General features: G+C 34.0%; 1 protein-coding gene across 1 annotated transcript; it reads right to left on the bottom strand.

Moving 5' to 3' along the window:
- Positions 1 to 39,817: 39,817 nt before the first annotated feature.
- On the bottom strand, positions 39,818 to 207,911 carry LOC133321405 (frizzled; the record flags this gene model as incomplete). The annotated part of the gene is made up of 5 exons (XM_061530493.1): positions 39,818 to 40,356; positions 144,370 to 144,595; positions 144,720 to 144,914; positions 155,747 to 155,866; positions 207,777 to 207,911. Coding segments are annotated over 5 exons (1,206 nt in total), but the record flags the coding sequence as incomplete, so codon positions are not given.
- Positions 207,912 to 207,919: the final 8 nt, after the last annotated feature.

Genomic DNA, 207,919 nt, shown 5'->3' with positions numbered 1-207,919 from the left:
TGCAAGACGTCCAGTAGACTCGGACCAACTGTGGAACTTGAAAACTACAGCTTCAAGGTAGTTAAAGATTTAATATACCTTGGTACCGCCATAAATAAAACTAATGACATCAGTTTTGAAATTCGGAGAAGAATTGTGATGGCCAACAGATGCTACTATGGTCTGAGGAAGCAACTCATAAGCAAGACCACCTCCCGCCAGACCAATTCACACTCTGCAAGACACTGATACTACCCGTGCTGTTATATATGGATCTGAAGCATGAGTACTTGCGCAAGCAGATGAGGTAGCTCTTGGAGTGTTTGAGAGAAATTTTTTTTTCGAACGAGCTATGGGCCGATCTGCGTTGACGGGAATATCGCCGTTGAATGAACCATGAGCTGGCTAGGCTATGTTGTGAGAATGGATGAAGATGCCCCAGCCCACACAGAAGAGGAAGGCCACGAATACGGTGGAAAGATCAAGTGGAGGACAACAATGCCGAATATGATCTTTCAAATTGGAAAAACTACGCAAAAGACCTGGAAATCTTTTTAAGTTCGGCCTATGGAACGAAAGTTCTGCCACAAGCCAGCTGAGCATGTAACATTAAGGCCAATGGCAAAATAAATTCATTTTCCCCACTCAGTCACACACACACACACACATGTACATATGTATATTTTTTTGTTCGGTTCAAGATAAATATCCATACGTCTACTGCCAATCACAAAAATAAAATAAAAACCCGAAACAAAAAAAAAAAAAAAAATCATTTTGAAAAGTAAGCCTTGTATAGATCATGTTCAACATTGGTCAGATATGTTGTTAGCCTTTGTTTTGTTGTTGTTGCAGTTGGTCCCTTTTGGCAACAAGGCGTGGATTTTTTTTTTAAAAATATTTTTCAAGGGTCCTACACAAGGCGTGGATTTTTTAAAAATAATTTTTCAAGGGTCCTACACAAGGCGTTGATTTTTTAAAAATATTTTTCAAGGGTCCTAAACAAGGCGTGGATTTTTTAAAAATATTTTTCAAGGGTCCTGCACAAGGCGTGGATTTTTTAAAAATAGTTTTCAAGGGTCCTGCACAAGGCGTGGATTTTTTAAAAATAGTTTTCAAGGGTCCTGCACAAGGCGTGGATTTTTTTAAAAATATTTTTCAAGGGTCCTACACAAGGCGTGGATTTTTTTAAAAATATTTTTCAAGGGTCCTACACAAGGCGTGGATTTTTTAAAAATATTTTTCAAGGGTCCTACACAAGGCGTGGATTTTTTAAAAATATTTTTCAAGGGTCCTACACAAGGCGTGGATTTTTTAAAAATATTTTTCAAGGGTCCTACACAAGGCGTGGATTTTTTTAAAAATATTTTTCAAGGGTCCTACACAAGGCGTGGATTTTTTAAAAATATTTTTCAAGGGTCCTACACAAGGCGTGGATTTTTTAAAAATATTTTTCAAGGGTCCTACACAAGGCGTGGATTTTTTAAAAATATTTTTCAAGGGTCCTACACAAGGCGTGGATTTTTTAAAAATATTTTTCAAGGGTCCTACACAAGGCGTGGATTTTTTAAAAATATATTTCAAGGGTCCCACACAAGGCGTGGATTTTTTAAAAATATTTTTCAAGGGTCCTACACAAGGCGTGGATTTTTTAAAAATATTTTTCAAGGGTCCTACACAAGGCGTGGATTTTTTAAAAATATTTTTCAAGGGTCCTACACAAGGCGTGGATTTTTTAAAAATATTTTTCAAGGGTCCTACACAAGGCGTGGATTTTTTAAAAATATTTTTCAAGGGTCCTACACAAGGCGTGAATTTTTTAAAAATATTTTTCAAGGGTCCTACACAAGGCGTGGATTTTTTAAAAATATTTTTCAAGGGTCCTACACAAGGCGTGGATTTTTTAAAAATATTTTTCAAGGGTCCTGCACAAGGCGTGGATTTTTTAAAAATAGTTTTCAAGGGTCCTGCACAAGGCGTGGATTTTTTTACAAATATTTTTCAAGGGTCCTACACAAGGCGTGGATTTTTTAAAAATATTTTTCAAGGGTCCTACAAGTCTCTTTGATATTCTTTGCTTGAAAATGTTTGTTTTTGTCTGCCATGAGTTTCCCGAAAAAACTTAAATTCTCACGTTTCCATTTTGCTGGAATTAGAAAATAAATTAAGCTTGTAGTTGCGATTGTACAAATCTCCTCATACTCCCTGTATGAGGAGGGCATGCAGCGGATCCATCTATGGTTGTTTAGGGTGCCTTGTTATTATTGTCGATTTTTTTCTTCTTATTTCCTAGGTTTGCATTGTTGACCTTTGGCGCGACTTAAAACGGTTCACATCAATACCACCATGTCCCAAAAAACCCTGGGCAAAGCGTGAATGAGCCAAGGAGGACAACAAGAACAAAAAAATAAATAAATGTGGAAGACAATATATCCCAACAGAAAAAAGGAACTCTTTGTTCCAAACATTTTTTTCTTCGATTCTGACTCTGGTAACAATGGAAACTTTTTGTTGCCTTTTTGTAACCATGACGTATTTGTTGTTGTATTCTTTTTTTGGTGTTAGTTTGATGGTCCCAACAAAACACCAAGCGAACTTATTGAAAGGTATTGAAAGTAACGACTCAAAAGGTTGCCTTTTCCCGACTTCTCCCCCCCCCCCATTTCCCACCAACCGACTGCCCTCCAATCGAATATCTCCCCAAAAGTTCTTTGGAGGGTACTGTTGCTGCTGCCTCTATTGTTATTGTTGTTGCTATTTTGTCTGCGGCATAAAAGATTTACTTTGTTGCTGTTGTTTTGTTTCCACATTTTTTCTGCTGGCTTTTTGTCTCTTTTGGAAATCTTTGAAGTGTCTTAAAGTCACCTTTTTGTTGTAGTAATATGCTGTTGTTGTTGTTTTTGTTGTTGTGGATCTTTTGTTCCTTTTGGCTCTTCCATGGAAAGCTGTAACTCTTTTTCTTTTTGGGGCTTGATTTAGTTGAGCAGAAAACGTGCATTAAGCCTTTTTATCGCCCTCACTATATCTTCTTTTTTCCCGAACTAAAATTGTTGTTTTTGTTGGGCGCTTTTTCCTTCTCGCCTTGGAGTGGGGGGATTTTGGTTCCTGGAGTGCCTTGCTTTTTTGCAAAGTTGTGGGTTTGGTTAACAAATGGATTTCAGTTTTGGATTTTCCTAGGAAAACTAAGTTAAACCATTTAGAGATTTGAGGTTCTTAGTAGCAGGGTACACTGAAAAAAATATTTTTTTCAAGACCTAAAGGAGACCTGGATTTTATTTTAAAAAGTTTTCTATGGACGCTAAAATATTTTTTAAGGGTCTTAAAGAAGGAGAGGATTTTTAAATAAATATTTTTTGAGGTTCCTATTTTCAAGAGTCCTACAGAAGGCGTGGATTTCTTTTTTAATATTTCTGAGGGTCCTATTTTCAAGGGTCCTACAGAAGGCATCGATTTTTTAAGAAGATTTTTTTTGGATGTCGTATTTTCAATGGAAGGCGTGGATTTTTAAAAAAATATTTTTAAGGGTCCTATACGAGGCGTAGATTAGGCGTGGATTTTTTAAAAATATTTTTAAGGGTCCTATTTCGTATAGAAAAAAATTCGGTGACAATTTTTTTCGGCATAGAAAAAAATTCGGTGACAATTTTTTTCGGCATAGAAAGAAGATCAGTGAACATTTTTTCCCCAAGTGTAATGAATTTTTCCGATTTTTTCGATACCCTCTCTATGTAACCTTTGTTTTCGTTTCCATTAAGTATTTTCGTTTCGTTTTCCAAGTACCGCTGATAGCTGTTATGCCTTTTGTTTTGTTTTCCTTCAAAAACCCGAAACCCTAAAGTTTGTCTCGTCCTAGTTGTGCTTTAATAGGTTCTTTAGTTCTCCTACAAGTTGTATTGTTGTTGTTGCTGTTTTTTCTTTTTAAACTTTAGAAGTTCATCGTTAACTTTATAAGGCCAACTGCGGGGCACTTCAACCACTCCACTTCTTTTCTCCAAGTAATGCAATTTAAGGCAATCTTTGTTAGCCGCCAACGAACAAATATTCCATTACACCAAATCATATTCGGCGGAAAGGTAGACAGACAGACTTCTTGGGAGGATTGGAGCAGACGAAAAAAATTGCAAAAGAAAGATGCTGTTGTTGTTGATTTTTCGTGGAAAAAAGAAAATCGAAGAAAAAATTCTGTTTTCAGCAAGATAATCAAACAAAACTTGCGGAGTCCACCATGGAGTTGGAGTCGAATTTGGAGTGCGGAGCCTTTAACCAAATTTTGTTATTTATGTGGACGTCTGTCCGGCTGTCTTCCCATGGACATGGCCAGGCCATTGTTCTCCACTGTTTCTGGTATGGACAATAGACAACAATTATGAGGCTTTTTCTCTCTTCGAAAGTGGGTGAGATGTGTGAAATGTGGCAAGGAGGGCGAAATGTTAGGCTTTGATAGTCCTACCATGACCAACAGTTGTTGCTGCCTTTGTTTTGCTTAACAAAATGAACAATCTTATGTAAATATTAATAATTTTTGGGGTGAACATTTCTAAGAAGATTTTTTCTTCTTTCCAAACACAAAGAAAAATATGAAGAGGAAGAAAAAGGAGGGGGAATGAGTCTAACATCGTTGAATGCGTTGTTAAGCTTTTCTCGAAAGGGGCTATTGCCTCAGAATTGTTTTCTTATTCCGAACCGAAACTATTGATATGCGCAAAAGGTCTCAGATGCTGTTTTAGGTGTTGTTGTATTAGGAGTGGAATAGACAAAAATCAATATGTGGTTTTTGTAATTTTTTTGTTATTGTTTTTTTCTTTGGTACGGCTTCGAAGTCAAAAGGTGGAGTTGTTTTGCGATAAAGTTGGCAGTTATGACTGTGATTTTTCAACCTTTTTGCTGACTCTTTGTTGTTGTTGTTATTTTTTTCTCTTCTCATTTCTTGGTCATAATGCCTATCATGGTGATAATGATATGCCAGCTGAATTGATGATGGCCAGGCGATGATGGTGAGGATGATGATGAGAGGTTATTGCGAAGTTATATTCACAGATGTGGCAAAATATCAATAACGGTTGTCGGGTGCTTCATAATAACCCGACAAATACATTGCAAATTAATCGAAATAAATTTTTGGCAAGGAAATGGTTCTTGGTGGTTTGGGAGAAGGTGATTAATAAAATAAAAACATATTTTTTTCCGAAAAAAATTGTTTCCGAATTTTTTCTATACCGAAAAAATTGTTTCCGAATTTTTTTTCTATACCGAATAAAATTTTCACCGATTTTTTTTTTGCTATGCGAAAAAAATTTTACAGAATTTTTTTGTTATGTGAAAAAATTTGTTGCCGAACTTTTTTCTATGCGAAAAAAATTTTCACCGAACTTTTTTCTATGCGAAAAATATTTTCACCGAATTTTTTTCTATACCGAAAAAAATTTTTACCGAATTTTTATACCCTTCACCACACTGTGGTACAGGCAAAAGGAAACGAGATAGACACAGGGTTCCCTTTTGAGAATATGCATAGAATCTCTTACTGAGACGATTTATGCATGCCCGTCCATCGGTCCGTCCATCTGTCCATGTTAAATTGTAAACAAAGTACAGGTCATATTTTTGATTCGAATTCGATGAAATTTGGCACAGCTCATTTATTTAGCCCAAGGACGAACCCTATTGAAATTGGGAAAAATCTGTTCAGATTTAGCTACAGCTCCCATACATATTTTCGCCCGATTTAAGGTAAATGGTGCACCAAAAGTACCTATATATCTTTCGATTTGCACGAACTTTAGCATAGCGTATTGAATTAAGTCTAGAACGATGTGTGTGAAATTTCGTAAAAATCGGTTGAGATTTATATATAGCTCCCGATGTAATGTATATGGTGAACCAAAGACCCTATTTATCCTTCGATTTGCACGAAATTTGGCATACCGTTCTAAATTAAGTCTAGAATGATGTGTGTGAAATTTCGTGAAAATCGGTTCAGATTTAGATATAGGTCCCATATATATGTTCGTCCGATTTAGGGTAAATTGTGCACCAAAGTACCTATATATCTTTCGATTTGCACGAAATTTGGCACAGCGTACTGAATTGAGTCTAGAGTGGTGTGTGGTAATTTTCGTGGAAATCGGTTCCGATTTAGATATAGCTCCCATATATATTTTCGTCCGATATTATGTAAATGGTGTACCAAGGCCCTATATATCCTTCGATTTGCACGGAATTTTGTATAGCGTTCTAAACTAAGTCTAAAGTGATGTGTGTTAAATTTCATGGAAATCGGTCCAGATTTCGATATAGCTCCCATATATATTTTCATCCGATTTTAGGTAAATAGTACACCAATACATCGATTTGCACGAAATTTAGCATAGCGTACTGAATTAAGTCTCGAGTGATGCGTGGTAAATTTCGGAAAAATCGGTTCAGATTTCGATATAGCTCCCACATATATTCGTCCGATTTTTCATGAATGGTGTACCAAATACCTAATGTTTGTCCGAAATTCTGCACAACGTGCAGATGCAGCCATTGAAATTAAATTTTTAAAAGAATAGCGTGTATCAATTTTGCTATAAATCGTTTTCAATAAATTTGTCCTATGGTTCGCAGACGACTCTAAATCTGCCCGAATGGAATTAAATGTATCGTAGGTTGCAAAAAGACATGAGTAGGCTCCTTCGAGGGAACATTGACATGCAATCGTAAGGATGCATAGTACAATATACCCACAGTGGTCGGCCCAGTCCGACTTTACTACTTTCCTTACTGGTTTTCTATGCGAACAAAAAATTTTCACCGAATTTTTTTCTATACCGAAAACAATTTGTCACCGAAAATTTTTTCTATACCGAAAACAATTTGTCACCGAATATTTTTTCTATACCGAAAAAAATTTTCACCGAATTTTTTTCTATGCCCAAAAAAATTTTCATCGATTTTTTTTTATACCGACAAAAATTTTCACCGAAATTTTTTCTATGCTAAAAAAAATGTTACCGAATTTTTTTCTATGCTAAAAAAATGTTACCGAATTTTTTTCTATGCCGAAAAAAATTGTTACCGAATTTTTTTCTATGCCGAAAAAAATTGTTACCGAATTTTTTTCTATGCCGAAAAAAAATTTCACCGAATTTTTTTCTATACCGAAAAAAATTTTCACCGAATTTTTTCTATACCGAAAAAAATTTTCACCGAATTTTTTTCTATACCGAAAAAAATTTTCACCGAATTTTTTTCTATACCGAAAAAAATTTTCACCGAATTTTTTTCTATACCGAAAAAAATTTTCACCGAATTTTTTTCTATACCGAAAAAAATTTTCACCGAATTTTTTTCTATACCGAAAAAAATTTTCACCGAATTTTTTTCTATACCGAAAAAAATTTTCACCGAATTTTTTTCTATACCGAAAAAAATTTTCACCGAATTTTTTTCTATACCGAAAAAAATTTTCACCGAATTTTTTTCTATACCGAAAAAAATTTTCACCGAATTTTTTTCTATACCGAAAAAAATTTTCACCGAATTTTTTTCTATACCGAAAAAAATTTTCACCGAATTTTTTTCTATGCCGAAAAAAATTTTTCACCGAATTTTCTTTCAAAGAAAAAATTTTTCTATGCGAAAAATTGTTCTCCGAATTTTTTTCTTTGAGGAAATACCCTCCCCAAAGAATGCCAAGTCTGAGTTCAACAACCTTGAGGGAGGATGTAGGCCTAAGCATCAAATTTCCAATATTTGTATCAAATATTGACATTTCATCTCCATTAAATGTTTTCAAAGGACAATTTCCTCATTACTTTAATTTTTATTTCAAAGATCAAATTGCCTTTCGTGTTCGCAACAATTTGCAGAAAATCAATCAGAATGTCCAACCACCCACCGACCTATTGCGTTCTACAAATAAAAATATTCAGTTGTTATTCGATATCTCAATATCCGGAAAATCTAATCAGTTGTTGTTTCGCCAATTGTATCCCCATAAATTTGCCACCCTCCTCCAGCCCTTCCTCGGCAAGGACAACGGCCTGTCAATCAACCGTACTTGTCACTATTGTCCTGTGGCAGTCGAGCAATTATTATTTTTTGCAGGGTGGTGGGGTAGACATTTGTTTCAAAGTGCCTCTTCGTCAATTGGCGAAGTTAATGATGCCTTGCGGGCACAAATCGTCTTATTCGGTTAATTGTTGAAGATTGTCAGGCTCATCCCCTTAAGGGGTAGAGGAGGATATCAACTATTTCAAATCGAAATGAAGAGTATTGTGGGGGATGGTGCAAAAATCACAATTTTGTCCAGGGTGTTGGAATGACTCATTCTCTGGTCATTCAAACCTGGATTTCTATCAAGTGTTGATAAGATGTCAATCCTAGGCAGAGCTGTCAAAAATGCTCATCAACTGCATTTTGGAAATGGGGAGAGACGCCCAGATGGAATGTAAACAAAGGCCACAATAATGAAGATAACTACACAGAGGGTGTTGAATATATGAACATGAGGGGCAAAAAGGGGGTGGGAAAAATAATTGCAATTGTTTTGTAAAATTTTTATAGTTTTTCTAATTAAGTTTGACGAAAATGATAATAACAATTTTGAGATAAACATTTGCAAAGTGAGGAAGGGAGGGGGTAAGAGGGCTCGGTGAAAATTTTTCTCGACATAGAGAAAAATTCGGTGAAAATTTTTTTTCGATATAGAAAAAGAATTCGGTGAAAATTTTTTTCGATATAGAAAAAAATTCGGTGAAAATTTTTTTCGGTATAGAAAAAAAATCGGTGAAAATTTTTTTCGGTATAGAAAAAAATTCGGTGAAAATTTTTTCGGTATAGAAAAAAATTCGGTGAAAATTTTTTCGGTATAGAAAAAAATTCGGTGAAAATTTTTTCGGTATAGAAAAAAATTCGGGGGACAATTTTTTTCGGCATAAAAAAAATTCGGTGAAAATTTTTTTCGGTATAGAAAAAAATTCGGTGAAAATTTTTTTCGGTATAGAAAAAAATTCGGTGAAAATTTTTTTCGGTATAGAAAAAAATTCGGTAACAATTTTTTTTCGGTATAGAAAAAAATTCGGTAACAATTTTTTTCGGTATAGAAAAAAATTCGGTGAAAATTTTTTTCGGTATAGAAAAAAATTCGGTGAAAATTTTTTTCGGTATAGAAAAAAATTCGGTGAAAATTTTTTTCGGTATATAAAAAAATTCGGTGAAAATTTTTTTCGGCATAGAAAAAAATTCGGTGAAAATTTTTTTCGGCATAGAAAAAAATTCGGTGAAAATTTTTTTCGGTATAGAAAAAAATTCGGTAACAATTTTTTGCGGCATAGAAAAAATTCGGTAACAAGTTTTTGCGGCATAGAAAAAAATTCGGTAACAAGTTTTTGCGGCATAGAAAAAATTCGGTGGACAATTTTTTTCGGCATAGAAAAAAATTCGGTGGACAATTTTTTTTGGCATAGAAAAAAATTCGGTGGACAATTTTTTTTCGGCATAGAAAAAAAAATCGGTGGACAATTTTTTTCGGCATAGAAAAAAATTCGTTGGTCAATTTTTTTCGGCATAGAAAAAAAAATCGTTGGACAATTTTTTTCGGCATAGAAAAAAAAAAAATCGGTGAAAATTTTTTTCGGTATAGAAAAAAATTCGGTGAAAATTTTTTTCGGTATAGAAAAAATTCGGTGAAAATTTTTTTCGGTATAGAAAAAAATTCGGTGAAATTTTTTTTCGGCATAGAAAAAAAATCAGCGAAAATTTTTTTCGGCATAGAAAAAAATTCGGTGGACAATTTTTTCGGCATAGAAAAAAATTCGGTGACAAATTTTTTTCGGCATAGAAAAATATTTGGTAACAATTTTTTTCGCATAAAAAAATCGCTAACAATTTTTTTCGGCATAAAAAAAAATTCGGTGACAATTTTTTTTCGGCATAGAAAAAAATTCGGTGGACAATTTTTTCGGCATAGAAAAAAATTCGGTGACAAATTTTTTTCGGCATAGAAAAATATTTGGTAACAATTTTTTTCGCATAAAAAAAATCGCTAACAATTTTTTTCGGCATAAAAAAAAATTCGGTGACAATTTTTTTCGGCATAGAAAAAAATTCGGTGACAATTTTTTTTCGCATAAAAAATTTTTTTCTGGAATAAAAATTCTTATTAGAAATCTTTTGGTGAATATGTTGCAATGAAAGTGTGGACGTGGCAACGACGTGATTAAGCATCGACAACAATTTCCATTTAGTGTTCGTCTTCGTCTTCCAACATGTGAACTCTCCCACCTTTCCACACAGGCACACACACACACTCACCCATACAAAATGATGCAATGGTCTCCTAATGTTGTCGCTTCCCATAGAGTCGGTCCGCGGGCTGAATACCGAATGAATGGCGGAGAGGTATTGCATGCCATTATTGTTGCCATTTTAATGTATGGGGCATGCATCTTTTGTTGCAGAACCGAGTAATGGGTTCTCTCAAAGCAACTCTCTTCCCCTTTGCGGAATTGAAACAGCTGCTCCTTCCTTTGAATTCGTTTTTTTTCTTCTTCTTTTGTTGTTGCGGCGTAAAACGAATGAGCGAGCGAACAATTTCCATATTTGGCCCTAAGCTGAAAATGTGCACAAACGATGCCACGGAAATCTATATGTAAATGTGAAATGTTAGCTGGCAAAATACAAAGCGTGCAATGGCGAGCACCTCTCCCCTGAAGCTCCTCCATTTTGCGGAGCTAGGAATTGAATTTGAAAGGGAAGTTTTTTCTTCCAGTTGCTGATGATGTTGACGATCATCGTCGGAATCATTGCTGACATCAGCCATTGTCCATAGATTGGCTTGGCAGTCTGCTAGCCAGCCTTCCTGCCTCCTCGTACTCCTCATCTGCCCTGCAGGCTTTTCACGAATAATAGAAACTGAAAATCGTTTTCTATTCACAACAATGTTTGGCTGCCTCTAAACAGAAGAGAAAATTGCGAAGAACATTGATGTTTGCTGCCCAAAGAATACAATAGAAAATAAAAGCAACAACAACAACAGCTTGCTGTACTGCAGCTGATTTTGTTGTTATTGCAGCTCTGGTAGAATCAGTAGCCTCTGGAAATGGCAGCAACAGCAGCAGCCGGCATAGATTGCAGTTCGAAACATGCAATTCGCTAAGCACTCCCATTATGCTCGGCTACTTGCCTCTGTTGCCTCAAATTGCAACAACAACATCAGCTGCCACATTACAACAACAAAAGCAAGCAAACAACAGCTATGCCAGCCTAACAGCAAAATCGTGGCTCAAACATTTTGGTTTCTGCGGTCGGCCTATGCCGAACAGCAACAAAAACAACAACTGTAACTAATTTCCAGGTATTTCTAACAAAATGAAGTTTAAACAAAAACAATAGCAGCAACAACAAAAACAACAACAACAACGACTACAACACGGTTGCATTGTTTTGTGAATTTCCAAATGGCTCGAAGTCATCTTAAACAAGTCCAAAGAATGAATGCTATGGCGTAATTGGTCAAGGCTTACCCACACACAGAGAGACTCACCTACACACAGACACACACCTTTTAGATCTAGTTAAATGCAAGTGTTGTTATTGTTGTTGTTGGAGTTTTTTCTATAACCCTAACCTCAAGGTCTTTGAGGGCAATTATCTATCATCGGAGAAAAAAATATTTCATGGGATATGGCCAAAGGACATGGGAGGAAAACCAGAAAACTGATGAACGGCATAGAAAGGATAACATAGTGTGGGAAGAGTAATTGAGCATTTAAACCGATTTGTTTTGGAAGGAAAAAAATCGATCTTCTCTAAAAGAAAAAAAATCGGATTTTTAAAAAATATATTCACCGATTTTTTTTTTCAACGATTTTTTTCTATGCCGAAAAAAATTGTCACCGAATTTTTTTCTATGCCGAAAAAAATTGTCACCGAATTTTTTTCTATGCCGAAAAAATTGTCTCCGAAAAAAGTTGCCACCGAATTTTTTCTATACCGGATAAAATTGTCATCGAATTTTTTTCTATGCCAAAAAAAATGTTCACCCAATTTTTCTTCTGTGCCGAAAAAAATTTTCAACGAATTTTTTTCTATGTCAAAAAAAAAAAATCTCCGATTTTTTTCTATGCCGAAAAAAAATTTCACCGAATTTTTTTCTATGCCGAAAAAAATTGTTGCCGATTTTTTTTCTATACCGACAAAAATTGTTACCGAATTTTTTTCTATGCCGAAAAAAATTGTTGCCGAATTTTTTTCTATGCCGCAAAAAAATTTTCACAGATTTTTTTCTATGCCGCAAAAAAATTTTCACCGAATTTTTTTTGATGCCGAAAAAAATTGTCACCGAATTTTTTTCTATAGGAATAAAACTGATTTTTTATGCGAAAAGTTCTTATCTCCGAACTTCTGCTGTATGTATTTCAATTTTCGTCTTTTGATCCCTCCGAAAGTACTACCTTCAAATTTATGCTAATTAAAAACAATAACAATTTTGCAACCAATTAAGCCATAAAAACTAAGAGAATTCTACCCCGACAAATAATTTGTGTTATTGTTGTTAAACTAAAGACCTTTATTCCTTTTATTCCAGGATAACAAATTTAAATAACAACAATAACAACAAAAAACTGCAAATAAATTTAACTCCACCAACAAAAGTCCGCATATAAAAAGCTCTCAACTAGTTGTACAACTGATTCCTGCTGTTTTATTTAAAATTTTGAAACTTAATTTTAGTTAATTCTGGTAGTGATCCCTATGGCACGTTCTGTCCCAACATGGCTACCTACTATCCATGGTGCCGGGTACCTAAGGAATGTGTTTTGTGAGTGTGTGTATTTGTTTGTGGCTTTTGGGTCTTGTTTAATGTAAATTTGTTGTAATAATCGTAAAAAGTGTTAAAGGGTCTTCTAAGTGGCGTAGTATGATATTTTTATAAATTGGTGTCGTAATATCGTAAATTTATGTTGCACATTTATGTTAGATTTTTTCAGAAAGGGCCTTTTGTGTGCCAATTTGGAAGTTTTTGAAAAGGAAATTATATTTTTTTCTAAAAAAGCTAATATCGTAAATTTACGATATTGCAAACAAGTACCAGAAATTGTTAGAAAATCAATAATTTGCGTAGAAAAGGCGATATAAACAATTTCCAATAAGTTTTATGCTTAAAAGCTAATATCGTAAATTTACAATATGGGAAAATTAGTGAAGAATTTTAATTATTCGCATATTAATATGATTTAAAATGGAAAAATAAATAACAATATGGTAATTTTTGGGGAAAACTAATATTTTTTTACAAAAAATAACAGGTATCAGAAATGTGTAGAAAATCAATAAATTGCATTAAATAGAACTTTTTTACATGAACTTTTTCGCCTTAAATCGAATATCGTAAATTTACGATATTAGAAAAGTTATGAAAATTTTGGAATTTTATTTATATCAACATATTTTAAAGCACAAATATAAAGTAAATTAGTCTATATGTGTAAAATAAGATTACGATATATGGTAAATAGGAAGATTTTTGGAGTTATAAGAAATCCTTTCAGTAATGAATATCTACAAAAGTCAGTCTAGTCATAGATGGGCTGTGGATAGCCATTGTTTCCTCCCTCTCACCCTCCAAAAATCCTTCAAACTTAACTCACATCCTTCTAACTTCTATCATACTTTTCTGACTATCATTCTTTTTACCAACACTTGTTGCCAATAATATCGTAAATTTATGTTGAATATTTATACTGGATTTCTTCATTAAGAGCTTTTTGTGTGCCAATATGGAAGTTTTTGAAAAGAAAAATATATTTTTTGTACAAAAATTTAATATTGTAAATTTACGATATTTTAAAAATGTACGTGAAATGTCTAGAAAATCCATAAATTGGATTAAATTGAACATATAAATATTTAACAATTAGTTTTTTTAATGAAAAATTTGTAATTTTATGCATATTAACATGTTTTAAAGTGCAATAAGGCATATTGTGTGCTATTTGCCAGATTAAGCAAGTTGATCCATTAAAAAAATAGTATCGTAAATTTACGATATTGTAAAAAATGCTAGAAATGTTTAGAAAACCAATAATTTGCATAAAAATGATGATGTAAAATTAGTTTTTCGCCTAAAAACGAATATCGTAAATATACGACATTTGAAAATTATGTAATTTTTTGTATATATTGTATTGCATGTTTTGGAGTGCAATATTTTTTTTTGAGAAATATAAATAGTTTGCAAAAAATTTAATATCGTAAATTTACGATATTGTAAAAAAGTATCAGATATGTCTAGAATATAAATTTCAGTAACTAGAAGATTAAAACTTTTTACAGGCAATTTTTCGCTTTAAAACGAATATCGTAAATTTACGGTATTTGAAATTTAATGAAACATTTGCCATTTTATGTGTATTAACATGTTTTAAAGTGCAATGTGGCACATTGTGTGCTAATATATTTTAAAAAAATATATATTGTTTTGGCAAAACATGTAATATCGTAAATTTACAATATTATAAAAAAATTTCAGAAATCTTAAGAAAATCAATAATTTCCATAAAAAAGTTGATATAAGCTTTTTACAATTAGTTTTTCGCTTAAAACCAAATATCGTAAATTTACGGTATTTGAAATTTAATGAAAATTTTGTCATTTTACGCGTATTAACATGTTTCAAAGTGCAATATGGCGCATTGTGTGCTAATTTGTAAAAAATATATATTGTTTGCGAAAAAAAACTTAATATCGTAAATTTACGATATTGTAAAAAAGTATCAGATTTGTCTAGAAAATCCGTACATTCCATTAACTAGTTGATTAAAACATTTTACGATCAATTTTTCGCTTATAAACGTATATCGTAAATTTACGATATTGTAAAAAAGTGTCATAAATCTTTAGAAAATCAATAATTTGCATAAAAAAGACGATATCAACATTTTACAATTAGTTTTTCGCTTAAAATGAATATCGCAAATTTACGATATTGTAAAAGAGTACCAGAAATGTCAAGAAAATCCATAAATTGCATTAAATAGAAGATATATGCATTTCGCAATAAGTTTTTCGCTTAAAACCAAATATCGTAAATTTGCGATATTAGAAATTTTATGAAAATATTGTAATTTTAATGCATTTTAAGATGTTTTAAAGCGTTAAAAATACATGTTAAAAATACATATATTTAATCTATACTTGCAAAATAAATTTACGATATTAAGACTATTTGGAAGATTTTTGAGGTTATAAGAAGCAATTTGAATATAGAGTATTTATCGATTTATAAGTCTAGTCATAGGTGTCTCCAAAATTCTTCAATGGTCAGTTCCATCAGTCTAACTTCCATCACCCCTTTCCCAACACCATGCTTCTCCTCGCTACACTTGTTGCCTTTTGTATGAAATTCATATGTTCTGTAACTTCTCTTCGAAGTTATTTGTTTATTTGCCATTATTACTCGAACAAAAAATAACAACAAAAACATGCAAAAATATTTATTACTTTATTGCAGTCAAATGATAAACAAAACAGGTTGCCCGCAAAAAAGGGCTTCTGCTGTAATCATTTTTCTGTGGGGCTACACCCAAGTTCTTCTTCTTCTTCTTTAATTTAGCATCAATTTATACATGTTTTACTTACTCCTGCTGTTATTGTTGTTGTTGGTTTTACAACTACCTGTAAATGGTTCGTTGCTGCAGCATTTCGGTGCCATGTAATTTTAATTGAAACTCCAGTTGATGCCACCTGCTGTGGATGGATGGCTGACTAGGTGCTTGGTCGGTTTGGTTTCCATGGTTGTGGTGTTGTTGTTTTTTGTCTGGCACATTGTCATTGAGAGGTGCCATCCAGGATGTTCATGTGTTGCGTGTGATACGGTTGCAACACTAACTGGTTCGCCGCTTGGTCATTTCGGAAAAAATAAGTTCTTTAATTTTATTTTTTTTGTGGTAAAATAAAAGAATTTTTTTTTTTTAAGATAGAAAAAAATTGAGTTAAAGAAATTCCGCGAAAAAAAAATCGGTGACAATTTTTGTCGCCATAGAAAAAAATTCGGTAACAATTTCTTTCGGCATAAAAAAAAAATCGGTAACAATTTCTTTCGGCATAGAAAAAAAATTCGGTAACAACTTTTTTCGGCATAGAAAAAAATTCGGTGAAAAATTTTTTCGGTATAGCAAAAAAAAATTGGGTGAAAATTTTTTTCGGTATAGCAAAAAAATTCGGTGAAAATTTTTTTCGGTATAGCAAAAAAATTGGTGAACATTTTTTTCGGTATAGAAAAAAATTCGGTGAAAATTTTGTTCGGTATAGAAAAAAATTCGGTGAAAATTTTGTTCGGCATAGAAAAAAATTCGGTGACAATTTTTTTCGGCATAGAAAAAAATTCGGTGACAATTTTTTTCGGCATAGAAAAAAATTCCTTGACAATTTTTTTCGGCATAGAAAAAAATTCCGTGACAATTTTTTTCGGCATAGAAAAAAATTCGGTGATCATTTTTCGGCATGGAAAAAAATTCGGTAACAATTTTTTTTCGGCATAGAAAAAAATTCGGTAACAATTTTTTTTCGGCATAGAAAAAAAATCGGTAACAATTTTTTTCGGCATAGAAAAAAATTCGATAACAATTTTTTTCGGCATAGAAAAAAATTCGGTAACAATTTTTTTCGGCATAGAAAAAAATTCGGTAACTATTTTTTTCGGCATAGAAAAAAATTCGGTGAAAATTTTTTTCGGTATAGCAAAAAAATTCGGTGAAAATTTTTTTCGGTATAGAAAAAAAATCGGTGAAAATTTTTTTCGGTATAGAAAAAAAATTGGTGAACATTTTTTTTCGGTATAGAAAAAAATTCGGTGAAAATTTCGTTCGGCATAGAAAAAAATTCGGTGACAATTTTTTTCGGCATAGAAAAAAATTCGGTGACAATTTTTTTCGGCATAGAAAAAAATTCGGTGACAATTTTTTTCGGCATAGAAAAAAATTCGGTGACAATTTTTTTCGGCATAGAAAAAAATTCGGTGACAATTTTTTTCGGCATAGAAAAAAATTCGGTGACAATTTTTTTCGGCATAGAAAAAAATTCGGTGACAATTTTTTTCGGCATAGAAAAAAATTCGGTGACAATTTTTTTCGGCATAGAAAAAAATTCCGTGACAATTTTTTTCGGCATAGAAAAAAATTCGGTGATCATTTTTCGGCATGGAAAAAAATTCGGTAACAATTTTTTTCGGCATAGAAAAAAATTCGGTAACAATTTTTTTCGGCATAGAAAAAAATTCGATAACAATTTTTTTCGGCATAGAAAAAAATTCGGTAACTATTTTTTTCGGCATAGAAAAAAATTCGGTGAAAATTTTTTTCGGTATAGAAAAAAATTCGGTGAAAATTTTTTTCGGTATAGAAAAAAAATTCGGTGAAAATTTTTTTCGGTATAGAAAAAAAGTCGGTGAAATTGTTTTTTTGGTATAGAAAAAAATTCGGTGAAAATTTTTTTCGGTATAGAAAAAAAATCGGTGAAAATGTTTTCGGTATAGAAAAAAATCGATGAAAATTTTTTTTCGGTATAGAAAAAAATTCGGTGAAATTTTTTTTCGGTATAGAAAAAAAATCGGTGAAAATTTTTTTCGGTATAGAAAAAAATTCGGTAACAATATTTTTCGCCATAGAAAAAAATTCGATGACAATTTTTTTTCGGCATAGAAAAAAATTCGGTTAAAAATTTTTTCGGCGTAGAAAGTAATTCGGTGACAATTTTTTTCGGCATAGAAAAAAATTCGGTAATTTTTTTTTTCGCATAGAAAAAAATCGGTGACAATTTTCCCCACTGTTTTTGTTAAATTTGTTTTCCACCAGACCAAAAAATAAATTGCGTAAAACTGCGTCAGTAGTTTTTTGTTCTTCCTCTTCTTCTCAGACAACACTAAAAAAATCCAATTATATTTTTATGCATAAGAGGCGTGTTAAAAGCTTATTAAATACTTCATTTCACCAAAGACTAACCCAACTTACCCAACACCGAACCGACCAGAGAACTCCACACATTTCCTAATCGTCTATGCAACACTGCGAAAACTTCGTCTGAGAGGAGCTTCTTCATAATTCGCAGTCCATTAAAATGTGGTAACAAAAACACAAGTAGACGGACATACAGACAAACTGACAACTAAAATAAATGGCCATAGCAATCCAATGGCAAACTACTACAGCTACTCACAAAAAAATTTCCGAAGTTACACGACAACAACTTTGGCAAACATAAATTGGTTCCGACGAATTATTTACAACTTCTTAAAAGCTCTCAAATGGTAAAAATGTATTTAGCACTTCTACAATGTGTTTTTTTTTTGTTTTCGGGAAATCTGGTGATTATCTTAAGTTTTTGCGTATTCCGATGCATCAGCTGCATCTTCTCTACTCTACTCGTAACTAGGGTGCAGCAGCCATATCCAAATTCCTTTGAAGTCAGCCATTCATTTCCATTACTCTATGAATTATAACGACTTACAATGAAAAGAAGTTGTAAATTTCGGCCACTTGTAAAACGATCCGCACGCATTCCTGCTAAGCTGCAAATGGAAGCAGCGGCGTGATGGCTCCGGGCTGCATTCAATTGAAAAACTTCAACTTGAAATTATGCAAACTTTGTTAGCCAAATAGGAAGCAAAAAAATTATGTGCGGATTTTTGGGTGGTACAATATGGAAGGGTACAAAAAAATATTGAGAATTTTTTTTCGCTTTGAAGAACATTCGGTGACAATTTTTTTCGGTATAGAAAAAAATTCGGTGACAATTTTTTTCGGTATAGAAAAAAATTCGGTGACAATTTTTTTCGGTATAGAAAAAAATTCGGTGACAATTTTTTTCAGTATAGAAAAAAATTCGGTGACAATTTTTTTCGGTATAGAAAAAAATTCGGTGACAATTTTTTTCAGTATAGAAAAAAATTCGGTGACAATTTTTTTCGGTATAGAAAAAAATTCGGTGACAATTTTTTTGGTATAGAAAAAAAATCGGTGAACATTTTTTTCGGTGTAGAAAAAAATTCGGTGAACATTTTTTTCGGTATAGAAAAAAATTCGGTGAACATTTTTTTCGGTATAAAAAAAAAATTCGGTGAACATTTGTTTCGGTATAGAAAAAAAAATCGGTGAAAATTTTTTTCGATATAGAAAAAAATTTGGTGAAAGTTTTTTTCGGTACAGAAAAAAATTTGGTGAAAGTTTTTTTCGGTACAGAAAAAAATTCGGTGAACATTTTTTTCGGTATAGAAAAAAATTCGGTGACAATTTTTTTCGGTATAGAAAAAAAATCGGTGACAATTTTTTTTCGGTATAGAAAAAAATTCCGTGACAATTTTTTTCGGTATAGAAAAAAAATTCGGTGACATTTTTTTCGGCATAGAAAAAAATTCGGTGAAAATTTTTTTTCGCATAGGAAAAAATTCGTTGAAAATTTTTTTTTAGGCATAGAAAAAAATTCGGTGAACATTTTTTTCGGTATAGAAAAAAATTCGGTGAAAATTTTTTTCGGTATAGAAAAAAATTCGGTGAAAATTTTTTTCGGTATAGAAAAAAATTCGGTGAAAATTTTTTTCGGTATAGAAAAAAATTCGGTGAAAATTTTTTTCGGTATAGAAAAAAATTCGGTGAAAATTTTTTTCGGTATAGAAAAAAATTCGGTGAAAATTTTTTTCGGTATAGAAAAAAATTCGGTGAAAATTTTTTTCGGTATAGAAAAAAATTCGGTGAAAATTTTTTTCGGTATAGAAAAAAAATCGGTGAAAATTTTTTTCGGTATAGAAAAAAAATCGGTGAAAATTTTTTTCGGTATAGAAAAAAAAATCGGTGAAAATTTTTTTCGGTATAGAAAAAAATTCGGTGAAAATTTTTTTCGGTATAGAAAAAAATTCGGTGAACATTTTTTTCGGTATAGAAAAAAATTCGGTGAACATTTTTTTCGGTATAGAAAAAAATTTGGTGAACATTTTTTTCGGTATAGAAAGAAAATCTATGCGAAAAAATGGTAAAAAATTTTTCCGAATTTTTTTCTATGCGAAATATTCTTTTTTCAGATTTTTTTCTATACGAAAAAATTTTTTCCATTTTTCAAAATCTAATTTATTAAATTCCCGAAAAAATCTCATCCGCACACATTTATATTCCCCAATCTGAAAATATTTTTGGAATTTTAATTACCCAGATTCCAATTAAAATATTATTTTTATTTGTTACACATACATGTGTAGTGGCTTAGTGACCATGTATAACATAAGCTCAAACTTACTACTAACATGCGATAATTGTATTATAATTTTTCTGGCAAATAATTACATTTAAATAATTTAAAATTACATTAAAGTTTTAGTGCGGTTGTTCGCCATTAAATTTTCAAATAGAAAATCAAAGGCATAGCAATTTCAGGTGTGATAAAAACGCACACACACACAGACATACACCGATTCATTAAATGGAAATTCACATTTCACTCTCGCCTATCTCCCAGCCCGCCTCAATACCTAGTCCCTCATGGTATCCTGCCCTGCACCTAATGTGTGAAATAACAAACAATTAACATTTTTGTCCATTTTTTTCGAAGCTTAAACAGTTTTCTGTCTCATCGGCCCGCGTTTGTCGCTTCATAAAACCTCTATTTACGTGGCATAAACAACCATACACCCAACGACACACAGACACCTATGTAGGTATGTATCCATATCATAATTATGTTGGCTCGACCTCACTGACTCCAAACAGTAGTCCCTGTCGCGCTGACGTCGATGTGGTGGCTGTCGGGATTGTGATGATCTATAAAACTTGGCACGCATTCAACACGTCCGCATAATTCAGTCGAGGTATAAACATTAAATTTCATCATCATCATAAGCCAACAGCATGGGCCATTTTTAGTTAAGCTGTGGCTAAGGGATGCGTCAAAAACGGGACAGATAACACAACGACACACACATTTAAACGCACATGCATATTAAATTACAGGATTTGTGCCACTATTAAGGGGCCATAATCGGAGGATTCAGGTGGGATAACTTGTTAATGGTTGGGAATTATTAACATGTGGAGGACATACTCGTACATATTTTGGTCATTGGTATCAATCACCTAAAATGAAGTTTAATTGGGAAAATTGTTCACCTTTTCGACCAAATTAACGAAGTGACCCAAAATTAAAAAAAAATATATCCTCCACTTTGCTATCGATTTTTCGATACTATCTCTTAAACTTACGTATTTTTATTCTTCGATGACCCATAGTGAAATTTGATGTAAAATATTTTCCTCATTGGTAGCAATCGCATAAAATGAATTTTAATAGGTAAATTTGGCCCTAAATCGACCAAAGTAGCAAAAAGACCCATAAATAAGAAATATATTTATAAACTTATTTTACTATCGATATTTCGGTAATATCTGTTGTACCTACACATTTACTTTTTTCGGTGACCCATAGTGGAATTTTATGCAGAATATTTTCTTCTTTGGCAGCAATCACCTAAAATAAAATTTAATTGGACAATTTGGGTCTTAGTGGACCAAAGTACCAAAAAGATCCAAAAGTAAAAAAAATGTTTGTAGAACTCATTTTGTATAGATTTTTTCGGTACTATCTGCTGCATATACACATTTTAATTCTTCGGTGACCATTAGTGGAATTTTATGCAGAATATTTTCTTCTTTGGCAGCAATCACCTAAAATTAAGTTAAATCGGAAATTTTGGCCCTTAAACGTCGATTTTTCGGTTGTACCTACACATTCATATTCTTCGGTGACCCATAGTGGAATTATATGCAGAATATTTTCTTCATTGGTAGCAATCGCGGAAAACGAAGTTAAATGGGAAAATTTGGCCTTTAACCGACCGAAGTACGAAAAAGACCAACAAATATTTGTAAACCTCAATTGCTATCGATTTTTCAGTACTACATGTTGCACTTACATATTTATTTTCTTCCGTGACATAAAGTGGAATTTTATGCAAAATATTTTCTTCATTGGTATCATTCACCTAACACGAAGTTTAATAAAAAAATGGCCCTTAAACGTCCAAAGTGGCAAAAATACCAAAAAAATAAAAAAGTAAATAAATAAATAAAAGTAATCCTCACTTTGCTATTGACTTTTCGGTAGTAACTGTTGAATTTACATATATATTTTCTTCGGTGACCCATAGTAGAATTTTATGTAGAATATTTTCTTCATTGGTATCAATCACCTAAAATGACGTTTAATGGGAAATTTTGGCACCTAATCGACCAATGTACCAAAAAGACCCAAAAATAAGAAACATATTCGTAAACCTCGCTTTGCTATCGATTTTTCGGCACTATCTGTTACACCTACATATTTATACTCTTCAGTGACCAATAGTGGAATTTTATGCAGAATATTTTCTTCATTGGCAGCAATCGCCTAAAATAAAGTTTTATGGGAAAATTTGCCCCTTAATTGTCCAAAGTAGCAAAAAGAGCCAAAAAATAATAAAAATAAATGTAAACCTCATTTTGCTATCGATTTTTCGGTACCATCAATTGTAACTACACATTTATATTCTTCGGTAACTTATAGTGGAATTTTATGCAGAATATTTTCTCCATTGGTATCAAACACCTAAATTAAATTTTTATATGAAAAATCGCTACATGTTTTCCACAATACCAAAAGAAACTCAAAATAAAAAAAAACTGTTTTAGCCCCAATTTTTGCATTGGTATTTCATTGATATTTATTATATCTGCAGATTTTGTTACATCGGTGACCTATAGTAAAATGTAAGGTAGAATATATCGTTCATTGGTATTATCGACCAACAACGAAGTTTAATGGGAAAATTTGGTCCTTAATCGATCAGTGTAACAAAATGACCCGACATTGAAAATATTATAAATTTCAATCCCCTATTCAATCCGCTATTTCTGAGATATATACTATAACTACAGATTTCGTTTCATTGGTGACCTATAGAGAAACTAAACGTAGAATATTTTTGTCGTTGGTACCGAACACCTAATTCTAATTTTTATACAAAACATCGTCCAAAATAATAAAATGACCAAAAATTGAAATATTCATTTCATAACCTCAAATTGGTAACGATATTTTGGTGGTATCAAATGTCTCTACAATAATTAGTTCTTCGATGAGTGAAATTTGTTGTAAAATATTTCATTCATTGGTATTAACCACCTAAAACCGAGTTTAATGGAAAATTTTGGCCTGAGATCCCAAAACACTAAACTAAGCTATATTAAAATAATATATATTTTTATCGCAATTTTCTTTCGATATTTTTTGTCATCCTTTATATCTACAGATTTCTTTTCCTTTATGACCTGTAGTGAAATTTGATGAAGATTGTTTTTTACATTGGCCTCATTGACCTAAAGCGATGTTTAAAAAGAAAATCTGGATCCAGTTCGTTGAAAATGCCAAAGTACCTAAAATGAAAATATTACTTTTATAACCTTAAATTGGGAACGATATATCTGTTATATTTACATATTTTGTTTCTTCGGTGATCTTTTGTAAAATTCTATGTAGAATATTTCTTCCATTGGCATTATTGACCTAAAACGATGTTTAATGGGAAAATTTGGTCCAAAGTTGCGCAAAATAACCAAATGACCCAAAATTAAAATATTTCTCGTATTAAACTCAATTTGTTAGCGATATTTCTGTGATATGTATTGAAATTACCGATTACTTTTCTTCGGTGACCTATAGTAAAATTTGATGTAGAATATTTATTTTATTGGCAACATCGATCTAAAATGACGTTTGATAGGAAAATTTTACTCCAAGTCGCCCAAAGTGCCAAAATGACCCAAAAATGAAAACATTTTATAGCCCCAAATTGATAAGAATATTTTAGTGATATCTGTTATATATACAGATTTTGTTTCTTCGGTGACCTTTAGTGAAATTTTATGTAGAATATTTCTTTCATTGACAACATCGACCTAAAATGAAATTTAATAGGAAAATTTGGCTTCAAGTCGCTCAAAGTACCATAACATCCCCAATTTATATCGTGTCTTTCATAACCCCAAATTGGGAACTATATTTCTCGGGCATTTATTATACCTACAGATTTTGTTTCGTCGGTGACCTATAATGAAATTTTATGTAGATTATTTCTTCCATTGGCTTCATCGACCTAAAACGATGTTTAATAGTAATATTTGGTTCCAAGACGCCCAAAGTACCAAAATTACCCAAAATTAATCAATCCCTTCCATAACACCAATTTGTTAACGATATTTCATTGATAATTATTATATTTAGAAATTTCTTTTCCTCGGCGACCTTTAGTAGAATTTTGTGCAGAATATTTCATTCATTGGCATCATCTACCTAGAACGATGTTTAATAGGAAATTTTGGCTCCTAGTCGACCAAAGTGCTTAAATGATCCAAAATCTAAATATCCCTTTCATAACCCCAATTTGTTAACGATATCTTCGGTAACCGTTTCTTCGGTGACCCATAGTAACATTTTATGTAGAATATTCCGTTGATTGGTATCATCGATCTAAACCAATGCTTAATGTAAAAATGTGGCTCGAAGTTGCCCAATGTACCATAATGACCGAAAATTAAATATGCCTGTCATAACCCCAATTTCTTAACGATATTTAAGTCATATCTGTTATATTTACAGATTTCATTATATCGGTGATCTATAGTAAAATTTGATATATATCATTTTCTTAATTGGCATCATCGACCTAAAACCACGTTTAATATGAAAATTTGGATCCTAGTCGGTCAAAGTCCCAAAATGACCCAAAAATAAAACATCCCTTTTATAGACCCAATTTGTTAACGATATTCCACTGATATCTATTGAATTTACAGATTTCGTTACCTTGGTGACCTATAGTTAAATTTGATGTAGAATATTTCATTCATTGTCATCATCGACCTAAAACGATGTTTAATAGGAAAATCGGGCTCCTAGTCGTCCAAAGTACAAAAATGACACGAAATTAAAACCCCCTTTTATAGCCCCAATTTGTTAAAGATATTCCACTGATACCTGTTGCATTTACAGATTTCTTTTATTCGGTGACCTATAGTGAAATTTGATGTAGAATATTTCTTTCATTAGCATCATCGACCTAAAGTGACGTTTAATTGGAAAATTTGGCTCCTAGTCGCCGAAAGTACCAAAACTTAAACGACTCTTTTACAGAATACATTTCGTCATCATTGAACATTGAATTAATAGTTAAATATTTTTATTTTTCTTTACAGGTCCTGCCTATTTTCTAGTGGTGCCGCAGAATTCAACATATTCCCATTTAAAAAACATTAAATAAAGTACTCAAAAAACATTAAAAATGCATTTTTATTTTGTTTTGATTTCAAATAGGTAGACAGTCTAAAACATGAATAAAAATTTGTCACCACAATGGCTTTAGATGTTCCTAAAACGATACCGTTCAAATCCGACAGAAGTCGGCCTTAAATTCCGTGAAAAATGGGACTTAAATTCCGTGAAAATTTCAATAAATGGGGCTATTCACATGTGCTTGCCAGAGTTGCCGAGCTATAAAGAAATAAAGGGACAATTTAGACATTTTGAATTTCAAAGTATATTTCTAGGCGCTTCAAAAGCGGCAGCCATTATGGAAGAGAAATTTTGCTTTTTTAAAAACTGCATTTTTGTGTGAGTTTTCATTTTCATGTAATAGGCGCCCAGCATCGAACAGTAGAGTGTATTTCGGAAGATGGTTGAATTTAAATGCAAATAACTCAGCAACTACTTAACCGATTTTTATAAAATTTACACGAATGGTTAGGGGAAAATCTGAAGATTTATTCGATATTGACAATGAATTTTTAAATGTATGTTATATAAGAGAAAATTAGCAATATATGTTTGGTATTGACTTTTTGGTGTTATTTATAGTAGTTAGGGATTTCTTTGCTTCGGTGACCTATAGTGAAATTTGATGTAGAATATTTCGTTCATTGACACCAACCACCTAAGGCGATGATTTATGGAAAAAAAATTTGATCAAAACAAAAATAACCCAAAATGAAAATAAACAAGTTTTTACTTCAATTTCATGTCATTATTTCGAAGATTTGTATTTAAAATACAGCTTAACTTTTTTTGGTGACTCATAGTAAAATTTTATGTAGAATATATTTTTCATTGGTATCATCGACCTAAAACGATGTTTAACAGGAAATGTTGGCTCTAAGTTGCCCAAAGTACCAAATTGGCTTTATCCTCTTCATAGCCCAAATTTGTTAACGATATTTCACTGGTTATTATAATATCTTCAGTTTATGTTTCTTCGGTGACCTATAGTAAAATTTTATGTATAATAATTTTTTCATTGACATTATCGACCTGAAACCATGTTTAATAGGAAAAATTGGCTCATAATCTCCCAAAGTACCAAATTGACAAAAAATTAAATCATCCCTTTTTTAGGCCCATTTTGTTATCGATATTTCACTGGTAATTATTATACCTACAATTTTCATTTCTTCGGTGACCTATACTAAAATTGTCTGCAGAATATTTCTGTCATTGGCATCATCGACCTAAAACGATGTTTAATAAGAAAATTTGGCTCCTAATCGCCCATAGTACCAAAATGACCCAAATTTTAATCAAGCCATTTATAACCCCTAATTGTTGCCGATATTTCAATGCTAATTTTTATATGTACATTCTTCGTTTCTTTGGTGACCTATGGTGAAATTTTATATAGAATATTTCCTTCATTGGCATCATTGGCCTAAAAAGAAGTTTAGTGGGAAAATTTGGCTTCTAGTCGCCCAATGTACCAAAATGCCCAAATTTTATACATCCCTTTCATAACCCGAATTTATTAGCGATATTTCAGTAATACCGGTTAAAGCTACAGATTTCGCTGCTTCGGTGACCTATAGTAAAATTTTATGTAGAATATTTTCGTCATTGACATCATCGACCTAAAGCGATGTTTAATAGAAAAATTTGGCTCGAAGTCACCTAAAGTACCAAAATGACACAAAATTAAAATATCCTTTTTATAGCCTCAATTTGTTAACGATATTTCACTGGTAATTATTATAGATACAGTTTTCGTTTCTTCGGTGATCTATAGTGATTTTTACTGTAGAGTATTTCATTCATTGGCATCATCGACCTAAAGCGACGTTTAATAGGAAAATTTGGCTCGAAGTCACCTAAAGTACCAAAATGACACAAAATTAAAATATCCTTTTTATAGCCTCAATTTGTTAACGATATTTCTCTGATAATTATTATATATAGTTTTCGTTTCTTCGGTGGCCCATAGTGAATTTGGCTGTGGTATATTTCTTTCATTGCCATCATCGACCTCAAACGAAGTTTAATAAGAAAAATATGGCTTCAAGTCGCCCAAAGTACCTAAATGACCCAAAAATTAAAAATATCCCTTTTATAGTCTCAATTTATTAGCGATATTCCAGTGTTATCTCCTATATTTACAGATTTTTTTCTTCGGTGACCCACAGTTAAATTTTATGTAGAATATTTCTTTCATTGACATCATCGACCTAAAGCGATGTTTAATAGGAAAATTTGGCTCGAAGTCGTCTAAAGTACCAAAATGACACAAAATTAAAAAATCCTTTTTATATCCTCAATTTGTAACTGATATTTCACTGGTAATTATTATAGATACAGTTTGCGTTTCTTCGGTGACCCATAGTGAATGGTTCGTTGGCATCATCGACCTAAAACGACGTTTAATACGAAAATTTCGCCCAATTTCCCCAAAGTACCAAAATTACCCAAAATTAAAATATCACTTTTTAAAGTCTCAGTTTATTAGCGATATTCCAGTGTTATCTGCTATATTTACAGATTTCTTTTCTTCTGTGACATATTGAGGAATTCGATGTAGAAAATTTCTTTCATTGGCATCATCGATCTCAAACGAAGCTTAATAGGAAAAAATTGGCTCAAGTTGCCCAAAGTACTAAAATGACCCAATAATTAAAACATCTGTCTCTTAGCCCCCATTTGTTAAACCATATTAAAGATATATCTGTTATATTTACATATTTCTTTTCTTCGGTGATCTATAGTGAAATTTGATGTAGGTTATTTCTTTCATTAGCATCATTGACCTAAAACGAATTTGAACAGGAAAAAATTGGCTCAAGTCACCCAAAATGTACCAAAATGACACAAAATTACAAAATTCCTTTTATAGCCTAAATTAGAATACGATATTTCATTGGTAAATATTATATTTACAGAATTCTTTTTGTCGATGACCCATAGTGAAAATTGATGTAGAATATTTCGTTAATTAGCATCATCGACCTAAAACGATGTTTAATGGGAAAATGTGGCTCCAAGTTGTCCAAAATACCAAAATTACCTTAAATTACGGAAAAACTTTTGTCAGCCCAAATTTGGTATGGATATTTTGGTGATATTTTTTATAACTAGAGATTTCTTTTCTTCGGTGACCTATTGTGAAATTTTCTGTAGAATACTTATTTCATTGGCATCAATAATCTACAATGGATTTTAAAGGAAAAATGGGACCAATTTGTCAAAATTAGCAAAATACCCAAAAAAGTAAAAAAATACCCAAATTTTCGTATTGATATTTCATAGGTATCTATTGGCGGTACAAATTTACTTTCTTCGGTGACCCATAGTGAAATTCGATGTAGAATATTTCTTTCATTGACATCAACCACCTAAAATGAAGTTTTGTTTATAAATTTCGACCAAATGCAAAATAACCCAAATTTAAAAATAAACACTTTTTTCCCCTAATTTCATATCAACATTTCGGAGATTTTTCATATAGCTACAGCTTATCTTTCTTCGTTGACTTATAGTGAAATTTGCTGTACAATATTTCTTTCATTGGCATCATCGACCTAAAACGATGTTAAATAGGAAAATTTAGCCCATAGTCGTCCAAAGTACCATAGTAGCCCAAGTTTAAACCATGCCTCTCATAACTCCAAAGTAGGAAAGATATTTCACTGACATTTATTATATCTACAGATTTTGTTTCTTTGGTGACCTATAGTGCAATTCGATGTAGAATATTTCTTTCATTGACATCAAGCACCAACAATGAAGTCTAATACATTAATTTCGACCAAATTCAAAATAACCCAAATTTAAAAAAATTAAAAAAAATCCCCTATTTTGATATCCAAAATTCTGAGATTTTCGTTATAGCTGCAGCTTATCTTTCTTCGGTGACTAATAGTGAAATTTGCTGTAGAATATTTCTTTCATTAGTAGCACTCAGCTAAAATGAAGTTTTTATGGAGATCCTCAGCCATTCATCCATGGCCTTACCCCCTCCTTATGCTTTTGGCTATTTTACTAATTGAATCTTTGTGTTTTTTCTGTTCTGCGCTGCCATTTTAATTTTTATTTGTCTTACTTTAACGAATGGGCGAAATTTTGTAATTTGCCAGCACTTCTTTACACTTTTATGACCAAAACAGAAAATAAAAAATCCCAAACAGTTAAACACTCCCCAAAAATCTATAGCCTTTAAAAAGGAAATTGGCATGGATGTTTGCTTATAGAAATTTCTTTTAAGTAAATAAAAATCGTTTTTTGTGGTGAGGTTGTAAAGATTTCCCAAAAAACAGCAACCCTCCTACATGTAGACACAAGAGTGCTGGGAAACTTTGTTTAATTGAAATTTCCAGTTAAAGGCCGAAAAAAAACCATCCGACCTAAGCTCCTCCATGGAATTTGGCGTAAACATAAACTGCTATTTTAGCCAAGCGTGGCCATAAAAAAACATTGAGTGGTTGGATGAATGCTGGCTGGATATATGATGTCGATGTAGGCTGGCGTTTTTTTACGTTTCCTGCGTGTTGTTGTTTTTATGGATTTCGGAGATGTTGGAGAGAAAAACATAATTTTTTTACGAACTCAAAGAGTTTGTTTTGTGTGAGAGTGTGTGTGAGTAAATTTCGACATAGGATGATGGAAATTTTACGTTGGTGGTTTTTTGTTATGCGTTTCTTTTGTAAAATGCCCCCAGGATTAATGTTCCACAAATTAGTACAACAAATTGTTTACTTGTGGGCAACCTCCTCCTCCCAATCTCCATAACTTCCAGAAGTCCCCCAAATAAAAACTCAGTATTGTTTTTTTTCAATATTTTTTTTCAGTCTTTAACAATATAATTTTTATTTTTTTATTAAATTTTCCATTTTGTTTGTTATGTGTTTACTTGCTATTTTTGTTTGTGTGGTATGATTTCAATGGTGTTGTTGTTATTATTATAATTTTTTTAGTATATATAATAATGAAAGAAAAAAACATGCCTTAACATTAAGGTAGAGGAAAAATATTTTTTACATAGAAACATAGGTTAATTTTTTTTCTCGATTGTTTTTTTTTTCACTTCTAAAAAATGGCAGTTTGTTGGTAATTTTTTTTCATCGGAAAATTAATTTTTCTTTTGTGGTGGTTTTTTTGTTCTTTGTGAGTTTTTGAAAATGAAACTTAAACTTAATTTCTAAGAAACTTATATAATAATTTTAATAATATTTTTTTGTTTGTGTTATGACTATAACGTCATGAAAATAAATTAATACAAAATGTTTCTTAAAAAGAATTCTTACAAAATAATAAACAACACATTTTTAATTTTATTTTTTTTTTATCCACACTTTTTTATAGAGAAAATTATTTTTTTTTTATAAATCTCAGTTGGTTAGTAAATGTTAATAACATTGGTTTTATTTTAATTTTTTACTATTTCTAGTTTTATTTGATTTTTTTCATAGATTTTGTTTTCTGTTTTAGCACATTGGAGGACGTTTTAGTTTGCAGTAAGAACCAAAAAATAATTTTTTTTAAATAAATTATAAAACAAAATTTATAAGAAATAAATTGTAAAAAAATAATAATAAAACACTAAGGAAAAGTTGTTGAGTGTTTGGAAAAAAAATCTGAAAATTTAACGGTCCGCATTTGGTTGAAAATTTGGCCAAAATTACAAAATAACCCAAAAAATAAAAAATTAGGCCAACTTTAACATTAACATTTCATCGATATCAATTAAATTTAGAGCTTAGCTTTCTTCGGTGATCTATAGTGAAATTTGCTGTAGAATATTTCGTTCATTGTTATCGACCACCTAAAATGGATTCTAGTTGGAAAATTTGGCACCAAATCGCCCAAAGTAACAACATAACCCAAAAATATAAAAATATTCGGGATCGATATTTCAGTGATATCTATTTTAACTACAGCTAAGATTTCTTCGGTGACCTATAGTGAAATTTTATGTTGAATATTTCTTTCATTGGCATCGACCACCAAAAATGAATTTTAATGGGCCCCAAATCCTCCAATGTAATAAATATTCCAAAATTAAAAAAAAATGACCCCTATTTGGTATCGATTTTTCAGCGATATCTATTATATTTAGAGCTTAGCTTTCTTCGGTGACCTATAGTGATACTTCATGTAGAGTATTTCGTTCATTGGTAACAACCATCTAAACCAAAGTTTAATAGGAAGTTTTGGCACCAAGTCTCCGAAAATACGATAAAGACCCATAATTATGTTATAGATTTTCAATCCAAATTTGGGGTCGATTTTTCCTTGGTATTTATTACAGTTACAGACTTTGTTTCTTCGGTGACCCATAGTGAAGCTTGTTGTAGAAGAATTCTTTCATCGATCTCAACTACCTAAAATGAAGTTTTATGGGAAAATTTGACACCAAGTGGACCATAGTATTAAAATAACCTAAAATTATGAAAATATTTTTGTACCCCATGTTGGTATCGATATTTGTGTGATATATATTATACCTACATCTTAGATTTCTTCTGTAACCCATAGTAAAATTTAATGTAGAATATTTCGTTCATTGGTAACAACCACCTAAACTAAAGTTGAATAGGAAATTTTGGCACCAAGTCTTCGTAAATACTAAAATGACCCATAATTATGTTATAGATTTTCAATCCAAATTTGTTGACGATTTTTCCTTGATATTTATTAGATTTACAGACTTCGTTTCCTCGGTGACCCATAGTGAAATTTAATGTAGAATATTTCGTTTATTGGTATCAAACAGCTAAACCCACGTTTAACAGGAAATTTTGGCACCAAGTCTCCGAAAATACGAAAATAACCCATAACTAAATATTATTTTTCAGTCTCAATTTGTGATGGAATTTTATCTGGTATTTATTTGATTTACAGACTTCGATTCTTTGGTGACCCACAATAACATTTGCTGCAGATTATTTCGTTCATTAGTATCAAACACCTAAAATGAAATTTAATGGGAAAATTTAACACCAAATCGACCAAAATACCAAAATAGCCCAGAACTATAAATATATTTTTTCTTTACTTCGGTATCGATATTTCCTCGATTAGATTTCTTCGATGACCTATAGAGAATTTTTCTGTAGAATATTTCTTTCATTGGTAAAAACCAACTAAACCAAAGTTTAATAGGAAATTTTGGCACCAAGTCTTCGAAAATACCAAAATGATCCATAATTATAATATTGTTTTTCAGTCTCAATTTGTGATCGAATTTTCTCTGGTATTTATTAGAGTTACAGACTTCGTTTCTTGGGTGATCCATAGTGAAATTTAATGTAGAATATTTCGTTCATTGGTATCAACCACATAAAATGGAGCTTTAAGGGTAAATTTGACACCAAATCGACCAAATTGCCCAAATAACCCAAAATTATAAAAATGTTGTTTTATCCAACTTTAGTATCGATATTTGAGTGATATTTAATATACCTACAGCTTAGCTTTCTTTGGTGACCTATAGTGAAATTTTATGTAGAATATTTCTTTTATTGATATTAATCACCTAAATCGATGCTAAATGGGAAAAATTGGCTCTAAGTCGTCCAAATACCCAAATGATCCAAAATTCACAAAAATCATTTTTAACCCCAATTTCATATCGACTGTTCGGTGATATCTATTATACCTACAGCTTAGCTTTCTTTGGTGGCCTATAATGAAATTTGCTGTAGAATATTTCGTTCATTGGTATCAATCTTCTAAAATGAAGTTTAATAGGAAAAATTGTATCTAAGTCGGCCAAATATCAAAATTACCCGAAATTCAAACTAATTATTTTTAGACCTAATTTCGTATCGATTTTTCACTGATACCTATTATACTTAGAAATTTTATTTCTTCGATGACCTATAGTGAAATTTAATGTAGAATATTTATTTCATTGGCATCAACTAACTAAAATGAGTTTAATGGGAAAAATTGGCTAAAAGTCAATCAAATACCAAAATGAGCCAAAATTTAAAGCACTTATTTGTTACTGATATTTTGGGGGCATATTTTATAGTTATAGAGTTTGCTTCTTTGGTGACCTATAATGAAATTTGATGTAGAATATTTCATTTATTCCCACCGTGCTCCTACAATGGAATTTCAAGGGAAAATTTGACACAAGTCAGCGAAAGGACCATAATGACCCAAAATCCAAACAAATCATTTTTAGACCCAATTTGGTATCGATTTTATTACTGGTACCTATTATACCTACAAATTTTATTTCTTCGGTGACCTATAGTGAAATTTTATGTAGAATACTTCGGTCATTGGTGTCAACTACCTAAAACGAAGTTCAATAGGAAAATTTGGCTCTAAGTCGACCAAATACCAAAATGACGCAAAAATTAGAATTTAATTTATATCTCAATTTGGTGTCCACATTTCGTTGATATCTATTATTAGTACAGATATCTTTCCTTCAGTGATCTATAGTGAAATTTTATTTAGAATTCTTCAATTCGTTTCTTTCTTTGGTTTCGACCACCTAAAACAAAGTTTAGTAGGTAAAATTAGCTTCAAGTCGCCAAAAGCACCAAAATAACCCTTTCTGAAAATATAACATTTGAACCCCCAATTGCTTAACGAGATTTTATTGATATCCATTATGTCTACAGAATTTGTTCCTTCGGAGACGTATAGTCAAATTTAATGAAGAATATTCCATTCATTGACATCAAACCCCTAAAATGAAGTATAGCGGGAAAATTTTGGGTCAAATCGACCAAAGTACCAAAATAAACCCAAATTTGTATCGGTATTTCGGAATTAACTATTATAGCTACTGATTTCCATTCTTCGTGGACTCATAGTGAAATTTGCTGTAGAATATTTCATTCATTGGCATCAACCAACTAAAAAGAAGTTTAATGCAAAAATTTTGGGCCAAGTCGATCAGAGTACAAAAAAAAAAAAAAAATTGAATGGAAAAACATCGTTTATAGACCAAATTTGGTATCGGCATTTCGAAATTAACTATTACAGCTATTGATTTTCATTCTTTGGGCACCTATAATGAAATTTACTGTAGAATATTTCCTTCCTTGATGTCTACTATCAAAAATTAAGTTTGATAGTAAAGATTGGCATCAAGTTGAACAAAACTTAAAAATAGTTCAAAATAAACAAACAATCGTTGATCGCCAATTTGGTATCTATTTTCCACTGATATCTATTATATCTGCAAATTTCGTTTCTTCGGTGATCCATAGTCAAATGTGCTGTAGAATATTTCCTTAATTGGCATCAACCGCTTAAAATTAATTTTAATGGGAGAATTCAGCTTCAAGTTGAAGAACACTCCAAAAATAGCCCTTAATTTACAGCAGCCAGTTTATCCTCAATATGTTATCGATATTTTCTTGATTTCTATTAAATCTACAAATTTCGTTTCTTCGGTGACCTATAGTAAAATTTTATGTAGAATATTTTCTCCATTAACACCAATCAGCTAAAACCAAGTTTTATGTTATTAATTGTGGGTATAATAAAACTCAAGATTTTGGAGCGTATGAGTAATGTAAAGAAAGGCAATTTGCAACATAATTCATACGCCCCAGGGGATATTTAAATTAATATTACTAATACGTCAACCATTACAAGTGATTTAGAAAATTGCGATTTTGGAGGATTGCGATTTGCCACCTGCCGAAAAAAAAAATGAATTTCTTTTTCTCCAATCTAATATATTTTTTTTAAAAGGGGATACATTTTCTAAACATCTCAACAACTTTTCCTTAGTTTTTTTTCCTTTTCTATTTACCAAAATTTTCTTTCATTATTGGTTTTATTTCTCGACATCGTATAAAAAATATTTATTTTTTTTTTAACATAAAAACATAAATCGGCACATATAAAGCTTTTTTTAAAACTTATAAACAAAAAGATCGCTATTCTAAAAATTATTTTCTTAAATAAAATTGTTAGCAGAAATTATTAACAAAAGTTTGTTATTTCTTTGTATAGTACTTATTATTTTTTGTTTCGTTGCTAATTATTTATAAAAAACTTAATATTTAAGCCTTAATGTAAAGAGGACTCAATTGGAGAACAAAGAGCAGAAAAAATATTACATTTGTCAAATACATAATAATAATTAACTTAAAGCTAATAACTATTTACAGAAAAGAAATCCTAAACTTAAGTTAGCGATTCTAAAACAGAAAATGTTAAGAATTTAAACCTAATATTAATGTTAGTTGACTCACATTTACGCTGAAGGCGAAGGGAAGATTTTCAGGAACGAAAACAATTTTGAAGTTCAAGGGAAATTCTGTTCTTCAAGATTCTGGAATTCCATATTTTTTTTTAGAGGAACCTTAAAAATTTAGAACTAACAAATTCAATTTTATGTCCTGTTTTTGAAAATCATACATAAATGATCCATTTTTTATTTCCTTTTTTGTTCTGAAAATTTCCCTATTGACCTCTCCTAACAAGTAGTTTCAAATATTTTAATTCTGCTTTTAAATATAAATATTTGTTGTTGTGTTTTTTGTAATTTTTTTCTTTTAACATTTTACAATTAAATTAAAACTTTGGCTGTACTCATGTTAAACTTAAATAAAATATATGTTTCCCTAAAAACTATAATTTAGAAATATATCATAGAATAGAATCAAAATTGAGAAAAAATAGTTTCCAGTTTTCAATATCAATTCGTTGTTAAAGAAAATATAAAAATGCAATTTAAATAATATTAATATTGGAGCGTATAAGTAATATCATACATCATACGCCAGGGAGGTCTGTGAAATAATAATACTAATACGCACCCTGTGTATGAAAAATTAACCCAATTTGTCACCGATTTTTCACACATATCTATCATAGCTACAGATTTCGTTTCTTCGGTGACCCATAGTGAAATATTGTGCAGAATATTTTGTTCTTTGGTATCATGAACTTAAAATGGAATTTTATGGAATATTTTGACCAAAGAACAAAATTAACCCAGAATGTAAAAAATTTTGATTACCCCAAATTGTAATTGATTTTCAATGATATCTATTGTACCTACTAATTTCGTTTCTTCGGTGACCCATAGTAAAATTTAGAGTAGAATATGTATTTTATTGACTTCGACCATCTAGCGTATAAGTAATATCATATAACATACGCCATGGACGTCATTGGGAATTAATAATACTAATACGCACCCTGTGCACGAAAAATTAACCCAATTTGTTATCGATTTTTTACAGATATCTATCATAGCTACAGATTTGGTTTCTTCGGTGACCCATAGTGAAATTTTATGTAGAATATTTCGTTCTTTGATATCAAGAACCTAAAATGGAATTTTAGGGGAATTTTCGCTCAAAGTACCAAATGAACCCAAAATGTTAAAATTTTGTATTACCCCAAATTGTAATTGATTTTTCAATGATATCTATTGCATCTACAAATTTCGTTTCTTCAGTGACCCGTAGTGAAATTTTGTGTAGAATATCGTTCTCTGGTATCAAGAACCTGAAATAGAACTTTATGGGAATTTTCGCCCAAAGTACAAAATTAACCCAACATTTTAAAATCTGTGATTACCCCAAATTGTAATTGATTTTTCAATGGTATGTTTTGCATCTACAGATTTCGGTTCTTTGGTGACCCTTAGTGAAATTTTATGTAGAATATTGCGTTCATTGACATCAACCATCTAGAACGAAGTTCGATGTAAATATTGGAGCGTATAAGTAACATCACAACAGGTATACATCATAGGTCAGGGTAGTCTTTGAATTAATAATACTAATACGCACCCTGTAACTAAACTAAAATTAACCCAATTTGTTAACGATTTTTCACTAACATCTATCATAGCTACAGCTTTTCGTTCTTCGGTAAGCTATAGTGAAATTTTATGTAGAATATTTCGTTCTCTGGTATCAAGAACCTAAAATAGAAGTTTATGGGAATTTTCGCCCAATGTACGAAATTAACCCAAAATTTTAAAATCTGTGATTACCCTAAATTTGAAAAATAACATTAACTCATTTTGATGTTGAGTTATTAGTGGCACATACCATATCAACAGATTTGAGATCTTCGGCGACCTATAATGAAATTCTGTGTAGAATAATTCTTTCATAGGTATCAATCGCCTAAAATAAAATTTAAAGGGGATTTTTGGACTAATTCGCCGAAAATGCCAAAATAACTCAAAATTTTCAAATTATTTTTGTATCCCAACATATTATCGATATTTGAGCGATATCTCTTATACCTACAAATTCGGGTTCTTCGGTGACCTATAGTGAAATTTTGTGTAGAATATTTAACTCATTGATATCAATTGCCTAAAATGTAGTTTAATAGGAATTTTTGTTGTCGAGTCGCCCCATAAAGGCAAAATAACCCAACAATTTCAAATTATTTTTGATTTCCCATTTGTTATCGAAATTTGAGGGAGTTCCAATATACCTTCAACCTCGACCTCTTTGGTGACCTCTTATAAAATTCCGTGTAGAATATTTCATTCCATTGTGCTTACATTCTAAGATGAAGTTTTATGGGAATATATGACACTTCTTCACTCAAAGTACCAAATTAAAAATATATATGTTTAACCTTTATTTCCTGTCGATTTTTAGTGACATCTATTAAGTCTACCGATTACCTGTCTTTGGTGACCCATAGTGAAATTTTATGTAGAATATTTCTTTCATTGGTATCAACCACCTAAATTGAAGTTTAATCGGAAAATTTGGCACCGAGTCGTCCAAGAAAGCCAAATAAAAAATATTTTTTTAACCTCAATTTCTTGTCGATTTTTTATTGATATCTATTATATCTACAGATTTTCTTTCTTCGGTGACCGATAGTAAAATTTTCCGTAGAATAGTTCTTTCATTGTTATCAACCACCTAAAATCAAGTTTAATGGGAAAATTTGCCACATATACGTTAATGGTACCAAAATAACCCCACATAAAAATTACATTTTGCCCACTAAGCGCAGAAGGAGCGTATTAGTAATTTTAATTCGAAATACCCTGTGACGTATGATATATATTAGTTACCATATTACTCATACGCTCCGAACCTCAGAATTTATCTTTTTTTCTTTAGAAAACATAGCTGCAAATGCAGTATTTTGGTGAGAAAAAGTCGATCTCAGTTTCTGAGGTTTGTTGCGTATAAGTAACATTAAAGCAGACATACATACATAATACGCAATGTGGTCTCCAGAAAAATTCAAAAAATATATAGTATAATTTTTTTTAATCGACGAAATCAAAATTAATCGCTAAATATATTCTAATATTAAATTCGGAGTTCGGGGTCTCAAAAAAAAAATTAAGGTCAGCAAATAAGCTAATTTTTCTCCATGGAAAAAAAATTAATTCGTAGTTTCTGAGTTAATTCTATTTTATAGAAAAAATTTTGAATACATTCAAAACATCAGAATAACCCCACACAAAAATAAAGTTTTTCTCACCAGGTGCAAAGGGAGCGTATTAGTAATTTTAATTCGAAATACCCTGTGACGTATTATATACACTAATTACCATATTACTCATACGCTCCGAACCTCAGAGCTTATATTTTTTTCTTTGGAAACCACAGCTGTAAATGCAGTATTTTTTGTGAGAAAAAATCGAGCTCAGTTTCTGAGGGTTGTTGCGTATAAGTAACATTAAAGCAGGCATACATTGTACGCCATGTAGTCTTGGGTATTAAAATTACTAATACGCTACATCGTACGGAAAATATAAACTCTGTTTCTGAGGTCTTTTTTCAAGGAAAAAACTTCGAAAAATATAATTTATAAGGACTTTTTAATAGATGAAATCAAATTAAATGTTTAAGGATTTTTAATATTAAATTCGGAGTCCCAGGTCTCAGAAAAAATTAGGGCCAGCAAATAAACAAATTGTTCTCCATGGAAAAAATTAAACGTCAGCTTCTTAATTAATTTTTTCATGGAAAACATTCAACTTCCGACAATGAGCAAATTTTTTCTATAGAAAGATGTCATCCTCCGATGCTGATTTTTCCAATAGACAAATACTCAACCTCAGTTTCCGAGGTAATTTTTGTAATTGTTAATTAATATTACTTATACGCTTCCCATTTACATTGAATTAAAATATTATTGGAAATTAGAATTGACGAAACGAATTGAAAACTGGTTTTGTTGAATTTAAAAATAATTCCTTGCATAGAAAAAAATGTAATTCTGAAAACTGAAACTATTTTTAATTTTTTTTATTCGTGTATTGAAAATAGGTGAAGTGAAACAAATAATTTTTTTTATTCTCTAAAATTTGAGCACTCAATTGCTTTGTGTTTGTTATTTTTCATTTTCTTCTAGGTAGAAACTTTGCGTTAGCATTTCTCGCTGTGTCGTAAGTGAGTGGGGGAGGGGGGTCATCATATTTTACAAATTATTACAACAGCAACAAAAAACTGCACTATTCACTATTAAACTGCCATTCGGCATTTCTTATTATTAAATTACCTTAAAAACTAAAACCTTGTTTTTTGCATTCAATTTTCTCTCCTCCTCCTCCATTTTACACATACGCCTGCCCCCTTGTCCTTGTCTCCTTCCCCTGCAGCTTCTCGACAAAATTACGCCAACTTACCACTGTCTTACTGGAATATAACCACACACTCGATGTCACACCGACCAACATTGAACACAAATATTTCACCATATAAATTTGGAAAATAGGCCTCGACTCGGAACCATCTGGCCTTGGTAGGGGGCAAGGTATTGAAAAGGGGCGACATATATCACGATGCCACTGTACCATCCATTCATCGAAATAATAATATTCGTAGAAGAGACAACCGAGGTAGCCTAAGGCGGGTAGGATGAATAGGCCTGAGAAGAATCCAATACGCATCATAAGGCGTTCCAGTTTGTCGGTCCGTTTGCCATCAGTTTTCATAACGGTACGAATGCGGAAGAGTGATATAAAGCCAGCTAGCAGGAAGAGGGCTCCGATGGAGAGATAAATGCAGAGGGGTAGGATGAGGAATACGCCCAAGGAATGGGTATCCAATTGACCAACGAAACACACGCCGGATAAGATGTCACCTGCAAGGGAAGAGGGAAGAAAATTATTAGAGGAGATTAATATAATCATTAAAAAAGGATATAAAAATGAAAGATTTTTGTTTACAAAAAATAGCCTCAGACGAAGTAGATGCTCAATTTTTAAAGGGCAAAAAATTCCATTGAAAAAACTAGCCTCAAAAGACCAGATTTTTTCAACAAGGAAAATAGATTCACAAATCAAGGAGCTTATTTATCCAAAAATAGTCTCAGAATCTGAGGTCTCAATTTTAAAAATAGCCTCAGAAACGGAGACACCATTTTCTTTCTATAGAATCAGGTATAAAAAATATAGAAATAGCTTCAGAAGCCTCAGAAACGGTGGCACGATTTTTTTCTATAGAAAAAAGTAGCCGTAATTTTTTCTATAAAAAATAGCCTCAGACGAAGTTACGACTCCGATTTTTTCTATAAAAAAAAAAATAATCTCAGAGGAAGCTGAGGCTGCCGGATTTTACGAAAAAATTACTTCATATAATGCTGTGGCTCGCGAAGTTTTTTTCTATACAAAAAATAGCCTCATATGAAGCTGAGACTATACGAAGGAGCTTTACGAACGAATTATTTTTTTTGTACTAAAAATAGTCTCATAGGAAGCTGAGCTACCGATTATTTTTATAGAAAAACGCCTCTGACGAAGCTCAGGATCCGAGATTTTTTTTCTATAGAAAAATAGCCTCATACGATGCTGAGGCTCCGAATGATTTTCTATACAAAAGAATAGCCCCAGAGGAAGCTGAGTCCCGGATTTTTTCTATAAAAAAAATAGACGAAACTGAGGGTTCGATTTTTTTCTATTCAAAAAAAAAAAAAATAGCTTTTGACGAAGCTAAGTCTCCGATTTTTTCTATACGGAATAATAGCTTCCGACGAAGAAAAAAATAGGCTCCCATGACTCTGTATAGCCTCTGTATATGAGGACCTGATTTTTTTTTCTATACAAAATAATAGCCTTGGACGAAGCTGAGGTGACGAATTTATTTCTATCAAAAAAAAGACAAAAAAAAATTGCCTCAGTCGTAGCTGATGTCCCGATTTTTTCCCATACGAAAGCTGTGACTCGCGAATTTTTTTCTATACGAACAAATAGACGTAGCTGAGGCCTCGATTTTTATGTATATATACCTGAGGTCCTGATTTATTTTCTCTACTTAAAACTCTATTGCGGATATTGTCGCCTATAGATACACCCTCTGTTAACACACGAAGATTCCTTTCAGTTCCATTTTGGAGACTCCCTTCAGATCCTCTATAGAGACTCCTTTTACCTTGTCTATAGAACCTTCCTTCAACTTTTCCAAGGAGAGATAAAGACTATCAGCGAATCGTCTATAGAGATTTCAAGTAAGTCGTTCCTTCAGCTCATCTATAGTAGACACTCCCTTCCGCTCATCTATTTTGGGGGGGTCTCTATTATAGATGAGCGGAAGGGAGTGTCAGCTAATCTATAGTAGAGACTCCTTTCAGCTCATCTATAGTGGAGATCCCCTTCAGCTCGTAGGTTGTATCGGTTCCCTTCAGCTCATCTATAGTAGAGACTCACTTCGGCTCATCTATAGTAGAGATCCCCTCCTGCTCGTAGATAGTAGCGACTCCCTGAAGCTCGTCTATAATAGAGACACCCTTTAGGTCGTAGATAGTAGCGACTCCCTTCAGCTCGTAGATAATAGAGACTCCTTGAGCTAATTTTCTTAGTAATATATACCTCTGCTACTAGGGAAAAAATCGTTCGAACTGTGTGGAATTTCCTATAGAAAAAATACCTCAGTTAGGGAGCTTGGTACAGAGAAGCCAAATAATTTTCCTGACCTTTTTTCCCCTTATTGATCCGCAATCCCGCACGTAATATCTCATCAGTAAATAATTATTTCCTTATTGTCATCGAAAAAAGGTACCAAGCCTTTAATTTTGTTCCCCAAGGTTCGGCCGTTTCTGCTTCATTTGTCCGAATGTCTGTCTGTCTGTCAGTCAGCCAGTCAGTTTTGCCAATCAACATCATCACACCTCGGCAGCTGAAGCTTCATCATCAATTTGTGAACTCAAAACAAAAAAGAAGTGGAAAAAGGAGATAAAAAACAACTCCATAGTCTCATAAAGGTATCATCACAATCGTCATCATTATTGGCCACAAAACATGGCTCATCCTCCTGCTGCTGCTTCTCGTTCCGACAATAATTGTCTCTGGCTAGTGTTGTCAACAACGACTTAGCGCAGTAAACATTTTTGAAAAAAAATGAAGGGGAGAGTAGAGGGGAAAACGTGTTGGAAGATGCCAGCCATCCAGGAGATTGTTGCCTTCCAGCCAGTTAGGCACTTGCTGACTGAATGCCTGCCCGGCCGCTTGCTTGCCTGGCTATGATGCAATCATGAACGAAGTGGTAACAACAGCATTGCAACACGCATATGCAACATACCATTATGATGAGGAGGAAAATGATGACGATAATCATCGTCATCATCAGAACGATGATGAGGATGATGATAAGGATAATGATGTTGATTCAGATGCCGATGATTATGGCCACTCTCAAATGGATGATGATTGCCTGACTGCATCATCTGCTTTAAGTTGTACGTGAGGAGGTTGGCCGACCATTGTGTATTCGGCAAGACAATAAGACAATTGTTGTTCCCTCGGTCCCGCAGCTCTTCCCCTCCAGTTACTACAATTTATGGTGGCCATAATGTTTGTCCGTCTGTCTGTCTCCATTGGGGTTGTTAATGCCAGGATTTACATTCAACTCCCGGCCGGCCGCCACTTCTTTGAGTGGCATTTGTCGCAGAGCAACTGGTGGTGTGCAACGAAGAATGAAGAACGAAGACGACGACGACGAATCCTCATCATCCGTTTTGGCATTTTCGTTGCTTTGGGCTGGCGTTTTTATTTTCATTGGATTTCTTTATTTATTCTTCCTCGGCTGGTTGCTGCTGCTGCTGCTGGCCAACTTAATTCAGTTTCAGTTTCTTTTTGCTGAGGCTAAAACAGAAAGACAACTTGGCCACGATAGTGACAGCCACAGCAGCATCTTTGGCGGAGCCATTCTGCCTCTGCTGAAGATTGTCACACAAAATTGGCCACGAAATTGTAAACTTGTTTCTTTCTTGCCAACCATAAAACCTTGTCTTATTGTCCGTAGCTTCCTTTGCGTTTTATTCCTGTCGTTTTCCACGTCCTTCTCTGGTCTCATCTCTCCTCCTCACAGGACATGATAAGCTGTTTAACATTTATTATTGTTCTTCGAAAAAGAATATGCTGTCGTTTTTCGTTTTCTTTTGTTTTCGTCTCCCTTCCTTTTGTTCCTCCACGTCATTCACATTTTCTTTTGTGTGCGCTGTCGTTGACGTTTTAAGTTTTCAGGTTTCTTGTTTATGTCGCCTTACATTTTTTTGCATTGACGATTTTTGCATTCAGTTTCAATTTCTTTTTTGTTTTCTTGTGTAATTTTAAAAACAGATTTCCAACTTGATTTGAGAGGACATAAAAAGGAGGAATCCATGATGTGATGGACGGACCCTTGTAATTTTAGCAGGTGCAAACTGGTAGTCGTCACGTCCCCATACCTCCAATCCACCACACAGATATTGTTTTCCGAACACACAAATCAAGCTACTGATAAACGATCAAAGATAAAGCGATTACAAGCTGATTGAAATTGGAGTTGATAGGGAGGTGGGGGGAAGCTTAATTTATAACAGACGAATTAAACAGCTACCGTAATGACAGAGATAGAAAAACAAGGGGAGATAAAGAAAACATATACATTTTTTTCTATAGAAATAAAATTCGGACTCAATTGAGAGGTATTTTTCTATAGACGAGCTACAGGGAGTCTCTACTATGAAGGTGGACAGTACTATTGATGAACTGAAGGGGGTCGCTGCTGTCAAAGAGTTGAATAGAGTTACTACTATCAATTAGCTGATAGGGATCTCTACTATAGATGAGCTGAAGGGAGTACCTGCTATCGACGACCTCAAGTGGTCACTAATTATGAGGGTCACTGTTATCGACGAACTGAAAGGGTCTCTACTATAGATGAACTGAAGGGAGTAACTGCTATATACAAGCTGAAGGTGGTCTTTTCTTTTTACGAGCTGATGGCGATCTATTCTTAACGAGCTGAAGCTACTATAGACGAGCTGAAGGCGGTCACTACTATAGACGAGCTGAAGGCGGTCACTAACATCGATGAGCTTAAGAGGGTCTTCTACTATGAACGATCTGAAGGGGGTCACTACTATCAACGAGCTGAAGGGGTTCTCTACTACAGATGAACTGAAGTTAGTCAATACTATCTACGAACTGCAGGGAGTCTGTCACTAACATCGATGAGCTTAAGAGGGTCTTCTACTATGAACGATCTGAAGGGGGTCACTACTATCAACGAGCTGAAGGGGTTCTCTACTACAGATGAACTGAAGTTAGTCAATACTATCTACGAACTGCAGGGAGTCTTTACTATAGATGAGTAGAAGAAAGTCACTACTATCCATGGATATGTTCAACGGCATCTCTATAGACGAACTGAAAGGTGGTCTCTAAGGACGAACTAATGGGAGTTCCTATAGACGATTTGAAAAGGAGTCTCTCCTGCAAATTCAAGGCAGTTTATAAGGACGAACCGAGGGAAGCCTTTATAGATGAAGGTAGTCAATTTACATGCGTGCTGAAGGTAGCCTCTATAGATGAGGGAAATGATTCTTCATAGGCGATCTGAATCGCCTATATCGATAGAAATAGAAACGGCTGTTCAGCTTTGTCTTAGGCTCTTTTTTCCAAAGACAAACATTTTAGGCCTCAGCTTCCTTTTCTTTAGAAAAAATCGGGACCTCAGGCTTTTTTTTATAGAAACAAATTAGCGGGGCTACAACTTTGTCTGGGGCTTTTTTTACGTTATGCCAAATTTCGTGCAAATCGAAAGATATATAGCGACTTTGGTGCACCATTTACATGAAATTGGACGAAACTATATATGGGAGCTATATCTAAATCTGGACCGATTTTCTCGAAACTTGGCAGACATCACTCTAGGCTTAATGCAGTACGTTATGCCAAATTTCGTGCAAATCGAAAGATATATTGGGACTTTGGGGCACCATTTACATGAAATCGGACGAAACTATATATGGGAGCTATATAGAAATCTGGACCGATTTTCTCGAAACTTGGCAGACATCTCTCTAGGCTTAATTCAGTACGTTATGCCAAATTTCGTGCAAATCGAAAGATTTATAGGGACTTTGGTGCACCATTTACATGAAATCGGACGAAACTATATATGGAAGCTATATCTAAATCTGGACCGATTTTCACGAAACTTGGCAGACATAATTCTAGACCTAAATGATTAGGCTGTACCAAATTTCGGGCAAATCGAAAGATATATAGGGACTGTTTACATTAAATCGGTTAAATATATATATGGGAGCTATATCTAAATCTGAACCGATTTTCCCAATTTCAATAGGGTTCGTCCTTGGGCCGAATAAGTGACCTATGCCAAATTTCATCCAATTCGGATCATAAATGCGACCTGTACTTTGTTTACAATTTAACATGCACAGACAGACAGACGGACGGAGGGACATGCATAAATCGACTTAGAAAGTGATTCTATGCATATTCTCAAAAGGAACCATGTGTCTATCTCGTTTTCATTTTGCCTGTTACAAACATATGCACAAAGACATAATACCCTGTACCACAGTGTGGTGAAGGGTATAAAAATGCCTGTGAAACTGAGGTCCAAAAAAGTTATCGATTTTATTTTAAAAGAAATAGCTTTTTTCTATAGAAAAAATCTTAAAAAATAAACTTTTTTTATGGAAAAAATCGAGCCTCAGCTTCATCCCAGGCAATTTTTTGCGTACAGAAAAACGTTCGGAACCTCAGCTTCGTATGAGGCTTTTTTTTATAAAAAATCAATACCTAAGTGTGTTTTTTTTCTATAGAAGAAATATGAATATGAAAAAAATATGGCCGTAACTTCGACTGAGGATATTTTTTCTATAGAAAATAATTCGGGGCCTCAACATCGTCTGAGGCTATTTTCCAATAACAAAAATTTGAGGCCTCATCTTCAGCTACTGCGGCTGAGACTCGAGTTTCCAATTCATCTGAGGGTATGTTTTCGTATAAAAAAATCTAATTCGAAACTCAGTTGCTGAGGCTATTTTTTTCTCAGCTTCCTCTGAGCCTTTTAATACCCTTCACCACACTGTGGTACAGGGTATTATGTCTTTGTGCATATGTATGTAACAGGCAAAAATAATCGAGATAGACCCATGGTTCCTTTTGAGAATATGCATAGAATCACTTTCTAAGTCGATTTATGCATGTCCGTCCGTCCGTCCGTCTGTCTGTGCATGTTAAATTGTAAACAAAGTACAGGTCGCATTTATGATCCGAATTGGATGAAATTTGGCATAGGTCACTTATTCGGCCCAAGGACGAACCCTATTGAAATTGGGAAGAATCGGTTCAGATTTAGAAATAGCTCCCATATATATATTTTACCGATTTAATGTAAACGGTCCCTATATATCTCTCGATTTGCACGAAATTTGGTACAGCCTAATCATTTAGGTCTAGAATGATATGTGCCAAGTTTCGTGAAAATCGGTCCAGATTTAGATTTAGCTCCCATATATAGTTTCGTCCGATTTCCTGTAAATGGTGCACCAAAGTCCCTATATATCTTTCGATTTGCACCAAATTTGGTATAACGTACTGAATTGAGTCTAGAATTATGTCTGCCAAGTTTCGTGAAAATCGGACCAGATTAAGATATAGCTCCCATATATAGTTTCGTCCGATTTCATGTAAATGGTGCCCCAAAGTCCCCATATGTCTTTCGATTTGCACGAAATTTGACATATCGTACTGAATTAAGCCTAGAGTGATGTCTGTCAAGTTTCGAGAAAATAGGTCCAGATTTCTATATAGCTCCCATAATAGTTTCGTCCGATTTAATGTAAATGTTGCCCCAAAGTCCCTATATATCTTTCGATTTGCACGAAATTTAGCATAACGTACTGAATTGAGCCTAGAATGATGTCTGCCAAGTTTCGTGAAAATCGGTCCTGATTTAGATATAGCTCCCATAGGTTGTCCCATTGCAGAGTACCTTCAAGAGTTCCTCGTTCAACAATTTTTTTCGTTCCCATAATAAAATTTCTAAAAATTTGAATTTTCCAACCTCTCATTACCTCAGACCCCGCATTAACACCTGTTTGTCAAGTTTTTTCGTTAACCAAAAAAAAAACATTTCTAATATTTTTCTTATAAAAAAAATAAAATAGAAATTCTAAAATTCTTCCAAGAATGCCTATTAAGTAAAATAACAACTACAACAATAACAACAAAATTAACTACAAATCATACATAGCAAACATTTGTCATCTCAACTGGGTTGTGTACATACATACCTACATATGTATGTGTGTGTGTTTTGGTGTGAGATTTATATCTATTTTGGTTAAAAACTCTTCATTAGTGTTGACAGTTTTGGTTAAATGGGGTTGGTGTTTAGACTGAATTGTCCAGTTGACTGGTTGGCTGTTAACTTGGTTTATTACTCACCGCAACATGTTTCTGGTGTTAAAAAGATGAAGACAAAAAAAAAACGCTTAAAAAATAACAATTTAAGCTGGTGGAACGTCAAAAAAACGTTGTGACAATTATAGCCACAGCTTAAAGAAGAAACGAAGAAAAAAGAAACAAGGAGATAAAAACAACTAAACGCCTTGGTTTTGGTGGTGCCTGGCTAACACCACGCTGTGGATGAGCGTTATTACATTCCCAAGACCAAGATAACGATGACGACGTCTTAACAATGTCATAATTGCTTAATTTGATAAACGAAAAAAAAAAACAACAACAATAACAACAAAGAGGAAAATAAAACTATGACAATGAAAATGTGGAAACAAATGAATGACGACGTGATAATGACAATTAAAGAGGGGTTCCATCATAATGAAAAAAACCGCAGAAACTTAGGCCCATTTTTTTCAACAGATATTAATAGCCTCAAATGCAGAATTTCGATTTTTTTCTAAAGAAAAAAAAAAACAGCCTCAGAATATGAGACCCGATTTTTTTCCATAAAAAAATAGCCTCACAAGCTGAGGTCCGAATTTTTTCTATGGAAAAATATAGCATCAGAATATAAAGCTCGAACTTTTTTCTATAGGAAACAATAGCACCAGAAGTTGAGGTCCAAAATTTTTTGGTAGAAAAAATAGCCTCAAAGCTGAGACCCAGATTTTTAAAACCCTTCACCAAACTGTGGTACAGGGTATTATGTCTTTGTGCATATGTTTGTAACAGGCAAAAGGAATCGAGATAGACACATGGTTCCTTTTGAGAATATCCATAGAATTACTTTCTAAGTCGATTTATGCATGTCCGTCCGTCCGTCTGTCTGTCTATTTTAAATTGTAAACAAAGTACAGGTCGCATTTATGATCCGAATTGGATGAAAGTTGGCATAGATCACTTATTTTGGGCCAAGAACGAACCCTACTGAAATTGGGAAAAATCGGTGCAGATTTAGATACAGCTCCCATATATAGTTTCGTTCGATTTTATGTAAATGGTGCACCAAAGTCCCTATATATCTTTCGATTTGCACGAAATTTGGCACGGCGTAATGAATTAGGTTTAGAATGACGTGTGCTAAGTTTCGTGAAAATCGGTTCAAATATATATATATATATATATAGCTCCCATATATTGTTTCTCCCGATTTTAGGAAAATAGTCCACTAAAGTCCCTGGAAAAGTTTTGATTTGCACAAATTTTGACACAGCGTAATGAATAAGGTCTAGAATGATGTGTTGTAAGTTTTGTGAAAATCGGTTCAGATTTAGATATAGCTCCCGTATATAACTTCGTCCGATTTAAGGGTAAATGATCCACCAAAGTCCCTATGTATCTTTCGATTTGAACGAAATTTGGCACAGCGTACGGAATGAAGTCTAGAGTGATGTGTGCTAAGTTTCGTGAAAATCGGTGCCGATTTAGATATAGCTCCCATATATATTTTCGTCCGATTTAAGGTAAATGGTGCACCAAAGCCCCTATATATTTTTCGATTTTCACGAAATTTGGCACAGCGTAATGAATTATGTCTAGAATGATGTGTGCAAAGTTTCGTGAAAATCGGTACAGATTTAGATATAGCTCCCACATAGATGTTTGCCCGATTTAATGTAAAGGGTCCACCAAAGTCCCTATATATTTTTCGATTTCCACGAAATTTGGCACATCGTACTGAATTAAGTCTAGAGTCATGGGTGTTAAGTTTCCTGAAAATCGGTTCAGATTTAGATATAGCTTCTATATCTGACCAAATGAAAAATTTAGTATGGGTTGCCGAATGACATGTTTATGGATCCATTTTATTGGTCCTTTAAAAATGTGACGTCGGTTAGGATTCATCTGTTGAATAAACCCAAAGTGGTGAAGGGTATCATATAGTCGGCCCCGTCCGACTTTACTACTTTCCTTACTGTTTTTTGTATGAAAAAAAAAAACAGCTTCAGTCCTGAGGTCCCAAATTTTATTATAGGAACAAATAGCCGCAGTATTTGAAGCTCAATATTTTTTTATGTAGAAAATACACTCATATAAAGTCGAGGCCCCATTTTTTAATAGAATAAATAGGCTCAGATGAAGCTGAAGCCCCGATTTTTTCTATAAAAATATAGCCTCAGAGGAATCTGAGTTACGAATATTTCGCTGTAGAAAGAAAAAGCATCTGATGAAGCTGAGGCCGAATTTCTTTCTAGAAAAAAATATACTTAGAGGAAGCAGAGGCCGGAATTTTATTTTCTATAGATAAAATAATTGCCTCGAAAAAAACTGAGGTTCGATTTTTTTGTTATATGAAAATAGGTCTCAATCATCAATTATCGATCCAATCAATCAGCCCCTAAACAAATATCATCATAAAATTTAAAATAAATTATCGAACATAAAGTAAATTCAAAACCAATTATCTACTCTATACAATTACAACCTCATGGAAATTTCAAATTAAATATAGAATTTTATCTGCAATTTTCCATTTTATTACTGCTGTTATTGTCTTTGATATTTTTGTTTTTATTTCTAAACCAAAAGAAATTTCTTTTGATCTTTGATTGTGTAGCCAGCATAGCCATCAGCTATTTAATGGAAGTTTGAATTTGTTGTAGTTTTGTGGCAAGTAAACGCACAAACACACACAACAAAAACCCCTTTCTTTTTGCCACCACACACCACAACAAAAACAACAATAAAACACGGCAGCAACAACATCAAATATCAACAATGAACTGAAAGAAAGGAAGGCATTCAGCGAGTCAGCCAGTCAGTCATTTGTTTATAAACAATTCCCTTGACGAGCGCAACCGAATCGAACAAGAGGTGATGTGTAAACATTTGCATTAAACAAATATTTATGGACCGACCGACAGACAGACATTATGGGTCGGCGGTGGCCACCGACACCACCACACCGCCACCTAGAGATATGCCACCACATCAAAGGGCGGCCATTTGATGGCTCATCTTTTATTGTTGTTGCTGTTTTTAGGTTATTATGTTTTATATTTTTATTATTATCAGCCACAATTTATGTGTGTTTTCCTTTTTGTGTGTGTGTGTGTTTTTTACAACATTGATAAGCGGACAAGAAGTCTATCGCAGGAGATAATAATATTCCAAGCAAAAGAGTTGACGAAAGCTCATCGACATTATAAAGCCATTATATCCACATCTGTTTTGAGGTTATAAATTTTATTATTAAATTGATGGGGGGATTTCGTTGCAATAAAATTCCCATAAAATTGTGTAAAAGGTAAATGAAAGATATGGAGTTTAGATATCAATATCAAAAATAAAAATATCGAAAATTTCTACAGATAACAGCACAAGAAAAAAAAAATAATAAATGTATGTTCTCAATAAAATTCTTTTAGAGGAAATGTCCTAATTTTTTCTGCGGATAATCAGAATTCTGAAAAGCTTCTCCAAATAATAATATTTGATGCCCGAATTATTTGTATTGAAAAAATAGCCTCAGATAAGGCTGAGGCCTGAAGTTTTTCTATAGAAATCTAGCCTCATATGAGCCACGGTGGAATTTCAAGCTCGAATATTTTACGATAGATAAAATATCGTATTTTTTTTCTGTAGAAAAGCGTTTGAGATACTGAAAAATTACCTCAAAGAAATCTGAATCCCAAAATTTTTCTTATAGAAAAAAAATAGCCACAGAACCTGAGGCCCAAAATATTTCCTACAGGAGAAAAACACTTTGTACTTCTGAGCCTGAGATAAGGCTAAGGTCTGATTTTTGATTTTTTTTTTCTATAGAAATCTAGCCTCAAAAAAATAGTATCGGTGGAAATTGAGAATCGAATATTTTTTCTATAGAAAAAAATATCTTCAGATGAAGCAGAGACCCGATTTTTTATAGAAAAAAATCACAAGCTGTAAGGCTAATTTTTTTTGATAGAAAACAAGCTCTGAGCCTTCGAATATTGATTTTTCCATAGAAAAAAAAAAAAATAGCCTCATAGGAATGTGAAACCCAACATTTCTCTTATAGAAAAAAATAGCTACAGAATCTAAGGTGAAAAATATTTCCTACAGAAGAAAAATACGCTGTACTTATAGACTCAGATGAGGCTGAGGCCAGAAATCTAGGCTCAGATGATGCTTAGGCCCGAATTAGTATCTACAAAAAAGTCTCGGTGGCATTTGAGGCTCAAATGTTTGTCTATAAAAAAAAATTCCCATAGAAAAAATGTCCCGATTTTTTTCTATAGAAGTTTTAGATGCTGAAGGCATAATTATTTTTTATAGAAAAGAGGCCTGAGGCTTTTAATATTGGAATGAAAAAAGGGCTCAGAGGAATTTGAAGCCAAAAATGTCTCTTATAGAAAAAAAACTACAGAACATAAGGTCAAAAGTATTTCCTACAACAGAAAAACACTATGAATTTTTTCTATAGAAATGTAGGCATAGATGATACTTAGGCCCGAATTAGTATTTATAGATACTAGTCTCTAGTCTCGGTGGAATTTGAGAATCGAATGTTTTTCTATAGAAAAGATGTCCCCAAATGAAACTGAGTCCCGATTTTTTCTATAGAAAAAGTTTCAGTTTCGGATTTTTTTTTTTTTTTGATAGAAAAAAGCCCTGAGGCTTCGAATATTGGTTTTCCATAGAAAAAAATAGCCTCAGAGGAATCTGAAGCCAAAAAAATATTTCCTACAGAAGAAAACTTCTTTGCCCTGCATAGCCCCAGATGAAGTTGAGGTATGATGGATGCTTAGGCCGGAATTAGTATCGATAAAAAATAGCCTCTATGAAATTTGAGAATTGAATGTTTTTCTATAGAAAAAATATCGTTACATAAGACCCGATTTTTTTATATAGGAAGATGTTTTAGATTTTGAAAAAAGCATTGATGCTTCGAAAATTGGTTTTCAATAGAAAAAATAGCTTCAGTGGAATCTGAAGTCAAAAATTTATCTTTTAGAAAAATAAATAGCCACAGAACCTAAGGTTAAAAATATTTCCTACTGCATATCCTCAGATGAGATTGAGGACAGAATTTTTTCTATAGAAAAACTAGCCTCACCGAATTAGTATAGATAAAAAATAGCCTCGGTGGAATTTGAGAATCGAATGGAAAAAATATCTTCAGATGAAGCTGAGTTCCGAATTTTTTTCTACAGAAAAAAGTGTTAGATGTTGAAGGCCAGAGGCTTCTAATATTTTTTTCTATAGAAATAGAATCTGAAGTCCAAAATTTCTCTTATATATAAAAAATAGCCACAGAGCCTAAGGTCAAAAATATTTCCTACAGAAGAAAAATCCTTTATAGTGTTTTAAAAAAAAATAAAATCTTCAGGACGTCCAGCCAGGTTTTTCTAAAAAAAAAATCGTTAGAAGGTAAAGATCGATAGTTTCTCTCAAAAAACACCATCTGAACCTTAGGACCCAATTTACCCCCATAAAAAATCTTCAGAATACAAGGACAACACTATTTTCTTTACAAAATAAATCCTTAGAATTTGGTTTCCAAATTGTTTCAGGAGCTAAGAATCATTTTTTTAATTCTTTGGAATCTATGATTTTTTATTCTAAAAATAAATGTTCAGAAGAAGCTGGCCTACATTGGACTTTAAACAATTCCCCAGAAGCTCTTATTAATTCAAATAGGAGGTACCAGAAGGAGTGTACCAATGGTTCCCATCGTTGGACTTGATCTATGCTTTGTGGAGATGATAATAGGATACTCTCTTCGTGCGCACCACATAGAAAGACAGACAGACATGTGTAAATCGACTCCAAATTTTTTTGAAACGGATTTGGTCCAAAGAAACATGGGCTGTATATTCCATCATTAGCCTTAAGCCTGAGGGTATAAAAATGTTCAGAAACCGATGGCAAACTTTTTTCCACAGAACCTCAGTTGAATTGTTATAGAACAGATCTTCGGAATGCTTTATATGAATTGTTTTTCTATAGAAAAAGACAACTTTCCAAAACCAAAATCTGTGCAATGGGGACCGATTTTTTTTTTTTCTAAAGAAAAAGTTCCTCAATAACTGGAATCAATTCTCTATAGGGTAATATATTTCTTTATGACTAATATTTTTCTATTGATTTTTATGTTTTTAATGTCTTAGAGCCTTCTACTACCTCGTTGTCAAGGATTCTAACTTTTCATATATTTATTTTTACTTCCTTGTTTAAAGCTTTACCATTTCCACAAAGTTTGTCACTATTTAGGTCTAGAGAGTTCATGAACCTTTTACGTACGTTACTTGTTGATATTTCAATTAAGGCATCATAAAAAACACAGATGATGATGATGTTCTCTTCTCACCCCATTAACTGAATCTTAAATAATCCAAAAAGCAAAACTTTTTATGTGACTTTTTCAACAACTACAACATTTTTTTCCATTTTCTCACATTCACAACATATCCTCCGCATCCTGGTGAAAGGAAGCCCACACTGAACTTCTCCATGATTTTTTGTGTTAACATTGTTGGCCTGGCAAACCCTTCAACTCGTCAAATATTTTCTTTTCAAAAGGTAAACCTGGAAATATTTCAACTACCTGTTCGGTTCTCTTCCCCTCCGTCTCTCAGGGTACTACGACCGACCACCAACTACAAATGTGGCCAAAGTCGTCGGTTGTAGTTGTCTACCAGGATGTTGATGACTTTGTTTGTGTGTTAATCAAGACTGTTAGACTTACCATGGGCTTATATGCTTGTCTGTCTATGGGACTGTATGTGTGTCTGTCTCTGTGTGTGTTCGTGTGTGTGCGTTATGGCAAATGTGTGATAAAGTGCAGCAAAACAGAGTTTATGTTGTAAAATACCTTAACAAATGTCAACAACTGTAATTAATTTGTATGTATAGCTATGTCAATTTACTCCGTTTCTCTTCCACCCGACCTTTCCTTAGTTATGTTGTGAGCAAAGGAATAGTGTGCGTGTGTGTGTGGTAGTACCATAACTGTAACTTTAGTTAAGTGTGGCATAAATCCTATTTACAAATACACACACAGACAGACGTATTCCCTTATTTATAATTGCAGTCCATATGTGTGTGAGTGTTACTTGCCTACATTTCAATACACCAATGAGAAGGTCCTTTTGTTGCGAACTACTCCTTATGTGTGCAAACGAGTGAGATTTCTACACTAGCAAGTGTTTGTTCTGACAATAATTCCTCTCCCATTCTTTTCATTTGTGGATTGTGTCAATTTGACTACTGGTATTTGTGAACTGATTTTTTCTTATTTTTCTGTGTAATATACGGGTGTGTGCGTGTGTAGGTTTGCTATCGTATAGAAAGGAAATACCATGACATTCATATATGTGGTATTTTCTGTGTCCTTCTGTGGAATATGGAGGGCATTACTCCTTTTCCCTATACAAAGGCAAAAAATGTAGGGGCGATGTCATTACAAACACCAATTACCACCACAAGCTGAGTGCAATGGTCATAGGAAGTCGTAATTACACCCTCAACATGATTTACATATTACGAAAAAGGAGGAGTAACTCAAAGGATGTGTAATTACAACACTAAAGGATACTACAATCAATTAGATTTAAAATAAAGAGAAATGCTAACAAAACGTTAAATAATCCGAAGGGCATTTTTTTTTATTAAAAATAAAGGATAACAGTGGCTTCGGAAATTGAGGCCCAGAATTTTTGCTACATAAGAAAATATCTGAGTCTCCCGAATATTTTTTCTATGTACAAAAATAGCCTTACAGGAAGCTGAAGATCGATTTTTTATACGAAAAAATAGCCCAGAAGCTGAGTCTCGAAATAAAAGCCCCAGGAGAAGCTGAGGCCAGATTTTTTCTATACAAAATAATAACCTCAGTTGAAGCAGAGGCCCCAATTTTTTATTGATTTTTTTTAAAGAAAAATATCATCACAAGCTGGAGTTCCGAAAAAAAAGATCCTCAGAGCAGAGGTTCGCGAGTATACGAAAAAATAGTTTTAAACAAAGTTCGGCTGGCGATTTTTTTTCCTAAAAGAACAAAATAGCCTCAGACGAAGCTGAAGCTTGCGATTTTTTAAAGTCTTCAGACAAACCCGAGGCTTGCGAATTTTGTTTATAAAAAATGCCTCAAACAAAGCTGCGGCTCGCGATTATACGAAAAAAATTGCTTCAGACCAAGCTGAGGCTCGCGATAGAAAAAATAGTTCTTGAATCTGGAGGTCCAAAAAAGGTCCTCAGGCCGGCTTTTTTATACCAAAAAATAACCTTAGACGAAGCTAAGACTTCAAATTTTATTCTATACGAAAAAAAATTCTTCAGACGAAGCTGAGGCTCGATAATTTTTGTTCTATACGAAAAAATTACCCCAGTCGATGCTAAAACACGAGAATTAGTTTCTATAGAAAAAAATAGCCTTAGACGAAGCTGAGACTAGCGATTTTTTTCTATAGAAAAAAATTACCTCAGACGAAGCTGAGACTAGCGATTTTTTTCTATAGAAAAAAATCGCCTCACGAAGCTGAGGTGCGAATTTTTTTCTTTATGTACCAAAATAGGTTCATTGAGGGCCGAATTTTGTTCTATACAAAAAATAGCCTCAATAAAAGCTGAGGTCCGATTTTTTTTTTCGAAACGAAAAAAAATAATCGCAATGGATGCTGGTGCCATAATTTTTTTTCTACACGAAACACGATGGGGCAAAATAATTTTTTTTATAGAAACAAATTGTCACAGAATTTTTTTTTATCAAAAAACTTGCTTTAATGGGAGCTAAGTCCCAAATTGTTTTCTATACGAAAAAATAGCCTCAATGGAAGCTCAGGTCTCAGAAAATGGGGGCCAAATTATTTTTTATAGAAAAAATAAAAATATGCTCAGTCGAAACTGGCGAGGCTGGCGAATGTGTTCAATGTGAAAAAAGTCTTAATCGAAGATTAGGCTCGCGATTTGTTCAATATGAAATACGCAGGCCTCAGATGAAGCTGAGTCTAGCGATTATGTTTCTAGCTGAGCAATCTGAGGTCCTGATTTGTTTTTCTATAAAAAAGTGAAGATTAGTATCAATGTTTTTCTATATACAGTGAGTGTAAAAAGTATTTTGCCTCAATAAAAATTTGAAAAAATTCCAATATATACGTCTGAAGCCAGCAAACTAAAGATGTAAAATGACTTATGTATGATGGAGTACATTTGTGGACATATTTAAATCGTATTTCTGCAAGAATCACAGCGAAAGACCTATTGGTCTCGAAGATATCGGCCGATATATATAATAACCCAAAAATGTTTATAACAAAAAAGTATTTTGCTTTTTATTATAATTTTAGAAAAAAATGTTACATTGAACACGTTTGGTCCTTTTATAGTTACAATTGCGGTTAACCACATACTACAACCGATTTGACCACGGTTCCATTACATCACGGCATTTTTTCGTGGGTATTTTCTCACATTTACATTCAATACATTCTCCATCAGTATTTCATTTAATATTTGGTATTTTCTCGTCCTAATCTTAAGATGAGAGTATTAAACATAGTCATTGCGGGTTCAAAACATCCCAAATATGTTTAGAATAATAAAGAAGAGGTTTTGCCAAATATAACGCGAGGACAGAACCTTAAAAACTATAAAAACCAAAATCCGAAAAACAAATTATTTAAAAAAATTCGCGAATCCCAATTTTTCTGACTTCGAAATTTTTATGGTCCAGTAATATTGATCTAGGAACCAATATATGCAATGGAAATACCAATAAGGGGGTCAGATTCAAAGATATGGACAGTTCTAAAACAATAGTAATAAACAACAATTCATGAAGTTGGGAGAAAACATCATTATTCGTGAAATCCTATTGACTTTTGAAAAACTGTGGTTACTGGTGGCGAATACGCATTCTATATTTTATCTCCGATTAACACCATCAGTTGCGAATAAAATGCAGTAGGGAATAAACGGGTCGATGTATTCATTTTCGAAATAAGATGTATTTCTATTGCCAGAAAACCGTCCATATATTTGAATCTGACCTCCTTATTGCTATTTTCATCGTATATTTTGGTTCCTAGATCAGTAAAAATGAACTATAAAGTTTTCGAAGTTAGGAAAATGGGGTTTCGCGATATTTTTTAGATAATTTGTTTGTCGGATTTTGGTTTTAATTGTTTTTAAGTCCCTGTCCTCGCAATATATTTTGTAAAACCTCCTTTTTATTATTCTTAACATATTTGGAATGTTTTGAAGCCGCGACGACTATATTTAATTCTCTGATTTTGAGATCAGGAATTCAGAAATTACCAAATATTAAATGAAATATTACTGGAGAATGTATTGAACGTAAATATAAGAAAATACTCGCGAAAATATACCGTGGTTTATTGGAATCGTTGCCAAATCACTTATAGTATGTCGTTACCCGCAATGGTAACTATAAAAAGACCAAACGTGTCGTATGTAACATTTTTTTCTAAAATAATAATAAAAAGCAAAATACTTTTTTGTGATAAACATTTTTGGGTTGTTATGTATTTCAGCCGATATCTTCGAGACCAATAGGTCTTTCGCTGTGATTCTTGCAGAAATACGATCTAAATATATCCACAAACGTACTCCATCATATATAATTCATTTTACATATTTAGTTTGCTGGCTTTAGGCGTATATATTGTAAAATGTTCATATTTTTATTGAGGCAAAATACTTATTACACTCACTGTATATATTTTTTTGCTGATTTGTGGCTACAATATACCGAAAATTGTGTTTTCAGCCTTCACTGCAGCTGCAAATTTGTAACCCTTGAGAAAGACAAACAACTTCATGACCAATATACAAGCTGTCGTAGAACAAAAACTTGTTGGCCTCTCACAACCCTCAAACAAATAGAACACTGGGATAAAACCCAACGAATCCTTCCGTCTAAGCTATTATTTCTGCATTTATGCTGGGAATATTCATTCTATCATCGTTCTGTTTTAGAATTTTTTGCAAATCATGGCGCAAAAATACCTCCTCCTCCTCCATTTCAAGATCCATTGAACTGTTTACTTTTTCTGTTCGTAACCACAACAGACACTTCTTGGCCATAAAGGTTTGAGTTTTCTTCAATAGGTTTTTGTTTGTGTCAGGATTTTTTGATATTTTTTGGTTGCTTTGTTTCAGTTTTTTTTTGTTTTCCGATTTTTTTTGGGGTTAATGATGCCTAAAGACCATAAAAGGCCAACAACAAATTGATGTTGGTTTTTCTTCAAGCTACAAACAGATTTTCTTGCATGTTCTGTTGTTGGTTGTAAGTAAATATTCCCCAAAAAAAAATCTAAAATGAAATGCCAAAATGTTAAACAACGGCCAGAGGAGAACTGTTAAAGGAACCATTAAAGCCGCAAATACCACAACACCAACATGGCCAGCAAAGCAGGCAGGCAGGCTGGCTGGCTTGCTGGCAGTCAGCTTGTAATTGTCGTAGCAGAAAAACACCAGAAAACCATTAGAGGGACATGCTTGGAAACTTTAATGGTGCAAAAAATGTATATCCATTGCTCGTATAAAGGGTTTTTTGTTCCGGAAAAGGAGGACCCAGAATTTAGAAATGTCATTTATTTGTGGTTAACAGAATGTTAATGGAAATAAAAAAAAAAAAACTAGAATAAATGTTCCACAAGTCATTAGAAAAGGTTGAGTGGGGGAAAATATATTTTTGGGTGCCAATTTTTGGAAATGTTTTCTTCTGTTAAGGAATCTCGAAGCTGGGGATAAATTTTTTGTTGGAAATTCGGCCTACAAGGATAAGTGTATTTCTTAAATATTTTCAAGAAAGAAGTTCCGGAGGCATAATTATTCATATAGAAGAAAGTTGGACCTCAGCTTCTGAAATTATTTTTTTATTAAAAACAAATCTGGTAATTTCTTCACTATGATTTTTTTTAAATTTTAAATTCAAAATTTAATTTAATATTCAAAAACAATTCAAATGGCTAATGTGAACCGAGACCTCGGAAAAGTAGCCGAGGCGCAAATTAATTGTTTATAGAAAAATTCTCAGAATCCATATGCTGATTTTTTCTATAGAAAAAAAATTGTCCTCAGATTCGAATGATTTTTTTTTTTCAAATCAATTCCCAGCTCTACGCCTTAATGTAGGCATTTGAAGACATATTTTAAAAAAAAAAAAATCAATGCCTCGTATTAGCATGCGAACCTCAGCTTCGTCTGAGAAGATTTGGCTATTTTTTCGTATAAATAAAATTCGGGCCATTACCTTGACTTTCGTATAAAAAAATTAGCGAACCTCAATTTGTTGTGAGGCCTCTCTTCGTATAGAAAAAATCGCAAGTCTGAGCTTCGTCCGAGGCACAGATGAAGCTATTTTTTCGCTAAGGCTATTTTTTAGTGTGGAAAAATTGGGACTCAGCTTCGTCTGAAAATCGGGGCTCAGCTTCCAGAGTCTATTTGTTCGTATAGAAACAAACCGTGTCAAAGCTTTGTCTTTCTTATATAAAAACCAGTGAGCGGAGCAGTATAGTCGGACGGGGCCGACCATACGATACCCTACACAACTACCACGAACTCTAACTTTCTGGGGATGTTTATTCCGAGTCTGAGTAATATTTCGTGATATTTGCCCCCTCTTGTCCGATTAGAGGTTAACAACACTTCTTCCTTACTTTTTTCGAATATTCAGTACAGTCCTTCTAATTACTTGTCCAGATTACCTTCACGGTGGGTGTGTTGTGATTTTCGGATTATGCTCTACTAGAAAACACACAAAAAATTATGTTTTCGGTCCATTTCATCCCAAAATTTTAATCTGATCATCACCGAAAATTATAGGCGTTGTTCTTGACCATAACTGGAACCTCATGAACAATTTCAAAGCCATCAGCGCGATATTTCTCCCTCTAATGTGGTAATGGGTTACTAAATAATATCTGAATACATAAGCACCTGTAAATATTTGACTGTAACTCCCACATCTGAGTAGATACATCACTATATTTGGTATCAATTTAAAGGCCAACCACTCCTCTTGGATATGCTATCAACTCCTGGGGTCTACATCCTCCAGGAGTAAATATATATGCCCCAGAATAAAAATTTTGTAATTTCACACAAAAGTCAGGGTCCATTTGACCCGCTAAATATTGACCAATCTTTATCAAAACATGCATGCTTATTCTCTGGCCCGATCCCCTTCTCCATGCGGTGTTTGGGCCATAATTGCCTCTGGAGCGACCAGAAAAACCGACAAAAATTTAGTATTTGGTCCATTTCATCCCCTAAATATTAACCAATCTTTTCCAAAAACAATAGGGGTCTTCATTGGCCAGAACCCATCCTACATGCAAAATTTCGTGAAGATTGGTCCATAACTGTGGCCTGTATCGTGTTTACAAATTATAATGGACAGACGGACGGACACACATGTCTAGATCGACTCAGCTAGTCGAGATATGATGGGTATACTTAAAGGTGGGTCTAGGACCAATATTTCGCGGCGTTACAAACATTTGGGGCTGCACAAAGCTATAATACCCTGACAACATAGTTGTGTAGGGTATAAAAACAAAATTACGAGCCTTAGCTTCGGTTAAGGCCTTTTTGGCATAGTCTCAGCTTCGCCTGAAGCTATTTTTTTATAGAAAAAAAGATTTTTTATTCTATAAAAAACTCGGTCCCCCGCTGCTGAGGTTATTATTTAAAAAATCGTGTCTTATCTTCTAAAACTGTAAGTTTCTGAGGCTATGTTTTTGTACAGTAAAAATAGAGCTTCCAATGAAATATCTTCGTTTAAAAAAATCGGGGCTCGGCTTTGAGGCTATTTCATATATAGAAAAAAAAACGGCCTCAGCTTTCCATGATGCCATTTTTTTTCTATGGAAAAAAATCCATCCTCAGATTCTGAGGATATATTTTTCGGTATCTGATGTTTTTCCTGTTGCCATTTTTGTTGTTGTTGTTGTTGTTTTGTTAGTTCGGTTCGTGTTGCCGTTGTTAGCTGTTTACTTATGGCCCGAATGCTGTTCCATTGTTGGCTTTTACGTTTTACATTGTTGGGCCATTTTGGAAGACAACAGTTTTTTTTTTGGTCGTTGTTGGTGGTGTTTCATTGTGGAGAGATGTAGTTGATGTTGTTGTGTCAACGATGTCAAACTGTGATGTTGACATTTCTGTTGTTGTTATAGTTGTCAAAATATAAAACGCATATTTGTAGTTGTTACTGTCAGAAAAAACTAAATTTTTTTAAATAAGAAAAAAACACGGAACACTTGGATGGTTGGTCAGTGGAGTTAAGAGCTGAATACAAAATTCCAAAGGCTACAATTTTGGAAGTGGGACTTGGTGTAAGAATCTAATAGAGCTCTAAGTTTGTGTTCACAATTCGTTGAAACTTTGTAACTGAACACCCATTTCCTGTTTTACCTAATTCAATTGTGTAGGGGATTATTTTGGCCATGTAAGGTTTGTGATCTCCTCTGACTTCTTTTCTGAACCAAAAGTAAGAACCCCGACTTTTTGTGATTTGTGAGAGCTTTGCAGTAACGTCTTAGGCCTTGTTGCGCCGCCATCACTGAATCGTGTTTTGAAATGTTCAACAAAATGCAAACATCGTTGGCATACATGAGTGTGAGTACGTATATATGTGAGTATGTGTATATCTGTGTATTTGTGCGAATGTTCGAACCTAGCCTTTTGTTGTCATTACAATCCCAAGGGAACCATTTGAAAGCTATTTGTTACACCACTTTATATGGCCGCAATTTAAGAGACCGCAGCAACAACAACAAAAAATTATTGGAGACTTCCATCCATTCCATGGCATGCCATGACTGTCTAATGATTTATAGTCATCTCTAGAGGAATATGCCGGACAATTGGTCGTTCGATCGCCTAAATAGCCAAAAGGCCAAGAATTTCCAATGAAAAAAACATTCTCAACAATCGTGATGTCTTTTATTGTTGTTGCTGTTTTATTACACCGCCAATAACGCTACTGGTCACTGCGGCCCCCAAGGCTCAATAATCTCAGCCAAAAAAAGAAGATTTTTTTCTTTTATTGATCATCAGTATTTGAAAGGCAAGCTGTTGTGATGATTGATGAAGAGATTTTGGTGATTGGTGATGAGATTTTGGTAGCCGGACAAAGTAGCCACAGAAGCGAAGGCACGAATTTTTTTCTATACGAAAATAGCCTCGGAAGCCGAGACCTCAGTCTCAGAAGAAAGGAACTTCCTTTTTAAAAAGTTAATTTTTAAAAATGTCTCAAAGCCTGGAGAACACAATTTGTTTTTGTAGATTTTTTTCTAATTTTTTCTAGCCCAGGGGAAGCTTATGCCCGCATTTTTTATAAAAAAAAAATGCTTCTGTGCCTCAGAAGTAGCTGAGGAAGGGCTTAAAAGCACAGGTCCGATTGGGCCGAAATAAATTTCTTTAACGAAGTCGAGCCTCGATTTTTTTCTACAGGAAACTGAGGCACCATTTTTATACGAACAAATAAAAATCAGAAGCCGAAGCCCGATTTTTTGTTTGCCTAAAAACAATCTCAAAAGCTGAGACCCAAATTTTTTCAGTACAAAAAAATAGCCCTAAAACTGAGGCTCAAATTGTTTTCCTTAAAAAAAGGTCCTAGGAAACTGGGCCCGATTTTTTTCTATACGAAAAAATAGCCTCATAGAAAGCTGATATTTTTTCTATGTAGAAAATAGCCTCTTCTGAGGCCTGAAAAATAAAAAAAAAAATAGCATCCTAAGCGGAGATCTGATTTCTTCTATACAAACAATAGCCTCAGAACAGTCTCAAAAGCTGAGACCCGAGGAAACTGGGCCCGATTTTTTTTTCTATACGAAAAAATAGTCCCCTAAAAAGCTGATACCCGATTTGTTTCTATATCAAAAAAAGTTTTTATATCAAAAAAATTTTCCTCTGAGGCCCAAAAAATAGTACAGAAAAATAGAATCCTAAGCTGAGACTCAATTTTTTATTCGAAAAAAATAACCTCAGAAGATGAGATCCGATTATTTTTCTATAAAATTTTTTTGATGATTTTAAGGACCGTAAAAATAGTATCACAATCAGAAGCCCGATTTTTCTATATGAATAGCCTCAGATCAAGATGAGACCCCAATTTTTTTCTATACGAAAGAAACAGAGTATCTGAGGCCCAAAAAATAGCATCATAAGCTCTAGCCCGATTTTGTTCTTTACGAAAAAAGCCTCAGATTGATGTTGAGACCAGTATTTTTTTTCTTATACGAAAACATAGCCTCTGTGGCTGAGGTCCGATTTTTTTTCAGCGAAAGAAAATAGCCTCAGTTGAAGCTGAGGCCCAATTTTTTCTTTACGAAAAAATAGCCTTAGACTCAGGCCGGGTTCTATACGAAGAATTGGCCTTAGACGAAGCTGAGGTCCAAAAAACTAGCCTCAGATGAGTATCCGAAAAAATCTGAGTATCTTTTATTTTTTTATACGAAAAACTTGCTTCAGATGAAGTTGAGGCCCGAATTTTTTTTTCCTCTACGAAAAAATAGTCTCGGATAAGCCTGAGGGCCGCATTTTTTCCAATAAGAAAGAAAATATCCTCAGATGAAGCTGAGGCCTGATTTTTTATGAACTATTTGTCTTACAGGAAGCTGAGCCACATTTTTCTATACAAAAAAAAAAAAAAAAAAATGCCTCAGACGAAGTTGAGTTCCGAACTTTTTCTATGCGATACAATTGTGTCCCGAGGCTATTTTTCTATAAGAAAAAAAGGCCTCTGCATGTGATTCTGAGGTCTTTTTTGTAGAACAAATTAATATCAGCTTCTAAGACTATTTTCTCCACAGAGATTATTTTATCAATACGAAGAAATTCGAGCCTAAGTTTCTGAGGCTATTTTTTCTGTAGAAAAAATTCCAGCCTCTGCTTCTGAGGGCAATTTTTATTCATTTTACAAAGGCAGTATCAACTTCAGAGGCTTCTGTGGTCATATTTTATCAATAATTCGGGTCTCGGATTCTGTGACTATTTTTTTGGTCTTAGAACAAAAATCGTGCCTATGTTCTGGTGGCCATGTTTCCTAAGAACAAAATCGAGCCCCTGCTTCTGTGGTCCACCTCTGAGGCCATATTTTATCTATAATTCGGGTCTCAGATTCTGTGACTATTTCTTTGTTATTGAACAAAAATCGTGCCTATGTTCTGGTGGCTATGTTTCCGAATGACAAAATCGAGCCCCCCTGCTTCTGAGGCCTCCCTTCAATATAGGAACAAATTGAACTTCAGCTTCTGATGAAATAAGAAAAACAAGATCTTTTTCGCAGATTCTGAGATTCGAAAAAAATTCGAACCGCAGCCTCTTCGATTTTTTCTATAAAAAAATTGCCTCAGATGAAAGGCCAGAATTTATGCTATGCGAACAAAATTGAAGCCCAAATTGGGCTTAAAAGACAATTTGTCTGTATAGAGATTATTTTATCGATAGGAAGAAATTCGGGACTTAGCCTCTGAGGCTATTCTTTCTACAGACAAAAATTTCGACCTCAGCTTCTGAGGGTAATTTTATTTCATTTAACAAAGGGAGCATCAGCTTCAACTTTTTTTCGCAGTTTCTGAGACTCGTAAAAACTTCAGTCAGTTCAGGTATTTTCTGAGCATAGAAGAAAGTATGATTCTTTTTTTTATAGAAAAAATGCTCTCAGCTTGTTAGCTTCAGAGTCTTTTTTCAGAGATGATTTAATTTCCTTTGCCCCACTGTCCTTATATGGCAAATGTCAAATTGAAACAATATTTACCTATCGTTTATAACAGCTAATCAACAACACATTTTGCAACATGAAACACACAACCGAACATGGTATCCAACATATGCAAAAACAAGAAAAAAAACATCAGTCAACATTTGCAGTTCATATGCCACACAGAATTTCGAGGAAGAGGGAGGACAGAGTGACACAAATAAAGCGACAGCTTAACATTTGGGATTTTTTTTGGCAAGCGAAACATGTTAAATGTCTCTTCAGTTTGGAATATGTTTTTGGACTGTCATCTTTTCGTTTTGTATGACAAGAGGAGTTCAGGATGACAAAAACAACAAGATGAAATGGTTGCCAGATAAACAAAACTCTTAACAAAACCCATGAAAATAAAGTCAGCAAAAAAGTTCCGAACAGCTAAAAGGTAAAACAGTCAGGTTCCGTGCAAGGAGTTTTCGGAATGAGCCAACCGTAAAAATGACAAAAATTGATTGGTTGATTATGAAAACGAAAAAAGAGAGAAATGCCACACAGCAAACAGTTGGCAAAGATGTTGATGACAGGGCGATTTTTTGATTCAACTTGGAAAATGAAAAACCAAAATTGCTGCCAAACTGAAATGGCCAGGAAATGGAAAAACAAATAGAAAACTGTGATTTTTCTGTTTGAAAAGATGTTCAGAATTTATCAGTTTTTTAAACAGAAGAAAACATGAGTCCTGAAAACCTCGGAATTTTTCTATAGAAAAAAGTGAGCCCCGAGGGTCTCAGATTTTTTTCCATAGAAAAAATGTGAGTCCCAAGGGTCTCAGATGTTTTTCTATAGAAAAAATGTGAGCCCCAAGGGTCTCAGAATTTTTTCTATAGAAAAAATGTGAGCCCCAAGGGTCTCAGAATTTTTTCTATAGAAAAAATGTGAGCCCCAAGGGTCTCAGAATTTTTTCTATAGAAAAAATGTGAGCCCCAAGGGTCTCAGAATTTTTTCTATAAAAAAAAATCAAAAACCAAAGGGTCTCAGAATTTTTTCTATAGAAAAAATCAAAGACCCAAGGGTCTCAGAATTTTTTCTATAGAAAAAATGTGAGCCCCAAGGGTCTCAGAATTTTTTCTATAGAAAAAATGTGAGCCCCAAGGGTCTCAGAATTTTTTCTATAGAAAAAATGTGAGCCCCAAGGGTCTCAGAATTTTTTCTATAGAAAAAATGTGAGCCCCAAGGGTCTCAGAATTTTTTCTATAGAAAAAATGTGAGCCCCAAGGGTCTCAGAATTTTTTCTATAGAAAAAATGTGAGCCCCAAGGGTCTCAGAATTTTTTCTATAGAAAAAATGTGAGCCCCAAGGGTCTCAGAATTTTTTCTATAGAAAAAATGTGAGCCCCAATTTTTTCTATAGAAAAAATGTGAGCCCCAAGGGTCTCAGAATTTTTTCTTTAGAAAAGAATCAAAGACCCAAGGGTCTCAGAATTTTTTCTTTAGAAAAAATCAAAGTCACCAGGGTCTCAGAATTTATTCTATAGAAAAAATGTGAGCCCCAAGGGTCTCAGAATTTTTTCTATAGAAAAAATGTGAGCCCCAAGGGTCTCAGAATTTTTTCTATAGAAAAAATGTGAGCCCCAAGGGTCTCTGAGAATTTTTTCTATAGAAAAAATGTGAGCCCCAAGGGTCTCAGAATTTTTTCTATAGAAAAAATGTGAGCCCCAAGGGTCTCAGAATTTTTTGCTATAGAAAAAATGTGAGCCCCAAGGGTCTCAGAATTTTTTGCTATAGAAAAAATGTGAGCCCCAAGGGTCTCAGAATTTTTTCTATAGAAAAAATGTGAGCCCCAAGGGTCTCTGAATTTTTTCTATTTTTCTATTTTTTTATAGAAAAAATGTGAGCCCCAAGGGTCTCAGAATTTTTTCTATAGAAAAAATGTGAGCCCCAAGGGTCTCAGAATTTTTTCTATGAAAAAAATGTTTCTCTATAGAAAAAATGTGAGCCCCAAGGGTCTCAGAATTTTCTCTATAGAAAAAATGTGAGCCCCAAGGGTCTCAGAATTTTCTCTATAGAAAAAATGTGAGCCCCAAGGGTCTCAGAATTTTCTCTATAGAAAAAATGTGAGCCCCAAGGGTCTCAGAATTTTTTCTATAGAAAAAATGTGAGCCCCAAGGGTCTCAGAATTTTTTGCTATAGAAAAAATGTGAGCCCCAAGGGTCTCAGAATTTTTTTATAGAAAAAATGTGAGCCCCAAGGGTCTCAGAATTTTTTCTATAGAAAAGCCCCAAGGGTCTCAGAAGTTTTTCTATAGTAAAAATGTGAGTCACGAGGGCCTCAGAAGTTTTTCTACAGAAAAAATGTGAGCCCCGACGTTCTCAGAATTTTTTCTATAGAAAAAATGTGAGCCCCGAGGGTCCTCCGAATTTTAGGCCCCATTAAATATTTACTATTTAAATTATATTCAATTTCATTTAATTCAATTTATTCTTTAAATTTTTTCCATACCCAAAAATTAATTTCCATCATCTTTCAGTAACCCCTTCCTCTCTCTCCTCTTCGTTTTCATTCATCGACATCAAACAAACCCCCCTCCTCTTTTGCAATGATTGACATCATAATTTTTTGATGTTCGCACCATAAATGTCAAATATCATTTTGTTGACTTTAACACCATTAACTTTATCATGTCGTATCACTTCGTCGTCTTCCGCTTCTTCTTCTCTCCCCTCCTTCTGCTCTTTGTGCTAATGACATTTATTTGTTTTATACGATAATGACGAAGATAATGTGAAGTAAATTAAAATATTTCATTAGCATATTAATGCCAAGCTATGCCAATGAGGAGATCTCGTAAATTAGATGTTAGCGGTAATCCGGTTATCCGCTTGTCTTCTTCTGCCGTTTTTTTTCGAACACATAAATATATAGACTGTCAAAATTTAATTATTATTAATGATGATAAACAAAAAACGACGAAGAAAAATACCAAAATTATAGTATTTTGATTTTTCTTTTACAAAACTTGCCCAAAACCCCAACAACGGACCGACAAAGAGTTGCCGATTCGATGCTTGGCTTGACGCAGCAAGTGAGGGCAATTAAATATTTTAACCCTCTAATGATCTCGCTATTAAACACCTGAGTGGTTTGTTTTAGGTGATTTACATAAATTGTAATAATTTAAGAGAAGTGTAGGGTGGTAAACGGGGGTAGGGGGGCGATAATATGGCGTTGAGGTGTTTAATTCGTATTTTACGGGAATTTAATTTCAGTGGAGAGGAAATATTTAATTTTTAATTTATTTAAATTATATGTTTATGTTACCATAGGACGGTGGAACATACCTGAAAATAAACAGAAATAAACAAAATTAGTAAAAATGTAAAAAAGTTAGGCTAATAAGTCAGAAAAAAATCAGAGAACCTCAGCGCCCAACTATTTTTCTACAGAACAACTTATGAGACCCACAGGACTCACATTTTTTCTATAGAAAAAATTCTGAGGACCACAGGACTCACATTTTTTCTATAGAAAAAATTCTGAGGACCACAGGACTCACATTTTTTCTATAGAAAAAATTCTGAGGACCACAGGACTCACATTTTTTCTATAGAAAAAATTCTGAGGACCACAGGACTCACATTTTTTCTATAGAAAAAATTCTGAGGACCACAGGACTCACATTTTTTCTATAGAAAAAATTCTGAGGACCACAGGACTCACATTTTTTCTATAGAAAAAATTCTGAGGACCACAGAACTCACATTTTTTCTATAGAAAAAATTTTGAGACCCTCTGGACTCACATTTTTTCTATAGAAAAAATTCTGAGGCTCACAGGACTCATATTTTTTTTATAGAAAAAATTCTGAGGTCCTCAGGACTCACATTTTTTCTATAGAAAAATTCTGAGACCCTCGGGACTCAAATTTTTTTCTATAGAAAAAATTCTGAGGCCCACAGGACTCACATTTTTTCTGTAGAAAAAATTCTGAGGCCCACAGGACTCACATTTTTTCTATAGAAAAAATTCTGAGGCCCACAGGACTCACATTTTTTCTATAGAAAAAATTCTGAGGCCCACAGGACTCACATTTTTTCTATAGAAAAAATTCTGAGGCCCACAGGACTCACATTTTTTCTATAGAAAAAATTCTGAGGCCCACAGGACTCACATTTTTTCTATAGAAAAAATTCTGAGGCCCACAGGACTCACATTTTTTCTATAGAAAAAATTCTGAGGCCCACAGGACTCACATTTTTTCTATAGAAAAAATTCTGAGGCCCACAGGACTCACATTTTTTCTATAGAAAAAATTCTGAGGCCCACAGGACTCACATTTTTTCTATAGAAAAAATTCTGAGGCCCACAGGACTCACATTTTTTCTATAGAAAAAATTCTGAGGCCCACAGGACTCACATTTTTTCTATAGAAAAAATTCTGAGGCCCACAGGACTCACATTTTTTCTATAGAAAAAATTCTGAGGCCCACAGGACTCACATTTTTTCTATAGAAAAAATTCTGAGGCCCACAGGACTCACATTTTTTCTATAGAAAAAATTCTGAGGCCCACAGGACTCACATTGTTTCTATAGAAAAAATTCTGAGGCCCACAGGACTCACATTTTTTCTATAGAAAAAATTCTGAGGCCCACAGGACTCACATTTTTTCTATAGAAAAAATTCTGAGGCCCACAGGACTCACATTTTTTCTATAGAAAAAATTCTGAGGCCCACAGGACTCACAGGACTCTATAGAAAAAATTCTGAGGCCCACAGGACTCACATTTTTTCTATAGAAAAAATTCTGAGGCCCACAGGACTCACATTTTTTCTATAGAAAAAATTCTGAGGCCCTCAGGACTCACATTTTTTCTATAGAAAAAATTCTGAGGCCCACAGTACTCACATTTTTTCTATAGAAAAAATTCTGAGGCCCACAGGACTCACATTTTTTCTATAGAAAAAATTCTGAGGCCCACAGGACTCACATTTTTTCTATAGATAAAATTCTGAGGCCCACAGGACTCACATTTTTGGGTAATAATTTATGGTTTTCATATGGCGGGACAGGGCAGGATGTTATTTTTAATTTTGTAGAAAAAAAGATTTTTAGGTATAAAATAAAAAGCCAGCCTCAGAATTTTCTCTGTCCTGTCCTGTCCCGCCATATGAAAACCATAAATTATTACCCAAAAAATCGCCATCATCTGAAGCTGCTGCTACTGGTTTCACTTTCAAATTTATGGCGTTCACTTTTTTGTGGCGGCCAAAAATAGCTACAGCGTGTGGGCCGTTACAAGCTTCAGACTGAGACATGATTAACATTGTAATGAAAAAAAAAAAAAAAAAAAATTACAACAACAAGCTGGTAAATTGACACAGCAGTTAATTTTGCCGGTCATCGCTGGATTTGAAAATCCATTATTTTTTTGAGATTAATTAAAATAAGAAGACCAGCAAAAAACCAGACTCCTTTGATGGTTCTCTTAATCACTAAGTTACAGAAGAAACTTCTGATCTTTGTCAAGGCAGAACATATACAAATTTATTGGAGGGATAGTTTCGCAGCAACTTTATCCGACTGTCGGCATCGTGGTAGTCGAGGATTGTAATAAAGGATAATAAATATCGTGGCGAAAGATTTATATCAGTGCAGCAGAGAGATCATCTTGTCGGCAAGTGAAGATCGAAACGAAGTTGGTGTAGGTCACATGAAGTGTTGGAGGATCTTCTGCTGACACAATGACAATGTATGCAAAGTTAGAAGTCTAGGGGAAAAAAGCCGTCAATAAGTTGTCTGAAGATTCACAGGGTTTGAGGATATGGTTGGTATTCAAACAGATATTTCTGTGGTACGATCGATATATACCGATTTTCCTTGTTCGGTGACCTATAGTGAAATTTTATGTAGAATATTTTTTTCATTGACACCCTCCGCCTAACATGAAATATTATTGGAAATTTCACCCGATAATTGAAAATAACCCAAATTAAAAAAAAAAATATTTAATAATTTTTTTATATCTTAGATTCGAACCTATATTTTTATGGTAGGAACTATATATACAGATTTTGTTTGTTCGGTGACCTATAGTGAAATTTGATGTGGAATATTTGTGCAATTGATACACTCCCTCTATCATGCAGAATTTTTGGATTTTTGGAACCCTGTGTAAAATAAACCCCAAAAAATACATTAAACATTTTACAATTTAATTTACCTTCATTTCGACGGATTTTTATACGGTATCTGTTATATATACAGATGTTCGTTATTCGGCGACTTATAGTGAAGTTTGATGTAGAATATTTTTTTCCTTTGACATCCAGCCTCTAACATGAAAACTTATGGGTCATATTACGGATTATTGAAAATAACCCAAAATATATAGTAAAATATTGAATTATGTTATATCTTGTATTCGAAGCGATATTTTCATGGTACGACCGATATATAGAGATTGAGGTTGTTCGGTGACCTATAATGGAATTCGATATAGTATATTTTTTCCACTGACACCATCCCTATATCGAGAAGAATTGTAAGATTTTTAGACTATTTCAAATAAACCGCCTGGAATACTTTTAAATATTTAATATTTCATTGTCCTCCATTTTGTCTGATTTTTATATGATATGTGCTATATATAGAGATTTATGTTAGTCGGTGGCTTATAGTGAAATGGTATGTAGAATATTTTTTTGCATTGACACCCTCCCTCTACCATGAAATATTATTGGACATTCCACCCTATAATTAAAAATAACCAAAAAACGTAAATAAATATTTATTTTCACTATGTTATGCTCTTGATTCGAACTGATATTTATATGATACGACCGATATATAGAGATTGGAGTTTGTCGGTGACTTATTGCGAAATTTTATGTATTTTTTTTTTCTCATTGACACCATCCCTCTATCATGAGGCATTGTTGGATATTTTGGGCCTCTCTTGGAATTAAACCTCAAAAAGTACATTAAAATATTTAATATTTTGTTGTCCTCCATTTCGACTGATTTTTATATGGTATGTATTATATATAGAGACTTTTGTTAGTCGATGACCTATAGTGAAATTTTATGCAGAATATTTTTTTCATTGACACCATACGTCTAACATAAAAAAATAGTCGACATTTTACTCATTATTGGAAATAACCCCAAAATGTAAATTTAAAAATATTTAATTATGTTATATCCAGTATTCGAAGCGATATATCTATGGTACAACTGATATATAGGGATTATAGTTGGTCAGTGACCGATAATGAAATTCGATATAGAACATTTTTTCCATTGACACCATTCCTATATCATAAAGATTTGTTGGATTTTTGGACCCCTCTTGGAAATCAACCTCCAAAAATACATTGAAATATTTCATAATTTACTGTCCTTAATTTCGACCGATTTTTATATGGTATGGATTATATATAGAGATTTTTGTTAGTCGATAACTTATAGTGAATTTTTATGTAGATTATTTTTTCCATTGACACCCTACGTCTAGCATAAAAAATGAGTGGACATTTTGCCCAGTATTGAAAATAACACATAATGTAAATTAATAAAAATATTAAAATATAAAGTATCCTCGATTATCACCTATAGTTATAAGGTACGAACTATATATAGAGATTTCTCCCCGAAGATAATTATAAATTTTATTAGAAAATTTTGAAAATTAATATTTTGTATTTTTTTAATTTTTTTTTTTTAAATTCTAAAATCCCCCCTCCTGAGGTCACAGCTCTCAATTAATCATTGCCATCAATAAATCAGCCGAAACAATTTGTAAGGAGATTAGCTTATTTGTACTCATTTCGAGAACAGTTATCAGCATAGACCTGAAAAACCAGACGTTTTAGCGAAATCTGATTGTCGTTTATTTTTTTATAACCAAATAAATTTGTAATTGTTGAGACAATTTTTCAAATGTGTTCGGTTCGGTTTTGTATAGAATTTTTTGTCTCAGCGAACATAAATCAGTATTTTTAAGATTAGAAACATTTAAATTATGGCTGTCATTTGATTTCTAAGCAACCATTTTCAAAAAAATGCTACCACAAAAAGTAAGTAATAAATTGGTCATAAGTCTCCCCGATCATAATGTTAAGCCAAAGAGAGAAAAAAACAGAAAATCGGCAGCCTAGCTCAACTCTCAAAATGGTAACGCAGAGATGCTGGTCTGGTAGTTAAGTTGTGGTTGAAACCGAAGTTCACCGCTAATAAAGCGGTTAGTTAGAGTTGTAATTTGGAGTCCACCGATCTAAAATTTGCATTTTATTCTACCAGCAGAACAACTGTCCTCTAGATACGGAAATCGAACACCATTCTCTAAATGTACCAATGGTATTTGATAGGCTCCATTACAGGCATTTGTTTATGGCTGTCAAAAGAAACTAACTATTCATAAGAATTTGTGTACAAATTCTACAACAACAACAATAAATTGTAATGTTCTGTTGTCGCTGATGTTGTTGTTGCTGTGGTTCAGGTTCAATTACAGTTTGAAAGAAGAAAAACGAAAAGAGGAGGCGATTTAAATCTTTCACCTAACACCAGCGCGTCTGTGGCCAGCGTCGGAGCATGCGTGAGTGCGTGTCCATGTTCACAGCCATGTTGAGGTTCCTTTTGGCCAGGCAGAGGTGTTTGTTCTGCACATGTTCTTCATATTCTTCTTCCTCATGGCCAATATTGAGTATTGCCTTTTTCAGTTGCTGCGTTCATTTGTAAGCCATGCGTTCTTTTTATGGCCTTAGAGATGTTTTACATATGGTGAGAAGATGGAAGAAAACAAATGTTCTGACTTGGCCATCGAACTGCCAAAACAACCGTTAACGGACAAAACAGCAACAACCACACATAGAACAACAACAATATCGCCGAACACCTCAATGTACGAGATGTGTGAGATCCTTTGACCAAGATTACCATTGCCAACAATTTCAACAATGATGATGTTGTCGTTATTGTTGTTGTTGTTGCAATTGCTGTTCTCATACGGCGAACTTCGCGAATTTCTGTTCTGTCGAAACTGTTATGAGCTACAACTATGGACACATATCCAATGAATGTTCGACGATTGTTGTATTTGGTTTTGATGTTGTTGGCTTGTTAGTTTGTTATGGCAACAACAGTTAATTTAAATTCCTTCATCTTTGTTTGGCGAATGTTACACACATCTATTTAGGAATCTTTTGCGGATTCCACATAGAGAGACAAAGTTCAAAATCATCACCATAATCCAAAATTGAATGGAGGATAAATTTACTTTGGGTCCAGGAAAGATAAAATTCAATGGGAAAGGATTATTAACCAAAAAATTGCAAAAATAAAACATAGATTTCTTCCGATTTTTTACGGCGTGTAACTATATATACTGATTTTCGATGGTTGGTGACCCATAGTGAAATTTGATGTAGAATATTTTTTTCATTGACACCCAATCTCTAACTTTAAGCTTTGCAGGACATTTGACATTATATTATAAGAAGGCCAAATATGATAAACATTTTCCAATTTAAAAAATTGTCCTCGATTAGAACCGATATTTATAGGGTACGAGCTCTATATATAAATTTTCTTTGGTCGGTGACCTATAGTGAAATCGTATGTAGGAGATTTTTCTCATTGACACCCGATCCCTAAAACAAAGCTTTGGTGGACTTTTGGCTTCTTGTTGGAATTTAGACCAAAAATTTTCATTTATTAGAATATATCCTCAATGGGGACCGATATTTATATGATACGAATTATATATAGAGATTTGTGTTTGTTGGTGACCTATAGGGAAAATCGCTGCGGAATATTTTTGTCATTAACACCATCCCTCTATCATAAAGAGTTGTTGAATTTCTGCCCCTTATTGGAAATTAACTCAAAAAAATTATTAAAATATCTAATATTTTACTACCCTCCATTTCGACTGATTTGTATATGGTATGTGTTATATATACAGATTTTTGATGGTCGGTAACCGATAGTGAAATTGCATGTAGAATATTTTTTTCATTAACACAAGACCTCTAAAACGAAGGTTTGGTAGGCTTTTATCTTTATATTTCAACTTCGACCAAAATTGTATTAAAAATGGTAATTTCAAAATATTGTGTATATTAGAAGCGATATTCATACGATACGACCTAAATATACAGATTTTCCTTGTTCGGTAACCTATAGTGAAATTTGATGTAGAATATTTTTTCCATTGACACCTTACATCTACCATGAAAAATGTTAGGACATTATCCATTATCGGAAATAGCTCAAAAAAAAAAAAATATATATATATATATATATATATATTTATTCTATTTAATTATATAGTCGATTTTAACCGATATTTATATGATACGAAGTACAGATAGAGACTTTTGTAGGTCGGGGACCTATAGTGGAATTTCGTGTAGAATATTTTTGCCATTAACACCAGACCTCTAAAACGAAGCTTTGATTTGCTTTCGTCTTCATATTGGAACATAGACCAAAATTGTATTAAAAATGGTAATTTCAAAAAATATTCTCCATAAGAAGCGATATTTATACGATACGACCTACATATACAGATTTTACTTGTTCGGTGCCCTATAGTGAAATTTGATGTAGAATAGTTTTTCCATTGACACCTTACCTCTACCATGAAAAATAATAGGACATTTAGTCCATTATCAAAAATAGCTCCAAAAATAAATAAAAACTTGTTTATTAATTTATATTGTCGATTTGAACCGATATTTATAGGGTACGATGTATATATAGAGATTTTTGATTGTCGGTGACCTATAGTGAAATTTCATGTAGAATATTTTTTCCATTAACACCGGACCTCTAAAACAAAGCTTTGGTGGGCTTTTGGTTTCATATTCCAACTTAGACCACATTTGTATTTAAAACGGTAATTTCAAAAAATATCCTCCATTAGAAACGATATTTATACGATACGACCTACATATACAGATTTTCCTTGTTCGGTAACCTATAGTGAAATTTGATGTAGAATATTTTTTCCACTGACACCTTACCTCTACCATGAAAAATGTTTGGACATTTTGTCCATTATCGAAAACAGCTCCGAAAATAAATAAATATTTTTTTTTTAAGTTATATCGTTGATTTGAACCGATATTTATAGGGTACGATGTATATATAGAGATTTTTGATTGTCGGTGACCTATAGTGGAATTTCATGTAGAATATTTTTGCCATTAACACGAGACCTCTAAAACGAAGCTTTGGTAGGCTTTTGTCTTCATATTTCAACTTCGACCAAAATTGTATTAAAAATGGTAATTTCAAAAAATATCCTCCATCAGAAGCGATATTTATACAATACGACCTACATATACAGATTTTCCTTGTTCGGTGACCTATAGTGAAATTTGATGTAGAATATTTTTTCCATTGACACCTTAAATCTACCATGAAAAATTATAGGACATTTTGTCCATTATCGAAAATAGCTCCAAAAATAAATAAAAAATTGTTTATTAATTTATATCGTCGATTCGAACCGATATTTATACGGTACGAGGTATATATAGAGATTTTTGATGGTCGGTGACCTATAGTGGAATTTTGTGTAGAATATTTTTGCCATTAACACCCGCCCTCTATAATGAGGCCATGGTGGACTTTTGACTTCACATTAGAACTAAGACCAAACTTGTATAAAACATTTTAATTTCAAACAATATCCTCTATTAGAAGGGATATTTATACGATATATACAGATTTTCCATGTTCGGTGACCGATAGTGAAATTTGATGTAGATTATTTTTTCCATTGTCAACTGCCCTCTATTATGAAACTTTGGTGGACTTTAGGCTTCATATTGGAAACTACATCAAAAATTCTATTCGAAAATATTTCATTTCAAAAAATATCCCCCATTAGCGATGTTATTTCGATGATACAAACTATATATAGGGATTTGTATTGGTCGATGTCCTATATTGAAATTTTATGTAGAGTATATTTTCCATTGACACCCTCCCTTCAACATGAAAAATTATTCGACATTTTCCCATCTTTTGAAAATAACCCAAAAAACTATTTTATATGTTTCAATTTAAGTAATCTCTATTTTAGGCCGATATTTTTAGGGTACGAACAATATATACACACTTCTTTTGTTTGGTGACCTATAGTTAAATTCGACGAAGAATATTTTTCTCATTGACACCTTCTCTCAACCGAGAAGTCGTATTAGAAATTTTGCTCCACTTTAAAAATCTGCAGAAAATAAATTTCTAACAATGTTTTCTATAGAAAAAAATCGGAGAATTTTTTTCTAAATTTATATCAGTATAATTCATTACTTTGTGTAATATAGCAATTGGTTTATTATACGTAATAAATACAAAATACTTAATTTACAAATCTATGTTCCGCTCGTTATTTTATTGGTTGTTTGTTCTCTCTACATTTCCCCATAAATCTTGGTAACAGCTACAATTTTTTTTCGACCTGTTTTTTCTACTTCTTGAAATCATTAAAAATGATTTATGAAATATTGTGTTTCTATTTTTTTTGCAACAAAAAAAGAATCCAATATAAATCTGCATACTACGCGAAGCCCACCAACACAGACACCAACGTTCAACTGCCACTGAACATACACCACGATTATTGGCGTTTTAAATTGTTCGCTGAGGGAAACTTGTTTCTAGCTTCCCAACATTTGCTGATTTGTAAACGGCGATAATCCGTAGTGCAATAAACGCAGCAATCCGAGGACCACAAACGGTTATTGGATTTGTTTTCAGTTAACAAACAAGCCATATTTTTTGGTGTGTGTGTGTGTGGACCGAAGCGAAAAAAATTAACCCGCAACAGAAGTTATTGGCCAAGATGATGCTGGTGGTGGGAGACCTTTGCAGTTAATTAGCGAAAAACGACATATTGCTCATAAAAATGTTCGATGTTTTTTTTCATTTTATTTGGAGGAGTATTTAACAGTGATTTTTTCTATAAATAAATTAATTAATTAAACAAATTGTGTGACAGAGGTAGCTCAGGTGTACAGGCGTAAAATCACGTACTGTATTGGAAAGTGGCTCTTTTGTGGACCACAATCTTGAGAGCTGTAGTGACTTGCAATAAAAACTAAGATTGATTGGGCTGTAATGACATTTCCCATGCCATAACTTCCGCAACCCCCACAATGTGTTAGAAGACACCTACATTCGTGTAGCAATATTTAAAGCATTTGAAACCAAATGACGATGATTTTTCTATAGAATCGATTTTAATGGAGAATATTTAAAAAATAAAATAAATCATTAGAAAAATATTCTATATCGAATTTTACCGGCCAACAAAAAACTATACATAGACCGGACCATATAAATATCGGTCCTGATCGAGGATAATTTCGAAATTGATTAATTTGTAATATTATTTTTTGTCTAATTCCCAATATGAAGCCAAATGTACACCAAAATGTCAAGGTACAGGGTGGATGTCAAGGTAAAAAATATTCTACATAAAATTTCACTATAGGTAACCGAAGAACAAAAATCGATATATATAGTTCATACCATATAAATATCGGTTCTAATCGAAGATATCTTACAAGTAATTATGTTTCAATTTATATTTGAAGTTAATATCAATAATGAACAAAATGTCCTATAATTTGTCATTGTATGGGGAGGATGTTAATGGGAAATACATTCTCTATCAAATTTCACTATAGGTCACTAACAAACATAAGTCGGTATATATAACACATTTACTATGAAAATCGGTCGAAAATTGGGCCTGTAAAATTGTAAATATTTGAATGCATTTTTGGGATTAGTTTTCAAGAGGTGGCAAAATTCGGATCATGCTTCATGGTAAGGGGAGGGTGTCAATGGAAAAAATATTCTATATCGAATTTCACTATAGGTCACCGACCAACATAAATCTGTATATATACTTCGTGTCATATAAACATCAGCCCTTATCGAGGTTATTTTATAATTAAAGAAAATTTTAATTTATTTTTTGAGTAATTTTTTATATGGGGCAAAATATCCAATTTTTTTGTATGGTGGAGCGAAGGTGTCAATGGGAAAAATATTCTACATCAAATTCCACTAAAGGTCACCGATCAACATCAGTCTGTATATATAACACATTTTCAATAAAAATCAGTCGAAAAGGGGGTCTGTAAATTTTTAAATATTTTAATGAATTTTTGGGTTTAATTTTCAAGAAGGGGAAAATCCCGATCAATGCTTCATGGTAAGGGAAGGTTGTCTATGGCAAAAATATTCGATATCGTATTTCACTATAGGCCACCGACCACTATATGTCTGTATATATAACACATACCCTATAAAAATCAGTCGAAATAGAGGGTGGTAAAATAGTAAATATTTGAATGTATTTTTTGGGGTTAATTTCCAATAGGAGGCCACCAAACAGTGCTGCATCATAGAGGGTGGGTGTCAATAGGAAAAATATTCTACATCAAATTTCACAATAGGTGTCCGACCAACACAAATCTGTAGATATAGATCGGACCACAAAAACATCGGTGCAAATCGATAATATTTTAACAAGGAATTTTTTAATACAATTTTTTATCTATATTTCAAAAGGAGACCAAATCTCCACCAAGGCTTCAAAATAGGTGGCGGATGTTAATGCGAAAAATTTTCTACATCGAATTCGAGTATAGGTCACCGACCAATGAAGGTCTGTATATATAGAGTATATCATTGAAAAATCGAATGGAAAGTACGGTTCTTAAAAAAATAATTTTTTAATGTAATTTCGGTTTATCTTGCAATATGGAGGCAAAATGTCCAACAATGCTTCATGGTAGAGGGAGGTTGTCAATGAGAAAAATATTCTATACCGAATTTCACTTTAGGTCACCCAATAACAAAAACTTCCATATACAGTTCATACCTTAAAATGAGCGATTCTAATAGAAAATATATTAAAATTAAATTTTTAATACAATTTTTGGTCTAGTTATCAAAGTCCACTGAAACTTCATGATAGAGGGAGGGTGTCAATGGCAAAAATATTCTACATCGAATTGCATTATAGGTCACCGACCATAAAAAATCTCTATATATAGTTCATACCTTATAAAAATCGGTTCAAATCGAAGATATTAAAAAATAAAATATTTTAAAGCTATTTTTTGACTGATTTCAAAAAAATGTCAGTTTATGCTACAAAACTTAATTGTGGAGGGAGGTTGTCAATGGAAAATAATTCTACGTCGAATTTTGCTATAGGTCACCGACCACCGGAAATTTGTGGTTGAATTCCTCCCTATAGAAAAATATGAACCTCCGATGCATTGAGTTTGACTCCTTTTTTTTCTGTAGAAAAAAGTATATCAGATCAACCGAGTTTGACATTTTTCTTATAGGAAAAAAATCCTCTACCTAATCTGCAGAGATTATTTTCTTTATCCTCCGCCACTGAGGATTTTTCCTACGAGGAAAACCAGTTCACTTTAAATGTTAAATGCTTCTTCCATCTATTCATGAACGCTTCTATCTATGTTAATGTATTCTGGAGCAATAAACCAAAAGACAGCAAAAACAACAACAACAACAACAACGAAAAAACGATATTGAATTTTATGTTTGTCAGACACCAAACAATTGGGAGGTTTAATATCGATTGTTGGATTTTTTCACAACTCATTGCCCGGCAGCTTCAATGGAACCTTGAATATATTAAGATTTCTAATAACGAAACTGCAAATTCATGGTCTCCAAACGTATACGGGAGATCATGGTGATGATGATGACGTTGAAAATCGTTGCTGTGGTTGTTGCTTGGTCTTAGATTTTCCGTAACCGAATCCAAAAGACTGGTTTCATTTGTTTTTCTTCTTCTTCGACGTCTCCCCATCTTCAATATGCTGTCACCAGAAGAGTCTTAGAGCGAAACGAGAAGTAGTTCTTTTGGTATTTGTTCTATTGTGGCAAGCAAAAAAAAAAAAAACAAACTTGAACAAACAACAACAAAAAAGTGTATCCAGAAAATTACCAGCACTTGAGACTGGTTTTTTGTTGTTGTTGGGGGTTTGAGGAAAAAAAAATAACAGAAACCCAACTTTAGAAGACCACAAATGGTGACAGTGACAATGATGATGATGACGACGATGATTGTTGCTGTGGAATAGTTGTTGTTGTTGGCTGGTAATTGTTGGTGTGGTTTCTTTTAATCTCCCCCATCCCCCAATCTAGTCTCCCTCCCAATCTATTCCAATTTGAATAGCTTAATAATCAAATTGAAATTGAATTGTCTGATCTCATATTGCCTCGGCTGGGCCAATAGGAAATATGAAACGATTTCAAGTGCTTCAAATGATGTTATTGACATGACACTGCCAATAACATTAATTTGGGGTTTGGAGATAATCGAAAACGAAAAACAATTCTGAAATTTTGTATAGAAAACAGACAAATCGATTCGATGCACCAAAACCAAAAAAATATGGGCAATTAGAAAAATAAATAATAAATAAGAAAATATTCTCATATATTCCGATTTATTGGCCATATTTCATTGATAATTTGTACATCTATGAATTTGCTTTGGTCGGTGGCCCCTAGTGAAATTCGATGTAGAACAATTTTTCCATTGACACCCTTCCCCTATGACGAAAGCGTGTGGGAAATTTTGCCCCGTTATTTGAAATTTCCACAAAAAATGCCTTAAAATATATTATTTTAATATACCCCTACTTTAGAGCAAATTTTTATAAGCGAAGAACTTTATTTAGAGATTTTTATCGGACGGTGACCCATAGTAAATTTCGACGAAGAAAATATTTTTCATTGGTCCCATCCTTCTAACATAAGGTATTGCTTGACATTTTGGTCCCATATTGTAAATTTAACCAAAATAGTAATTAAATACTCACTTTTGAAGAAACCCCTATATCCTGACCAATTTTTTAATGGTATAGGTTAAATATATAGATTTCCGATTGTCGCTGACCTATAGTAAAATTCGATGCAGAATATTTGTTCCATTAACACCCTTCCCCTAACATGAAGTTTTATGGCAGAACTTTACCCTTTTCGAAAACAACCCAAAATAATATAATTAAAAACATTATTTTTTTAATATCGCGGATTGGGCCGATATTTATATGGTAAAAACGATATATACCGATTTCTCTTCGTCGATGACCTATAATGAAATTCGATGTAAAATATTTCTTCCATTGACACCCATCCTCTACCATGAAAAATTATTGCACATTTTGCCCACTATTGAAAATAACCCAAAAACAAGGAATAAAACCCTTTAATTTAAAAATATCCTCAATTTGGAACGATTTTAATATGTTACGAACTATATATAGGGATTTTGTTTGTCGAAGACCTTTAGTGAAAATCGATAACGAATATTTTTTACATTGACACCTTCCCTCTATTGTAAAGCCTTGTGGGAAATTCGGCCTTATAATGGATATAAACCCAAATTGATGAACAAAATGTAAATTTTTAAGATAACCAATTTTTGTATCGATTTTTGAAAGGTGTACACCTTATATACATATTTACTTTAATCGGTGGTCCGTAGGCAAATTCGATGTAGAATATTTCCCCCCTTGACACCAATGTTCTACCCTGAACTATTATTTAAATTTTTGCTCCCTATTGCAAATAGCTTAAAAAAGCATTTAAATTCTTCATTTGAAAATGGTCTCGGTTTAGACCGATTTTATTATGGCATAGACTATATTTAGAGATTTTTGTTGTTTGATGACCTATCGTGAAATTTGATATTGACTATATATTCCATTGACACCATTCCTGTACCATTAGTTTAGTTTCATATTTTGGACCTCTAAAAAATTCACACAATTTATGTTTCATTATAAAATTATTTTTCAAAGTCTCACAAATTATTCCGATTTTTAATCGATACGTCCTATATATGCAACATTCCATTTGTCGGTGACTCATAGTGAAATTCGACGTAGAATAGTTTTTCCATTGGTACCATAGCTCCACCATGAAGCCTTGGTTGCTATTTGCCCTCTTTTTGAAAAGAAGAATCTAAAAATTACATTAAAATCGTTCATTTGTATATAACCAATTTTGAACCGATTTTCGTAGGATATACCCTATATACAAATACATTTTTTGTTCAGAGACCTTTAGTGAAATTCGATGTAGAATATTTTTTGCATTGACACGCATTCTCTACCATGAGAGATTATTGGACATTTAGTTCACTTTTTAAAATAACCCAAAAATCAAAGAAATAAAATATTTAATTATAAAATATCCTAAATTTGGACCGATTTTATTATGTTACGAACTATATATAGGGATTTTTGTTTGTCGGGGACCTTTAGTGAAAATCGATGACTAATATTTTTTACATTGACACCTTTCCTCTATTGTGAAGCCTTTTGGGTGAATTGGCCTTATAATGGATATAGACCCAAATTGATGGAACAAATGTGAATTTTTAACATAACCAATTTTTGTATCGATTTTTGAAAGGTGTACACCTTATATACATATTTACTTTAATCGGTGGTCCGTAGGCAAACTCGATGTAGAATATTTTTTCCATTGACAACATTCCTTTAGCATGAAGTATTGTTTGAATTTTTGCTCTCTGTTGCAAACAGGTGAAAATTACACTTAAATACTTAATTTCAAAATAGACAGGAATTAGGCCGATGTTATTATGGCATAGACTTTTTTTTGTTGATCGGTGACCTATAGTTAAATTTTATGCCGAATATATTTTCCATTGGCACCATTCCTTTACCATTACGTTTTAATGCGCATTTTGGGTCTATAAAAAATTTACACAATTTGAGTTTTAATATAAAATTTTTTTTTCAAAGTCGCAGAAGTTAATCCGATTTTGATCGGTATATACTATATATAGTGAAATTCGATGTATAATATTTCTCCATGATGTAGCCTTAATGGTCATATGACCACTTATCGAAAGTAACCGGAAAAAATCCCATCAAAATCTTAAATTATTTATGACCGTAAATTTCGATCGATTTTAAAATGGTATAAACAATGTAAACGGATTTAAATTTTTCGGTAACTTATAGTGAAATTTAATAAAGAATATTTCATCTATTAAAACCATCCCTCTACCTTGACGTCTTGTAGTAAAATTTAACCCATTTAGAAATTACCCCAAAAAATTACAATTACCTATTTTATTTTAATATACCCAATTTTTGTACCGATTTTCGATAGCAATAACCCATATATACCGATTTTTCTTGTTCAGAGACCTACAGTGAAATTCGATTTAGAATATTTTCCTCATTGACACTTTTGCTCTAAATTAAAATGTAGTGGTTAATATTTGAACCCCAAAAAATTTCGATGAAAAAAAAACGAAAAATCATCATTGAAGTATCCATTCTAAACCCACAATCTTCTTCACATAAATAAAAAATTCTTACTGCATATTTATGTACTTCCTCTTTGGCGAACTGCAGCACCAGATGCGGCTGCATCTGAAAGCTTAAGAAGAAAAAAACACACAGATAAAGCAATTATAACTCTAATAATTTAATTAAACGTCAACTGTTTGTAGTTGGCCGTGTGTGCTTACGAACATGTTCTCATGTAACACTAATGACAACAACAACATGGCAACACAGCGCAACGTTCAATCATACCCTACCCCCTCGCTACATACCCCAACTACAAGTGGAGGAAGATTCCGTTCAGATAATAGTAATTTACAAAAAACTGCAACAACAACAACCCGATACTGTGAAAACAAGCTTCGGATTCAAGTCATGGAACAACAGAAATTTCAACACCACCATCCATCTCCATCTTCAGCCAGTGAGTACTGAGAGGTGATAGATGTAGTTCGTTCATCTTCCATGTGTTCTTCAGGAGAAGAATAATGGTTGGGATCTGTAATTCTTTTATGCTTTTATCTTCTTCTAGTTGTTGTTGCTGATGATGTTCACTTTTCATTTAATTTTTTTTCTAGGTGGCTTGGAAAACTATTCTTCTTTTTTTTTTTGTAAAAATTGCTCATCATGTGTGTGTGTGTTTGTAAGTGCATGGAGGAAGAAGGGGATGCAGTGAAGCTGCATTTTTTCACTTGTACGGTAGACAACCTGAGGCTGGCATTTGTTCTTGTTCATAATGGGATGATCCCCAACCACACATCGTCTGTCCCGTCTGTCTGTGTGTTATTGTTTGACTTTTAATTATTAATCATTATTATGAAAAATGAGAAAAAAAGAAAAAGTCATGTTTAAACATGATAGCTGGCTGATATACCCAAGGGGGATTTTACGAGTTGTAATGCCTGACTGATACGTGCAAAATGCATATTTTGTGTTCAAGAGCAAATATGTAGTAGGCAATGATGTTTCGGAAAATGGAATGTGAATATAAAAGCGTCGTTAGGGGAGGAGCGGTTATTGGAGAGAGGGGGAGGGAGGTGCCTCAACGCAATCTATTATCATAGCCCCTTCAAAAATCATCTATAATCTCGGCTATTTAAAAATTAACAATTTAAAGCAGCTTTTGTGTGATTAATTTCAAATAAGGGTCAAAATGGTAAGAGTCAAGGGTTCAAGATAGAGGGGGAGTGGCAATAGAAAAAATGTTCGAAATCGAACATTACTATAGGTCATCGACCACCCCAAACCTGTATATATAGTTTATAACGCTTTAAAATCTGCCATAATTTAGGATATTTTTAAATTTACATTTGTTCCAAAAATATCGTGGATACGTTTGAATATGAGCCAAAATATCCCTCGGGGCTTTATTTTAGAGCCAGGAGATCAATGGAAAAAATCTTCTGCACAAAATTTCGCTATAGGTCTCCGACCACAGAAATCTCTATAAATTGTCTATACCTTTGTAACATCGCCTTACAATTTTTAATCTGAGACCAAAGATTCGCCAGGGCTTCAAAGTAGAGGGACGGTGTCAATGGAAAAAATATTCTTAATTGAATTTTACTGTAGGTCCCCGACCAACGGAAAACTTTATATATGGTGTATACCTTTCGAAAATCGGCATTAAGTTTGAACATTTACAAAATTAAATTTAAATCGACTTTTTTTGGTTTACTTTACACTGTATGGTAAAAAGTCCCACAAAGCTTCATGGTAGAGGGAGGGTGCTAATGGAAAAAAATATTCTACACTAAATTTCAATATAGGTCACCAACTACAAAAAATCTCTACATATACTTTATATTTTTTTAAAAATCGGTCCAAAAGTAAGGTATTTCAAATTGATGTATTGCAAATGTTGTTATCGATTAATATCCGTTATGGCTCAAAATATGCCCCGAGGGTTGATTTTAGAGGGTCGGGGTCAATGAAAAACATATCCTTCATCAAATTTCACTGCAGGCCATCGACCAAACGAAATCTCTATATATGGCCCTTACCTTTCGAAAATCGGCACAATATTCAAGTATTTAAAAAATAGATAATTGAATGCACTTTTTGCTTTTTTTCAATAAGAGAACAAATATCCCAACACATCTGCATTTTACACCGAGGATGTCAATGAAAAAAATATTCTACACTGAATTTCCCTACAGGTCACCAGCCAAGGGAAGTTTGTATCCGTCATAGAACATTTCAAAAATCGGCAAAATATTTGGGGTAAAAAACTAATTTTTTTTCATGCTCTATTTTTTGGTTGATTCTCATAAGGAGGCTAAATTTCCCAGATTGCTTCGTGGTGGAGGAAGGGTGCCAATGGAAATATTCTTCTACACAAAATTTCACTTAGGGTCTCCGATCAAATGTAGTTTCTAAATTTTGTCCATACATTTCGAATATCGGTTCAAAGTTTAAATATCGAATGTGAAATACTTAAAGGAACTTTTTGGGGTAATCTTCATTCGGAGGCTAAATTTTTCACAATGCTTCGTTGTAGAGGCAGGGTGTCAATGGGAAAATTATTCTACACAAAATTTCACTAAGGGTCTCCGACCAACAAAAAACTCTATATAAAAGGTTATAGGGTCCGAAAATCGGGTTAAATCCGGAAGTTGGAAAAAATATTTTTTGAAATGGAATATTTACAACTTCGAATTTTCCACCTAAACTTTTAAGCTCTTCCAGAGAGCTTTGTAAAAGACTTTATATTTTCAAGAGAACATTAAAAGCTCTGTTTGAAATTTTTGAATATCCTATGGAAGTTTTAAAGCCCTGCTATCGATCTAAAATCATTTTTAGGGTTATCCATAGATTTAGCACTATTATGTGGGATATAAAAAGCTCCCTTAGAAAGCTTAATGTTTGTCTATAAAGAATCAAGCTCTCCTTTTTTCTTTCTGCCTTCCTTCCTTTGTTTCTTACCTTCAAAATTCATAAATTATTTTGTCAAAATGTTCTCCTCTACACATTCTTTAAACAGAAATTACCTGGAGGTCTCCTGCAATATCATGTTGCGCAAAATGTTTTGGTGAGCGAATGTAACCTTTAACAACAACAACAGCAAAATATTGGCCATAATGAGTGTACATGGCCAGGAGACAGTATCTTAACATGGACATATTAATTAATACCAAGAACGAGAAGAAGAAGATGATGAAGAAGCTGAAACTCAAAACTGCTAGTAGCAAAGCGAACAGGAGCTTATTGGGAGCCTGCATGCAGGCAGGCAACTAGGCTGGCAGTTTGCTCATGAGCATGGCGGCAGTGACCAAGAAGATTAATACCGTTAACTGTTTATTAATGCTGTGACGTAAATGTTGTGAACATCGATAGTTGCACTCCCAAATGTATGGTACGGTATGAACATCGATCCTCATCGATGTTTGTAAGACACACATCATGGCACTTTTGGTGCCATAGTGAGTGAGTGTATGTATGTGCCTGTGTGTTTTGTGTTAGGGAATAATAAAGACAAATTAGTTAGAAAATGAAAGATATTGACAATTGGGAAGTTTCAAATGGGAATTGGTTTAATGGAAATTTTCGAAGAAGTGGCTGTTAAAAGTTTTGAGAAGTCAACCATGGGAGATACAGGTAAGCCTCTGCAAATACGGACAACAAATAAATAAAAAATATAAGTTTTTTTCGTATTCAAAAGGAAGTTTAGGACCTCTGGAAGTTCATTAGAAAAATTATTGTATGCAATTTTTATATTATCGATTCCGTTTTTCTAGGGGTATATGTTATCCTGTGTTGTTTACTTTTAATTTTCCCAATCAAGAACTTGAAAATTGTCAACTCGAAAATATTGTGTTTATATTTCATTATACAAATCTTATTTATGATTCTCAAATAATTTATCACAACAACAAACCCAGTGGCAATGTTCCGTCTCAATCACAGCAAATGGGAACCCCACCTCCGCTTGTAGACATACCAAACTTGTTGTCATATTTCTTCCATTCATGTATGTCAACCGCACCATAGAGGCCAGACTAGAGCTGACTTACTTCAAGAGGTTTTTGGCCAGACACAAACGACAAAAAAAAACAAGAAACTTTAAGCTTCTTAACTTTAAGAAGTAAAAGAGACAACAACTAAAAACAAAGACTTGGAATATCAACCTCTCGTAATAGGTAAACCATATATGACCTGATTTTTTGTTTGTTAGTTAACATTTTCTTGTTCAACAAAGTCTCTTGTCAATCGAAGTAAAATTTTTTAATTAAAATCTCAAAAGACACACACAGACCAAAGTGACAAATCAAGAGGCCCACCCCCACCACCTTTAGTCTGTCGGGGGATTGATGTGATGTAATACCAAATGAATTGAAAACTTTTTGAGCCACATGGAAAGATATGAGGGTGTTAGCTTCGATATAAACAAAATTAAAAAAAAAAACAACAACAACTATAACAACAATTGAACTTTGTCCGGACTTGATGACAAAAGACAAAAGCTAAGTTTTGTCTTGACATAAGTTGTAAATGAATGGCTAACGGCAAGCGGAATCGCTTCATAAGCTGATTACCGGAATATGATTGCAGAGATCGCAGAGCTCTCTCTGGAGAAGAAAGATAGATAGAGAGAGAGATTTTTAAAAGAGATTTTAAGTTGTTAATGAATGGCTAACGGCAAGCGGAATCGCTCAATAAGCTGATTACCGGAATATAATTGTAGATATCGCAGAGCTCTCTCTGGAGAAGAAAGATAGATAGAGAGAGAGAGATTTTTAAAAGTATTTTTTCTAAAGGTCTTTAGAGAAAATAGCAGAGCTCTCTCTGAAGAAGGGAGAGACAGAGATAGAGATACATTTTTAAAAATAGTTTTTCTAAAGATCTTTAGAGATGAAGAAAGAGACCTGGTGACAGATACAGATAGCGTGCTGAAGGTCTGGGTGGAGCATTTTGCAAAGTTTCTGCTATCAAATAGTGGCGGTGAAGAAGTTACCCCAGCATCAATAGGAAATAACGATATATAACGTATACCACCTAGCCTAGAAGATGAGATCAGAATAGCAATCAACCGACAGAAGAATATGAAGCAGCAGGTGCCGATGGGTTACAAACCGAACTAACCAAGACTGGTGGTCAGATGCTGGTAAGGAGCATGCACCACCTGATTAGTACAATTTGGCTAGAAGAGTGCATGTCCAATGATTGGAACCTCGGCATCGAGAGGAGGCAAGACGATATGTACCTACTATAGTGAAGTAGGGCTCCTTCCCACCGCATTTAAAGTGCTATCCAACGTACTGTTTGAACGGCTGAAGCCAATGGTCAATGACATTATTGGACCATACCAAGGCGGCTTAAGGTCTGGCAAATCCACCATAGATTTTCACACTGCGCCAAATACTGGAAAAACCGGTAGACCGGTAGTCGGATGCTGGTCAGGAGCATGCACTAGCCGATACGTACAATTTAGCTAGAGCAATGCATGCCCAATGATTGGAACCTCGGCATCGAGTGCCCCTCAGCATCGAGAGGAGGCAAGACGATATGTACCTACTATAGAGGAGTAGGGCTCCTTACCACCGCATATAAAGTGCTATCCAGCGTACTGTGTTAACGGCTGGAGCCCATGGTCATTGACATTATTGGACCAATGTGGCTTCAGACCTAGCAAATCCGCCATTGACCAGATTTTCGCTCTACGCCAAATCCTGGAAAAACCCCACGAAAAACATATAGACATATTCCACCTATTCGTCGACTATAAAGCCGCATTCGACAGCCCTATCCGATCAGAGGTTTTAAAGGCATTCCTGCACAATTAATACGGTTAAGCAGGATGACTTTATCTGGGACAAAGTCAACAAAGTCTTAAAAGACCTATCCGAGCCCTTCAATACCGAACGAGGGTTGAGACAAGGTGACAGTTTGTCGTGTGATCTTTTTAACATCCTGCTGGAAATGATCATACCATACGTAAGGCAAAGATGAAGTTGCTCGCCTATGCCGATGGACTACAACTTTGAGGTAGTCAGGCCTTTTCAGACTTTGAGAAAAATTCTTTAAAAAATCCACGCCTCTTGGCCTTTTCAGACTTTAAAAAAATTCGTTAAAAAATCCACGCCTCTTGGCCTTTTCAGACTTTAAAAAAATTCGTTAAAAAATCCACGCCTCTTGGCCTTTCCAGACCTTGAGAAAAATTCTTTAAAAAATCTACGCCTCTTGGTCTTTCCAGACCTTGAGAAAAATTCTTTAAAAAATCCACGCCTCTTGACCTTTCCAGACCTTGAGAAAAATTCTTTAAAAAATCCACTCCTCTTGGCCTTTTCAGACCTGGAGAAAAATTCCGTGTCGCCAGCAACAAAACAAATGACATCAGTTTTGAGATTCGAAGGAGGATAGAAAATTTCTCCGGAAGATCCATGGGCCAATCTGCGTCGACGGTGAATATCGATGTCGAACGAACCATGAACTTTAACCGCAGCGACTACCGTGGTTAGGCCATTTTGTCGAATGGATAAGGACTCCCCAAGCTCAAAATCTTGTAAAAGCTAGCCTACTGATGGTTCACATGGTAGGGGAAGGCCAAGAATGAGAAGGAAAGATCAAGTGGAAGATAAAATCTCGAAACATAGATTCTCATATTGGAAAAATTGGATTGGTTTTCGTGGATTTTTAAATTTTTTTTTCTAAGGATTTTTTAAATATTTTTCTCTAAGCCGTTCTAAGCTCTCTCTCTCTCTTCCTCTCTTCTAGGCTTTCTCTTAATTAATTGAACAATTTTTTTTCTTTTAAAAAAATTAATCTACTTCCTTAAATTTGCTTCGAAGAATTTTTCCTTGTTAATCAATCTCATGCTGTCCCGACAACATTGCAAATAAAGAGCGTGAGAGGGAGCGTGATAGGGTGAGGGGGAGCAAAGAACAAACAAATGTTTGTCATTGTCTCAAATGTTCTTCGTAGTTGCTACAAATTGATTGACGACGCATTGCTATCAAGATCCCAGTGATGAGGAGGATGATGATGATGATGCTCTGCTGTTGATGCTTGAGGAGAAGCATTAAAACGAAAACATTTGTGGAAGATGAGGCAGTCAGCAACAAGTTTGCTCTGGTATGAGGAAATGGGAAGAAGAAATGGTCGCTAAAAAGTACAGGAGGAGGATGGCAAGGTTACCACTGTGAATGCATTCTCGCTGTTGGAAAAAACATGCAACCCCTTGGACGACGACACAAAGCCTTAGATCAAATTTAAATGCAAACAATGTTTTCCATTTTCTTGAGATGCCAGCCTCCCATGGTACTCAAGCGAAAGGGAGGGGAAGAGGTGGCTGGAAAAAAAAATTGAACTTGAAAAACTTGTTTGATGTGTTGTGTGGACAAAGTGGTTGCATGCTGGTCATTGGTCGTTCTTTTGGATGTCTGCCTCTGATGCAGCTCCTGCTTCCAGTTCAATTTAGCAAGGCATATTATTTTCTGCAGATCCAACAGGCAATGATACAACAAATACGAAACAAATACCGGTATAATGGCTTCGTTTAAATGGTTGTAGATGTGAGTGGTGAATGAAGCTTGAAGAGAGAGCGGGCGGATCGGGCGGAGTAGGTTGTTGTGGCACAACAACAAAAATTTACCTCCATAAGTGCTGCAGAAGACCAATGCACTGTGTGTCCCATGTCCATTTTTTTTATGTATGCAAGGCGTTGAGGCCATTGCTGATGAGGAGGACAACGACGACTATGAAGTGTTTGTGGCTATCTCTCAAGAACACAACATCATTCTTTATGCAACATGTTGTTCATACAAACTTTTTGTTTTTGTTGTTGTTTTATTTTTTTTAATTTTCGGTATCTAAAAATAATGCTCTCCCCAATGTTGTGGCTGGCTGGCCGGACGACTGGATCACTGGCTGCTTGACTGCCAGGCTGCCTGCCCGCCTGGTTGACATTCATTGTTTGCTTGGAATTTCTCTATCACCGGGAGAAGCAGCAGCACCAGCAGCAGCATCATGGCAAAGTTTAATTAAAAATGATTGATTGTCAATTGATTAAAAATACCCCATCAATATGTAGTGATAAATTCAAATTAATGGTAATGTTAAAAGAAAGGAATAACAACAACAAATGAAAATAAATTGCTCATGAAACCTGTACGAAAAATAATAACAGCAACAACAACGAGGTATAAAAATCTATAACAAATACTGACTGACTTCTGCTGTTGCATTGGGCGGACAATAGAGATGGCGATAATATTAAATTATTTCAACCCGATCCGCCAAAACTCTTAAATGATTGAATGAATATATGAACAAGAATTATTATTTATTATTAAACGGTGATTAGAAAAAGGAAATTGAATTTGATATTATTATCAAACGAACATTTTACTGGGAATGATGGAAAAATCAGCAAGGAAAACTTATAAACTTTACATCATTTTCAAATAATTCTAAGGCCACCATTAAACCTTAACAATATTAATATTAAAAATAAATTATAGGATCTTTTATAAGGCGTAGGGCTGCAAAAGGCTCAGGGCTGATCAAAGTTTCAATGAAAAGGAAAAAGTCCGTAACTACAAGAAAAAATCTCCTCTGAAAAGGAATGTTCTGGTGTGATGTCAATTGTCCGAACCTTGTAACACTGTTGAATTTAATTCGTAGATACACTTTCGCAACAATATTCGCCATAAATACAACATATCAAGTAACGACATTTGTAAGCCACATTGCCTAATATGCCTGATGAACCGCTTAACCAACGGCGAAACATAATGGTGGAAATGTAGTATCTCTCTGGCTTTCCTTTTCATTGCGACTTCGATCATGTAGCTCAACTCGAAAGAGAAATAAATTTAAACAACAATGCTTCTCTTTCCAGGAGGACTTACTTTTTGTTTAAATTCTATGATAGGCAGGAAAATTTTGATTTTTTAAACAATTCCTCGATTTCCAGAAAGCCTTAATATTATTTATAAAAAAACATACGCTCTCGGAGAGGACTTAAAAATATTTCAAATAATCGACGTTACTTATAGACACCCTTAAAATATTTTTTTTTAAATTCTCCAGTTTTTTCTTTTAAAAAATCTACGCTCTTTTTGAGAGCTTTAAAGTAAATAATAAAAAATATCGGTTTCTCATTTACTCTTTTAAAAATCTAAGCCTTTTGGGAGAGCCCAAAATTGTTCCTTTAAAAATCTACGCTCTCCGAGAGAGCTCAAAATTGTTCCTTTAAAAATCTACGCTCTCCGAGAGAGCTCATAAATGTTCTTTTAAAAATCTACGCCTTTTGGGAGAGCTCAAAAATGTTCCTTTAAAAATCTACGCCTTTTGGGAGAGCTCAAAAATGTTCCTTTAAAAATCTACGCCTTTTGGGAGAGTTCAAAAATATTCTTTTAATAATCTACGCCTTTTGGGAGAGCTCAAAAATGTTCATATAAAAATCTACGGTCTCTGGGAGAGCCCAAAATTGTTCCTTTAAAAATCTACGCTCTCCGAGAGAGCCCAAAATTGTTCTATTAAAAATCTACGCCCTCTGGGAGAGCACAAACTTGTTTTTTTTTTTTTTTTTTAAAATCAAAGCTCTCTGGGAGAGCTAAAAATGTTTCTTTTAAGAATATACGCGTTCAGGGAGAGCTTAAACCGTTTCTTCTAAAAATCTAAGCTCTTTGGGAGCTCTCAATTTTTTTCCTTTAAAAAGTGAGAGTTTGAAATATTTCCTTTAAGAATCTACGCACTTCTGAAGAGCTTGAAAAAAATTATTTTAAGAATCTACGCTCTTCTGGAGAGCTTGGAAAAAAAATCTTTTAAGAATCTACACTTTTCTGGAGAGCTTGAAAAAAATTCTTATAACAATCTACGGTCTTCTGGATAGCTTGAAAAAAATTCTTTTAAGAATCTACGCTCTTCTGGAGATCTTGAAAAGCTTTTGTCTCTGGGAGAGCTGAAAATGTTTCTTTTAAGAATATACGCTTTCAGGGAGAGCTTAAACTGTTTCTTCTAAAAATCTAAGCTCTCTGGGAGCTCTCAACTTTTTTCCTTTTAAAAGTGAGAGTTTTAAATATTTCTTTTAAGAATCTCCGCTCTTCTGGAGAGCTTGAAAAAAATTCATTTAAGAATCTACACTCTTCTGGAGAGCTTGAAAAAATCTTTTAAGAATCTACGCTCTTCTGGAGAGCTTGAAAAAAATCTTTTAAGAATCTACGCTCTTCTGGAGAGCTTGAAAAAGATTCTTTTAAGAGTCTACGCTCTTCTGGAGAGCTTGAAAAAAACCTTTTAAGAATCTACGCTATTCTGGAGAGCTTGAAAAAAAAATCTTTTAAGAATCTACGCTCTTCTGGAGAGCTTGAAAAAAAATCTTTTAAGAAAATACGCTCTTCTGGAGGGCTTGAAAAAATTTGTTTTAAGAATCTACACTTTTCTGGAGAGCTTGAAAAAAATTCTTATAACAATCTACGGTCTTTTGGATAGCTTGAAAAAAATTCTTTTAAGAATCTACGCTTTCTGGGAGAGCTTAACGTTTTTCTTTAAAAAATCTACGCTCTCTGGAAGAGCTTAAATTTTTTCTTTTAAAAATCTGCGCTCGATGGGAGAGCTGAAACTTTTTCTTTTAAAAATCTACGCTCTTCTGGAGAGCTTGATATATTTCTTTTAAGAATCTACGCTCTTCTGGAGAGTTTGAAATATTTCTTCTAAGAATCTACGCTTTTCTGGAGAACTTCAAATTTTCTGGAGATCTTGAAAAAATTATTTTATTAATCTACGCTCTGTGGGAGAGCATAAAGTTTTTCTTTAAAAAATCTACGCTCTCTGGAAGAGTTTAACATTTTTCTTTTAAGAATCTAAGCTCTCTGAAAGAACTAACATTTATTAAAAAAAAACCTTAACACTCTTAAAGAGAGCATAAAATTATTTTGAAACAACTTACGATCTCTGAGGGACCATTAAATGTATTTTTAAAATGTCGACGCTCTCTGAGAGAGATTTACATGTATTTAAAAAAATCGACGCAATTTCAGAGAGTTTTAAATTCTGCTCTCAAAAAAAGTTCTAAGCTCTAATGAGAGATAAAACAATGGACTCTAGGGAGAGTTAAGCAAAATTTCACTCTATATCTCTGTCTCTCGTGGGAGCTTAATCATAATTTATATAAAATTCGGGAGAATTTCAAAATTATTAGGCTCTTAAGTAAACATGAAAAATTGAGTTTGATAAATGTTTGCCTTAATTTTGTTACTTTCACAATGTCTGGTGCATACTTTTAGGCTCCCATACATTTACCCTTAGATAATGTAATGAATCTCTATCCTTTTTGTTAACATTTAATGCCTAATTTATTGTCTATATAGAAAAAAAATTACCTTGATTTGTTTTCTGTTTTTTTTTTTCTACAAATTGATGAATATTCTGTCAATAAAGTCATGATTTTTATTTTCCTATGCTCCACACAAGGTTCTTGGCAAAGGAGTCATTGTTAAAAATTGGTTTTTGTTGTCTGCTATGCTTTGCTTTCATTCATTGATGTTTGTTTCTCATCCCATAAAATAATGATGTATGGTTATGTCTTCACTTTTGTTTTTGTTGTTTGTTATTGCATCCTTGTATCCTTCAATATTATTGCCTGGAGTTTTTTCGTGTCTTTGTTTTGCCATTGAACAGATTTATGATTTTATTGCAGATGTTATGATGGTTTTTATTATGATTTCTTTCTATTTTTCTCAATTTTTATTATTGTCCATCCTACCCACCTTCCATTGCATCCTAAGTTTGTGGCCATATATTTCAGCAGGAGATACAATCAAGCCAATCCAGCCAGCTAACCAACTATCCAGGCAACCAGCCAGTCAGCCTTTCAGCCCGCCATTCAACCTTCCATCCATTCAACAAAAATATCCACAATTCCGCACAATAAACTTCGATATTTTTTTCGTTTGAATTTTTCGCGTCTTTCTTATTTTTGGTTGTTTTTTTCTTTCTTCGAAGATAAATTGCGGAGGGAAATTCATACAATTTTATGGTTTATTGCCAAGAAACGAGGGACTCGTTTTTTCTTCTTCTTTGTTCTGCCAGGCTTGGGCGACGAAACTTTGCCATTGGCCCTGGCAAAGTTTACATTTTGAACATTAAAAAAATATGGCAAGCGGAATGGTAGAAATAAATTATTTATGGCTTTTGATAGATTTCAGAAAAATGCAAAACAATACACACAAAAAAGACGAAGAAGACGTAGTCAAAGAAGATGGTCTGAGGTCCACTGGGGTCCTGGTTAGTGATGCTTATCTTCCAATACGGAAAATAAATAATTTATTTTCTATTTTTGTGTTGGGTAAACTTTTTTAATTGAGCTCTTATTGTTCGCCAGCAAAAGTTCAGCAAAAGTCAAATCATGTTCCCTTGGTGCACACCCTCCAAGTACCTCTCCAAGACCCTAAAACTATCCTACACAATGGTTAGCTAGCTAACCAAAAAAAAATCTCTTAATAATGTTTCGATTGCATGACACTCGTAAATCATGAGGAGCCATCTCATCATCATCAGCGTGGATTAGCTTTGCTTTAGATTTTGGTACGTGAGCAAAATCATCAATTCCGATTTTTTTCTGTTGCGAAAGAAAATTAAACCCCATTTAGGCGCACATTTCTCAAATCAGAAAAAAAACTGAAAACGTTGATCTGATTCCCTTGCTCTTTGATGCGACTTCTTCGTCGTCTTCTTTGATCTCGAAGCGCCAAATGCTTGAAATGAAAACATAAATAAATAATTCTCATCTCATCATGAACTCACATATATCAGGCAGAGCAAATGAATGAAGGAACAACAACAACAATAAGAAAAAATTACAACAACAAATTACAAATAAATAACATTTGCAATATGTGTGTGCGATTATGTTGTTGTTGCTATTCCATTCATTCACTTATCCGAATGCCTGGCATTTTCCAAACTTCCCGACACATGGCTCATTGGCTACATGGCTGGCTTGCCTGGTCGGTTTGGGTACAACAGAAGCAATCGTCGAAAAAAAACGCCATATTTTACAATCAAAATCCATTCACACATAAAAATTTATGATGATTTATTACTTAATAGTTATAGAGGAAAAAAATCCGATACGAGAAATCCCCAACAGAAACAAAGCAGCAACGCATTTTATTTAGTCCCGGGCCAAAACAATTGTGGAAAAAATTTATCCGCAACAAAAAACGATTGGAGGCTGTATTTTATTTATTGCATTTCAATTGAATTTGCCATATATAATATTTCATAATTTGTGACAACAATCAGATGTTTGGTCTCATTTATTTTTTGCCTCCCCTGAAAGTAGGCATCACACAGTGGAAATATTAATCGAATAGAGAAAACAATGGACAGGCCTAAAAGTATGCAGCACACATCAGTCGTTCATGACTAGACTAACTTTTGTGTGAACTCCTCCCTAAAGCATCGAAATGTTAAGATCACCACAGCGAACAGATCAGGATCGGGACTCGAGCGAAAACGGTTCAGGGGATCATAACGTGACATTGGATTCTAATACGGATGCGCAATCTCAAGTTTTGAATAGTTCTAATATGATAGGTCAGAGGTATGGTATGGAAGTGTCTGCGGCAGCGGTTAAGCTTTCGGGGATTTGGACAAATTGCCCTGAGGTGTGGTTTATTTATGTCGAGATGCAATTCGCAACTAAAGGTATTGTGGTGGATAAGACTAAATACGAGTATGTCATTACAGCATTACCTCAAGATGTGATTATGACAGTTCTAAATGTGATACAGAACCCGGCGTGTAATAATAGATATGAAGTTCTGAAAGCCATCAACACACTTCCAAAACGGTTGCGCAAAAACATGTCTATACCATGGAAGCAATTGTAGGTTTGTGGTGTTTTCATCCTCTCTTTATGGTCATTCCATTGTGGAGAGCCTGCAGTTATTAGTTCATGGTAGTAGCTTCGGCTACGAAAACGTGCAGAGTTTAGTCTGTGGGGGACCATTCCCGGACTAGCAGGTTTGTGGAGCAATCACAATATCGTGTGATGTTGGTGGTCACTTTTGCATTGTATCCCCTTTCAGGAATTGTTTCATTGTAGAGAGCATGCATGTTAGTCCTAATGGTAGTAGCTTTGGCTATGAAGCTGGGCAGAGGCTATAGTCTGTGAGTGACCAGTCTCGAACTGTTTGGGGTTCTACTGATAATAGCTTTGGTTATGAACCTGACCGAAGGTTTCGGTAGCACGGGTGTCAGGGCCCCTAGGTCTGCAAATCTAGCCGTGTGATCGACTGGTACCTGCATTTCGGTGTGGGGGCGTTGGTTGACGCTTTGTATTAACTGGTGTTTACAACACCGTGGGGTAAGTCCGCAAGGTAGGTAACCACGTACTCTAAGCATCTCTGTAGGTGTGTGAATTAATTATCCATCGCTACAACAAAAATCTGCTTTGAAAAGGACTGTTCCTAGAATGAAGACAAATTTCGAACTTTGACAAATTTGAATTTAATTCGCATATGCAAGTTTCGCATCAGGGCGGAATAAATTCAAGTTATCAACGTACGACATTGGTAAAGCCACATAGCCCAATATACCTGATGAGTCGCTTACGCAACGGCGAAACGCGTGGTGGGTACGTAGGTTCTCCTCCTGGCTTTCCTTTTCATTGCAAAACTTCGATCATCAAGCTCAACTCGAGAGAGTATAAATAATCACTTAAAAGTTCTGAAAGATGTTCTGATTAAACGGCACGCTTTAAGCGAGAGTAAAAGTTTTCGATAAGATAGTGGCTGATTCTGAAATAGGAGATCAAAAGCATTCAGGATTTTTATAGAGCTATGTTGTTGTTTTTGGCAGGTACACGGTTTAGCCAGGACATATTAAAGAGACTATAGATATGGAAATTGCCGAAAAATCTTAATGTGGCACTAATGGGGTCCAATCTTACGATATAAATCAACTGATTAAATTAGCAGATGATATTTGGGAAGTGTTACAGAAAGATGAAATAACTGATCTAGGAATTCATCCTCAACATCGGCAGAGACGTCGCAAATTACAGATATGGGTAAGTCGTTAGTCGAAGGTTTAGTTCAGACCACAAATAATATTTATCAAGGGTTTAGCCAGCCAGCTATCATTGGAGATTTCTATGATGAAGAGACAGTTCGGGGAAATGCAGGGCCCAGATAGAAGTGGGAGATTTAGTGGAATGTCACGATCGGGAACTAGGAAGAAGAATTGGCTATGTAGGTTCCATTATACATTCGGTCAAGATGCCAGGAACTGCGAACAGCCGTGCGCAAAAAAAACTAAGCAAGCCCGTTGTGAAAGCGACTAGCGATGGGGGTGCGGAAATAACAACGCGTCGCTTATTTGTGTACGACACAACGAATAAATTACAATTTTTAGTGGATAGTGGGGAGGCGTTATATCGGTTTTGCCGGCGTCAAAATTTAATGGGTGTAAAAGGGTTTCAGATGTCGTCCTAACCGCGGCTAACGGATCAGCAATGCAGACATATCGAAAAAAGTTGTTAAACGTAGATTTAGGATTACGTGGCGATTTTCAGTTTGTTTTCACTTTGGCGAACATAAACACCGACCGATAATAGGAGCGGATTTTCTGCACAAGAACGGAATGTTAATTGATATTAGAAATAGAGTGTGTTGGTAGACCTTCCGACAAATTTAAAGGTGTCTACATGTTCACAGTTGTGTTCCATTCAGACTTTTGCTTACAAAAATTTTGCTTTCAATATCCGAAACTGTTGAAGGAGTTTCCCTCATTAACGGCTGAGCCTGATTATACGAAACCAGTTAAACATTCGACTGTACATAGGATAGTTACTAATGGACCATTGCCCTATACAAAGCCTCGGAGATTGGATCCTGTGAAATATAAAGTTGCTATGGCAGAGTTTGAATATCTAGTCAGATGTGAGATTTGCAGGCCTTCCGATTCCGAAGTGTAGCATCGGCATTGCATTTAAAAAAAAATCTATTCTTTGAAACTTTGTAATTTAGAACTTCTGCTAATTAAGTCTATAAATTGAATTTTAAAACAAGTATCTTTTTTGCACTCGATACCAAAAAATAAACATCATCATCGACATCAAACGATACCGCCTTGATCACACACACACACATACACACACCAGTATTGTAAAAGCAAACCATCTGCTAATTTAAATTTCCAGACAAATAGGCAATTTGTATCGCTGAAATCGTAGAGGAGGCAGAGTTTTGTGTTGGGACTTTTAATGAGCCATCAACGTAAAGATGCTTTGATCTAAATTTGAAAAAATGCAAAACTCAAAAAAAATGAAACACAAATGTAAAACAAAACATATTTTGTTTGAAAAAAAAAAAACGGGCTATAATTATATGCCATAGAAGAAAAACTAAATGCTGCCATTGTGGGCCTGAGAGTCAAGTGAAGAAATGGTGGCTATAATTACACCATCTCAGTGGCAAAAAAAGTGTTGCAATTTTAATTAAAGAAATTTCCCTGAGTGCGCTAACGAAGAGTCGCAAAAAATTGTATATATATAATAAATAATTATATGCAATTAAAATAAGTATGCAATGCATATTTTATTTTTATATTTAACCCTCTCCTCTCCCGCCATAATCCGCACTATAGTTTTCCCCCCGATGTGAAAATTCACGACGAAATGAAAAGTGCTAAAGTGTCAGTAACAGAAATTTAACAGGCCACCTCGCCACAATTATGTGATATTTTCAGCAAAAAAAAATTGAAAACGAACTACAAAAAAAGATGGAAATTTCAGGCCAAACCCCACGAATTGTGGCAGGCATTTGACAGGAGAAAAAAAAACTATAAAATTGAAAAAAAAACTTTCCGACGTTGTCAGTAAATTTTATTGGGTATACAATATTGAGAGGCGGTGTGGGGTGTTGTTTGGCCTGCTGCATCTGCGGTTAGTGTGTTCGGTGGATATGACGACGACGACAATCAGACCAGACCCAGATATATGAAAGGGAATTTCAAATTGAATGACTAATGAGTAGTTGAAGCCACAACACCAATCGCAAAAAATTTTTTTCGCTCAGCAAAACTGTCTGAAAATAAAAACTGAAATGTAAAACGATTTAATGCCGCATCGAAGTGAAGCAAAATTGACACTCCTGGTGTCTGTCGCCGCCGGCTGTCATAAATCTTTTGGCAGGCCCATTTGACACGTTTCATTCAAATGGGAGACTAATGCGTAATACCAGGGATTTTATTGCACCAGGAGGTCTTCAAATCTATACAGTAGATAAGAAACTTAAAAAAAGCCGGAGATTTCTTTCTTATATGCGTTTTTTTCTTATATGGAATTATCGGATATAAGAAAGTATAAGCTCGGTGTTTTTGATAATCTTTCCTATATGCGATTTTTCTGACTGACTTATTTAACGATTCATCAAAGCCCAGACGAAACGGCTGAAGCTAGAATCTTGAAATTTTGGGTGTGGTACAAATTTTGGGTGTGGATCACTCTTGGTCGAAAGGTGACAGATAAGGCTGGGTTTTTGAAAATTCGTACTAGAACGGTACGAAAAGTACTAAATGTGGTAGCATTTGTATTTGGCGAACCGGTAGAACTAGAACTATGAATTTTGGTTTGGTGGTCGTTGATGGAGTGTAGGATAGATGTACCAAAGGATTTTTGAAATATTGAACTATATCTATTCGAAAAGTACGAAAATGTACTAAATTTGGTACAAAATTCTGTAGCATTTGAACGGATGGCGTTAAAAACTTGAAATTTGGAATGCGAATAAGGGTTGAGATGTAGGGCCCATTTAAGGAGATGGTTTTAAAAGCGTGTACTCATGTGTTACGAAGAGTACTATATGGTACTATATTTGGTACAAATTTTGATTTGGAGATACAAATCGAGCTGGAATTCTGGAATTAAAAAGAATTTGCATATTTTCATATTTTTCTGCCAAAAGGAAAACATGATGTTTGCGGAACATAAAAAAAAACAAATTACGACAACACAAGCTTCGCAAACGCATCGCGACGCACAATGGGTTTGAGTTTAGGATTGGGATATGAACGTAGTTTTAGAAATTTATTACTTGTGTATGCGAAAAGTACTAAATCGTACTATAATCGGTACAATTTGGATTGGATGGATGACCCGATAGAGCGGGAACAATGAAATATTTGGTATAATTTGAATTGTGGGTGAACCGATAAAGTTGGAATCCTAAAACCTGGATTTTTGGGTCACTGTTGGGGTGTTGGTTTGGGTTATGTTGGAAGTTTTTGAAATTCATACTACTGAGTACTAAATTTGGTACAATTTAAATTGTGGGTGAACCAATAGAGTTGGAATCCCGAAACTTGGATTTAGGATCACTGTGGGAGTGTAGTAGGTTTGGGGTATGAAGAAGGTTTTGGAAATTCGTACTACTGTGTACTAAATTTGGTACAATTTGAATTGTGGGTGAACCGATAGAGATAAAATCCTGAAACTTGGATTTAGGATCAGTGTGGAGGTGTAGGATTGGGGTATATAGGCAGTTTTTTTATGGAAATAATGTGTGCTAAATGGAAAATTTTGATTTGGGGAAGCTTTTGAGCTCGAATCATGAAATTTGGTACTAAATTGTACTCAAATGTAATTTATGGTCGATATTAATGTGTGGATTGTTTTTTCTGACATATGCAGTTTGGTTTTAAAATAAAATAATATGTTAATATTTCTCAAATTCGCTAACGAAGTTGCGGGCATATGCTAGTTGTATATATATATATATAAAATTCCCAACCCTCAGGGAGGGCTTCTAATTATCTGCAACAAATGTCCAGGCCTCAGGGAAGCTTTCAAGTGTTCTATAGAAAATTCTCAGACCTCAGAGAGGCCTTCAACACTCAGGTAGGATTTAAAATTGCCTATAATTTTTTTTAAAAAATTCAAGTTGCTACTACGGCATGGATTTTTTAAAAAATAAAGGTGTGGACTTTTAAAAACATTTTTTTCAAGTAGCTACCAAGGTTTGGATTTAAAAAAAAATATTTTTCAATAAAAAAAATACATCCTTCTCAGTAGATGTGATAAATGACTATTTTAGTTTTTTATGCGAACTTCGGAAAGAGTTAAAATTCCTTGTAAATTAGTTGTTTACTCGGAAATTATCCTTGAAAATGAGTGGTTTTTGTTTTCGGCAACTTATCGCGCATCATTATCCGATCGCCCCTTAATTCCCAAAAACGTTACCCATTTCTCATTTTCTGTGTGTGTGTGCGCACGAGATTTGCTTATTTGGCCAGGAACATTTCATTCTAATGATGTCCATATTGTGTTAAAACAATAAAGCCATAAATCTTTGCGGCAGTTATCGCAGGAGGCTGGGGAAGAACAAGCTCCCGTAAATCGAAAAAATGAGATTCAACCCAAACCAATTTAAGTTCAAGAAATAGTAAAGTTTGGGTTTGGGTTTTGTGCGAAAACACGAAAACGTGCTGCAACGCTTCGTCTCGTAACACAGGCCATCGTTAAAATTCCTGTTGGCAAGCGGAGTTCTGATGATGGAGGCTGACTGTTTAGGGCTTCCTGACTTGTTGTGTATTTTTTTTTTTTCGTTGCTACTTTTGGCAAAGAGAATCGAAACAATGGCCACAATTCCATTTTGTTGGTTTTGGCAATAAGTCGTTGATGATGGCCGTCGCACATCGTGGAGGATATTATAAATGTGTCGCTATGCGTTTGCGAAGCTTGTGTTGTCGGAGTTTTTTTTTTGTGTTCCGCAAACATCCTGTTTTCCTGTTGCCAGAACATTATGAAAATATGCAAATTCCTTGTTATGTACAAGGCAAAAAAAATACAACAACAATCGATGTAGTCTTAAAATGGAGAGCTTAAAAAAAGAACCCAAAATCACTTCTAGACCTGAGAACAACATTTTCAAGTAGTTGACGACAATTTTTTTTTTTCGGCGGAGTGTGTGTGTGAGCCTTCAGTGACTCCGCCACATGCGTTTCTGTTGCTGCGTCCCGACAAAAAGGTCATTATTTATATTTTGTCTACTACTTGAAAATGCCATGGCCTGGCTGACTGGCTGTAGAATTTTTCAAACAATAAAATTGCAAGTACAGCTTCGCAAACTTTGTTCACATGCAAATGTTTGCAAATATTTCATTTTTCGGTGATTACCCTCCCCCCTTACATCTTCCGTATGAGGAAGGCCATAAAATGGAGAATATATTCCAGTGGCAATAAGGCATCTAAACTCTTGAACATCCATCTTCCAATGCCAAGCAAACAGTCAGTTCGGCAGTCAGCCAGCCAGTCAGCCATAACAAGGAGTTTCGTTTAACAAGCCTTGGCAGAAGAAGAAGTTGTAACGCAATGCGGCGGAATACTTGACAATACTGCACATAAAAAATTCATATTGTATTTGAAAAATAAAAAAAACAACAAGAAAAATGCAATAAATTGCATTACAAATGCATTGAAATTTGTTAACACAACAAAAACAACAACTACAACATATTTTCTGCACAAAAATGAAATTGCTGCAAGACCTGGTCAGAACAAAAAAAAAAAAATATCTAAGTCCTTGTCTTTTTTTCTACAGAAAAAAATTATTAGCACCTAATGGAGTCCCTTTTTCTATTGAAAAAAAATTATCAGGATCTGATGCAGTCCCTATTCTCTATAGAAAAAAATCAACAGGACCTGATGCAGTCCCTTTTTCTCTATAGAAAGAAATCATCAGGGCCTGATAAAGCCCCTTTTTTCTATAAAAAAAACTGGTACCTGGGCAACTTTTTTAAAGAAAAAAATCATCAGGAACTGATGAAGGGGTTTTCTTAATAGAAAAACCAATTTTACAAGGACAAGGACCATTTCAGGACCTTATGAAGTCCGTTTTTCTACAGAAAAAAATTATTACGACGAATTTATTACAAATGAAGTCCTATTTTATATTGAAAAAAATATAACAGGATCTGATGCAGTCCCTTTTCTCTATAGAAAAAAAAAATCGTCAGGGCCTGTTGAAGCCCCTTTTTCCTATAGAAAAATTCATCAGGACTTGATAAAGTCTATTTTTCTATAAAAAAAATTCTCTGGTACCTGGACACTTTTTTTAAGAAATAAAAGTAATCAAGAATTGATGAATGGGTTTTCTCTATAGAAAAAACATTTTTGTAAGGACATGATGATGACCATTTCAGGACCTTATGAAGTCCATTTTTATACAGAAAAAAAATTATTAGGACCAAATGAAGTCCCTTTTTCAATTGAAAAAAAAAAAAAAATTATCAGGATCTGATGCAGTCCCTTTTCTCCATAGGAAAAAAATCATCAGAGCCTTATAAAGCCCCTTTTTCTATAGAAAAAATCATCAGGTCTTGAATGTCCATTTTTCTATAAAAAAAATTCTCTGGTGCCTGGGCACTTTTTTTTAAGAAAAAAGCCATCAGGAACTGATGAAGGGGTTTTCTCTATAGAAAAAACATTTTTGTACGGACTTCATGAAGACCATTTCGGGACCTTATGAAGTCAATTTTTCTACAGAAAAAAATTTATTAGGAATTAATGAAGTCCCTTTTTCTATTTAAAAACAAAATTATCAGGATCTGATGCAATCCCTTTTCTCTATAGAAAAAATCAGCAGGGCCTTATAATTCCCCTTTTTTTTAGAGAAAAAATCATCAGGACTTGATAAAGTCCATTTTTCTATAAAAAAAAATTCTCTGGTATCCGGGCACCTATTTTAAAGAAACAAATTCAACAGGAACTGATGAAGGGATTTTCTCTATAGAAAAAACAGTTTTGTAAGGACTTGATGAAGACCCTTTATCCCACGACCTGATGGCAGTCAAAACACTCCTTGGTAGCTACTCGAAAAAAATATTTTTTTAAAAATCCAAGCCTCGATTTTTTTTTAAATCCACGCCTTGAAAAAATAATATAAAAAACATGTCTCAAAAAAATTAAAAAATCCAAGCTTTAAAAACCTAATTTTGAAAAAATCCACGCCTTGAAAAAGCAAATTTTTTAAAATCCACGCCTCGAAAAAAAATTTTAAAAATCCACTTCTTGAAAAAGCAAATTTTTTAAAATCCACGCCTCGAAAAAAAAACAAATTTTAAAAATCCACGCCTCGAAAAAAAAACTAATTTTAAAAATCCATGCCACGAAAAAAGATTAAAAATCCATGCCTCGAAAAAAAATTTTTAAAAAATCCACGCCTCGAAAAAACTTAAAAAATCCCCCGCCTCGAAAAAATAATTTTGAAAAATCCACGTCTCTAAAAAATAATTTTTAAAAAATCCACTCAAATACTTAAACCGGAGCAGTATTGTCGGACGGGGCCGACCATTCGATACTCTACACAACGACCACGGAACTCTAACTTTCTGCGGATGTTTCTTGCTAGTCGGAGAATTTTTTTCCTGTCCGATTAGAGGTCAACAGCACCTCTTCCTAACACTGACATAGATTACGAATATTACTAATATTCAGTACAGGCCTTCTAATTACTTGTCCAGATTCCCTTCACCTTCAGTTGTATTGTGATGTTCGGCGTATAAAGCGACCAAAACAAAAAAATTAAGTTTTCGATCCACTTCATCCCAAAATTACCAGATCATCACCGAAAATTATAGGCGTTGTCCTTTACCATAACTGCAATCTCATGGAAATTTTCAAAGCGATCAGCGCTATATTTCCGCCCTCTAGTGTGGTAATGGGTTACTAAATAATATCTGAATACGTAAGCACCTGTAAATATTTACGTGTAACTCCCACATCCAAGTACATATGACTATGTAATTGGTATCAGTTTAAAGGTCAACCACTCCTCATGAACACACTATAAACTTCTCGGGCCTTGGTCCTTCAGGCCCAAATATATACGCCATAGAATACAAATTTTGTTATTTTTCACACAAAAGTCAGGGTCCATTTGACCTGCTAAATATTGACCGATCTTTATCAAAACAGGCATGCTCATTCTTTGGCCCGATCCCCCTCCCTTTCCAAAAATTCTAGGACCAATATTTCGCGGCGTTACAAACTTTTGGAGCTGCACAAAGCTATGATACCCTGACAACATAGTTATGTAGGGTATAAAAATCCACATCTTAGTGGCTACTCAAAGAGAACGTTTCTAATAATCCCGGATATAGTAGGCACACAAAACACTCCTTGGAAGCTACTCGAAAAAAATTATTTTTAAAAAAATCCACGACTCGAAAAAATATTTTTTAAAAAATTCACGCCTTGAAAAATCCATTTATTTAAATCCACCCCAATCCAAAAAAACATTTTTTTTTAAATCCACCCCTTGAAAAAATAATTTTTAAAAATCCACCCCTCGAAAAAATAATTTTTAAAAATCCACGCCTCAAAAAAATATTTTTTTAAAAGATCCACACCCCGAAATAATAATTTATGAAAAAAATCCAGGCCTCGAAAAAATAATTTTGAAAGAATCCACGCCTTGAAAGAACAAATTTTTTAAAATCCACCCCTCGAAAAAATAATTTTTAAAAAATTCACCCCTCAAAAAAATAATTTTTTAAAAATCCACGCCTCGAAAAAATAGTTTTTTTTTAAGATCCACACCTCGAAAAAATAGTTTTTGAAAAAAATCCAGGCCTCCAAAAATAATTTTTAAAAAATCCACTAAAAAAAATATTTTTTTAGAAAATCCACTCAAAAAATATTTTTTAAAAAATCCACGTCTTAAAGGCTACTGGCAAAAATAATACTTAAAAACCTCACCCCATTCTTGTCGGACAATTTTTTCTATAGAAAAAATTATCTTCCATTACCAATTAGGGAAAATAAAATCCGTTTTTTTACTACTCACCCAATGTCCCATAAAAATTATTTATTGTTTTATTTTGGTTTCTCCGTCACTTTTATGTGAGAGAAAGATATAGAGAGTGAGAGAGAATCTTCAGATTACATACCTGCAATAAAAAAAAGAAATTAAATAAGATTATTTTTTTTGAAATTAAAACTTCTGTTAAGTAATTAAAGAAAACACAACAACACCACAATATTATAAACAAATAAATCTTCTGTCTGGCAGGAGTCTGTGGCAATCAAACATCGACAACAACAATAGAAGAAGCAGCAACAACAACTACAATAACTACTCAATAAATGTCGGTGAAAAAATGCTGCAAAGGAAATTGAGGAAAACCCGGGAGAAAAGCGAAATAATAAAAAAATTGATGCGTTTTTAATGTGGCAATTAAATGTGGCTGCGGATTAAAACACACAATACGAACACAACTTCATTTTCAGTTTTACAACACCGATATACAACAACAACAACATCAGCAAATTTTATGTTGTTTAGATCTGAAATCTTACAAACAGATTATTTTCTCTTTCTAGGCAATTTCGAAGGTGTATTGAAAATTATCTGTGAACACGCAATGTTGTTCAGTTCGGAACGATGGTGTTGCTCATTTGAAGGGTTGAGAATTGATGGCTGGTAATAAAACCCACACCACCACCTCCACTATCTCCAGGCAGCAGGTAGACCAAGAATCGGATACTCATGAAGAAGAGTCATAAATAAAGGGGGAATGAGAGAGAGAGAGAGATACGGGGAAAGGTATAGTGGTAGGGGGTGATGTGATAAAAGATCAAACAAGATCGGTTACCATTAATGTTAGAATTTTGTTTGTTGTTGTTGGAGGTATTGGTATTTGGTTTGCTTTGTACTATGGGAAGCCCCCGATGAAGCAATGAATAGCAGCAGATCGTTAGTTGATAGCTGGCAATAAATGAGTGATTGACAAAACCCATTAAAGACAGAGACGAAGATGAAGATGATGATGACGAACAATGGTTGAGGGCTTGAATTCTAAAGATTAAGAAAACCGCCGCAAAAAAGAAACAACAACAAATCTAATGACGCCACAATGCCCTGCAGCAACACGACAGACAAACGGATCATTGAAGACGCCAAGATCGCTATCGGAACTTCTAATGTTTGTAAATAGTCTACTAGACGACAATGGGTGAGGGTGGAGGAGGAGACGTTGTTCATAGAAAAAATACAGAAAACGATGTTTTGAAATATTTTTTAGAGTTGTTATTAAAGCGCGGATTTTTATACCCTTCAACACACTGTGGTACAGGGTAGTATGTCTTTGTGCCTATGTTTGTAACTGGTAAAAGGAATCGAGATAGACCTATGGTTCCTTTTGAGAATATGCATAGAATCACCTTCTGAGTCGATTTATGCATGTCAATCTGTCCGTCCGTCCGTCTGTCTGTCTGTCTTTCCGTCCGTCTGTCCATCCATGTGTTTTTGTGAACAAAGTACAGGTCACATTTATTATCCGATTTGCATGAAATTTGGCACATGCCACTAATTTGGCCCAAGGACGAACCCTATTGAAATTGCGAGAACTCGGTTCAGATTTTGATATAGCTCCCATATATAATTCCGTTCGATTTAAGGTAAATGGTGCACCAAAGTCCCTAAAAATCTTTCAATTTGCACGAAATTCGGCACAGCGTACTGAATTAGTTCCAGAATGATATGTGCTAAGTTTGGTGAAAATCGCTTCAGATTTAGATATAGCTCCCATATATAGTTTCGTCCAACTTATTGTAAATCGTACATCAAAGTCCCTATATATCTTTCGATTTGCACGAAATTTAGCAGATCCTAATGAATTAGGTCTAGAATGATGTGTGTGAAGTTTCGCTGGAATCGGTTAAGATTTAGATATAGCTCCCATATATATTTTCGTCCGATTTAAGGTAAATGGTGCACCAAAGTCCCTAAATAGCTTTCGATTGGCACGAAATTTGGTACATCCTAATGAATTAGGTCTAGAATGATGTGTGTAAAGTTTCGCTGGAATCGGTTGAGATTTACATATAGTTCCGTCCGATTTTATGTAAATGGTGCACCAAACTGCTAATATTGATCCGATTGAGACAAAATTTTGCACATTAATTAAGCCTAGAATGATGTGTTCTAAGTTTGGTGAAAATCGGTTCAGATTTAGACATAGCTCCCATATATAGTTCCGTCCGATTTAAGGTAAATGGTGCATCAAAGTCCCTATATATCTTTCGATTTGCACGAAATTTAGCGAATCCTAATGAATTAGGTCAAGAATGATGTGTGTGAAGTTTCGCTGGAATCGGTCCAGATTTAGATATAGCTCCCATATATAGTTCCGTCCGATTTTATGTAAATGGAGCACCAAAGTCTATAAATATCTTTCGATTTGCACGAAATTTGGCACAGCGTACTGAATACAGTCTAGAATGATGGGTGTTAAGTTTCGTCAAAATCGGTTCAGATTTAGATATAGCTCTCATATATAGTTTCGTCCGATTTAAGGTAAATGGTGCACAAAAGTCCCTAAAAACCTTTCGATTTGCACGAAATTCGGCACAGCGTATTGAATATAGTCTAGAATGATGTGTGTTAAGTTTCGTTGGAATCGGTTCAGATTTAGATATAACAGTTCAGATTTAGATATAGCTCCAAAATATAGTTTCGTCCGATTTTATGTAAATGGAGCACCATACTGCCAATATTGGTCCGATTGAGACAAAATTTTGCACAAAGTACTGAATTAGGTCCAGATTGATGTATGCAAAGTTTTGTTGGAATCGGTTCAGATTTATATATAGCTCCCATATATAGTTTCCTCCGATTCTGTGTAAATTATTTTTTAATGAAGGCACTAAGGCGAGGATTTTTTTTTTTTTGAAAATTATTTTCTAGTCACCAAATCGTGATTTTTTTGAAAATAATTTTTTAGAGAAGCCCTCAAGGAGCTTATAAAAGAGTGTGTTTTAATGGTGTCCGTAATTTCGTAAGTTTCTTCCGACTTGGCTTGTGCCTGCTTAAATAATGAAAATAATCCAAAATCTTAACGACTTCTGGGAATTAGCAAAGCAGTAGTAGACAATAAGACGATAACCATGCTGTAAAACATAATACAATTCTGTCGAATTAGATAACTATAACAGAATAGAAGGAAATCATAAAACAAAAACGAAATTTTTATTGCTCAGCAACTCCCCAGTAAGCAGTAGCTACTGCTGAGCTGAACACAGAATCACTGCTCCAAAAAAGGAAAAAAATATAAACGAAACGGAAATGTATTTTTAAGTATCTCCCATGTAATGGCAATGCTATAAAGTTTTCCTATTTCTTTTCATTCGAAACCTTTTTTTGGACATTATTATTCTTCTTTGCTTTCGATATCTTCTTCGTAGAAAAATTCATAACTCAGCAAAAATTTGTAAATTTTTAGTTTACTCCCTCTTTTTTTAGTTGGACCTTGAATTATTCATTGCCATTATCCGACTCAGTGATTCGATTTATGAGACGAGCCTCCTTTCGATAAATATGTAAATTTGTTATAGTGGTTATTTTGAATTTTTGTTATAGAGGCTAAGCTCCCAGCCGCCTGGCCATGGCCTTATTTCCATAAACATGGATATCGATTTTTTTTTATCAAGAGAGGGATGGGTTCTTCTTGACATCTGAAGTATAGAAAAACTTTCTTTCTGAAATTCAATTGAAATTGAATAATAATTCACATTTAGGATCTATCATATGTTTTCCAACTAAAGGTAGTCACAAAAAATATTTTTAAAAATAATCCAGGTCTGGAAGACTTCGCAAAAAAGATATTTTAAAAAATGCTTCTCGAAAAAATAATTTTCCAAAAACCAAGCCTTGATGGCTGCTCGAAAAAATAATTTGTAAAAAATCCCCTCCTTGATACCTCGAAAAAATAATTTTATTTAAAACCAGCATATGTCCGCAACTTCGTTAGCGAACGTAGGAAATACTTAAACATGTATTCACATATTATTTTATTTCCGCAGAAAACTACATATGACAGAACAAACAATCTACACAATAATATCGACCAAATTACATGATTCGAGCTCTAAAGGTTCACCCAAATCCAAATTTGACTAAATTTGACCAAATTTAGTTCCATTTAGCACACATAATTTCCACAAGTACCCTCGTCAACCATCCAGCAAAACTTCCTGCATACCCCGATCCTACACCCCCACAATGATTCCAAATTCAAATTTCAGGATTCCAACTCTATTGGTTCAGTAGTGCGAATTTCCAAAACTTGCTACTTATCCCAAACCTACACCCCGACAATGCTCCTAAATCTAAGTTTCAGGATTCCAACTCTATCGGTTCACTCACAATTCAAATTGTACCAAATTTAGTACGAATTTCCAAAACCTCCTACTTAACCCAAATCTTAACCCCGACAGTGATTCTATATCCAAGTTTCAGGATTCCAAATTCATAGGTGCACTATTCAAGTTGTACCATATTTAGTACACAGTAGTACGAATTTCCAAAACGTCTTACTTACCCCAAACCCACACCACCACAGTGATCCGAAAATCCCAGTTTCAGGATTCCAACTCTATCGGTTCACCCACAATTCAAATTGTACCAAATTAAGTACATAGTAGTACAAATTTAAAAAACTACCTACATACTCCAATCCTACACCCCCACAGTTTCCCAGTTTCAGGACTCCAACTCTATCGGTTCACCCACAATTCAAATTGTACCAAATTTAGTACGAATTTCCAAAACCTCCGACTTCACCCAAATCTACACCCCGACAATGCTCCTAAATCTATGTTTCAGGACTCACCCACAATTCAAATTGTACCAAATTTAGTACACACTAGTACCAATTTCCAAAATGTTCTACATACACCAATCCTACACCCCCACAGTGATTCTAAATCCCAGTTTCAGGATTCCAACTCTATGGGTTTCATCCTCAATTCAAATTGTACCAAATTTAATACACCCTAGTACCAATTTCCAAAACTATCTATATTCCCCCAATCCTACACCCCCACAGTGATCCTAAATCCCAGTTTCAGGATTCCAACTCTGTGGGTTCACCCTCAATTCAAATTGTACCAAATTTAGTACACATTAGTAAAAATGTTTAAAACTTTCAACATATCTCAAACTTACACATCAACAGCGATCCTGACTTCAAATTTCATGATTCTAGCTCTATTGGTTCGCCTAAAATTCAAATTGTACCAAATTTTGGACCATTTAGTACCCATGATACTAAATTTCTTAAACTAAATCCTGACCCCAAACCTACATCCCTATCTCGATCTTACACCTCAACAGCGATCCTGACTCCAAATTTCATGATTCTAGCTCTATTGGTTCGCCTAAAATTCAAATTGTACCTAATTTAGTACCATTTAGTACCCATAATACTAAATATCTTAAACTGAATCCTGACCCCAATCCTACATTTCTACAGTGATTCTGACTCCAAATTTTATTGTTTCCGCTCTATTGGTTCACCCAAATTGTACCAATTATAGTACGATTTAGTACTTTTCGTACACATTAGTAAAAAATTTCCAAAACTACGTACATATCCCATTCCTACATTCCGACCGGTAATGTTAATTTCAAATTTCATGATTCCAGCTCGATTTGTACCTCCAAAATAAATTTGCACTAAATATAGTACCATATAGTACTTTACACACGTTTTTAAAACCATCTCGATGATACTAAATTTCTTAAACTGAATCCTGACCCCAATCCTACACCCCTACAGTGATCCTGACTCCAAATTTCATTGTTTTCGCTCTATCGGTTCACCCAAATCCAAATTGTACCAATTATAGTACGATTTAGTACTTTTCGTACAATTTAGTAAAAAATTTCCAATACTACGTACATATCCCAATCCTACACTTCGACGGTACTTTTAATTTCAAATTCCAGAATTCCAGCTCGATTTGTATCTCCAAATCAAAATTTGTACCAAATATAGTACCATATAGTACTTTTCGTACACATGAGTACACGCTTTCAAAACCATCTCCTAAAATGAAACCTACTTCTCAACCGTAATTCACACTCCAAATTTCAAGTTTTTAGCGCTATCCGTTCACATGCTACGAAATTGTACCAAATTTAGTACATTTTCGTACTTTTCGGGTAGTTATAGTTCGAATTTCCAAAAAACCCTTTGGTACATTTATCCTACACTCCAACGAGCACCAATCCAAATTTCAGAGTTCTAACTCCACTGGTTCGCCAAATACAAATGCTACCATATTTAGTACTTTTCGTACCGTTCTAGTACGAATTTCCAAAAACCCAGCCTTATCTGTCACATTTGGACCAAGAGTGTGACCCTCACCCTAAATTACAAGATTCTAGCTTCAGTCGTTTCGTCTGGACGTTGATGAATCGTTAAGTCAGTCAGTCAGTCAGTCAGTCAATCGCTTTACTCTTTTATTAGTACACATATCCACCCCTTAAAGGCTTTTCGGAAAAAAATCAATCATCGTGAGATTTCAAAAACTGGCAGCTGCCAGCCGTTGTTATTCGAATCATTTCTATTTGAAATAATAATATTTCTTCAATCATTACCACGATTTTTTTTCATTATCGGACATTTTATGCAAATTATTTCCACAGCGCAGATATGGGATTGGTGTACCATGGCGTGGTTTGAGTCTTGTAAGCCTAGCACCTCTATCAGTGATCAGTCGGTCCGGTCACAATTGTCAACTGTTGTGTGTGTGTGGAACATGAAAAAATTTCAATATTTTTTTCAGACAGTGGCAAAAAAAGTTGTTATTTAAAAAAAAAAAAAAAACATTTTAATATTGTCCACTGCCTTTGTTGTTGTTATTGGATTTCTGTTTTTTTCCTTTGGTCATAAATTTTAATTATTTTTAATGTTCGCCTGTGTTGTTTTTTTTCATTATTCATAATTTTTTCCATTAACATTTGAGGGGCTGTAACGGTTTGAAATATAAAAGACTGAGAAAAAATAATAATAATAATTATTATTGAAATAATTAAAGCAATTCCCGCTCATACTCCCCCTCTCACACTCTTTGCCTGTCTGTCTCGTCGAATGATTGGTTGTGTTGCTGACGTTCCGACAATGTCCGATCTTGTCGTACAACATAATTATATCACACCTAATGTCAAATATTTGCTTTATATCGATTTTTATATGGTAACGAACGGCAGCCTTTTAAAGATTGATATCACAGCTGGAGGAGGGCAAAAAAATAAAGAAACGACAGACATACATACATACATGAAACATGTAAGATCTTGATCACAGATCTTTGAGAGCGATCATGGGCGTAGTTAGGCTGAACAAAAAATTCTCAAAAAAAAAAAAAAAAAAAACATAAATCGGAAATTGGTATTGTGATCTCTACTTTTAGAAAAATATTAACTATCTCCCATAAAAAAATTAGAATTGCCAATTAATTCATTTTACCTACGCCTCTGGCCTGGATAATTCCTAAGAATGCACAGTTGTCCCAATTCAATTTTTTTTGGCCAAAATTATTTAATACAACATATAAATAGATTAATATTTATTATAATAATATTAATATTTATTGCAAATCCGTTAAAACGCGTTTCTGCAATCATAAGGTACAATATAGTACTATTTATTAGGTTTTTAGATATGCAAAGGCATACAAAATGTTAGGGTACAAAATGTGACGTTTTAGTACAAACATGCGTTGTAAAATAAAATAAAATGCGGTAAACATAATTCAAAATTTACTCTTTTTTATAAAAGTATGACTTAAAACAGGCTTAAGAAGGTTGTTTTATACTATTAAGTAAAGAAAATAAAAAAACTCTATTAAGTTTTAAATTAATTAATTATTGAATATATGGAGATATTTCGTTTTCCAGAACTATATTTTCATCGCCATATTCTTCTTCGAATTCTTCATCTGTGGTTTCATCACAATCAGCATCATTCGTTTAGTTCACAAACTAACAATTCGATTACTTCAGATGACAGGTTTAACCGCTTTCTTTCTTGTAAGTGGGCGTTTAGGCGTATAAATGATATAAGTGGATCAGATGTATCCAATGCTCTATTAAATACGTCTGTGAGATTATTGACACGACTACTGTTTCTAGCGTGTAATAATCTGTCATTTTTATATATTATGTTTCTGCATTCAGAACCATCCTCTCCAAAACATCCAACTGGCAACACAACATTCTGCATTATTTGCTTAGAATGAATCAAAACCTTGTGCACTGTTGGTGTCATCGCTACCCAAGGATAATGGCCCTGAATATATTTAGCTGTTTCGAAACAGTATTTTTCAAATTTTTCCAAATCAAGGGGAAATTGACATGTTAAACATACAAGAATTATATGAAGGCGGTAAACATGCTCTTCTTTAATTCCGATAATTTGAGCAAACTTCTGGTAACTACCAAAGGCACGACGGGATGTGTTACCATCATTAGTAGAACCAAAACCACCAACTTTGGGAACGTCAACGCAGAAATGTTTTTTATACTATTAAAACCTTAAATATCAATGAAAAATCGGATGAAACTTTGTCTTTATCCCACATTTTCAGTTCAATACTATATACAGTATTTTTCGGTTAATTGACCCTACAGTTAATTGGTTTCCACGCTTAATTGAACCACATGATGGGTCAAAAATATTTCATTTCATAGTAAGCGGGTTCGGATAATTGGTTCCTCGGTTAATTGAACAAAAATTTGTGCAAATTTTGATGTGCAATTAACCGAAAAATACTGTACAAAAAAAACATCAATTTATAAAAAATTTCACTCAACTTAAAGTAGAAAAATACATTTTTTCTAAAAAAGGCAAAATAAGGCAAAATATTTCATCTGAATATGATAGTACATACCCCTGCCAGCTTCCAAAAATTTTTTGGAGGAGACGATATTTTTACATTTTTTCTAAAGTTTAAGAAGATTTCAAAAATATTTGTAAAAAATAATTTTCCATATACACACAAACTTTTATCTCCCTACCCAGATATTACAACTTTCTTCGTTCTTTCTTTATATATTATGAAAGCACTTATTATCAGATTCCAGATTCATAATAACTTTGGTCTGAATTTCGTATACCCATTCGATCACACAGCACACCAAAAAGTATATATTTTACAGCACACAGTCTGTTCTATTTTTTATACAAAAATTTTTCAACTTTAGCATTACACCAATGAGCGGCTATTAATGGTATTTAGAAAAACCAATTATTTTCGGATAGTTTGAAGTGTTTTTTATTATTCCGCGCAAAAAAATTATAAAAATATGAAACTTCAAAAAAATAATTTTGGCCAACAATTTTGTGATTGCGACAACTGTGGAATGCAAAGAAACCTTTTGAAATATTAATTAATAATTTGTTGTAGAATGATTGCAACAAGAACATGGACAATCAATTAATTAGGAAATTAATTGTTCCGAATAAATTATTTTTTTCCCAGAACTTAAAGAAACGGATTTTTTTTAAATAATTTCATAGAGAAGCTATAAAGGCGTGGTGCTTAAAAATTATTTATTCGAACACCTTTGAAGGCGTGGATTTTTTAAACATTATTATTTCGAATAGCTATTAAGGCGAGCATTGATTAAAATTTTTTAAGTCATCATAGCGTGCATTTTTTAAGAAGTAATTTTTTAAGAAACCGAGTAGCTACTGAGGCTTGGATTTTTTTAAAATTATTATTATTATTTTTTTTTTTTTTTTGAAAACAAGGCTTTGATTTTTATACCCTACACAAATATGTTGTCAGGGTATTATTGCTTTGTGCAGCCCCAAGAGTTTGTAACACCGTGAAATATTGGTCCCGATTACCTGAGTCGATCTAGACATGTGTGTACATCCGTCCGTCTGTCCATTATGCAGGCCACAATTATGGAACAATCTTCACGAAATTTTGCATGTAGGATGGGTTCTGGCCAATGAAGACCCCTATTGTTTTTGGTAAAAATCCGTTAATATTTAGGGGATGAAATGGACCAAAAACTTTATTTTTGTCTGATTTTCTGAGGCGGCAATTATGATCCAATCACCGCGAATTTTTGCATGGAGAAGAGGATCGGGCCAAAAAATAAGCATGACTGTTTTGATAAAGATCGGTCAATATTTGGCGGCTCAAATGGTCCTTGACTTTTGTGTAAAAAATTACAAAATTTGTATTCTATGGCGTATATATTTGCCCCTGAAGGTCCTAGACCCGAGAAGTTGATAGTATGTTCAAGAGGACTGGTTGATTTTTGAATTTATACCAATTATATAGTCGTATGTACTCGGATGTGGGAGTTACACTTACATATTTACGGGTGCTTACGTATTTATATATTTTTCAGTAACCCATTACCACACTAGAGGGCGGAAATATAGCGCTGATCGCTTTGTAATTTTCCATGAGATTCCCGTTATGGTCAACGACAACGCCTATAATTTTCGGTGATGATGAGATAATAACTTTGGGATGAAGTGGACCGAAAACATATATTTATATTTTTTTTTTTTTGTGTTTTGGTTTTTGAGTCGACTATAGGCCACAATTGAAAGCCCAACATCACAACATAACCCACGGTAAAGAAAATCTGGACAAATACACCCCTCGTCTACAGAATATTAGAAATATTTGTTAACATCTAGTCGGTCAAGAGGGAGCAAATATCAGAATATACAACCACAGAAAGTTAGATTTTCGTGGAAGTTGTGTAGGGTATCATATGGTCGGCCCCGCCCGATTTTTTCCAGAATATATTAAGGCTTGTATTTTTATACCCTTCACCACACTGGGGTGCAGGGTATTTTGTCTTTGTGCATATGTTTGTAACAGGCGAAAAGAAACGAGATAGACACATGGTTCCTTTTGAGAATATTTGCATAGAATCACTTTCTGAGTCGATTTACGCATGTCCGTCCGTCTGTAGATGTTAAATTGTAAACAAAGTACAGGTCGCATTTATGATCCGATTTGCATGAAATTTGGCATAGGTCAATTATTTGGCCCAAGGACGAACCCTATTGAAATTGGTGAAAATCGGTTCAGATTTAGATATAGGTCCCGTATATAATTTCGTCCGATTTAAGGTAAATAGGGCACCTAAGTCCCCATATATCATTCGATTTGCACGAAATTTGGCACAGCGTAATAAATGGAGCCTAGAATAATGTGTGCTAAGTTTCGTGAAAATAGGTTCAGATTTAGATATAGCTCCCATATATGTTTTCGACCGATTTAAGGTAAATGGTACACCAAAGTCGCCATATATCATTCCATTTTCACGAAATTTGGAACAGCGTACTAAATTGAGAATAGAATTATGTATGCTAAGTCTCGTGAAAATCGGTTGAGATTTAGATATAGCTCCCATACATAGTTGTGTCCGATTTTATGTAAATGATGCACCAAAGTCCCTATATATCATTCGATTTGCACGAAATTTGGCACAGCGTACTAAATTGAGAATAGAATTATGTGTGCTAAGTTTCGCGAAAATCGGTTCAGATTTAGATATAGCTCCCATATATATTTTCGACCGATTTAAGGAAAATGGGTCACCAAAGTCCCTACATATCTTTCGATTTGCACGAAATTTAGCACAGCGTACTAAATTAAGCCTAGAATGATGTGTGCTAAGTTTCGTGAAAATCGGTTGAGATTTACATATAGCTCACATATATATTTTCCACCGATTTAAGGTAAATGGAGCACCAAAGTCCCCATATATTTTTCGATTTGCACGAAATTTGGTGTAGCGCACTAAATTAAGTCTAGAATGATGTGTGCTAAGTTTCGTGAAAATCGGTTTAGATTTACATATAGCTCCCATATATATATTTTTGTCCGATTTAAGGTAAATGGTCCACCAAAGCCCCTATATATCTTTAGATATGCACGAAATTTCGTATAGCGTACTAAATTGAGTCTAGAATGGTGTGTGCTAAGTTTCGTGAAAATTGGTTCAGATATAGATATAGCTCCCATATATAGTTTTGTCCGATTTAAGGTAAATGATACACCAAAGTCCCTATATATCTTTCGATTTCCATAAAATTTGGCACAGAGTTCTGAATTAGGGACAGACTGATGTGTGCTAAGTTTCGTGAAAATTGGTTCAGATATAGATATAGCTTCCGTATATAATTTCGTCCGATTTAAGGTAAATGGGGCACCAAAGTCCCTAAATATCTTTCGATTTGCACGAAATTTGGCATAGCGTATCTTCGAGGGCACATTGACCTACAATTGTAAGGATACATATGTACAATATACCCAAAGTGGTGAAGGGTATCATATAGTCGGCCCAGTCCGACTTTACTATATTCCTTACTGATTTAAGTATTTTTGACAAGTCAACAAGGCGTGGATTTTTTAAAATGTATTTTTTCGAGAAGCCATCAAGGCGTGGATTTTTAAAAATTATTTTTTCGAGAAGCCATCAAGGCGTGGATTTTTTAAAAAGTATTTTTCGAGAAGCCATCAAGGCGTGGATTTTTTAAAAAGTATTTTTCGAGAAGCCATCAAGGCCTGGATTTTTAAAAATTATTTTTTCGAGAAGCCATCAAGGCCTGGATTTTTAAAAATTATTTTTTCGAGAAGCCATCATCATTTACAGGAACATGTATCAGTAATGATGCTGCATTTTTCTCTAATGAAGCCATCTTAGAAATTTTCTCAAGCCATGTCACTAAGTTTTTTTCTGCTGCCGCTAATTGTCAATAAATATTTAATTTTCTTTATTTTTTATTTTTTCTAATTAAAAGACACAAGCCGAAGAAAGCATTTTACCATTCATTTCAGCTATTTGGCTTTACAATTACCGCACATGCCATAAACTAGCGACAGAGTGGTGACCTTCTAAATAAATAAAAATTTAAAGTTTCACAAAAAAACAAAAACTACAACAACAACAAAAATAGAAAATTAATTGGCAAAGAAAACAACAACAGCAACCAAGCCATTGGAGGCATAGGAAACTTAAGCGTCGAATACAATTGTCTAATTAACTTTGGCAAGCAGCTAGAAGAAGAAGAAGACGACTAAAAGGAAGCCATCTTGTAAGAAGACTAAGCCAAGTTTTGCGAGAAGTCCATTAGTTGTAAGGGAGGGGGTTCAACTGTAGACCATACGAAGAACTTGCTAACTAAACACCGACCAACAACAGAAACATCGAAGTCAGCAAAAGACTTTCTTTCGAGGAAAGCCAGAACAACAACAAAAAATCCTCTTAAATAAACTATCCTGCAAAAATTTGGGGGGGAAGTTGGGAACTTCTCAACTTTCCAAAAACTAATTTTAGAAAAACGAAGAAGAAGAAGACAAACAAAAAGGTTTCATTATTTCGACAACGAACAACAGTCAGTCAGCCAGCCAGTCAGACCATTTACAGATTGTCTTAAAGACTCCAGTCAGCTACTGGCGGTGGCGGTACTATTGCTGATGTTGCTTTTGCTGTTCCTGACTCGATAATGATGAACCATTGACTTGTTGTGATGGTGGCCATCAGTCCTCCTCCTACTCCCCCTACCTCTCCTTCTCCTCGCCTTGTTTTGTTTCTCATTATTAGAAAAAGATGAAAGTTTTTGTTGTTGTTGTCTTTGTATTGCCAGTCATGACTTCCTTAAATTTGCTGGCTTCGTTGTTGTTTTTGTTGGGGTGTAAATTGAATTTTTGTTTCTCTTCGAGGTCTTTGGAATACAAAACTCAAACACACACACAAAATTCAACCAGCCAGCTGCCTTCGATGGCGAACTGGGTGGCTGGTTGGCGAAATACTGGGGTCTTCATTATCTCTGGCCGTAATAATATTTTTAAGTAAAAGTAATTTCTTGAAATGCACTTCTTGAACGGCAGGGTTTTATGGTCCCATTACAACATGGAACATTGTGTGTTTTTGTGGGGGGATAATAACCGACCCCATTATTATTTGAAATGACAGGCAGTGAACAAGGCAGCAACAATTAAAAATTGTGAATAATTATAATTATTAAAGGGAATTTTAGTTGCTATAATATACAAAGTCAAGTTAACCGCTTCTGCAAAAAAATAATCTGGCAATCTGGATACTGGAAATAATATTCTCTAAACATCCACGTCTTGTTTAGGCCTTGAAAATAATTTTTAGAAAATCCACGTCTTGCTTGGGCCTTGAAAACGAACTTTTAGAAAATCTACGCCTTGTTTGGGCCTTGAGAAATATTTTTTAGAAAATCCACGTCCTGTATGGTCCTTGAAAAATAATTTTTTAGAAAATCCACGCCTTGTTTGGGCCTTGAAAAAAAATGTTTAGAAAATCCACGTAATATATGGTCCTTGAATACAAACAACCTAATTTTATAAAAAAAAAGTAAGGAAAGTAGTAAAGACGGACAGGGCCGACTATATGTTACCCTTCACCTCTTCGGTTATATTGTACATATGTATCCTTACAATTGTATGTCAATGTTCCCTCGAAGGAACATACTCAGGTCTTTCTGCAACTTATGACAAATTTAATTTCATTCTATCAGATTTAGAGTCGTCTGCGTAACATGGGACAAATTTATGGAAAACGATTTATGGCTGCATCTGCACCAACTTCAACAAAACGCAATAACGTCATTCAAGTCTCAGTTTAATACGTTTTGCACAATTTCGTGTTAATCGGACAAACATTAGAAGTTTGGTGCACCATTTATGTAAAATCGGACGAATATATATATATATATATATATGGGAGCTATATCTAAATCTCAACCGATTTTCACGAAACTTAACACACACTATTCTAGACTGAATTCAGTACGATGTGCAAAATTTCGTGCAAATCGAAAGATATATAGGGACTTTGGTGCCCCATTTACCTTAAATCGGGCGAAAATATATATGGGAGCTATATCTAAATTTGAACCGATTTTCACGAAACTTGGCACACATCATTCTGGAACTAATTTATTACGCTGTGCCAAATTTCGTGCAAATCGAAAGATAAATAGGGACTTTAGTGGACTATTTACCTAAAATCGGACGAAAATATATATGGGAGCTATATCTAAATCTAAACCGATTTTCTTGAATTTCAATAGAGTGCGTCCTTGGCCCAAATGAATGACCTATGATAAATTTCATCCAATTCGAATCATAAATGCGACCTGTACTTTATTTACAATTTAACATCTACAGACGGACGGACATGCATAAATCGACTCAAAAAGTGATTCTATGCATATTTTCAAAAGGAACCGTGTGTTTATCTCGTTTCCTTAGCCCGTTACAAACATATGCACAAAGACATAATATCCTGTATCACAGTGTGGTGAAGGGTATAAAAACACCACCCTTTGGTAGATTTTTTTTATTCTGGCTTTGATAGCTTCTCAAAAAAAAATTATTTTTTTTAATCTACGCCATGATGGCTGCTCGAAACAAAATACTAGAAAAATAATTTAAAAAAATCCAATCCAAGATGGCATTTGGAAAAAAATAAAAAACCTGATATTTTTTTAAGACCTGGTATTTTTTTCTTTTTTTCCAAATTTTTATTTTCTGTAGAAGTCCACTCCAATCCTATTACCATATATTTTACTTAGTTGCTGTTGAAGTTCGAAGGCTGTGACTACCAACCATATTTGGCAAATGATATTTAATGGATTATTTTTTTTTTTTCAGAGAGATCGTCATAAACATTGTAGTTTAACACTTGAACCGTTCATGCCCTGCTGCATCCTGAATGCCGAATGAATTCTGCAATGAATGCCAGCCATTTGTTTACCTGTTCGGCAGCCACAATGGGTCTAAGTTTTAACACAAATGTTGATTTGAGTCTGTCTGTCTGTCTGTCTATGGATGAGAGGTTCCGTTCCGTTTGGTGATGGTGTCAAAAAGTCATTATGAGAAAAATATTTGGCTGCACGATGATCGGTGAGGAGGTGGAGGGGGAACCGGTGAGCGGCATGAGAGGTGTTATTTGAACTTTACAAAGTTGCCAAATAATAGCTGTCGGGTTTCGTTTGCCGCCTTGCCAGCTTCATTACAAAGTTTACAATAATTACAGGTATAACGAAAGAGATGGAGAGAGGGCGGCAGAAGGGGGGGACTAGGCGGCTCTTTGGCCTTACCGAAGTTACTTAAAATTGTTAGCAAGTTTTCAATTCCATTTTTCTGTGGCAGGAATTTTTGCGAAGTGGTTAATGGAAAAGTTCCAAAGACATTAGATAAATAGCAATTTAAACAAGTGAAAAAGCGTTAAGTTCGGCCGGGCCGAACTTTGGATACCCTCCACCATAGATATACTGACAGGTACTAAAAAATAAAATATAGGGAATAAATAAAAAATAAAAATATAGGGAATATACCAAAAAGTGTACATATGCCGACATTTATACAAACCGATTATGTTTCTAAATATTGGTCCTAGACTCCATGTTTCTTTGGAGCAAATTTGTTTCAAAAAATTTTGATTTCATCCAAACTTTTCTCATCCGTTCAAGAACACCACTATACCGAAAATTGGGGGGTACCCTTATATGGGAGCTATGCCTAAACGTGGACCGATATATCTCATCTTCGAACTTGACCTGCCTACAGGCAATAGACAAACCTATGCAAAATTTCAGCACCCTATCTCAATTCCTTCAGAAGATAGCGTGATTACAACAGACGGACGGACATGGCTAGATCGTCTTAGGATTTTACCCTGATCAAGAATATTTATACTTTATAGGGTCGGACATGAATATTTCGATGAGTTACAAACGGAATGACAAAATTAATATAACCTCCATACTATGGTGGAGGGTATAAAAAAATAGATGCGGAAGAAAAATATTTCGGATGGATTCTAAGGAGGATTGTTCGGGCCACAGTTCATTAATGGTAAGCAGATGGTCCAAAAGGCCACTGCAGAAGTTATTTTATGGTGGGGATTAGCTAAGCTTAACAATTTTAAAATATTATCTGAGGTGGGACATTGCGCCGGAAATATTTTCTAAAAATCCATATGGACTTTTTTTCCAATGAAAAATATTCCAGAGACAATTTTTTCAGAGTGCCATAAAATATTTTTATGATGCCGTTGTTGTTTCTGCACCTTCCCCCTTACCCTCCTTCCTTTCTTCCTCTTCATTAAATGCTTAGCCAAAGTCAAAAGGTCGATCTGTTTGATTTTCCTAATAAAATTTAAACAGAGACCTGGCAAGGGAGCCTTAAGGGTTTCGTTTTTTATTTTTTCTGGGTTGTCGATGAAAAAAACTTCCATCCCTTGTTGCGAATTCTTGTACGGGACACCCCTGGTCTTTGGCTCAACAAAATTATCATCATGCTATACGTGCTTAATTATGGAACAAAGAAAATAAAAACAACAACAAACAAAAAAAAAATCGCATTGCGTGAGGAGAGTGTGCAAAAATTTGACTTCTAGAGGGGTGGTTTTCTTTTCTGGGTAGACAGGACCTCAGGCATTACGATTTTTTGTTATTGCTTTAATAAATTTCATAATTTTGTATTTTCGTTTTCCTTCGGGTTCTCCTTGTTGTTGTTGACTTATTGTCGCCAAATATTTTGAAATGTTTTTGTTTTTTTGTTTCGTTTCCCTTTCATCGCTTCAAGAGCAGCATAAAAATCAAGTCATTCATTCATTCGGTGGTGGTGATTATGCCGATATGGCCCTCTTAATTGGTTCCATTCAAAATGCGATTTTTTTCAGTGACGAATTGTTATTGTAATGATAACCTATAATTATGGTATTTAATTTTTTTTTTTTTTTTTGTAATACTAGGGTTGTTTGTTATTATTGTTGTTGTTGGGAATATTACACACATTATCAATATTTGGTTTGGATTACAATTAACCATCCGCACATAATCCGATTCAACCGACACACGGTCATGTAAACTGTAATTTTGTGGCAATTAAAAAAAAACGATTATGGAGGTAAAAAATATGTTTTCTATAGAGCGGATTTTAAAAATCATTTTTTCGAGTAGCCACCAAAGCTCGGATTTTTTGAAAATTATTTTTTTGAGAAGCCGTGGATTTTTCAAAAATTATATTTTTTAGAGAAGCTAACAAGGCGTGGATTTTTTTAAAAATTATTTCTTTTAGAGAAGCCAGCAAGGCGTGGATTTTTTAAAAATTATTTTTTTTAGAAAAGCCATCAAGGCGTGGATTTTTTAAAAATTATTTTTTAAAGAAGCCAACAAGGCGTGGATTTTTTAAAAATTATTTTTTTTAAAGAAGCCAACAAGGCGTGGATTTAAAAAAATTTTTTTTAGAGCAGCCAACAAGGCGTGGATTTAAAAAAAAATTGTTTTTAGAGAAGCCAACAAGGGTTGGATTTTTAAAAATTATTTTTTAGAGAAGCCAACAAGGCGGGGATTTTTCAAAAATTATTTTTTGAGAAGCCAACAAGGCGTGGAATTTTTAAAAATTATTTTTTTCGAGTAGCCACCAAGGCTCGGATTTTTTAAAAATTATTTTTTTCGAGTAGCCACCAAGGCTCGGATTTTTTAAAAATTATTTTTTTCGATTTTTTAAAAATAATTTTTTTTAGAGAAGCCAACAAGGCGTGGATTCAAAAAAAATTTTTAGAGAAGCCAACAAGGCGTGGATTTTTTAAAAATTATTTCTTTTAGAGAAGCCAACAAGGCGTGGATTTTTTACAAATTATTTTTAAGAGAAGCCAACAAGGCGTGGAATTTTTAAAAATTATTTTTTTCAAGTAGCCACCAAGGCTCGGATTTTTTAAAAATTATTTTTTTCAAGTAGCCACCAAGGCGGGGATACACAACTATGTTGTCAGGGTATTATAGCTTTGTGCAGCCCCAAACGTTTGTGACGCCTCGACATATTGGTCCTAGACCCACCTTTAAGTATACCGATCGTCATATCTCGACTAGCTGAGTCGATCTAGACATGTGTGTCCGTCCGTCCTTCCGTCTGTCTATTATAATTTGTAAACACGATACAGGCCACATTTATGGACCAATCTTCACGAAATTTTGCATGTAGGATGGGTTGTGGCCAATGAAGACCCCCCTATTTTGGTAAAGATCGGTTAACATTTAGGGGATGAAATGGACCAAATACTAAATTTTTGTCGGTCTTTCTGGTCGCTCCAGAGGCCGCAATTATGGCCCGAACATCGTAAAATTTTACATGGAGCAGGGAATTGAGCCAAAGAATAGCGATGGCTGTTTTGATAAAGATCGGTTAAATGGGCTCTGACTTTTGTGTGAAAAATTACAAAATTTTTATTCTATGGCGTATATATTTACCCCTGAAGGACATTGGCCCCATAAGTTGATAATAGAGGAGTGGTTGACCTTTAAATTGATACCAATTACGTTGTCGTATGTACTCGGATGTGGGAGTTACACTTAAATATTTACCGGTTCTTACGTACTGAGATATTATTTAGTAACCCATTACCACCCCAGAGGGCGGAAAATTAGAGCTGATCGCTTTGAAATTTTCTATGAAGATCCAGGTATGTTCAAGGACAGCGCCTATAATTTTCGGTGATGATCATATAGTAATTTTGGGATGAAGAATTTTTTGAGTCGATTTATAGTCCACAATTATAAGCCAAACATCGCAACAAAATCCACCACGAAGGGATTCTGGAAAAGTAATGAGAAACGCTGTACTGAATATTAGTTATATTCGAAAAATATGCCAGTGAAAAGAAGAGCTGCTGTTGACCTCTAATCGGCAAGAAGGACCAACTATCACGATATATTGCCCAGACTCGAAAAAAAGACATACGCAGAAAGTTAGAGTTCCGTGGTAGTTGTGTAGGGTATGGTATGGTCGGCCCCGTACGACTATACTGCTCCGCTCACTGGTTTAAAATTTTTGAGAGCCAATCAGACGTGGATTTTTTTCAAATTATCTTAAAGGCCCAAACAAGGCGTGGATTTAAAAAAAAATATTTTCAAGGCGTGGATTTAAAAAAAAATATTTTCAAGGTATGGATTTTTTTAAAAAAATAATTTTCAAGGCGTGGATTTAAAAAAAAATATTTCCAAGGCATGGATTTTTTAAAAATTATTTTCAAGGCGTGGAATTTAAAAGAAAAATATATATATATATATATTTTTAAGGCGTGAATATTTTAAAAAAAAATTATTTTCAAGGCGTGGATTTTTTAAAAAATATTTTCAAGGCGTGGATTTTTTAAAAATTATTTTCAAGGCGTGGGTTTTTTAAAAATTATTTTTAAGGCGTGGATTTTTTTAAAAATTGTTTTCAAGGCGTTGATTTTTTTAAAAATTATTTTCAAGGCGTGGATTTTTTTTAAAAATTATTTTCAAGGGGTGGATTTTTTTAAAAATAATTTTCAAGCCGTGGATTTTTTTTTAAAAATAATTTTCAAGCCGTGGATTTTTTTTTAATTATTTTCAAGGCGTGGATTTACAAAAAAATAATTTTCATGACGTGGATTTTTTTAAAAATTTTTTCAAGGCCTGGTTTTAAAAAAAATAATTTTCATGACGTGGGTTTTTTTAAAATTTTTTTTCAAGGCCTGGATTTAAAAAAAATAATTTTAAAGACGTGTATTTTTTTTTTAAATAATTTTGAAGGGGTGGATTTAAAATAATAATAATTTTCAAGGGGTGGATTTTTTAAAAATTATTTTCAACGAATATTTATAGGCGTGTATTTTTTAAAAATTATTTTCAAGGGCGTGGATTTTTTTTTTAAATTATTTTCAAGGCGTGGATTTTTTAAAAAAATATTTTCAAGGAGTGGATTTTTTAAAAAATATTCTCATGTTGTGGATTTTTTTAAAAATTATTTTCAAGGCGTGGATTTTTTTAAGGTGTGGATTTTTTTTAAAAATTATTTTCAAGGCGTAGATTTTTTTAAAAGTTATTTTCATTGCGTGAATTTTTTACAAAATTATTTTCAAGGCGTGGATTTTTTAAAAATTATTTTCCAGGCGAGGATTTTTTTAAAAATTATATTCAAGGCGTGGATTTTTTTTAAAAAAAAATATTTTCAAGGCATGGATTTTTTAAAAAAAAAAAAATTTCAAAGCGTGGATTTTTTAAAAAGAAATTAATTTCAAGGCATGGATTTAAAAAAAAAAAATTCAAGGCGTGGATTTAAAAAAAAATAATTTCAAGGCGTGGATTAAAAAAAAAAATATTTTCAAGGCATGGATTTTTTTAAAAAAAATTATTTTCAAGGCGTGGATTTAAAAAAAAATTATTTTCAAGGCGTGGATTTTTTAATAATTATGTTCAAGGCATGGATTTTTTTAAAAAAATAATTTTCAAGGCGTGAATTTAAAAAAAAAATAATTTCAAGGCTTGAATTAAAAAAAAATATTTTCAATATTTCCAGATTAAGACTTCTTTCTTAAAAAAATATTAATCTGTCCCTGATGGGGAGCTTTTGCATTGAAACAAGTCCACCAACAACCAAAATTTTTTTATAGACTTCCCCAATAACTATTTTCAAACTACAAGTTTTCATTCCTAAATTATGATTTTCATTAAAGTTTTCATAACTGCAGTATTTAAAGTGATTTTTATGACAACTATATTTTTATTGCCTTCTTTTTAACAAATATTATTAAAAGTGGCAATAACGCCCAGGCCCATACCACTACCACCACGACATATTTATTAAAGTTTTAATTGTCGTAAAATAAAGACGAAGACAAACAAAAAAAAAACTAATGACAGGCAATAACAACGAAACTCAAAACAAGACTCGAAGTTTTCGTTTTTTTTATTGGGTGGTGGAATAAAAAAAAACAGAGCAATCATAAAAAAAAAATATCTGGAAAAAAACTTCAACAATTAATGTCTTAATAATGGCTTTATATGGGTGTTGATTTAATGTTCCGAACAACAACAGCAGCAGATTTTCACATTCGTTGGGTTGTTTTTTTTCTGTTCTCCTTGTCTAGTTTGTAACAAGCTGGCAAGTAGAGCTGAAATCTTATCTAAATGCCTGGGTGCTGTGAAGCTTGGATGTGTGTTTTTTTTCTTTTTTTCATTTCGTTTCATTCAATTTCAAATCAAATTTGAAGTCATAATTGTATGTGACTGTCAAGCGAGGCAGCCTTGTTTAGCCAGTTGTCGCCTAATGGCTCCAAGGCAAATTTGGAAAAATTTTCAGTTTTTTTTTGTCAATTTCCCACCATAAATTTTTTTGGCAAAAAAATTTCCATTTTGGGAGGAAGAAAAAATTGAAAAAATGGATGGATGGGAAATTTTGTTTAAACTTGAATTAATAAAATTTTAGTTCAGATCCCTTTAGGACCCTTATAAGATTTTTACAGCATCTGTAGGACCTTATATTGCTATTTAGTTTTACAGTCCCATACCCGAACATTTATTTGGGAAAAAAACCATCTACATGACAAATTTCTCTAGTCTATGAATCACTTTCCTACTTGCATTCTCCTCAACAAATCCGTAGAAAACAACATCCCTTTCTTGTCATTTTTTTCCTCCTCCTAATCTTGTTATTGTGACAACAAACATTTTTTATGTCTGGCAGCTGTCTGACGCCAATATTACATTTAAATTTTCTTATGAAGATTGCCTGGAAACTTTTAGCAAAGCAAAAAATAGCATCATTTGAAAAAAAAATCGCAACAACAAAAAACATAAGGAGTAGATAACCCATGAATGGTAAACAATTTATGGCATGGATTCTATGATGATGACGATGTACAGGACAGCCATATTATCCTTTAAGACAAAAAACTATAGAAAAAAAAAAACAGAACAAAGAAAAAGGATAACGAACGAAAAATTGGAAGACAATAAGGATACATGTAACAAGCACACAAAAAAATAGATTTCAAAATGCTATTTTGGTAGAGAAGAACCAGTGAGCGGAGCAGTATAGTCGGACGGGGCCGACCATATGATACCCTACACAACTACCACGGAATTCTAACTTTTGTGTATGATTATTTCGAGCCTGGTCAATATTTCGTGATATTTACACCCTCTTGACCGATTAGAGATCAACAGCACATCTTCCTTACACTGACATATTTTCCGAATATCCCAATATTCAGTACAGCCCTTCTAATTACTTATCCAGATTCCCTTCACCGTTGTTTGTGTTGTGATTTTCGGCTTTTGGTCTATGTACTGACTCGAAAAAAGCACAAACAATTTAGTTTTCGGCCCACTTCATCCCAAAATTTTAATCTGATCATCACCGAAAATTATAGGCCTTGTCCTTGACCATACCTGGAAACTCAAGGAAAATTTCACAGCTATCAGCGCTATATTTCCGCCCTCTAGTGTAGTAACGGTTTATTAAATAATATCTAAATACGTAAGCAGCTGTAAATATTTGAGTGTAACTCCTACAACCGAGTACATACGACAATATAATTGGTATCAATTTATCGGGTTTATGTCCTTCAGGAGTAAATATATTTGTCAAAGAATACACATTTTGTAATTTTTCACACACAAGTCAGGGTCCATTTGACCCTCTAAATATTTACCGATCTTTATCAAAACAGGCATGCTCATTCTTTGGCCCATTCTCCTACTCCATGTAAAATTTCACGATGTTTAGGCCATAATTGCGGCCTCTAGAGCTACCAGAAAATCAGACAAAAATTTAGTATTTGGTCCATTTCATCACATTTTGTAATTTTTCACACACAAGTCAGGGTCCATTTGACCCTCTAAATATTTACCGATCTTTATCAAAACAGGCATGCTCATTCTTTGGCCCATTCCCCTACTCCATGTAAAATTTCACGATGTTTAGGCCATAATTGCGGCCTCTAGAGCTACCAGAAAATCAGACAAAAATTTAGTATTTGGTCCATTTCATACCCTAAATATTAATTGGTTTTAAGATATTATTTACAGAAATTTATATTTTTCATACTTCTGTATTCCATATTTGCTGTAGTTTATAAAACAAATATTGTTTTCCATCACAAAATATTTTTTATTGTAAAAATTTTCACAATTTTCGTAAAATACCAAAAACAAAAAAATTTCTCAAAATATTTTTTCTAAGAAAATCGTAGGAAATATGCTAGTTTTTCTGTGCTTACGTATCAAATTTGTATAGGGATATTATTCTGTGAAGTCTCTAGAATGAAATGCATTAATTTATTTTCAGATATCATTTCATTTAAAGATTTTATGGCCACTTTTCTAAATATACCCAATAATTAATAACACTTATACGTCACATGGGCTACAAAATTAATTCTTTCATAAATTTTTGAATATTTGAGTATTCTGAATGGAATTTTTACAGAATATTCTTTACTCTAATAGCATTTATTCCCAATTCTAACCTTTTTCCAAAAAAAAAAAAAAAAAAAAAAAAAACACCAAAAATAACCACGTCATCCAAGCTGCTTGGTAACACAAAGATTTTCAATTTTATTCAGGAATTTATTGGAAAAAGATGTAAAAGTTTTGTCTGCATGCATTCAATGTCTCCTGTAGTTTATAAAATTAAAATCATTTTTCCTTAGAAAATCAATTTTTATAAATCATTTTCAGATTTTCTATGAAAAAACAAAAAGTGAAATATTTCCCAAAATATTTTTTCTAAGAAAAACATAGAAAATTTGCAATATTTTCTGTGCTTACGTATCAAATTTGTGTGGGGATATTATTCTCTGAGGTCTCTAGAATAAAAAAAATTCATTTATTTTCTGTTATCAATTCATTTAAAGATTTTATGGCCCATTTTCTAAATATGCCCAATAATTAATAACACTTATACGCAACATGGGTCACAAAATTAATTCCTTCATAACTTTTTGAATATTTGATGAATTTGGATACAATTTTTTGCAGAATATTCTTAATTTTAACAGCATTTATTCTCTTAAAATATTTACATTGATTAATTGTTTTTAGTAATAATTTTAAAAAATTCTTTGAAATACTCAAAAGTGGAAATTTTTTTTAATTTTTTTTTTCAAAAAACCTAAGGATTTTATTACGATTTTCTTAGCTTACATGATAAATTTGTGTGTTCATATTATTCTGAGAAGTCTCTAGAATGAAACGCATTAATTTATTTTCAGTTATCATTTAAATTAAAGATTTTATGGCTTATTTTCTAAATATACCCAATAATTAATAACACTTATACGCCACAGGGGTCACAAATATTATTCTATCATAACTTTTTGAATATTTGATGAATTTGGATGATTTTTTTACAGAATATTCTCTATTTTAACAGCATTTATTCTCTTAAAACAGTTAAATTGTAGAACATTTTACATTGGTTAATTATTTGAAGTATTAATTTTCGGAAATACTTTTAAATACTCAAACATGAAAAAATTCTAAAAAATTTTTGTTTCCAAAAAACCTAAAGATTTTATCAAGATTTTCTTAGCTTTCATGGTAAATTTGTGTGGGGGTATTATTATGTGAAGTGTCTAGAAAAAAATACATTAATTTAATTTCAGATATCATTTCATTTAAATACTTTATGGTAATTTTTCTGAATATACCCCATAATTAATAACACTTATACGCCACATAGGTCACAAATATAATTCTTTCATAACTTTTCGAATATTTAATAAATATGCATGAAATTTTTACACAATATTCTTCTGTCTACTCCCCATGGTTCTCAAATTAAAAATTCCAATATTTGTATATATTTTAATGGAATTTTGATTTAATATCCATTACTCTCACAATATTTGAAATTGAATTTCTTGTTTACTTTTCATTTTCATTGTACACATTTGGTTTGTGGCAGCCAATAATGGTGGCTAGGGAGTTGATTTCGATGAAAATTTCATTGTGGTTATTAGTCCGAAAGGAAGCATATGTGCCTCAAAGAAAAAAAAAAAAAACAGTCCATTAAGCGAAAAGTTATATGATAAAAGTAAAAAAATCATCCATGTAAAGAAATTCCATTAAAATAATTTTTTCCAAAAAAAAAACGAAAAACAATTTTTATTAAATTTTCCTCCCCATGTGTCGAAGAAACTTTTTACAACATCGGCGGTTTTTTTATTTGAATAACAAAAAAATGGCAACAGTTGCCACAAAAGTAAGACAAAACAAAGTAAAAGAAACAAACACGCTTTTTTATGTGGTGTTATGTCTATATTTATGCAAAAAAGCAGACGCCCACACGTTCGACGAAAAAAAGTCATTAAAAAACTGACGGAATATTATTACTCATGGCAGGCAGGCTGGATGGGAAACAGACAGACATCTACGCATTTTCATAACTTCCTTTACAAAGTCTATTAAAAAAGCCATTAGAGTGTATAGAGGCTATGGGAGAGGCTAAGGAGAGGTATTAATATCCCCATGAATGTTTTTAAAGAAAATTGAGTTAGGGAAAACCACCAAAAGATTTCTGTCTTAAGACAATCCAAAACAAAACAAAAAACTTTACGCATATGGTAAGTCTTTCCGCTTGCAATGATATTTTTGAAAGAAGGCGAGAGGGAAAATAAAGAAATGTAGATTACTTTAAACCTTAAGGCCAGATGGCTGGCCGGCTGACTGGATATGTAAATGGCAAAACAAAATTATAACAAATGACCATAGGTTCATATGTGGATTAAATGAGTTCCCTGGAGCAAAGATTTAATAGGAAAATATGGACAAATGTTAAATTGTATTTGAAGAATTACAATTATAGGAAATGGTTTAAAAAATAATATTAAAAAATAAATTTCCGTCTTCACATTTAGTGGAAAAAATATCAATGCTATAATTATTTTAAAGTATTTTTTTTATGGAATAATTGCTAATAAAGTAAAGATTATTCCATAAAAATTTCAGACAGAAAACTCAAATAATTGTCAAGTTATGAAAGAATTTAATTTGTGACCCTTGTGGCGTATAAGTGTTATTAATTATTGGGTATGTTTAGAAAAATGCCTATAACTTTTCTAAATTAATTGATATCAGAAAATAAATTATTGCATTTTATTCTAGAGACTTCAGAGAATAATCATAACATACAAATTTTCCATAACTGACAATAAAATTTTGGAAAAAAAACCGTCTACATAGAAAAAACTTTATGGCAAAATATTTTTTTGGGTATTTCATGAACATTTTGGCAAATTATTTTATAAAAATTATATAACAAATGACCCATAGGTTCATAATTTAAATGACTTAATAGAGAAATGTGGGAATATTCGAAATTTCTTGGAGTTATAATTATATAATCTTGGTTAAAAAAAATAAGATTATGTAAATAAAAAAACCCGTTTTCAGCATTTAGTGAAAAAATCACAAAATGTATAAAAATTTTTAAAACAATTTTGTATGAAATAATTGCCAATAAAGTAAAGATTATTCCATAAAAATTTCAGACAGAAAACTCAAATAATTGTCGAGTTATGAAAGAATTATATTTGTGACCCTTGTGGCGTATAAGTGTTATTAATTATTGGGTATGTTTAGAAAAATGACCATAACATTTTTAAATTAATTGATATCAGAAGACAAAGTAATGCATATTATTCTAGAGACTTCAGGGAATAATAATAACATACATATCTATCAATAATTTTTGAATAAAAACAACACAATATGGATAGAAAAAACTTTTGGGCAAAAAATTTTTTTGGATATTTCAGGAACATTTTTGCAATTTATTTCAAAAATATGTAACAAAATGATCCTTAGGTTCATCATTTAAATGACTTAATAAGAAAATATGGTAACATTTTAAATCTTCTTGGAGTTAGAATTATAGAATATTGCTTAAAAAAGAAAGAAATAAGATTATGTGAATAAAAAATATAATTTTCAGCATTAAGTGAAAAAAGTCACAAAAACTATAAAATGTTTTTAAATATTTTTTTATGGAATAATTGCTAATAATTGCTAATAAAGTAAAGATTCTTGCATAAAATTTTTAGACAGAAAACTCAAATAGTAATGAAGTTATGAACGATTTTAATTTGAGACCCATGTGGCGTATAAGTGTTATTAATTATTGGGTATATTTAGAAAATGGGCAATAAAATCTTTAAAATAATAGATAGAAGAAAATTAATTGATACTTTTTATTGTTGAGTCTTCAAAGAACAATATTATCACACAAATTTGCCTTCTAAGCCATGAAAATCATTAAATTTTTCTATGAATGATCTCGAAAAATTGTTTTGGGGAATTTTTAATTTTTAGGTATTTTGTGAACATTTTGAAAATAATTAAAAAAAAACTATTTTTTATTGAGAAATAAATGTTTTTATAATCTACTGGATCTTCTAAATCTATCTGTGTAAAAATTTATTCATATTTGCAAATAAAATCATGCACAAAATCGACCATTTTCTTTGTACCAAAGTCACTTGGGTTATATAGTTTTTTTCTGGGAATCTTTTTTTGTAAAAGCTTAAAATTATTTAAGACATTAAATATCTTTAGAACAAATTACATTTACGGAATCTATAGAGTCTACTGAATACATACATGTTGAAATTTAAATACTTTTACAAATAAACTCCTGCAGAAAATCGAAAAATTACATATTACGCCAATCTTTGGTTCACAATTTTCTTTTTTGGGTATTTCATGAAAATTTCAAAAATGTTTGCCCAAAATATGTTTTAATGAAAAATTAACATATTTTTATTAACTACATGATCTACTGAACATATCTACGGTCAAAAATATTGATGCATACAAATAAAATCCTGCACAAAATCGACGATTTCTGTGATACCAAAGTCGTCTGGGTGATATGGTTATTTTGGGGGTATTTTTTGGAATAGTATAAAAATATTTGAAATATTTAATATCTTTGAGGAAAAATTGCATTTATGTAATCTACAGGATCTACTGAAGACGTGCGTGTTAAATTTTTTTGTTTTTATACGTTTACGAATAAACTCCTGCAGAAAAATCGACCATTTCTGTAATACTTCAATCTTTGGACATTGGCATTCTTCGGAAAGTTTTATATTTTTAATTACAAAAATAAAAAAATGGAAAAAAATTGCAGATTTATAATCTACAGGATCTTCTGAATATATACATGAAAAAATATATTATTGTGTGCCGATAAAGTCCTGAAAAAAAATTAGAAAAAATCGGCTCATAAAAACATTGTTTGGGTATTTTTTTGAATTTTTTAAAAATTTAATGTTATTCATAGGAATATGAACGTCCACCTAATCTAAGCTGAGGATTGATTTCTTCTATAGAAAAAATTTTTTATAAAGGAATTTGTATTGTTTAGAAAAAAAATCTCCTTCATGTGTTCTCCGTATTACCCAAACCACCCCTATTAAAGCGGAAAGTAATTGAAGTTTTAAGATTGGGGTTGAGGGCTAATAAAATTGAAAAGGAAAGAAAAATAACACAACTGCCACATACAGATGTATGAAAAGAGAGCCATCACCCATTTAATGCATTCTAAAATTGAGTTACTTTGCCTTCTTCTTCGTCTTTTGTTATTGGCAGGCTAGATGAATAGTTCTCCGGAAGGATATATCAAGGATACAATCGTTCGAATGTATGAAGAATGTTTTATTGAAAATCCACATATGACAGAGCAATATAGAGAAATCAATGAAAGGAATTGAGAGGGGGAGGGAAATGTAATAAACCCATATTTTCTTCGAACACACAACCACCCTTCTGCCTCCTGTGCGAAGGACATGTGTTATTACAAATCGCTTTTTATTTCCCTGAAACAAACCGATGAACATGGAAAATGCATCAGCCGTCCGTCCGTCCGCCTATCATTGAATTGTTGGAAAAATAGAAAATACATTTTCATTTCATATTTGTTTTTTCTTTCTTTTGTTTTTCTTCTTCGCCCATTTGTAAAGAATTTTTTGCTTCGTCTTTTTCTTTTGTTTCCAAGTAAAGAGGAAATAAGGACAAATAAGTGGTTGAGCACAAAAGGAGACTCTGTTGAAGTGAACAAATGAGTTTTGTATTTTGAAAGATGTCTATTAAAGTGAGGGGGGGAAACCACAGACGGGGCAGAATGAAAGAAAATAAATGAAGAAAATGGAAAGTTTATTATCCTCAGAGAAGAAGTTTATATTTGTTGAGCAGGGATGAACTTTAAAGTGAGGGGGAGATGATGGTGGAGAAGGCATAGAAATAGGATTCCTACTTTAGGAGTCATTGAGGATAGATTTTTCCCACAAAAATATGTCACGTTTTAATTTTTTTTTTTCAGAACAACAAGGTGTAGATTTTTCGTAGAAAATTTATCTCTTAAGGCTCTGCAGGTTTTGATTAAAATGTTGGTGTAATTTTAAAAAATTTCCTTGAAATACCAAAAAATTAAAAATTCCCCAAAATATTTTTCCGCGGAAAATCATAGAAAATCTTTAAGATTTTCTTTACTAACATGACAAATTTGAGTGGTAATATTATTCTGTGATGTGTCTAGATCGAAATTCATTAATTTATTTCCTGCTATCAATTAATTTAAAGATTTTATGGTAATTTTTCTAAATATACCCAATAATTAATAATACTTATACGCCACAGGGGCCATACATTTAATTCTTTCATAACTTTTCAAATTTTTGATTATTCCGACTGATTTTTTCATGGAATATTCCTTACACTATCAGCAATCACTCACTAAAAATAATTATTTAAAACATTTAAATTTGTTCGATGAATTTCTAAAGACGCAAAAATTATTTTATTTTATGTTTCACATAAAATGTTATATTATAAAACTAAAAAGTCCAGTCAAATCAAGTTACGTGGGGCTTTGATTTTTTTTTTTTTTTTTGACTCCCAAAATGTATGTTTCTCAATAAATTAAAACCATTTTTTAACTATAAAAGAGTCCATAGAAGTACCACTTGGTAAAAATACCTTTCGCAGATGCCCTCAACATTTATCTGATAAAGTTTCTGATCCTATACAAATTTTAAAATTTTTGTTCTAATATTTTTCTCCATTAGGTACTTAAATCCTCTTAATTTTTTTTTTTTTGGTTACACCAAATTTAAAATTTTTATTTCCTTTTACATTTTTTGTGAAAATATGTATTTCTTTTTTACCTCTTTGCTATTCCTTGGAAGTGAACAACAACAGCAGAATTCTCTGTTACACACCAAAGCTATTTAATATTCAAATCACAAGACAAGACACTGTCAAATTCCTGTTAAAAGTTGTTAATAAAGTAAATAATGAACTAAGTACGAGGGTGCAGGGGTATGAAAACAGAAATGAAACAAAATGAATGGAGGCAAATGTAACAGATAGCAGAGCAGGCACAGTGGGATCAAAAGAACAAAAATATTTTTATAATAAAAATTATACTGCTAAATTGCTAATAGAGCAAGGAATATTTAACAAAAATTTCAGGCTGAATATTCAAATATTCATAAAGTTATGCAAGAATTCAATTTGTGACCCTTGGTGCGTATAAGTGTTATTAATTATTGGGTATTTTTAGAAAAATTGCCCTAAAATCATTAAATTCATTGATATTGGAAAATAAATTAATGCATTTTAGTCTAGACACTTCACAGAATAATATCATCATACAAGATTAATAAGTAAGTTAAGAAAATCTTGAACAATTTCTGTTATAAAACCGGAAAATAAATTTTTGGAAAATTTTATTTTTTTGGTAGTTTACGAAAAAAGTTGAAAATTATTCCAAAGAATTATTTTTAATGGGAAATACATTTAGGTGGATAATCTGCATGTTTTATTGAATAAATCTACGCAAAAAATCATATATCTGTGGCTATAAAATCCTGAACAAAATTAACCATTTATCTGATATCAAGTCTCTTTGGTGAAATAGCTATTTTGGATATTTTGGTTATAAATGTTAGAATTTGTTACATAAATCAATTTTTTTAAATATATATTTACTTCAGAAATTGTCGAATAGTGCAAAGAATATTCTCTAAAAAAATCAGGCTCAAAAATCAAATATTCATAGAGATATGAAAGAATTAAATTTGTGACCCTTGGAGCGTATAAGTGTTATTAATTATTGGGTATATTTAGAAAAATTGCCATAAAATCTTGAGATTAATCTATAGACGGAAATAAATGAATACATTTGAGACTAGACACTTCACAGAATAATATCGCCATACACAATTACCCTGTTAGAGAAGAAATTCTTGAAAAATTTTCATGATTTCTATAGAAAAACTATTTTGGGGAACTTTTTAATTTTTTTGATATTTCATGAAGAATTTGAACATTGTTGCAAATAATTATTTTTTGAGGTAAAAAAAATTAGTTTCATAATCTACAGGATCTATTGAATAAATCTACGTAAGAAATTATACAACTGTGGCTAAAAAAATCTTCAAAAAAATTCACCATTTATCTGATATTAAGTCTGTTGGTTGAAATAGCTGTTTTTGGATATTTTTGTTTTAAATATTAAAATTTATTTTTAAAATTATTATTTTTTTCAAAATAATTTCTTATTTTTTTCTTTTTCGGGTATTGCTAATAGTGCAGAGAATGTTATCTAAAAAATTCAGGCTGAATAGTCAAATATTTGTAAAGTTATGATAGAATTACTTTTGTGACTCATGTGGCGTATAAGTGTTATTAATTATTGGGTATACTTAGAAAAAGTGCCATAAAATCTTTCAATTAATTGATAGAAGGAAATAAATGAATGCATGTTATTGCAGAGACTTTACAGAATAATATCGCCACCAAAAATTACCATATCAGAGAAGAAAATCTTGGAAATTTTCTATTTCTCTTGAAAAAAATATTTTGGAACATTTTTTTATTTTTTTGTATTTTATGAAAACTTAAAATATTTTCATAAAAAATAATTTTTTAATGGGAAATAAATATAATTTCATCATCTACACCATTTATTAAATATATATATGTAAAAACGAACCCATGTTTGAAAATCGAATACGGTAAAAATCGACAATTTCTGTGTGGACTCAAGCCGATTGTGTAAAATTATTATTTTTGGGTATTTCTTTTTTTTCTTAATTGTTATAATAACTGAATAATATTATGTATTGAAACAGCGAAGCATGTTTCCTACTCCACACGATCTCCTGAATATATGTACGTAAAAAATATTCCACAAAAATGTGTTTTACAGTCCAATATACCTGATAGACACTACAATATACCTGATAGACTCTACAAAAAGGCTAAAACCTTCAAAACACTGACAGTGATGCGCTACCTTTATGTGGGGAGTATGTGAAAACATGGACCTATATTGAAAATTTTTTGTATGCATGTATATCAGAGCCCTTCCAGAACCCCCCATACGAAATTACAGCCATTTCGGAGGGGAAAATGCGGCTAAAGGCTTCAAAGTACAGAACATGGGTCGGAATATCATTATATGGAAACTACCAAAACGTAAAGCTGTATTGGTAGTTTTTGGTTGGGAGATTTGACATCCGATGAGAACCTGAAAAATCAAATTGGAGTCACTTCGGTTGATAAAAGTCCTCAAACTCCCCAAAATATCGACATTTAAGATATAGCGTTATATGAGGACCAGCCTAATAAGTGAACCTATATTGATAAATTTTGGTAGGAAGATTTGACATCCCATGACTGCCTGAAATACCAAGTTATAGCTGATTAAGATGAAAAGAGTTGCCCAAATCCTCCAAATTATCGAATAATGACAGGTGCCGATATAGGGATTCTACCCGTAAACATGGGCCCATATAAACGTTTTTTGGTTGGGAGATTTTCTACCCATTGAGAATCCTATATACCAAATTACAGCTGATTAGGTTGAGTTATGCGCCCAAGCTCCCCAAAACATCGAATATTACCATTGAATACCATTATACCAAAACATCGAACGGTACCATTGTATGGGGACTACCCTTAACAAGTGGACGAATATTAATAATTTTTAGAAGGGAAATTTTCTACTTAGTGAGAACCCAAAATATAAAATAGCAGCAAATTTGGTTGGAAAACGTGTCCATGTTCCTCAAAACCCCGAATACTAAGAGGTTTCCTTTACAAGGGGGGCTACCCCGAATCTTGGGCCAATATTGGTCATTTTTGTTAGAGATATTTTCTACCCAGTGAGATTCCAAAATACAAAATTACAGACAATTTGGTTGAAAAATGTGCCCAAAAGTTTCCAAATACCGAATATTGGAGCGTATCGGTAGCCTCAATATAGGCTACCTAGAAAAAGTGGACCGATATATTCCATTTTCAATACCAATCATCCTAGGTGAAATAGCAATGTGTGTGCAAAATTTCAAAGCTCTAACTTCAATATTGTGAGCTCTGTCTCTAATAGTTTTTTATACGCCCATGGGGGCCTCTGAGAAAAAAATTCCGCAGGAGCCCAACCTATAAAATTTTAGCCTACCATAAAATTAAAAAACTTTCAGTTCCCCAAAAAAAAAAATATTTGGTTCCATTTTCTAGTCACTGTGCCTTGTAATCAGATTCGTGACATATACCACCCTATACCATGTCTGTCGGCCTATCCGCTTAAGGCTTGGGGTCTACCTACAAAAAACAAAACACGATAATGCACCCACACATTATTACAACAAAAGAAGAAGTAAATCTTCCCGCCATTGTTGTTGTTGCTTTTGAGGCACTGTAAGGTAGGTAGGTAAGTCCCCGATGTTTGTCATCCTCTTTTGCGTTGTCTTCAGTTTCTTCTCCGGCACGATTTTATGTAGGAGGCATAGAGGCGAGCGAATACAGCGAAGCAAAAGATTATGCAAATTAGTTTAAAGCAATGCAAAGAAGAGAATCGGAAAACAACAACAACGATGACGATGGCGAACTTTTTTTGCAAAAAAAAACACCAAAAAGACGTGAAGTACATTAAAAATTCGTCACGCTTTTTTCTTGAGGGGGACAAAGGAGGAAGAAGGGAAAAAAGAAACAACAAAATGAGGTTCTTAATGAAGAACATTTTTGTTGGTCGGGATATTATGTGAGACCAATTTGCAATTGCTCACAAAGATTAACAATTATTTTAGGTTAGGAGGTTCGTTTCCATTTTCCATTAGGGGTCTACAGAAATAAATCTAGGCAGCACCTCACCCTCCTTGCCATAACCTGATAATTCTGATTCATTAGCGCTGTGGTAGCACCACTTCGCAGAAAAGAGCTTAGGATTTTATTTACGAAGAGACTTCGTTTTTGTCCATTAGGGGGTTTCAGAAAAAAATCGAGTGACCCCCTCTTCCTACTCCTCCTTAGATGATAATGAAGCTTCATTAGCACCACTTCATTTAGACGAAGCTTTGGATTTTATTGCGGTGGTAGCACCACTTCACAGAGGAGAGCATAGGATTTTATTTACAAAGTTCGGCTAGGAGTCCGTTTTTGTACATTAGGTGTCTTCCGAAAAAAAATCTAGTGACCCCCTCTTCCTACTCCTCCTTGGACGATAATGATGCTTCATTAACGCCACTTCACTTAGACGCAGCTTTGGATTTTATTTACGCAATTAATTTCCTTTCAGAGAATTAAGGCCTTCGGAGGTTCGGCATAACTTCTAATGGAAACGTGCTTGGAATTTTATTTCCGATTTTAATTTTTCTAATGGCAAATACGTTTTAAAGAATTAAATTTTAATATCTAATATTTTTTGTGCCCCGAACTCACCTTCAACTTTGGCCAATGCCAATACGGAAATTGTCTGCAGCGCCGGTATCGCCCAGGCGACCAAATGAAAGAGATGTGATTTATTTTCAATGGCCTCATGGCCCCATTTTAGGCCAGCCGCCAAAAACCAGGCAAATGCCAAACATGACCACCATGCAAAGGCTGCCATGCAGCAGAAATACAAAGCCATGAATAGAATGGCACAGGCCGTTGACTGGCGATGACCCTGTATAGAATGATAGACAAGAAAAACAAAAAAATATGAATAACGGATTAGAAAATTTTAATTTTTAAAAGACCAACAAATTTTCTATTCTTTAAGTTATAAAAATCGAATATTGGTTCCTTACCTGTGTAATGGTGGACATCATTTGCAAGCGACCCAACTTGACTGGTGGTGGAAAGGGTTCACGACATGCCACCGAATCACCAGCTCCTAGACCCGCAACATAGGCACAACCCACCACCAAATAGCACACGGCCAAGAAGACTATGGCCCGCTCGGGATAGCGGAAACGCGAAGAGTCTATGAGGAAGGTGAGGACCTGAAAAAGAGATAAAGAAATTTAAAACAAAATTAATAATTATCAATTTCTCGAAAAAATCGTTATAAAACATGGACTTAGAAATACGTAACCAAAATCAATTTGGTGTCATATTATAGAACCACTTGTTGGCTTTAAATCCCCCCCAAAATTTCTTTCTTATCCCTTCATTTCATCAAAATATTCAAGGATTTTCAAAAATACCCAATAATTAATAATACTTATACGCACCCTGCTGCTCTATGAAAAACCTTGAATATCTTGCTTTCGGAGCAAAACTCACGCACCATCTTTAGCTCGTAAAAAAGACAAATTTATTGCGGATAATTTCCCACAATAATTGCCATATTAGCATATCTCTACTTTGAAATATTCAAAGATTTTCAAAAATACCAACAAATTAAAATTACGCATACGGTCATATGGACTTCCGCAAAAATAATATAAAATATGAAGTCTCACCAATTCAAGTTTTGAAATATAGAAATTTTAAATAAATTCCCTTCATATTTTGATCGACCTATTCCCTACTAAAAAATGAATGAAAAACTACAGAAAACTAAAAGCAATAATTATAAAATCCTCAAAAAATCTTAGTAAAACGTGGACTTAGAACAGCGTAACCGAATAAATGTTCTGTCATAATATAGATTCAGTTGTTGGCTTTAAATCCCCTCCACAAATTCTTTAGTATCACTTCATTTCTCTATGATATTCCAATATTTCCAAAATTACCCAACAATTAATAACACTTATACGCCCGTATGTACCCAATGGAAAAACTCAAATAACTGGACATCGGAGCTCTACTCATGCACCATTTTTTGGCCCATAAAATATAGGAATTTTTTTGCCATAATTCCATTTTCATATTTCCCATATTATCAATTCCCAACTTCGAAATATTCAGCGATTTTCAAAACCTCCCTTCCCCCAAGCAAATAAAATTACTTATACGCTCTAGAAGAAATTTAGAAAAAAAAAAACATTGATTCGATACCCTCAAGAACAAATCATTATATTTTCCATAATTCCATTTTTATATTTGGCATATTATCAACTCCCAACTTCGAAATATTCAAGGATTTTCAAAAAAAAAAAAAAAAAAAACTTAAAAAATAAAATTACTTATGCGACCAATAGGATATTTGGAAATAAGGACTTGCTAGCCTAGCCCCATATAAAACTTCAGCCACATTTTTGACATTTTAAAAATTTTAGCTGCATTTTTCCGCACCGAAGTGGTTTTAATTTGGCATACTGGATACTTAAAAATCTTTGCGTAAAATGTAGGTCTATTTTTTACATAGTTTTAGCCGAATTTCCCCACCGAAGAGTTGGTAATTTGGCATTGAGGGTTACTGGAGGGTGATTAATTTTTTTCTAGAATATGTAGGTAAATTTTTCGACGTAGTCCCCATATAAAGAAGGACTCGACTCATTTTAGGTGTTTGGAAATCTTAGCCGAAGTTTTTGAAGGAAGAGGTTGGTTCGCATATAGTAAAAACATCTTTCCAGACAAATTTTGATATAGGTCCACACATAATGAAGATCGGTACCCATATAATGAAGGACTAGACTTGTTTTCGGTATTTGGAAATTTTAGCAGGAATTCCTTAACGAAGAGGTCCATGTAGGTCCACGTTTTTTGACATAGCCTCTATAGAAATAATGAACCGACCTGCTTTGGGGTTTTTTTTTTTTTGAAGATTTAATACATGAAGTGTTTCTGAAATTTGGTATTCAACCCGACTTGTTTTCGGTTGTTTACAATTTTAGCCGGAATTCCCTAACGAAGAGGCTGGTGAAAATGTGTTTATATGTTTCCCGAAGATTTTCAATGCAGGGTTTTTTTGGCATAGCCCCTATACAAAGAATGACACGACCTGTTTTGGGTTTATTGAAGATTTTAGTCCCGAACTGTTTCTGAAATTTGCTATTGAAAAAGTTTTCAATGTAGGTGAATGCTTTAAGATTTGTTCCCATATAAAAAATCTGCTTACTTTTCGTTACATTGAATTTCCGATCCCAGATTTCCAAACTGAGGGGCCTGAAATTTGTTATTTTAATTTTTCTCCAATTATACCTTAGCTAATATTTTTAAATGACATAAAAGGGTTTCGACCTTTTCTAAAATAAATATGGAGTTGTGGAGGGTATAAAAAGTTCGACCTGGAGGATTGGAAAAAATAATCCCACATCCACTAAGGCTTCCCTGTTGACCCCAAGTTCCCTATAATTATTATATGCAAATATAATTTTTTTCAACGAGGGTGTGTTGTTGTCTCCCCATGCTGTGAAGTCAATAATGAAGTTCCATATAAAAAACGACAAAAACAACAACAAAAAGTAATACAACAAAATAGCAAAAAAAGACCATAAAATTTCCATAAATGCGTAGTTCATTTTCATACCTCAGAAATCAAATTGAATTGGAAATCAAAAATAGGGAGAGAGGCAGAGAGAGGGGGAGTGAGGTGTGCAGGAGAGGAAAAACTCCATAGGGTTTGGTTTCACATAAACCATAACTTTTCCCTAGTTAATGTTATGACAGCTGTCACAGTTTGATAGAAAAATTTGCATTTGGTCGTAAATTATTGGGTACCAACGCCAGCCACCTACGAGAGATATTTCGATTTTGAAAAAAAATTAAAAAAATGAAATTGGATGGCAAATTGAAATGCTAATTTTTGGATGTAGAAAAAACTGCAAACAAAATTATGGTAGAATAAATTAACCTGTATTTTTAGCCGATTTTTTTGAGAGAGAAAAAAATATTTCTTTTTAAGAAATCCTGCAAATGTCCTTCAGAAAATGTTGGGGGTCTAAGGAACCCTTCTCTATCCTTAATGCTTACTCAGAAAAAACTTTCTAATAGAAAAAATGAAAGCCCTTGCCTTTCTTTTGGGTAAACAGGTTACACCCCCTCCCCTAATTGCATTTCAATTGAAAGAAAAAACATATTTTTCTAAGAAGGCCTGCAAATGTCCTTCTGAAAATATTGGGGGTATATGAGCACCATTCTCTATCCTTAATGCTTACTAAGAAAAACCCCTTCCAATGGAAAAAAGAAAAATCCTTGCCTCTCTTTTGGGTACAAAAGGTTGCATTCCCTCCCCTAATTGAATTTCAAGTAGTCACCTTGCCTCTCTTTTGGTTAAGAAGGTTGCTGCACCTCACTCCTCAGTTGCATTTCAATTAGTTGCCATTCCGATCGACCTTCCAGTATTAGTTATAGTTGACAACTGACAGCATTATTGGTCGATACGATTTTTTTCGATTTGTTTTGGTGATAAATCTCTTCCAAATATTTTTTTTCAAATTTTATCTCTTGCCTATCCCATTTACTGCTGTCAAAAATCTAAATTTCAAGAAAAAAAAACCCCAACAACTTTTTATTTGAAAACAATTTTCCGCTAAACTTGACAAAATAATTGCGGACCATTCCTTTCACTAATGCAAATTGAAATGAAGGCCCGAAAAGAAACTGTCAAACAAACTAATGTGGCCAATATGTCATACAACATTTCACATACACAGACAGATGCACACATACACAGAGATACACATACATATTTATATACATACATATTTTCACATCTATATTTCAGTTTCTGTCTTAAAAATTTGGAAATGTTGTTGGTTTTGGCATTTTTCCTTGCTGTTGTTGACTTAGTTAATATTTATGGCATGGCTAACAACTTGGCCAACAGCAAATAATATTTGTTAATAACAAATTTATCATTGGCCAGAAAGGAAGTGGCTTAAGAAAAAAACACACAACAACAAAAATACAAAAAAGAAAAAAAAATATCATGACCTGCAAATAAACACCGAGAAGGAGCTGAGGGGATCATGGAATATATTTTCCCTCCTTAATTTGGTGCCTTAATTTTCCGGATTTTTTTTCGGACCCCAAAAACCATAATGTAATTTTTCCACACACACACACATACAAAATAAATATATCCTCATAATACTTAGGGAAATGTTTTGAGAAGAAAAAATATTCTCTCCCCCTCAAAGAAGCCACCATTCGAAAATACTGAACCTTAGAAGTCAGGCAAATATGATTAATTGGCATATGGACAATATCAGGAAGAAAATAATATAAGAAACCCAAGAAAATAAATGTAATGGATGCCTGGGAGTGAATACTTAAGGACCAACACGTACATACCCACACACACATACATATGTTATTAAAATAAATGATTGGTTAGGGCAAGAGAAAATCCTTAAAGAAATATATTTATTTGTGAAAAAATAAAACTTCCTTACGAGGGCAGTACCAGTTCCCTAAAACACTTTTCAAGAAATTAAGAGGAGCTTGCACAACCCTCGACCATCGAAAATGCGGCAAAAACCTTCAAAATACCAAAATTGGGGCGGAACCTTTATATGGGAGCTATGTCAAAACATGAACCATACATAGAAAATATTCTGCAACAATGATTATCATGAATTACAGGAACAGCCGTAGAGAAAATGCAACTAAAACCTTCAAAATAAAAGGGCGGAACCGAAAACGGGACAGAACCTTTATGTGGGGGCTATGTCAAAATATGGTATTATGTAGAAAATTTCATGCATAGATGTTTATCACCCCCCAACAACTCGAACTGTATAATTACAGCTACTATGGTGGGAAACTATGACATGGATCTTCACAATATCGCAAATGAGTAGGTACCGTTATACGGGAGCATTAACCAAAAAGTGGATCGATATATTTCATTTGCAATTCCATCTGCTATATTCAGACTGCCAGTTATTTTATCCTGACTCCTGAAGCTTTCAGATCTTTTATATAGATTTCCATATCCTCCAGATCGCCTGTAATAACCTATTCGACCCTCTTTAGGTACCTTTAGCTTGAAACTCGGGTGTTACAGTCTCCCTGAACACATTTACCTTGTTTTTATTACACTCACTGGCCCTTCAAATCATTCGTATCGACTGTCAGAGCCTTCAAGTTATATATAAAAAGTTTCACATGTTCTTCAACTCATCTATTTAGGCTCACAAGCCCATCAGACAAACTGATCCTCCAGTTTGTCGTTATTTAAAAAAACTCACTGACACTTCAACTCCTCTGTATGTAGACCTCCACATCGTACACAAAGTCTCAGGTCTTCTGTATAGAATTTCTGACCCTTCAGCTTGCTCTTGACCTCCAGATCGCCTGTTATAAACTACACGTCCCTTTAGGCACCCTTAACTTGAAACTCGGTTATTATCATTGTTTTTAATTTCTCTTTAAGGATCAGTATTTTCAGGATCTTCAAGTGGCATATAAAGCTTCCAGAAGCCAGAAAGAATAAACACACTGGGACTTCTGTTCGTCTGAATAAACTGTCAGAATCTTCAGATCGCATATAAAGCCTCTACATACAATTCTGTTCATCAGGCTCTCACCCTATATGCCCTTAACATCGTAACTAAACTCTTTCCTTCAGCTCGATTTTTTGAGCCTTAGCTTACCTAAGTAAACATAATCGTCCATATCGAACCTTCAGCATGTCAACACATACACCTTCGGAACCTCCAGCTTGTCTTTCAGAAACTCACACTTCAGCTCGTCTTATGGACAATCAAGGGACTTTCAAATATCATATATTAAGGCTCCATATGCCCTTCAGATCGTCCATATAGACAGACTCTCAAAACCAAAAAATCTTCTGATTTTTAACTGGTTGGCACTAGCCGCTTTAAGCTCGTCGTATAGGCTATCAGAGCCTTTAGATTGCAAATAAGACCTTCAGATCGTCCATATAGACCAGTTCAGATTGTAGAAAAATCTGCCCAGTTCTTCTCCATAGAATTGCTTATCTTTCAGCTGACCCATCAGCTGACCGTATAGATTGTCAGGGCCTTCGGAGGGCATATAAGGCCCAAACGTATCCTTTGGTTCGTCCATATATGGAATTTCTAGTCTCCGCAAAAATCCTCTTGGTCCTTGCCTAGACTCCATAGTCTTTCAGCCCACCTGCAATATTATTTGTTCTTTTCAACTCGCCTGGACTTTCAGGAGTGTAAGTGGACTCCCAGAGTCGTAAGCTTATCTCTGTAGATCTGGAACATGAAGTACCCTTACAGGCCCTTGCAGACACTATCAATGGTCTATACAAAATTACAGGTAGTTCAGATTTTCTACATGTACTCCCTAAAAAAACCTTCCTACTCTTATAAAATCCAAATTAAAATTTTCTGTGCAGAGTTTCTTGTCTCCTCGGACTCCTCTTCTTATCCACATAGTTTATTTTCAGCTGTGCTCGAAGGACCATTGTTTCATGGTGTGTCATACTTCCAATTTTCAACATGGACCCCCTAAAAACCTTGAGATCCATTTCCTTCTTGTATAAAATCCAAATTGGAATCATTCGCAGAGTATCTCGTCCCCTAGAATTTCTCCTTTTTTCACATAGCTTAATTGTAGCTGCGCTCGAAGGACCATTATTTCATGATTTGTCATGCCTAGTGTAATACAAAAGTCCTCCAAATTTCCAACAGGGATCCCCTAAAACCCATCTGTTCAATTTTCTTCTTCTATAAAATCCAAACTGCCAACATCCGCAGAGTTTCTTGTCCCCTCTGAATCCTCCTTTTTTCACATAGCTTTATTCCAGCTGTGCTCGAAGGGCCATTGTTTCAAGATTTGTCATGCCTAGTGCTACACAAAAAATACTTCGAATTTTCTGTGTGGAAATTTATTTCCCTTCCTTTCATTTAAAAAAATCATATTACATTTTTTCGCCGACTACTTGTCTCCTCGAACTCCTCTTAATGGTCGTCTAGCTTAATTCTTGATGTGCTCGAAGGACCATTGTTGCATGATTTGTCATGCAATGAGTGCTATTCAAAAGTGAATCATGAATGGCATGTCATTTAAAAGTTTTTCCATTTGAGAACTATTTAAAATGTTTGTTTGTCTATTCGAAACTCCCCCTTTTTTGGTGCATCTCCATGGCCACCGAATCACCTCCACTTAAATGGTGATGAGCTGCAAGCAAAAACTTTGTTAATATCGTCATCATCATCAGCATTTGCCAACACCACAACCGACCGACTGACTGACAGTTTAACCTCTCAGCTTGGTGTTTGCCCGGCTCAAACACAGAAAGTTTCATCTTTGCACTTTGCAAATGAATTTGTTTGACTTCGTTCGGTACGCTCATCCGTTCGTTTCGATGACAAATGAAGTTTTAATGATGTGGTTTCGGTTTTTCTTTCTGTGAAAATGAAAATGTTTACCCAGAAATGGTAAACTATGCCAAGCCACCAGCAACATCATCCACACCATCATCCACAGCATCCGATTCATCCTCAACAAAACTAAAACGGCAAAACAAAATTTTGGGGAAAAACGCGTAACAATACGTGGTTTTCCCTGCGCTCCATGACAATGAAACTCAGATGACAACTGGTGCTGCTGCAGCTGACTTTGCCACCTAATTCCAAAAACCATGGAGCTGTTGTTGTATTAAGATTTTCAAATTTGTCCCGATTTTTAATGAGAAAACTTTTCAGCCCACCATAGCCCTCCTTTGGTTGACTTTAATTAAATGTCGAAAATAAGAATTCCTTGCATTCAAATTGTTCGAAAGAAATGAAAAATTAGAAACATCTTTGTGTCATTTTTGTATATTCTGCAACTGTTTGTTTGCCTATTTTTCTAATTTTCCATTTTTGATTGTGGATCCCCACATCCCTCCGCCTTCTCCTCCCGCCCACAAAAAGTTATGACACATAATTTGTCACAGAAATCCTAGTCTGTACAGAAACAAACAAAAAAAACTCATTAGAAACATAAGAAGAAAATAATCAAGACAAAAATTCAAGGCACGTTCCGAATAGCCTCCTGAATTTTTCGCACATAAATAAACATTCTTTTACTCACATACTACTTCTTCAAATTCCTACGATACAAATGGGGAAATAGAAGAAGAGGGGAGGAACTTTAGTGAATGGTATGAAAAGATGTAGAAATTTTGACTAAGACCTTTTCTACACGAAGTGAAGGAAGCTCTTAATAGACCTGGACTATGTTGCAAGGAAACGGAAAGACCAGACCATGCTGGAAGCCATTACCAATTTCAGGCGTGCTGAAGTCCTGAAAGAACTGAAGGGCCTGTGAATCTCCTGCAGTTAAGCTGAAAGGTCATAAGAATTATATCGATGTGCTGAAGGATCGGGAGGTGAGAGTAAATGTTTGTGAATATTCCACAGGCCAGCAGAATGGTCCGTGAATGTGTACGTACTACCATGCGGACCATGCTAAAGCTCCAGTGAACCTATTAAAAGCGATCTGAAGGACTAGGTTATCTGAGAATATCTTAGAGGCGAGCTGAAAGGCCAAAGCGATCTGAAGGACTAGGTTGTCTGGGAATCTGTTACAGGCGAGCTGAAAGGCCAAACGGATTATTGGGGAGAACTGAAGGATATGTAGGCAAGATCAAAAGCTTTAGACTATTTGAATGCTGAATTGCTGAATTTCCTGTGAGTGTATTAGAAGTGATCTAAAAGGCCAAGCAGATTATTGGAACGAACTGAAGGGTCGTGGATTTTTCCTTGATGTGCTGATAGGACAAGGAGCTTAGAGGTATGCCATTTTGGAGTCTTCAAAGGTAAGCTGAAGGTCAGTACGGAACCAAAACATACCGGGTATTCAGATAGAGAAGCTGAAGATCCAGGGTGCCTATCACTGGCGAACTCAAAGGTACAGGTGCATTTATATGACCTAAGAGTCTACAAGGCCATCTTCCAGGCCTTGTAGTCTTATGGACTGGAAATTTCTTAATGGCAAACTAAAAGGCCAGATAACTAATTGAGATGAGCTGATTGCCCAAAGAGTCTTCAAAGGCTGGACGAAGGGTAGAGGTAGTGGGAGTCTACATAGATAAATAGAGGTCATGGCATCTATTAGAGCGACCAGAAGAGCCAGTAAATCTATATAGACAAGCTAAAGATTCTGGTAACCTATTACAGCCGAAGTCAGGGGACCAGATGAGGTATAAGGCCAGAAAGATCAGCTAAATATACTGAGAATCTCATACAGGCAAGCTGAAAGGCCAGGAAACTTTATTAAATCGAGCAGAAGGTCGCCGACCCTTCGTCTGTATTTGTGAGACGAAGGACCAAAGAATCTTTATAGTTAATCTGAAGTTCCAGATGTCCAATACAGCGAACAAAACAGTCAGGGAATTTATATTGACAGCTAAGGGATATATTACAGACGATCTGAAAGGGCAGAGAGGTTATGAAGGTGAAGGCAAGCTTAAAGGCCAGAAAGGTAATGAAAGTGAAGGTACCTAGTTGAGCTGTAAGATCTGTGATCCAACATGAAGCGAGCTGGGTGCCTATATAGGTAACCTGAGGTTCAGGATGTCTATTACAGCCAACAGGACATTCAGGAAATTTAGCTAGAAAATATAAAGGTTCTGATAGAATTTTACAGGCGATCTCAAAAGGCTTGAGGAACTCTTACTTGAACTAAAAGATCAGGAATATGAACTAAAGACCAGAAAGGCTATGTGAAAGGTCGGGAAGTATACAATGACTAGCCGAAGGTGATGACAACAGGTAAGCGAGTGGGAGTAAGCTAAAGTTAGGAACGTCTATTACAGCAAAGTGAATACATAGGGAATTTAAGATGAAGATTCTGTGTGCCTATTACAAGCAAAGTCATATGGCCAGGGGTCTCTTTAGATGAGCTATAAGACCAGGACGTTGAACTAAATAGACTAGGAATCTCTTAGGGGCAATCTGACAAGCCAGAAATATTACTAAGCCGAGTAGAAATTTCGTAGAGACTACACATGTACCCTGAAGGGACCAGAAGCCTACATATAAGCGCGGTGTTGGTCTACATAGTTAAGCTGAAGCTCTGGACGACTACCGCAGCGAACAGAACAGGAAATTTAAAGTTTACCTATTACTGGCGAATTCGAAGGGCTAAGAAGTCACATTTAACAAACTAGGGAGATGAAGAAGTGCGTAGTCTATATAGACCAGCTGGGATTCAATTAAAATCTTTATATCTTTATAGTCGGTTCATGCGAGCTATTGGAGCATGATATCTAATAGACTAGTTGATGGGCCACGGATTCTAAGAGATAAGCTGAAAGGCTATGGAATGTAAATAACTGAGCTAAGGCTCAATGAGATCTCTACCGACGAGATGTAGGCCTTGGCAGTCTATCAAAAAGTTAGCACCTCTAAAGAGGTATCGGAGAGTTAACGAATTTACTAAAAGCGTATAAAATGACAAGGCAGTCTAAATAGCCAATCGAAAGGAAAATTTGAAAGGGGCCACTGACCATTACGAAGTCTATAAAATTTATCCGAGCCGCTATTAAGTGCAAAAGGTGAAGTCTTGGAAATGAGTATATTCGACCAATCTAAAATTAGTTATACTCAGGACAGGTAAGAAGCCTCTGAAAGCGTCACAAATGAACATAACCTGTAGGGGAACCACACAAAAAACAGGAAAATACGCTTTAAATTACAATTGCCTTTCATCTTCATTTTTAAATTAACTTTAAATGCAAATACATCAAAATTTTGATTTATATCAAGGTCATCGACATGTCGAACTGAAAAAATAGAAAATTCTATATACATATGTTCTATATACATAACTACTCAATAAATCTTTACAAAATATGGGATTATATTTGAATCTGATATTCAATATATTTTCCCATACAATTTTTCTGCCCTTGGGAAATTTCAAGTAATTCAAAAACGTCTACGCGAAATAAGTAATATCTACTTCTCCTTCTAAGTCCAATTTTTACCGTAAAATGTTTTTAAAGAAATTTTCCACTTACCGTAAATAAACAGCTGGCAACACAAACGGCTGCCCATGAGCCAACCCAATACCTCAATACGGTACGTTCCTTTTCTGGGAAGAACATGGCATGGCAGGGAGCACCACAGTGGAGTTTTTCCTGTAAAAAATCAAGAAAAAAACAGAATAAGTGAAAAATCAATTATCAACAATTTATTTTCATATGAAAATTGCAAATTTAAAATTCAAAAATAAAACGTAGAAGAAAAAAGTTGGTAGCAACGCAATTTTCTAGTAGTAGGAAAAAATTCCAGCGACGCAATTTTCTATTTGCCCCGCAGCAAGAGTTTCTAATGGAGAACCATTTCCATGTAATTCTATACCTGTAGAAGGCGGAGAGGGAGAATAAATAATGCGTCGTTGTGGTCCTTGAAATGTGTTTTCGCTTTATTTTCCTTGGCCCCCAAAGGTATTTTTGTTTTTCAATGACTACCTCCCCATTCTTTCATTGCTATGGAATTCGTTATGGAGTATTTTAAAATTTCATTTCAAATTTGAAGTATAAAAATCAGGTTGTACAACTGATTCTATACAGATGATTTCGTTGTGTGTGTCAAGGGAAAAAATCCGAAGAGTTCATTAAAATTTCAAATTTTCCATTCCACGTCTTTGCAAAAAATCAAAGAACAGCAATGACAATGGAGAAAAAGAAAAATCTTTAAAGAGTTTGAGGAGTTGAATGAAAAGGAAAGTAAAACAGAAAAACATATCAGAACAAAAATATGAAATGAAAAACAAAAAGAAAATACAATAAGAGTGGGGTTTGTTACACAGAAATTTACTCATCTTTCGTAAAAGTCAATATGGTGTGTCAAGAAAACTAAAGTCACCCCCATATTAAGGCAGATGCACAAGGAACAAAGAAAAACATAAAAGAAAATGTGAATCTGTGCAGACAGACTTCCATTAAATGTAGGATTTTAAGCCTTCGCAGAAAGTAAAAGGCTGAGGCAACAATAAAAAGCAATTTTACCATGGCTTTTTATCCCTTTGTCTCTCGATTTTTTTGTCAAGTATTTACTTTTTTAAGCTAAAGTACTTTTTCTTTCAGATTTTTCCTACAGTTATGATATGTAAACATATATTAAAAGTGACAGAAGAAAAAGATTTAAAAAAGAAACTGCAGACAATACCGGGACGATTTACTACAGTCAAAATCGTTTATAGCCACATGTCGGTTATAACGAACGAAATTTCGGAAAATGTTGACTGTCGTTATAAGCGATTTTGCCTGTAGTTCCATTTCATCCTCTCGTGCAGCCTCCAACCTCTATCTAACTTTCAGTCAACATTTTCCGAAATTTCGTTCGTTATAACCGACATGTGGCTATAAACTGTTTTGACTGTAGTAAATCGTCCCGGTAATCCTCTCGTCTTAATGATCCGAGATTTTATAAAGATCTCTAGATCATACCTGCAGCTTTCTTGACCTAGACAACTAGACCGAATGATACACAAAAAATCTGCTAATATAAAATTTTATTGAGAACAAAAATTGATTAAATTTGTAATTTTTCCATTTATATTTATTTGCTTAAGAAGTTTTATCTGTCAGTCCATACAAAAACATTGCAAACTTTATTATTGGATAATAAAACGTAAAACCAGACTCGTTTAAAATTTATATAGACATTTCAGTCTATGCCAGACTTATGGTTAAATTCATATTTTTATTTAGAACAAAAATTAATTATTATTTATTTTATTTGTTAATTCATCAAATTGATAAAGACTTCTAATTGTTCTGATTTCACACACTTCAAAATACCTAGATTATCGAGTAATTATGCCTCTCATGAGTTACCTTTTTCAGTTCTGAATTAAATGTCTCTTTAAATATATTTCTTTCAGTGAAGTAGATCGGCTGTTAAAATTATTTTTATTATTATTATTATTACTCTTATGTTCTTCTACAATACTAAATTTCCTGTAGAGTATATCACCTCTAGATGGTTCTTTATCTTAAGCTTCTATTGAAATTCCATGGCCCTTCAAAAAGTCTTTACAGACATTCTGCTCTTTTCGATTGGCAATATATTCGAAGACCATTTATGGAGTATCTGGTAATTTTTATGGAACTTCTAGGGCTGCAGTTTCTTCTATATAATAAAGATTTCTTTGCTTTTCAAGTTGATTCAATAGATTCATTAACTCCGGAGCTAATATTCTAAAAGGTTAATAGCATTTAGATCCCCTTAGCAAATTCTATACAAACCACAGCTATACAATCTCTCACGACTGCAGTACATCTTTAATGATTTCTTTGTTGGCCATTTGGTCTACTCCTAGTCCTTCACTTCTTCACTGTGTACTCCAAACACATCAGTTTATATTTATATATATAGACAAAGCTCTGAATTAATTATCAAAAATGGTATCTAAATATTTATGAAGTGTTACAAGCCTAAAGTTATAGCTGGTGCTGCAACCAGCTTACCTATAACCATTTCTGGTTCATCAGACCGACTATTGGTTCTTAAAATCGTGTGTAACGGCCAAAGAATGTTCAGACTATTTTCAAAGTCATCTAAACATTTTAGCCAAGACAAAAATTAAATATCTTAATTTAAGCATTTATTGAGAACAAAAATTGATTATTAATTCATCATCTACCCCTCGTTAATGTGAACTCGTTGGCGCTTCAACTCCACCATTGTTAGCCCATTTCCAGTTCTTAATTGCGCCTCACGTCTTCAAATAATTTTTTAAGATTTTCTCTATGATGAGGATCAGTGGCGAGATCCGAAACTATAATCTTCCCTGCCTTACCCCTCGGCGAACAATGCCATACATTCCCCACTAATAAATAGTTGTTTTTTATAAAAGCAAAAAACTGGGATTCAGCCTGAGAAAAACAAAATACAAATGGTATCCCAAATAACTTGCAACACTACTGGTTTCTCTCACCACACGGACTTCTAGATCATTCCTTATGATGAATTATTCGTCTTGTATGTAACGATCCATTTTACATTTAAAGTGATCAAAAATATCCACCAATGTACGAATTTATTGAGAACAAAAATAAATTATTTTTATTGTCCTTTTTAGTTCATCTATGACAACTTCTTTCAGCTGATTTAGTGGTGGAAGTACCCTCCAATTTTAAGAATTTAAATTCTTATTTTGAAATAGTTTTAACATTTATTTCCATTTAAATATGAGGAGATCTGGAAAGCTTCGTAAGACTTTGAAAATGAAATTTAAATTCAAATATGCCAACATGTTCTGGAACTGTAATATAATTTAAGTGCGAAAGAGTACCGGAAAAGAGGACAACACTTCATTTGAAAAACTTGAAAACTTATTTAGAGATGTGCATAATTTGAACCTTCCTCCTCCATGTTCTTTTTAGCACATTTTTCTTGTTGTAACGCCTTTAAATATTTCATTTTGCTTTTAGCACTCTAAAATTGTTCAAGTGCAAGTCTTTTTCACTTTTCATTTTGTCATCACACCTTGATGCTCAAAAGTGGTTTTTTGTTTTCAACCTACAGAAGACCTTTACGGAATCCTTGTATTCTACAAGTGATTGTTTAACAACTGAAATGGAAATGGAGAGGAAGGGCCCACCACTTCCTTGCACAATTTATTTCAGAATGTGTGTGCACAATTTAAAACGTTTTTTGAGGCAACAATCTGCTTGATTTCTTTTTCATTTACCTGCTTCACAGTCGTCTTGTTTCTCATCTTCACTTAAATCCACCAAGGAGTGATCTAAGTCGAAAAGGGGTTCGCCTCTGATTTGACTGACTAGCTGTGACGGAAAGGGCTATGTGTAATGCACGACAACGTGTTTTGCCAGTTGTTGTGCGCTCTGGAGTGCCACAATACATTTTTGACAAGTTGTTGCCTTTCGTTGTTGTTGTTCATCTTCCTCTTCTTCTTGTTATTGTTGTATTTTGTCATGTTCCTCAAGCTGCTGTTAGTGATTTTGATTTTTACTTCGCAACAGAATGAATGTCCCCAAAGGGAATATTCTTCGTGTATGATGTTTTTTCGTATTTCTCTTTGTGTGTGTGTGAGAGCATGGTCTGGTGTGATTTGCAGAATGTTAAACGTGCGTGTTACACACAAGACAACAACAAGAACAATGTGTGTGTGCTCTTCCTATTGAGTAGCACCAACTGACAAACTAACTCTTCTTAGCACAACTCTCAATGTCTGATAACAACACAACATTAAAAGGCGACCGGTCGACCAACGAAAACATTCGGCACAAGCACATAACAGAGGGTTGTTCGTTCGTTCCTTCGTTTGGTTTGCCATTATTGTTCCTTCGCCCGCTCGTTCGTTCTCAATTTAAATGGCTTAGTACCTTTTTAGACGACCAAAGCAATCATCAATGAATGCCCAGGCACAGGCGGCAAACAAAAATGCTATGTTGTCACATTTCATCGCAGCAACACTTGACGAGCCACCAGCAAGTCAGTGGCCCGGTTTGTTGTGTTGTTTGGTGAGGAAAAGTGTAACAATTTCATTTTTGGCGGCAAATAATTTGATGGCGGCAAGTGTAAGGTTAATTAAATTAATTTCCTTTTCGCTGACAAGTGCAATAAAATATGCAATCAATTTTTGTCGATCTCATGAGAATTGTGAACGCAGCTTTCTTTCGTAAATCTGTGATTTCGAAAAAAAAAAATTGTTTGATTGAGGTAAAAGATGAAAAGAGTTAGACCGAACCAACAAAATTTTTTGGTGGAATGGAAAAATATTATAAAAGAAAAATTATTAAGAAGCGGTCGGTTGCAGATAGTTGTATTCAAAAATTAATTAATTTTTGTTCTCAATAAATAACTTGAAAATTAACCTAAGATATTGTTTTGACTTATGCCATATGGATTAATTTATAGGCATACTACCCAATTAGTATGCCATTTTTATTTAAAATTAAATGCATCTCTTGAATAAAAAGTAACTATTTATTAAACACTTAGAAAATTCTATTTTATTTGTCGCCTTTAAAATTTATAGACGCCTCTACATAAGTTCTGCCTGCTGTCGTTTCCCATTCCCCGTCAAAAAATAATTAATTTTTGTTCTCAATAAATATTTTGAAAATGGACAATAAAGAGACTCCCCTAGAGATTTGTTAATATCTGTGCAGCGATATTAGGCTTTCCAGTCAAATTGGCTATAAAATTTATATATAACAACAAGCTCATCCTTTGATTAAAAAATTTTATACACTTCGAAAATTCTCTACAGAGAGCTTATTTCTGTCTCCTTTAAGACTAAAATTTTAAATCTCTATATGAATCCTATTTGCTGTGGGTCATGATTTCTTTCCGATGGCCATCATTTGCCTACAGGGATGGGGTTTTCAAAAATAGAAAAAAATTTTAAATATTCTAAATTATGTTTCCAACAAGCTTTAAGATTTGTTATAGACGAAGACAACCGCAACAACAATTAACTTTTGTTCTCAATAAATTCTCTTGAAATATCATCAGATCCTATAATGTATCCTTGTATGTGCTATTAAAACGCTATGTTCCTGATCCTATAAAATCTTCTCATTTAATATTTAATGGCTACAACCTAAAAACGGGTTGTTGCCCCATATGTGATTGAATATATTAAAAGAGAACTGAAGTCCCGATAGTACAAAACAGACCATCTGAAGCTCATAGCGTCTTTATAATCGAACTGAAACGCTGGGAAGTATACACAGATGATCTGAAGAGCCAGCAATTTTGTTTGGAGGTTTTCTTCGTTTTTAATAGATCAGTTTTAATGTTGATTCTGATTCCCTAATAAACTAAAATATATCCCAGGCAAGCTTAAAGGATTATTTGTAGATGGATACAATATTTTTTATTGGAGGCCATACCTACTTTAATGTGAGGCCATAGAGTCTTGTTATAAGCAAGCTGGAGCCAATTTAGTTGACATAAGCGGAGCTTGAAATTATCGAAAATAAATCGACCTTCTATCGAAGGAATTTATGAGCCAGTAGAAAGTCGTTTGATCGTATTTATGGAGGGGTATGAACTCTATGAAAACGGATAACTTTCTTGGGACAAATTCCAAAAATTATTGAAGCGGGTTCTTAAAAGGTACATACATTATAGAAAATCTAATTGGAAATTTAATCAACGGGTACTATATTAAGAATACCTGAAATAACATTTATAAACAGGCTACAAATTTGTATAAATAAAAAAAAATCAATTTTTGTTCTCAATAAATTAAAGTCTTCGGTATCGAGTAAAAATAAAGAATTTTTATCGCCCCTCTTAGATTTTTTGTTAGAGGAATCAAAAGTGATGATGAAACTGATAGAGTCTTTAGAGACGAATTATTGAGGCTGAGGATTTCTCTGTTAGAAGTATCCAAAGACATGATAAAGTCCTTTGAGCTGGGGACTGCCGTCTGTTGGAAATCCAATTAATTTTTGTTCTCAATAAATGAAAAAGTCATCGGCTTCTGTGTTAGAAGTATGCAAAGTACTAAAAGACATGATAAAGTCGTTGGAGCTCTATGGTGGGTCTTATGCTGTGAACTGAAGAATGTTGGAAACGCAATTAATTTTTGTTCTCAATAAAATCTTTTTTAGAAAAAATCCAACAAAACATTGAAGCGAGTCTTTAAGAACGTTTAGAATCAGATCATTAATTTTATTAAAAAAAAACAATCAATTTTTGTCTTCAATAAAAGTCATCAAAAATATTTTGATTCAACAGATATAAGGTTTGAGCCAAGGGAAACTATTATTCCTGTGGGACAGTTTTGATCTTAATTTTTAAAGAATTATGGGAATTAGTACAATCGTAATTGGGATGATAACAAATATCCTCCTTAAATATTTCTTAATGGTATTATTTTATTAGATTGTGTCATAAATTTTAAAACTAATTATGAAATTTTTAATCTCCATAAAAAAGATATCGCTGTCATTAATATTTCCAAAAAAGATATCGACGTGTTTTCCAATGTTAATTTTCAACACGATGGTCCAGCCTCCTATCTGCTCAAAAAATACCATTATCATTTATTTTCAAAACTGAAATGAAGAACATATTTCTCTTAGCTAAAGGCCATACCGAAAAACGGGCAGACAACTCTGTGACTGTGTTTTTTGAAAAATGTTTCACCAAAAAAATACAAATTTAAAAATTACATCTTCCACTTTAGAGACGTGCTGCAATATTTATGTTTAAAATATAAAGCAATCGGATAATGGGTTTTTTCTTGCACAGCCATTTGCCTGCCTGTATTTGCAACCTTTTTAACACATTTTGACCAAGACCAAAGCAGAGAAGAGTAAGAGAACAACCCCACAGGCCAAATAGGAAACAAAGAAAGGACGGATGGATGGCTGGTTGGAAGAAGAAAACAAGTAATACCCAAAAGATAACCATGAGCCATGCGTTTGACCGTGCTGTAGAGCAAGCAACCCTCGCAGCAACTACAACACAAATTGAAGTTAAATAGTGTAAAGTCGTTTTTGCTGCTGTGGCTTATGTTAAATACAATGCCGACAGCCTGGTTCAATGTTATACTTTATGCTTTAACGAGTCCTTGCCTTTGCCCTGAAGGCATATCTCTCTGTGGCAAGATACAATGTTGGCAGTTTAATTCTTTTTTTGGTAAGGCATGGTATATGGCTTGTACGCTACACGAAATTACTCCCTTAGGAGCGGGGGAGGAAGAACGAAAGAGAGAGAGAGATTAATATTAAAGTAACCCTGACATTGTGGCCCGTGGTCGAGTTCGTTCGAAGTAGTCTGTTAATGCCATGCAACCGCCAACTCATACAAAGTTTTGGAAAACAGATGAATCTTATCATGGAGACGTTTTGTGGCTTTGTGATAAGGTAAGGAGGAAGGTCATCAACTAAGGAAAACAATGGCAGACTTTGCAATAAAGATTAAAATCTTTTAAAGTAATTGCAGTTGAGTTTTTGTGGTTTGAAAAAAATTATCTTGATGTATTTGCATTTAAAGTTAAACGGACGAGAGACAGACATAATTTAATAGACAGATTTGCAGCAGCTTTCCTACAAGTTAAGCCTATACGGAAAGCCAGCTGATTCTCACCAAATTTTCCTATATGGAAAATCAGCCGATTCTCAGCAACTTCCCTATACGGAAAGCCAGCTGATTCTCAGCAACTTTCCTATACGGAAAGCCAGCTGATTCTCAGCAACTTTCCTATACGGAAAGCCAGCTGATTCTCAGCAACTTTCCTATACGGAAAGCCAGCTGATTCTCAGCAACTTTCCTATACGGAAAGCCAGCTGATTCTCAGCAACTTTCCTATACGGAAAGCCTACTGATTCTCAGCAACTTTCCTATACGGAAAGCCAACTGATTCTCAGCAACTTTCCTATACGGAAAGCCAGCTGATTCTCAGCAACTTTCCTATACGGAAAGCCAGCTGATTCTCAGCAACTTTCCTATACGGAAAGCCAGCTGATTCTCAGCAACTTTCCTATACGGAAAGCCAGCTGATTCTCAGCAACTTTCCTATACGGAAAGCCAGCTGTTTCTCAGCAACTTTCCGTATAGGAAAGCCAGCTGTTTCTCAGCAACTTTCCTATACGGAAAGCCAGCTTCTTCTCAGCAACTTTCCTATACGGAAAGCCAGCTGTTTCTCAGCAACTTTCCTATACGGAAAGCCAGCTGTTTCTCAGCAACTTTCCTATACGGAAAGCCAGCTGTTTCTCAGCAACTTTCCTATACGGAAAGCCAGCTGTTTCTCAGCAACTTTCCTATACGGAAAGCCAGCTGTTTCTCAGCAACTTTCCTATACGGAAAGCCAGCTGTTTCTCAGCAACTTTCCTATACGGAAAGCCAGCCGTTTCTCAGCAACTTTCCTATACGGAAAGCCAGCTGTTTCTCAGCAACTTTCCTATACGGAAAGCCAGCTGTTTCTCAGCAACTTTCCTATACGGAAAGCCAGCTGTTTCTCAGCACTTTCCTATACGGAAAGCCAGCTGTTTCTCAGCAACTTTCCTATACGGAAAGCCAGCTGATTCTCAGCAACTTTCCTATGTAGGAAAGCCAGCTTATTCCTAGTAACTTTCCTATACGGAAAGCCAGCTGATTCTCAACAACTTCCTGGTACGGAAAGCTTGCTGCTTCTCAGCAGCTTTCCTTTGCAAATTTTCTATATAGGAAAACCAACTGATTCTCAGCACCTTGCCTGCACGAAAAGGCGGAAGAGAGGATTTATTGAGAACAAAAATTGATTGTTTTTATATCCCGAGCTCTTAAAATTATTCTGTAACATTTTGATTTTATCGACTCCCTGCAGTTTATATTTCGGCAAAGTTCCCATTCGGAAAGCAGCACCAGATTTACAATACATAAATCAAGCTGCTTCTCAGCAACTTTTCTACCCAAATCCTCCATAGAGGACTCCCGGTTGTGGTTTCTTCCCACTGTTCTTTTTCGTTTGAAGTCTTTAAAGTTCCTTTGTTCCGAACAAACAAAAGGCCTGTCTTGGTGCTGTTAAAATTTATCTTTAATAAATTAAATCACAATTTAAAGAAGACAAGCAACAAAGTCCTACAATTGCTTGGTGGCTCGGAAGACATCATCCTCCATTGTCGTTCCCCAGAAAAGAAAAGGAGTTACCGTTTAAATGGCTTTTAAAAATATTACTGCTTTGAAAATCAACAGCTTTTGGTGAATGCCACACATTGACTATTAATGAGGCTTCACTTGAAATAGGTACTGAGGCTGGCAGACTGCCCAAAAGTTCCCTTTTAAAATATGTTGGACGACAGGATGTTTTGCTCTCGTCTGGTCTAAACTGACACTGAAGTCAGTCATTCAACAAAACAAAAACCGAACAAAAAAATGGTTACGTAGGTTGTACCTTCGCCTCTTCGATCTCCAGCACTTTCGGTGCCGGCCTTTGGGCACACAACAATTATTTATTGTTTGGCCATATAATAAAAGTGGAAGTTGAAACAATGCTTTTTATCTACCCAAACTGGGTACTGGCGGGAAGGCAGTCAGTCGGGCAGGCTGACTATGATGGCATTGATGTGGTTGCCAGTGGATTTTGTTTATTTGCGTTCTCCGAATTTAACAAAAACTTTTCCGCAGAGTGTGCGGTGCGAAACAGATGGATGCGGTCTGTTGTTTCGGTTCGGTATGGCTGTTTTGCTCCACTGCAGTTGGGGTATTGTTGCCGAGTACTACACACACAGACAGGCAGGTTTGAGATTTCTGTGGCGGCATTGTTGTTCTTTCGGGTTGAGTTTCAAATGTAAAATTCTACCGCACCAAAGAAAACCGCCGGGAACTAAACAACAACAGAAACTTAACTAAATATATTTTGTAGCTCCAGCACAATACCACCCTCAAACCCCCACACTTCAAACCTCAACCTGCTGCATTCATGTTAAGATTAAACAAATTTGTTAAATTTGTAATTCAACTGATACGACGTTGAAGTTGATTTTTTTCCGATTTTTTGCTGTGAAAATATTCGCCAGAGTTTAGCTCTGGCTCAGGAGATTATGGAAAACTTGTGTTTTTAAAACTGTGTAGTTCGATATGAATTTATGTGTTATGGTTTATAAATTGTTTCGCAGATAACAATGCCATGGGCAGTTTAAATTGCAGATCGTGAAGTTGAAGTTGGAGAACTAAACAAAAAAATATGCATAATTAATATTTTTATAATAATGACACTGAACATACTTATTCCATAACGATTAAGAGATTTTTATCCGGCTGACACAGCTGAGAACTACAAGGCAACTTTTGACCTCAAAATTGAAATAACACCATACTGGCAGTTCGATTGGAGTTTAGGAAGGGGGAGGGTGAAGAGAGGTACACAATTTTTAGCTGATAAACAACTTGAATTAAATTCTTAACTATCTTGGCGTATTTGCATTTAAAGTTATGATATGTGGGGCTAAAAAGGCCAGAAGAAATATGGGAACCAGCTGATTCTCAGCAACTTTCCTATACGGAAAGCCAGCTCCTTCCTAAGCAACTTTCCTATGCGGAAAGCCAGCTGATTCTCAGAAACTTTCCTATACGGAAAGACAGATTATTCTCAACAACTTTTCTATGCGTAAAGCCAGCTGATTCTCTGTAACTTTCCTATTCGGAAATCCAGCTGCTTTCACAGCAACTTTCCTATACGGAAAGTCCGATGATTGTCAGCAACTTTCCTATACAAAAAGGCAGCTGATTATCAGCACCTTTTTCTATACGGGAAGCGAGCTGAATCTCAGCAACATTCCTTTAAGAAATGTCAGCTGTTTCTTAGAAACTTTCCTATATGGAAATCGAGCTGATTCTCAGCAACTTCCCTATTCGGAAAGCCAGCTGATTCTCAGCACCTTTTTCTGTACGGGAAGCGAGCTGAATCTCAGCAACATTCCTTTAAGGAATGTCAGCTGATTCTAAGAAACTTTCCTATATGGAAATCGAGCTGATTCTAAGAAACTTTCCTATATGGAAATCGAGCTGATTCTCAGCAACTTCCCTATACGGAAAGCCAGCTGATTCTCAGCTACTTTGCTATACGGAAAGTCAGCTGATTCTCAGCAACTTTCCTATACGGAAAGCCAGTTGATTCTCAGCCACTTTCCTATACGGAAAGCCAGCTGATTCTCAGCAACTTTCCTATGCGGAAAACCAGCTGCTTCCACAGCAACTTTCCTATGCGGAAAGCCAGCTGCTTCCACAGCAACTTTCCTATACGGAAAGCCAGCTGCTTCCACAGCAACTTTCCTATACGGAAAGCCAGCTGCTTCCACAGCAACTTTCCTATACGGAAAGCCAGCTGCTTCCACAGCAACTTTCCTATACGGAAAGCCAGCTGCTTCCACAGCAACTTTCCTATACGGAAAGCCAGCTGCTTCCACAGCAACTTTCCTATACGGAAAGCCAGCTGCTTCCACAGCAACTTTCCTATACGGAAAGCCAGCTGCTTCCACAGCAACTTTCCTATACGGAAAGCCAGCTGCTTCCACAGCAACTTTCCTATACGGAAAGCCAGCTGCTTCCACAGCAACTTTCCTATACGGAAAGCCAGCTGCTTCCACAGCAACTTTCCTATACGGAAAGCCAGCTGCTTCCACAGCAACTTTCCTATACGGAAAGCCAGCTGCTTCCACAGCAACTTTCCTATACGGAAATCCAGCTGCTTCCACAGCAACTTTCCTATACGGAAAGCCAGCTGCTTCCACAGCAACTTTCCTATACGGAAAGCCAGCTGCTTCCACAGCAACTTTCCTATACGGAAAGCCAGCTGCTTCCACAGCAACTTTCCTATACGGAAAGCCAGCTGCTTCCACAACAACTTTCCTATACGGAAAGCCAGCTGCTTCCACATCAACTTTCCTATACGGAAATCCAGCTGCTTCCACAGCAACTTTCCTATACGGAAAGCCAGCTGATTCTCAGCAACTTTCCTCAATGGAAATCCAGCTGATTTTCAGCAACTTTCCTATACGGAAAGCCAACTGATTCTCAGCAACATTCCTATACGAAAAGCCAGCTGCTTCCACAGCAACTTTCCTATACGGAAAGCCAGCTGATTCTCAGGAACTTTCCTATACGGAAAGGCGGAATAGAGGATTTATTGAGAACAAAAATTGATTAATTTTATTATCCCGATCAATTAAAAATATTCAGTAACACTCTGAATGTTGTTTGTAGTTTACAAATCGGATTTTCTATTGGAAATCCTACTGCTCTTCAACTTCACTGTACTATACCTTTAATCTGTCAACAGTTTATAAAATAAAACTAAAAAGCGTATTAATTCCTACCACAAAAAATTATGTGTCAGCTAGAAAAATGCGTCTTCTTCTTCGGCTGTGGAAAAAATACAAAACATTGTAAGAAAACATGACAAAATTATAGAGTATGGATCTGCAACATTTTTTTCGTAACAACAAAATTGTATGTTCTGTCGCACATGTCATGTTACTGGTAGCTACCTAGACGACTATGCAGGAACAAAATATTATTCCGGTCGTTCATGGAGGCGTAAAGCAGTTTGATGAGATTTTAAAATGATAGGTGGTGTGTTTTGCTGCTGGGACTTCGAGAAAGAAGAACATTGGGGATTCTCCACTTGATAATTGAAGTGGGCGTTTTGAGATTTGAGCTAGTGCAAAAGAAGTTATTAATCTTAGGAATTTAGGAAGAGAGGGAAATAAAATCTTTTATTAAATAATAGGTCTGCTTAGAAAATTTCCTGACATAGGAAGGGAATTTAGGATACAGAAAATTATTCTTACATAGAGAAGCAAAATGTTCCATCGTACGAAAAATCTGGTTAGACTTTCTACATCTTTCGCATACATTGGCTCAAAACAGATTTTCCTTGCGAGTTCTAGAAGGTGGAACTTTCCGACATTTTGTTCAGACATTGAGGAAGAATAGAAATATTGCGGGACAGAAGATTTTGTGTATAGAAAATCTGCTAATGTACCGGTTATTTTTTGTAGGTTCTCTATACTTCCTTACACTTCCGAGGGACTTGACTGTAGAAATTCGGAGATTTCTTTCCATTTAATTTCCCCTCTAAATTATAGTCTCCTCTGGTACTCATGTGCGTGTACATATTTCAGAAAAAATGAGGAAAACTCTTCTATCACCTCCTTAAATGCCTCGTTTTTTTGGCGCAGATGACCCCCTTTGGAGTTTTGATAAACTACCAATTGATTTGTAACAATTATGTTCATTTAAATTATCACGAACATTCACTTGAAATGGCCAAGAGGCCAGGGAAGCGAAGGCGCATGGTCGATTCGACAGTGGCCGTTAAACATGACACTATCTCATCCATAGAAGCCTTGGCCAGAAGATAACGTGATTTTGGCACCTGCCTGGATGCTGGTCGGAGTGGCTGGCTGGTTAGCTGGCACCATAAAATTGCTCCGTTAGTAGATCATGACTGGGTGGTTGGCTGAGTGGCTGGTAGACAAGCTAGCAGAACTATTCGACTGTATGGTTTGGTATGCATGTTGTACACGTAACCATAATTATTTTGGCCATGTCCGTAAGACAGACAGACTGCCATGGCAACTTCGTATGCAGACCAGAGAGCTCAGCACACATTTTCCGAGTGTGTCTGTGTCTGAGTTTGTTACGGAAACCCAACGCCATTAGAAGTAGATTATTCACATAAATGTTACCTTTGGAAAAAAAATAAATTTTAAGCCACGGTCGTCTTCCTTGGTAAATGAAAATGCCATCCATAAATAATTTACAAAGCGAACCAAACCGAACCTCATGCTGAGCAAATAAATAACAAAAAACGATACATCTCTGGTTACAATAATGCCTGGACCGAGAGATACATTTATGTGTTGTTGTTCTAATCTCTATGTGTGTGTTCAACACATTGTTGTTGTTGTAACATAACTTGTTCTAAAAATGTCTTCAATTCTTCGGCCATTAGTGTATGCCATGGCCATAACTTCAAAACATTTCTTCCTACACTCCACTTAGCATAGCTTCTTTGGCTGCTGCTACATCTTCTTCTCCTCCTCCTGCCTTCAACTCTTTTCGACTGCCGTCTAAAGCTATTGAATTTATTTTCATGTAAACCAATTTTGACACTTTGAATTCTTCTTCGAATTACAGCATTCGGAAAAAGACTAACGATGCCACAACAATAAAGAAGGAAAGAAGACATTTTTTGAGGAAAGAAAGAATTGAAACTCTTATTTAACAGCATTGTTATTATCCTCTATTAGAATAGATCTCCTGCTGCGAGTAACGACCATACACAAGTTCGATAGCAACCAGCATAAGTATCTGGTTCTATTGTTTTGTCTGAAAGATTGAAGAACAAAAGGAAGAATCGGAAAATGGGACCACACACACGCGCTTATGGTTGACAAATTTATTGTGGTTTCCGGTAGCAAAAGAAATGTAAATAAGTTATTCAAAATTTGAAGAGACAGAAGAGAAATAGGGTGGACTGATAATCAGCTGCATATCCCAATAGGGAAGTTGCTGAGAACCAGCTGATGTTCGAAATAGGAAAAGTAATTATTTTTTGTTCTCAATAAATCCTAATTGAAATTTTTATAATTAAAAATTGCTGCATGTCACTGAAATTTTTAAGGAGTTCCATATATGAAAATCTATTAATTTTTGTTTTCAATAAATCCTCTCTTTCGTTCTCAATAAATCCTCTCTTCCGCCACTACTGAAGCAAGTTCTTTCCGTAGAGAAAAGTCGTTGATCATCATTTGGAAAGTTGCTGAGAATCAGCTGGCTTTCCGTATAGGAAAGTTGCTGTCTAGCAGCTGGCTTTCCGTATAGGAAAGTTGCTGTCTAGCAGCTGGCTTTCCGTATAAGAAAGTTGCTGTCTAGCAGCTGGCTTTCCGTATAGGAAAGTTGCTGTCTAGCAGCTGGCTTTCCGTATAGGAAAGTTGCTGTCTAGCAGCTGGCTTTCCGTATAGGAAAGTTGCTGTCTAGCAGCTGGCTTTCCGTATAGGAAAGTTGCTGTCTAGCAGCTGGCTTTCCGTATAGGAAAGTTGCTGTCTAGCAGCTGGCTTTCCGTATAGGAAAGTTGCTGTCTAGCAGCTGGCTTTCCGTATAGGAAAGTTGCTGTCTAGCAGCTGGCTTTCCGTATAGGAAAGTTGCTGAGAATCAGCTGGCTTTCCGTATAGGAATGTTGCTGAGAATCAGCTGGCTTTCCGTATAGGAAAGTTGCTGAGAATCAGCTGGCTTTCCGTATAGGAAAGTTGCTGAGAATCAGCTGGCTTTCCGTATAGGAAAGTTGCTGTGGAAGCAGCTGGCTTTCCGTATAGGAAAGTTGCTGTGGATGCAGCTGGCTTTCCGTATAGGAAAGTTGCTGTGGAAGCAGCTGGCTTTCCGTATAGGAATGTTGCTGAAAATCAGATGGCTTTCCGTATAGGAAAGTTGTTGAGAATCAGCTGGCTTTCCGCATAGGAAAGGTGCTGAGAATCAGCTGGCTTTCCGTATAGGAAAGTTGCTGAGAAGCAGCTGGCTTTCCGTATAGGAAAGTTGCTGAGAATCAGCTGGCTTTCCGTATAGGAAAGTTGCTGAGAATCAGCTGGTATTCCGTCCATAGAAAAGTTGTTCAATGCTAATATTTGTTGAGACAGTTTTTTATTTTTCTTGACCACTTTAATTTTATTCTCTTTGTAATCTCTCTATTTGTTCCAAAGTTAAATACCTGGTAATCTCTCTATTTGTTCCAAAGTTAAATACCTGGTAAATGGCTAACGTGAGGAAGTCCTGTTTTCAATATTGATTTCAATTCTACGAAGATAAGAACAATATCGAATGTAGAAACTAATGGCAGCTGGCTGGACCACCGCACCATATCATTATGATACAATTTATGGTTCTAGATACAACATTGTTGCCACAATCACCATCGGACATGAGACAAACGACAAAAACAGTATAACTGCTATAAATGGAAAATGTGGAAAATATATCAGACAGCTAACAAGGCCTCATCGCTGCTCCTGCTAATGAACTTCATGCTGGCTGACAAATAGAATAAAAAACCGGTTCAATTACCAGCAATTGATTTTAATATTCGATTCTTTGGACAGAGACATGAAATTAAAAATTCTTCGACAAACAAATTGATATTCTTCTGCGAGGTGGAAGAGAGAGGTAGAACAGAATATTGTCAACAATTAATGTGTCAAATAATTGAAAGATTTTTTCATTAAAAGCCTGCGAATGACGAATGACCCAATGGCCGGATTGACAAGATATTTTTGGATTGTTGGCATCTTCATCATCATCGTCGTCGGGATTTGACAACATTTTGATAGTCACAACAATGGCTGGCACCAAATGCGTAATTTTCCTAACCATGTGGCTAGCTGTCTGGCAAGCCTGTTCCAAAACTGGCTAAAATATTATTTTGTTTATGTCTTCTCCTGCTGGCCAAAACATAGATCCAACCAACCCAAACCTGTAACCACCTCATGCCGAAGTGTCCTAAATTACTGCGCTGATGCCTGCTATATTTTAGAAAACCGTTAAAACTTGTTAGCCACTTAAACGCTGGCAAAGCCAAGTTGCTGCTGAAATTCATGGTGATTCCCCCTTTGGCGGATGATGGGTGGCGGAATGGATGGCTAGCTAGCTGACTGCCTGGAAAACCTCTATTTGTGTTAAGAAAAATTGTTATTTCTTCTCTCTGTTTTGGAGGGAATTTAGACAGTGATTTTCTAACATTTAGACACTTTGTCTGACTTGGCAAAAAACGAAAATAAAAGAGATTTTGAAAAATAAAATAACTGCTGCCTAAAGAAATCACTCAAGTAACTTGTCTTGCATTCCAAATTGTTAGGCAATTTTTATATTTTATTTAAATGTGTGTATGTCATTATTATCTTAACTGTATTTGGGAGATAATTTCTATGATAAACGTATAGAAAAAATGATAGACGTTAAGGGTAATAATGGCCGGCCATCCTCGTTCAACTGTAATCAAATTTCAATTTTAATTTGACAAGATAACGATTTCAGAGATGCCGGAACAATTTTAACAGGCTGAAGATAATGAATGGAAATGGAATGAGAAACAAAATATATAATATCGGAGGGATGGCTTCTGAACAAGGGAATGGCACTCTTCCCAAATTAAAATTCATGTTGCAAGACAGGAAAATTGGTCTTGGAACAATTGTCTAAAAAATATATGGCAGCGATTTAGGGTTTCGTATGAAGGAGATGAGGGATAGATCATCCTCAGCAGGAAGATTGAATTTTCAAAGCCTCTAAAAAGCAGCTGGTACAGGAAACCTTCTCATAATCAGTAGGCGAGGAGCTCGATATTATAAAATTAATTAATTTTTGTTCTCAATAAATTCGCACTAAAATTTTTGTAATCAAATCTACTAAAGATATGCAATAAAATTTTCCGTATAGGAAAGTTGCTGAGAATCAGCTGGCTTTCCGTATAGGAAAGTAGCTGAGAATCAGCTGGCTTTCCGTGTAGGAAAGTTGCTGAGAATCAGCTGACTTTCCGTATAGGAAAGTTGCTGAGAATCAGCTGGCTTTCCGTATAGGAAAGTTGCTGAGAATCAGCTGGCTTTCCGTATAGGAAAGTTGCTGAGAATCAGCTGGCTTTCCGTATAGGAATGTTGCTGCGAATCAGCTGGCTTTCCGTATAGGAATGTTGCTGCGAATCAGCTGGCTTTCCGTATAGGAATGTTGCTGCGAATCAGCTGGCTTTCCGTATAGGAAAGTTGCTGAGAATCAGCTGGCTTTCCGTATAGGAATGTTGCTGCGAATCAGCTGGCTTTCCGTATAGGAATGTTGCTGCGAATCAGCTGGCTTTCCGTATAGGAAAGTTGCTGAGAATCAGCTGGCTTTCCCTATAGGAAAGTTGCTGAGAATCAGCTGGCTTTCCGTATAGGAAAGTTGCTGAGAATCAGCTGGCTTTCCGTATAGGAAAGTAGCTGAGAATCAACTGGCTTTCCGTATAGGAAAGTAGCTGAGAATCAGCTGGCTTTCCGTATAGGAAAGTAGCTGAGAATCAGCTGGCTTTCCGTATAGGAAAGTAGCTGAGAATCAGCTGGCTTTCCGTATAGGAAAGTAGCTGAGAATCAGCTGACTTTCCGTATAGGAAAGTTGCTGAGAATCAGCTGACTTTCCGTATAGGAAACTTGCTGAGAATCAGCTGACTTTCCGTATAGGAAACTTGCTGAGAATCACCTGGCTTTCCGTATAGGAAAGTTGCTGAGAATCAGCTGGCTTTCCGTATAGGAAAGTTGCTAAGAATCAGCTGGCTTTCCGTATAGGAAAGTTGCTGAGAATCAGCTGGCTTTCCATATAGGAAAGTTGCTGAGAATCAGCTGGCTTTCCGTATAGGAAAGTTGCTGAGAATCAGCTGGCTTTCCGTATAGGAAAGTTGTTGAGAATCAGCTGGCTTTCCGTATAGGAAAGTTGTTGAGAATCAGGTGGCTTTCCGTCCATAGGAAAGTTGCTGAGAATCAGATGGCTTTCCGTATAGGAAAGTTGCTGTGGAAGCAGCTGGCTTTCCCTATAGGAAAGTTGCTGAGAACCAGCTGGCTTTCCGTATAGGAAAGTTGCTGACAATCAGCTGGCTTTCCGTATTGGAAAGTTGCTGAAAATCTTTCCGTATATGAAAGAAGATTTTCTTTTTCGACATTCAACAATTTTGGATCAAAAATTTATTATGAACCAAAATTCTTTCAATAATAAATCCTTCTGGAATTCTTCTAAACTATTTTCTCCTCTTTCCTTAGAAAATTAATGAAGTACTCTCATGCAAAACATTATCAGCAGAGCAAAATAAAATAATAACAAAAAACGAATCACAAAGAAGTCCAAAGGGGCATTGGGTCTGATTGAATAAAAACAACAGACACAAAGTGATAATGAATTTTTTGTTCGAAACAAAGCAGAACTTTTCTCGGTATTGAAGAAAAAATTGCCTTTGATAAATGAAATGTTCGAGAGATGAGTCGGTACAAATCATTAACATTGTTGATTGCTTTCCCAGACCATCAAATTAATTATCGAAATGAAAAATGGTGTAGTTTTTAGAATACAAACTTGGATGAGGATGAGTTCTCATCTCAAAATCATTTGAGATTTCGATTTAAACATTCAAATTGAATTCATTTTAGTTTCAAAGACATCATTAGCATTAATAAGTTTAAAGACCTTTCATCTTCTTTTCATTCCATATGTATCTCTTTGTTAGTTCCTAAAACATCAAAAGTTCCCTCCTAATTGCAATTTGTTTGAAGCCCACTTGCATCGAGAGAGTGCATGTGTTTTGATTTCAAACCCGCAACTGAAGTCCTACAACAGTGTGAATGCCGCCCATTGTAACTGACACCATTCAACAAAAAAAAACTCCATTTCCATGGAGAGTCGTTGAACAACATCCCAAGCATTTATTCATTGCCTTTCGAAATATTCCGATTCATTTTTTTTCTAACCGAAGCCAATATTGCCGCTGTGGTATTGTTGTGGTTTCCTTCCTTTCGCTGCAAAAACGCATCTAGTTTTGCAACATCTCATCGTCAGAGTTGGTGTGATGTAAACGACACAAAAAACGATATAGAAGTAGAAAAACTTTGAAGTCAAGCGGCGTTTTGTCAATAAATCAAAAGGTTTCCTTTTTGCACTCAGAGAAGAAAAAAATAATACCAACTATCAAGTAACCACTCAGCGGGATTTCCTCAAAAACGATCCGACAACAATATTTGATGTGGGGTGATGCATAAAAGAAAATAAAATTAAATACACACTTTTAATAGCAAAAATGTTCGCAAAATCTTACAGGTATCCTTCAAAAGACACAGAAAATAGAGGATATTTTAAAGGACCCTCCTCGAAGTATAACAACTACAAAGTTAAATCGATTTCGGAGTGTGCGAGAATAACTGAGAATCCTCCGATGAAAATATAATGAAGAGAAAAAGTGTCTGTTCCCATGGCGGAACAGAATTGGTTCACTATAGAAATGGGAAACTAAATATTTTCTCTACGAAATAATCCTATGGTCTCGGAATATTATTTAAAGGTATTAAATAAATATTGTTGGTGGAGTTCTAGCTAATCACAAGGTCAAGAAAGAGTATACTTGAATTCGATGTCCCAGCTGATCTATGATGATTCCATGCCAAATTTGGGAGGAGTAACTACTTTCCGTGTCACTGAATATTTTTAGGAGATAGGTATTATAAAATTAATTAATTTTTGTTCTCAATAAATTCGATTGCAATTTTTGAATTGAACTTTTTCCGTATAGAAAAGTTGCTAAGCAGCAGCTTGCTTTCCGTATAGGAAAGTTGCTGAGATTCAGGTGTTTTTTTTTTTTTTTTTTTATTTGATTTTTATTTCAACTCATATACATTTCTTTGGTTATAATTGCCTCTGCGCCAAGTGGCATTAAAAGAGGCTAGTTGGCAATTTTACATAATTTTTGTATATATTATAACATATTTACATATCAACATTTATTAATAAGCTCATATATATATTTAAGATAACATTTCTTCGACATTCTGCGCTAAAAAAAGTTTCAAATGTCTCTTAAATGCGGAAAGTGTAGAACTACTTTTAACATTTTGTGGCAAATTAGAAATGTTGCCGAGGATCAGCTGGTTTTCCGTATAGAAAAATTGCTGAGAATCAGTTGACTTTCCGTATAGGAAAGTTGAACAGATATTTTCACACCAAGAAGTACCCTAAGGATTTCTACCCTTACCACCACTTTAGAGCGCAAAGGCCGAAAAATTGGTTCGGATTGAATTATACCAGAACTCCCAGAATTGAATTAAATTATACCGCGCTGTTGTCTTCATACGAAATCCATTGCTAAAAAGCGAATAAATATTCCAAAAGGTGTTGAAAAGGTCGTCGAGAGTATCTGAACCTGACATTTTTACAGCTAAATTTGTCAACTTGTGTTTCAACACTTTCACTAAGGATTCCGATGGATAGAAGACCTCCTAAGGATACTCTGGAGATAACAGAGCTCTTTAAAGATCTGGGAATACATTCTAAATTAATAAAATAAAATATAAGTCAACCCGGGATTACAACCACCGCAAATAGTCTGCTTGGGTTCGACGTCCTATGATCTCTCAGGATCAGCATAAAATCTCAATTTTCTCGCACACGCAGGTTATAAAATGGCTTGGTTCGAATTAAATATGATGACAGTGTAGTCTTTAATTGAAATTTATTGGTAACATAACAAAAACATTACAAAAAAGTGTCCTAAATAGCGAAGAATACCTCTAACTATGAGTTTTGTCCTGTCGTTTCCATACCAGCACGTTGGAGTACAAGAGAACGAAATAATAGGTTTGGAATGATTTAAGGTAGACCTCCCTGGAGCCCTCTTTCGATATTCATAAATAATGGGGTTTTGATTTTCAATTTCAAACGAAATGCAATAGAGTAAGAGGTGTTTCCTGAACCTGAACGTTCTCTAAAGTACAAATCGAAGGACCAAATATATTTAAGTCGTATATAAAATTAAGTCGAAGTACCAAATCTAATATCCCAAATAGCTACGTTCGGCGGATTCTTTGAGAGCATTATTTTCGATTGTTAAGAATTAAATTTGATGTGTTACTGTAGCCTTTATACGACAATGTTTCGTATAAATTAAGTCGAAGGACCAAATTCAGTTTCATTCGTTTTAAACTACCCAATCGACCATAAAAAATGTCTGTCATTTTCAAACTTTGAGCATAGGAAACACGTTTTATTAAACCCTCGGGAACTCTTCATCCTGAAGCATTTGGTGTCAAACATTTAGTCTTGTATTATATCTTCATAGTCCCCAATTGATTGTCGAAATTATCCTCCACATTTCATTGAACAATTAAATTTAGTGCATATGGATTCATTCAATTTTTATGGCAATAGAAATTTGTCTGGCATATGTTAAATTTTTTACGCCATTTTAAAGTAATTTTCATTCTGTCGCCATTGCTTGAAAATAAAAAACAAAGTGAATCCAATTCCATTAAATTTTATTTTGCCAATCTGCTGAAAAAATGAAAAATTCAGTTTAATGGCTTGAAAATAAAGCTTAGCTAACCAAAACAAAAAAAAGCAAAACTGAAAGAGAGAATAAATAAAAAATTCTATTTGTCCAGGGGTTTTTTTATGCTACCATTTCCATTCGTAACGATGCTACTATGCTGTTTCCCTAAAAACTAGATTACATCAGCAGTAGTTGTAGTAAAACAAAAAATTGGGAAAAAGCAAGCGATATATTGGCATAGAAAACTGAAGCAGAAAAACTAGAAATGCACAGGAGCAAAAAATTGTAGCTATTCCATATCAGGATGATTTTATTGTCTGTCTGTCAGTTCGTCGTTATAGTTTTTTGGCTAAACACAAATTGAACCCCTTTTTTGTTGCTTAGTTTTTAGGGTTTGAAGTGACAATATAGAACCTATCCCCCCAACTAAATGGCGGGGGTTTTTTTCCACCGTAGGACAAAGGGATAACAATGTTCGGTATTCAGCCACAAAATACAATGAATTGTGGCATTGCAATTGAAATTTTCGGGACAAGCAAAAAACTAAACATTTCAACTGGCTATATTTGCAGCTAATCTTTTGCTAACTTGTCATTATGCCAAAATTTTAGAATTCCCGGGAAATTAAATTGAGGGATTAGGCAAGTGAGAATTATGAAAAGATTTGAATTTTGTACAAGAAATATTCTGGAACTGCAGTTATTTGGAGGCAAATTAGTTAGGCAACGATACATCGTTGACCTCAATCGCCTGATTATTTCGCACACATTGCAGTCGAAGGACCAAATTCCTTTAGCAAACTTAGTGTAACAAATTTCGAGGTGTTTCCTGAGCATACACGTTGTCTAAAGTGCAAGTCGAAGGACCAAATCCATTGCAGCCTTAGGAAAAAGGAAAATAAAATACCATCCTCAAACCATTCTGATTTGCATCATTTTATATTCTCAATATGTTTTAAAATTGGATGTCTATATACGATGTTATCGTTAGCTAAATATTTAGTCGAAGGACCAAATTCAGTTTCTCAAACAGCTATCTACAAACTATGCATCCTCTGGAGTAATTACTTTCGATTTAGAAAATGGAAATACGACCAAATTTAAGGTGTATCTGGAGTCTATTTACGCCGGGCCACACTAGGAATGAAGTCGAAGGACCAAATGCCTTTCCAGTTCCCTGAATCAACCGAACATTTAAAAACAGCTCTTGAGGGATTTGATTTCTAATTTAGCAAGCCAAATTCGATGGATTTGTATTGGTTTCCAGAGCCTCTAATCATATACACGGTCTTCAAACTTCGTGTCGAAGGATCAAATACATTTTAGTTCGCTTTAAAATTAATTCGAAGGACGATATTCATACATTCGAAATCTAAAAATAATTTCATTGGAGTACAAATCTATTAGGGTTTTTGATTTGATATACGAAATGCGAAGTAATAAGAGGTCCTACATAAGCCTGTAAGAATACAGGATCTAAAAAAGTTAGAGTCGAAGGACCAAATTCCTTTTATTGCAATTTGTAATGAAGTCGAGAGGACCAAATCGTATATCCCAAGTAGCTACTTACAACAAGTAGATTCTTTTAGGTAATTTATTCTATTTCTATAATGTAAAAATTACAGAAATGAAAAAAGAAACAAAGGAATAAAGTCGAAGAACCAAATTCAACGTAGCTATTCTCAGGGAATTATATTGCACTGAAGTTTGGTTCTTCGATTCAGAATTTATTTGGTCCTTCGAGCTTATTTCCCTATCGTATTTGTAATCCATTGGTTTTCATAATAATCCATTGGACTTCATGATATTATGTTTTTAATTAAAAAAATTTAGCAAGTTAACTGGAACCAGTATTGTATATACGACAGATAAGGTCGAAGGACCAAACTACAGTACAATATATTGCCCTGAATTTTTCTTCGAATGGTTCATTTTGCATCCCAAACCTCATTGATGTGTTAAGAAGCCTGTGGGCATTATACCGCCACAGAAATGAAGTCGAAGGACCAAATTCAGTTATTCAAATGATATACTTACAAACTGTGAATATTTTATTTAAAAAAAAAAATACCTGAAACGAAAGGAAGAAAAAAAAGAGAAAATTAGTACGAGTCATATAAGAAAAAAATCAAATAACAAAAAAAATATGGTTATGCCTATCATTGGTCTTGAAAATGTCCCGGAATGAAACGCCAGACCTATAATATATATGCCTAGGCTTTGACAGGAAGTGATTAGGAAATTTTTGCTTAAGACTGGGATATGATTTGTTACCTACGATAACAGACAATTTTTTGCAGGTAAAATCACCTTTTGTTTGTCTATGGGGGAACCCTTAATTTTATTTCTCAGACTTTTTGCTCGAATAGGAATTTGGAGAGGAAATGGAGAATCAAAGTGATTGAGGACTAATTGAAATATGGTGTACCACTTAAGCTTGTAAGCGAAAACACTCCCAACTAATTCAGTCGAAGGACCAAATCTATATAGATATTGCATCGAAGAACCAAACGATACAAATTAACTAAGAATTTATTCGGAATCTTTACATTTCATTCTGAAAAGTAGACGCGATAGAATTCATTGAACCTGTAGCCGAGATAGCTGCAGAGAGATGAAGTCAAAGGACCAAATATAATTTCCCAAAGGTAATACTTACAAAAATGGTATTATTTATAAAGAAAAACTTAGCTGAAACGAATAAAAGTGACTGAGGACTAATTTAAATTTTCTACCTAACCTCGCTTATTCAGACAGATGAGGGAAATTTAGTTCTTGTGTGGGACTTTGCAAAGGCCATGGATTTCGAATTGAGATTCCGACGAGGCTAAAGGCTGTACCCGCGATGAAGAAACCCACATAATTCAGATAATATACAAAGAGGGTAAAACGAGTGACGAAATTCCATCGAAGGACCAAACGATACTACTTAACTTAGAATTTATTCTGAATCTTTACATTTTCATTCTGAAAACTGGATGTGATAGAATTCCTTGAACCTGTATGTGATATAGCTGTACAGAAATGAAGTCGAAGGACCAAATTTAGTTTACCAGGTTCCACAACACTCAAGAGACTCATATAATTCAGATAGGATACAAAAAGGAAAAAATAAGTGGGTAATAAATGGAGAATGATGCGAAATTAAGTAATCTTGCTTCCTAAGTTCTCAGTTCGCAAGCTGGAGAGGAAATTGAGAATCAAAGGGATTAAAGTCTTACACTCGCAAAAACTTTAGTCGAAGGACCAAATTCCAAAAATTGCATAGAAGGACCAAACGATACAAATTAACTTAGAATTGATTCGGAATCTTTACTTTTTATCCTGAAAACTAGATGGAAACTGAGATGCGATAGAATTCCTTGAACCTGTAGGCGATATAGCTGCACAGAAATGAAGTCGAAGGACCAAATCTAATTTCCCAAAAATGTGAATATTTAGAGGAAAATCATACCTGAAACAAATGGACAGATGGAGAAATTTAGTTCCTGTGTGGGACTTTGCGATTCCGACAACACTACAGGCAGAAAACAAAATAAAGAAAAAATATGGATGATAAATGGAGTTATGGGATGGGTTATACTTTTGTGGAGAGGAAAATTTTAACTGGAAAAGGATGTGATTTATTTAAAGAGGAAAATTGAATGAATCTAAGTTCTCAGATAGTCTCGTTCACAGGCGAACTTGGTTAGGCAAATTTATGGCATATTGAAGCCTATGAAATGTAAAAGAAAATTGGAATATTCCTGTCAAACTGCTTCATGAGATGGATGACGGAATTTAGCACAAGTTTGGGGCTTGGTTAGGGTAAGTTTGTCGATGCAATGTGACCTGAGGAGAATGTGAATATAACTTCTCCGATTGATTAGATAAATTTATGGAATATTCAGGCCTAAAAATCTAAGTGAAAATTGGAATATTCCTTCCAAACTTCTCCCTTAGAGAGAGGACGAAATTTAGCACAAGTTTGGGACTTGAATCTATGAATCCAATGGGGTTAAGTTATAATTTACAACTTTTCTACTCAGATTTTGTGGTCGACATGTAATACTGGACATTTGTCTTTATGTTCAATGGGATTTTAACAAGTTATCATAAAATGGAAAAAGAGCCTTTCGAACTTTATGACATCATATTAAAAAGTTCTACATATAAAAACTATTTAGCAAAATGTTCAACACACATTCTTTTCATTTAAGAGAGATCTTAATTACCAACCATTACAAAGATACAACCCACTGCCAACATTATCCCGTAGATATCTTGCCAACAATTTGGCCCACTATTGAGCTGAAAACGTTTAAGCTTCTAACTGTTCTGATGGCGAACATAAAAAAGCGGAGAGATTAGTTTTGTAAAGTCATGGAGGGGTTTTTTCACGAGACAATGATCTTCTAAGACAATAGAAAATATAATAGGAAAGAAAGAAAAATCTTTTCAACAAGATTTGATGGAAGACCAGATAATGAAAAGTGCGAGAGAAGGGGAAGAAAGAAAGAATAAAGGAATGACTGGACAAAAGTTAGCTCTCCAAAAAGAGCTGGGCAGTAATGGTTTATGGGATTTTAATAATGTGTGGAGCTAAGCAGTAGCTTCATCCTCCACCCAAATATGGTCAAGGTATGCTGGTTGGTAGACAGCGATATAAGGTTAGAAAATGGTATTTGATTTCCAGACAAGAAAAAAAGGAAAATCCTCACACACAACGAGGTAAAACAAAAATAAAAATCATTTGACAATGAAGTAAAGAGAGAGAGAGACAAATGAAGGAAAAAAAAAACAGAAATATATTCATGGCATCTAGGGTATCATGACTTGTTTAATTTTCCTCCTTTTTTGTCCTGATGGAACAAAGCAGTAGCTGCAGCAGTGGCATCAAATCTCATCACGAGATCTTGTAGTCGGGATAACAAGTTTGCCACCACAACTAAACAATAGACAGAAGATTTTCCAGCCACACATTATGGCCGATGAACTGGCAGGCTGGCTGGCTGGCTCATTATCTTTTGTCGTCAGGAGCATGAATGGAAAACTAGTAAATGAAGTCGAGGTTCCAATTGCACACAACACAAAACACAAGAATGAAATGTTAAAAATCTTTAATTTAATTAAAATTTTTCCTTTACAATTGTTGTACACAAAATGATAAAAATCAGAGCTTCCTTCGTGGCCAGAAAATGAATGGAAGAGAGAAGGAGAGTATACACCAGTTGGCAGACGAGTGACTGCCTGCCTGCCAGGTCGCTACTGCAAAACGCAATTTGCTGTAGAGGGTAAGACCATGACACTCACGAGTCCAGTCATTCATTCAGGCCACCAGAAATCAGCAGAATAATTGTTTTGCCAACACGCATAAATGCTGCTCCTGCTTCTTAAACTCCGTCGTCGTTTTGGGCACCATCAAAAATAAAACTAAAGAAGGTCTGGCTTGTTATACTTTGTTGTCCACAGCACTTGCTACAAGGTCTTTATCCTACTCATGACTTGGATGTCATTCCCTTTATACGGCTTGAGTTAGTTGTCTTGTCTGGTCTGAAAAAGGGAACCAGTTAAAGTGGTCTTGTTGCTGGCAGATGATGCCTGGCGACATTGTGTGGTGCAGAACTGCTTAGCCAGCACATTTGCGGAACATTTTATGCCAACAATTGGCAAAGGAAATACCAGGGAAATAAGGAGAATATTCCTGAGGAAGAGTAGGAAAGGCGAAGAGGGAAATGAAAATAAAATGTTCTGATTGCCAAGTTTTACTGCTTGGTTAACTATGGCAACATTTTTGAAATTCCGGTATTTCTTTCGAAGGCGAGAAAATACGTAGGACGATATGCTCTGATATGAATGGCTACAAATATTCAAAATTCCAACTGATAGCCAGGGTCGAAAAATCTGCACAATTAAGTTGTTTGATAATGCAACAAAGTTGCATACATTACGAAGGATAATTAATAATCGACAGATCAAGTTTTAGGGGAGAGGATGCAATCACTTTCAAAATGAATAACTCTTTTTATAACACAAAATTCTTGAATAGCTTTAAACCAATAAATATTTTTTCGGTTTGATGTAAAAATATCCCTCGTAACATAATTCAACGAAATTCTGGTAATTTACAATACCACTTCAATGCTTAAAGCCTTCAAACCTACATCGAACGCATTCTGTATGATAACACAAAATGTCTAAACGACTTCTAATTACAAGCCTAATCGATTTCACTACGAATATTTATAATTTGTTCTGTCATACAAGGTTTGAAGGATTACAAACCACCATCAAACTCATCACATTCGGGTTCATATCAAACCTTTTCAAACTTGCAGTAAAATTTCTCTACCTCTTTTAAATTCAAGCCTAATCGATTTTATTGCAAAAAAATTCTGATTTTTTTTTTCTGTCATACAAGGTATGAATAACTTGAAACCACATTCGAACTCATAACATTCGAAATGGTTGTATGACAAAAAAGTACTTGGAACCTAAATTTACTGTGATTTGTGATCCAAATGTGTCTTTAGAATTCTTAAAAGCGTTCCGAATGTAAAAATATTTAATTTCCTTAAGGAAGTTTTTTAATATTCGTTCATGCATATGACCTCAAAGGCTTCAAACATCCATCAAACTATAATAAAGTCTATTGGGTTTACTGTCAAAACTATTTCTCATACCTTAATCCTTAATCTGATCCAAATTCCTGTTTTCAAATTGCGTTTAGGGGCTTAAAACATCCATGAAACTATTTTGGTATGACATCAAACCGTTTCCAACTTACCCTTATATGTTTTAAAATAGTTTCAAATCCAAATATATTTGTTTTCCTGCTAGAAATGATTAATTTCCTATCATCCATATCAGCGAAGAGGCTTCAAACCGCCTTCAAACTCAAACAAATTTATTCGATTTAATGTCAAAATTCCTCCTCTACGATTTCATTAATAAATCTTTATAATTTTCTATTTCAAATTTACTTGTAGAGCCATCCGAAATCCTTCAAATCTTTTCGGTATGACATCAGACTATTTCAAACATGCCTTTAAAGTTTCTGAGGGAAATTATTAATTTTCATCATATGGATGATGTGAGAGCCTTCAAACTTCCATCAAACACAATAATCGTCATGGGTTTGATGCCAAAACGGTTCATCTAATCTTAAACAAATAAATCGCGGTTATTTTCCAATAAAAAAATACGTTTAGAGCCTTCAAGACTTCTTCAAACATTTTCGGTATGATATCAAACAAATTCGAACTTGACTTTAGAAGCTTCAAAAATACTTTCCAATTTGAATATATTATATTTCCTAAAGAAAATTATTAATTTCCTATCACACATGGGGTTTGAAAGGCTTCAAACCTCAATCAAACTCAAAAAAAAATCCGCATGGTGAAGAGATTTCTCATCAAATCTCTTTATACAACCTTAAGTTTTTTTAGTCATGACAATTTCCTGTTCCCATGTTACGTTTAAAGGTAATACAAATCCTTCAAACATTGTCGGTATGATATCATACAATTTCAAACAAAGCTTTAGAAACCTTAAATTAATGCCAAATCAAAATGTAATTGATTTTATGAAGAAAATTATTAATTTCATATCTTCATTATGGTTTGAGAGGCTTCAAACCAGCTTCAAACTCAAAAAAATCGTTTGGATCTAATCTCAAACTTCTTCCTTTAAACTCTAAATAATAAATCTCCATAATTTCTTTCCCGAAAATTACTTTAAGACCCCTCGAAGATCCGTCAAACATTTTCGTTATGACATCAAACCATTTCCAACTTGCCTTTGGAATCCTAAAAAAAGGCTTCTAATGCAAACAGATTCAATTTCCTAATTTCTTTATCATCCGTATAATCTGAGAAGCTTCAATACACCTTCAAACTCAAAAAAATACATGTGGGGTTTGATGACCAAATTTGCCGCTTAACCTTAAAACACTAAAAAGTTTTTTTTGTACTCCCAAATTATTTTTAGAGCATTCAAAAATCCTTCAAACATTTTCGGTATAACTTCAAACCATTTCGAACATACCTCTGGAAGCCCGAAAAAGTTTCCAAATGTAAATGTTTTTGATTTTCTAAAGGAAATAATGGATTCTTTATCATCCGCATGACCTGAGAAGCTTCAAGCCGCCTTCAAACTCAAAAAGTTATACGGGGTTTGATGACTAAAATTTCCGCTTAATCTTAAATTATCAAAAAACGATTATATCCTGCTCCAACATTAATCTAGACCCGTCGAAAATTCTTCAAACTTTTTCAGTATAATATCAAACTACTTCTAACTTGCCCTTGGAAGCCCAAAAAAGGTTTCAAATGCAAAAATATTTAATTTCACTGAGAAAATTATTCATTTCATGTCACACATGTGCTCTAAAAAGAGCTTCAAACCACCTTCAAATCCAATAAAAATAATTTAGTTTGATGTGAGAATAATCCCTTGAAACTGAGGCGACTAAATATGAATTATTTTTAACCCTCCAATTACATATAGACGCATCGAACTGGGGTCAAACTTTTTCGGTATGATAGCAAATCATGTCGAACTTGCCTTTAAAAGTTCTAAAATCAAATATATTCGATTTCCTTGAGGAAATAATTATTTTTCTACCATAAATGTGCCTTAAAAGAGCTTCAAACCGCCTTCAAACCCAATAAAAATAATTTAGTTTTATGTGGAAATAGTCCTTTAAAACTCATATGACTAAATCTGAATTAATTTTTACTATAGAATTACATATAGATGCCTCGAACTGGGTTCAAACTTTTTCGGTATGGTATCAAACCATATCGAACTGGCCTTAAAATGTTCTAAATTCAAATGTATTTGATTTTCTGAAGAAAATAATTATTTTTCTACCATATATTTGGCTTGAGAGGCTTCAAACCTACTTCAAACTCCAAAATATTCATGTTTGAGGATAACTTGGACATTAGAGGGTGTTTTTGATATTTAAGGGACATTTTCCCTTTAACAAATCTTAGGATAGGCACCTTGAAACCCTGGTTCGAAGCTTGTTCTATTTTAAATTGCTTCTTCAAATTCTGCCGCTTACAACCTGACTTAAAACTGGTTCTCAACCCCAAGAAAGGGCTTCTGTACGTACTGAAGAACTCAAAAGGCAATGAACACAAAGAAAAGAATGTAAGGATAAAGAAAAAAGAAAAACTGTAACAAAAGAAGGTATACCAATAATGTGTGAAACCTGCTGTTTGGCCCTAACATATTTCATGCTGAGCTGCAGTCACCACAATGGCAAGTTTCCTTTTGCGCTGTTTGGTCGTCATTCTTGCAACATTTGCTTTCATTTCATAAAGTCAGGCATGCAACAGCATGGTTCAATGCATTGTCGTTATTGTGGCACATGCTTCAATTTCATTTTCGCAAAAGATGCAATTTTTTTTTGTTATGCCTTAACGGCTGCAGCCATGGAGGATGGCATCGAGTGTCAGTCAGCCAAGAATGGTAGGATGGATGGTTGGATAGATGTATGGCTTGTTTGAGAGACTTCATGCTGACTGGTTGCAACATTGATCTTCTATCATCACATAGAAATATTCATATTGGTAACGCCTTATTTGTAATTGATATCTGGGGTTTCACTTCGCAACGCAGCAAATTTTTTTCTGATTCCCTTTCCCGATTAGCTGCTGAAGAGAGGAAAGTAAAAGAAGAATTGGAAAATAAAGAGCATGGGGAACAAACATTTAATTTTTTTCTTCAGTCTTCCTTTGTTGCTCGATCTGGTCTATGATTAAACAACTACATGTGTTGGAGCTCTTATATGAAGTCCATGCCACATAAATGAACTGGTCCACAGTTTGGCTTGGCTGCTGTCATAAATGTGGTTGCCTAGCCTGACTTATTGCCATTCAGATGGCAAATATTTGTTGCAGCCAACCAACCAACACTAAGATCTTGAGATATTTTCCATTATTGTTTTTGTTTCTCCTCCATGGAACGATGATGTTTTAATTAATTTCACTTTGTTTTTCTTTTTACCCATCATCAACAGCATTGCGCGATTCTGGGAAAAAATCAACAGACAATTGAAAGCATTGTCGATCGAGACCCGGCCCGACCATTGTTTGTCTTTGGTGTTAATGGCAAAAAAATCCAATCCAGCAACAAAAGTGAAACTTGCCATCAAAAAAAAAGTACAATAAAACAAAATGAAAAACTATAGACTGCCACATTTAATTCGCACCAGATTAGTCGGAATTATATGGTAATAAAAATATTTGGAATATTTTAGAAAATGATTATACCATTTACGTTTAGGGTATCGTTTACAAATCTTAATTTGTAATCAACACTTTTTTGGGAAATGACATTTTAGTTGTGGTTTTCTTTTCACGAAGAAAAAATAAATGGAAATGTCTACATTTCCATTGGAAGGAATTTCAATACAGAAAAAATAAACATTAACTGAAATCATATATGGCAGGGCTACTAAGTGAAATATTTGTGGTGGTATTTCCAACCATAGTTGCTAAAACCCAAGTTGTTATTGAAACAAAGTCGTTAAGAGTAAAATATTCATCATGACAGTATTGATTTCTTAAGAAATTTTTTTTCTCAAAACAGTTTATATCATATTTACGGTTTAAGAGGCTTCAAACCACCTCAAACCATATGGTTGGATGCCTAAAAAGCTACAAAACCCTTAATTACTTAATCAACATTATTTTATAATACAGAATTGCCCTTACAAGCTTCGAACTACCATCAAACATTTTCGGTATGATATCATACTATTTTAAACATTCGTTTAGAAGCCTCAAACTGCTTCCAAATACGTCTATATTTAATATATTAAAGAAATTTTGCATTTCCTTTGTCAAACCAACAGGTCGAAAGCCCTCAAATCACGAACTACCTTCAAACATTTTCGGCATGATGTCTATCCCTATCACACATTCTATTGGCAGCCTCAAACTTCCTCAAAATATTTATATATTTAATAATTTAAATAAATTTTAAAAAATTCTATTAAATGTATGATTTGAGCAGCTTCAAACCACCTTCAAACTCAACAAAATTACAATTGGAGTTTCAATAGAAACTATAGTTCCAAATACAGACACACACTTGTGTTTTTTAAATTTTCAAGACATTTTTTTCCAGTGTAAAATGGTCCTTCGATTAGTCCATATCCTCATATTTTACTAAGAGAGAACCATTTTAATGTTGAGAATAGGAATGGGTATTAATGAAAGGGATTAAAATGACTCTATGTTTGAAATATAAGAAAACGGACTAGTCGAAGGACCATTTTACACTCGAAAAAACGTAAGTTATCTTGAAAGCATAATTTATTTTGTTTAAATGCCCAATTTTAAAACCAAAAAAAAATGCATTGACATACAGAGTCTAAAAATTTGCGATCCATAAAGTTTGAATATCTCAAATAAAATTATGAAATGTTGACCTTTAGATTGGATGCTGAAATGGTCTTTCGGCCTATCGGTTCGATATGAAACCCATACCAACTTGAGAGAAAAAAATACCAGTAGTGTTGGCGGTTTATTTGGGATACCATTTGTATTTAGTAAAAAACCAATTTTCTTCTAAATATTCAATGAAAAATTAAAAAAAAAAAACAGACCTGTTGAAGGACCATTTTACATAAAAAATCAACTAGTGTGTGTATTAGTTTTGGTCCTTCGATAGGCAAACATCAATGAAATGTTTTACTGACATAATCAAATAAATGTTCCTTCGAGGAATTCAATTCCGAAAATTAGATCATTTGATTTGCAGATTGATCCATTAACTACTTCAGTGAACTTTTATTTAAATTTAAAATAGTAAAAATGGTCCTTGCAATACACACTAAGTTGCTTTTCTATAAATAATATTTTTTGCAGTGTTAAATGGTCCTTCGACTTGTCACATTTTTCGTAATTTACCCAGATAACCTTGTCATGTTGTGGGAACAGTTTGTGCTGACCTTAAATGTAATTTTTTATATTAAAAATGTACCGAAATCTAACTCCACAATGTAAAATTGAGAAAACAGACTAGTCGAAGGACCATTTTACACTGAAAAAAAATATTCAACTAGTGTGTGTATTAGTTTTGGTACTTCGATAGCCAACTCCTCAATGAGATCATTACTGGAATAATATAAACTAAATATGTTTGGAATAAATTGTCCTTCGAGACGTTCAATTCTGAAAATTATATAATTTTATTTGCAGATTGTTGCTTCGCATTTTCTTTGGCCTAGAGCCTTAAATTGCAATGCCTTGATTATCTGTCCATCCAAAAACACATCTGGAGCCTTCAAACTTATCTCCAAAATATTCCGTGATAATATCAAAGTATTTTCTTTACAGAAAAAAATCGCAGAAAGTATCTTCTGTTCGATTTCAAATTAATTTAAATATCATCAATCACCTACTGCAAAATTTCCTTTTTACGCCCAGTTTAGATGGAAATCTTGTCAAAAAATCGCACAGATTTCATGACTAGCTTAGTATGTCATTCAGACATCATTGATATGCCATCTGAGAGATGGAGTAGAAGAAAAAAAAAGATAAATGTGTCGTTGAAGACTTTTCACTTTCCTTTTTTTCTCGGAGAGTACGAAAATCCTCTTAACTGCGACTTTCATCTGATATAGGCTGTAGCATAGACAAGAAAAATAATCATTAGCATGTTAATGATATGAAGAACTTGAATATGGTATGGTGGTATGACATGGAAGTTGGTGGCTGGCAACAAAAATCCTGTTAGATAAAAATAAACTCCAACTCTCAAACACACACGCTATTTTTTGGCACGCAGCTTCAGGGGTATGTTAATGATCTGCCAAAGCTATGAAAAGTGCGTGTAGAAGAAAAAAATGGTCCCCTTTATGTTCTATTGCCAGGTCTATTATAAATGTATCTTGGCCTTGATGGAAAAGCTCATGTTTGTTCATGCACATTTACCTGTAAGTAAAGTCGGAACTCTATAACTCTGTGTAGCGGCGTGACTTTTTCATAAATCATTTTATGTTCTCAGCCATAAAATAGTAAATTAAATAAATTATTGCATGCAATCAAATGCTTAGACAAAGGAGGCATGGAAGTCTGGCGGGATAACAAGAGGAGAAGAAAGAAAAATAACGCCTCAGCATCCTCCTTTTATATTACCTTAATATGGTATTTATGGTTATGGCTTATGGTTATGGAGTCTCTATGTCAGCCATATGTGTATTTACTTTTTCCTTCATTTTCCCTCCTCCTTTCCTTCTTTATCGTTTTATTTCTTTCATTCCTTTGGCCTCATATAACAATTGTTTTGAAACCACAATATCCAAATGTCTTAAAGAAATGGGTGTAACAACTGTTGCGGTTACAAATAAATTGTGGTCTACAAAGAAAAAAATACGAAACGAGACGAAAAATGTTCTTTGCGGTGTACCCTCTTTTTGCCAACCATTTCTTTGGGTATTTAGAAATTTAAGGCAAATGTTTGTATTTACTTAAAATTTTGAAAATGTTTTGAAAAATTCAAGGAATGGGAGAATAGTGGCTTCAAACTACCTTCAAACCTTAAAAACCAATTTGGTTTGATGTCAAAACAGCCTACATAACCTTACTTATGTTTGGGAAATTAATTATCATATCACACAGAATATGGTCCTTCGAGGAGTTCATTTCTGAAAATTAGACAATTTGATTCCCAGATTGGTCCTTCGACCAGGTCAATTAACTTGTATATCACAAAAAATAAAATAAAAATGTTCCCTAGATTACACACACTTACACTTTTCAATAACTGTAATTTTTTCCAGTGTAAAATGGTCCTTCGACTTGTCAATTTTTTTCACAATTTACACAAATAATCTTTTCATATTGTGGAAATTGTTTGAACTGATCTAGAATCTTATTTGTTATAAAAAAATATACAAAAATGTAACTCCACTATGAAAAATTGAAAAAACAGACTAGTCGAAAGACAATTTTACACTGGAGAAAATATTCAAATAGTGTATGTATTAGTTTAGGTCCTTCGACAGGCAAATAGCATACTCCTCAATGAGAGATCATACGGGGATTATATCAGCTAAATATTTTTGGAATAAATGGTCCTTCGAGGAGTTAAATTCTGAAAATTAGACAATTTGATTTGCAGATTGGTCCTTCGACTATTTCAGTGAATTTTTATATAATTTCAAAATATTAAAACTGGTCCGTGGAATACACACTTTTTTGCTTTTCTATAAATCTAATTTTTTCCAGTGTAGTATGCACCTTCGATTGCCAATTTGTTCATATTTTACACCAATAACCTTTTCATATTGTGGAAATAGTTTGAACTGGTCTTAAATTTCATATATTATAATAAAATGTACCAAAATCAAACTCCATAATGAAAAATTGAGAAAACAGACTAGTCGAAGGACCATTTTACACTGGAAAAAAATATTCAATGAGATAATTAATGGGATCATTACTTAACAGCTATATATTTTTCGAATAAATGGTCCTTCGAGAAGTTCAATTCAAAAAGTTAGATCATTTTATTTACAGACTATTTCTTGGACTATTGCATACTATTTCTTGGACTAGTTCAGTTAACCTTTATTTCTATTTATAACATTAAAAATGATATGTTTTTCTATAAATAAAAATTTTTCCAGTGTAATATGGTCCTTCGACTTGTCATTTTTTCGTAATTTACCAAAATAACCTTTTCATGTTGTGGAAATAGTTTAAACTGGTCTAAAATGCTTTTTTACATTAATGAATGGAAAGAAAATGTCGCGCTATATTGACAAATTTATCAAGCGGACTAGTCGAAGGACCATTTTACACAGGAAATAATATCAACAATTCAGAAAACGGTTTCTTGAGAGAAATTCACTGAGGTAGATTGAATATTGTAATATCAGCCATATATGTATCGCTATTTTGATATTATTTATTGATTTCAAAACCTTGAAGATTTCTTCTGAGGTTTGCAAAACATTTTCAGACGTTAATATTATTTTTAGGGTTACCTTTTTTTCTTCTCCTTTCGGCCTTCTTCTTTTTGTTGCTATGTTTATATATGGCAATTGTTGTCGTTTTATTTTGTTCTGAGACATTTTATTGCAAAGTACTGACATTTTAAGTACACCATCAGAACAATAAAATTGCATATTTTATGAGATACAATAAATATCATCTCAGCAGTGGCGGCGGCAGCGGCGTCGAAGTCGTGCAAAACCCCAAAAAAAAACTCCTACAGACAAACTTACAGACCAAACGAATGAACGACCGAACAAGAAATTGTTTAACATAACCTTAAATAAAAAAGTGTAGTATATGTATTTTAACTAAGCGTTTAATGGCTGGCGGCGATGACGACAACGAAGTCGTCGGGTTCTTTAGTTTTCCGTTCCGTTGACAGACCAAGAGAGAGATGTAGCAACGAGACACTTTGAAACCCCATTGTTTTGTTTGGAGGATGTATATATAGTTTGTTTTTTTCTTCTCAAAATGAAAGCAACATGTGGAGACATATTCTATGGAGAAGCGAGCGAATGCAAAAACAAAATGACAAAGAACGAAAAAAACAGAGCTGTGGAGAACTGTCTGACATTTATGGTCGAAAGGTTTATGTAAGTTTCATCATAAATGTTAAATGATGGTCCTTGGATTCAGATTTTTTTTGGTTGTTTGATTCTGTTTGTTGTCTTGCTGTGTATAAGAAGGAATACAATTGAAAATATTTTAAATGTATATTTTTGGGGAGAAAGAAAATAATCTGTTTACTCTAGCTTCATAGGTCGAAGGACCACTTCTGTACACTAAACTTAAAGCACAATTTATTGAAATATATAAGTGTCAGAAATATGTAAATAATTATATTATCTAGCTAATCGAAGTACAATTTTAATGCCAAAAAATTCTGTAGACTAAAATTAATTAAATATGTCTACAGAACTGATTAAAGTAAAATGATCTGCATATAAATTTCACAAACATTTTTTCAGTGTAAAAGTTGGTCCTTCGACTATGCAATTTTCACCAATTTGGTACAGAGAAGTGATAAGTAACAATGTAATATCATGATCAATGTAAATCTATTTGGTCCTTCGACTAGCATTCAGGTATAAACTGGACAAAAATGAGAAAATCCAGCGTTGGTAGATTTACAATTAAAACTCTTTAATCATTCAATTAAATTTTTCAATTCTTTTAAATATTTTATTTAATATTCGATTTTTGGAGATTTCGTTACTTGGGTTTTGGTCCTTCGACTCAGGTATTATTGGCTTTTACGTAAGATTAAAGGTCATTCGATCATTACATAAAGCCTGTTTTGGTCCTTCGATTAGTAAGTATTCTAATCTGTATATGAATATTAGGTTTTATGGTGCTTCAACTAATCAGATTGTTGAGTTCATCGACAAAAAACCTTTAAATTTCATGATTGATTTCAAAATATGATCCTTCGAATTGGTGAAATTCGATCTAGATTTAATGATATTCTTTTAAATTACTCATATCTGTTTTTAGTGTAAAATGGTCCTTCGACCAGTTAATTTTCTCTTATTTCGCACAAAGCTAGGCTACCGTTTCATAGACAAATAATGATAAAACATTTTGGCACTTCGATTATTTCATAACTACCAACTACCCACACTTTTTCACAGTGTAAAATGGTCCTTCGACTGGATTAATTTCACATAATATGCAATGACGAAATAAATTCCAATATATTAAGTATTTGTGCCACTATGCTAATGTTTGTTTTAATACTGAGATGATATGGTCCTTCGACCATTAAACAAAACTGTGTTTGGTCCTTTAATTAGTACAAATTCTTGTATATTTTTTTGGTTTTCGATTTGATGGTTCTTCGACTTATCACAAGCTTTTGTTTTCAGAGAAATTTCTATTCAAATGAACATTTCACCAGTTTTTATTTTATTTATTTATTTTTTTTTTTTGATATTAGATTTTATGGTCCTTCGACTTATCAGAATCCCTTTTTTTAAGAAACTTTTTTTTTCAAATTATGAACATTTGGCAAGTTTTGTTCAAATCAAATAACATTTTCTGTGTAAGAAAAATGGTCCTTCAATGAACTTTTGCCCGGTTTTGGTCCTTCGATTCATAAAAGTAATATTTTAAAATATTCCTTTCACGATTTTTTGGTCCTTCGACCTATCACAATCCTTTCTTTTCAAATGATGAACATTTGACTAGTTTCGATCTTCAAATAAATCAATATTTTCTGTGTAATAGAAATGGTCCTTCGATTTAATTTACTTCATAACTCAAGTGAGGATATAAAGGTCCTTCGACTTGCCCAAATTCCTCATAATTGAAACAATTTAAATCCCACTTCATCATTTAGGTCATTGACTTCCGCCCAATAAACATAAATCCTGCAGCCTTCTTAACCCAAACCGCCGTTATCTTTCAACCTCACGCAGTGTCTTAAACTTTATCACGAAAATATTTAAAAAACCAGCATGCTTACATTGTAACTCATTTGTTGTCGTATTTTGCCACATAATCTATATGAAATTTCATAAAACCGTTTAACAATTTTAATTGCCCACAAACACACTTTGGACAAGTTACGCAAAATGATGAAAAACTGGTTACTTAATGGTCAAAAATCGTAATGTGTGCCACCCATTCATCTTGATGTGCCGTAATGAGGATACTTAAGATTCTAATTTGAAAGAACCAACAAAATTACCGTATTGCAAGCTAATGTCTTCTGGCATTATGCTGGCAGCGCTATGGGAGGAAACGCTTTGGAAATTCATATAATTTTTCATTAGATGGGAAACACAAATATGTGTCGGCGTTAATGTATTTTGGTATGTGGCCGTTAGCGCAGTCCCGCTCTCCAAACATCCATCCGCCCGTCCACATCTATCTTCGTCAATAATATTTGCCATTTGTCAAGTCGCTGCGGCCTGGTGAAAGTCCAAAAGTAATCATTTGCGTGTGCAAAGAGTCAACTAACGTGTTTATTTTCTTTCTTCATGGCCAGAATGTCAGTCGAAGAAGAAGAAAAAAAAAACAACACAAATTATGTGCTCCAGTTTTATCGGGAAACAGGTAACATCCACGATTCATTAACACTGCACAACATTAAAATGCAGTTAGTGATCATTTTAGTTGACGGCGGCGTAACTTTTTTATTTCTTTCATTTTTTTTTATTCGAAGTCAAAACCAGCCAACCAGCCAGAGTCAGAGTCATTGTGGCCTGTAATTATACCATGATCTTGGAAACCGTTCGGAGACAGAGAGAGCGTGGAGATTTTTTGTGGTCATGTTTTATGCTACCCGGTATCCATGCGGTAACGGCCATGCTGCTAAAAACATGACACGTTTTTGTTGCTGCAACATGATTTGTTTGATCGCAATGACATTTTGATTTCTTCGCACAGCACAGAGTCAGCCAGCCCGCCGGCGAGAAGCAAAAACGAGGTGTGAAATATTCCACTTTGCCGAGTCAATAACCGGCTACCTACCTACCGGCCAGAAGAGCGAATTATTGTAATATTAGAATCGAATAATAACCGCTTGAATGGGCTTTTAAAATGCAATCAACATTATTTCAACTTGATGCCGAACTCATTAATAAATGACTGTTCTAACGGGGGAAAATATTCTTGGCACATTTTATGTCGCATTAAATTTAAACGAAATTTAAACATCTTGGGTTTTCTTAAGGAAGTATGCCGATAATAGAATAGGGCAAGTCGGATTGTGGAGTATTTACTGAAACAAAATGATATCCTTATAAATTTGAAAAATATTTTTTTCAGTGTAAATGTTGGTCCTTTGACTACACCATTTACACTTCCTTCGGTACAGAAAAGTGTTAAATAGTCCTTCGACTAGCATTCATATTTTATACCTGATCAAAAATGTATGGTCCTTCGACTTCCGACAAGAAGCTCCATTTTCAGACATATTCTTGCTTGACCACTGCATTTATCTATGGCAAACTGATCTGCTTAAAAATTCCACGTATATTTTTTCAGTGTAAATGTTAGTCCTTCGACATAGCCATTTTCACTTATTTGGCACTGAGAAATGAAAAATATCAATGTAATACCATGATCTATGTAAATATATTTGGTCCTTCGACTAGCATTGAGATTTTATACCTGAGATAAATGTTTGTGGTCCTTCGACTCCAGACAAGAAGCTCCATTTTCAGGGTTAATGACTCATTTAAGTTATGCAAATATTCTTGCCACATTTATTTCAAATTAAATGTAAATGTGAAGACTAATTATCATTTATCGAATGCAAACTGATCTGCTTATAAATTCCACATATATTTTTTCAGTGTAACTTTGGTCCTTCGACCAAACAATTTTCACTTATTAGGCACATAGAAGAAATAATATTTCAAATATATCGAAACTATATTCTTCTTCGACTAGTACAAATATTCTTATAAATTTCTCCAATGTTTTTCAGTGTAAATTTTGGTCCTTCGACCAGGCAATTTTTACTTATTTGATACCGAGAAGAAATATCAATGCAATATCATGATCAATTGAGATATTTGGTACTTGGTACTTTGACTAGCATTCAGATTTTATAGCTTAGCAAAAAAGTTATGGTCCTTCGACTACAGACAAGAAGATCCATTTTCAGGGTTAATGACTGACTTAATGGATGAAGATATTCTTGTCACATTTATTTCAATTAAATTTAAAAGAAGCCTAATTATCATTTATCTATGGCATATGGATCTGTTTATAAATTCCACATATATTTTTTCCAGTGTAAATTTGGTCCTTCGACCAAGCAATTTTCAATTATTTGGTACAGAGAAGAAACCATATTTCAAATATGTCGAATTATATTCTCCTTCGAATAGTACAAATATGTTCCTTCGAATTGTTGATATTCGATATTTATTCATTTGTTAACCACAAATATTTGTTTTCAATGTAAAATGGTCCTTCGATCAGTTAATTTTCTTTTATTTAACACAGAGGTAGGATAATATTTCATATTTTGCAAATGTTCACATATTTTGGTCCTTCGACTAGTTCAAAAGTCTAAAAATGTTTCTTTAACGAAACTCCTCAAAATATTTTCTTCGAAAAAATTCCAAAAATTCTAACATTTGAAATATATTTTTGTTTTATCGAATTATTAATTTTATGCGGGGTAAATGGTCCTTCGACTATTCACAACTATTAATTTTTGGACATATATGTGGTCCTTCGAGGCATCACCGTATATATTATTATGAATAGTAATTTTTTGCTTGGAAAATTTATCATTTACATTATTCCTACTCTTAACTATTGTTATTCACAGAAAATTGGTTCTTCGACTAGTTTAGTTTTTATTCTCAAGGGAATAAGTTTTGTTACTTCAATTAATAAAACTTAAAATAGTGTATACAACTCATAAATGTTTGAATTTAGGCTAAAGTCATTTACATTTTTAATTAAAAATGTGAAATTTTGGCAAGGTTCTCAGAAGAAGAAGGAAACCTCGACTAAGAGAGATTGACATGACTAATTGTAAAGCGTTGAAAAATTCATTAAATTAAAAAAAATGTGACATGTTGCAAGGGAATGAATTGGCCGACAGTAAAATAAACATATTTTGCATTTCGTTACGTTATTTGTCTGGCATCATTTAAGGGGAAACAGAATAAGCCGAACATGACTTTATCTTCATTGTTGAATTTTATTTTTGGCGCATGCGTGCATTTTTTAGTCATGTCTTTTCTTTTTAAACTTCCTTCTTAGCATGTTCTTCATTTTGGCTGGTTTTATGGTAGACGAGAAGACAAGAAATAAAGACGAACCATATTTAAAACAGGTATGATTCCACAGACATATTAAACACAGTGAAAAAAAATTCATCAAAAGAATTGGGGTTGAATAGTTAAAAAAGGGGTCGAAGGACCATTTTAAGTAATTCAAACAACTCGAAGGACCATTCTCTGAATAAAAGGTAGGGCTTGTAAATAAATGTGGCGCGATCCGAAATTCCATTGTAATTTGCAAAACCCTTTTATTATCCGAATTAGTAGTTAGAATTTTGTATTGAAGTCGAAGGACCACCTTAACACTGCAACGAAGGTCCAAATTCAATAATCCTTCAATATTTTGCTTGCTTTTTAGTGACTCCTTAGAGAACTGATAAAATTTCCATATGGTAATACTCCCTTTTAAATGTATGAAGTCGAAGGACCATTTCCATATGAATGAAGTCGAAGGACCATTAATTCCATTATACGGACTAGTCGAAGGACCATATAATTCTTCGATTTGATCCATTTTATGTTCATGTTTCCGAATATTTTCAATATTTTTAACTCCTCTGTATAATTTAATGCAGTCGAAGGACCATTTTCTTCATTGCAACTCTCAACGATATTCCCTATGACTTTTCTTTCACTACATTCAACCAAGTTTTGTTTTCATACTTGTTCCCCACTTGTTTGGTGTTCATGTAATACTTGTTCTTATACGTCTTCGGTTACACTAAACAAATGAAAGAAATCGACAACAAATAACGAAGAAGATACAAACATGTAGAACAAGTTTTATATAAATACGAGACTTCTGCTGCTTGATTCTATAACAAGTAGTTACAAGCAACTTGCAAAATAAGGGAAAGACAAATAGATGGTCGGACGAACGGACAGACGTACCGAGAGACAGAGTGTTGAATATGAAAACGATCGTGTATGGTACAATAACACCCTGACAGACAATGAAGCAAGAAGACAGGCGGACAGACAACCGGACAGGCGTACAAGACTCTCTTCAAGACGGAAAGGAAGAATTGTCGATGTTATTTATTGTTTGATTCAGTCCTCTGACTTGAATTTCCGATTCTTCCTCAAATGCATTTGCAAAGCAGAAGCCATAAATTATACTTAGTCATGTTTCCGAACAGAGAGGAGTTTATTTATTTGTGGGCCCTGAAAAAGAGCCTTTTCTTTGGCTTACAATGTAAAGAAGAGTTGAGGCTTGTTGATGCAACATGTTTACACGACAAGATGGTTGAATGTCTTTGCCCACTGGAACTTTTCTTCCCTACCATTTTCCCTGCTGTACCCTTTCAACACCCTGCCATTTGAACTGTTCTTGCCAAGGTGATCATGTATGCACACAATTTTTCCATTGAGTTGTTCCGAGTCGTTGAATGAATGACTTTTTAAGGATTTTTTGTCAGCTCATCTCCATGTTCTTTTTTACACTTTTCATCTTGTTTTCTAATTATAATCATCACATAGTGGATTTTATTATGTCGTTCCGAACAAATGAAAGACATGATTCCGAAAGGTGTTTCTATTCTTGAATAAGTCATTAGTTGTGATGACTTTTGTGTAATCTTTTTGGGCCAAAACAAATTGCATGTGGAAGAAACTTCGACGAAGATTTCTAGTTGAAATTATTGAAATTATTCTTTATCTTGTGTGGGTTATTATCAAATGAATCTCTTTGGTAGCCATTAAGAACATCCTGGCTTAAGAGGAACATCTAATAAAACAATATAAATGATTGATTATGTTTCTTGAAAATAAATTATGGTCAGTGTATCTCGTTCATCTAATATGAAATGGTCCTTCGATCCAATCAGAAAATTTCAAAATTGCATATACTACCGAAAAGATATACAATGACACATAAAATCTAATAAACACGAAGTAAATGCATTCTATTCATGGAAATAAATTAAATTTAATATAATTTTAAGTCAATTCTTGAGGCAAACAAAAGAAAACTATCAATCCATAATTGCAAAACTTTTATTTGATCGATTCTCCTCGTTTTGCATAATCGAAGGACCATTTTCTCCTTTGATTTACAGCTAGTCTCAAAAGACCGCTGTGAAAATCAAACACTTCTAGGCCAATCGAAGGACCATATCAGAAGCTTCACCATGCCAAAGGACCATCTCAGATTTTAAATTATTACCTTTCGTCAAAATAGTTTTGAAGATTTTTTACATTCGTCCCAATTTAAACTTAGGCGAACAAAAAACCGACAGCTTTACATTTCCTTTAAAATCTTACGATCAGACGCATCTTCTAGTAATTTGGACAAGTCGAAGGTCCATATTCTCTTTTTTAGTATTCCTGTAGTTGACGATTAATTCATTTATTCTGAATTAGAGCAAAGGACCAATGGAATGGAGTGTCAGCTGAATTTTTAGATTTGTGTGTTTGTTGTTGCAATTTTTGGAGTACTCGAAGGACCATTTTTCGACTGATTTCCATCCACGTTTCTAAAAGAAATTGAAATGTTGTGTCCATTTGTTATGATAATTTAAAGAGGATTTGGTCCTTCGACCAATTTAATTTATATTAAAAATTAATTTATGACAAAGAAAAATTGTCCTTCGACATGCTCCAGTTTATATTTTATATAAGTAGGACTAGCCGAAGGGATCAAATTCTCTACGGTTTACCTCAGACGAAGGACCATTTTCTCAGCAACATTATGTTAAGCACCTCTTGGAGTTTCTGAATATTTTCCCTTAGCTGTGTTAGCTTTGATCGGTCGAAGGACCATTTTCGATTTCGAAAATTATTTTACTATGTGTTTCAATGAGATTTAAATAGGTTTCTCTTAAAAACCCTTACTTTAGTCTGGCAGAAGGACCACTTTCTCCTGCAAACTACGGCAAATTGCCACGTATTTATTTTTTCTAAGTATGGTCACTAAGACGAAGTACACTCCGTTCAGTTGCAATTCTTTTAGTTTCCTTCAGTGGGAATTTAATGACATTTTACTAGTCGAAGGACCATTTACATTTCTTGGCTTATTAATCATAGTTTGGTGTGGTCGAAGGACCATATTTTTGTTTCTTAATTCAATGATCCTTTGAATATTCTGAACACTATCATAAATTTTTACATTTAACGGAGTCGAGGCAATGATTTACTTGCATTCTATGTATTCATCAAGTAAATCAGTCTTTTTTATAGCTCGAAATAGTCGAAGGACCATTTCGTCATCTATAAATTAACACATTTTAATTGCATTTGCCTTAAATGGGTTAATTATCCTTCTACTATCCTCGTACTTTAGTCGCATAGTTTACATTGCAAAGAAGTAGCATTTATATTGGAAAAATTGGGGAGAATCGGTAACTATTGGCAAATTAGGTCCCCGTTTTCCATTTCGATTACGCCCTTCTTTTCCATAAATTAAAAAAATACTTAATATTTATTTTTCTTACAGTTTATTTACAGCAAATTAGTTTTACACACAACATCAAACCAACTGTCAGTTTTTTGAACAAATTGACAAGAAGTCTTAACGAGACTTTGACGCCATATTTCTTAATTTCTTGGCTCGGAGGTTCGTGGTGGTGGTGATGTTGGTGCTCTAACCAAGTCAAGAAAAACGAAGCAACTAGCAACTAGTGGTTACAAAGTAAACTAGGCGACAACTCATTAAACGCGTAATATGGGCCCACATTGTAGATTTTAAGCAACCACTGTATTTCATTTTGGGAATGGGTGTTGATGTTGCTGCATTAACTTGGCTTTTTCAACAAATTCAGTGGCTTGGAAAAATGACAGTTTCTGCGACATTTAATATTTAATTATTTGATATTTAGTGTCATTAATATTGCTAAAATAAATATATTTTTTAAAAGGCAGTTGTTTCAATTAATGGTCCACAAAAAGAGAGATATGGAGGAGGGCGAGCGAAAATTTATAGAAATATGGTTCGTGTCGGGGTGGAGTAAGCAAGAAACTCACAAACACAAAGCTGCACCCTATTCCATTCAATTGATTGTTAACTCTCGAGTATGGTATTGCCTGGCTGCCTGGTAAGTAGGTTTTCAGTTTTGGCCATGTTTACTCTAAAAGGTGTTGCAAATTGTCACCGTAATCGATAGTGGGTATAAATTTTTGTCACCAAAGTGGCCACTTCCCCTCTCTCCATCTATTCTCTGGTGTACGAGCAACCATATTGCCAGTTATTTTCCAATCATTGACAACGTTAAAGAAGTCATTTGCTACAAAACAAAAATATCGATAACAAATAAAGCTGCCGTTTCGAAAAACAAGCAAGCAGTTTATCAACTTGACTACCCTGTGTAAACATGGAATATGATAACTTCAACTGCAAGTCCGTCCTAGAAGTTTGCTTGTATGACCAATTTATTTGTTGCTAACAAATAATTTCACAATGAAGTTGTCATTTGCAATAATCCGAAATAAAAGGATTAAATTACCTATTAAAAAAAGGATGGGAAATTTTGATTGATATTACTTTCTACTGAAATGTATCTTCGTTTTTTGGTAGCAATAATAATGTGTAATTACTTAGATTGGATATATAGAAATTAAATCCAAATGAATGTCGTAAAAGTGGTCTGAACATTTGATTATATTTAAAATTCCCATGTCGTTGCAGTGAATACAGTTCGAACCAGTCCATATAATATCCGAATCTAATGTAATTAAATTTTTTGTAAGCTAGCAATATGATAAACCATATTTCTTTAGCTAATTATTGGATCGTAATTCAGAATGACCAATGTTTTTGCCTTTTCTGTTAATTATGGCTAGTCGAAGGACCATTTTCCGATATAAATAGAGAAACAAATAGTTCATATGTTGTGAATAGTCGTAGGATCAAAACTTCACTTTCCAAATAGTAACTCAGAACGACCAAGTTTTTGCCTTTTCGGTTAATTCGGACTAGTCGAAGGACCATTTTCCGATTTCATTGTAATTAGAGTTGGTTCTCTATTCAGTCTTTTATTTTTCAATATTAGTTGTGTAAGAGGTTCAGTAAGGATCATTTAACTTTCAAAACTAAGATTTTTGATGTAGATTAAAGTAGTCGAAGGACCATTTCAATTTATAAGACCTTTATTTCGGACTAGTCGAATTGTCGGAGTACCATTAACTATATATAAGGTTATATTTTTGGTACTGTTAGTCACACTTCTCAATTTATAATTTACGCTTCTCAACTAAGAATATTGAATCCCCTTCGAAGGACCAGAAGTCCTTAAGGTTGTAATTGGTTTCCGTAATTTTTGGACGAGTCCTTGAATCATTTCAACCCCTATCATGGCATATTCGACGTGTTTATTTCACCTTTATTTTATAATTGGATACCAGTAATTTTGACTAGTCGAAGGACCATTTCACATACCAAATAAGGGTTCAAATAATTTAATTTTCATTTTTTCGTATCACAAACTGGTTGAAAGAGCATTAAGGGATTTAATTGGCCACATTTTTATATTTCTGCACAAAAACTTAAGCGAACTTTTATACCAAGTACGTAAAATGCAAATTTTTGTTTGTTTTTGTTATCTTGAAATGCATACTCGTAATATTGAATAGTCGAAGGACCATTTCACATTCTAAATACATTTATTTTCTCTTCTGGTAGTAGCTTGAACTGGTCGAGGGACCATAGCGAAGTTCGCCGTTTATGTTTGACATATTTTTAAACATATATTTAACATTTTTAGACACTGTATGTAAATGCAAATTTTTTAAAATTCTAAATTCCGCTACAGAAATTGTGCTTTCCCGATGAATTCATAAAAATATAGCAATTTTTATATTAATATTTAATTTTTCATTAAAAAATGCCCTCACTTTAATTATATCGATTAAATGTTACCCCATTTTATATCCTCTTCATGTTTCGCTTATTTTTTTTCACCTGACCTCATTAGTTCGAACTGCAAAGAGAGCAATGTCCATGCCAACGATATGCAAAACAAAAAAAAAAAAAAAAAACAACGCCAAGCAGACAATTTCAAGGATATAACCTAGATAATTGAAAAAAAAAAACGTAAAACCAGAAAAGAAATTGGTAGGGGGCTACTTCGATAGATTTCTATAGGAAAATGGTAGGAGATAGCATGTCAAGTCGTTAGTATTTTACATTCCTCCTGACACAGATAGATGTGATACCTGTTGAAGCTTAAGCACGTCAACGGTTGTGTCCTGATGTCATATGGTGTGACAAAAGAAGAGAATTTCATAATAAACGAATTTCATGCCATAGAAATACTTATTGATTGTATCTTTCGCCCCCTTGATGAAGGAGAAGCAGAAGAATAGAAAGAGAGACATTAAGGCAAGGCAACGATTAATTTTCTTGGCACCTCTTTAAAAAAAACGGAGGAATGTATGAAATTCTAGAGCCTGTAATGCGGAGAATTTGTGTGCGAGTGTGTGAGGTCTTCACAAAAAAAACCCTTAAATAAGTATATGTCAGGCAGTGTTATTGTCCTTTGTCAACTGTGGCAGTAGTAGAAATGGAAAGGTTCACTCACCACCATCTGATAGATAGGCGGCGATTGTTGTATGTACGAGTTTGTATTATCGATGGCCGGATGTGTTTTACACAAAACTGTCTGCAGTTGTGTTTAACATTTAAAGGATTTATAAGGCGACGGCGATGAGACAGACACCATGCGGAGGGTCGATCGGTCGTTTGAAATTAAAAATAGGCCCTGACAAACAAGACGGCAGTCAATCAACCATTATTCCCTCAAAAACAACACCACCACCATCGCCAGCACTTACTGAGTATTAAAAATAATGTCTGTTTGTTTATGCAACATGTTGCCTTGAATGGTTCGCCGTTGCATAAATATTATTTTTAGAAAATGTTTTTCGTCTGTCTGTCTGCTGCTTCCATGTCCTCGGTATAAAATTATGTTGTAGACAACATTACTGGCATATCAGCGGAATAACAAACGTAATATCCTTTTGCTATATCCCATTTTATTTGCTATTCTCTCTTTATTTGCTTCGTTCTTCCTTCCGCTTACATTGAAATGATGATGATTATTTGCTATTATGCACAAGTAATGGTTATTAATGGAATAAATATTGGGATTAGAAAATGATATGCTTTGTGGATGGCTAAGCTTTTGAAAATATCCATTTAATCTTTGTGTGAATTAAACAGATGCAGGGTATCCGGCTATTATTCCGTTCAATGGTTTTTATAATTGCAATGCTGGGATAATATTCTAGAGATTTTGAAAGTTGTTATTGATTTTTGTAATGGAATCAGAAAATATTTCTCTGAAGGAATTTTAATGGGGTACACATTTTTTATTTTCACTTGCATCCATATGCGCGTAGTAGGTCGAAGGACCATTACTACATACTATAGATTGGAATGCCCTTCTTTATACCCTACACAACTATGTTGTCAGGGTATTATAGCTTTGTGCAGCCCCAAAAGTTTGTAACGCCGCGAAATATTGGTCCTAGACCCACCTTTATGTATACCGATCGTCATATCTCGACTAGCTGAGTCGATCTAGACACTTACATTTATTTCATTAACGCGTAGTAGGTCGAAGGACCAATACTACTTTTATAGATTATAATTTCAGGATTTAACCGTTCGTTTTTTTTTCAATTTCTGGATTGGAATTTTCACTTCAGTTAGTAATAGGGACTAGTCGAAGGACCATTTGAGCTTCATATCTAGCATTTAACTTGTCAGGAATTAATGTTAATTACCCGGAATCGCACGTTTTATTTTTTCAGGTTTTAACCGATCATGGGATTTGTTGTAACTTGGACTGGTCGAAGGACCATTTCAATTTTTACAGACTATAACATTACTGTGTTTTTTTTCTATTTCTGATTAGCAGAAGGAGCATTTCACAAATTGCTTTTATTTTTACTTGCGTTAACAATTATTTCTCTACTTCTTCATCGGAATTAATTGTTTTTATGTTTCACGTAAGTTAGCAGTAGGTCGAAGGACCATTTAAAAATGTTCACTCTCAGCGGAATATTTTATTATTTTATTTTCTGAACTCGAATTTAAAATTTGTTGGGACACTAGAATTTTTGATTAGTCGAATGACAATTGCTATTACTCTTTTTTCACTCCTGTTAGTAACTCGGACTAGTCGAAGGACCATTTCAGCTTTTAATTTAAAATATGTTGTATTTTAAATCCATTTAAATTGGATACTAGTATTTTTAAATAGTCGAAGGACCATTTTTCATTTAAAGTTAGGTAACAAATACTAATATTTCCCTTCTTTTCTTAGCTCGAAGGACCATAAATATTGTATTTGAAAAAATTTGGTACTTTGACTTCCTATTGGATATAAAATCTCCTTGCCAAAAATAATCAATATCGGTCCAGGTATTGGTATAACCTCCATATAAATGTATCCTCAATATTCCGGATTTTGAGGAGTTTGGGCACATTTTTCAACCGAATTGGCTATAATTTGATATTTAGAATTCTTGTTAGGTGGCACCTTTCCATAGCTACATTTTTTTATATTGTGGTCAACTAGTTAGGGTAGTCCCCATATAACGGTACCTCTCAATATTCGATATTTCGGGGGGTTTGTGGACGTTCTTCAATGAAAATAAAATCTCCTTACCTAAAATTATGAATATCGGTCCAGGTTTTGATATAGCCACCCAAATAACGGTACCCTCAATATTCGGTATTCATACTTTGAAAAATTTGGTACTTTTACAAAACTCACACTTCTAAGAAGAATTGAAGAAGTCATAGTAAAAATTATAGAATCTAAATAAAAATAAATTTTCCAACATACCTTTCCTCCAACTTTCAGCGAATAGCCCATATCGGGTGGCGTTTGCATTTGCATGGGACAGACAAAACCAATATCCCTATGAGGATGTGCACTATCCATTCCGGCATAATTTTTCCTCGTTGTAACCTTTTTCGAAATCCGTG

Source organism: Musca vetustissima, unplaced genomic scaffold (assembly GCF_032173495.1).
Source record: "Musca vetustissima isolate MV318-11 ecotype Yass unplaced genomic scaffold, APGP_CSIRO_Mvet_v1 utg17259, whole genome shotgun sequence".
NCBI classification, from domain to species: Eukaryota; Metazoa; Arthropoda; class Insecta; order Diptera; family Muscidae; genus Musca; species Musca vetustissima.
This window is presented reverse-complemented; position numbering and strand designations above follow the sequence as displayed.